Source organism: Myxocyprinus asiaticus, chromosome 1 (assembly GCF_019703515.2).
Source record: "Myxocyprinus asiaticus isolate MX2 ecotype Aquarium Trade chromosome 1, UBuf_Myxa_2, whole genome shotgun sequence".
Classification (NCBI taxonomy): domain Eukaryota; kingdom Metazoa; phylum Chordata; class Actinopteri; order Cypriniformes; family Catostomidae; genus Myxocyprinus; species Myxocyprinus asiaticus.
Genome location: NC_059344.1, coordinates 18,403,556 through 18,691,913, shown reverse-complemented (window position 1 = coordinate 18,691,913; position 288,358 = coordinate 18,403,556). Strand labels below are relative to the sequence as shown.

Sequence of the window (288,358 nt, the reverse complement as noted above, 5' to 3'; positions counted from 1 at the left end):
CCTCATTCTTCCTGTAGCACTTGCCATAGATGTGGCTGTCTTGTCGGGCACTTCTCACGCAACTTACAGTCTAGCTGATCCCACAAAAACTCTGTTTCAAAAGTGGCTTTTTCTTTGCAAATATATATACACTATATTGCCAAAAGTATTCGCTCACCCATCCAAATAATTGAATTCAGGTGTTCCAATCACTTCCAAGGCCACAGGTGTATAAAATGAAGCACCTAGGCATGCAGACTGCTTCTACAAACATTTGTGAAAGAATGGGCCGCTCTCAGGAGCTCAGTGAATTCCAGCGTGGTACTGTGATAGGATGCCACCTGTTCAACAAGTCCAGTCGTGAAATTTCCTCGCTACTAAATATTCCACAGTCAACTGTCAGTGGTATTATAACAAAGTGGAAGCGATTGGGAATGACAGCAACTCAGCCACGAAGTGGTAGGCCACGTAAAATGACAGAGTGGGGTCAGCGGATGCTGAGGCGCATAGTGCGCAGAGGTTGCCAACTTTCTGCAGAGTCAATCGCTACAGACCTCCAAAGTTCATGTGGCCTTCAGATTAGCTCAAGAACAGTGCGTAGAGAGCTTCATGGAATGGGTTTCCATGGCCGAGCAGCTGCATCCAAGCCATACATCACCAAGTGCAATGCAAAGCGTCGGATGCAGTGGTGTAAAGCACGCCGCCACTGGACTCTAGAGCAGTGGAGACGTGTTCTCTGGAGTGACGAATCACGCTTCTCCATCTGGCAATCTGATGGACGAGTCTGGGTTTGGTGGTTGCCAGGAGAACGGTACTTGTCTGACTGCATTGTGCCAACTGTGAAGTTTGGTGGAGGGGGATTATGGTGTGGGGTTTTTTTTCAGGAGCTGGGCTTGGCCCCTTAGTTCCAGTGAAAGGAACTCTGAATGCTTCAGCATACCAAGAGATTTTGGACAATTCCATGCTCCCAACTTTGTGGGAACAGTTTGGGGATGGCCCCTTCCTGTTCCAACATGACTGTGCACCAGTGCACAAAGCAAGGTCCATAAAGACATGGATGAGCGAGTTTGGTGTGGAAGAACTTGACTGGCCTGCACAGAGTCCTGACCTCAACACGATAGAGCACCTTTGGGATGAATTAGAGCGAAGACTGCGAGCCAGGCCTTCTCGTCCAACATCAGTGTCTGACCTCACAAATGCGCTTCTGGAAGAATGGTCAAAAATTCCCATAAACACACTCCTAAACCTTGTGGAAAGCCTTCCCAGAAGAGTCGAAGCTGTTATAGCTGCAGGGTGGGCCGACGTCATATTAAACCCTATGGATTAAGAATGGGATGTCACTTAAGTTCATATGCGTCTAAAGGCAGATGAGCGAATACTTTTGGCAATATAGTGTATATATATATATATATATATATATATATATATATATATATATATATATATACTGGCGGCCAAAAGTTTGGAATAATGTACAGATTTTGCTGTTTCGGAAGGAAATTGGTACTTTAATTCACCAAACTGGCATTCAACTGATCACAAAGTGTAGTCAGGAGATTACTGATTTAAAAAACAGCACCATCACTATTTGAAAAAAGTCATTTTTGACAAAATCTAGACAGACCCCCTTTCCAGCAGCCATCACTCCAACACCTTATCCTTGAGTAAACATGCTATATTGCTAATTTGGTACTAGAAAATCACTTGCCATTATATTGCCATTACATTATTTTTGCAAAAAGGCCAATGAGAATTGCCGAGTGGAATTTGCATGCCACTCCCCCGGACATACGGGTATAAAAGGAGCTGGTATGCAACCACTCATTCAAGTTTTGTGCTGAGTAGCCGAGACCAGGTCCCGGCCATTTCAGCGGGTAGTTCAGCGTTGTGGCAAGAGGGACACAATGTCTCGTTCCCTCCATCAGGGAACGGAGGTTACGAAAATAACCAGGATGTTCCATATCTGTCACTCACTCGACGTTGTGTCGATTTAGTGACACTAGGGGTCCCAATATAAAACGCCACAACCATCTGAACTGTGTTACATGAACTGGTGGTGTGTGATGGGCAGACCGCTGTGTGCCTCATAGCTAGCACACCAAGCCGTCACGTAACCTCTCCCAATGCTCTTATGAGCGTCAAACGGTCCATCAGGAACAAGTCGACTGCCCAACTATAGGGACAGGCTAGCCCAGCCGAGGCCTCTTTCCCTCTCTTTTCTCCCCAAAAAGAGTGGAATTTGTTAACTGACTGGGAGCCATAAGTGTCTGCGTCAGGGGGTGTTCCTCCCAAGGGGAAGACACCGCGGACACCACACCCCGCCCAAAAAGAGGGAGGGGGGTATTTTGAGTGAAATACGTCACATAGTCTTACCAAGTCTTGTCGGAAGTATGTCATGTGGAGAGGTCCCATGGTAGGTCCTAACCGAAGGGGGAGGAGTTTCTACAGAGCATGGCGACTGGGGGCAGAGGGGCCTCTGCCCAAGGAATACGCAGTTTGCCGACAGGGAAACGGTTTTGAGGAACATATCACATGGGGTCGCCTTCGGGGAACCAGCACATGTGGAGCACCTACCTTAGTACAGGGCCTCATTAGTGCACGTAATGGGCCAGTCAGCGAGTTTCTCTGCAAACTCAAATGCCAGAGGTCTAAGGAGGAAAGTCATCCAGGGATCACAGTCTGTGAACACAACTGGGAGTCAAGAGCGCACGTCTTCACCTAAAGGGAGGGGAAAGGTGCTATGTGCAAGCGGTACACCTGGCCAGCTGTCCCGGAACTAACCTGCTCATGCCTGCCAATACACGGGACAAGACCGGCTCAACCCGGAGATTGTAGGACCTCGCAAAGGTGTTAGGTGTTGCCCAGCCTGCTGCTCTGCAGATGTCTGCCAAAGAGGCACCACTGGCCAGGGCCCAGGAGGCCGCCACACTCCTGGTAGAGTGGGCTTGTAACCACACAGGTGGTGGCATGTCCTGAGCCTGAAATGCCATTGCGATGGCGTCAATGACCGAGTGGGCGATCCTCTGTTTGGAGACAGCACCTCCTTTCCACTGTCCACCAAAGCAGACAAAGAGCTGCTCTGAGCTTCTAAGGCTCTGCGTGTGATCCAAATAGATGCGTAAAGCTCGCACCGGACACAGCAACGCCAAGGCTGGGTCTGCCTCCTCCTGGGGCAGCACTTGCAGGTTCACCACCTGATCCCTAAAAGGGGTCGTGGGAACCTTGGGCACATAGCCCGGTCAGGGTCTCAGGATCATGTGAGAGTAACCCGGACCGAATTCCAGGCACGATTCGCTGACAGAGAACGCCTGCAGGTCCCCTACCCCCTTGATGGAAGTGAGCGCAGTCAGGAGGGCAGTCTTTAAAGAGAGTGCCTTTAGCTCAGCTGACTCCAAGGGCTCAAAGGGAGCTCCCTGTAGACCCCGAAGGACTACAGAGAGGTCCCACGAGGGGATGAGGTGCGGTCTGGGGGGATTCAACCTCCTAGCGCCTCTCAAGAACATGATGATCAAGTCGTGCTTCCCCAAGTACTTACCATCTACTGCATCATGATGAGCCGAAATAGTGGCTACATACACCTTCAAGGTGGAGGGGGACAGCCGACCCTCCAGCCTCTCCTGCAGGAAGGAAAGCACTGATCTGACTGCGCATTTCTGGGGGTCTTCGCATTGGGAAGAACACCACTTAGCGATCAGACGCCACTTCAAGATATACAGGTGCCTCATAGAGGGAGCCCTAGCCTGAGTGATCATGTCTACCACCGCGGGTGGTAGGCCACTTAGGTCTTCCACGTCCCGTTCAGGGACCAGACGTGGAGTTTTCAGAGGTCTGGTCATGGGTGCCAGATGGTGCCCCGTCCCTGAGAAAGAAGGTCCTTCCTCAGGGGAATTCGTCGAGGGGGGGGGCTGTCGTGAGGAGCGTGATATCCGAGAACCACGTCTGGGTGGGCCAGTAGGTTGCTACTAGGATGACTACCTCCTCATACTCCCTAACCTTGCATAGGGTCTGTGCTAGTAGGCTCACTGGGGGAAACGTATATTTGCGTATTCCAGGAGGCCAGCTGTGTGCCGGCACATCTATACCAAGGGGTGCCTCAGTCAGGGCGTACCAAAGCGGGCAGTGGGAGGATTCCTGGGAAGCAATCAGGTCTACCTGTGCTCGACCGAATCAACTCCAAATCAGCTGGACCACCTGAGGGTGGAGTCTCCACTCTTCCCTGAGGGTAACCTGACGTGACAGAACGTCCGCTGCAGTGTTGAGGTCGCCTGGGATGTGAGTGGCTCGTAGCGACTTGAAGCGCTGCTGACTCTAGAGGAGGAGACGGCAGGCGAGTTGTGACATGCAACGGGAGCATAGACCACCTTGAAGATTGATGTACACTACCGTCACTGTGTTGTCCATCCGGACCAACACGTGCTTGCCCTGGATCAACAGCCGGAACCTCCGCAGGGTGAGCAGTACTGCCAACAACTCTAGGCAGTTGATGTGTCAACACAGCCGTGGGCCAATCCAGGAGCCAGAGGCTGTGTGCCCATTGCATCCGGCACCCCATCCCATCTTGGAGGCATCTGTTGTAACCACGACATGCTTGGAGACCTGCTCTAGGGGAACCCCTGCCCGTAGAAATGCAAGGTCGGTCCAAGGGCTGAAGAGGTGGTGACAGATCGGCGTGATGGTCACGCGATGTGTCCTGCAGTGCCATGCCCATCTAGGAACTCGAGCCTGAAGCCAGTGCTGAAGCGGTCTCATATGCATCAACCCGAGCGGTGTGGCCGCCGCTGAGGATGCCATATGCCCCAGAAGCCTCTGAAAAAGTTTCAGTGGAACCGCTGTACTCCGTCTAAACACCTTCAGACAGTTCAGCACAGACTGCGCAATCTCGTTCGTGAGGCGTGCTGTCATCAAGACTGTCGATGAATCGCATAGCCATGTCAGACGGTCCGGGTCAGCCATCACGACGGGTTGGAAAGTGCGAGCCATGCGGCCAAATTCCGGGCGAGGGGGGCCAAGGGAATGATCACGTCGGACGTACCGGCGAGTGGGGCTTCGTGGCAGGGCAAAGCTCGAGTTTCCACATCGAGGGGACTCAAGCCCTGTGGCAGTGCTGAGTCCAGGGACATCGAAGCACTTACCTGGCTCCTGCCGCCCACCGTAAGATTGGCCGAGGAGGGGGGAGGAGGAATCCCATCCCAGTAGTCCACTGGAACCAATCCCGTGTGGGCGTGTTTGTGCCACAGCTGGGCGCACAGGTGCGGGGGTCCGCTGCTAGAGCGCCATACCTGCCAAAATGGGACGGTGGATGGTGGTCGTGACGACGGCCGTGCGCACCAGATATGTGACCCAGGAAACGAGGGAACCATTCTTTTGTCAGGCTTTTGGGTGCCGCAGCCTCCTGGGCATGCAGCGACAAAAGATTCCCCTCCTGGCCCTCCACCAGGGGATGGAGTGGTCTGTCGACCAGCCCCAGAGAAGAGGATCTCCTCACCCCTGGGTTGCCCGTCTCGGGGGCGCTTTGAAGCTTTCCTCGTGTTCTTACCGGCCGGCCGCGAGACGGGTGGTGTCTGCTTCCTGTGGAGGGCTCCACGACAGAGCCAGTCCACATGAGCGGGCTGCGGCAGAGCCGGTGTTGTTGCTGCAGGAGGATGCCCTTGGTGACGAGCAGACAGGGTGCAGGGTCTAAAGCCATGCCGGGGCAGGATATGTTGTAAAGCCTCCGTCTGCTTCTTCACCGCCAAGAACTGCTGGGCAAAGTCCTTGACGGCATCGCCAAACAGGCCAAACTGGGAAATGGGGGCGTCAAGGAACCGTGCCTTATCCGCCTATCCCATCTCGACCAAGTTGAGCCAAAGGTGGTGCTCCTGGACCACCAGGGTGGACATCGCCTGCCCGAGAGACTGCACCATGACCTTCATCGCCCGGAGAGTGAGGTCGGTCGACGAGCGCAGTTCCTGCATCAGTCCCGGGTCAGAACTACCCTCGTGCAGTTCTTTTAGTGCCTTGGCTTGGTGTACTTGCAGGAGAGCCATGGCGTGCAGGGCGGAGGTAGCTTGTCCAGCGGCACCGCAGGCCATAGCCGTCAGGGACGACGTAAACCTACAGGCCCTGGACGGGAGCTTCGGGCACCCACACCAGGTGGTGGTGCTCTGCGGACACAAGTGCACCGTGAGCGCCTTATCCACTTAGGGGATCACCAAATACCCCCTGGCCGCTCCACTATCGAGGGTAGTGAGTGCGGGGGAGCTGAAAGACCGGGACCGGGCAGTAAAAGGTGCCTCCCATGATCTTGTCAGCTCCTCATGCACTTCTGGGAAGAAAGGAACAGGGGTGGGGCGTGGCCGTGGGCGGCGCCTCGAGCCCAGGAACCAATCGTTGAGCCACGAAGGTTCAGGGGAGAGTGGAGGGTTTCCACTCTAGCCCGACACTCACGGCTGCCCGGGAAAGCATGTCCGTCATTTCTGCATTGGCGTGAGACTGGGTGACCATTCCCGAAGGAGGAAGCGCAGCCAAAGCCTCTGCGTCAGACTAGACGAGCTCTCCGATGCTGCGCTCGATAATTCATCGTCTTTCCAAGCTCCGAACGTGAAGTCGAACTCGTGCTGAGACGAACCGGTGGTCTCCTGCGAGAGCCCGATCAGGGCAAGCGAGCATGCTGGGGAATGGAACAGAAAAACTATAAGAAAAGTTTAGAGTGGGCAAAGAAACACAAACATTGGACAAAAGATAATTGGAAAAGAGTGTTATGGATCTTAACCTCATTGAGCTTTTGTGGGATTAGCTAGACTGTAAGGTGCGTGAGAAGTGCCCGAAAAGACAGTCACATTTATGGCAAGTGCAACAGGAAGCGTGGGATGAAATGTCACCTGAATGTCTGGACAAACTGACAGCTAGAATGCCAAGGATCTGCAAAGCTGTCATTGCTGCACGTGGCGGATTTTTTTGATGAGAACCCTTTGAAGCAGTTTAAGTTGTGATTTTTTTTTTTTTTCTTTTTTTTTTATTGTAAAAGTAATTTTTCACATTATTAATGTCCTGACTCTACATTGTGATCAGCTGAATGCCACTTTGGTGAGTAAAAGTACCAATTTCTTTCCATAGGAGCAAAATCTGTACACTATTCCAAAATTTTGGCCGCCAGTGTGTATATATATATATACAGGGTTGGGGAGTAACGGAATACATGTAACGGGATTACATATTTAAAATACAAAATATAAGTAACTGTTTTCCACTACAGTTACAATATAAATCATTGGTAATTAGAATACAGTTACATTCAAAATGTATTTTGATTACCGAAGAGATTACTTTTCATTTAATATTTAGTCCTTTCAGATGGAAAACATTTATACATATAAATGATGCGATCCAAAGTGCATTTGAACAGCGGTGAAACACTTTCTTATGATGTGTTACATTCATACGAGCAGACAGAGAAGTAAGTTTGAAGTAAGTTTGGAGCAGAAGAAATAGAAATAAACCTTGTGTAAATTGTCATCTTTACGCTAAGCTAAAATGCTGCTTCTAGCCATTTTACATGCACGCTACCAGGCACAATCATATTTGTTTATCAAGAAAATTCACGTTGGATCATAATTTCTTTTTTTCTAGTAAGACCTTTGATATTAGGGCAAAATTCTTATTCTTGATAATAATTGTTTTATTGTTTTCCTGTAAAAATATCTAAAAATCCTTAAAACAAGATCAATTTGATTTATCTTGTTTTAGAAACAACACTGCATATGATATTTAGGTTTTTCAGAGAATGAATTTTTAACATGTGTATTTTGTCTTACTGTACTGGCAGAGTTTTTATAGTCAAAACAAGTGAAAAAATCTACCAGTGCTGAAGAAGTAATCCAAAGTATTTAGAATACATTACTGACCTTGAGTAATCTAACGGAATACGTTACAAATTACATTTTACAGCATATATTCTGTAATCTGTAGTGGAATACATTTCAAACGTAACCCTCTCAACCCTGCATTTATATATATATATATATATATATATATATATATATATATATATATATATATATATACTGTACGACACTCATGATTCAATACGATACATAAACAAACACATTATAGTGTAATTAAAACCAAGCAGCACAACACTGAGAGCTGCAGAACAGTCTCCTCCACAGAGAGGCGGTGCAAGTCTATGGGTTTTGAGCATTTTGGATGGCTTTCACCTTGTCTTGTATATTAAGTGCTACTTTTACAACTGTCACGTCAGCAACGCTGGTGTTTCCTCATTAATGTGAAAATTACAAAGAATAGGAATTAAATATGACATGTTTTGAATTATCTAAATTATGTGGCTATTGTTTTTCTGGATTGAATATTTAAATTCACAGTTTTTAAAGTGTGATATTATTGCATTTCACAGAGGCAACCTCCGCTTTGTGTCAGGTGGTTCTTCGCCTCCGTCGTGCATTTAAATTGCTTTACGCACACCTAGCCGTGGATTATCTCTTACTTATTATAGAGCTCTACTTTTTGTTGCCAATGTCAGACATTGTTGCGTCATTTAAGATTTAAAAAATGTTTTTATGTTGAATCCTTAAATAAGTTTGAGTGAAACATTTGTGGATGCTGTTTTTTTTTTTTATCATATTGTATTGTGAGGCTTTACATCGTATCATGAAATTTGTGTATCGTTACATGACTAATCCTTATACATATAATTAAAATATATTTACATTCTACTATCAACTTGTTACAGAAGTGCTGACACTCTTGACATCCCTAGACGATGATAGAAACATTCGGGGATTTACTAAAAACATTCAGGGCTTAAATACCAGTAGCCCAGCCCTAGCACTGCCCATTATGTCAAACACCATTGCTGCTTATGTATGTCATAACTTGCTGTGTTGCTGCAAGTTTGAATATGCAGCAGTGTGAATGAGATTCAGAGAAGAAATTCAACTGGGTTTGAAATTACATGAAGGTGAGTAATTGATGACACCATTTTTCTTCAAGGATGTGAAACCGTAGAGGAAGAGAGGGAGAGAGAGTGAAAGGAAGAGAGCAAATGGGCAAAGAGGTTAAAGCCAAAGTCAATTGAACAACTAATGTGAATCGACCAGTTTCCTCTGTTATGCTCTTAGGGGAGGGAGTGACATTTTACTGGCATATTTTATTATTGAGACGAGAGAGAGCAGCTCTGTCTCCACTGTCGAACTCACACCACACTGACAGCTGGCTTCTTCTGTGGAAAAAAAGCGGAAAGTGGGTGTGTTTGTCGACATGCTTATGTGTGTGTATGGAGAAGGGAATATTAGAATTATTTATTAGGACTGAGTGAAATCTGGTAGCCCTCAGAGCCAGCCCGGAGCAAAGATGAAGGGGGGGATAAGAGGAATGATGGGGGGTGTCTGGGAAGACGGGAAAGGGGGGGAGTGAGAATAGAGCTCAATTAAAAATTAAAGCCCTTTAAAACGAGATCCACCCTGCTGCCAGGGGCATCGGTCCCCGAGGAGGATAGAGAGAGAAAGAGAGAGAGAGAGAGCGAGAGCAATTGTCACATTTGGGAAGAGAACAAATCTTTTCTATACTAGTTTTCTTTGGTTCCTCTTCGTATAACTTTCCCCCCCAGTGGGTTAGTCAATAATGCCTGTTCACACAGTATGGCGGTTTAAACCGCATGCTAATTTGCAGTAGTGTGCATCTATATTTGAATGAGTGAATGTTTGAGGGCCACACAGAAAAGACAGTATGAGAGAGAAGGTAGGAGATGGTGAAGAAGAGACAAAAGATAAAGAAAATGGATGAGAGAAATATTTTTAATGCACGCACATTCAAGGATGAATGCTTCAAAGACAACACAGATAATTATTCTTTGCACACACTCTCACACAGGTGCACACTCACATCGAAGGAATGAGAGAGAAAACGAACATACACAAACACACCACTCGTTCTCTGTCGTGTGTGATCAAGTGAGAAATTAAATTTTTCTGATGAAAAACTTGTCATCCCTTCCCCTCCTCCTCCTTTTAATTTATTCACTTGTTTATCAAAAATTTTTCTCACTCACATGTAATCCATACAGCCATGTGGACTGTGTCTCTTAGATACTCAGATGACCAGTAGCCTTCTCAGCACATGCATGCAAAGACTCTGAGTTAAAACTACTCGAGTTAAACTTCAGGGCACAGGCGGCTATGGTCTGTTCATCAGGGAGTGTCAGCCTTAGACGGCATGCCCATGGGCCACTCACTGACTGTTGAAAGCATATTGAACAGACCAGTGCAAAAGCTGGCTGAAATGGCCAGTTCCAATCTGATTGACTGCATTAGGGAATTTTGGAGAGTCAGGATTTTTCTAATACGGCTGGAAAGACATGTTCACAAGGTATGATATTGCTACAATAAGCACTTTTGAGGAAGAACAATTCACTGGATTTGCAAATCTTTGAAAGATGCTCAGTTTTGTTTGAGTTTTGTTATTCCACTTTGTTTTCTGAGTTGTCATAGAAATATTCAGTAGCCCACCTATTACTTTCGGACAGATGGAAATTCGGAAACACATTTCAACAATTGTTTCTGTGTTTTTTGTACTAAAATTCCCAAGTTACATTTACATTTATGCATCTGGCAGACGCTTTTATCCAAAGGGACTCACAGTGCACTTATTACAGGGACAATTCCCCTAAAGCAACCTGGAGTTAAGTGCCTTGCTCAAGGACACAATGGTGGGGATTGAACCAGCAACCTTCTGATTACCAGTTATGTGCTTTAGCCCACTAAGCCATCACCACTCCAAGTTAATTAGTTTTTCCATGTTGGTCTATCATTGAGTGCATTTACAGTATGTGCATACCAGTAAGCTGATAACTACCAAAAATCAGCTTAAAATCGAATACGAAAGAAATCCGCATTTACATGAGACTTGAACTCATCAGGTTATTCTCTTCTTTTGGTGTCAAAACTTAAACAGGCAAGTGCACAACACTTGCGCATATTGGATAAGCCATGTTATAGGTTTATTATGCATTATCGGTGTAGGACTGTGCATGTAAAAGCACTCATTGGGTGTTTCTCAATGATAGGAACGCAGAGATATCTTGGAAGAACAAACTCGGAAGGATAGGAGTATGTAGAACGTGTTTATTGTGAGCTTTGAGATGTGCTGCGATCTTCCTGTTGCGCAAGTAACCGAGCACATTTGAAGCCAGTGAGAGAACTACTGGCATTATCACACCAGTCACAGCATTATTATCATTATTCAGTGAGGTTTTGCAGGACTAGTGATACAGTACATTAAAAGAATAAAGTCTGTTAACACCCGTTTTCTCCATGTGTTTATTACTTTATTAAAATGATACCCAACAAAACAACAAATGTTGACGGATTATAACGACTCTCATGAGCCGTCAGACTTTTGCAAGCTTACAGCAGGAAACTCTTGAGGGAAAACACAATGGTTAATGTCCTTTCAATTTGCCGAAAATTCGCCACTGATCATTTTCACATGCAAATGAGCTTTGCAGCAAAATTGCAGCAAACTGTCCATTGTTGCCAAAGCTTTGCTGCAGGTTCACCACTACCGGTGAAGAGCTGAAAATTCTGGCAAACATTTGTGGCGAATCACTAGCTCATTTGCATATGAAAATAATGAGTGAAAAATATGCGGCAAGTTTGCCAGAACTCTGGATTTTTTGTAAGGGCCGTAGTACCGGGTTCTTGCCCACAAGTCACCATCTGATGCATCCTTGATATTCGGCCTGATCAAGAACACATCCGGGTAATTTTATGGATTCTCAGTACTTGTGTTCTTGAGTATTGAAATTGAACTTCGGCTGTGGATGATGACATTGAACAAGTCCACGAGAATGTAAGAACACAAAAGAACACATATTGAGAAACATCCAGAGTCGTATCAACTATTTCTGATAAACCCGCTACTAAACCTCATGTAATACCAAAATGAACTGTGGTTGGTCGCTTGACCTGTCAGTCAAACTATCTTTTTCTGTCTACCTAAATGGCTGGTAAGATGCAAAATGGACAGACTTCATGCCAACAGTCAAAAGTCTGGCTATACAAGATTCATCAGGTAATGACAGACCCAGACTCAGTGATACGAGCAAGCACTAAGACTGTTTCAAAACATGGTGAGCTCTAGACAGTATTTTTGGGCATAATAGGCCATGATGTCCAGAAATGCTGGCTGAATTAAATGGTCGAATGCACATTTGCCCAAAATGCTGTCTAGGGCAGGCAGCACACTATTCTAAGGCCACGTCCATACAAATTCATTTTTTGTTTGAAAACACATTGATTTTGCTACCTTTATGCCTCTCATTCACGGTAGAATACCAAAAACGGCATATATCCTGGCAGCAGTTCAGACTGTTACCCGGTTTCTCGGAAGATTACAACCCTCTCACTGTGCATCTTTCTTTGACCCCCTCTCACAAAAACACTCCCGAACAGGTATAAACACAAGCACACACTCAGACGCACACATGGTTCACTGGAAAACAGCAGATTTTGTAGACTTCTGAGTGTGTTTTTTCATTTTCCATTCCGTAAGATAATGTTACCCTGGTAACAGTCACTGCGCAATTCATATTTAAGTGTGTGAGTTCAGTGTCCTTAGTGAGCACTTCACTTCGTTTACGGAGCTAAGATGTATTCACGTAACCGTGTGATGTGATTGTGGGTGTGTATTTTGCAATCTTTCTGCATGTAATCAGTGGGAGATAATTGTGTCGATCATACCCATGTCACAGTCTACCTTTAACCCTTACCTACGGAAAGAGAGACACCATAGAGAGAAAGAACTCCAATAACAATGAGGAGGTGAAGGCAATATGTGTGACACCAGTTTTCATACCATAAGCCTGTAGGGTTGGATGATAAACTGGTTATTTATGCTAAATTCAGTATTATTTTGTTGGCACATGGCAATGTAAAATAAACCAACACTGAATTTTGCTGTGATTTTTAAGTACTTTTCATATGGCTATTAAGATTCCGACAAACTGGGCATGTAGGCCAATTCCACATCCATTCCTTGCATCAAGACTCAAATGTGTACCTGTAAGAGAAACATAGCGTCTGTGATCTAAATAAGCTAAATCAGAGTAAATAGATTTAGAAGGTTGGATCCATTTCTGTAAATTTCAAAGATTCAGTTCGAAACACCATTTGCGTCATCAGCAATGCTTACACACACACACATTTTATGTGCTTAAAATTTTAACTATATCTAGATCAATATTGCGTTGCTGTTTAATACAAGTGAAAATTATTAAATAGCCTTCCTTTTATTTTAATGATTTAATGAGAAACAGTGGGGAACACACACACACATATATATTTATATCTATATTAGGGCTGCACAATTATGAAAAAAAAAATCATAATTGTCAACTATTTCCCTTGATATTGTAATTTAGATTTGTTGCAGGCAAGCCTCATATTCAGTAGGGAAAGGAGGAAGCAGGAACCGGATTAACCATCAACAAGACTTTAATTACAACATAAAACGCTGAACTGAAACTACCGTGTGTCTCTCTCTCTCTCTCTCTCTCTCTCTCTCTGGTGTCGCTTTATCTCTCTCCCGCTGACTGGGCAACTCACACCCTCCTCCTCAGCACATATCCCCAATGCCCGATTCAGGCCGGGGAAACCTCCGGCCTGACTTACTCCCCACCCTCTCTTCCTGAAGGGGAGGAGTGGCGCCTTTGGCCGTTCCGCCGCCGGCTGGTCTTCCCCACCTCCTGGGAACCTGGGTAAGATGAGGGGAGGGAGAGGGGAGAGAGAAAGAGAGCTGGAGAGAGAGAGGGGGGAGAGAGAGAGAGAAAAGAAAAGAAAAAACTCTGGTTCCCGACCATGCCTCAGTCAGCTGTCCAGAGATCCTCCGCAATGCCGGGCAATGGCAATGGATTTCACCTCCTGGCAGATGGCAGACGGCTCCTCCGCCTCCTGACGAACCGCTCCAGTACCAGTACCATACCAATCCTCTTCTCGGCATCACGATCCTCCATCAGCGGCGAGGGCTCTCTGACGGCACGTCTTCCTCCGGTCCCAGGTTTCGGTACCAATGTAACAAATAAGGTTCTTAATGTGGAAAGGAGGAAGTGGGGATCGGGTGAACAATCCACGTCAGACATTTAATGAACACTTTTCAGTGTGTAACAAAAGCTTGCTTTTCAGAAGACATGTTCAACATAAAGGCACACACACACATCATGTCTCTCTCTCTCTCTCTCTCGAACTGCGGCTTCGGCTCCAGCTTATCCCTTTCCCGGCTGATTGCAATCATTCTCTCCCAGCCGTCCCTCATCAGTCGGCCACGCCCCCCCTGCTCGCCACATACCCCCATTGCCCGACTCAAGCCAGGGAGCCATCCGGCCTGACTTACTCCCCCTCATTTCTGGAGGTCTCTAAACTCCTCCTCTCCAACCACCCCACCACCTGTTCCCTTGACCCCATTCCTTCCCACCTTCTCCAGGCCATTTCTCCGTCAATCCTACCTGCACTAACACACATAATTAACACATCTCTACTTACAGGCATTTTCCCCACTACATTTAAGCAGGCTCAAGTAACCCCGCTGTTTAAAAAAGCCGCACTTAACCCCACACAAGTAGAACACTACAGACCAGTCTCTCTCATCCCATTCATGGTGAAAACACTTGAAAAGGCAGTTTTCAATCAGATCTCTTCCTATCTCTCACAGAACAAGCTGCTGGATGACAGGCTTCAAAAGTGGACACTCCACCGAGACTGCCCTGCTGTCTGTCACTGAGTCGCTGAGACAGGCGAAAGCTGGATCCAGATCATCCATCCTGATTCTACTGGACCTTTCTGCAGCCTTTCAGTCAACATTCATTCACACAGTCAACCATCAGATCCTACTCTCCATCCTCTCTACTCTGGGCATCACAGGAACTGTTCTTGACTGGTTTAATTCCTATCTCTCAGGTAGGTCCTTCAAAGTAGCCTGGAGAGGTGAGGTGTCCAAGTCACATCAGCTACTTACTGGGGTACCTCAGGGCTCAGTGCTTGGGCCACTTCTCTTCTCTATATACACAACATCACTGGAACCCATCATTCAGGCACATGGTTTCTCTTACCACTGCTATGCCGATGACACACAGCTCTACTTGTCTTTCCAGCCCAATGACACCACGATGACTGCTCAAATCTCTGCCTGTTTGGCAGACATCTTGGTCTGGATGAAGGAACACCACCTGCAACTTAATCCAGCCAAGACTGAACTCCTTGTCTTTCCAGCCAACCCTGCTCTTGAACACAACATCACCATGCAGCTGGGTTCAACTACAGTAATGCCTTCCAGAAATCAGAAATCTAGGGGTAACCATCGATAACCAACTAAATTTCACAGACCACACCACAAAGACAGCACGATCATGTAGATTTACACTCTACAATATCAAGAAGACCCTTTCTCTCTGAACATGCCACACAACTTCTTGTTCAGTCACTTGTCATAACTAGACTGGACTACTGTAACACTCTCATTGCAGGCCTCCCTGCATGTGCAGTTAGACCCAGCCAAATGATCCAGAATGCAGCAGCATGTCTGGTCTTTAATGAACCAAAGAGAGTGCATGTTACACCACTCCTTGTCTCTCTTAACTGGCTGCCGGCTGATGCACGTATCAAATTCAAGGCTCTGATGATGGCATATAGAACAGTCACTGGGTCTGCTCCAGCATACCTAAAATCATTTGAGCTACGTTCCCACCAGAAGCCTGCGGTCGAATAAGGAACGGTGCCTTATTGTACCAACACAAAATGGCACCAAAACACTTTCCCGGACTTTTGGTTTCATCATACCACGTTGGTGGAATGACCTTACCAACTCCATCTGTGAAGCTGACTCACTTTCTGTCTTCAAAAAATGGCTAAAAACCATGGGCACTTAACCAGTCACAAAAAAAAAAAAATAAAAAAAATTTTTTGTTGCACTTTAATCTGTCTTGAATACTACTATTCTGATGCTAGTGAAACTTTGTAATACAGCACTTTTCGCACCACTGTCTCCTTAAGATGATTCGCTTATAATGTATTCCTCTTTTGTAAGTCGCTTTGGATAAAAGTGTCTGCCAAATGAATAAATGTAAATGTAAATGTAAATGGAGGGGAAATATTGCCCTTTTGGCCTGTCCCACTGCCGGATGTTTTTCCCCGCCTCCTGGGAACAGGGACAGGATGAGGGGGAGGAGAGGGGAGAGAGAGAACGAGATTAAATAAAATAAAATAAAATTAAAATTTCTGAGCAGGCCTACATAGACTGCTATAATTGTCACTTTTCACAATTAATTAATAGTTAACTGTGGCAGCTGTAACTGTAAACACGATTATTTATTTGATTAATTGTGCAGTCCTAGTATATAATATTTATAGCCCTATATGCCTGCTGGACATATCCAGTCGCCTGAAAACACCTTAGTGCCATTATGACCAGCCCAGAACACAAGAATTAGGAAGGGACAGGAAGTCCTCTATTATCTGTCTTTTGAACAATGTTAATGCTTGTCAGTGGATGAGTGGGATTTGCAGAGGAGAAGCTGGTCCCATAAAAGCATAAATGTGCTAGTCAGTGGTGTAGTCGTGGTAGTTTATGACAGTGAGTGGAGATAGATAGAGAGAGTCACCCTCACGATGAAGCAGTATCAGGTAAAATTAATTAATGTAATATGCCAAACGTCCTGTAAAATAAGGAATCGTCCCATAATTAAGGAAAAAAATTGAGTTCCATATGAAATCCATACGCAAAGCCGTTTGTCCCGTATTTTAGCGTCACACACCCAAACTGCTGAGAATGTTTCACAAATTGAGTGATATGGAACTGAAACACACTGAGTTGTGTGAGATATTGGATGTTGCTTTACATGGACACTACACTTGACAGAAGCGAATGGGGGAAAGATCAGTGACAATCAGTGGACATCTTCTGTTGTGTTTTCTGTCAGAAGCAAGATAATTTTGTCAAAATCATATACCATTCAAGTGCATGTAAATTGTTTCCTACCATTGGGATTTTAAAACACTCTAAACGCACCTATTCATGACATGCCATTACATTTTATTGCATATGTCAGAGCTCATTCTGCACGTCAGTAATCTTAATATAAGTGCTAAATCATTGGATTTGTTTTTTTTCCCCACATACAGTTAAGAGTTTAAGTGTTACATTCTCTCACTAACATGTATTCATTTGTGGTAAATGTGTAATTTTAACACTGATAGTGGAGGTTTTTTTGTGTGTCCCTTGATTTATCGCGCACACTGTTATGTCATGATACCATGACCTTTCATTGAAGATATATGTTAGGAAATGGCATCACACACACTGGAGGTGGACATCAGCCATTCTGCAAAATTGCTTTGAGTTATTTGAAGTTTATAACTCTATTGTTTTATTTATGTTTTCCTTTATTTTATGGTGTTAGTCTTGTGTGGTCAAGCATAACATGTCCACCCTGTTATGGGAAGATATATGGGAAATTAATATAATTTTAAAATTTCAATATACAGTATTTATGTTAACAGAAATAAAATCATAATATTAGTTTACAAATATGTTTCCTAGATATCAATCACAGACCATGTAGTGGTTAATTTATCTACTGAATGCCCACCCTGTTATTGTCCACCCTGATGCTGCCCATTTAACTGGATGGACATCTGAATGTTTTAGTAATTTAGCTTAACCAGTATGATTAATGCAATCTTTAATATGTCCCTGTAATGATAAAACATGAAGAAACTTGTATGTTTTATTTTTCAAAAATGTCAAAGCCTGAATGTCACTGAATTGTAGGAATGACCCATTTACGATATGTACAGAGTTGCAGTTCCGCTGCTCTCTATATGCAGATTACGCAGTCTACAGTAACAGTAAAGTACAGTCTATAGTAACAGACAACACTATAGTAACATTTTGTGTCTTTTTTCATATTTATTATTGTGTTATGTTGCATTTTCTGTATTGCTATTGTTCTGTTTTGTGGTATCTATGTCTATGCTGCTGTAACACCTCAATTTCTCAAAAGTAGTATCGTATCTCATTTCATATCAGTTCCCTGCTGAAAAGAAAACAAAAACAGTTTAAACCAGTCTAAAGTGCATAGCTGGTCTCAGCTGGTTTAGCTGGTCTCCCAGCCTGGCCTGGCCAAGCTGGTCTTCAGTTGGTTTCTCATCCTGGCCAAGCTGGTTTAGCTGGTTGTTCAGCTGGTCTCCCAGCCTGGCCTGACCAAACATGTCCCCAAAACCCCTCTAAAACCAGTTTGGTCTGCCTGGGACACCAGCTAACCACCTTAAGCTAGTTAAAGTTTTTTTTTTTTCAATAGGGTTATGCTTCATATCTCTGCTTTCTTGCTTTAAATAAACACCACGTAAGCCTGAATTCACTTCAAGCCATAACATGCTGCTCTTCTATTTCTCGATGTCTCCCTTTTTTCCCTTCGAACGTCACGCTTTCAGTCTATCCTGCCAGACACATGTCTGTCTGGCATTCCCACGCCCATGTTCTCCCAGCATGTGTCAGGCCCTGTTGCAGTGGGCGACTCTGTGCAAACATACGCCCCCCTGCATAGCACCACACTTCTCTCTGTGTTTCTCCACTCTATATGCAGTGGGCGAAGGAAGGCGGGGCCTCAGTTGTTGACAGACAACTGCGTAGGTTGCAGTCAGGCCCAGACATGTTAAAGACTGCTGGGTGGCAATAGAGCTCGTTGACATGCTGATTTGTGGAATGTTGTCATTAAGTGGCACTATATGTGTGTAGGTGGACAGCTCCATGTCCGACATGTTTAGCTTGGACAAGCCTGATGCCCACAACATGCATGCCTGTCACTCTCCGCTCCCACTCCGGCCACAAGGCCTCATGGACAGGAAAGATCCCCTCCTACTCCCCCATTAGCCTTTAGATCAAGTGTGATTGACGTCTTGTTTAAATTAGTTATAGAGCAGTGCTGCTCCATTGATCAGCAGACGTAAAACCACTAATCAATTGCCGGTCGTGGTGAAGAGGACGGTGTTTTTTTTACCGGCTCTCATAGTTCCTCGAAGGTCTCTAAGGTCACTCATGGAGTCATAACATCTACTTAAGTCATCAATCACATATTGATCGCCTGTTAAAAGCCAATGACCAACATCACCCATCGTCTTTCTTTGACTTGATCCCTGCTGGGATGCCCTAATGGACACGTAATACACACATGAAATATGTCTGGCACAAACAGACAGATTTATTAACCAATCAGTGACCTGACTATGCTTTATGTAAGCCAATCAGAATAATTTATCTAGCCATTACTGCTCAAGTTATTAATCAACCAACCAATCAGGCAAGGAATAACAAACTGTACAGTAGAACCACTGGGTGTTTTCATGCTAATGTTGAGTGAGAATATTGAATAAGAAATCAATCTATGCATCAACTTAGAAATGGAAACATTGGGTATTCATGAAATACAACAAGCAAATCAATTTACGCAAATATGGTTTTGAAAGAATTACATATAAATTTGGTCTGTTTGCATTTCATGAATGAGGCCCATTAACAGGATAAAAACGCTAAACGATGGACGATAAAATGGAGGTGGAACTCCATTTTTATTCTGTAGTTTAATATTTTAAACAGAATATTCTGGTGGTAATGACATGATATTAAACAGAATTCCTCTGAGATGAGGAATAAAAAAACTCTGACTAATCTCTGTGTTAAAGGGACTGACACTAATTACGAACGGGTAAACCTGTGCATAGATGATCTTCTCTTTTTCATAATTGCAGTTTCATTCGGAAAAAAGGCAAATCAACACCTTTCAGTCTTTTTTTTTTTTTACCCTAGAAGTCCCTGTCCTTCTCTTCTGGGGTTAAAAACAGAGCATGACTTTTCTTCCTCAAATGTGCACAAAATGCAGAGAGAGGAATTGACATCTTAATACAATAAAAGGCTAAATAAACAGAATAAACCTTACCATTATAATTATCTACTGCCCTGAGGCTAAACTATGAATTATTCATTTGGTTGTTAATTAAATGCATGTGAGTGTGTGTGAGAGAGAGAGGGCTGTGGTGACAGTATGTTGCAGGGACATAGTGATACGTGTCATTAAGGCAATGATTCTGTTTTAAACAGACAGCAAGGGCAATCTGAGTTATTTTCAATCCTCACATTTATACAACTCTTTGCAAAAGTAGCCAATATTTATGACTAGCAAGTTTCATATCTTTGCAGACTTAGTCTTGCCTTTATAAGCCAATCTATTCTGGTCTCGCTAATATTATGGAAATTTGTGGTCTATTACAGCCCGACAAAAGGTCACATGGGCCTCTTTTAGTGGTTTAATGCTTTGGTTTAGTCTTTACCGCACATGTATGGCATAACGTCACCTCACCCAGTCCTCAGTTTCCAATGCCATAACTCAGAATTATTACTCGCTATATTTATATTGTTCTCTATTAAAGAAAATCTGTGTGAGCATGGACAGCCTATTATGTTTTGAAGTGTGTATGAGCACAATGTGAGTGTGTGTCTAAGACCGCTGATATCATGGTCTTGTCTGTACTATAATAGTATTACAGTCCATTCACTTTATTACACGTTACAGGGATTGCGGTTGGATTCATTTTAGCCTAATATCATTTGGTGGGTTTACAAATCAGTCTCTGGGGAGATCATGTCTTCAGACTACTAGCACCAGCGCATATACACGAATACAGCCCTTTAACAACATAGCGGTTGTTAAAAACAACAGTAGCAAAATAGCGCCCTCAAATGACAACTGTTATGAACAACATGGCCTAAAAATGCATCATGCCTCAATAATTCACTGCAACTACAATACTATGAGAACGTGCAAAATGATTGACAGGTCGAAAGCACCCGCGCCCGAGTCTAGAGTTGTCACAGAGACCGGTGAGATATCTCAGAACACTTATTTAATAATACCTTTCAGGGAGTAGGAACATTTTTTGTATACCTTTCCATGAGAAAAAAATAGCTTACAGCACCTTTAGCATCTGCTGAACATCTTAAAGGAATATTCCGGGTTCAATACAAATTAAGCTCAAATGATAGCATTTGTGGCATAATGTTGATTACCACAAAGTTCTTTAAAAAAAAAAGCAGAAATTGAGGTTACGGTGAGGCACTTACAAAAGTGAATGGGGGCCAATTTTTTATGGGTTTAAATGCATAAATTTGAAGATTATAATTTTATAAAAGCACTTACATTCATTTTTCTGTTAAAAATCATGTATTAATTGAGCTTAAAATTTGTTTGAAACATAATTTTTACAGTCCTATTAGAGTTTTAGGGTTTGTTGACATTACATCGTCATGGCAACGAAGTTGTAAAATTGGCTATGACTTTACACAGAAAAGGTTAGTAAGTGATTTTATCACACTAAAATCCTGTTTACATGCATATTGTTTACATCTTGTGGCTATACGTTAATATGTCATGTTAAAAAATTGGCCCCCACTGTAAGTGCCTCACTGTAATCTCGATTTTTTTTTTTTTTTTTTTTTAAGAAAAGGAGGGGCAAGTCAAAATAAATTTTTATGGTAATCAATAGTATGCCTGGTAGCCACAAATGCTGTCGATTGAGTTTAACTTGTACTGAACCCAGAATATTCCTTTAAAAAGATCAGATTTTCTAACATTCTAAATCATAAACATCTCAAAGACATCGGCTGAATGTCTTAATGACACCCGAGACATACTTATTGACATACGTCTTATACACGTACTGCAGATGAGCAGGGTTGGGGAATACCGGAATACATGTAACGGGATTATGTATTTAAAATACAAAATATAAGTAACTGTATTACACTACAGTTACAATTTAAATCATTGGTATTTAGAATACAGTTACATTCAATAAGTATTTTTATTACTGAAGAGATTATTTTGCATTTTATTTAATATTTAGTCCTTTCAGATGGAAAACATTTATACATATAAATGATGCGATCCAAAGTGCATTTGAACAGCGGTGAAACACTTTCTTATGATGTGTTACATTCACACGAGTAGACAGAAAAGTAAGTTTGAAGTAAGTTTGGAGTAGAAGAAATAGAAATAAACCTTGTGTAAATTGTCAGCTTTACGCTAAGCTAAAATGCTGTTTCTAGCAATTTAACATGCACGTTACCAGGCACAATCATATTTTTTATCAAGAAAATTCACGTTAGTTCATCATTTCTTTTTTCTAGTAAGACCTTTGATATTAGGGCAAAAATCATTTTCTTGATAATAATTTTTGTATTGTTTTCCTGTAAAAATATCTAAAAATCCTTAAAACAAGATCAGTTAGATTCATCTTGTTTTAGAAACAACATTGCACAAGATATTTAGGTTTTTCAGAGAATGTATTTTTAACATGTGTATTTTGTCTTACTGTACTGGCAGAGTTTTTATAGTCAAAACAAGTGAAAAAAATCTACCAGTGCTGAAGAAGTAATCCAAAGTATTTAGAATACGTTACTGACCTTGAGTAATCTAACTAAATATGTTACAAATTACATTTTACAGCATGTAGTCTGTAACCTGTTGTGGAATACATTTCAAAAGTAACCCTCCCAACCCTGCAGATGAATACAACACACAGTATGTCTTCCAGATGTAAACACACACTTTAAATAAATGTCGGGGTGATTTACATGTGCTATTAGTGGGATGATACCTCAAATCCTGTGGCTTGTTGAGGAGAGATGTGCTATAAGATTTTAAAGCAATCAGACTTATAATGTCTGCATGTGAGAAATTATCAGTGGCGAATTTGTGGCAAGTTTGCTCTCGATTTTTGAAGTGGCAATATACAAAATATACTGTGCAGCATGCAGTAAGCAGTAGGCATGATGTATTTCATTCTGAAACTAGAGTTCTGTTTGGGTGTTGCATGTCAGACACTGAGAACTCTAGAATTCCACTGGTGGTGAGTCTGGAGTTATATAGTTTGTTTGTAGTGCACCTTCACACCTTTCACAGTTACCACACCAAGTAGCTTAATAAGCACACGTGACACTAATGAATAGGAATGAGTCTTTAGATAAACTCAAGTATTTGAGAAAAGATGGGGCACAAGAATTCTCTCTCACATGCTCACACATATAAACATTTGTTATAACAAAACAAGTCTCTACATGCGCACAAATGTATCTCCACACGAACAACTGGAGGCCGAGGGCAACAAGCTCAAGGTTGAGCACCCCGGGGCTCTTGGGTGGGTATGAAGCTCAAGACGGCTAATGCTCTTGGCACTAAATCTTCATTACCGATTCCACCAACACACACACTTACAGTCCTCGATCCAGCTGGGTCTCCCGTACTGACAGACTGGCAGACTTTAAGATGCCCAGGTGGCACAGGAAGCCCTGGAACTATGCCTAGCCACGCAGACACACAAACACACACATTAGCAACACAGAAAATATAACGCATTTTGCGCACAAACACATACTAAAGCACCACTCCAACTTCACGCAATTAGCGCGGCACACATTGCTTGAGGGTGCAGGAGGAAATTAGTTTTTTTCAGAGCGGGAGGAGTAGGGGCACGATGGAGGGAGGGATGAAGGAAGGATGAGAGGAGAGCGGGGTTCATGAGGATTAGGTAGGCAGTGTGGGTTATGCTTGGAGGAGGAAATATAATGCACGGTATGGGAGTATGTACTCAGTAAGGTAATCGCTCGGCGCCTGTGTAAAAACCCTCCCCGGTTCCCACATGCTTGTTCTCCTCACACACACTTCCCTGTCTCCATACCGCTCGCGCTTCCCGCAACGCACGTCGCACCTCTCATGCTGTCACGCCTAATTACAGAAAAAAGTGGGATGATGACTTAGCAAAATGCATTATACTAGCATGCTGCGCTTAAACAAGCTAATTAACTACTGTCAGCAGCCTTTTCCACACGAAAAAGCGCTGGGTTTAATGGGATTTAATTAAAATGTATCAAAAGGCATTTTTTTCATTACAAACACTCTCTGTTTCCACATTATGAATCATACAAATTTCAACAACTAAATGTGTCACGGGAAGGACGTACAGTTATTTATGAACTGTATTACTGGCACACCAGCTGTGTTGGGTAACTCTTCTCTTCTGAACCATTTTGTGCTGTTTGAAATCTTTATTTTGTGAAATTCTGGTTTAGGCCTAGTACTGTCAGACTATCGGAGACATCTGCCTTCTGTGTTAAATACATTTGAGATCTTGAACATACAATCTCTGCAACTTCTTAATAACTAGAGGTGCTCAATACCACAGTAGAAGTCAAAACTTAAAGGAATAGTTCACCAGTGTTGGGTAAGTTACTCAAAAAATTTTATCCACTACAAATAATTAATTACTTTATTCTTAATTAATCGGGAGAGTAATAACATTACTAAATACTTTCTAAAAAACTACTAATACTTTCATAGAAAACTTTTTGTTCCCTGTCTGTCACTCACTCGACGTTGTGGCGATGCAGTGACACTAGGGGTTTGATTTTGAGAGCCCCAATCACCTTTGCTTCAAATAGAAAAGGCCAATGAAAACTGGCGAGTGGAATTTGCATGCCATTCTCTGCCCCGGACATACAGGTATAAAAGGAGATGGCATGCATCACTCATTCAGATTTTTTCTTCGGAGCCAAATGCATGTGTGTGCTCGTCCTCTCACCTCTTGCTACGCTGCTGGATTTTTACGGCGCATATCAGCGGTCACCCTCACACGGTTGAGTGCTGTGCTTCCCCTGGGCGCTTCGGCAGCCTGAGTCTGCAGGTGCTAAAAGAGTATATTCAAGAAAGAGTATATTTTCCTTCTAAAAGAGCTCGCACAAACGCTTGGCGTCTTTTTAAAGATGTCCTTCCGCGTTTGCGCTACTGGATGTGGCCATTATCTCTCCCCTCCGGATACCCATGAAATCTGCCTCGAGTGTCTGGGGCGCCAGCACGCTGAGGCGGCTTTCATGGAAGGGTTGTGTTCTCATTGCGAGAACATGCCCATGAGAATGTTGTGGTCGCGGCTCACTTCCTTCTTCGTGAAGCAAGGAGCCACCGCGGCTGCTCCCCAACCCGGTCCGTCCTGGGCTGACGCTCAGCCGGCCGGGTTGGCAAGCACCACGGGCAATCTAGATGTGGACATGGGAGCATTTCTGCCGGCTCAGCCCCCGTGGACCTCCCATCCCCCAGCACGCTCGTTCTGTCCAGATGCAGGCAGTCTGCCTCAAGGCAGGTTTAATGTGTTGTTCGTGGCTCACGACAAGGATGAGCTTTCGGTCGCTTCATCGGAGGGTGGGCTTCTGCTATCGGAAGTGGACGAATCTTCTGAGCTCCTGCCCATGGGCGGTAGAGTACAGCATGAGGCGGACGCTGAGATGGCAGCTGTGCTTGCCCGGGCGGCTGCGAACATCGGGTTGAAGTGGAACCCTCAACTCTGCCCTGAGCGTTCACGGCTGGATGATTGGTTTCTGGGCTCGGAGCGTGACTCACGGCCGTGCCCCGCCCCGGTGCCTTTCTTCCTGGAAGTGCACGAGGAGCTAACGAAGTCGTGGAAAGCACCTTTTACTGCCCGTACACACTTCGCGGGCTCATCCACTCTGACTACCCTCGATGGCGAAGTGGCTAAGGGATATGTCAAGCTCCCCCAGGTAGAGCACGCCATAGTGGTGCATTTATGCCTGCAGGGCGCAGTCACCTGGTGCGACCGACCAAGGCTCCCTTCCTAGGCCTGTAAGTTCTCTTCCTCTTTAATGACGAAGGCTTACAAGGCCACGGGTCATTGTCCAAGAGCGGCACCTGTAGCTCAACCTTGCAGAGATGTGAGACACCGAGAAAGTCCGCTTTCTTGATGCACCCATCTCACAAGGGGGGCTTTTTGGTGACACCATCAAGGATTTCGCCCATCAGTTCTCGACGGTGAGGAAGCAGACCGAGGCAATTATACACATTTCCTCCTTACAATAACTACATTTCCATTCCAAGGATTTTTTGCAAAAAATTAAGTTGATAGAAACGCAAATTATTGCTAGAATTTCACAAGTGTCGACATAATATTTTTCTGTTTAACTCTAGTACATAAACTCTATGTCGATACTTGAAATGTCGTGAAAAACTGGTTTTATCGAGAGAATTGGCATTAACACAAAAATGTAGTGTCACATGACAGAATTTACCCCAATCTACCCCAATTGTACATGATTATGGATTGATCTTAACGGCATATAGATCCGATGCTGCAAACATGACACTTCCAGGAGTGCCAACACAAATATCTCGTATCATGCACATCGACAAGTGCACAGAGAACAAATTAATGGCCACTGTTTGCGATTAATTTAATCACGGTAGTCATCCATTTATTTATTAAAGTTGCTTCCACACCATTCAAAATAACAGACGGCAGTCATGGAATGAGCCCATAATACAAAAAAACATACCATTTATGTGCATAAAGATGTTTTAAATGAAAAATAAATATACAATACTAGGAGAAAAACATCAGTGTGCTTTTTTAACACTATATAGCCATATTCTATAAAATTATTGTTTATACTTTTGAAAAAATGCAGGCAAAATTCCCTGTATTAAATTAAATAAATTACCAAATGAATAAAGCATTAAATAAAATAATTAATTACCAAACGAAAAAAATAATATTGTTAGGCCTATATACTTGCCTTTTCTTTACACAAACTTAAATTAGCCTTACCCTGTTCTCTAGACGAAAAAAGTCGGCTGAATTACATTCTCAGAATGATCTACACTTTTTTCAAGACTCAGAACAAATTGTCCAATGCCAAGTTCACTTTCAGATAACTAGCTTTTGAACATTTTAAAACTTTTAAATATTTTAAATCTAACCCTCTTTGGAATCACATTTGCTGAGCTTCTTCAGAAAATGTAAACTGAATATGATGCTAAAATTAATTTTAGATGACAATAAAGTTCAGTTGGTCCTTAAAAGTTGCTGGACAAATTTGCGGGACATAATGCAGTTGTGATGTCGATGCTTTAGATTAGATGATTGTTCAAAATAGCTTATTGAATATCAGAAATGTATGATATGCAAACCCTGATATTACACCGCATCAGTGTTTCTTTAATGGCTGTGCACACAGCATATACACATTGATGGATGGTCCTTATACTAAGACTGGAAGTTTCCCCCACTACTTGATTTCCAGCTTGAACAGGGCCACGACGATTCTCTTTCGGGTCGGAACTGGTGGCAACCTGCGACCATCAGGACCAATATTACAGTCCTATCAGAAGGGCAACTGCTCCTTTTTGATTGCAATTCCTTCTTCTGATTGAATTTATTTGTAAAATTAAAATGAGAGTAAGCTGTCTAATATCAATGAATTGTCTCAATACTCTCCCCATTTTACCAAAACTTCAGAGGAAAAAAAAATAGGGACATCTGGGAGGCAAAAGGTACACAATTAGCGATATACACACATTCTGTATGGAAACGGCTTAAGGGCACCGCAGCGCCATGGTGGAGCCTACCGCAGGAAGCAGACGCCACCAGTCTCCCGGCCGCCAAGAACCCGCGAAAGGTTTCGAAGCGCCCCTGAGACGGGCAACACAGGGACGACGAAACCCGCTGCTCTGGAGCTGGTAAGCAGACCACTCCATCCCCCGGACAAGTGGCTGCAGTACCCAAGAGTTCAGCAAGTGCGGTTTCCTTGTTCCCTGGGTCACATATCCGGTGTGCACGGCCGTCATCACGACCACTGTCCACCACTTATTTGGCAGGTTTGGCGCTCCAGCGGAGGTCTCCCAGCCCCTGAGCGCCCAGCTGTGGCACAAATCCACCCCCAATGTGACAGTCTCCACGGGTCATGAGGACAGGCCTCTTCCTCCCCCGTTGGCACATTAACTGCCTCGAGTTGCTGGCAATTCTGCTCACCCTGCGGAGGTTCCAGCTGTTGATCCAGGGCAAGCACATGTTAGTTCGGACAGACAACATGGCAACGGTAGCATATGTCATCCGCCAAGGCGGTCTGCGCTCTCGTTGTATGTCACAACTCACCCACCGTCTCCTCCTCTGGAGTCAGCAGCACCAAGTTGCTGCGAGCCACTCACATCCCGGGCGACCTCAACACTGCAGCGGACGCACTGTCATGGCAGGTTACCCTCAGGGGAGAGTGGAGACTCCACCCTCAGGTGGTCCAGCTGATCTGGAGTCGATTCGGGCAGGCACAGGTAGACCTGTTCGCCTCCCAAGAATCCTCCCACTGCCCGCTCTGGTACGGCCTGACCGAGGCACCTCTCGGCATAGATGTGCTGGCACACAGCTGGCCCCCTGGCCTGCACAAATATGCGTTTCCCCCAGTGAGCCTACTTGCACAGACTCTGTGCAAGGTCAGGGAGGAAGAGGAGCAGGTCGTCCTGGTAGCACCCTACTGGCCCACCCAGATGTGGTTCTCAGACCTCACGCTCCTCGCGACTGCGAGGAATCTCCATGTCTGGCCCCTGGATGGGACGCTGAAGACCTAAGGGGTCTACCACCCGCGGTGGTAGACACGATCACTCAGGCTAGGGCCCCCTCTACGAGGCGCCTGTATGCCTTTAAGTGGTGTCTGTTCACTAAGTGGTGTTCTTCCCAACGGGAAGACTCCCAGAGATGTGCAGTCGGATCGATGCTTTCCTTCCTGCAGGAGAGGTTGGAAGGGCGGCTGTCCCCTTCCACCTTGAAGGTGTATGTTGCTGCTATAGCAGCACACCATGACACAGTGGACGGTAAGTCCTTAGGGAAGCATGACCTGATCATCTGGTTCCTGAGAGGCGCCAGGAGGCTGAACCCCTCCAGACCGCGCCTCGTTCCCACTAGGCCCTCTCTGTAGTTCTTCAGGGTCTGCAGAGAGCCCCCTTTGAGCATTTGCAGTCAGCTGAGCTTAAGGCACTCTCCTTGAAGACTGCCCTCCTGACTGCGTTCACTTCCATCAAGAGGGTAGAAGACCTGCAAGCATTCTCTGTCAGTGAAACATGCCTGGAGTTCAGTCCAGGCTACTCTCACGTGATCTTGAGACCCTGACCGGGCTATGTGCCTAAGGTTCCCACGACCCCTTTTTGGGACCAAGTGGTGAACCTGCAAGCGCTGCCCCAGGAGGAGGCAGACCCAGCCCTGTCGTTGCTGTGTCCGGTGTGCACTTTATGCATCTATTTGGATCACACGCAGGGCTTTAGGATCTCTGAGCAGCTCTTTGTCTGCTTTGGTGCACAGCGGAAAGGAAGCACTGTCTCCAAGCAGAGGATCGCCCACTGGCTCATTGACACCATAGCTATGGCATATCTCGCCCAGTAGGGCTACGAGCCCATTCTACCAGGGGTGTAGCGGCCTCCTGGGCCCTGGCCAGGGGTGCCTCTCTAACAGACATTTACAGAGCAGCGGGCTGGGCAACACCCAACACCTTGCGAGGTGCTACAACCTCCAGGTGGAACCGGTTTCGTCCCGGGTAGTGGAACACAATACAAGCAGATATGCCCGGGATAGCCGGCCAGGTGTATCGCTTGCACATAGCGCCTTTCACCTCCTCTGAGCCGAAGATGTGCGCCATTAATTCCCAGTAGTATTCACAAACTATGTTCTCTGGTTGACTTCCTCCGAGCCCTGTGGCAGTCGAGTTTTCAGAGAGACTCGCTTCCGGCCCAGTACACATGCTAATTAAGAGCCCTGTTCTGGGGTAGGTGCTCCGCATGTGGTGGTTCCCTGTAAGGTAACCCCATGCGATGTATATCTTCCACTAATTCGTTTCCCTGTTGGAAAACTGCATCTTCCTTGGACAGAGCCCCCTCTGCCACAGTCTCCATGTTTGTAGTAACTCTTCCCCCGTTGGGTAGGCTCTACCATGAGACTTCTCCACATGATCGGCAAGACCATGTGACGTATATTCCACTTAAATATCCCCCCCTCTCTGGGCAAGGTGTGGTCTCTGCGGTGTCCTTCCCTTGGGAGGGACACCCTCCAACTAGACCTGGTCGGCCCAGTCGGATATCCCCCTTTTTTTTAGGGAGTGAAAAAAAGAAGGGGAAAAGAGGCCACGACTGGGCTAACCTGTCTCTATCTTTTGGGTAGTCGACGTGTCCCCAAAGGGCCGTTCGACACTAATAACTATGTTGGGGGAGGTTACGTGTCGGCCTGGTGCACTGGCTATGAGGCACACAGTTGTCTGCCCGTCACACACCGTCAGTTCAAGTAACACAGTTCAGCCAGTTGCGGCGTTTTGTATAGGGATCCCTTGTGTCACTATATCGACACAACGTTGAGTGAATGACAGATAGGGAACATCATGGTTACTTGCGTAACCTCCGTTCCCTGATGGAGGGAACGAGACATTGTGTCCCTCCTGCCACAACACTGAACTACGCGTTGAAATGGCCAGACCTTGTCTCGGCTCCTCAGCATAAAACCTGAATGAGTGGTTGCATACCAGCTCCTTTTATACCCTTATGTCCGGGGGAGTGGCATGCAAATACCACTCGCCAATTTACATTGGCCTTTTATCAAAGACCAGAGGTGTCTCAGGCTCCCAAGTGTGACCCCTAGTGTCACTACATCGACACAATGTCTCGTTTCCTCCATCAGGGAACGGAGGTTACGCAAGTAACCATGACGTTTTCTCCTAAGGAGTTTAGACCCATAAAAATGTCTTTACGCTCCTTCAGACTCGAGTTACACAAATGCGGATATCTTCTGACCTCCTCACAGATGCACACTTGACTTGCAATCCACTGTTTTTGTTTCCACCTTTGTCTCCTTTAGTTAAGCAGTGATTACATCTTCTAGCATAGGCTCAACTATGAGTGTCACCACCTTGTGGACCCAGTAATTAGTGAAAATAATTCCAGTCGCACGCATATACTGCACGTTAAGAATTAGTGCGGTTAGAAATATCAGGTCACGTGCGTTCAGGGCTTGAGCACTCCTAATTTGCATTATGCATTATCTTGTAAGCATATGCCTAGCGTTCCTGTCAGATCTAAGTATACTTTGGGCTTTAGGGGCCACATGTATTTTAGGTGTCATAGAAATACAAACTGATGTGCATATGAACATAATTCATGTTTTAAATGTATTCTATATAAATAACATTATTTTAGAAATATGCATAATCCAATATATCTACTAAAATAATTCATTAAAATTTAGTAACTGTAATATGATTACAAGAATTTAAAATGTAATGAGTTACACTACTTTTTTGACTAAAATTAATTAGATTACAGTAACTGATTACTTTGTACTCAGATTAAACCCAACGCTGTAGTTCACCCATACATACTAGATATAACAAAAGCGTAGTGCCCAGAAACTCTCAAGCTTTTGTGGTTCTGGTGCAAATTTGAATGCAGTTGGAAGGAAAAATTTTTACAAATGAATAGCGTCTGTGTACACAGTCGTAAAGGTATCATAAAAATAATCAAATAATACAACTTGTGCGCTATATTCCAAGTCTTTTGAAGATGTCTGATAGCTTTGTGTGAACAGACCGATATTTAAGATATTTTCTGATAGTCATCGAGATATGTTGCACCAGGTTTGATATCAATGGCACCAAAGCCAAGTTTGAGAATGCAAAAATGCAAATGAGATTTGAGAGCTATGGTAGGGGTCCCATTAGCTGTCGCTAATAATACAAAACATCTCTTTTTGTGTTCCACAGAAGAAAGAAAATCAAATAGGTTTAGAATGGCATGGGATACATTTTTTGAGATTTTTTCTGTACCTTTAACTGCTCTTCTGGGTTAGCTGAATACACATCTTAAACTAATTAATTAGTCACTCTACACTATTATTGCAGAAGTTGAAACATGCTTTTATCCACTACATGAAACATTAATTTGACAATAAGGCAAATGCAGAAAGCAAGTAGTGATGGAGTATGGGTCAGTAATTACTGTCCTAATGAAAAGTATAGGCTAGAGAAGAGAAAGGAAAGCCATTAGTGCTTTTCAGAAGTAAGAATGGAGGGAGGGCCTGACATTTGACAGTCCCTTCTCAGTCTTATACTCACCCTCAGTCCTGTTGTATCCTGATGGCAGATGGCTACTGCATGACAACAAGGTTATGAGGTCACATCCACACAGGGGGCATGTGTGTGTGTGTGTGTGTGTGTGTGTGTGTGCTCGCTCTGCCTGCCCAGAACATGGATGAATGTGAGCATTACATGTGTCAGCAGACAGGTGACAGCATGGCATTCATTAGTAAAAACAAAAAGGCTTCAGCTCCAGTAATGCAGAAGTGGGGCTTTAAAATGGGGTAAAGAGGAGAGAGAGAAAAATACAAGGGATGGGTTTCCCAGACGGGCCTTACTATTCAATACTGACATGCTTGTGAGCTTTCTCTATCACTCTCTCTCTCTCCTTTTCTCGTTCTCTGACAGAGCCAACAAAGAGCTCACACTCGGGTCTATGCTGAGGTAAGCCAGATCATAATGAAGCTGAGGTCTCAAAGGGGATTCCCTTGTGTGATGGCAAATCTCTGGGTGTGTGTGTGTGTGTGTGTGTGTGTGTGTGTGTGTATGGCTACATGCTATGAAACTATGTACCTCTGAATATTATGTCTACAGAAGTGTGTTCAAACATCTTGGAGTGTTTAGTTGTTATCCAAGTTCTCTCTCTCTCTCTCTCTCTCTCTCTCTCTCTCTCTCTCTCTATAGCTCTGTTCCAAAACCTAGTGAGCTGCTTCATTGCCTACTAGCTACATAGGACCTAATAAATGACAGAATTGGAACACACTACATAAGCAGTAAATCAGTGTGCCACTCAAATAGCCCTTTGCATGGGCAACTGATTCACAACTGATTTTGATTCTGTTTCATGTTAGAATGTTGCTAAGCTAACAGCGTGACATTCTAATAAGAATAAAAATACACCGCACACACAAATGCTGGGTAAAACAATCAATTTAAATTACACAGAACAATACGTTTTTATTGATACTTTTTAGTATTGAATGAAAAATATACATTTATAATGATTTTTCTGAGTGCGCCCGTGATGCCTTAAAATGTAGTTTTTGACGGGAATGAATTTGAGGCTTTTAGGGAAAGAAGTACTTTCTCTTCAATGGGTTGTACTGTTGTACAACAACATTACAACTGTACAACTGTTTTACATCTGTGTTAATAGTTCATCTGATGTTCAGCTGAGGAATCATTGAAAACATTTATTTCCCAAAATTTTTCAGTAGACAAAAAATCCAGAAAGTTGTGTAGATTAGATGTGATCTAAAACCTTTACAGCTTTATACGCCATTGTACAGACTGAAATACTATTCTTCACAGCCTTGCTTTCATTCCCATCAAAAAATTAAATATGCTGCTAGGTCTAAGCTGTCTCAGTAGGTAGCTCACCAAGTTTTGGACAGAGCATCTCTCTCTCTCTCTCTCTCTCTCTCTCTCTCTCTCTCTCTCTCTCTCTCTCTCTCTCTCTCTTTATGTACTATATGTCTCATGAATAGTAGGTTTAAACACTCAGCCTCCCTCCTGATATCTCTCTATCTGTCAGCACACAGGATTGAAGCCCAGTTTAGCATTATAGTAATATGCGAAGGAGAAAGAGAGACACATTATATTGTTCAGGGACCCAGCACAGCCCCAGACCCTTGTAGAGTGGAATGCTGAAAATGAACAAATTAGTAGTGGATTGGGGGGTGGGGGGGGGGGGGGGGGGGGATGATCAGTTGTTTTTGGACGCATCATTTTCTCTGCAAAGAAGACTGGCAGCTGCTGCATGAGCAGGAAAGGGGGTCGTGGGGTAGTCAGGGGTAGTAGAGGAGGAAGGGAGCTGAGTTTGTGCTTGTGTACAATAGAGTCTATCCTTCAAGCATTGTTTGTAGAGAGAGATGGAGGGAAGGAGGGAATGAAAGAAGTGACAAAAAAAGAAGAGGTCAAAAGAAACAAACAAAAACATACCAATAACTTAAATTGATAAGTGATTTATAAACCTTTCCCAAAAATGATTTATCATTAGTGGCGCTTGCTGAGGCAAGACCCATTTAGAATTAGGTACTTAAACAAACCCCTAACCTAAAGTATTAAATTTCGGCATGTAAATCGTCTCACACTATTTGTGCTACGGACATGACCCAGATAGCACACGTACATCTTCGAGATGTCAGTTTTAATTATGACACTGCTAAACATGCTAAACATCTTAAAAAGATCAGATTTACATACATTCTAAATCATAAAACATAAAACCACTCTAAACTCCTTAACTGCATCTCCACACACTAAAAGCCACTGCCTGATAGCATGTGCATAACCCAGACGTCCATTTCATGTGTGTGTTTACATCTGGAAGACTTTTTTTTTTAGGTTGTTTGCTCATCTGCAATACGTCTAAGGGGCCATTTACACGACAACGTTTTCAGCTAAAAAAGGAAAAAAGTTTTTGGGGCCTGAAATCACAAACTTTTGAAAATGGGTTTCAAAGTGCACATTTTTGAAAATGATGGTGTTATCGTCTCCGTGTAAAAATTACTAAAACGCGAATTATTGAAAACGATGACATCATGCGGACGCGTATTACGTGTTCGGTCTATAGGCATGCGCGCGAGTACTTCAAAACAACGGGCGAGATATTCAAAACTACAATGACGGACTACAGGACTGTGTTTGTGCTGCTCAAGATTTTGAGTTTATTGACGCTTCTCCAGCAAATTTTGCAGATTTACTGCATCACTACTACGACCAGTGACCGCCATCTTCATTGTTTGGATACACAGCTCTGTGGAAGAAGGCTTGTGTGCGCAGGCGTATAATGTTTCTTTACAAAGTGACATCACCAACTACTGGCCTGGCATGCATAATACAGAATTTTTATTCATTTAGTCCGTGTGAATGGGGATCGTTTGACAACTTTGTCATCTGTACGTGAAACTTTTCAAAAACGCAAAGGAAAAACGTTTCCGTTTTTAGTACATCGTTGTCATGTAAACGTACTCTAAGAAAGACATTTCCTTTCGGATGTCAATAAGATATTCAGTAGATAATTCCAACCATTTTGCTACATAAGTTGGGCCTCGAACGCTGAGTGCATGAAGTGTTCAACATTACACACTTGTAGAAGAAGTGTATCATTCGGATACTCATATTTTACTTCTTTTTTTTCATTTTCAATGTTAACATACTCGCAATGTTTACACTACAAAATTACGTAGAATATGCACCTTCAGAGCACTTTAACAACCGTATAGCAACATGCTAAAAACCACTAAGAACACCTTAATCGCACAGCAACATACTAAAACAACTCTAAACACCTTAGCTGCGCAACATGCTAAAAAAACACTGCAAACACCTTATCCGCACAGCAACATGCTAAAAAACACTCCAAACACCATAGCCGCATAGCAACATGCTAAAAAACACTCTAAACATCTTAGCCACATAGCAACATGCTAAAAAACACAGCAAACACCTTAGCCACACAGCAACATGCTAAAAAACACTCTAAACAACTTAGCAGCATAGCAACATGCTAAAAGCCACTCTAAACACCTTAGCCGCATAGCAACATTTAAAAAAACACTCTAAACACCTTAGCCGCATAGCAACATTTAAAAAAACACTCCAAACACCTTAGCTGCATAGCAACATGCTAAAAAACACTCCAAACACCTTAGCCGCATAGCAACATGCTAAACAACACTCCAAACACCTTTAGCAGCATGCTAAAAACACTCCAAACACCTTAGTCGCATAGCAACGTGCTAAAAACACTCCAAACACCTTAGTCGCATAGCAACGTGCTAAAAACACTATAAAAACCTTAGCCGCATAGGAACATGCTAAAAAACACTCTAAACACCTTAGCAGCACAACAACATGCTAAAAACACTCCAAACACCTTAGCTGCATAGCAACATGCTAAAAACACTCCAAACACCTTAGCCGCCTAGCAACATTTAAAAAAACACTCCAAACACCTTAGCTGCATAGCAACATGCTAAAAAACACTCCAAACACCTTAGCCGCATAGCAACATGCTAAAAACACTCCAAACACCTTAGCCGCATAGCAACATGTTAAAAAACACTCCAAACACCTAAGCCAGATAGCAACATGCTAAAAAACACTCCAAACACCTTTAGCAACATGCTAAAAACACTCCAAACACCTTAGCCGCATAGCAACATGCTAAAAAACACTCCAAACACCTAAGCCAGATAGCAACATGCTAAAAAACACTCCAAACACCTTTAGCAACATGCTAAAAAACACTCCAAACACCTTAGCCGCATAGCAACGTGCTAAAAACACTCTAAAAACCTTAGCCGCATAGCAACATGCTAAAAAACACTCCAAACACCTTAGCTGCATAGCAACATGCTAAAAAACACTCTGAACACCTTAGCAGCATAGCAACATGCTAAAAAACACTCTAAACACCTTAGCCTCATAGCAACGTGTTAAAAAACACTCTAAACACCTTAGCCGCATAGCAACGTGCTAAAAAACACTTCAAACACCTTAGCCGCATAGCAACATGCTAAAAAACACTCTAAACACCTTAGCCGCATAGCAACATGCTAAAAAACACTCCAAACACCTTAGCTGCATAGCAACATGCTACAAAACACTCTGAACACCTTAGCAGCATAGCAACATGCTAAAAAACACTCTAAACACCTTAGCCTCATAGCAACGTGTTAAAAAACACTCTAAACACCTTAGCCGCATAGCAACGTGCTACAAAACACTTCAAACACCTTAGCCACATAGCAACATGCTAAAAAACACTCCAAACACCTTAGCCGCATAGCAACATGCTAAAAAACACTCCAAACACCTTTAGCAGCATGCTAAAAACACTCCAAACACCTTAGCCGCATAGCAATGTGCTAAAAACACACTAAAAACCTTAGCCGCATAGCAACATGCCAAAAAAAACTCCAAATACCTTAGCAGCACAACAACATGATAAAAACACTCCCAACACCTTAGCTGCATAGCAACATGCTAAAAAACACTCTGAACACCTTAGCAGCATAGCAACATGCTAAAAAACACTCTGAACACCTTAGCAGCATAGCAACGTGCTAAAAACACTCTAAAAACCTTAGCCGCATAGCAACATGCCAAAAAAACTCCAAACACCTTAGCCGCATAGCAACATGCTAAAAAACACTCCAAACACCTTTAGCAGCATGCTAAAAACACTCCAAACACCTTAGCCGCATAGCAACGTGCTAAAAACACTCTAAAAACCTTAGCCGCATAGCAACATGCCAAAAAAAACTCCAAACACCTTAGCCGCATAGCAACATGCTAAAAAAACACTCCAAACACCTTAGCTGCATAGCAACATGCTAAAAAACACTCTGAACACCTTAGCAGCATAGCAACATGCTAAAAAACACTCTAAACACCTTAGCCTCATAGCAACGTGTTAAAAAACACTCTAAACACCTTAGCCGCATAGCAACGTGCTACAAAACACTTCAAACACCTTAGCCGCATAGCAACATGCTAAAAAACACTCTAAACACCTTAGCCTCATAGCAACGTGTTAAAAAACACTCTAAACACCTTAGCCGCATAGCAACGTGCTAAAAAACACTTCAAACACCTTAGCCGCATAGCAACATGCTAAAAAACACTCTAAACACCTTAGCAGCATAGCAACATGCTAAAAAACACTCCAAACACCTTAGCCGCATAGCAACATGCTAAAAAACACTCCAAACACCTTTAGCAGCATGCTAAAAACACTCCAAACACCTTAGCCGCATAGCAACGTGCTAAAAACACACTAAAAACCTTAGCCGCATAGCAACATGCCAAAAAAAACTCCAAATACCTTAGCAGCACAACAACATGCTAAAAACACTCCAAACACCTTAGCTGCATAGCAACATGCTAAAAAACACTCTGAACACCTTAGCAGCATAGCAACATGCTAAAAAACACTCTGAACACCTTAGCAGCATAGCAACGTGCTAAAAACACTCTAAAAACCTTAGCCGCATAGCAACATGCCAAAAAAAACTCCAAACACCTTAGCCGCATAGCAACATGCTAAAAAACACTCCAAACACCTTTAGCAGCATGCTAAAAACACTCCAAACACCTTAGCCGCATAGCAACGTGCTAAAAACACTCTAAAAACCTTAGCCGCATAGCAACATGCCAAAAAAAACTCCAAACACCTTAGCCGCATAGCAACATGCTAAAAAAACACTCCAAACACCTTAGCTGCATAGCAACATGCTAAAAAACACTCTGAACACCTTAGCAGCATAGCAACATGCTAAAAAACACTCTAAACACCTTAGCCTCATAGCAACGTGTTAAAAAACACTCTAAACACCTTAGCCGCATAGCAACGTGCTACAAAACACTTCAAACACCTTAGCCGCATAGCAACATGCTAAAAAACACTCTAAACACCTTAGCAGCATAGCAACATGCTAAAAAACACTCCAAACACCTTAGCCGCATAGCAACATGCTAAAAAACACTCCAAACACCTTTAGCAGCATGCTAAAAACACTCCAAACACCTTAGCCGCATAGCAACGTACTAAAAACACTCTAAAAACCTTAGCCGCATAGCAACATGCCAAAAAAAACTCCAAATACCTTAGCAGCACAACAACATGCTAAAAACACTCCAAACACCTTAGCTGCATAGCAACATGCCAAAAACACTCCAAACACCTTAGCCACATAGCAACATGCCAAAAAACACTCTAAACACCTTAGCAGCATAGCAACATGCTAAAAACCACTCTAAACACCTTAGCCGCATAGCAAAATGCTAAAAAAGACTCTAAACACCTTAGCCGCATAGCAACATTTAAAAAAACACTCTAAACACCTTAGCCGCATAGCAACGTGCCAAAAGAACACTCTAAACACCTTAGCAGCATAGCAACATGCTAAACAAAAACTCCAAACACCTTAGCAGCACAGCAACATGCTAAAAAACACTCTAAACACCTTAGCCGCATAACAACATTTTAGAAAACACTCCAAACACGTTAGCCGCATCGCAATGTTCCAAAAAACACTCTAAACACCTTAGCCGCATAGCAACGTACTAAAAACACTCTAAAAACCTTAGCCGCATAGCAACATGCCAAAAAAAACTCCAAATACCTTAGCAGCACAACAACATGCTAAAAACACTCCAAACACCTTAGCTGCATAGCAACATGCCAAAAACACTCCAAACACCTTAGCCACATAGCAACATGCCAAAAAACACTCTAAACACCTTAGCAGCATAGCAACATGCTAAAAACCACTCTAAACACCTTAGCCGCATAGCAAAATGCTAAAAAAGACTCTAAACACCTTAGCCGCATAGCAACATTTAAAAAAACACTCTAAACACCTTAGCCGCATAGCAACGTGCCAAAAGAACACTCTAAACACCTTAGCAGCATAGCAACATGCTAAACAAAAACTCCAAACACCTTAGCAGCACAGCAACATGCTAAAAAACACTCTAAACACCTTAGCCGCATAACAACATTTTAGAAAACACTCCAAACACGTTAGCCGCATCGCAATGTTCCAAAAAACACTCTAAACACCTTAGCAGCATAGCAACATGCTAAAAAACACTCTAAACACCTTAGACGCATAGCATCATTTAAAAAAACACTCTAAACACCTTAGTCGCATAGCAACATTTAAAAAACACTCCAAACACCTTAGCTGCATAGCAACATGCTAAAAAACACTCCAAACACCTTAGCCGCATAGCAACATGCTAAAAAACACTCCAAACACCTAAGCCAGATAGCAACATGCTAAAAAACACTCCAAACACCTTTAGCAACATGCTAAAAACACTCCAAACACCTTAGCAGCATAGCAACATGCTAAAAAACACTCCAAACACCTAAGCCAGATAGCAACATGCTAAAAAACACTCCAAACACCTATAGCAACATGCTAAAAACACTCCAAACACCTTAGCCGCATAGCAACGTGCTAAAAACACTCTAAACACCTTAGCTGCATAGCAACATGCTAAAAAACACTCTGAACAACTTAGCAGCATAGCAACATGCTAAAAAACACTCTAAACACCTTAGCCTCATAGCAACGTGTTAAAAAACACTCTAAACACCTTAGCCGCATAGCAACATTTTAGAAAACACTCCAAACATGTTAGCCACATCGCAATGTGCCAAAAACCACTCTAAACACCTTAGCCGCATAGCAACATTTAAAAAAACACTCTAAACACCTTAGCCGCATAGCAACATTTAAAAAAACACTCCAAACACCGTAGCTGCATAGCAACATGCTAAAAACCACTCTAAACACCTTAGCCGCATAGCAACATTTAAAAAAACACTCCAAACACCTTAGCTGCATAGCAACTTGCTAAAAAACACTCCAAACACCTTAGCCGCATAGCAACATGCTAAAAAACACTCCAAACACCTTTAGCAGCATGCTAAAAACACTCCAAACACCTTAGCCGCATAGCAAAGTGCTAAAAACACTCTAAAAACCTTAGCCGCATAGCAACATGGCAAAAAAAACTCCAAATACCTTAGCAGCACAACAACATGCTAAAAACACTCCAAACACCTTAGCTGCATAGCAACATTCCAAAAACACTCCAAACACCTTAGCCACATAGCAACATGCCAAAAAACACTCCAAACACCTTAGCAGCATAGCAACATGCTAAAAACCACTCTAAACACCTTAGCCGCATAGCAACATGCTAAAAAACACTCTAAACACCTTAGCCGCATAGCAACATTTAAAAAAACACTCTAAACACCTTAGCCGCATAGCAACGTGCCAAAAGAACACTCTAAACACCTTAGCAGCATAGCAACATGCTAAACAAAAACTCCAAACACCTTAGCAGCACAGCAACATGCTAAAAAACACTCTAAACACCTTAGCCGCATAACAACATTTTAGAAAACACTCCAAACACGTTAGCCACATCGCAATGTGCCAAAAAACACTCTAAACACCTTAGCAGCATAGCAACATGCTAAAAACCACTCTAAACACCTTAGCCGCATAGCAACATTTAAAAAAACACTCTAAACACCTTAGCCGCATAGCAACATTTAAAAAAACACTCCAAACACCGTAGCTGCATAGCAACATGCTAAAAAACACTCCAAACACCTTAGCCGCATAGCAACATGCTAAAAAACACTCCAAACACCTTAGCAGCATGCTAAAAACACTCCAAACACCTTAGCCGCATAGCAACGTGCTAAAAACACTCTAAAAACCTTAGCCGCATAGCAACATGCTAAAAAACACTCTAAACACCTTAGCCGCATAGCAACATGCTAAAAAACACTCCAAACACCTTAGCTGCATAGCAACATGCTAAAAAACACTCCAAACACCTTAGCCGCATAGCAACATGCTAAAAACACTCCAAACACCTTAGCCGCATAGCAACATGCTAAAAAACACTCCAAACACCTAAGCCAGATAGCAACATGCTAAAAAACACTCCAAACACCTTAGCCGCATAGCAACATGCTAAAAAACACTCCAAACACCATAGCCGCATAGCAACATGCTAAAAAACACTCTAAACATCTTAGCCGCATAGCAACGTGCCAAAAAAACACTCTAAACACCTTAGCAGCATAGCAACATGTTAAACAAAAACCCCAAACACCTTAGCAGCACAGCAACATGCTAAAAAACACTCTAAACACCTTAACCGCATAACAACATTTTAGAAAACACTCTAAACACCTTAGCCGCATAGCAACATGCTAAAAAACACTCTAAACACCACAGACGTATAGCAACATGCTAAAAAACACTGCAAACACCTTAGCCGCACAGCAACATGTAAAGAAAAAACTTTGATCACCTTAGCCGCATAGCAACATTTAAAAAAACACTCCAAACACCTTATCAGCACAGCAACATGCTAAAAACACTCTAAACACCTTAGCCGCATAGCAACATTTAAAAAAACACTCCAAACACCTTATCAGCACAGCAACATGCTAAAAACACTCTAAACACCTTAGCCACATAGCAACATTTAAAAAAACACTCCAAACACCTTAGCCGCATAGCAACATGCTAAAAAACTCTCCAAACACCTTAGCAGCACAGCAACATGCTAAAAACACTCTAAACACCTTAGCCGCATAGCAACATTTAAAAAAACACTCCAAACACCTTAGCCGCATAGCAACATGCTAAAAAACACTCCAAACACCTTAGCAGCACAGCAACATGCTAAAAACACTCTAAACACCTTAGCCGCATAGCAACATTTTAAAAAAACACTGCAAACATCTTAGCCGCACAGCAACATGCTAAAAAACACTCCAAACACCTTAGCAGCACAGCAACATGCTAAAAACACTCTAAACACCTTAGCCGCATAGCAATATTTAAAAAAACACTCCAAACACCTTAGCCGCATAGCAACATGCTAAAAAACACTCGAAACACCTTAGCCGCATAGCAACGTGCTAAAAAAACACTCTAAACACCTTTGCCGCATAGCAACATGCTAAAAAACACTCCAAACATCTAAGCCGCATAGCAACATGCTTAAAAACACTTCAAACACCTTAGCCGCATAGCAACATGCTAAAAAACACTCCAAACACTAGCCGCATAGCAACATGCTAAAAAACACTTCAAACACCTTAGCCACATAGCAACATGCTAAAAAACACTCTAAACACCTTAGCCGCATAGCAACATTTAAAAAAACACTCCAAACACCTTTAGCAACATGCTAAAAACACTCTAAACATTTTAACGACATAGCAACATGCTAAAAACCACTCAGAACCAGTGCTTGAAGTGGAAGAGTAAAAGTGCAGGGACTCTCCTAGTTAGTTTAAACTTGATTTGTTTTTTGGTAAATAGTAAACTCTTACTATTATGCATTTATTTATATTAAAATAGTACTGTATGTATTTACATTAAACGAGGTATTTAATTAACATTTGAGTCTGGCTGTAAATTCCTTCTTAAGATCTGGCTGAAGAACAAACCTGACATCAAACCCTCAACTAACAAATAGGTTTTGATTAACTTTACTTTGAAAATAAAATCATGCAATGTAAGGTTATTGTTTATTAAATCTGAGGAAGAATATTAATACTTGCTTAAGTCTGTATCTTTGACAATATCAACCCAACAATGGCAATCTAATGTATAATTTTCTTTTTACACAAAATAATGCAGCTTAAAAAAAAAAAAAAAGAGCATTATGTCTGTTTTTCCTTTTTATTATTATTATTATTATTATTATTATTATTATTATTATTATCCTCCCATTCAATTTGTTTGCCCTGCACACATGAATTTGCACACAGGAGCCAGATACTTGTGCATATAACATATGATCATAAGAAACGATAAACAAACTGATCTGATGATGTTCAGGTCAGGACTGTGAACGCTGACACACACACCTGTGTCACAACTAAACACTGTCAGGATTTATGCATAGGCAAGCTCAGTGACACTTCACAATCTTTTTATGAGCACTACAGAAAATAATCGAGAATAAAAAGCTCATTTTCCTGTGTATTTTATTTGAAGCTTTGGTTTTCATCATCGATTTATCTTTTGTAAAAAAAAAAAAAAAAAAGGTTGTGCATATGAGCTGGCATCATTTCTCTAACATCCTTGACATTTTTCACAAGTCTGTAGTTTTGACTGCACCCAGCAGATAAACAGTTTGCATAAATACATTTGATTGAATAAGATGCGATAAAATGTTCTCACCTAAAAGTTGCTGGTTCATGTTTTGGAAAAGAGTGTAACTGAACTATGCCCAAACAAGCTTAAACTTGCACGCTTCTCCGGAACTGGACCATGGATCGCTTGACGACCGCCGATGCTGTTGTTGCACGTGTTGAGTGTTGTTAAACTCATCTCTGAGTTTTGCGCAGAGAGGGCTTGGATGTTTACCACCACAATTTTATCAGAATCATTTGGAAGTTCAGATAAAAATGATTGGCTGGCCTCATTGAATCACTGACTTACATTAAATAAAGACATCGTACATTGTACATGTAGAGTAAATTATAGAAGTGCAGGTACTGCGTACCACCCAACTTCAAGCACTGCTCAGAACACTTTGGCAACCATATAGCAACAAGCAATAAAAGCACTCTAAACACCTAAACAAACACATAGCAACATGCTAAAACCACTCTGAACACCTAACCTCTTAGTAACACACTAAAAACCACTCTAAACACCTTAACGGCATTGCGACAAATCAGTTTTTAGGACTGCATGCTATACATCAATCATTTAGTCAGTATGTTACTGCATGATAATAAAGTGCAAAAAAGTAAAAGAACAAAAAGTGACTTGTTTGACATTTCAAAAAAGTGTATCGTTTCTGCCAATTATACTTGCATTTAATTTAAGCGCAAACATTTAAAGCAGACTCAGTTATTTTAGTGGAGTAACTGTTATACCTGAGCTTGTGTGTATGCACTTTTTGACATTTTCGAATTGGACGTTTAATTCCTTTTAAAGCTGCATGTTACCGGCAAAGTTTAAAAATCTTTTTTTAGTGCAGTGGTTGACTGACAGTAAGAACTTTTACCCTAGAATTTCTTGGTTTCACCAGACTTGCATGGGGAGTCAAAATCTATTATATTTCCACTGTCATGTGTATATCATTTTAATGGATGCTATGCTGCTGAATGTAGCCCTAGTACTTATGAAATGAAAACAAGTATGACGGATAAAAATAGACCATGACAAAAAAAATTTAACTCCATCCATCTATCAGAGTGACAGATAAAGATTTTTTCTTGTGCAACCTCTGGGTTTAACTCGCAAAGACTGTTGCCGTTCCTGTAGGGGTCGGAGACTGCAAGGCCATCAGTAGTGTATATGGAGTCCGACAGGAAATGCTAGGTTCAGTTCAGCTAGGCTGAATATATTTAGGCCTAAGTAAAACTAAAAATGGGAACTTTGGACACAATACTTAAAGTGAATCACATCACACACTCTTGGATAATAGCAGACTACACATATCTGCCTCAACAACACAGAGATCGATAGAGCCAAGGGTGTGTATGAGGATTGAAAGGAAAGGCAGCTGCCCCCACAACTCAAAACACACATTTTGAGGCAAAGCGTGACGGAACACCTTTGTCGGTCTCTGGCCCAGCTGTGGATTCTGAACACACACACATTCCTTCTCTGAATGCAGAATTTGGCAGTATTTGAGGCTGACACTGCTGATGTCATTTGCTGCAATGAGTCATTGGGCCCACACTCCTGCTGTGTGTACTGGGCCCCTCACACAAACACACACACGCACACAGAACCAAACACAGGCCCAACTTTTTGCTTCCCTTGGCATCGGAAGTGGTATATTTATGAGCGTGCCTAGACAAAACAAATATCCCTCATCCCCCTTTCTCTCCTTTTAATTTAAATTCTATATCTCTCTTCTCAATCTCTCCATCATTCTCTCGCAAGTTTACCACGCTAGCATGACTCATTGGCCCTCTGGACACACTCTATTCTGCCACTCTATTGTCAATCCGACAGCCTTTGTTGTGTGGAGATAAAGAGACCCCCGCCGTCTCTCTCTCTCTCTCTCTCTCTCTCTCTCTCTCTCTCACACACACACACACACACACACACACCCACACACAGACATACACATTCCACAAGCACAGAGGTCAAAGGGTGCAGCTGCCTCAATAAAGCAATAGGAGTGTGTGTGTGTGTGTGTGTGTGTCTAAAAAGTGAGTGAGCAGGGGGTGAGGATGGTGGCTGATTCATTTGTACTTTTTTCCCCTTTTCTGGGATGAAAGAATGACTGAAGGGTAGAGAAAAGGGGACACAGGGCAGCTATTCTGTGTCTGAAGGACTCTTGTAATTTGGAGAATTTTTGAGGAAAACTTTTCAAATGAATTTTGAGGGTTTGTGAGGTCCGTTATTGTCTAATTATTAGCAAATGTGTGTGTGTGTGCGTTGCTGAGAGTTTGTCTTGTTTTCCAGTGACCTTTTAACATCTTTCTGAGTGTTAACAAAACCCCCAAAGAATGGAACTAGTTTTCCTTTAGGACAAAAAGTAAATTAAATCTCTCCAGGCGAAGGCTGTATCGATTTTTGTTGTAGTTGTTGTTGTTGTTGTTGTGCTGTCTCGGAGTGTTGAAGTGTTAAAGCAGGGTGAGACTGACCTCAGGTCAGTGGGCATCAAAACAGGTTCTGGGGCTAAGAGATGGGCGGTTTAAAAAGAGCATGCTGAGTGGATGCTATAGAGGCTGTGTTCTCCTTTCGAACCGCTGAATAGATATTTGATGAAAGAAACAGTGAGACTTCATACACGGGATACTTTGCTTGGGTGGCCCACTGACTGGCAGATGTTGCTTTTACTAAATCAATTTAGCTTTCAACTCATTACTGGGCCTCTGTGTTCCTCACATAAATCCAACCTGGTCTCAAAGTCTGAACGTTACTATAACTACATTTTTGCAAACTGAGTTTCACGTACCTCTTTCTCCGCTTCGCTGCAGTTTCCTGGAGAAATGAACACTAGAGGCGCTACAACAACTTTCGCACAAATAACGTATAATGGCTTATGATTATGACTTTATTAACACTTATTTTTTGCTCTTTCACTCACACATTATGTTATGATAATTGGCGAGTGGTATTTGCATACCACTCCCCCGGACATACGGGTATAAAAGGAGCTAGTATGCAACCACTCATTCAGGTTTTATGCTGAGGAGCCGAGACAAGGTCCCGGCCATTTCAGCGGGTAATTCAGCTTTGTGGCAGGAGGGACACAACGTCTCATTCCCTCCATCAGGGAACGGAGGTTACGCAAGTAACCAGGACGTTCCCTATCTGTCACTCACTCAACGTTGTGTCGATGTAATGACACTAGGGGTCCCTATACAAAAAGCCGCAACTGGCTGAACTGTGTTACGTGAACTGGCGGTGTGTGACGGGCAGACCACTGTGTGCCTCGTAGCCAGCGCACCAGGCCGACACGTAACCTCCCCCAATACTGTTATGAGTGTCGAACGGCCCTTTGGAACAAGTCAACTACCCAGAAGATAGAGATGGTCTAGCCCAGTCGTGGCCTCTTATCCCCTTTTTTTTCCACTCCCCCAAAAAAAGGGGGATTAACCGACTGGGAAGACCAGGTCTAGTCGGGGGGGTGTTCCACCCTATGGGGAGGAGTTACTACAAGCATGGAGACTGGGGCAGAGGGGCCTCTGCCCGAGGAAGATGCAGTTTGCCAACAGGGAAACAAATTAGTGGAAGATATACGTTGCATGGGGTTACCTACGGGGAACTGCCACATGCGGCGCACCTACCCCAGTACAGGGCTTTAGTTAGCACGTGTACTGGGCCGGCAGCGAGTCTCTCCAAAAACTCGTCTGCCACAGGGCTCGGAGGAAATCAACCAGGGAACACAGTTTGTGAACACTACTGGGAGTTAACGGCGCACGTCTTCAGCTCAGGGGAGGTGAAAGGTGCTGTGCGCAAGCAATACACCCAGCCGGCTGTCCCGGATTTACCTGCTTGTGCGTGCCACTACACGGGATGAAAACGGTTCAACCCGGAGGTTGTAGAACCTCACAAAGGTGTTGGGTGTTGCCCAGCCCGCTGCTCTGCAAATGTCTGTTAGATTGGCGCCCCTGGTCAAGGCCCAGGAGGCTGCTACACCCCTGGTAGAATGGGCTCGTAGCCCTACCGGGGGTAGCACGTCCTGGGCGTGATATGCCATAGTTATGGTGTCAATGAGCCAGTGGGCGATCCTCTGCTTGGAGATAGTGCTTCCTTTGCGCTGTCCCCCAAAGCAGACAAAGAGCTTCTCAGAGACTTTAAAGCTCTGCGTGTGATCCAAATATATGCGTAAAGCACGCACTGGACACAGCAACGTCAGGGCTGGGTCTGCCTCCTCCTGAGGCAGCGCTTGCAGGTTCACCACCTGGTCCCAAAAAGGGGTCATGGGATCCTTGGGCACATAGCCCGGTCGGGTTCTCAGGATCATGTGAGAGTAGCCCGGACTGAACTCCAGGCACATTTCGCTGACAGAGAACGCTTGCAGGTCTCCTACCCTCTTGATGGAAGTGAGCGCAGTAAGGAGGGCAGTCTTCAAGGAGAGTGCCTTAAGCTCAGCTAACTGCAAAGGCTCAAAGGGGGCTCTCTGTAGACCCTGAAGAACTACAGAGAGGTCCCACGAGGGAATGAGGCACGGTCTGAAGGGATTCAGCCTCCTGGCGCCTCTCAGGAACCTGATGATCAGGTCGTGCTTCCCTAAGGACTTACTGTCCACTGTGTCATGGTGTGCCGCTATAACGGATACATACACCTTCAAGGTGGAAGGGGACAGCTGCCCTTCCAACCTCTCCTGCAGGAAGGAAAGCACTGATCCAACTGTGCATCTCTGGGGGTCTTCCCGTCGGGAAGAACATCACTTAGCGAACAGATGCCACTTAAGGGCATATAGGTGCCTCGTAGAGGGGGCCCTAGCCTGAGTGATCGTGTCTACCACCACTGGTGGTAGATCGCTTAGGTCTTCCACATCCCGTCCAGGGGCCAGACATAGAGATTCCAGAGGTCTGGTCGCAGGTGCCAGATGGTGCCCCGTCCCTGAGAAAGAAGGTCCTTCCTCAGGGGAATTTGCTGGGGGGGGGGCTGTCGCAAGGAGCATGAGGTCCGAGAACCATGTCTGGGTGGGCCAGTAGGGTGCTACCAGGATGACCTGCTCCTCGTCTTCCTTGACCTTGCACAGGGTCTGTGCAAGTAGGCTCACTGGGGGAAATGCATATTTGCGCAGTCCAGGGGGACAGCTGTGTGCCAGCGCATCTATACCGAGAGGTGCCTCGGTCAGGGTGTACCAGAGTGGGCAGTGGGAGGATTCTTGAGAGGCGAACAGGTCTACCTGTGCCTGTCTGAATCGACTCCAGATTAGCTGGACCACCTGAGGGTGGAGTCTCCATTCTCCCCTGAGGGTAACCTGCCATGACAGCGCGTCCGCTGCTGCGACTTGAGGTGCTGCTGCCTCCAGAGGAGGAGACGGCAGGCGAGTTGTGACATACATCGGGAGCGCAGACCGCCTTGACGGTTGACATATGCTACCATTGCCGTGTTTTCTGTCCGAACTAACACGTGCTTGCCCTGGATCAACAGCCGGAACCTCCGCAGGGCGAGCAGAATTGCCAGCAACTCGAGACAGTTGATGTGCCAACGCAGCCGCGGGCCTGTCCATAAGCCGGCGGCTGCATGCCCATTGCAAACAGCACCCCAGCCCATCTTGGAGGCATCTGTCGTGACCACGATGTGCCTGGAGACCTGCTCTAGGGGAACGCCTGCCCGTAGAAACGCGAGGTCGGTCCAAGGGCTGAAGAGGCGGTGACAGATCGGCGTGATGACCACGCGATGTGTCCCGCGGCGCCATGCCATCTCGGGACTCGAGTCTGAAGCCAGTGCTGAAGCGGTCTCATATGCATCAACTCGAGCAGGGTGGCCACCGCTGAGGATGCCATATGCCCCAGGAGCCTCTGAAAGAGTTTCAGTGGAACCGTTGTTTTCTGTTTGAACGCCTTCAAACAGGTCAGCACCGACTGTGCGCGCTCGTTCGTGAGGCTCGCTGTCAACGAGACTGAGTCCAACTCCAAACCGAGAAAAGAGATGCTCTGAACCGGGAGGAGCTTGCTATTTTCCTCTTTTCTCTTGACCTGAAGCCCTAGTCGGCTGAGGTGCGAGAGCACCAGGTCCCTGTGTGCACACAACATATCCCGAGAGTGAGCTAGGATTAGCCAGTCGTCAAGATAGTTGAGAATGCGAATGCCCACCTCCCTTAACGGGGCAAGAGCTGCCTCTGCGACCTTCGTGAAGACACGAGGGGACAAGGACAGACCGTAAGGGAGGACCTTGTACTGATACGCCCGACTCTCGAATGAAAACCGCAGGAAGGGTCTGTGTCGAGGTAGAATCGAGACGCGGAAGTATGCGTCCTTCAGGTCTACCGCTGCGAACCAATCTTGATGCCGGACGCTCGCCAGAATGCGTTTTTGTGTCAGCATCTTGAACGGGAGTCTGTGTAAAGCCCGGTTCAGTACTCGCAGGTTCAAGATTTTTCGGTACAATGAATTTGGGGCTGTAAAACCCCTTCTTCATCTCGGCCGGAGGGACAGGTTCTATCGCATCCTTCACCGAGGTGAAGTGGATGCCACTGAACCTGGGCGGATGCCTGGTGAACTGAATAGCGTAGCCGAGTTGGATGGTCCGTATCAGTCATCGCGACGGATTGGAAAGTGCAAGCCACGCATCCAAGCTCTGAGCGAGGGGGTCCAAAGGGACAATCTCGTCGGACGTACCGGCAGGTGGGGCTTCACGGCGGGGCGGAGCCCGAGGTGCCACACCATGTTGTGGCCGTGCTGAGTCCAGGGACATCAAAGCACTTACCTAGCTCCTTGTGACCACCCCCGGAACAGCCTGGAGTGGGGGAGGAAAAGGCCTGTCCTTGTGACCCGTTGAGACTGTCACATCAGGGGCAGATTTGTGCCACAGCTGGGTGCGCAGGGGCGGGGAGACCGCCGCTGGAGCGCCCACCCTGCAAGGATGAAAAGGTGGACGGTGGTCGTGATGACGGCTGTGCACACCGGTTATGTGACCCAGGGAACGAGGAAACCGCTCTTTTGCTGAACTGTTGGGTACCGCAGCCACTTGGGCGAAATTAAATGAAAAAGCAACATAAGATTCTCCTCCCGGCCCTCCACCGGGGGATGGAGTGGTCTGTTTACCAGCTCCAAGGTGGGTTTCGTCGTCCCTGGGTCGCCCATCTCAGGGGCGCTTCAAAGCCTTCTGTGGGTTCTTGGCGGCTGGCCGTGAGAAGGGTGGTGTCTTCTTCTTGCGGTGGGCTCCACGCCGGGGCCAGGCCAAAGGGGCGGGCTGTGGCGGAGCCAGTGCAGTCACCGCAGGGGGACACCCTTGGTGATGAGCAGGCGGGGTGTGGGATCTTGAGCCACGCCGGGGCAGGATGTGCCGGATAGCCTCCATCAGCTGCTTCACCGTCGAGAACTGCTGGGCAAAGTTCTCGACGGTGTCGCCGAATAGGCCAACCTGGGAGATGGGGCAGCAAGGAACCGTGCCTTGTCGACCTCACCCATCTCGACCAGGTTGAGCCAAAGGTGGCGCTCCTGGTCCACTAAGGTGGACATCGCCCGCCTGAGAGACCGCACCATGACCTTCGTCGCCTAGACTACCCTTGTGCAGTTCTTTTAGCGCCTTGGCTTGGTGGACCTGCAGGAGAGCCATGGCGTGCAGGGCGGAGGTGGCTTGTCCAGCGGCACTATAGGCTTTGGCCGTCAGGGACAACGTGAACCTACAGGCCTTGGATGGGAGCTTTGGGTGTCCGCGCCAGGTGGTGGTGCTCTGCGGGCATAGGTGCACCGTGAACGCCTTATCCATTGGGGGAATCGCCAAATAGCCCCTGGCCACCCCGCCATCGAGGGTAGTGAGGGTGGGGGAGCTGAAAGATCGGGACCGGGCAGTAAAAGGTGCCTCCCATGATTTTGTCAGCTCCTCGTGCACTTCCGGGAAGAAAGGGACTGGAGCGGGGTGTGGCTGCTTTGAGCAGCGCCGCGAGCCCAGGAACCAATCATCGAGCCACGAGGGTTCAGGGGAGAGCAGAGGGTTCCGCTCTAGCCCGACGCTCGCGGACACCCGTGAAAGCATGTCCATCATTTCCGCATCAGCCTGTGACTGGGCAACCGTCCCCAAGGGGGGGAGCCCAGCTGAGGCTTCTGCGTCTGACTGGACGAACCCGCTCTCCGATACTGCGCTCGAGAACTCTGAACAAGAGGTCGAACTTACCGTGAGATGAGCCGGCAGACTCATCCGGAAGCCCGATCGGGGCAGACGAGTGTGGTGGGGAATGGGAGGTTTCTTATGAAAGCAAGCTGTGACCGCAACGTTGCCATGGTCATATTCTCGCAGTGAGTACATGATCCATCCACGAATGCTGTCTCCATGTGGGTCGTGCCCAGAAATGAAAGACAGCAATCATGACCGTCCGAAGTTGAAAGGTAACGACCGCAACCAGGAATAACACACAAACGGAAAGACATCTTTAAAAAGATGCGTCTTTAAAAAGACATTCCATGTGTGCCGCTCTTTTAGAGAAATATACTCTTTTAGAAAAATATACTCTCTTTTTTCTGCCGAAGTGCCCAGGGGTGTTCTCTGCAGTGCACCAGTGCAGAGGAGGGAGAATGCACCATCAGATCCAGCAGAGGTGAATGAACAGTAGAATTCAGCTCAATGAGCATGACCGTTCAGCTCCGAAGAGAAAATCTGAATGAGTGGTTGCATACCAGCTCCTTTTATACCCGTATGTCCGGGGGAGTGGCATGCAAATACCACTCGCCAATTTTCATTGGCCTTTTATCAAAGACCAGAGGTGTCTCGGGCTCCCAAGAGTGACCCCTAGTGTCACTACATCGACACAACGTCGAGTGAGTGACAGATAGGGAACTACACATTTTAACGCTTGTAATGCATACCCACATACATTTACACACATATTCCAACACCATTAGCTTGCACGGTAGCTCACTTCATTGAGTGTTGGACTTTGAACTCGAAGACTGTGGTTCGCACCCAGTCAAGAATGCAAACTGGTACAATAGATGAAAGTGTCAAAGAAGCAACACGAAATGGCATGGTTACTTCAGAAAATTTATTTTTCATGCATTTGCTTTTAAAATGCTATTGGTTAGGTTTAGGCATTGGTTAAGGGTAAGGATGTCTGTCCAACTCTCAGTTCCTTTTTGAACAAATGGTTACGTTTAGGCTAAAGTTTTAGGTTAGGGAAGTACGTTTGACTCATCCTCCATCTAAAATGAATAGGTTTATAAACAAATACGATAGCTATGTCTCAAATGAGGCACTATACATTCTATGTTCTATGCAATCGGCCATCTAGTGTGAATCTTCAAAGTGTACTATCGTCTCAAATAGAACACTAATGTATTTTTTAAACACAGAAACATTTGATATTTTTCAGCTGATGGACATGCCGTTTTAAACACACACAATGTGTTGCCACTAGCTTTAGTGCGTTAGCAAACCTCAGTTCAACACTAATATCTCAAATAATGTACAAATTCACACAGTGCAGGGTGATGGCAAAGCATTCAACTTACATTTGTAGGTTGCAGTCTTCACATAAGTTTTGCTAGTTTTCACCATTAATTACAGTTTTGGCAGAAAAGCATCATGGCCAGGTAATCCCGTCCCTTCTACTGCTTAGGCAAGCCACGAGCACTAATAACATGAAGTGTCCAACATTCTACACTCTGTAGAATGAAGTACGGAAGAAGTACATCATCCGGGTACTTGTAGTACTCTTCTTTTTGTTGCATTTTCAATATGAACACATTACTCATACTCTGCAGAAGTACGCGATTTGGGGCACAGCCTAAGGGATTTTTGCTTGTTTTATCATCTAAAAAGTATAAATCGTAACTCTGATTGCTTTGAAAAGGGAGGTGTCATTCATGTCCATAGCACAAACAGCGTGGGACAAGTCACGTGTGAAAGTCTAATGCAAACCCTTAAACCTAAGTATGAGCAAAACCTAGCGCCATAAAAAACAACAAATGAAAGATGAAAGAAACTAGATTTATTGTGTGTGAGTGATGGGTGACATCATGGGACCACCTTGCAATTTTCTGTGAGAATATCCGAGGGCAAAATATTCTCCATAACTCACGGCAATGTTTCCGGATGCTATCATATAGATCTGAGGGCTTGTGTGATTATGTGGTTTGTGTGTAAAGTGGTAGCAAGAACATGAGACTTTGTGGTTTTATGAACTGTCTTGGATATCATTGTGTCATGTTAATAAATGAATCATCTGAAATGAACACCCTGATTCCTGTCGGCTAAAAAAACTCAAATGTACACTCTCTCCCTTCCTTCCTTCCATCTCTCTCTCTCTCTCTCTCTCTCGTTCTATTGCTTTATCAGCGTCATTTTTACCAGCCCAGCTGTACTTGTCATCAGGCCCATTATTAACTGTAGCAGTTTGTTTTTCCCCCTCCTAGAACATTAAGAATGCATGACTTGAGTGAGAGAACGAGATAGGGAGGAGAACATGTCGAAAGAAGGAGAAGAAAGGGATTCAGATGAAGTAGAGAGAGAGAGAGAGAGAGAGAGAGAGAGAGAAAGAGAGAGAGAGAATGCCCCTGAAAGAGACCAGAGCCACGGAGACTGAAGGAGAGATTAACGAAGTGGGTTCCTGGTGATGACTTAACGACCCGTCTTTTCATCAGTCGCTTCCAGTCAGTGCTTGTAGGCAGAGACAGCGAGAGACACTTGACTTTCAGCCCTCACCTCTCCTAACCTCAGTCTTTAGATAGAAACACAGAGGAGGTGGCCTGTACTTCATTCTTCCTTTCCTGTTGCTCTCTATCGCTCCCCTCATACATTTTTGTGCATTTGATATGCAGATGGCTGACCAGCTTTTCAAACAGCTAAATAGCAGGAGACTAGGAAACGATATCTCGCTCTCTCTGACCTTCAGGAGGGTCCCCATAGCAACGCGGTCTTAAGGCTCCCATGGTGTTATTCAAGTCAAGCACGCCGGTCTTCAGGATTTTTAGCCTTGCCGCCAAAATCTGTTCAAATCTGATTATGGAGGATTATCTCCTAATTGATTTCACTCCAGGCCAAGTTTAAGTTTTTTCTTTTTTAATAACAGCAGAAACTGTGTTCTACTTCACAGAAAAGCACAGCTGGTGTCATAGAGGACGAAAGCAGTATGTGTATTCATGTTTCTAGGTGGGTAAGAAAGACTACAAGCATACAGTGGTCACAAAACCTATTTGGACACTTAGGCCAACTTTAAAAAATATATAAATTTAATTGCATTGATAACAAAATATCAAGTCAAGTGGCTTCTGCAAATGATGCCAGCTCTTTTCTCAGAATAACTGACTCTTTCAGAACTAACCATTTTTGCAATTACTTTTAACCATATGATCCCTAAGTCATTTTTGGTGGATGTTTGAAGTCAGTTCCCCTCAAGTTTACACAGGTGTCCTAGCAGAGTAACCAAATAGGCCTATATGTTCCACCAAAATCCCTTTCAAGACAAGTCGGTCCACTTGGTCGCCATCTTGGAAATGCTCCGGGGCAGCTATTTACTATGGATACACGTCCAACACCTATCTACTTGAATGGGGAAAGACAAAAATCTCCAAAACAGCTGGTGAAGATACGATCAGTGTTGGGTGTAATGCATTACTAAGTAATTAATTACTGTAATTAAATGACTTTTTCCATTGAAAAAAGTAAAGTAAGGGATTACTCTTAATTTTTAAGTAATTTAATTAGTTACTTCTGATGTAATTGCGTTAAATACTGTATAGACTATAGAACAATTCTGTGTAAAACAATAGTGAATTTAAAATTGATATTTAACGTCTAATGTTAAAATATGTTTTCTAATTTAATGCTGCCCCTTAAATTCTTTGTCCAGTTCATGAATAATTTGTTTGATTTTATATGATTTATTTGAAAGAATTAAAAGTTCTAAGGCGTATACACATTCTCGAGTTGGCGATGCCTGTATCTAAAAGGTGATTGGCTCTTTCATCTGAAAGGCAAGACTTTCTTTTCTACATCCGCCATATTGGCTGTTCCAATAGTCTCTTGAAATAGTCTTGGCTATTCGAAGACTTCACCATCCACTCAAACACAACAGTCATTTGGAATTCACTTTTTAAGTCATTTTTATTGGAAATTCTGTTTGAAGCAGTATTACATCATGACTATCATGATTGTTCTCCCATCAAAGTGCCCTTAGGAGGCTTATTTATCCCATTTGGAATGCAGTTTGACAACCAGAAAGTGCCCAAATATCTATTTTTATCTTATCTTTATTTTGAATAGTGTTCCTATTAATTTACAATTAGGTTTTCATTTAAAACCTTACTTTGTGAAATATTTTGCTCGAAAAGTGTGCTTGTGCCAGATATCTGGCTTGTGCCAGACATTGGTCTCTCAGCAAAAATGCCCCCAATATTTAAAACGTGAAGGCACAAATACCCCTTATCACATAAAATATTAATTGATGTTGATTTCATCTCTCAATCTTGTGCATTTGTTTTAATGAATTGATTAAATTGACATATTTGACATAAACTGAGGTCCCTCAGTTTGTTATATTAGGTTAGAAAAAATGCCCTCATAGAGTAAAAATAAAAATAAAAAAATCCAAATTATGCCCCTTAATCTAAAAGTTAATTTCTGACACTGGCTTGTGCTATTTTCTTTAAATTAAATGCCACTTGGTTTCATCTTTTGCTATCTAATGCAGTCAAATTAATACGTTTTTATGTGTTGTTGAAGTCTCCAAATACATTTTGGGCCCGTTGTATATGGCCGTGTGTGTGTGTGTGTGTGTGTGTGTGTGGGCAGGCTTAAGTGGTTTACGAGGACTTTTTTTTTTTTTTGGTTACAAACTGGTAATTACAAGGGTATTATGCTATAAATGTGGTTTATGAGGACATTTCTGGTGTCCCCATAATTCAAATCGCTTAAAAAACATAATAAAAGATGTTTTATTGAAAATGTAAAAATGCAGAACGTTTTTTGTGAGGGTTAGGTTTAGAGGTAGGGTTAGGGTTAGGGGATAGAATCTATAGTTCATACAGTATAAAAATCATTATGTCTATGGAGAGTCCTCATAATGATAGCTGCACCAACATGTGTTTGTGTGTGTGTGTGTGTGAGTGTTCAGGCATATATTTTTATGCATTAGCTTATGTGGGTATTTTCATATGGTAGTTATAAATCTCTGTCATCATCAATATTCATTATTGGACTACAAGCACATTCTGAGAAAAATTATTACATAGTAAAGATAACCACATAACCCATTGAGGATATTTATAAATTGAATTTAGTTTCTTTGCTTCTGTTTCCTTCCACTATCCTTGTACACCTATATCATGGCTCACCCATGAGAGGACTGTGGTGCATAAAAACGCTCCCTGGGCACTAATAAGGTCTTTGCCTCTGTATAACCTGTAGCTATATATGGCAAAGTCATGGGGACAATCAGGTCCAGATTTTGTGTGTTGCCAGAAGGAAATGGTTGCTTTGGCAACTGAAGGGTATTTTGGAAAAATACGGTAGGATCTAAAGGAAATCAATAAAATAATTAAGGAGATACAGTATGAAATAAATAACACGAGTTGCAGGTATTTCTGCACGTTTAAAGAACACATTCATATTCATTGCCTCAAAAGTTTCATTTAGAGAAGATGAAAAACCGGTGAGGAGTGAGTTATCGTTGAGTCGAAGGAAAAATAAAGAAATATAACAAAAGCTTCTTTTATCACATTCGGTTACATTTTCAGTGAATGTTCACATAATTCTATGCACACAAACACAAGCATACATCTACTAAAGAGCACTTGCAAGATCAAAGAATGCAGCTTAAACATTTTCTTGTATGTTTTTTAATCAACATTTCTTCAAAGGAATGTATTAGTTTAATCCTTTTAAAAGGCATGTATGCAGGAGGGAAATCAAGAGAGCGTGAAGGGGTAAGATGGAGGAATGGACACGGAAAAGAAAACATCGTACACAAACATGGTGTTTTACAAACGTCTGAACACATCACTGGAGAGGAATGGAGCTCTTTAAAATGGCCGCCACCCGCTGGCTATTGGCACAGAGAAACACGTACACACACTGAAGCGTTCTCTAAAAATATACACACTTTGTGGTTCGTCCCCTGCTTTTGTCTGCGTACAGAATACTGGTCCCAGCGTTCTTGGAGAAAGCAAGTGCACAAAGAATTGCTCAATGGAAAAGACAGAAGATTAACCTTTCTGAGGCCAGATGTTCGATAAACAAGACCCAAAAAAGGGATGATGGTGGGCAGAGAGTGTTTGTGTCTCCTCATGCGTCCGCTGTGATGTTGCTGTTTCGTCCAGCACCTGTTGTGTCATCGTCATCGTCTGTCATTGAACGATGTCCACGGCTTCTCGGTCGTGTGTTTTGGACATACCCACAAACACGCATACACCAGCATGTCCATGTGCACAGGGTCAGAGACATGGCTTACATAGATTGTTCTAGTATCTTTAACATAATTTGGAAAAAAACAAAACTGAATGCTTAAATATGTATGAAACAGCCCACAAATACAACAGTGCTGAACAAATGTAACACCTCCACAATTTAGGCAACTTGATATTGAAGTAACAAAATCCATACTGTGTAAGAGATAACATCAATGTGACAGGAAAGCAATATTTTTTTTTCTTTTTCTTTTTTCTCACAGTTTTGATGCAGCAGAGGGACAAAAAATGAAAGAAAAAAAACTTTTCAAAAGACAGTTTTTCTAGGCAGATTGGACACAGATTGTTCAGTCTCAGCAAACACATCTGCAAAGTAAGACTACCAACATATTTGGGTATGAATGGCTTGTTTTTCTTTGCATGTGTATGCAGTGTATTTCATAGCTACAAACACACACTGTGGCAATGGCAGTGTAAGAGAACACTCCTAAGGCCAGAAATGTACTTTATGCAAGTACGGAAATGCAGACGAAAATGTCTGGCCGATGCAAATGTGCAGTTCCATTGTACATACAGTACATAACATGCGTTCTGTGGCGGTAATAAAATGAATGCGTTATTATTTGAGTAGCTATTTGCTAACTGTTGCTCAACCACATAAATTGACCTGAAAGACACAACCAACCATAGAAGAAGGTATTTACCATATACTAATGCTTGCTATAGTGCCCCTTGTGGCCACACTGAGATTGCAATGCGTACAGAATCACGTTCAGAAACATTTCAGCTTGAAGTGTTTGCGCTCATGTTCTTGCATAGAGTGTGTTTCGTGCTTAAGAGAGATTGGCACTAACACACACACAGTTAGTTACAGAGCTTCATGATTGTTTTTATGTAAGAGAGAGAGAGAGATATATTAGATGCGAAAGAGTGATGCTAATCAGACTCTATTTGTTGAGGTAACTAGCATATATGGCCAATCAGAATGGCTTTTGACTGTGTATTCAATCTGTGCGTGTGAGTGTCTCTTTATAAGAGCTTTTTATGTGTGCCACAGCTCTATGCATTGAGTCTTTCTCCGAGTGTGTGTGAGCGTGTGTGTGTGAGCGTCTGCATTATATTGAGACGTGTTCAGAGACACGCAAGAATTTGAAATGAGTCTTGAAATATTTCCACTTCACTTCGTGTGAACAAAAAAGGGCACTGTGTGTCTGTAAGAGAGTAATTCTGTGTGTCCATCTATCCTGTTGTCCATCTGAGAGAATGAGTTCCTTTCTTCCCCTCATCAGTCTGTCTCTCTACCTCAAAACGCCGCCATGCTCACATCTGCCTCCTCCACCGTTTCAGACAAGCTCTTCCAGGAGTTTATTAAAAACCTTTCCTATCTCTCTCCATACCGCTCTCCTTCACTTCACTCGCTCTATTCTCCTTCAAACCTCTTTCCTTTTCTCCCCCCACCTCCTCCCCTATATTTTTCTTTTAATGTGCAATTCTTTCATAGTCTTTCTAGAAGTTTCCTTGCTTCACAGGTGGAGTAGGCATTCTTTTCTTTTTATTTCACCCCCTCAAATTCTTCCCTCCTTTCAGTTTTTCCCCCTTTTGTTAAAAAAAAAACGCCTTTAAAAATAATAATAAAAAAACTCTCTCAGATTGTTCTACCTCAACACGTTCACAAACGAGGTCTAGCTTCAAAACTACATCAGAGTACAAGGAGCTATAAAAATATATGTGTAAAGCGGAGGAGACTCCTGGGAAAGAGGGAAATGTGGGGAAAACAACCAAACAAACTCAGTTTCTGCAACAGAATGAAAGTATTAAATTAATTTACAACTCAAAAGGGGAAGAAACAAGGTCAGCATGTCGTAAAAAAATGATTAAAAAAATTAGGCCTAGCAAAGGTATTGTAAATTTACATGAAGAAAAAAAAAATCTAAAAATTACTTTACTGAATATTCATATTTAATTATTATCTGTGTTGAAAGCGATAAAAAAAACTTTTTTTTTAATGTTCGCTCATATTTTGTGTTTTGGTTTTGAAACAGTCTAACACACTCATGTTCTCGCTAACACTGTACTCACACACACACTCATTCGCACTCATTCAAACACTCAATTTTTACTGAAGCACACCGGTCGCAACAATGTGCGACAGCAGTGTCGGAATATTTATCCTACACACTCACAAAATACACACGTTATTAAAATATACAAGATTCTCCACGCCACTAAAACACCACCAATCAAACACATGGGTCCTAGATCACGTGACTGCAGCCCTGTGCGACGATTGGCTGAATCAATGGCCCCTCCCCTCGACAGAGGAGTAGTAACACAAACTAGACTGCTATTTGTGAGTAAATGTAGCATTCGTAGTCCAAGTTCACACGAAGTTGAGTTTTATTTGTATTTTTGTTGGTTTATATTGCAAGTATATCAGAAAAGACAAAGTTTCGATGCTTGTGCTCCAGAATGTCCCCAATAAAACAAGGAGTTTTCATGTTTTTTCAGTTGGTTGAATCATTCCAGGAGGTCTTCTCTAGCTTTACGAACACATCCCTGTGGGACGAAGGGGGGGGGGGGGTGTTGGGCGGTTGCAAGGATTGATAACACACACATATACACACACCCGACCCCAAACTATCTGCGTATCGGAGAAATGTGTGTGAAGGTAAAATAATCTGATCTACGAAGGACTCCGAATGCCGCAGTCACGTGGAGGACTGCGGGGGGCGAGTCTAGGAGCGGGATTTAGGTAGTCATTAAGGTTGGTGTGGTCTTGTTGTCGTTAAGGTCGTCTACGGTTCTCATACTTTGTAGTAGATGTTGGCGGGGCTCTGAGGGGGCATCTCCTGTACGATGTAGACCGGATGCCCGTAGTCCCCGCTGACTTTCTCGTAGTGCGGGCAGTAGGCGGAGTCAGAAGTCCGCAGCGGGATGATGATGTCGCTAGGTTCCGAGCCGTTGTTGTTGCCGCCTCCTCCGCCCCCGCCACAGCCTCGTTTGGGCGAGGTCAGGGAGGAGAGGGAAAGGGGAGGGTGGTGCGATTCAGAATGTTTGGCATGTCGTCGTCGGTAACACACCACGCAGATCACGGCAGTGACGAGAAGGAGAAAGGCAGAACCTCCGGCTGCACCCGCGATAACCGCGATGTTGGAGGGAGGAAGGGGGCCATTTTCTCCACCCGATCCTCTAGGGGGAATTTTGGGATGTGTGTTGTTTCCAGCACCTGCAAAACAGAGAGAGAATTTGATAGTCCACATAAAAAAATAAATAAAATAAAAATCAACATTTGTAAAACAGCAATGAGACTTTAAAATTGTCCCTCAATATATAAGTAAAGGGGTGTAATTTTTTGCAATGATAATATACTTTCACTCTTTCAAATTAATATGCAGAGACACTTATAAGTAAGCCACTCGTAGGATGATTTCACTGAAAGAGTAAACAATTCCTTTTACTGTCACTTTCAAAACCAGCCATCCATCCATTCATCCATCCATCCAAGTTCTTTCTGTCTATCTGTCTGTCTGTCTGACTGTTGGGTCTGTGAAATCTTTAAACTTCAAGCTTCTGAAACTATCTTTAATCTTTCAGACAAGGCTTTTTCGAGCCAACATCAATTTGTCTTGACAAATGTTACCTATCTAGTTATATTAGCAATTCTGTTTGCTGACAATAGTGGCCCAGAAATTGCACAGATATTGCGCAGAAAGGAAATCCACTTTACTTCTACACTCTTTACTCTTGACCCAGCTTAGCAGTTTTCTGAGGGTCAGTGCAGTTCATTAGGAAAACTTTTCCAAGTCTTTCTAGATTGCATTTGGTTATGACACCCATTAGTGAGATGTCCACCTTTAACATGTTCCTGTATTGGAATGTGGACTCCAAAGAAGTGTCCTTTGACACTTACATTAGTATTAGTCTGATGTAGCGGGTTCATTAGCGTTGCCACATCCTGCCCTTTAGCATTGCCTTTCTCCGACTAGCTCACCATCTGATGGGCTACTGTAGTTAATAACTTTAACCAATCAAATGGAACAAATGAAACCGGGCCAGTCATCTAAGTATTTGATTGGCTTGTTCATGTCCTTAACACATCGAACTGAACCAATTAGAGTCTTGCCGTCAACACTAAAACTGTCTGAAATTGAATAAAGTTGGATGACGTTGCAGAGAAGTGGACTTTTGTCTAAACTCACTGACCAGTGGCTCAGATCACACTGAGTCAAGGTGGATTGGGTTTCCGCAAACATGCACATTTTGGCACACGTGTAAAACACACACGGAGTTAGTCTGCGGTCAGCCACATGAGTGGACACTGTGGTCTGGAAAAAGAGATGTGAACCACGATCATCAAACCGTAGAGTAGAAAAATAAATAGCAAGAGATAGAAAAAGGTGAGATGAGGCAATGGTCAGTGTTTGGACACAGAGTTATGGCTTGTTCACACCAAGAACAAAACAAACAAAAAAGTTAAACCAATGGCAGACAAAGTGTCTGCTTGCATTACAGTTTTTCTCAATTGCTTTGGCTCAATTCTCGAAAGTTCAAATCTCTGAACAATTAGTTTCTTCTTCACACCAGATTTGAATTCCTTATTCATTTAAGCAAATTGCACGTGTTTTGGCACGTGTGCAAAAGAGCAAGTATAATTGTCTAAAATTTGCACAATAACTAAATGCACATGGCTTGCTGATCAAAACTGATGAGTTGATTATCAGTGAAACTGTCATACTCTTCACAACTTCTAAACATTCTTTCATCCTGTGAGCCATCACAGGCAAAATGATCCATTCAATTATCAAAATCGGTCAGACATACATGTATATTCAGTATCTATTCCATATCTATGACATGGAATGTTTGTGATATCAGCTAAATCTCTGGCCAGACCAACAAGAGTTACAGGATGTCCACCAAGAAGATGGGAACTTGTAGTGTTACGTACTGTGAGGAGGTACAATTTATTGTTTTTTTACAGAACTACTGCAGGTTTTTTTCATTGTTGCAGGTTTTTTTTTGTTTTGTTTTACTTTACATGTAAGAAATGTGTAAAAATGGACATGCAAATGTGAATTTTCTGTTTACATGTAACACATTGCTACAAAATAAATGTACTGCATACATACAAATGTGCATATCCTTTTTCTGTGTACTACAGAATTGTACTGTATTGACTTTTCCCAGTAAAAATTTTCCTTCTGTTGAAATCAGTATCTAAACATTCAGCTAGACAAAACTGACATTCTTGTATAGTACAGTAAGCAGTCAGTGTCAACAAAAAATGTGTATATAACAAACATTTCCAGGGTTGACTGCCATGGTGAAAAAATATGGAAACATTTTGACCAGAACGGGTCAAACGATGACAAAAACAAACTTCTCATTTTGGTGGCATTGGACAATTTACTGACACAATAACTAGGTTTTGAAGCATGAATTAAATGTTTTGGGTGAGTTACTACATTTTGCATAAATGCAATAGAGTTGTGATGACCCATAAAACAGTTGTGACAATTGCACTTACAGTTTAGAGAATGTTAAGATTGTTTCAAAAACTGAGCCAAAGTGATTGCGAACAACTAAAAACTAAAAAACATTCCTGCCAAAACACCTAGTTTTGTCATCAAATTTCCATCTGTGGTGTGAATAAGTCTATAGGAGTGCATAGTTTTAATTCAAAGTCTTGTTTTGGTAAATATTCATGGTGAATATGGGCCTTTAGAGTAAGTGCAGACTAAGCTGGACCATGATAATGGATTCATAATATAGCAAGTTTTGTTGATGCTGGAAATGTATTATTGTTCATATTTTTGCCCTAAAAGTTGTTGAACACTTATAGGACAGAATAGCGCCAGCTCTTTATGCTCTTTTTCTGTAATAAAAAAACATAACACTTTTCACACATGGAGAAATGAGCTATGGTTAATGTGGTTTATGTGCTGCTGCTTCACACACTAAAATCATGTCTTCTACCCTCTTATATGAACAACAGCTTAGCAGAAAGAGCGTTTTAAAAGATGTGAGATCTATGAGGCTATATTAGTCATTTATCTTTACATAACGGGATTATAGAGTGTGGGAGGCATTTCACAGGGGAAATGAAAGCCAATCTAAACGCTGTGGTCTAATTCGGCTCTTTAAACTGAAGAACTTGAGAATGCATAAAACCCTCACAAAATAGATGTGCTAGATAACCACAAAATTGTCATTATCAGAGGAGGTCTACTTTACTGTAACTCTGTGTACTAACCAGGCATGACGTGATAAAAGCTATCTCTTCCATGTAATGGAATGTGAGCTTTATAGCTTAATTATTTATTCTGGAATTACTAGTTCCCTATCTGTCACTCACTCGACGTTGTGTCGATGTAGTGACACTAGGGGTCACTCTTGGGAGCCCCAAACACCTCTGCTTTTTTTAAAAAAGGCCATTGAGAATTTGCATGCCACTCCCCCGGACATACGGGTATAAAAGGAGCTGGTATGCAACCACTCATTCAGATTTTCTCTTCGGAGCCGAGCGGTTGTATTCAGTGCACTGAATTCAATTCCCTCCAAAGACGCACCTCAAAACTGCTGGATTTACGCCGCATTTCAGCGGCTTCTCCCCCTCTGCACCGTGGAGTGCAGAGAACGCCCCTGGGTGCTTCGGCAGAGCGAAAATAAGAGAGCATATTCTAAAAGAGTATATTTTCATTGACAAAAAGAGCGGCACACACACGGAACGTCTTTTTAAAGATGCCTTTCTGTTTGTGTGTTATTCCTGGTTGCGGTCGATATCTCTCCGCTTCTGACGGCCACGATAGCTGTCTTACGTGTCTGGGCACTGCCCACGTGGAGACATTGTTCATGGATGAGTCATGTCCTCATTGTGAGAACATGACCATGGCAGCGTTGCGGTCGCGGCTTGTTTTCATAAGAAAGCAAGCCACCCCAGAGGCTCCCCGCACCGGTCCTTCTACCTACGGGTTTGAGGCCGCGTTGGTTAGCACTGGGGGCGATTTGGGGACATCAATGGGACCACCTCCGCCGGGTATCTCCCTTTGCTTCCTCCTTCGGGAACGGTCGCCCAGTCTCACGCCGCTGTGGAAATGACGGACATGCTTTCCCGGATGGCCATGAGCGTCAGGCTAGACTCCATTCTCCCCTGAACCCTCGTAGCTCGACGATTGGTTCCTGGGCTCAGGGCGCCGCCCACGGCCACGCCCTGCCCCCGTTCCTTTCTTCCCGGAAGTGCATGAGGAGCTGACAAGATCGTGGGAGGCACCTTTTACTGCCCGGTCCCGGTCTTTCAGCTCCCCCGCTCTCACTACCCTCGATGGTGGAGCAGCCAGGGGGTATTTGGTGATCCCCCAGGTGGATAAGGCGTCGCGGTGCACTTGTGTCAGCAGAGCACCGCCACCTGGCACGGGCGCCCGAAGCTCCCATCCAGGGCCTGTAGGTTTACGTTGTCCCTGATGACTGTGGCCTGCAAGCTGCCTCCGCCCTGCACGCCATGGCTCTCCTGCAAGTACATAAATCCAAGGTGCTAAAAGAACTGCACGAGGGTAGTTCTGACCCAGGATTAATGCAGGAACTGCACTCGGCGACCGACCTCACTCTCCGGGTGATGAAGGTCACGGCGCGGTCTCTCGGGCAGGCGATGTCCACCCTGGTGGTCCAGGAGCTCCACCTTTGGCTCAACTTGGTCGAGATGGGAGAGGCGGACAAGGCACGGTTCCTTGATGCCCCCATTTCCCAGGTTGGCCTGTTTGGTGACGCCGTCGAGGACTTTGCCCAGCAGTTCTCGGCGGTGAAGAAGCAGACGGAGGCCTTACAACATATCCTGCCCCGGCGCGGCTTAAGACCCCGCACCCTGTCTGCTCATCGCCCCCGTGGCCTGGCTCCGGCGTGGAGCCCTCTGCAGGAAACAGACGCCACCTGTCTCGCGGCTGGCCCCTAAGAACCCAAGGAAGGCTTCGAAGCGCACCCGAAACGGGCGACCCAGCGGCGAGGAGACCCACTTCTCTGGGCCTGGTCGACAGACCACTCCATCCCCCGTTGGAGGCCCGGGAGGAGAATTTTTTGTCGCCGCATGCCCAGGAGGCTGCGGCACCCAAAAGCCTGACAAAAGAATGGTTCCCTCTTCTCCTGGGTCACATATCCAGTGCACACGGCCGTCGTCACGACCACCGTCCCATTTGTGGATGTGGCACAAACAAGCCCACACGGGACTGGTTCCAGTGGACTACGGGGACGAGAATCCTCCTCCCCCTCCTCGGCCAATCTTATGGTGGGCAGCAGGAGCCAGGTAAGTGCTTCGATGTCCCTGGACTCAGCACGGCCACTGGGCTCGAGTCCCCTTGATGTGGCACCTCGAGCTCCGCCCCGCCGCGAGGCACCACCCGCCAGTATGTCCGACATGATCATTCCCTTGGTCCCCCTTGCCCAGAATTTGAGCGCATGGCTCACGCTTTCCAACCCGTCGCGATGGCTGACCCAGACCGTCCAACTCGGCTACGCGATTCAGTTCGCCAGGTGCCCGCCCAGGTTCAGCGGCGTCCGCTTCACCTCGCTGAAGGGCGAGAATGCCGCTACCTTGCATGTGGAGATCGCTACCCTTCTGCGCAAGGGCGCGATTGAGCCTGTCCCTCCAGCCGAGATGAAGAAAGGGTTCTACAGCACTTACTTCATCGTACTGAAGAAAGGCGGTGGGTTGCGACCAATCCTGGACCTGCAAGTACTGAACCGGGCTTTGCACAGACTCCCGTCCAAGAAGCTGACGCAAAAATGCACTCTAACAAGCATCCGGCATCAAGATTGGTGCGCAGCGGTAGACCTGAAGGACGCGTACTGCCCCGTCTTGGTCTTACCTCGACACAGACCCTTCCTGCGGTTTGCCTTCGAAAGCCAGGTGTACCAGTACAACGTCCTCTCCTTCGGCCTGTCTTTGTCCCCTCGCGTCTTCACGAAGGTTGCAGAGGCAGCCCTTGCCCCGCTAAGGGAAGTGGGCGTCCGCATCCTCAACTATCTCGATGACTGGCTTATCCTTGCTCACTCTCAAGAGTTGCTGTGCGTGCAAAGTGATCTCATGCTCTAGCACCTCAGCCGACTGGGGCTTCGGGTCAACTGGGAGAAGAGCAAGCTCTCCCCAGTTCAGAGCATCTCTTTTCTTGGTTTGGAGTTGGACTCAGTCTCTATGACAGCGCACCTCATGAACAAATGCACGCAGTCAGTGCTGAACTGTCTGAAGGCATTCAGATGGTGGGCAGCGGTTCCACTGAAACTTTTTCAGAGCCTCCTGGGGCATATGGCATCCTCAACGGCGGCCACACCTCTCAGGTTAATGCATATGAGATCGCTTCAGCACTGGCTTCAGACTCGAGTCCCACGGGACACATCGCGTAACCATCATGCTGATCTGTCGCCGCCTCTTCAGCCCTTGGAACGACCTTGCATTTCTACGGGCAGGGGTTCCCCTAGAGCAGGTCTCCAGGTACATCGTGGTTACAACAGATGCCTCCAAGACGGGCTGGGGTGCCGGATGCAACAGGCACACAGCCGCCGGCTCCTGGACTGGCCCGCGGCTGCGTTGGCACATCAACTGCCTAGAGTTGTTGGCAGTACTTCTCGCCCTGCGGAGATTCTAGCCATTGATCCAGGGCAAGCACGTGTTGGTCTGGACGGACAACACTGTGACGGTAGTGTACATCAACCATCAAGGTGGTCTACTCTCCCGTTGCTTTTCACAACTCGCCCGCAGTCTCCTCCTCTGGAGTCAGCAGCGCCTCAAGTTGCTACGAGCCACTCACATCCCGGGCGACCTCAATACCGCAGTGGACGCGTTGTCACATCAGGTTACACTCAGGGGAGAGTGGAAACTCCACCCTCAGGTGGTCCAGCTGATTTGGAGTCGATTCGGTTGAGCACAGGTAGACCTTTTTGCTTCCCGGGAATCCTCCCACTGTCCGCTTTGGTATGCCCTTACCGAGGCACCCCTACACCCCTGTATAGATGCTCTGGCACACAGCTGGCCCCCTGGACTACACAAATATTCGTTTCCCCCAGTGAGCCTACTTGCACAGACCCTATGCCATGTCAGGGAGGACGAGGAGCAGGTTGTCTTAGTAGCAACCTACTGGCCCACCCTGACGTGGTTCTCGGATCTCACACTCCTCGTGACAGCACCCCCTGATGAATTCCCCTGAGGAAGGACCTTCTTTCTCAGGGATTGGGCACCTTCTGGCACCCGCGACCAGACCTCTGGAATCTCCACGTCTGGCCCCTGGATGGGACGTGGAAGACCTAAGTGGCCTACCACCCGCGGTGGTAGACACAATCACTCAGGCTAGGGTTCCCTCTACGAGGCGCCTGTATGCCTTGAAGTGCCATCTATTTGCTAAGTGGTGTTCTTCCCAACGCGAAGACCCCCAGAGATGTGCAGTCGGATCGGTGCTTTCCTTCCTGCAGGAGAGGCTGGAGGGGCGGCTGTCCTCCTCCACCTTGAAAGTGTATGTAGCCGCTATTTCGGCTCATCATGATGCAGTAGATGGTAAGTACTTGGGGAAGCATGACTTGATCATCAGGTTCCTGAGAGGCGCTAGGAGGTTGAATCCCTCCAGGCCGCGCCTCGTCCCCTCGTGGGACCTCCCTGTAGTCCTTCGGGGTCTACAGGGAGCTCCCTTTGAGCCCTTGGAGTCAGCTAAGCTTAAGGCACTCTCTTTGAAGACTGCCCTCCTGACTGCGCTCACTTCCATCAAAAGGGTAGGGGACCTACAGGCATTCTCTGTCAGCAAATCGTGCCTGGAGTTCGGTCCAGGTTACTCTCACATGATTCTGAGACCCCAACCGGGCTATGTGCCCAAAGTTCCCATGACCCCTTTTAGGGATCAGGTGGTGAACCTGCAAGCACTGCCCCAGGAGGAGGCAGACACAGCCTTGGCGTTGCTGTGTCTGGTGCGAGCTTTACGCATCTATTTGGATCGCACACAGGGCCTTAGAAGCTCTGAGCAGCTCTTTGTCTGCTTTGGTGGACAGCGGAAAGGAAGCGCTGTCTCTAAACAGAGGATCGCCCACTGGGTCATTGACGCCATCACAATGGCATATCAGGCTCAGGACATGCCACCCCCTGCGGGGTTACGAGCCCATTCTACCAGGAGTGTGGCGGCCTCCTGGGCCCTGGCCAGTGGCGCCTCTTTGGCAGACATCTGCAGAGCAGCAGGCTGGGCAACATCCAACACCTTTGTGAGGTTGTACAATCTCTGGGTTGAGCCTGTCTCATCCCGTGTATTGGCAGGCACAAGCAGGTAAGTTCCGGGACAGCTGGCCGGGTGTACCGTTTGCGCATAGCGCCTTTCCCCTCCCTTGAGGTGAAGATGTGCACTCTTGACTCCCAGTCATGTTTACAGACTGTGATTCCTGGATAACTTTCCTCCTTAGCCCTCTGGCAGTTGAGTTTGCGAAGAAACTCGCTGACCAGCCCAGTACGTGTGCTAATGAGCCCCTGTACTGAGGTAGGTGCTCCACATGTGCTGGTTCCCCGAAGGCAACCCCGTGTAATATCTTCCGCAAAATCGTTTTCCTGTTGGCAAACTGCGTCTTCCTTGGGCAGAGGACCCTCTGCCCCCGGTCGCCATGCTCTGTAGAAACTCTTCCCCATTCGGGTAGGACCTACCATGGGACCTCTCCACATGACATACTTCCGACAAAACTCGGTAAGACCATGTGACGTATTCCACTCAAAATACCCCCCCTCTTTTTGGATGGGGTGTGGTCTCCGCGATGTCTTCCCCTTGGAAGGACACCCCCCAATGCAGACAGTTATGGCTCCCAGTCAGTTAACAAATTCCACTCTTTTTGTGGAGAAAAGAGAGGGAAAGAGGCCTCGGCTGGGCTAGTCTGTCCCTATAGTTGGGCAGTCGACTTGTTCCTGATGGACAGTTTGATGCTCATAAGAGCATTGGGGGAGGTTACGTGATGGCCTGGTGCGCTGGCTACAAGGCACGCAGCGGTCTGCCCGTCACACACCGCCAGTTCATGTAACACAGTTCAGATAATTGTGGTGTTTTGTATAGGGACCAATAGTGTCACTACATCGACACAACGTCGAGTGAGTGACAGATAGGGAACGTCATGGTTACATTCGTAACCTCCGTTCCCTGATGGAGGGAACGAGACATTGTGTCCCTCTTGCCACAATGCTGAACTACCCGCTGAAATGTCCGGGACCTGGTCTCGGCTCCTCAGCACAAAACCTGAATGAGTGGTTGCATACCAGCTCCTTTTATACCCGTATGTCCGGGGGAGTGGCATGCAAATTCCACTCATCAATTCTCATTAGCCTTTTTTAAAAAGCAGAGGTGTTTGGGGCTCCCAAGAGTGACCCCTAGTGTCACTACATCGACACAATATCTCGTTCCCTCCACCAGGGAACAGAGGTTACGAAAGTAACCATGACATTTTCTATTAAAGGAACGGTTCCCCCAAAAAATTATTTCATCATTTACTCACACTCATGTTGTTTCAAACCCGTATGACTGTCTTTCTTCGGTAGAACACAAAAGGAGAAATATTAAGAAGTGTTCATGCTGCAGACTACTAAAAGAAGTTTATGTGACTCATGTGCTATATTCAAGGTCAATCACAGACTACATATCTGAATATGGCACATTGCTTTCGTTTCATTGAGGGTGAGTAAATGATGACAGAATTTTCATTTTTGGGTGAACAATTCCTTTAAGGAGGCAAACTATGTCTCATTGGCAATGGGAAATACAGATTGGAAAGGTACTAGGGTTTGATTATACACGCATTAAATACAAGACATACAACAAATGACCATTGTGCTCATTTAGCTGGACATAGCTGGTGTTTTAGTAGGTGTGTATGTGTAGCTGTGATCGTAGCGGGATACAATGAGAGCCCCTGCCGAGTGTGGGAATGGTTGGAAATACAGGGATCTGTCTGCAGGCGCTCTCAATTGGCCCATCATTATTCTTGACACAATTCCTCTCATTTTCTCTCTACATCCCTCACTCCTTTCCTCCACCTCCTTCTTCGCTACGTGTCTCTATGACTGTCCATGTTATTGTGCTTGTAATGACTAGCTGCTCCCCAACCCACCTCCACTCAAAATGATGGTAGATAGACAGAGGCAGATAGATAGACAGACAGATAAATAGTGTAGACAGACAGACAGACAGACAGATAGATATATAGATATATAGATAGATAGATCTGATATTACGAGCAACAGACAAGTCTCTCTGTTTCGCTCTATTTTGTGAATGTATGTCAGAGAAAAGATAGAATAAGACACAAGGCAGCAGTCTCATGCTCCCAGACGTCAAAAGCATCCAAACGGAGAGTGTGAGTAATTTTCTTATTCTGTCATCATACACTAATCATCCTCCTCTCCCTCCCATTTTCAGTGTTTTTCTTCCTCTCAGGACCAACTAAACTCGGGCCGCTAAACAAATGGCATTAATAAGTCTCAGAAATGACGGCTCTCTCCTCCTCTCATCCTTTATCTTTCCCCGTGCGGCCATTACCCCACCACACTCTGCCTTCAGCTAGTGGCTGCAAGGCCTGTGAAGACAACACAGAACAGAGGGACTGTAAGGAGGAGAGAACAAACAGAAGGGTGGAATATATCAAAAATAACCAGAACGCCAAGACGGCTGTTTCTCTCTATCCATCTGTTGTTTCCTTCCCTTGTTCCTTGAGTTAGTTCTGTTCTTTTTATGTTGTGTCTGTTTGGGATGTGGCATTTTGATGTGTCCTCAGCTGATATTAAAAGCAGCTGTGTTTACCTGGATTTGGGTTGTTGATACGGCCTGCTGGATCGGCTTTGGGGGACTTGGCTGGGAGGCCATATGGACCTACGGACAAGCAATAGATTAAAAAATGGTTTAGTAATCAACCAGCACAAAACATAAGAATAATAAATAAGCAATTGCATCACAGCCTTATAAGTACTGCACTGTTGTTTAAAATAGCTCACTAGTCATTATCATGACTAATTTTTGACATCACAATCTATTCATTAACATATGACCCCTAAGAGAGAGAGAGAGAGAGAGAGAGAGAAAGAGAGAGCGAGAGAGAGAGAGAGAGAAAATATTAATCGATTGACAGTCCATATATATAGGCCTATATATACTGTATGTATATTAGGGCTGTCAATCGATTCATATTTTTAATCTAATTAATTACATTGTATGGTGATTAATTAATCAAATTAATCGCATGTATAAAGATTAGCTGAGAAAGTCCCAAAAAGACAAGCCCTTATAACAAATCTATTTAATACAAATTGACAAATTTAATTGCAAAATAGATTGCTGTGGACTGTAGGCCAGTGATAGGCTTATGTTAAATAATATGTAACTAAACAATATACTACCTTCTTAAGCTTCATTTTGTATTGTCTTATCAATGCTTTACAGCTCATTATAATTATTTGAAAATTATTTTTATAATACATTTTTGTAATTATTTAAATATAACTATTTACTGTATAATTATATAATTACATATTAAATTACTGTTATTTGAGGGGTTTTAATATTTATCAAATATAAAAGCAAATATTTATCATGATAATTGATTGTCAAACCCTACATATATATATATATATATATATATATATATATATATATATATATATATATATATATATATATATATGACATTAGCAAAACATGTAGAAATGTACAGTATCAAAGGTCGATTAATTCTATCAAAAAAAACTAAATTAATTAATTTAATTTAATTTTTTTGGGGGGGGTGCAAAAAACCTTGATTAACATTATATTATTATATTATAATTATTATTAACTTGTAAGGTTATATTTATATAATTTTATAATATAATAATTTCAAAAAGATTACATTCTAATTACAATATATATATATATATATATATATATATATATATATATATATATATATATATATAAATATATATATAAAAAGAATAATAAAATGCTACAAAATTGAAGAATATGGCCCTTTTAATATGTTTCAAGCCATTATGTTGTCATAATCTTCACTAGTGTTGTCAGGGGTCTACTGCAGAGGTGATGTAATCATTACGTGCGCTTTAAACGTTTCATACGCACACCGTCATCTCTGAGCTTATGACGAACTGTCAAGCTTGTCAAAATGGCATGACAGCCAGTGTGTGAGTGTGCGTATGTGTGTGCAGGAATATCACATCAGAAATCTCCAACTGAAACGGCTTTTATTTAGATGACAAACAAAACAGACGTGACCTTTCAGCCGCAAATCAGATAACAACTAGAGTGAGAGAGAGAGAGAGAGAGAGAGTGAAAGAGAGAGTGAGAGAGAGAGAGACAAATGCACAGAGAGAGCATTGTCTAGATGTTGTTGAAGAAATGTAAATAAAAACAGTTGTGTGAAAAGAAATATTCAAATTAATATACAAAAATGAAGACAGAGAAATGAGAAAAAAAGTAAAGCAAAGAAAAACAATAAAATGCTTTGTCGTCTTTTAGCTGCAGTGAATTCACACTCATTCAACAGCGTACAAGTGACTATGTGATCGGCATGGCTGATAATAACTGTATACACACACACACACACACACAACTAAACAGTATGAGTGTGTGTGCAGTGTACTGTTATGGCTCAGGGACTTGTGTCCATAGTCTGTTGGGATTTACTTACCGCTGTTTTCCTGAGTTTAATAGTGAAAACTAACAGGGATAGAGAGAGTTTGTGTTTGTGTGTAAACAAAAGCTATTGGTCATGACCGTGGTCATGTGTGCCATGGAGAGAAACACTTTACTGAGCTTCTGTTTCAGCATATCCAGCATCCGTAACTGTTTCAGGTGACCAACCCTCTGGCTTTATCTGCTGATACGCTCCCAAGAGTGTGGGTGTGTGTGTGTGTGTGTGTGTGTGTGCATGTGTGTTTGTGTGTGTTACTCACTCTGTCCCACTTTTAGCACCACCTTCATGCCCTGTGTAGCACAAACTCCTCCTCTCACGCTCTCCAGTCCCTGACGCGTCCCGTCTGATGTAGCTGTGAAAGAAAGGAAGAGATTTATTACCTATTATTATATCATACATACAAAAGATATTCAAAACACATCAATCAATCAACAACATGCTGATACCACCACTGACATGTCCAAAGAGATTGTAAACACACACACACACACACACACACACACATTGAAAATCAGAGCCCTGGCTTTGCAGGTAGTATATATGCTTGGACTGTGGTTCTTATCCAGGCAATGTGAGTTTGATTCCAACATTTCGCAATTTTGGCAAAAAGGCCAAAAAATAGCTTATATTTGGAATAGAACACTAGATTATTGTGCAGTATATGCTGTATGCCTGATATAAAAAAAATAATAATAATAAAAAAACCACAAAAAAAAAACAAGACACATTGTTCATTGATAAACATTTCAAACAGTAGTATAATACATTGTTGTCGCTAGGGATGGGAATCTTAAGGTATTTAACAATTCTGGTTGCAATTCCGATTGCTCTTCACAATTCTTTTAGAACTTTTGAGAAAGAATTGTTTGGAAAGTAATGCAATTCATCTTGAATTTACTGCCCTCAGCAGCCTGTTGTCAGCTGATTAAATCATGTCAGATTTTATCATTAACTGATGTATTAGAGCCAGCTTATAAGAGCCAGTTGTTCGAGGTCTGCACTACACCAGTTACTGGTTTTGTGCAGGAGATTAAAAAAGCTCACAGCTCATAAGAGTCATTCATTCAAGAATCGGACTGCACTAGTCACGCTGTGTGTTGCTCGCTCTAGAGTCAGAAGAACCAGCTCATAATAGTCATTCATTCAGGAATCGGACTGCACTAGTCACGCTGTGTTGCTCGCTGTAGATTCAAACAAACCAGCTCATAAGAGTCATTCGTTCTAGAAATGGAGTGCAATAGTTACGCTGTATGTTGCTCGCTGTAGATTCAAACAAACTGGCTTATAAGAGTCATTTATCGTATTTTTCATGAAATTGTTTAAGAGATACAACCATTTAAAACACATTGTTACATCTATTGCGTAGATTTTTTTTAGGAAGAACATTTAGGAAGTTATTAATGACTTACAATATGGTTTTAGATGAAAACCCTGGTGTTATGAATCATTTATAAGCTTAAACTCCACCGGGTCAAAATTGACACACAAATGCAAAAGGAACCCTAGTTGTCACATGACTTGACTACTTTATGCATTTGTTTTTGCAACAAAAAAAAATAATTTTTATTTTTATTTTTTTATATCATCCACTAAAAAAAAAAATAGCATGTGTAGTATGTTAGTATGCTAACATACTCACATTGTTGACTGTTCCCCTACACACACAGTCATTCTGCACAAATGTTTGATCTTTTATGGATTAACACACAAATGTCACTCTGCCCATGGTACAGCTCTAATGAGGCCTAATTTCCAGTCCCAGAGGAGGTCATTTAACATCCTAAAACTCCTAAAACTGCATCCATCACTCACTCACAAACTCCCTCATCCAGAACACATTTTACTGCCTCCAAAACACTGTCAGGATCCTGATAAATGATACTGGTGAGCTACATGGGCCTAAGTGGGCCAGTGTGGTCCGGATGCAAGCATAGATGGTGAGGTGGGCTACAGGTGGATGTCATGCATGTGGGCTCAGCTAAGAGCGGCCGACGGCTGATTACCAGAACAGGACAGCTTGTCCATGGTAATAAGGCCTGGCCGTCTTAAATGAGAAAAAGAGAGAGAGAGAAAGAGAGAGAAATAATGACTTGCTGTAAGTGGGACTGCCAGATCTTATTTACAGAGGGATGGAGAGAGTGAGACAGAGAGAAATGAAATGGAGGAAAGACACACCTCCATCCCTCACTCCTGTAATCGTTCATCCTATCGCTCAATATCTCTTGATTTGATTCCTTGTCCTTCCTTTAATTTCAAATATATCCCTCTCTGGCAGTCTAGAGTGATTTTTTAAAAATCTTTTCCTCTGATTAGGGGAAAAACAATATTACTGGGCTTGCAGAATAACATCCCCATCGATGACCCACCGAGGGTGTGAAAAAAGAGTCCTTCACACCTTTATCTCTCCCTCTTCTTCACTCCCTCACTCACACCCAAGGACCACAGAATGTGTTTGCACAGGGAGCATTCATGAAGAAAACACAGAGGGACATAAAAATGTGATTTACAAATCCACAAAACAGTATTAAATAAAAATAATTTGCAACTAATTCAAAAAGTATTGGTAACACTTTACAATAAGGCTCCATTTGATAACATTCCTAACGAACTAACAATGAACAATTGTTTTACAGAATTTATTCATCTTGGTTATGGTTAATTTTAACATATACAACATTTTTTAAATCAAAAGTAGCATTTGTTAACATTAGTTAATGCATTATGAACTAACAATGAACAATTCTGACACATTTTGGTAAGACAGAAAGAAAAAGAGCAAGGGAGATGTGAGGCAGTAAAGGAGGGAGGGACACACTGATGGTCTTTGACAAGCTGTTGCTGGTGTGATTGAGAAGAGAGACGATAAGAGGTGATGGAAAGACCTAACATGTGAGTGGCCGACAGAAAAGAGAGAGTGAGAAAGAGAAAAAAGGAAACATGCTGAAGGCTGTGGCTATTCTCTATTTGTGGAAATACTGAAGGGTCACGTACACACTGCAGGTAAATGCGGTTGTCACTCCACATTTTAGCACCTATTCTGTACAAACAACGGACGGTTATTTAGGGAAGTGACAGTTACATTCTACAACTGAATTCACTCCTTAAAAACACGAGGTAGTAATAGTATTTTCAGTAAATCTGCATAATGTGCATAAAACCAAATTAAACAACTGTGTGTTTTGACATCTATGTTTCTTGTTTTGAGTTGCAAGATGCCACACCACTGACAACTGGTTCCACTGTCATTCCTTTGACATTCCAAGACTTGTAATATAGTGCATTAGTCATATTGATTACTTTTACTTTCATGTATTTTTTACATTTTTCAAGCTTGACAAACCAGAGTTACTATTATATACAGAATTAACCCTGTGAAGACTTTTTAAAAATTCACAGCTTATGGGTTTGGAGCAACAATAGGGTGAATATATAATGAGAGAATTTTCATTTTTGGGTGAACTATTCTTTTAAATGTGGTTGTTACTTCCAAATCTTGCTGTGTGGTGAGGAAAAGTAAACTAAAAGGGAAAAGAAAATGAAAAAGAGAGGTAGATTAGAAGTAGAAAACATGTACCTTCAGCTATCCTTACAAAAAACGTGAAGAGAGACAGAGAGAGAGAGAGAGGAAGAGAAATATAAAGAAGTAGAAATAAGAGGGGAAAGGATGTGAGCGTGAGTTGAGAGAAAGGAACGACAGAATAAGTAATTGAGACAATAATCAGCAGTGATGGAGGGATGAGGAGAGACCCCCCCCCCCCCCCCATCTCAGTCATTAGAGAGTATGACAACCTAAGTCACCACACAACACAAACAAGCAGAATTTATGCACCTCAGTGTGAGTGTGTGTATTCTGTCCAGTATAAGAATTGAAACTTTTGATTGCTCATCACGTGTAAAGATAGGAGCTGCTGAATGTCAAAAAGTTTCAACAGAGAAGAACGGATAAAAAAGAATAAAGTCTAAGGACCAAAAGAGTGACTTAGTGAACAAAACAGCCAACAAATGGAGCCAAGGAGGCTGTGTGTGTGTGTGTGTGTGTGTGTGTGTGTGTGTGTGTGTGTGTGTGTCTCCCATGCATGTGTTTATGTTCTGGGATGTCTCTTGTCCCACTAATGATGGTGATAAAGCATAAGTCAGTCAGACGTGTGTGTGTTATGTGTAGGCGTTATCCCACGGCTAGTATGGCAGCACATTTTGTGTGTGTCATTGAGTGTGAGCATCTGTTTATGAGAGAGACTGAGTGTGTTTCTGATGTTTTTGTGTAGCATGCACATTAGATATATTTTCCACGGTAGAGCGCAATCCATCATAAATATTCAAATCTTGAGAACTGTTGTCTTTTAAAGGAAGATTCTGGGTTATTCTAAACCACATTTCTTATTACAACCGATAATTTCAACATCCCTCAGTGTGTAATAAACAGGACACGTGTTTGCACTGAAAACACTCATAATGGAATCTTAGTAGGGAAGTGCTGCAAATAGATATATTTAAAATATGAAGTTGTCAGAATAACCATAACACTGAAACATTACACATGTTGGCAAGCAAGCCTGTGCCGATACAATTTCAATATGATACGATTCTTTTTCTCATCAGTTTGCACTGATACTGTACATTAGATCCAAAAGTTGCACCAATCCATTTAAGTCTGAAACCTCCATTTTCAGTTTCCAAACGTCATCGTTTTCGAAAAATTTGGTGGAGGACTGAACACCATTCCAGTGTAGATGAGTGGTGTAAACGTAGCAAAATCAATGTTTTCAAGCTAAAACATATTAGAATGGATGTGGCACAAACTATGCAACTGACATTTCAAGTTATAGCCTAACCATATTTTAAACTCTTGCCATGACCAGGTAAAAAAGTAAATCCAGTTACTTTTGCTTGGTAAACACACTAGGAAGGGAAAATAAGTAACTATTCATAAAGCACTGTTTACATGGAGCAAACTCAACCCACAGGAATTACAATAGTTCGGTCATGACAACTCTCAGAAAGATTTAGTATGTTAATATGGTTTTGACTTACTATGTGTGGATTTATTTAATCTAGTGACCTAAGACCCCATTTACACCTTGTATAAAGATTCGACTCTGGTGATTTGAAGATATGTGGTCAGACGACACATCGCTCTTTACACCTGGTCGCTTAACTGCGTCTCCTGTGGCTACTTGTATTCAGATTTTGAGGGGAGGGACTCTGTTTCATGATGACATACATCAATGTCAGTGTGTTACTGCATGACATTAAAGTGCAACAAAGTCAGAAAAGACAAACAAAGAGCGAATAAAACTGCCACACTGTTTCTCCCATATGCAGCTGAAATGTTATCCAAGCACAAACGCAACATTTCAAGCAGAATTGTTCATTATTTTAGTGGATTGGTTGAATTAACGTGAGCAGCAAATGTCTGTGCTTCTCAAAAGTGTCACTGCATGTTGGTATTAGACACACTGAAGAAGATCCATGAAGTTCTCGTGCTTATGTTTGTATCCGCTTTTTCCAATTTTCCATTCTGACATTTTTGGGTTTTTTTTTCTAGTAAAGCCACTTGTAACCGACAAGTAAGTTTAAACTCTTGTAAGTTTAAACTCTTGTTTTAGCGCAGCAGTTGATTGACAGGCAAGGGGTGGCGCTTCACTGCTGCTGCGAGACATTCTGGACTGATTAGCGTTTACACCTGATGTGGTCACATGCGTTTTTGACCACATTCATATGTGTTTTTTGTGATCCAATCACAAAACATTTTAGACCCCCTTTACACCTGTATTTTGACCACATGTGATAGGATCACCAAAAGCGCATCTTAATACCAGGTGTAAACAGGGTCTAAGATAGCGATGTGTGCTAGCCAGATTTGGCTTAGGCTTACCTTGTTAAAGACGCACTTCAATGTGTCATGGCCAAAAGCAGACCTTACCGTACAAGCTGATAGAAGAAAAGCCCCAGCAAACCTCCTGAGCAAATAGCAGTTTTAGAGAAAAACTCTCGCAGTGTGCTGTAGTGAAACCGGCTTGTCTGCAATACTGAGCAATTGAAATGTTACACAAAGAGAGAGACACAAGTTGATTTGCTACCGGATTACATGTCAAAGGACCAATCAGCTTACACCATGCGGGCCGATTAGTTAACACGTGACCGAGCCTAATGGCTAACAGATAACAAGTTGAAAGAACTTATCAGTAGTCCCAATTTTGGTAACTTTGCTGCACAACAACAGACATTTTCTGAAGAATTAAGTGTTTAAGTGCTTCCATTATAAGTGTTTTTAAACACATTCCCATATGTTTATTCACACTGAGGGATGAGTCGAAATTATGGTCTGTGTTAACTGACAGCATTCCCCAGATTCTGTCCATAGACATTAAGTTGTAAATCCCCAAGAATATTGCATTAAGCACGCATCAAAATCTCAACATAACCGCTGCAGAATACAGACATTAAGTTCAAACTCTGTGTGTGTGAGTGTCTGTCTGAAATACGATGTGTTTTTTCATGTACAGTATTGAACTGGGAGAGATTTGCACAGCTCTCCTCAGCCAAAAATTTCCACCTTTGGCTCACACTTCATATTTCCTGAAACTAAATAAGTCTCAATAAATCAGAAGCAACACATTGGTATGGTTGATTTAAGCCATTATCGAAGCCCTCATCAGCAATTAAGAGATTGCTGACAGCTATAGGAGGAAGGGATGGCAGAATTCACTAAATTAAAAGAAAAAACACCCTACATAAGAGATTAAAACAAGTCGCGGCTGACACAAATTCATAATGTTTTCCATTAACTCAAAAAGCGGGAGGAACGCCGCAATGCTCTTACAAGGCACAATTTATGCCGTTACCCACAAAACACCAGCAATTTATGAGGGAAAATGGCTGCTGATGTGAAAATGGATGCAGATTTTAAAAGCACTTTGCTTAACGTTTTCTTAGTGTTTCGGAGTAGCGCACTGGTCGCCTTATGATTCGCACTGTAAAATGAAAAAAGTAATACTCAGAGAGGCACATGAGGCCGGAGACGTTGTTCACTGTAAACAACACTGCCCGGTGTGTCTGCCGGAACTCTGGTGTCATTATGAATGGTTCGTTTTGTGTACCTGTGCATAGGTGATGTAGGAGCATATTTGAAAGCCTACAGGCTAGCGTCAGATTGTGTGTGTGTAAGCGTGTGTATTTGTGGGAGCAGGACAGATTAAGGAGCCTCTTGAGGTAGGTACGAATATATCACACTGACAGTCTTGGCAGTGGTGCATAATTGGAGCTCATAATGTCCCAGTTGAAGAGACACACACTTACATACTCACACGCGGTCACACAAGAATGCAGATGTCAAAGGCAAACATGTTTAAAACATAAATGACATATGAGAATTTAAATTTAATGCAAACCCCCAACAACACACACAGGCACATATGTTTTCAACAATCTGAAAGAGGCATACCATTCAAAAGCCAAAACAAAGTAACTACGCTAACACTGAAACTGAGAAAATGTTTTGTTTTGTTTTTTGATTGTGCAGCCAAATGGGGATTATAAAATGGTCTCAGTGTATTTTCTCTGAATCTGAGCATAGTCATAGTCTAAGAGACCGATTTCGGTTATAGGGTTATTCTCATGAAACCTGTCAAGAAAATGTTCTGGTCATATGTATTTAACCCCAAATCAATAATAATAATAATAATAATTATTATTATTATTATTATTATTTTTATTATTATTATTATATTCTATTTTCCATTAAGAAAATTAAGCCTACATTTAGGACAATTATGTTTTTTGCATTGTGACATTAATTTCAGGACAATTTCTTATTTTCGTGATGCGCCAGGACTTTTTACTTTTACTATTCCCTTCGATTTCAGTGATGATTCTCAATACCGTAACATTTTATTTGAGGTTTTATAGTATTACAGTTGTAAAATTATTTCTTTTTTCTAAAAATCTAAGTAACAAGGGAGTACTATGATAATGTATATATATATATATATATATATATATATATATATATATATATATATATATATATATATATATATAACCCCAATTCCGAAAAAGTTGGGACAGTATGGAGGATGCTAATAAAAACACAATGGATCATTCGAGATTTGTCAATTTGCCAACAGATGCTTCAGCAAATAATCCAGCACTTTGAGAACAATGTTCCCCAAAGACAAATTGGAAGGATTTTGGGCATTTCACCCTCTACAGTGCACAATATAAAAAGATTCAAGGAAACTAGTCAAATCTCAGTGCGTAAAGGGCAAGACGAAAACCACTTCTAAATGCGTGTGATCTCTGATCCCTCAGACATCACTGTCTTAAAAAACATCATTCATCTGTAATGGATATCATGAACATGGGCTTGGGATTACTTTAGTAAACCTTTGTCAATCAACACCACTCGCCGCTGCATCCACAGATGCAAGTTAACACTTTACTATGCAAAGCAGAAGCCCTACATCAACACTGTCCAGAAGCGCTGCTGATTTTTTTCAAATTATAATAGTAATTTTTCATGTTATTAATGTCCTGACTACACATTGTGATCAGTTGAATGCCACTTTGGTGAATAGAAGTACCAATTTATTTCCATAAGAGCAAAATCTGTACATTATTCCAAACCTTTGGCTACCAGTGTACATAATGGATGATTGGGGGAAAATTCCACTTTCTAAACTTAAACTTGTGTCTTCAGTGCCCAAATGCTTAATAAGTGTAATTAGAAGAAATGGTGATGTTTTACAGTGGTAAACACTCGACTGTCCCAACTTTTTTGGAGCGTGTTGCAATCATCTGATTTGAAATTACTGTATATACAAAAAAAAATTTAAAAAAAAATGAAATTCACAATGAAAAACATCATATTATGTGTAGTTGTAGGACTTTCAATATAGCAAAGGGTGAATATAATTTACAAATAACTCTGTCCCAACTTTTTCAGAACTGGGGTTGTGTATATACACTACCGGTCAAAAGTTTAGGGTCACTTACTCATTGTTTATTATTATTATTTTTCACATTTAAGGATATTAGTAAAGTCATCAAAACTATGGAAGAACAGAAATGGAACTATAGGAATTGTGTTGTGACTAAAAAAAATCCAAAATAAATAAAAATTATATTTTAGCATCTTCAAAGTAGCCACCCTTTGCCTAGAATTTGCAGACATGTACTCGACATTTTCTCAACCATCTTCTTGAGGTATCACCCTGTGATGCTTTTTAAACAGTATTGTAGGCACTTATTAGCTACTTTTCTTAACTATTCGGTCCAAGTCATCCATTTCAAAAACTTTTTTTTATTTATTTTTTATTAAATTTTAGTTTTGTAATGAAATAAATTAATATGTTGGCACAATAATATTTTTGTCTACAAAACTAATTTCAAACATTTAAGCATTCACCTTCAGATCAAAAGATTTTTAAGATCATGAGAAACATTTCAGTCAAGTGACCCCAAACTTTTGAACGGCAGTGAATATATATATACAGAGTGTTGGGTAGTAACGGATTACATGTAATTTGGATTACATAATCAGATTACAAAAAATCAAATACTTGTAATTGAATTAAATTACATTTTAAAATACTTGTAATCAGATTACAGTTAATTTTTTATAGATTACATGATTACATATAAACAAGGCAATGGCAATAAATTGTAAATAATTTACTGATCACCATAATCATTCTCTTTTTCAATCTTTTACATTTTTCATTCTAAATCAGCGCACCGCTGATATATGTTCGGTAAGTCTTCCAGTGTTTTCGGAAGAGAGTGGGAGAGGAAAGGTTGTGTGTATTGCACTCAGAACTGATAATCCATGTTTGCATGTTTTTAAACTACATTGCAAGTCTAACAAAACTATCACTCTGTGTAATATAACCATGTGTCACAATGTTTTTGGAAGGGTTTTGTCCATCAAACACATCAAAATGCACAAATACATGTAATTTCATATTCAATTGGATTAGCGCCATAAAGTTACTTTGAGTTTCTTAAGCTTTTGTAGTCGGCTTCAAAAATGTATATGAATGCACTTTTGGTTATGTTTGACATTTTGAGACATTTTTTCTAAAGCTGATTCAAAAATATAACTGGTCTGATCTCTTACCACACGTTGATACCATTTGTAAAATGGCAAAATTGCATGACCACATTTCTGTTAACGTCCCCCGGGAACCCGTCCATAATATTAGAACCTCCACATAAGAAGAAATGCCTGTTAAACGCAACCATATTTGAGTCTGTCATTAATGGAGGTCCTAGAACTCTATCAGCATCACAGGGGAAAACATGAAAATATGAAAACTTTCTTTTTTCTGAATGTGTGGACATAAGCACCAGTCAAACGATTAAACCATGCACAATTAGGTTGAAAGTAATCCAAAAGTAATCAGATTAGATTACCCCAAAAATTTTATGTAATCTAAAATATTACATTACTGATTGCATTTATTGTCATGTAATTTGTAATCAATACCTGATTACAATTCACAAGTAATCCACTCAGCACTGTGTATATATATTTGAAAAAACTGAATGTGTACTTGCTGTTTTTTGTCTTTGCTGGGCAGCACAGCTTTTTGTCGTTGTTATATTAAGCCTAACCCCATTACTACAGACTAACCCACACCCTACCCCTAAAAGAAAATGTTTTGCATTTAAAACATTTAGAAAACAATATTTGCCTTTTTTATTAATACATTTTTCAATTGAGGGTGTCCCCAAATACCCCTAAACTATAGCTGAGCACGCACACACACACACACACACACACACACGCGCACACACACACACACACACGGAAGCAGCCTCTGCTTGCGTGTGGTTGATCTGTCCTATGTGCTCGATGACATTTTCATTTTTGGCCACTTATTCACATTTCTATCCATCCAAAGAGATTCTGGTCACTCTCTCTCTCTCTCCTTTTCTTTCGATTGACCCCTGGGGTGGCACATGGCTGCCAGTTTCATCTGATGGATCAAACCGCAGACACGCAAGGAACACATACACTACCTCTCACATACACACACACTAAAAAAAACACTTTTAGTCACAACGTTGAATCCAAAACATGCATGGCACCAGCCACCACACACACACACACACACACACACACACACACTGCATGTTTTCACTTCGTAAATGTATGTTATAGCACACATGAGCTGTCTGCATGTAAACGTATCTCTGAGCAGTATTCAGCGATGACTGGTACTGGAGCCGTGCCAGGAGGGCTTATAAACCACTAGCGAGAGTTTAACCCGTCTGACCTCTTAACCATTCCATCTCTAACACTCTTCCAGTCGCTGGCCCATCACTCCATATGAGTAAACACACGACACAAATAAAAATTCCAGCAAGTGTCCAACAGAATAAAGCAGCTTAGAAGAGCAGAGGTCAGAGAGAGAGAGAGAGAGAGAGAGAGAGCGATAAGGTTGATATGAGTTTAAATGATTTATACATAAGCATAAGCGCGTAAACAAATAAAGGATTTTGTGGCTTGTGTAATGAGATCAGACATCTCTAATCCTGTTCAGACTGTCAAATCAGCTGGACTGTATACAGTATCAGCTGTGGGAACTACAGTACTGAATATCAACATAAAACCTAATACACACTAAATCTATTTCTTCAAATACAGTAAAGAGTACAGATGAAGAGGTGAGAGAACACTCCTCTGTGGGAAAGCAGTCACTGAGAAGAAACAATGGTGCAGCATTTAGGCCCAGACATTGAGCCTTGAAGTTCATGTGGGTGGTGCAGGTTTGAGTCCAGCCAGCAACAAACTGACCTCATTGCCACTTTTACTTCCCAAAATTGCTGTAGCTTTTCACTATATAACTAACAAAAATGAACAAGAAATTAAAGAGAGAAAAGCAAACAATGAAATATTATTATAGGTGAAGAAACAAAACATATAACAATGACGCAAAAATATAAGAAAGCAAAATATGACCAGACCAGTAACACTTTAGTTAAAGGGATAGTTCAACCAAAAATAAAAAATTCTCTCATCATTTACTCACCCTCATGCCATCCCAGATGTGTATGACTTTCTTTCATCTGCAGAACACAAACTAAGATTTTTAGAAGAATATTTCAGCTCTGTAGTCCATACAATGCAATGAATGGTGACCAGAACATTGAAGCTCCAAAAAGCAAATAAAGGCAGCATAAAAGTAATCCATAAAACTCCAGTGTTTTAATCCATATCTTCTGAAGCGATATGATAGGTGTGGGTGAGAAACAGATTAATATTTAAGTCCTTTGTGACTATAAATAATTTTTTGGGTGAACAATCCCTTTAAAGCCTGTGTATATAATGCATTCGCCAATTGATGCAGTATTCTCAAATAGTATAAATAATTGTTTTTGTAAATAATTTTAACCAAAGTTATAATACATAAAAATATAAACCAAATTATATAGCAGATAATTACCAAATTATCAAAGTTTACACATTTAGAGAGTTTAATAATGTTAATAAACAAAAATGTGTTTTGTGTTATTTAATCAGTATCACACTTGTAATTAAGCTGTTTTATTGAATATCAGAACGGTTGTAACAGCTGCAGATAAAGCTGATATTCAGTACAACAACATGACTGCAAGTGTAATATCACATTTATGCAACAGTTATAAAAGTTAATTTTGAGTAACTAACATTTCAGACAAAATCCCGCTTGTCCAATCACATTAGTGGAATAGTATTATAATGCATTATAATTGTAGTTGCACTTATTTCTGACAAGATGTGTATTACAAGACTTGGATGTAATATTATGAATACTTTTAAAATGTATTAAGAATATCTATATATACATATATCTATATGAATTATATACTGTATACAGGCTAGGAAAGTGCTAGCAACAGACCTCTCTGGACACTTGCTTTCTAGAGAGCAACCCTTCATTCTCAGACCACAAGCATAATGAGTGGAGCAAGATATAATAGGATACTCTACAGGACCCCTGGGGGTTACACAGGGTCACACGGGGTTACAGTGTAGGTTATTGAGTACAGAAAGAACGTCATCAGCTCTCAGGCACTGCTGTTTCGTAACCTCTGTAAAGTGGTGGGCTGACAGTGAGGAGATGTGGGTCAGCAAGGAGGAAGGACATCCAACCTAACTGGGTCATGTCTGTGGGCAAAAGCATTTGTGAGCAGACCACAGCATGAGTGTGCATATGACTTTAAATCTATGTTTTCTATACAGCAATGAGAGTCTGGATAACTGCTTAAAATTGTGTGGGTTCAATTCAAACAGGATGAGTCATGTGTGCATGAGCCTAAACATCCAATGAATTTTAATTAAAGAAAGAAATGGCAAAGAAAGAGCGAGGGAGGATTGGGGGAGATCAGCGCATTAAACGCAACACTTGTTTCTGGCCACCCTGATCTCTTTAATATCACTCTAAGATCCCAGCAGAGAGGAGGGGAAAGAGTGTGTATTCTACAGAATGGAGCTCTAATCATAGTACATTATTATGTGTGTGTGTACCAAGGAAAACTAGCAAAGACAGTGTTTGGTTATTTGCGTGTGCCAGAGGGTCTCAGTCTCTCTCTCTCTCTCTCTCTCTCTCTCTCTCTCTCTCTCTCTCTCTCTCTCAGATTCAAGTAGCTTTATTGGTATGGTAAAAAGGAGCTTTACATTGCCAGAGCATTAGTAAATATATGTACATACACATCTGTACACATATAAATAAAATGTAAAATATATACAAAATAGTATCAGATAAAATAATGATAAAAATAACATAAAAATAAAAACAGATGGGTTTTGATGATGGACTCTAATCCCCTATTTTGAGTTTTGAGATGCTGTAGAGATCCTTGAACAGTGTGGGGTTTTTTTCTTGCGCTAAGGGAAAGGGTTTGGAAAATGTAAGAAACTTTATGTTGCCAGTGCTAATTCCAATTTAGAGATTGGAGGATTGTTCGAGGGGGTATAGACACTGGCTACCACTCCCTGCTAGGGAGGGTAGAGTCACATGGGGTAACCTCCTCTTGGTCGCAATAATGTGGTTCGTTCTTGGTGGTTGCGAGGTGAGTTGAGCATGGATGCCGCTGTGGATGGCGTGAAGCCTCCACACGCGCTATGTCTCCGTGGCAACACGCTCAACAAGCCACGTGATAAGATGTGTGTTGACGGTCTCAGACGCGGAGGCAGCTGGGATTCGTCCTCCGCCACCCGGATTGAGGTGAATCACTACACGACCACGAGGACTTAAAAGCACACTGGGAATTGGGCATGTGAGAAAAAGGGGAAACAAATCCCCCTCCAAAAAAAAAAGAAATTGGAGGATTGTTTTATCTATCTGTCCGTCCGTCCATCTGTCCGTCTGTCTGTCTCTCATCTGCACTTCATTCTACCGTTTCACTCTATCTCTTTTTCCCTCTCTTTGTATTCAGTTGTTTTGAGTGTATACCCGTAATAGTTCAGTGTTCATTCTGAAGTTGTTTTAGGTCAGCCTCTCACCACCCAAGGGAAGACACACACACACATTTCTCTCTCACTCTTCTTTCTCTTCTTCTCCTTTTCTATACCTCTCCCTCTTTTTTCTTTTTAACCAACGTGGTCCAGTGACACATCATCCTCTGCTCCACCCTGACCCACCGCACAACACACTTGTACACTTGCTAAATTAGTTCTGCCACACGAAACACAACGTCAACTTGCCGCTGACGCAACGCTGCCAAAACATTTGTTTGCCCTCTGGACAACTTTTACTTCAAGAGCAGAGACGAACAAGTTGTTAAGGTGAAGGACAAAAGTGTGCAGGGAGAGAGCAAGAGATGAAAGGAAAAGAAGCAAGTGGGTCAGTGGTCTGATGGGAGGAAGGAGATGGCATTCGGTGAAAGAAAGTGAGAGGGAGAAAGTAAGAGAGATAAAGAGATGGAGAAAGAGAGAAGGAGGGGGTTGCTAAATAAAGATGCCAGAGAGTGAGTAAAACAGAAAAAAACAGGAGACAAATAGAGGAACGGCGAGTTTTGGAGAAGAATTCTCATGGACTGCCCATTTCTGGGTCATGTCAAAGCCAAACGGCAAACAAGAGCAAGTTTGGCCAAACACACGGGAATACGCGGAGACAGCTAAAGTGGTTACAGTGTGTGCTGAACACAATCGAACATCTTAAAGACTGTAATCACATTTCACTGTCATTTTAATTACAGGTTCTAATGAAAGGAAGCAGAACACTGCCAGACGAGCCCAGCAGCGAGTACACTGACAGCAATGTGTGTGTGCGAGAGAGACCGTGCCTATAAGCCAAACACGGAACAGAGTCTCTAAACACACACACAGCAAGAAAACACTTTTGCAAGTCCTCAATCCACTTTGGCCCCTCTGTTTGACAGAGCAGCCAGACCTCTGCACACACACACTCCAACATCTGGAGTACTTTAAGGCTGGATGGGTTCTACAGCCAACCATAATTCACTAGCAGTGTGTGTGTGTGTGTGTGTGTGTGTGTGTGTGTGGAAAGAGAGAGAGACAGAGAAAAACAGAGAGGGAGAGAGAGACCAACTAGGGATAAAATGGTGGCCTTCTGTAAGAGATCCTGTTGAGCTTTCCCACTGGAAAATTTTATCGCTCAGAGGTTGTTCTTTCATATCTCAGGAGGACAAATAGTGTTCTCAGTAATGTTTCATTTAAGTATCAACATTGTCTTAGATGTTTCTCCTGAAATTCCTTAGAAGAAATAAAAATAGACACAAATTAGAAAACTGTTGACATACAGTTACAGTTGAGACTTTCTCTTACGTAAAATTTGTTAAGATTCATACTAGAGACACATGAGATTACTGAATTATTTTTGTCAGGAGCAAAATCTGAGAAGCAGGGGATGTGGGGATAAAATCTTGTACAGTCAGGCCAAACCTTTACTGTGTTTTACTGTAGATTTGAAAAGCCCAGTCTCACACCCCACACCCAATCTGACCTTCTCTTCACACAATCATCAACACCTCCTGCGACCACCCTGGAGTTTGCAGATGACACTACTGTCATCGGCCTCATCCAAGATGCCGATGAGTCTGCATACCGAAGAGAGGTCTTGTGCAGTCAAAACAACTTGGAGCTGAACATGCTCAAAACAGTGGAGATGATTGTGGACTTTAGGAGAAACACCTCAGCATTAACCCCCCTCACCATTCTAAACAGCACTGTGGCAGAAGTGGAGGCATTCAGGTTCCTGGGCACTACCATCTCACAGGACCTGAAGTGGGAGACCCATATTGACTCCATTGTGAAAAAGGCCCAGCAGAGGTTGTACTTCCTTCACCAGTTGAGGAAGTTCAACCTGCCACAGGCGCTGCTGATACAGTTCTGCTCAGCAGTCATTGAGTCTGTCTTCTGCACTTCAGTAACTGTCTGGTTTGGTTCAGCTACCAAATCAGACATCAGAAGACTACAAAGAACAGTTCGGACTGCTGAGCGGATTATTGGTTGCCCCCTGCCCTCCCTTCAAGAACTGTACACTTCCAGAGTGAGGAAAAGGGCTGGAAAAATCACTCTGGACCCCACTTATCCTGTCCACTACCTCTTTGAACTGTTGCCCTCTGGCCGGCGCAACAGAGCACTGAGCACCAGAACCGTCAGGCACAAGAACAGTTTTTTCCCTCAGGCCATCCAGATCATGAACAGTTAAAACTACCCCACTGAGCAATAATTATGTGTAATAACAAGCTTATTCAGTTATATTTGTTTAACATATCCTACCTCTTCTGCACATTACATTCTCTTACACCATCTATATATAACAGATTATATTTGTATATACGTATATTTTTGTGTCTTATTGTGTATTTTTATATAAACTTTATATTCTGGTCACTTATTTTTATACTTTATTCTATTTTTTATTATTTATGTCTTGTTGCTGTATTGTTTGTGCACTGGAAACTTCTGTCACCAAGACAAATTCCTTGTATGTGTAAGCATACAAAAGCTCATTCTGATTCTGATTAAGTGTAAGTCTCCATTTGCTCACCATTTAATCTCACTGGTGTCAAGAAGAAACAATGGAGATATTAAACAGATCTCATTTGGGATTTTTCTTTCCTGGGGGTTGAGCTCTTCGTCCATAATTTGTATATCAAAAGTGCACGAAACCACAAACATTACCATCATCTGGAGAGAGACGGGGGATAAGATGGAGAAAAGAAGAGAAAGAGAGAAAAACAGAAAGAAAGAAAGAGAAAAAGCGGAAATATGGGGAGGTAGCCAGATGAAATAATGCATCTTGACATCTGTGCCTGCATAGGGCTCAAGGGAGAGAGAGCAAGAGAGACGGCAAATGAAAAAGAGGGAGATGGATAGAAAGAATCTGAGGAAATAGAGATGATGGATTGTGAGAAAGACAAAGAAAGTGATAAGATTTGTGTGTTTAAGTATGTTGAAAGTGAAATATGTTTGAGTAGGGCATGCTTGTGTGTGTGTGTGAGTGTGTGTGTGTGTGTGCACGCAGGTTTGGGTGGACAACGAAGACATTTTTTTAGATTACAAACTGGTAATTACAAGTGTATTATGCTATAAATGTGGCTTATGAGGACATTTCTAGTGTCCCCATAATTCAAATCACTTAAAAAACATACAAAACAATGTTTTTTGAAAATGTAACAATTCAGAAAGTTTTTTTGTGAGGGGTAGGTTCTGGGGTAGGGTTAGGGTTAGGGTATAGAATCTATAGTTTGTACAAAATAAAAATTATTATGTCTATGGAGAGTCCTCATAAGGATAGCTGCACCAATGTGCGCGTGTGTGTGTGTGTGTGTGGTTTGATTTGCTGAATGTGACATACTTTCTGTTGTCTGTTTGTCCTCTGTGAATTTGCAGACTGGAGCAGGAATAGACGAATGAGGGTTTGGATGGCTGAAAGGAAGATCTTTTGGCTGAGTGTGTATGTGTGTGAGAGAAAGAATGAAACAGAGAGAGAAAATGTCTTACGATCCATCAACAACAATTTGCTCATGTCATTACATGCGGAGATAAAAGAAATGCAAACCAGCTTAAACTTTGCTCATGACCAAATAGAGCATCTTCAAACAGATAACAAGTCGTTTCAAGCAACAGTTGAAACACTCACCAAACAAATAAACACTCTTGCCACCGACAACAAAAAAATCAATGAAGCTTTACTTGATATAATCCAGGAGTATTGCGAGACAATTCGATTTTTTCAGGGATCCTGGAAAACTCCTCACATGGTCCTGAAGCTCTGATCAAAAACTTTATGATATCAAAACTTAAACTTCAAAAAGAAACGGTTGACAAGATATCCTTTCATCACGTGCACAGGGTTAGCAAACTTACCGGCAGAGGTCCCCAACCTATAGTTGCCAAACTGGAGCACTACAAACAAAGGAGAAGGAACTTAAAGGAACAAACTTTGGTATCAACGATCAATTTCCTAGAGAAATTTTTGAACGTCAGAAGATCCTGTACCCAATTATGAAGCGGCAGAGACTGAATAATAAAAACCTACATGGTCGTTGACAAATTGTTCATAGACGGTCAGCTTTATCGCAGTTCATCTACTACTCCATGGCTATTCTAGATAAGGTTCTAAATCATTTAATAAAATTAAAAGCAGATATCTGCCTGTTACAAGAAACCCACCTTTCAAAATCAGATGAACAATCCCTTATATCTCCATATTTCACTAAAGTCGTCTTCTACCTTTAGTACAAGGCAAAGAGGAATATCTATTTTATTCCATAAGAGACTTTTTGTCACTCTTAACAACACAATAACAGACTCTGAAGGAAGGTACATCATAAGCCTTTTACCCATTCACAATAAACCATTTATAGAGGTTAATTTATATGGTCCTAACTATGTTGATCCCTCATTCTTCCACTCACTTTTCTCACAAATATCCAATTTATCCACCATCTCAGTAGTAATAGTCCAAGGAGATTTTAATACAGTCTTGGGTCCGATTTTAGACTGATCTAGTAAATTAGGAAATTTAAGACACTCAATCAACAACAATAATAAACGAATATATGGAAGATTTAGGTTTTGAAGACAGCTGGAGAGTTAAGAATATGAAAGCTAGAGAATACACTTTCTTCTCACCTCTGCATCAATCATTTCCACAAATTGATTTTTTCTTGTCTAGTAAATCTAGTATTCAAAATATAATTAATACTAAAATACACCCTATAGTATTTAGTGATCACGCACCAACATCACTACATTTTCAGATTGACTCTCTTTCCTTTAAATCCTTCTCCACATGGCCTTTCAACACTTCACTGCTGGAAAATCTGAATTTTGACAAACTCATCAGGGAAGAATGGGCATTCTTTCTTGAAGATAACAAAACGCTTAATATTCCAGCAACCCTACTTTGGGAGACATGGAAGGCGGTAATTAGAGGGAACATTATTTTCGAAAAAAGAAGAATGTAAACTCGAACACAAGTTAGAGGAAAAAAATGTAAGAATTAACAGACATATTCAAATAACCCGGAGCAGAACACATGGAATTGCTTACAAAAATGTACATTTCAGCTTGACAACATTATATATATATATATATATATATATATATATATATATATATATATATATATATATATATATATATATAAACTGTGTATATATCTTCCTCAACAACTGAAGTATAATGAGTTTGAATATAATAACAAATCAGGTAAATTTTTAGCAAATCATCTTCAGCAAAAAAAAAAAAAAAAAAGAAGAAAAATCTATTATAACGACCATCAGAGATTCCGCAGGGAATTTCACACAATCATCAGATTAAATAAACCAGATTTTTCTTATCAGCAGTTTATACTCCTTCAAAAATAATCCGTATCCAACAGATGTTAAATCTTTTTTGGATAATTTAATTTTACCTAATTTAACAAAAGAACAAGCAGACCTCTTAGACTCTCCTTTAACAATCTCTGAATTACATAACGCATTAAATCAGATGCCTAATAATAAAGCACCAGGGCTGCGTTTCCCGATATGATTGATCTTAGCAGTTAAGATTGTTTTCTACGAACGATTTTACGAACATTTGTTAATTTTTACGTGCGTTTCCCAAAACTGCACTCAACATGAACACACTTTAAGTGCTACTTAACAGAGTCGCTGTCCTAGTGACAGTGCTGAAATGTGACCGTATAGTGCTGCTCATCAATAAAACTTCATTATATTTGTATATAATATACTTTTGTAATTTACCTCGCTGGAAATATTGAAAAATATTTTCTTAAATAAACAACTTAATTCACAAAATAATTGTGTTTTGTTTGGCAGAACGATATATTTCTTTTACACAATCACTGCTTTGTTCATCAGATGTGTATTTTAATATTTAGTTTTCAAAATTGCTCTGTGGGTCAATATTGAAGCTTCCAGGATCAGTGAAGACAGCGGAGACCCTGTGTATGGTCCTACTAATGACAACAAGCATTAATTGAATATAACGAGGTTCACCGTGTTATTGCAGAATGCAAAATAAGGAAACGCATGGAGGATACGCTTTAGGGATATTCACCAATCAAAGGGAGATCTGCTCTTTACTCCCAAAAGTGATAACGGTAACAGCAATGCTACACAACATGTGCGGTACTACACAATGTGTGGTGCAGGTGAGAGAGCCCTTAAATGTCATAGAGGATGAGGAGACGAGGATGAGAAGCCAATATATTGTACAGACAATTTTCATGCATGGCAGCAAGTTATTTATTGTTTTCCTTCTCTCTCTGATTGTTACTTTTACAGTTCTCTGCAACAATCATGCCACCACTTTGTTGTTACCAACAAGTCCACAAATAACTTTTATTTATTTACTTATTAATTTATCTATTCATCCAATATTGACTAACCATTTTATGCATTCATTATTATTATTATTATTATTATTATTATTATTATTATTAGCCTTTTCGCTTAAAAAAATAAATAAAATAAAATGTATGGATACTGATATTAAATGAACATAAAGCGTAGCTATATAGGTATTTAAATTGTATCAGGTGTAATTTTGCATTTGTCCTGCAGGTGTCTGCATAAGTCTGTGTCTTTACGATGCTCTTAGCGCTGTACGATTACTCCAGAGCACTCGTAAATCTATGAGCATTTTCAAGTACTACTTAAGTTACGATGCTTTTGGGAAACGAGCCGCAAAACTAAGATGAATCGTAAGATGGATTCTACGATCTACTTAGGCTTAAGATGCTTTTGGAAAACAAGGCCCAGGACCGGATAGATTCCCTGCGGAATTCTTGAAACATTTCTGGCATATGTTAGAGCCATTATTTTTCATAATGGTTACAGCAATAAATGTCAATGGCCAGATACCAGTTCAAATGAATACGGCATCAATGAAACTATTATTGAATCCAGTTCCCTCTAGTTACCGTCCCTTTTCACTAATAAATTCCGATATAAAAGTAATATCCAAAGCTCTCTCATCTCACTTAGAGACAGTAATGCCATCAATTATCCATAATGACCAAACCGGTTTTATCAAGGGCCGACACTCTTCCAGTAATGTAAGAAGGCTTCTCAATCTTATTAGTACATCACAACACAATCATTCCCAGGCATTAATAGTTTCTTTGATGCAGAAAAGGCATTTGACAAAGTCAACTGGAACTTTCTTTTCAAAACTCTACACTGTAAAAACTAAAGGATACTCGAGGAACCTTTAGAGGTTCCTCAGCTTGCCACACTGGCAGAACTCTCTGGAGAACCTCGAGGCACCCTTTCAAAAAGGGCAGTTGTCTGAGGAACTAACAAGGCTTCTTGAGGAACCTTTTCATCAACCATGGTCTGGAACCACATTTTAGAATTAAAAGAGATTAGAGAGCATTTTTTTTTTTTTAAATATGATTACTTTTTTTAATTTGATTTATTTTAAAAGCCTTATTACTGCTTTTGTTACTACTATGGTTACTTATGATTACTGATGTAATAAACAGACTGGAAAACAAAATCAAATCAAATCATTTTTATTTTATAATCTCAAAAAGGAATAAATACATTGAATAAACAGCATAAATAACACAGTATAACAACATATAATTAAGATACAATTAAATAGGGCAAAAAACATCTGAAAAGGTAAATATTCTCAAATCAAGTCTAACATCACAATACAAGGCAATAAAGCACAACTATGTATGTAGAATACAAAATTGTGTGCTTGTAATACAGCATTTAGAAAGGACACTTGAGGTAATTAAAGAGCCGCAAAACCGCTATAGGTAGCTTTAGGCTCTCCACCTGAATTCGCAACAGACACTGCAGAAAAGTTAATGTGCTTTTGATTGGTTATCTGTACTATAAATCAAACAGGAAGTAGGTACTCATAATAATGCCTATACCTAGAGTTATGTCTTCAAGTTCATCAGCAAGGACCATCAACAAACACTGCAATGGTGCTTGCACCAAATGGGTCTCCAGTAATTACCATGGTCGGTGTGGAGTTCTGTGCAGGCTGTTGATTACAAAAAAAGGGATGGGTAAACATCTTAATTACTAAAACTGCACAATATCTGTGACATACTGTTTATTGATAACTTGGTGCATAACACTGTGTCCTAACCAGGCACGATGCGACAGGATTTTAGTGACAAGTAATTTGTCTGTACACACTGAACGCAATTGATAAAGCTCCACAACGCTGCGTAATTTATCACAAATCAAAACCAGTCAGAACAGTGTGTGGGCTGGTTCTCTCTGTCTGCACTCTCTCGCACTCACAAAGCACTGCACAGAGTTAGACATACCTTATTTAATGACTTATGTGATGATCTGCAGTTCAGAAGGCAATCCTTTTTACGCATATCTTTGTGGAACTTGTGGTATTTGTCATATAATATCAATGCTTCTTAACTCCCACTGTCATCCATTATCATGTTTCATCATGTTTGATGTTTAATATATATAAGGAGTGGAAGTTTGGTTCAATGAGACGGAGCTTATCAGCGCAGCGTCGAAGAAATAGAAACCAAGCTATCGACAAAATGCAATGTCGCTCGACGCAGCTGGTTAGAACAGAAACTTGAATTAATATGGAAGAGATGGCTTTTATTGCTAGTTAGGAAACAGTGTAATCCTCCAACTTATTAAACCAGGCAGGTCACGTGAGTCACACTTGCAATCAGCTGACGCTCAGCTGATTATGACGTCTACCAATACATTTCAGACGCTCATCAAAGCGGTTCTATTTAAGTCCTCCATTATACTGAATTCCTTAGCTGCCTTTCCATTGCATGAATGCAAGCTGCACTTTAACACCCTCCTCCATCCCCAGCTCCACCTCTTGCACGGCAGCTTTGCATTTAGTTTTCTCTACATCTGCCTTGTTTTTTTTGCGCTCTAAGGCTACAATTGATTGTCAGTTGAAATTCCGGTCTTCGATGTATTATCGCGCCTTGATCTTGATTTATCAACTTGATATACAGTTTTGGAAGTTAAGTGTCAATTTAATCTATTATGCAATGAAGATTGTACCACGTTGCACTGTCAATGTATATATATATATATATATATATATATATATATATATATATATATATATATATATATATATATATATATATATATATATAGTGTGTGCACTCCCTGCTCTGTCCATGCATGGCTGGGCGGAGAGTTTGCCCAGAACAGAACCATACCGTCAACACCAACAAACTCATCATTACTAAGTCAATAAATACTCTTTCAAGGATTCAAGTCTATTTATTTGACGTAAGTGGTCCTGACTGAAATAATATATCAATAGTGACAGCACACACACAATGTTTCAGTGAGGTGCACACATTCATGCAATTTCTTTTTTTTTTTTATTACATGACAAAAAGCTGATTTATTAAGATGTACAAGCTTACACTAACTGTGTAAGGGATGGGGGGTTTAAAGGAGCAGTTCACCCAAAGAAATGAAATGTCTGTCATATTTTCCTCACTCCCATGTCATTCTAAATCCATATAGCTTTCTTACATCTGTAGATCGTAAAAGTGGATCATTTAATGAATGTCAATAAATATACATAGTGACTCCAAATGGAAGGCTACTATAGTGGCTTAAAAAAGGTATCCAAAACCAAATACACACAGACAAACATACATAGAGACTCACTTTAATGCTTATTAAAGCATGAAACGCTCGCTGAAACAATGCAAGGTCTTCATGTGAGGTGAGGTTTCATGAAAACAAAATGGTGGCCGCCATAATATTACTGTAAAATTGCTTAAAAATCTGTTTGTTTTTCATCAAAACCGATTGGAGTGCTTGGAAAATGATCAGCGAGCCGCATGGAGTTTTTGGGTGAGACTCCTGGGCGCTTTAAGTGTTAAAGTGAATCACAATGGACTGCCATTGTAGTGAATTCAGCTGTCTGGATATTCGTTAAATTAGCTCAACAGAAGAAAGAAACCCACATTTGGAATGACATAGGGGTGAGAAAATGATGGCAGACATTCTGTTTGCTTCAACTAATCCTTTAAGCTATTATGCTGGAGAAAAGCAAACATGACTGTTCAATCTGTAATGTAACATTTCACAGTCAGTGGTGTCCCGCAAATTTGATGTCCCCTCCACAAATCATAGCTGAAGCACAAAGAAGAGGTGTAGCTAAGGATCCACTGGCAAAGTACAACGGTGCTCTTTCACATGCTGAAGAGGCACACGAGGGTACATTTTTTGAGAAATGCAAAACAAAGTAATACTGGTTGGACCAAATCATCACAATTTCAATCCTAGTTGATAGCCAGTTTATGCATTATGGTTGAAACACAACTGTTACATTGTTTCCCCAGCCCAATACATCTTAGTAAACAAGTAAGACCCAATGTGTGCTTACAGCACAGTGGGCAATTAAATAAATATTCCATTCTTAAAGGGATAGTTCACCCAAAAGTGAAAATTCTCTCATCATTTACTCACATTTACCCACTCATGCCATCCCAGATGTGTATGATTTTCTTTCTTCTTCAAAAACAAAGATTTTAAAGAATATTTCAGCTCTGTAGGTCCATGTTGACATCTGAGATGTCCCTATAAAAGTCAAGACATATACAGTATAAAGAAAACAAGCAATAAAGTTATAAAAACCAGCAAGTTTAAAAATTGCTATCTCCTAAACAGTCATTATTAGTATTATCATTACAGTAGGCAGGATAAGAGAACTAAATAAAATGGAAGACTGGTATACAATCAAAAAATACAGAAATAAATAAGTTACTTACATATTGTGCTTATACTGTGAAGACCAAGAGCCTTTAAAATTTGCTACATAAGTAGCCTTCTAGTTGTTCTGAGGAGGAAAAATGTTAAAATTGATTACAGTCACAACAATAGAAAGATAACATTTATTGACAATAAAATGCGTTAGAGAAAAAAAAATAATTAGAAGGAATGAGGACACCTGCAGTATGTTATCAGGAAAACCTGAGTAGAACTACATCAACCACCATTTGTACATAACAGACTCAATTATTTAGCGTAACATGGGAGACAAACGGTGATGTGGAAATTAAATTAGAGTGTTATATTCGCTAAATGAGAACACACAGATATTCCATGAGTTGTCATTACTAAAAACCATGGTCAATATATTAATAGTTGTCATTTTGTCCCACAAATTAAATTGGTTTTGTTAGCGTCGTGGCTAAAACTTCTCAATCATGAATATCCGAATAAAACGGTATTAAAGCATAAAATTAATAATAGAATCAAGCATATATATTTATATGTGTAGGTTTTAATATAGTGTTTAGACAATATATTCATACACTTTGGAAGGTTCACTAACCATTAAAGAGAAAGTGAAGCCGTCGAGTCAACCAGCCATTAAGAATGACTGGCAGATTGGGGTTTTCTCTTGCATGGGAGAACGGCAGCTGCAGCAAAATCCCCGTCCATCAGCATCCTCCTTAGTATAGCAGAGGCATTACAATTGGCTAAAACAGAATTAATTGAGCCTAAAACAGAAGCTGATGTATCTTAACTTCTTCTTTTGTTTCTTCTTCTTCAAAGTTATTCTTATATTCTTATTCCATTTTAAATTATTATATTAAATTATTCTTTGAGGATCGTGAGGGATCTTTGAGGATCGTGAAGAACCACTTAAATGTTCACAGATCTTACAGTAACCCCTTAAGGAATTTGAGTTTCTCCAGTCACCTCCTAAAGCACCCTGAGGTCTCAGTGTAATGAAGAAGGTGACTCAAGAATCTTAAAGCTGAAGCAAACCCATAAGTTCTTACAAGAACTCTAAAACTGTCAATGGCTCCCCAAGTAACCCTCATCATAAGGGAAAAGGGTTTGATCGAACCCACAAGTTCTTGTAATAACTCTTAAATGGTCAATGGTTCCCCCATCAACCCCTTCTTTGAGGCACTTTAAATATATATTGAAGTTCCTTGAGTACACAGTAAGGTTTTTGAGGCACCTTTACTTTTTACAGTGCAGATAAGTGGTTCCCAACCCTGTTCCTGGAGGCCCCCCAACACTGCACATCTCCCTTATCTGACACACCCAATTCAGGTTGTGGAGTCTCTACTAATGAGCTAATGAGTTGAATCAAGTGTGTTTGATTAGGGAGATTTCCAAAATGTGTAGTGTTGGGGGGCCGCCCAGGAACAGGTTGGGAACAACTGATCTAGAGAAATTTGGCTTTGGAAAATCATTTATTCATTGGATACAGGCGATATATAATGCTCAAAGGCATCTGTCATCACTAACGGGATCACAACACAAAGCTTTATACTACATAGGGGAACCAGACAGGGATGCCCTCTCTCCCCTTCACTTTTCACAGTCTTTACTGAGCCATTAGCTGCTGCTATTAATAAAAATCACAAAGTAAAAGGTATACTATCAACAAATTCGGAACACAAAATCAACTTGTATGCGGATGATGTCTTACTCTACCTCCAAGACCCGTTAAAATCTTTGACAGAAGCATTTAATCTCATAAGAGATTTTCACAACTCTCCGATAATACTATAAACTGGACAAAATCAACAATACTATTTTAGCAAGTGGGAACAAAGTGGAATAACACACTTCCACCATCTCCTCCATGATAACAAATGTATTTCTTTCGAAGATTTATCATCCAAATTTCGAATCCCAAACGGACATTTTATTCAATATTTACTAATATAAAAAACATCAAAAACAAAATAAATATTACCCTCAACACACTTGATGTCAAACAGATGATGAATTTTTCATCCTCTAAGCAAATATTATCCAAATTAAATAGACTGATTCTCAGTAAATGGGAGTCAGATTAATCTTTTTCTCCTGACCCAAACTTCTGGAGTCAGATTTGTAAAAATACTTTTTCAATGATTAAAAATACAAATTTACAACTTATTCAACATAAAACTATTCATAGAACACATATTACACAATACTTGAAACACAAAATGGGTTTATCTAATTTAAAAACTTGTACTCAATGTAATCTTAATATCCCTGATGCATACTCACATGCCTTATGGTATTGCATACCGGTACATAATATTTGGGCAGAGGTAACCGATAAACTTTCTTCTATCATAAAGTCCAAGATCCCTCTCTCCCCTTTTCTCTGTGTCCTTGGAGATTTATCAGAGCTTGATTCCACATCGCTTTGTACTAAGCCTATATACAGCTCTAACAAATGCAAAGAAAGCTATTTTACAAAACTGGAAAACTAAAAAAATCATTAAGCATCAATCTGTGTTTTCACTTCTTGAAATGTCTGTGTTAATGTATCACATGACTCACACGTGATTGTGAAAAACATTGTTCCCCCCATGCTTACTGAGGTGCACTTGGGTACATTGATCTGCAAACCCTTTCTGTCAGATGAGATTGCATGCCCCTTGCAGTATTATTCAATATATATTAGTAATATGTACAGTCTACACATGATGACAGGTGTCTGTACATATGTATGTGTATGTGTGTGTGTGTATATATATATATATATATATATATATATATATACATACACACACACACTGGCGGCCAAAAGTTTGGAATAATGTACAGATTTTGCTGTTTCGGAAGGAAATTGGTACTTTAATTCACCAAAGTGGCATTCAGCTGATCACAAAGTATAGTCAGGACATTACTGATGTAAAAAACAGCACCATCACTTTTTGAGAAAAGTCATTTTTGATCAAATCTAGACAGGCCCCATTTCCAGCAGCCATCACTCCAACACCTTATCCTTGAGTAATCATGCTAAATTGATAATTTGGTACTAGAAAAACACTTGCCATTATATCAAACACAGTTGAAAGCTATCTGGTTCGTTAATTGAAGCTTAACATTGTCTTTGTGTTTGTTTTTGAGTTGCCACAGTATGCAATAGACTGGCATGTCTTAAGGTCAACATTAGAATATTAGAAACAGCTTTCTCTAGAAACTCGTCAGTCAGTCATTGTTTTGAGGAATGAAGGCTATACAATGCTTGAAATTGCCAAAAAACATGAAGATTTCATACAAAGGTGTACACTACAGTCTTCAAAGACAAAGGACAACTGTCTCTATCAAGGACAGAAAGAGATGTGGAGGGCCAGATGTACAACTAAACAAGAGGATATGTACATCAGAGTCTCTAGTTTGAGAAATAGATGCCTCACATGTCCTCAGCTGACAGCTTCATTGAATTCTACCCGCTCAACACCAGTTTCATGTACAGCAGTAAAGAGAAGACTCAGGGGTGCAGGCCTTATGGGAAGAATTGCAAAGAAAAAGCCACTTTTGAAACAGAAAATCAAAAAGAAAAGGTTAGAGTGGACAAAGAAACACAGACATTGGACAACAGAGAATTGGAAAAGAGTGTTATGGATCTTAACCTCATTGAGCATTTGTGGGATCAGCTAGACTGTAAGGTGCATGAGAAGTGCCCGACAAGACAGCCACATCTATGGCAAGTGCTACAGGAAGTGTGGGGTGAAATGTCACCTGAGTATCTGGACAAACTGACAGCTAGAATGTCAAAGATCTGCAAAGCTGTCATTGCTGCATGTGGAGGATTTTTTTATAAGAACTCTTTGAACTAGTTTAAGATGTTCTGAAAAAAAAAAAAAGTCAAATTATAATAGTAATTTTTCACATTATTAATGACCTGACTGCACATTGAATGCCACTTTGGTGAATAAAAGTACCAATTTCTTTCCATAAGAGCAAAATCTGTACATTATTCCAAACTTTTGGCCACCAGTGTATATATATATACATACATATATATATATGGGTGTATGTGTATGTATGTATGTATGCATGTATGTTCATGTGTTTGAGTGTGTGGTTGTATATGTGTATATAGGTGAATGTTTATGTATATATGTGTATGCATAAAAAAAGAAGAAAAAAAAGAAAGAAAATGAGACAGAAAGAGAGAAACCATTTTTGGGTCTGTGTTTATGTAAAGGACTAAATTAGTTATTCAAGCTTTACCAAAGCCACATTGTTTTAGATGTGTAAGAGTGTGCCATAACTTCACAGAATGTCTGTACATTCAAAAGTCTTTCTAGCAAGTCAGTCCACTTTTGCCATCTTTGGAATGCTCTCAGGAGACTATTTCCAGTCATGCCAGCGCAGCTCCTATCTACTTGAATGGGGAAAGACCGAAATCTCAAAAACGGTTGATCAAGATTACGATCATAGAACGTATTTCAAATCAGCAGTCAAATCTGACAACGTTGGTATCATAAATTGTGATTCTTTACCTCATATTACGCTGACAAACACAATTTCCTAAAGCGCATGCACATTCTCGAGACTGACAGGCGATGTCTGTATCTAAAAGGTGACTGACACTTTAAACTGTAAGGCGGGACTTCCTTTATTCATCCGTTGACCGTTGGGTGCTCAGAGCTTCTTGGTTGAGCGTTCCACTTTCTCCCATTCATTTTCATAGAAGTGGCCCATCTCTGGTATAAGTGTACGCAAGTCTTTAGATCTGAATATGTGTGTGCGAGAGAGAGAGCATTTAAAAGAGATAGATGGAGGGTTTGTGGTCTAGGGAATATCCCGTTTTCCTACACACACTCGCAGACACTCACATACACACTTTCTTTTTCTGACTGTTTGTCATTGGCAGTGAGCAGCTCTTTCTGAAACACACTTCCCTCTGAAGAAACACAAACATCCACATCAACAACTAACATCTATCTCACAACTTATTGTTGGAAGTCAGATTGATTTTAATAACTTGGTTCATTTGGATGGTTTGTTTCAATAAACCGCTTAAAAAAAAAAAAAAAAGAATTCACAAGAATTCACCGATTGGTTTATTTCCCACTGAGGAACTATTGTATACACACATCACGCACAAAAAGAAGTGATTAGTAAAACAACATTTTAACTTAATGTTGGGAGATTCATTTTAATTAATCGTGCTTGTTTGGATGGTTTGTTTCAATAAACCGACTCAAAAAACAAAGAATTTATTTGTTTGCATCATCACTCAAAACTGTTTTTCACTCCCAAAGTTCTCCCTTACAGTTGCATGATTTACAAATGTTATGCAAGTAGCTTTGACTGAAACATTAGTAGAAACTGACTTAAAATAACAATTTGTTCACAGATCTCTATTCTAACTTCCCCAAATGCAACCCATGTCCCACAAAACTGGCAAAGGTTTGTCTGTCATACCTTTCCGCTTTTCCTTAATTTGCCTCGCCTGAGGAGTTTCCAGACCCCTTTCGTTTAAGAGCAGTCTGTTAGCTTGTGAAGATGGTGGATATACACACACATACACAACACACAGGGTCCCTGCCCCCCATTATCTAAAACAGCTTTGTGTTTGGAGTGTAGGGCACAGGGATTAAGTCAGATCTATAACCGTGAATGGTGGAGTGTTGGGTTCCTCTCTCCCACAGAATTAATTACCCTAATTAGACTCCTTAATTGCATGCATTACAATTCTGGTTTCAGAGGGGAGGAACAGGCTCCACACACACTGAGCAGAAGGTGCGATGGCACCAACCCAGCTGAGACATGCATCTTCTACTCCATATTAATAAGACTGTTCACACAGCTGTAAATATATGGATGAATATTAGCACTCAAAAGAGCTCATTAGTCAGAAGAAGAGCATATTAACCCATAGGACGAACATACTGTCGTAATGTCTTGTTTTTGAAAGGATGCACATCTAATCTGCCCTGACTGCGGTGACATTAGGGTCCTGTGTAATTCTCTTGTCAGTATTCAGCTTCATGCACTTACAATGTAGATAGCTTAATGAGTATAACGGGAATAGTGTCAGCCACATAAGGCAGAGCCATTCATGACAATCTGATGCATATTGCAAAAAAAGTGGCAAAAGCTTTCTCAAACTGGCAAGCTGCAATCTGATTGGCTGGCTTAAGGAAATTTCCGGCAGTCAGGGTGTGCAGGTTTTTATTAGTCCGCTGGGAAAAAAAGTTCCCAGCCTTCCAAAGTTTGTGAGGTTTCTAACATTGAATCTTTGAAAGATACTCAAAAGTTTACTTTGAGACACTTAGTGCAAGTAAACAAGATACACACATACCTTAATTCATTGAGCACATCTTCCCAGGGTTATATCCAATTTCAGATTTACTCATCACTAAACATCAAGTAAAAAAAGAAAACTGTGGTTATTTGGATACTTTACTAGTCAGTCAGATGACCCCTCCCTGTCTAATTGGTCAGTTGTAGCAAAGAGTAAGATGCAAATAGACCAAACTAAATAGCGAAAGTCAAAAGTCTGGCTATAATGGAAGCGAAGAACCAGCCTGTCAAAGTTTGCAAGTTTCGCAACACTGAATCTTTGAAAGATACTCAAGAGTTTACTTTGAGACACCTCTTCGTAAGTAAACGAGATACACTTACCTTGATGACTCAAGCACAACTTCATATTTTTGCTCTAAGGGTTATATCTGCATTTCAGATTTACCCACTCCTAAAGCATTATGTAAAAAAAAAAAAACTGTGGTTGCTGTCTAAGTTGTCGGTTCTTGGCAAAGTGGTGATATTGGTATGGCGATCGTCAAAAGTCTAGCTAATGTGATCGGCATCTGTGTTGAGGGGATATTACGAAAGACAGAGGGGACTTGGGACGTGTATTACAGGCACTTCCTCAGCTGACGTCATTGCTTTAAACATTCAATGATGCATTGTGTCATGTGTACTTGGACAGAGAGATGAAGACTGTAGCTCAACTACACAAAAACTATCGTAGCTCGATTATAACTGCACTTGTAAACGTACAAGTGTAGACAGGGTAAAATGCTGTTGGGGAACTCTGAACCTGATATGTCTGAGATGGTGAGCTTTGCTAAAAGGATTGGTTACAGACACACACACTCCAAAATGCCAGTGTGCCTTTGCATTTTTAACGATTATTAAAATCTTGGCATGCCAGCCTCTGCGCCTGGTGAATTATAGCTTTGGCATCAAGCACGGTAGAATGAGAAATCTGCCAGAAAGAAAAAAGAGGGCCAAAATAGGGAAAGAAGGAAGAAAGAGAGATGATAGAAGAGGTCAAAGTCTACTCTGAGCTAGAATAATACACTAGCATCAAAGAAAACAAATAAACAGATATTAAAAGACTGATTGGAGTGATAGATAAATGGATGAGGATCTGGAAGGAGATGGAACAACAAATGAGAGCAGACTGAAGCTAAAAGGAACAGTTGGATTAATGTGTCTACAGAGGGAAATGTATGTGTGGTTCAGGGTTGGGAATCAAGAAACTGTTCTTATTCAGAACCAGTTCCATTTTTTAAAGAAATACCTGAACCTAATGATTTTCGTAACATTTGGTTCCACTAAGGGTTGTTGAACGCTGTTGAACATTTCCAGTTTCCTGCACAGCTATTCGGGATGGATGGATGGATCAATGGATTGACTGATGGATGGATGGATGGATGGATGGATGGATGGATGAATGAATGAATGAACATTACATTTATATAGCGCTTTTCTGACACTACACTCAAAGCACTTTACACAGTGAACAGGAGACTCTCCTCAACCACCACCAGTGTGCAGCATCCACCTGGATGCTGTGACGGCAGCCATAGTGCACCGTTACGCTCACCACACACCAGCTATTGGTGGAGAGGAGAGAGTGGAGTGATAGAGTCAGTTAATGGATGGGTATTATTAGGAAGCCATGATTGATATGGGCCAATGGGGGGGAATTTGGCCAGGACAACAGGGTTACACCCATACTCTTTTCGAGAAGTGTCCAGTGGATGGATGGATGGATGGATGGGCACTTGGCATGTTTGAACATTCTTTAAGTCTTTAGGACTTTTTCGATTTTTGATTGTCTGCTACAAGGAAACCATTTGATTAGTTTGAAAAGATATACAGTAGCACACTGCTGTAAGTCAGAAGATTCTGAAGGTCTGTGCCAAGTTTGGAGAATGTAGCATGAAAGCTCTAGGAGGAGTTACAATTGATAAGACAGACAGTAAATAGTCAACACTTATTCTATTGTGTTTTCCTTGCTTGTTTAACTTAACAACAAACGAATAATATTACAAACAACAGCGCAACAACTACTTTTGTCCGATTCACAAACGAATGACGCTTATGAGCAGGTTCTTTGTAATGAGCTGGTCAAAAAGACTCACAAATCAGTCAGTCACAAATCAGCACCCTCAAAAGTACTAAAAGAATCATTGACGCAATCGTTAAAGGTGCTGTAAATAATTTTTAGTCGGAATCAGAATCTGAACCAATATCGTTAAATCTCTCTCTCTCTCTGTCGCTCTCTCTCTCTCTCTCTTTCTCTTGTGGACAGCTGGTCAACCCCAATCCCACCCCAACTCTTTAATCCCCCTCCACACACAGTAAACATCCTCGCTGCCTAAAGTCCTGTTTACCCAAAAAGTGTGTTTGTCACTATATGTGTGTGTGTGTGTGTGTGTGATGAATTGATGATCTAGGAAGATTTACATCATGAGCCAGTGTGTGTGGATATTGTGCAGTGGGATCAGTGTTTCACATGAGTGTCTGAGTCTGTGTGTGAATTAATGCCAGAAGGATCATTCATTTTCCACTATGCATTCACACACACACACAAGCCGTTGCTTTGGCAGCTGTGTGTGTATGTGTGTGTGCTCTCTGTTCATTATTGCTATTAGCGGGTCATGTTTGCGTGATCCTGCTCACTAAATTGCGGCCATGTCGTCGTGTTTCTGCATTCGGCCCCGTGAGGTGGTGTCAAGGGTCAGTGGCAGGGTGCATGCTGGATAAGTGCCCCTCCTGTTCCAAGGAAACACATCCCTCCACAAGTGGTTCCTCATTAGAATGAGGCACAATACCGGCTTTGTCTGCAATTGCATTGAGAGAGAGCGGTGGCTATGTGTGTGCGCATGTGTGTGTGTGAGGCTAAGTGAATCACACAATGTTAACTAGTTGGAATCCAATTAGTGTGGGCTTCTTTCTGTCTGACCTTTAGGGAGTTTCTGTCCATCCATCCATACACACACACACACACACACACACACACACACGTGTACAGCCTAACAGAGGACATACCAAAAACTTCTACTGTTTTCATATTCAGCTAATTAAAATAACTACAAACCCAAAAATAATGTGGAAAAAAAGCATTTTATTTATTAATCAGTTTTCCAATTTGAAGACTTCCCTGAAAGTTTTATCAGATTTAGATTACTTTTGTTAAGTATTTGACAATTCTATCCACAAACTACAACCAAAATACACTGACATACACAAACACACTAAGTCACTACTTACACCAAAAAAAGTGGCACTAAGACACATCAATCTAACACGTAGTGGACACACACACACACACACACACACACACACACACAGCATTACTGTTCTGTTTCTTGACCTAAATTGGGGAGGCGACCTGTCACATTCTCTTACTCATACTCAACACACACGCTTGTTCACCTTTTCATTTCTTGCAAAACAATTCATCCCTCTCTTTTCCACAAAATGTGTTCCGTTTCCATATAACATTATGTACATTTATGTTAATGTATCTCAGTACTTTTCTGAGCTAGCATTAGCAAGATGTGCCACAGGCTATCAGTCTTTCACACACACACATGCACACTGGGCACACATTTGACAAGTCCCATCCTTTGATGTGAGTGTGTGTGTGTTAATGTGTGTGTGCATGTGACATCACTTCTGTTCAACATGATTTGATCTGTCATTCCATCAGGGATGCTCAACATGGCATTGCATGTCCATCTATACATATGTTATGTGATGTGTCTTAAACTTCAGTACGAAACTCCATCAAAGATCCCCGCGTCCAAGCAGTCGGGCTACTCCGTCCCCCGGCGGATGGCAGCGGCGCTCCTCTGAGTGGACGGCAGTGTCGAGGACTCTAATACGGGCATCCCTCCTCCCTCCCGGGTTTTGGCACCAGTGTAAAGGGGTTAGAGGGAAAGGAGGAGGCGAGAACCGGCTTGACAATATAAAAAATGATAAACTTAAACAAAAACACACAAACATAAACACATACAGGGCAGCTGCTTGTAGTTCTCTCTCTCTCTCGAATTGCCATCTCCGGTCGCCTTTATCCCTCGCTCGCCTCATCAGGCTGACTGGGATCTGGGCGTGTGTCATTCCAGCCCGGCCTGACCCAGCCCCGCCCTCCTCTGCGCTACAACTACCTATTTATCTATAACTGTAATCAGATTGCTTTAGAGATGATTTAATCGAAAAAGTAAATGCATTACAAATTACTTTTTAAGTTACTTTTTAAGTTTTCGATTTCCGCTCAACGAATTCAAAATAATTTCTAAATTTCCACTTGTTCATTGTTACACACCCTTCAGCTGTCACAGACGTAGGTGTATATATGAAAATATGAAATCATATTTTAAATGTATTGCACATAAATACTATTATTTTAGAAATAGGTGTAACCCAAGTAATGTACTTAAAAGTAATTACCTTAATTGAAATTGAGTAACTATAATCTGAGTATAAAAATGTAAAACGTAATGCATTACACTACTTTCTGACTAAAAATAATTAGATTACAGCAATTAATGCTTATCAAAGTGTAATCAGGCAACACTGCTGGTAAGCAACCACCTAGCAACCATTGTGAACACCTTAGCAACTGCACAGGTTAACACTGTAGCTGTGATTTTTGCACTAGCAAGCACCAAACACATTTTCTTCAGAAAATTTAAACATTTAGTCAATGATATTCTGATCACTGTCATCAATCTGGGAAATACTTTAGTTTCGAATGGATTGTACCAGAATGTTCAAATTGGCTGAAGCAGTAATTGTTTCTGATCCAATCAGATCGCAGGAGCCAGATGTGCGCAGACAGAAACAACTCTGCCAGAAACCGCAACGTAAATGTTGTCGGGAAGTTAAGCGTAAAAATCTATCTCTCCATAGGCATCTCTCTCTCTGTCTGCTTCGTTTACCTCTCTCCTGGTCCCTGATTTTGTGGTTAGCTTTTGTCTCAGTAAGAAGGGGAATCCTCGGTCTAGGGGCTTTAAAACGTTAAAATACTCATCAAATATAGATCTCTCTGAATCCTTCACTCCCTTTGCTTTTCGACCACTTCTTCATCTCATTCTCGTTTTTCCTGCTTTTTCTATTTCTGCTCTCTCTTGCTTTTTTTTCACTCAAATCTTAAAGCAATCATCATAAAAGAAGTAATTACAGTAATTCAGATAAAAAAAAAATACAGTACCATAAAACACATACAAAGACGTCAAACACATGTGGAGATGATTCAAAGGGTCGTAAAATAGACCAAACAGAGATTTTCGGCGTCTGTGTGTGTGTTTGAGCTGCTGTTCTTGGAGAAACACGGTATAAACCTCTGAAAGACCCGTGTCCATCTTGTTCTCTCTCTACCTCTCTCTCCCTCTCTCTCTCTCTCACCCACTCATCCTCTTTTCCTCTTGAGTTCTCTTCTCTCAGTTTGAGTGACAGTTAGCCATCTGTCTGTGTCCGCTGCCACAGCAATGCCACGGCGATAAGGAGCCCAAAGCAGCTCCGCAGTCAGGTACCCCAAATCCCTCAAGCTGACTGACAGCAACATGTGTGTGTGTGTGTGTGTGTGTGTGTGTGTGTGTGTGTGTGTGTGTGTGTGTTTATGAGCAACTCTGGTGTAAGATTGATATTGGAATCACTTCAAAGCAAAGAGAGTTGTGTATTAAAGAGATAGTTTACCCAAAAATGAACATTCTGTCATTATTTAACATCAAACTTGTATGACTTTTTAAAAGATATTTTGGGGATTTTCAGAGCTGCTTTTTTTTTTTTTTACAATGAAAGTGTATAGTTACCAGGGCCAGTTGAGCTCAGACAAGAAAAAAAATACCATAAAAGCAGTCCATACAACTTGTGTGCTGTATTCCAAGTCTTCTGAAATCGTATGATAGCTTATTGTGAGAAATAAACCGAAATTTAAGCAGTTATTCACAAAAAATCAGACTTGGCAAGTCAAGACATGTCGCACTGGGTTTGACATAAATGAAACCAATTGCCTTTGGATCTCAGAAGCAAATGTGACACAGCAAGTTTAAAAATGCGCATACACGAATAATATTTTATAGCTACAGCAGAGATTGTTCAAAATATCTGGGTGTTTCTTCAACTTTTAGCACTTTTAGCACTGTGGACTTCTAGAGAGTAAAGTTTCATTAAAGGGGTCATGACATGCCTTTTTTATGATTTTAATATGTTCCTTGATGTTTACTTATTATATTAATAAAGTATTTTGCACAAACAACAGTCATATATTTGTAAAACATGATCATTTTCCACCCTCATTCTGATCCTCTGTCAGAAACGCTCAGTTTTGGTGCTGCTTCCCCTTTAAGACTTGACAGTAAACGCCCACTGTTATGATTGGCTCTCTGCCAACTGACTGATCTACTCTCTCATTCCCATCTCACTGCCCACCGCTGCTGGGCGAGGTATGGAAGTGATAAGGTAAAGTAGGCATTGATGTGTTGTTCTAGAGGCAGTAAGATGCAAATGTCTCCCACAGTGTGACATCACAATGTGGAGGAAGTAGAGAACGAGTCGTTTTAACAGCTTGGTTTCATCAATTGCTCTTTCTGCAGTGAGGAGGAAATTTTGAGTTCTGAAACTTACAGTATGTTTTTATAATACAATGAACACTTATATGTCAAAAGATCAAGAAATATTTAATAATAATTCCTCATGTCCTGACCCATTTAAAACATTTTTCACTCACTAACTATTTTTTTGTTTTTTGTCTACTGACAATGTCCAACAGTAGCGATATGTACATGCATCACAGGAGACATGTTTCTTTTTTTTACTGAAATTTATGGAAATTCCCAACACAATGTCAAATTCTGTACTGTGTTTCCACGGTTGAAATGACAGTGATGGAAATTAATTTTTTAATTTTTTATTTTGAAACAATATAGCCGATTCCTTTGTCTTGCTAAGGCTATTTTCATAACGCCAGTTCGAGAGAGAGAGTGTTTATTTACTGTATGTTTGTTTTATGTTGAGTTTCTTATTAAACTTTATGTTTACTGTTCAGCCGGTTCCCGCCTCCTCCTTGCCCATCCTTTAACTGTTACAGTGGTGCCGAAACCCGGGAGGGAGGAGGGATGTGATGTTGTGGAGTCCTTGCCACTGCCATCCGCCAGGGGAGCAGCCGTGGCTGTCTGCCTGGGGACGGAAGGGTCGCTGCCGGCTGCTGAGAGCCGGAGGAACCACTGCCGTCCAACGAAGAAGGGGAGGAGCGGTTTCATCCGCCAGGGGCCGGAGGACTCGCTGCCGTCCGCCGGGGGAGAAGCGAGCTGGCGCCCGTGAGAGGGAGGAGGAGCGGTTGAGGGCTGGGCGACAGCGTGTCCGGGAACCGGCGGGCAAGTTTTCTCTCTCTCACCTCTCTCTGTCTCTGTGTGTGTCCCTCGCTCGCCCTTTCCCTCTCGCCACGCCTCCCCTCATCTCTACCCCATGTTCACAGGAGGTGGGGTGGACCACCAGCTTACAGAACGTCCGGAAGGGCAGCGTCTCCCCTCCAGAAATGGGGGGGAGTAGGTCAGTCCGGTGGTGCCCCGGCCTGAATCGGGCAGGGGAGGAGTGTGACGAGGAGGAGGGCGTGGCCGGGCCGTGAGGGTACACGGCCGGCGCTGAATCAGATGATCAGCGGGAGAGCGAGATAAAGGGGAGCCGGAGATGCTAGTTCAAGAGAGCGAGAGAGACGCACGCAGCTGCCTTGTGTGTGTCTGTTTATGTTTGTTTAAGTTGTGTTTTGCATAAAAACTTTATTTTTACTGTTCAGCTGGTTCCCGGCCCCTCCTTGCCCATCCTTTAACTGTTACAGTATCCTAAAAGGACCTACTTTAAAAAAAAAATAAAAAAAACTTTGTTAGGGGCAAAATTGTTTATTGTGGTGGAAATGATGCCACAACTGTGGGAGAGTCGCAACTTGAAAAAATTAGAAATCATTAACTTAACACAATAAATATTAGAATGGTTTATGTTCATTTTCCTCTTTGTTTGAAATCATTGTTTTAAATGTATAATAATTAGCATTTTATTTATGGCTTTTAGTTTGTCAGTTTATGTGACCTTCATTTTACACAAAAAAGTGGAGAAAAAAAAATAAAGAAAAAAAATCCCCATCTCCTTTTTTATTCAGCAGAAAAAATTTAAGTCATATGGGTTTAGGATGATATGAGGGTGAGTAAATGATGACAGAATTTTCACTTTTGGGTGAACTATTCCTTTAATGTGTGTGTGGGTGTGTAAACAAACACTGTGACCTAAGGCCATCTTCATGACCCCTGGTGATAATTAGACAAGTGATCAGAGCAGCCATAATGACCTGTCAATGCTCTCTTCCACATAAACATTCTCTCTCTCTCTCTCTCTCTCTCTCTCATTTTCATAAATCTTCTTGTTCCAGCTCATTTAAGCTATGCTGAATACATTAACACATGTTAAGGTAAGTTAATTAATACCATTCTCCCTGAGGTCCAAGCCTCTAACGTACACATACCCTTACACGCACACACATGCTCATACACATGGGCTTGAAGATGTCAGAAGTCATCACACATATAAGCAATCAAATGTGCACTCTGTCGTAAAATAGAACATCAAGCGGTCATAACAGAGGCTGTAAAAATACATCACACACAATTGCACACACACAACTGTATTTTAAAGCAAACAGGTATGCACACACAAAAACGCTAAATTAAATGTTCAGTGATCCTTAAAATCACTTTCATGAACCATCCCTCTCCTTTCTCTGCATCGACAGTCGTTTGATGGTTTCTCTTTCTCTCCTTGCTTTCTTTCTCCATGTTTCTCCATCTGTGAGTGTGTGTGTGTGTGTATGCCTCTGACCTTGCGTTTGAGGACTGGCGCAGCCTGTCGATCGATTCGCCGGGCCTGTTGGAGCAACGATAAAGCCTGCAGCCTGTGTGTGTGTGTGTGTGTGTGTGTGTGTGTGTTTGTGTGTGTCAGCCTGCGTTAAGGCTTAACAGAACATGGAAGAGCCCTGGATTTTGCCTGACGTCCACATACCAGTAGACTCACACTTGTTTGCCCATTAAGGAGCCGGTGGAAGGTGAAGAAACTCAAGAGTTTGATTCTTATCAGGTAGACACAGTGTCTGAGAGACCTGCTACTGCTAATATTAGACACAACCCACCCATCACACCAGTGGTGAAGTATTGTCTGAAGAGGTGAGCATACTGTGAATTAATGAAGGACCACCATATGATTGGTTAGCAAATATCCAATCGGACTGTCTGTCTTGCCAGTGCCATCACTTGTGCTCCCGCAGCTCCATACATGTTTAGAGAGAATCTCTGTACACTTTTTAAAATAATGATAATAATAATAAAAAACACATTCTTTCAACGGTGCTGCGGCATCGCGTTAGTAGATTGATAAAGTTCTGAGTCAAAAGCCTACTTGTTGTTCTGGCGGCCATACGTATCATCACTTATTTCAGGTGGGCATATGCGGCATGCAGAACTTATAGAGAAGAACAGATATTCAGTACAAAAAATGCCATTATTTTCCCTTGATTTTAAAGATTTTATTACATTTCTATGTTTTTTTGTGTTTTTTTTTTTAGAACTGGAAATCACAATTGAATAATGCTTTCATATTTCCAGGCTTTCCATGATTGTGGAAACTCTGGGAATAGCACAAAAGACAAGATTGCATGTTGTGGGTCTGGGCGTGTTGGGGTATTTGTAACTGAAAGCCCTGTGCCTTCCTGTGTGTCAAATCCACTTTCTGAAGGGTTGATATCGACGGGCTTCCGTTTATGTTGGCCTCGTTCCCTCTATGCTACTGTGCGCTGTTTTAAAAACAACTCCCAGTAACACGACCCAGCGCAAGATGGTTCCATTTGATAAACTCGCAATCAGCCAAATTCCGGCATATGATCACGACATCTTAAGAACTCACAAGCCCGAACTAGAAACAACCCAAATATAAACTCTGCGGTGAAATACCATCATGCCATCCTTTTGCAAAGAGTGGAAGAACCAATTAAACCAATTAACAAGAGAAGATGGCGAATGAACACGATATAAGACTGATATAATAAACACAAACACACTCACATACACACCAAGTCTTTGAGCCTATTACAAACAAAAGATATTTTCCCAAACAAATAGTTGCTAGTGAAAATAATCAAACGTTTTGATGTGTATCAGCATGCACACATTGATTCACGGATGCGCACACGCACGGCCACTCACCGATGATGAAGTAGTCCTGATGGGTTTTGAATTCGTGGCCCCACAGGTTGGGCGAGTACTCCTGAAACTTGATGGTGAAACGCATGTCGCTGTTGGGTTTGTCACAAGTGAGCAGCAGATTGGGGGCCCCGGTCACTTCACACCTGTCTGCCTGTTCCCGTGACGACACCAGGTACAGTTTGTAGAACTCATACTCGGCGGGGGCCCGAGGGCCGGGGGGCTCTGATGCTGGACAAATGAGGTCCAAGCGATCCCCGATCTGAGGGTACAGGACATAACCCTTATCATCATTAAACCTGCAGAGGAACAGAGAGAGGAAAACATTAAAGATTAATGTCAAGAAACATAAAATAGTTTGATGTTGAAAATTATAAAGACAATAACTACAATTATGATATTAAAATAAGTAAATAATTATAATGTATATAATATTAATATTAGCCTATACTAATTCAAATGAATATAGTATATATTAATAAATATTAATACATTTATTATTACTATTAATTCATATTAATTACTATTAATATTATTTTATATTAATATTACACTCATAATTGGTATAATACTTAATAAATAAATAATTATACCACAAGCACTACAAAAATAAAAACACCTTTATTTTAAATTAATACTTTAAAATACATACAGAATAAAATAATTTACTTAAAAGCATTAAATTAATATAGTAAATATAAATGAATATGAATAAAACAGTATAACTATTAATTAACATTTTTTAAATTGAGGTTAATATTATATTAATATTATAATAATATTACTAAACATATTTTAATTACAAATAAATACTATAAAAATAAAAATGCTTTTATTATAAATAAATAAAAAATACATAAAATATATTTGACTCTTAATTATTGAAAATCATTAAATGCTTAAAATACATATTAATAAATATTAATACAATTTATAAGATCTATTAATTAATATTATTTTAATTAAGATTAATATAATATTGAAATGATATTAATAATTATTATATAAGTACTACAATTACAATAAATACTATAAAAATAAAAATATTTTTATTATAAAGAAATACTATAAAAATACATACACAATAAAACATTTACTTTTAATTATTGAAAAGCATAACATTTTCTTTTTGAACAACAAAATTTACATCAATGAACAACACTTTTACAAAGCAAGTCATAACTACAGACTAACAAACTAAACAAATTACTAACTACAGATCTTTTTTAATTTAAACAATAGGATATTACATTTCATAATAATGCTTTTTTTTTTTTTTTTTTTTTGCTGTTTTTCTTTGTGATGGAGTAAGCCAGCAAAAACCTGCCCGTAAATTTATGAACAATGGGGCAAGAATGCATCATAAAATACTTGCTTAATCTGCCCCCTATAACCTATTGCCTCATGATACTGAGAGACACTCACACAATAACCCATTTTCTATGTAAATGTCTGTGTGGTGCACAATGCATACTGGCTGCCTCAGGAACAGGTGTGGGTCCAACCAGCCACCACATTCACAGCATTTCTCGCTGTGTTTATTTTATGCACCAATTCATCTGTACAAGTAAAAACTCATCCTCTTCTTTTATACCTCATTCATCTATCAAGCTCTCTCTGGCTTCCTGTTTATTCAAACATTTAATGAAAGTGTTCTCTTCCGCTGTGCAATTCATCTGCAAGAACCGAGACTTCAAGGTTTCGACGACTGATTTTCAAGAAATATTATATTTTGTTCTTGTATCTTCAACAAGTGACTCTAATGAGAATGAATGGGGTAGCCTGAATCCAAATCCCACCCGAGCCGATTGTTTCAAAAGGAAACTGTGTCAGATCAAAGCAGCTTCCAGTTTTCTCAGGGACTTTCCTTTGAATTCTTTTTATGTAAACAAATGGCTAAACGTCTCGACAGATGATAATTACCATTTCATCATCATCTTTAAACAGCCAGCCACACCAACAGCTATTTACATGAAAACAAATTAAGGCAGTTGGGCTTGTTTTTTTTTTTACAGGCTGCATGTTTACATGTGAATAGAAAAGCTAAAATAGTTTCATAAAATGACAAGTGGAACCATTTACAAACTGCATACATTACCATAGCATGCAAACCCGAGGCAACTTTATTAATGCTAGTCGTTCATCCTCTTGTGAAACAAAAGAAGTATGAGTGAAATCATGCGTGAGGGGAAAAAAGGCTACTGTGTCTGTGATTATGTGTGTGTGAACAGTCTATAGTTTGGGTTGAGCTAAATATGACAAAACCTCCCTTTTTTTTTTTTTTTTCTAAAAATGCAAAAAGTTTTTTTTTAAGGTTGGCATTAGTCTATTAGTTTATATAAAACAATAGAAGTCAATGCTGCCCTAAAAAGGCAAATTGCAGTAACTGTGCCAACACTAAAACATGAAAATTAATTAAATAAAATGATTATTGTAGTTCTCTTGCAATTTTTTAATTTTGTATTCTCTGAAGCTGAGCACAGATTATATACCTGAGTAACCTTAATTTTGACACAATATATAGTTACTGTGTTTTGCCTTTGCATGGCAGTACAGTGTGTCCTCATTTTAGATTAAGTTAATGTAAATTAAATGCATGTGTGTGTGTGTGTGTGTGTGTGTGTGTGTGTGTGGCATTCCTATAGGGAAGTAGTTTCCTGTCCTTGTCACATAGGTTAGAAAGGTTATCAGTAGCTCTTACAGTTAAGAGCGCAGATACTCCACACACACATACACATGGATTTAACACACAAATCTGTGGACATTTTGCCAAAATAAAACACAGGTTGCTACTGGGTATTTTTGGCAGGTGAAAAATACACACAGGGAACTCGTGTTGTCAAAAGTACCGGTACTTCGGTACCATATCGATACTAAAATAAAAAAAAATACCAGTGTTTCTGCAGTACCGGTAGTACCAACCACCGACTCTATCCGGTACCAGCGCGCAGTATGACTGACACACGACAGGTTTAAAATGCTCACAGGCTGATTTTGAACGAGCGTTCTGTTACTCCTTGTACACTGAAATGGACAATTAATCAAAATAAAATTGTGACGTCCTAGTATGATTTATTAAACCGCTAAAGGCTGCAATCTTAGTGTGGACGAGCTGCGTACTTCACACTAGACCGCTCATCCACTAGAAACTCCACAGACATTGAGAATCATTCACATTGTATGAGATGACAGAAAGATCAGAGCACTTATCCATTGCGAATTGTGTAAAATAGATATTTATATAATTAAAATCACAGCATTTGCACTTTAATCTCAGCTCAGGTTTATTTACAGTATATTGCATTTAAAACAGCAGAGTTGACCAAAGTGCTTCACAGTAATAGAATTTAAAACATAACAACATTTCAAAATTACCACATACAAACACCAGCCATCTAAAATACAAACACTCCAAAACTGTGTCCTACATTTCATTTGTCAGACTCAAAGGCCAGTGTACAGAGATGAGATTTTGGACGTGACTTAAAAGTTCAATGGTCACACTGCGATGTCCCGAACTGTTTATCCGGAAAAGTGAAGCATCCGGCAAAAAACACACATCATAATAAAAGCACGATTCAAAATAAAATCTAGATGCCTGAAATTTAAGAAATTGACTAAAAATATATAACAACTGTATAGTAAAATATTCAATGTAATAATAATAATAATAATAATAATTAATCAAAATATCACAAGCAAGACAGCTGCTGAATAAAAGTTTGTCAAAAAAATTGCAATGACATGTTGAAAAGAGAGTTTATTGATTTGACACTATTTGATGATGAAATTAAATTAATCTTAAAAAAATGTTCTGAAAAGTTCTGGAAAGTAATAATAATTATTAAACTATAATTATTAAAATCATTAATTAACAAAATTAACTAAACTGATGTGTTCAATAGCACATCATAATATTAGCATATTTTTGCTGTGGTATCGAAATTGGTATCGAGAACCGTGAAATTTCACTGGTATCAGTACCGACTACTGAAATTTTGGTACCATGACAACACTAGTCAGAGAACAACATGTACAGAAAGCACCAAAACATCCAGCAGATGCAAAAGGTTTTGCATACTTTTTTCTGTTAGTTAGATTTTTGTCTCTTGTTTGATGGTAGGCTCTGTCACAGTAGACTTGATTTGGAGAAAGGAAAGCACAGACAGAGAGAGAGAGAGAGAGAGAGAGAGAGAGAGAGAGGTGTTGCGGATCAGAGGAGAGAATGAATGGGATGAATGAGAGATAAAATAGCTTACGAAACTGAGAGGAAAGGAGTAAACAGAGACCAACAATGCGGGAGGGAAGAACGAGTTGAGAGAGAGAGAAAAAGAAAGAAAACAGAGGATGCAGGAGATAAGGGAGTCGCTCGCTCAGTACTGGCCATGTTGTTGACATTGTCACGCTGGTCTGCTCTAACCCACTGCTGAGACCCAGAGAGAGAAGTGGAATAATACTCTGCTTTATCATCACATTCACACCTTCTCTCCCTTTCCCTCCCTCTCACGCCTTCGGTGTCAGCATGACAGAACAGCATTTAGTCAAACTCACACTTTACTGATAGGGTTAGGCGTGACAAAACTTGATCTCTCCCATTATGATCAAAGAAGTTGTGTACTAAAACAATAATCCGCAAGAGACTGCATTGCAGTGATTTTACCATGATTAAGGGGAGTTGTTGGGCACGATGTGAAGTGAAGCGCCTAAAACTCTTTTTATCATGGTAAAACCATTATAATGCCAATAATCAAAATAAACAATTCTTTTCCCAAGTAAAATAGTTAATTTGCCTAACTGTAAGCTGTTTGTGGTTGCCACTTAACAGCTTAATATAAAATTCCAACTGCTATGCAAACAGGTGTGCATACAGCGGCTATTTTATAATGGCTTTTAAAGTGGCTCATCCGATCAGAACTGAGAGTTCGGAATGATCTGATTTATAAACTGAATTATAATCAGAGTCACACGCTTGCACATAGCTTGCTTTCATTGAGTGTGTTTACATTCAAGTTCTTACACGATTATGCTTAACACGCCGACAAAGTTTAAGGTCATCTTAATGCCTTAAACTCAATTCTTTTATCGTTGTATGGTCATAAATGGTTTAAGTTTAAACTTATCAGCAAATGTAGATTTTTACCCGTTACTCCGATTTCGCATTAGGTGTAAACACCATTACCGACATTCTTATCGGCTTATCCAATGTGCACAAGTGTTGTGTTCATGTCTGTTTATGCTTTGAATGATGCTGCATGAAAAGTCATATGAATATGTATGAGTTGGCTTAATCATATGAAATCGTATGAGTTAAGATGTGTGAATTCGTACAAAATGTAGACGTGCAAATCCCCGTATGTGTAATGAATTAAGTGAAATTTCCAAGTTTTTGCCGTTGTTTACATGCTTATTTATTTTATCCCCAAAACCCATATCTAAACTTCATCATAAAGAACAGTCACTTAGCATGATTTGAAGCATAAAGAGTATGTTGTGTATCGGAAGAAAGTATTTATCGTGTTTTAGGAGACAAGGGAGAGTGACATGATTGGCTGGTGTAAAAGTCGTACATATTCTTACAACACAACTTGTTCGATTTGATACGATTTAACCAACTTGTACGAATTTGTACGATTTCTCCGTGAGACTGTGTTGGCTGTGACGTCAAAAGTCTAATTTAAATGCGGGTTTCTTACGTTGGCGTTTTCTTTTTTTTTTCTTTAAATAAGCTGAATTCTGATATGAGATGTAAATGGGATCCCTGATTATAACAGGAGCATTCTTGTTTTGTTATGTGACTTTGCGCAAGTAAGCTGCGTTAACATTGACAGCGATTTGCAGTGACAAAGCGACCGAACATCATTCATTTTCAATGAGAGCTTGCGATTTGAGTTGACATGACCAACAGAAACTGCTGCCAATGCCTACTTTATGCAAATGCGCAGCGATGCAGTGCATCTTCTACTGATGTACAGCAGACAGCGGAGCTCACATGATCCGCCTCAAGATACAGTTGGAATCTGTTGTCGAGAGAAAATGCCTACTAGCAACCAAGAGTGCAGATGGCCTCCAGTGATCGCTGTCAGTGTAAACGCCCCTATATCGAAGCAATATATGCATCAACAACCCTCCCAGACAACATATCCAAGCATTATAGCATGTAAATAACTTCGCCAAACGGATAACAGATAAACATCCATCCATAATGTTGCGATGCTGTCCTGATCTGTGTGAATGTGACTGACTGAACGGAACGGAACGTAGTTTCTTTATTCTTTTTAACGGCGACTTGCAAACTAAAAAAGTGCATTGCTGCCATCTACTGTTAACATGGAGACAACTGGTTCTTCTTTCCTATGTTTAAGGACTTGACGTAATGACGCAAGGATGTACGTCATAAGCCAGCGATTTTGCGCCAAATCCTACCCGAAAGCTCAAAATACAAATCATTTTTATAGGCTTACCATAGTGAATCGGGGTAAGGACCTTGTTTTGAACTCTAGTTGTTTATGTACTTAAACATGAATGGCAATTTGTTAAATTTTAACCTAAAAAATCTTACATAGTGCAGCTTTCATGAATTACTGTTAAAACTTGTATTCATAATATATATTTGAGTTCATTAAAACTTCACGTTGTGGATCGTGTGATGTTTCGAAACTTTGGACTTATTTTTTTATTACGTCAAATCATAACACGCTGTGTAGCCTAAACACAGTACATAACATACTGTTTCTCCGTTTCTCAGCTGAATGTACCTTCATGCTTTCGTAGCGATCACTGACATAATTGTAGGTTAGGATGAAACAAGGCGACTGGCAGATCAACAGTGCTTGTCATCATGTTGTACTTTAACAAACTATCAAGGTGAATGCAGAAAGTGTAATGCTTATTTATAGAGAAACACTCCAACACTGATTTCAATGAGCCCACTTCATCTTCATCAGTGGTTCTTCTTTTGTGATATGGAGAAGACAAACCACCAGTGATGGGTCCTTCATGAACGATTCGTTCATTTTGAACGAATCTTTTATGTGACTCAGAAGAACGAGTAGTTTCAGAGATTGGTTTGTTCATTTTGTGATGGCCGCGCATGTGCATTACACAACCTCCATTTGTTTGTTACGTGAAAACCGCATAGGTGCTGTACAGGAAACAGAAATGATTAGTTCACCTCTTGAGTCTTCTGGTCCGTGTCGTTCGTTCTTTTGTCACGTGACAGCCGTATACGCTATGCATTGCTCACACAGGAAACAAAAAAGATTAGTTCACCTCTCGAGTCTTCTGGTCCGTGTCGTTCATTCTTTTGTCACGTGACAGCCGTATACGCTATACAGACAAGATTCCAGAGGTGAACTAATCTTTCTGTTTCTCATAATTTGTCCTTGGCTGCATTATCATTTTTTCCTTATTGGGACTATAATCAAAGTTTGCGTAAGTAGACGTGTGTGTGTGGGGGGGGGGGGGTTGGCTATTGAAACAATGTAACAATTTAATTTAATTCTACTTAAATGAACGAAATGACTTGAATAAAGATTCGTTCATTTTGCTGAACGAGACTCAAAGATCCAAGTCAGTAAAATGATCCGATCTTCCCATCACTACAAACCACATGCAGCGCGCTGTATGGACAGCTTATCAACGTCTGCTGGCATTATTACTGAATGCATTTGTTCTGAAATTAATGAATTGACGACTGATAAGCTTAATCGATCAAATTATTAACAACACTTAATTGATTTTTGATGAATCAATAACATCCCTACAACAAACGTGAAACATAGTAAAAAAGTCCCACGGATGTAAGCGCTGTTAACATTGGCACGATTTGCAGTGACAAAGCGACTGAAAGTCTGTCATTCAATGAGGGCTCACGTTCTAAGGTGATGTAAATGTCTCACATGAATGACGGTGAGCGATGCAAACTTTATAAAACATGCAGCGACAAGATGCTGCGACTACCAACAGACAGTGCAACGGGAACGATTTTGTCACCTTACTTAACAGCACAACAAACAACAACAAACTTGAACAACAAACTTGAAACACAAGTCAAACAGTTCAACACAACAAACCTTCCGGTCCATCAACACTCTTTTTAAAGCATCTGTGTGGCAGACTCAACCACAAAGCCTGTGTAATTACATATGTTTCAACACTGGACCGCATTAGCCTTCGTGATTGAACAACTGTCAGGCGGCAATGTCTAATGAGCAAACTCAGGGTTAAGCAAGCACTCTGCAGATAATTAGAGAACGTTTGCAGAACCCCGCCAAAGAATTTCTGAACCGCGAGTCAAGTGTGAAAAAAAACAGTGAAAGGGACGTGAATAGAAAGAACGTGAACATAAAGTCAAGTTTGTGATGGTGGAATTAGAAAAGGATGAAAATACCAGACTTATATAAACAGAGACTTGTGAGTGTGTGTGCTTCACAAAACCCAACCACACACAGAGGGCAAGCCTTCAAAGCGTAGATTAAAGTGAAATTATATTGACATCTCTCTATGTACACTAAATAAAAACATGATAATACACTCCTCCAGCCATTCCTCCACATCCCAAACACTCATCATTCCTGTTTCTCTCTCTCACTCTCCCACCCTCCCTCAGTTTCTCTCTCTTTCTCCTCCTCTGCAACAAAGGTGGTATTCATGGTTACATATTGAAACAAGGAGTGGGGGGGATGGAGGGGGGAGGGGGGGCAGAGGTGACAGGAGTGTGTTTGTGTACAAGGCTCGTTTATGAGGGCAGAAACATAATTTTCAGACGACACTCTTTCCTGACCCCGACAGCTCTTAAAAAGAGCCGAGTGTTAGTTTCACCCAGTCCAGCCCCTAACAGCCCTGACCCTCAGCCCCCCTCCACCCCATCCCACCTTCACTTGTCCATAAACCCCCCTCCATCCTCTTGTTCGTCAGTCTTGCATTACAAAGATTCCACACAAGAAACTCGAGCTGTGTCCAAAAACAAGCTCAGGGCACAGGTGCAGTGAGGTGGACCTTTGTGTGTGTGTGTGTGTGTGTGTGTGTGCCTTCATGGACTAGGACATGATAAATGTGGAGGTTTTAATCAATTCTGGATAAAGACATCAGCTACAGATCTGGTGTGAACATGTATTGACTATGTTAAGTACATTAAAACCATATATTGAAAAAAAAAAAAACATGCAAAAACAACAGAAACTCCATTTTTACATTTTTGGTAGATGCTAGGATGTTGTGGTTGGTTGCCAGGGCATTGCTATATGGTTGTAGATGTGTTGTGAGTGGTTTTTAGCACGTTCCTATGTGGTTGCTGGGTTGCCTGGATCGGTATCAGCTCCGATACTTACGTTTTTTGATGGATCAGGTATCGGTCTGATGAGCCCGATCCAAATCCGATACTGTGTGTTAGTCATGTTCATTACTGTCAAGCTCCAAAAATGACATAAAAAAACCATAAAAACACCATTAAAGTTGTTCACATGACTCGTGCATTTTATTCAAAGCCACTTGAAGACGTGCAATAGATCTGTGAATCACAAAAGGCTGTGTTTAATAAGTAAATATATAAAATGCATATGCAGCTCCAGTGTGTCAGTGAATGGCGCTGCTCTGTTTACACACACACTTGCGGCTAAGTCTTCACAGCAGTGCGCAATATTTGAGTGCTACTCACGAACAACATCTTAGATGCAGATGCTCAATAGTTCGATTCACTTATAATATGCATTTGGAATGGCACTGGAGGTGCTTTTTAACCAGAATTTGAATAAGAAGCGAATTAAACTACAGTGAACTTGCCTACAAACAGACACATGCAGGACTTCCTGGAGAGTTCAGAATGTCAAAATAAAAGCGTGAGGGTTTAAAAGTTAAAGGTGCACGACTGAGATATATTACTATATATTACTATTATAATATACTATTATTATTATTATTAGCATTTGTTTACAAATTATAATAATATTTAAGTTGAACGGGTTGCAAAAAATAACTGTGTGAATGAAAAGTGAGCTGATATCTTACAACTAAATTGAACAAAAAAGAGATCTGAATCCTTTAAAGTCCAGATACAAGTTAAAAAAAAATAAATAAATAAAATAAAAAAAAAAGGCTTCTTTTCTACTGAACACTTGAAGACTGGAATTACTGTTTATTTTGCTGCTACATTATCCAGTATACTAGTTAATAATAAAGTGTTTCTTAATAAGCTATACATTTATATTGAAATAATGTGTAGTTAGAGGTTTGTGTTTCTTTACATATTAAAGAGCACACCCAATTAGTTCCACACAATAATGTAAAGATATTCTAAACTGATTATGCAAAAAAACAACACTGGTATCGGATGGGGATCGGTATCGGCCAATACTGAGATTTCCGATATCGGAATTGGATCGGAAGAGAAAAAGTGGTATTGGTGCATCCCTTGTTGCTAAGGTGTTCTTGGTGGTTGTTTACAGGTTCAGGTCAAAAGAGCCCATCCCCAAGTCTCTATGATATTCTGGTCTCTAAATATGGCTCGGGTCCCTCCAAAGTAAGTAAATAGTATTATTTATTATTTTTTTTATTTTTTTGCCTGTTTTATCACCCGCCAGGCAAAAATCGCAAGTCCAATCACTTAAAAAACAAAAGCACACCTCTCCTTATTAATGGCACACCATTCAAGGTATAATTCACATCAGTAGTTCAAATATTACGGGACATGTTACGCATCAAAGTTTAATATTTAGGGTTACGAGTTTGTTCAATCTCTAACCCTAAGTATAGGCAACTGTAATAATGATTGCCTTAGTAAGCACCACTAATAACATCCTCCCGCAGGCTGAAAAATTTTTTTATCCCACCAGCCACAAAAGCTTTCCAGGTTTAACAATTACATCTCATTTTGTTGATGTGCTGATTGCATGTGATAATAAGCCATTGAGCAAACATTAATCGAAATCCTTCAGTTTAGATCACTTTGAAACACCTTGAGAATGACTTTTGGCATATGCAATTTCCACTTCATTTTCAGCTTGAATTCCACGTCACTAAGCTGATTTAACCTCCAGCAAGAGCTGATCACATCAGCAGCAGCCATGCCGTAGTGAGGCTGGTTGAATCAGGGCTGGTGTCCAGATGACCCGCAGTGATCTGGAGATATCATTCCTCTCAGAGGACCAGTAAATCTTCCATTTCTCTTACACTCTTTTCTCTGCACTACTATATCGGCAGTTTCCAGAGCCAGGTTAAACTCTGACCTTGGTCTCCAGCGAACAGACTAAACAACACTATATCAGTTAGGCATTCAAGCCGTTATCAAACAGCCAAGAGACCAGAAAAACAACAAAAGAGAGAGAAACAGAGAAAAATACCAATTAAAAATGAAAATGTATCCTAAACTACAATTATTCAACCTGGACAGAAAAGATCCGGGACATAAATAATACTAAATCCGAAGCAGTAAGTGTGTGTGTATAATAGTGATAGCGCAAATTTATATTCGAAATTATCGCATGGACCGATAACCCTGCACACTTGGCCATTTTACAGATGGTCAGCCCTCCTTTGAGCTTTGAGCCAATTTACAAAATCCACCGACAGCCTAATCAATGCATAATGCACAATTTCTGTTTCCAAATATATTAGTGAATTTCTAAAAGCCTAATATTGTGTAAAAAAAAACTATTCATTTCTGTACTTTTTAACAGTCTGATTTCAGTATACAGTGAAAATGTCAGAGTTTGCCTAAACATCTCAGACCAAAACATAACCTTTGCGATGTGGCGGATGTGTTCATTTAGCGACTGGTTCAGTTCAGCCACAGTCCCATTAGAAGACAAAAATACTGAACCATCTTTCATTTTATTCAGGGAAATTGCATGCAAACACAATACAACACGAGTGCAAAAAAAAACAAAAAACAGGGTCACACTGCGCTGATTATCATCGAAAATCCACAGAACATTATGGCATGCAAAATGATATGGGATTGTTTACAGATTTTAATGATAGCTAATGGGCAGTATGAAAATATGCTGTTGTTTCAATGTAACCAAATTGTCTGACATTGAGCAGATAACATGTAGCCAATTATCACATGACAGGCAGGCAAACTCTGAAAATGATGGAAAAGAGGACAAAGAAAACAGGTGAAAGATAAAATGGGAGGAGAGGAGGGGAAAAAAGAAGGAGGTATAGAGAGAGGCTGCTGTGAAAAAAGAAAGCTGGAGACACTGCTGGAATGTTTGTGGTGAGAGGAAAAGCGGGCGTAATGGCTTCCATATGGCTGCTCCTAACAGGAGAGTGAAAGCGAGGAGAGTTAAAAACAGAGAAAGGATAGAAAATTAAGTTCAAGTTTAGGAAAAAGGTCTTTAAAGAGGGAAAACAGTGAAAAGATGCAAATGAAAGATGGTGAAAGAGTAGAAGTGTGTCTGTAAGCATAACGCATGTGAAGAGAGAATCAGTGTGTGTGTGTGTGTGTGTGTGTGTGTGTGTGTGTGTGTGTGCGCATTTCTTTTCCTAAGTGGCACTGTGAAGGTAGGTCTGTCCTTGCCATCGTTGCTGTCGTGCCCTTTCCTGACAAGAGGTGGTCTACATCACTCTGGCAACGGTGTCATATCCCTCTACGGTACACGCTTTCTAACCAGAGAGTAGGGCTGAGTGATATAATGTATCGAGTATTCACTAGATATTCACAATGGTTTTGCTGGTGATATAAAGTTACCAGTAAGCAACATATGAATATTACGATGATTTTGTTAGTTATTTGTTGAGTTTGCAAATATTTTAAAGGAATAGTTCACCCAAAAAATTTAATTCTCTCATCATTTACTCACCCTCATGCCATCTCAGATGTGTATGACTTTTTTCTGCTGAACACAAATGAAGATTTTTAGGAGAATATTTCAGCTCCGTAGGTCCATATAATGCAAGTGAATGATGGCCAGTACTTTAAAGCTCAAAAATCACATAAGTCAGCATAAAAGTAATCCATAAGACTCCAGTGGTTAAATCTATGTCTTCATAAGCGATATGATAGGTGTGGATGAGGAACAGATTGATAGTCTTTATTTACTATAAATTTCCACATTTACTTTCACATTTTTCTTTTATTGTTGGCGATTCGCATTCTTCGTATATATCACAACCTACTTGGAAGAGATGAGAATTTATAATAAAAAAGGATTTGAATATTGATCTGTTCCTCAACCACACATATAATATTGTTTCTGAAGACATGGATTTAACCACTTGAGTCTTATGGAATATTTTATGCTGCCTTTATGTGCTTTTTGGATCTTCAAAGTTCTGCCCACCATTCACTTGTATTGTTTGGACCTAAAGTGCTGAAATATTCTCCAAAAAAATCTTCATATGTGCTCTGCAGAAGTAAGTAAGTCATACACATCTGGAATGGCATGAGGATGAGTAAATGATGAGAGAATTTTCATTTTTGGGTGAACCATTCATTTAACAGTTAATCATGCATTAAGAAAGTTTTAATAGCATCGCTGAATTAATCTTTGGTAGCAAAAATTGAGCTTGAATTGTAAAGTTTGATTCACTTCGGTGAATCAGTTCAAACTTTCAGTTTAACTGAATCCATCCGGTTAAAAAAATGTCAAGTTCCCATGTGGCATTTTTCATGTATAATGTTTTAGTTAAAAATATGTAGGTAAATATTGCTGTTTATTTCTATGTATTATTATATTAGTACATATAAATGGAAATAATTAAATAGCATTCTTCATTTTGCCCAATTAACGAATGATTATTTTTGCATTACTTTTTAACTCGATTTTTTTTTTTTTTTTTTTTACTCTGTTTTGCTTCTTGCAAAAATATTTAAATATTTTGAATTACTTGGCTACAGAGGCTGTTTGGTTTAAATATGGCTCCTTTTAAGCCATTTCAGAGCAAAAACATCATTATCCAGGTATATACTGAATAAAATCAAAAGGCTGAATTTATATATGTATTAGCTCTATCCCTCAGCCCTACCACAAAGCAGAATCTGTGATTTTTCCTAGTATGTCTTTTTTCAACATTTTTTTTTTTTCAACAGCGCGATTGTTTCCACACCCTCTGAAAGCAGTCTGAAAAGTTTAGCATTAATCACATGTGAAATAAATGCTAATGAACGTTCAACCCCTCCTTCTGGCCAAAAAACTAAATCAAAATCCATCAAGGCTCTCGGAGAAAAAAAAAAAAAAGAACCAACATATGCTTTCCTTCTTTCTGTCTGTATTTCATTTTCTCAGATCAGGCCTGTATATTTATACAGCCGTATGTTCTCAAAGCTCCCTGTTCTGAGATATTAACATATGTGTGCACCTCTATGTGCACATGAATATGATTCACAGCATAATGAATCATAATGCCTTTTAAGAGGTGAGCGTTCATGCAGATCATAGGAACACACACACAAAAGTGTAGGCGTGAATGAGTGAAGGTGTTTTAGGGAGTAAAAATGAGTCTTTCAGCCCAGCTGGTGTGTGACCAAGGGTCTCCATGTCAATGCCTGTGTTATTCTGTGTGAAATTAGTGTGTGTGTTACTCTTAAATGTGTGTGTATATGTAAATGAATGTGTGAATACGGAAGTAAGTGTGTGCAGACCCATTTCTCGAGGGAGATGACTCCAGGTTAAACTCACTCTCTCAAACTTAACGTTCTGATTAGACAGAGTCACAAGGGGTCAGAGGTAGACAGAGTGCCACATACTGAGGGGCCCCCATCGGGTCCTGGGTCAGACCCGGCTCCACCCCACTGTCCACCTCACAGAGTCCAGAGGATCCATAAGGCCTATAAACACCCCTACACAGGTCTCAGATGTCTTTGGGCCCCATGAAACTGTTACATGAAAGGTTCAGTTGACTCTATGTGTGTATACGGACATTGCAGAGATTTTGGGCTACTATGCACAATTCATTACAGTTATAAACTGGACTGAGGAATACAAGAAACAGATTCAAAGTCGAATGATGGCAAGAGTGATATTGTTTTTATACAACAGTTCTATAAAGAGGAAATTAATATACAGTAACTGACATTGTGGACACAACATGGGCACAGTGTGGAGTGATACAAACAGTGAAATGTTCCAGTGATGATACATGAAAAATCAAAACTCTTGGAATGCTGCTTAACCAATCAAATTACTGGACCAGAACTCACTGTTGGATATTTAAAAATGAAGATTCCATTTTAGAACCAATAAGGGTTTTACAGCCAGATGTTTAATGTAATATGTTTACAACAGTGTTGTATAAAGTATCCATTTGTCATACTTGAGTAAAAGTAAAGATACCTTCATGGAAACTGACTCAAGTAAAAGTTAAAGTAGCTCATGAGAAAACGACTTAAGTAAAAATATTAAAATAACTGATATTACATTTACTTAAGTATCAAAAGTACAGGTAAATTGCATAAATTACGGAACAGTTCATTAAACCCATGGCAACTTATTTGATTGGTGGTGCTCATCATTTACTCATGCCAGGGGTGGACTGGGAAGAGAAATCGGTCCAGGATTTTACATAGAAACTGGCCCAAAAGTTGTTGTTGGGGGGGGGCGGTGTCACTGTCCTTTTCTGCATATCACTGCCCCCTTCGGCATATCGCGGTGCCGTTTTGTGGCCCATTCTGCATAACGCTGGCTCATTTCAGCTTATCGCGGACCATTCGGCCCGTTGATTCACATTGAATTGACCTACATAACAGCAATATTCTTCTGAAAATCTTTTTTTGTTTGTGTTCTGCAGAAAAAACAAATTAAAGTCACACATCTTGGATCGAATGAGGGCGAGAAAATTATGAGAGAATTTTCATTTTTAAACGATCTACCCCTTTAATGGCACATTCACATCAGAATGATCATATTTATGGGATTATGGGGCCAATAAGCAACCACCCAGAACACCCTGGCAACTGCATAGCAATAAGGGATGAGCACGAGTACTCGAGCACTCGAGTACTCGGGTACTCGGACATGGAAGCAATGACTGATCATGAAAATGATGATCGATAGTGATCACGCATGATGTGACTTTTTACTTCATTCGAAATCCAGTGACAATTACCTGACTACTAAACACACAAACAAAGAGGGAGCTTATTTTTAATTTTGAGATTGATTACATTGTGATTTTAAGGGGTACATTGAGTGTCAGAAACGTCTCATAGCAACCAAACTGATACAACACTGTAATGCTATTGTTACGATAATCAAAAGAGAGTGTAATTAACTGTGTTTTGAACACCTGTCTCTGCAAAACATTTGCTAAATACGTTTTATTATCATTTCATGTAAGAAATTTGTTACTCGTTAATGGATATTATTTAATAAAAGTGAATGTTTGTCACTGACTGTAAACCTCCCTGCCCTGCATGATGTAACACACACCTGCTCTCGACGAAATGGGAGTTGAAGATTTCTGCATGAGTTTTCAAGTTAGATGTCCAATATAAAGTGTCATTCCATTGCACTTTCCCCAGTTGAAAGGTGGAAATTCAGACTCTCCGAGTTGAATGGAACGCTTCATGAATCACAGCAACAACAATACAGAGCAAACATTTGGGGACACACACACACACCAGGCGCGTGTGGCAGTGGACTCAACGTGCTGAAGCAAGGCATATACAGCAGGCGAGTGTTGCAAACAGCTAGACAGAGCTAGACAGAGTGCAGCTAAATGGAACACAATGCAGCGTCTTCAAACTGAACTTCAATTTAACACGCATATTAAAAACGCAATGGTTATGGCATTTCCTGTTATTTGAAAACAGATTGTTCAGACAGTCACTAAAAAAACTGGTGCATGCTTACTAAGATTACTACGGTAACCTGAAGGAAGAACAGACAGATGTGCGTTGGGCACATTCTTTCAGAGTTGGACAGCGAATCTTCACATAATGATAAAAAACGATGCATTATATTTTGAATCTTTTGTAAACTTTGTAACATATTATTTTATAACAGTCTATAATAATGAATAGATGATTCACTGGAACAACAAGGCACAATGCAGCAGCCATAGATGTTTGTCAGACATGTAACTATATATACAGTTATGAACATGTAATCGCCCCTCGAGTACTCGACAAGTACTCGAGTAATTAGTCTGAGTGCTCGAGTAGACAAAATGACCAAAATGCCCATCCCTAATAGCGATGTGCTGAAACACAGTTAAAACAACTTAACAGCATAGCAACAACCTGACAACCACCTAGAACACCCTGTCAAATGCAAAGCAATGTGCAAAAAACACAGAAAACAACTTAGCAACAGCATAGTAACAACCTGGCAACCACATACTGTAGCAATGCACCAAACACACAGCAGAGGTCACCTTGATAACTGCATAGAATGCCCTAACAACCATCCAGAAAACCCTAGTTACCACATACTGTAGCATAAATGTGCTACAAAGCAAATATAACACTTTAGCAACCACCAGAAAACTAGTTTTGCTTCGGCAAAGACCATTCACATCTTCATAAAATATAAAAATAAATATTGTTGGACATTGTTGGACATTGGACATGAGTGCTGGTAATTATTCATACACATTATATCTTGTTTAAATGTAAAATGTAAACGCATGTGATTGACTTTTATATGAACAGGTCTCCTGGAAAGGCAGGAGACTGATCGCACATAACTTCATTATTTCACAGCTTTCATAATGTTTAAGCCTAAACTTATAAATTTAATTAGTCAGGGAAAAAAAATAATTTAACTCACGAGCAGTTTCATGTCTTCCCCAGAGGTGACAGACGACGGAACACGTAATCTGGAATGTGCTTCGCTTGTGATTTTGATTCAGATTTGTGATTCACAAAACGAATCATTCAGACCAATTTTTGAATCTTTTTGTTCAGTTCAAAGGAATCAAATTTAAAAGATTCAAATCAAATGATTATTTCAACGGATCACACATCACTATCGCCGATCTGCATGCTGTTATTTTTTTTTTTAGGTGTTCAGTCGCAAAAGTAACAAAAGGGTCTGGAGAAATTTATCGGAGTAAAAGTATCAATTTTCTCTTCAAAATGTAGTAAAGTGAAAGTAAAAGTCCACAGAAATATTAATATTCAATAAAGTACAACTATTAAAAAACTGTACTTAAGTACAGTAACGAAGTATTTGTACTTCATTACTATTTTTCTTCAGCCAGTTTGTATGTAATATTCCGAGTTCAATACAAGTGAAGCTCAATCAACAGGATTTGTGACTTAATGTTGATTACCACAAAAAATTATTTCGACTTGTTCCTCCTTTACTTTAAAAAAAGCACAAATCTGGGTTACAGTGAGGCACTTACAATGGAAGTGAATGGGGCATATCTGTAAACATTCAAATACTCACTAGTTCAAAAGTATACCCACAAGACGTAACCAATATGCGTCCAATATACCCTCCCTAGCAACCGGGCCAATTGGTTGCTTAGGAGACCAGGCTGGAGTCCCTCAGCACACCCTGGATTCAAACTCAGGACTCCAGGGGTGGTAGTCAACGTCTTTACTCGCTGAGCTACCCAGGCCCCCCACACATTGCACATTTAAGAGTGTACATTGTTTTGAAACATGTTAATTAGTTGTCTAGGATATCACCGGGCATTGTTCTGTCAACAAACTTTGTGTATTATAGTAATAAAATATCTGTGTGACCATCTATACTGCTTAACTACTGTATATGTGGTATCCTTAAATTTGTGAGCTGTAAAATCACACCACTTCTGAAAGGATTTTTTCAGAGTGGTCTTCCAGCCAAAAACCTGTGTCTGCAGGGTACTTAATATGTGGAGGTTTCAGGATTCTAGTCGAACAGGGCTGTGTGGCGTGCAGGGCGAATCAGGGCCAGTGTGGAGTGATGACAGACTGCTATTCCACACCCTGAGGCCTAGCGCTCCCCTCTGCACCAAAAACAGGCGAATGCCTTCACAAAGCAACCTCACCAATCATCCCGCCATCTAAAAAGTGATTTCTCTGTCTCTGTCTCTGCATCTCCATATTCTCTTCCTTTTACACTTTTTCTGTCTTTGATTCGATCTGTATGTTCTCTTTTAATTGACTCCCCTAAACTCTTCATTTTCACTCTGCATCTTTCTCTCTTTCTCTGGTGGGTCTGGTGTGGTAGGAATGTGGTCCCAGCAGCACCTGAGATTGAGAAGCCTAAGGTAAAATCAACCGCAAGCCAGAAAGAGAAGCAAGAGAAAGATGGAGAGAGAGAAAAAAAACGCTACAACTGCTATAAGATCCTGGTCTATTTCTCTTCAGGAGTTTAGAACCATAACGATTTCTTTAAATTCGACTCGAGTTATACAAATGCAGATATCTCCTGACCTCCTCACACTTGTGCTCTTGATGTGAACAACCACTGTTGTTGTTTTACTTTTGTCTCCTGTTGTTTAGCGGCAATTACATCTTCTTTTAGCACTTCTTTGTGACAGCAATGGCTCAACTGTGAGTGTTGCCACCTTGTGGACCCACTATTTAGTGCAAATAATTCCAGGCGCATGCACATAATGTGTGTTCAGAGTACGTCTGGTCAGAAAAATCGGGCTGCACAAGTTTAGTGCTCGAGTGCTCTGCAGATGACAAAATGTACTTCACGTGTCCTGTACGCAGAAGCCTAGCATTCACATCTGACTGAAGTATACATTGGGCTTTAGAGGTAGGAATCAGCAAGGGCCTGACAACATTAGGATATTTGGTCCCTCTTTTTATTAGGTGTCTATATCTACTATATTCATAAATGTGATACAGTGTACTTATTATGTATGTATGTGTAGTTGCATTGTACTTACATTTAAAGTACATGCATTACACTAACCCTACCCCTACTCCTAAACCTACCCGTACCTCAACCTCAGTAGCAGCAAATGTGAATCTTGCAAGAAGTAGTGTTGAGCATTGCTGCTTTAGTGTCATTAAAATGCAGTCGATATATTACCATGAGGGTAAATATCGCAATATTTATATTGTATCTAATGTGTGTTTGCTCTTGTGTGTGCTCCTCAGCAGTACAATATGAGCCACATTCATATCTTCTCCTCCACAGTGCCGAAGGGGCATCTCTTTAGCACAGTAAACCTTCATCTCAAACTCACACAGGGTCAAATTCTTAAGCACTTTGTGACATTCTCCTCTCCCGCCAGCCAATTGGAAAGCAGTCTTTCAAATGGTATTCTCAAGAGCAACTTCCTTTCGCGGGGGATGATTGACAGTCGAGAGGATGATTGACAGGCCTCTGGTGAGAGACAAGTCGAAGGATTTAGAGCTGTGTTGTGGTCTACAGGCAAGACTGCTGCCATACACTCCTTTGATATGTATGAACGAGGGATGCTGGATAAATAAAGAGAGCAAATGAATGTGGAAGTGGAGTATAAGCATCTCAGCGGGATAAAGCACGTGTTGGAGAATGTGGTGATGTGTAAACCGCTAGAGTCCTACGAGAGAAATACCGCGACAACCACTTTATATATACACTCACACACACACACTCGCACACACACAGACACACACTCTCAAAGAAAGAAAACAACAGTTCAAATCTGCAACAACATTGTTACAAACAGGAATCGTTCCATATGCACTCTCATTCTAAAAAGATTCAGCAAATCCCACATGATTATGATAATTAAATATGAAAGGATTTAAAAATACCACGTTTCTCTCCTTTGTAATGCACAATTCTGAAGAGACCATTCACAAAAAAAAGAGCGAACATGAAAACAGTGGAAAAAAAGGGGAAAATAGAAATTCCCTATGCCCACTTTCCTTTCTCTCTTTCTCAACTCATTCCACCCATCTCTCTCTCTCTCTCTCTCTCTCTCTCTCTCTCTCTCTCTCGAGGAAGAGAAAGAAAAAAAAAACGGCTGATCATTATTCCTTTTAAAGTGTTGGAGATAGTTCACACCATCTTGCTGACTAGGTTGACAGGCTGAGTGACAGAGAGTAAGAGAGAAGGACCGGGATGGAGATAGTAATTTTTTTAACCAATCCTTAAAGGGGTCATGACATGCCTTTTTTATTATTTTAATATGTTCCTTGATGTTCACTTATAATATTAGTAAAGAATTTTGCACAAAAACATGATAATTTTCCACCCTCTGTCAGAAACACTCGGTTTTGGTGCTGCTTCTCCTTTAAGACTTGACAGTAAACGCCCACTGTTATGATTGGCTCTCTGCCAACTGACTGATCTACTCTCTCATTCCCATCTCACTGCCCACCACTGCTGGGCGAGGTATGGAAGTGATAAGGTAAAGTCGGCGATGATGTGTTGTGGAGATGTTCCGATGTAAATGCCTACCACAGTGTGACATCACGATCTGGAGGAAGTAGAGGAGTCGTTTTAACAGCTTGGTTTCATCAATTGCTCTTTTTGCAGTGAGGAGGAAGTTTTGAGTTCTGAAACTTACAGTGTGTTTTTATAGTACAATGAACATTTATATGTCAAAAGATCAAGGAAAATTTGATTCCTCATTTAAGAATACTAATATGGTAAATTAAGAATCCTCTGACAATCAAATAAGATCCTGCTGGATAAACTTAATTTTCTTAGGATTTTTTTATTCTTACATTGCGTCTTAACTAGGCGCCAAACATAATGATTTCCTGTGAAAAGTAATTTATCTGTCCCAAAAAAATAAAAATAAAAAATGCTGCTGCTTGATGTGACAATCACAGCCACAAACAATCACATGATCTGCAAATGTCTTGTCATTCGTCGCGACTGGTTAAGTCAAAAACCAATAGGAATCCTGTACACATTGCTTTAGGACAAGGGAAAAAGATGAAAATGAGAATGACTAAGAGCAAATAGAAGTCTGAAAAGCAAAAAGAGGAGTGACAAAGGAAGGGATACCTGAAAATTAATCAAAGAAAGAATATATATTTGTTTCAGCGGTAAAATTAGACAACAAAATATGAGAGAGGAGCGTGGGATGAAGAGAGAGGGAGAAAGGATGAACGCAGAGATGTCCTGCTGAGTTAAGCCAGGTGTCTTCAACAGAGTGCCATGAGAAAGAGAGGGGGGAGACAGAAAGAGAGAAGAATAATTAGTCAGACCTCCAGCAGAGGAGACTGACAGGTGAAGAATGAGAGAGAGGTAAAGAGGGTGAGAGAGCGAGCCAGACACACAACTGGACGGAGTGGTGGGGGGGGGGGGTTGAAAAATGTCCTTTGTCATCATTTTACAAAAGAGTGGATGACAAAAGGAGACAGAGACAGAGAAAGGGAGTGAGGAGAGGAAAATCAGAGAAAAAATGCATGACCCCAGCCCCTTTCTGGACAAACAATGTGCATTTGTCCATCTATCAGTTCAGCTAAGTGGCGCTTTGGTGACCTAAACACACCACAGATTCATTGTAACATCACGGCACTTCCTGTCAGCATCTGTCGGTAGAAACCCCATCTGAACTGAGTGTGCCTGCGCAACTGATTGATGTGGTACAGATTTATTTTTTCTTACACTGCAAAACAATGTTTTCTTAATAAGTATTTTTCTCTTCTCCAGTAAAAATATCTAAATATACTGAAAATAAGATAAATTTACTTGACAAGTAAAATGGCATAAGATATTCTGTCTTGTTTTTAGAAATATCAAACTACATTTAGTGAGGTTTATGATGAAAACAAGAGAAAACTATTTGGCCAATTGGCCAATTTTGTAAGATTTCCCTGAAAAAAAAAAAAAAAGTCTAAATTTCTTATGCAATTGAATTTGAAATCTTATGCCACTGAGATTTTTGCAGTGTATTTTTCCTGTCGCTTTTCTCTCATTTTCATTTTGTCATATTGTTTCAAACTTGTCTTTCATGCATATTTCAAATTAAATATGTTTTACCCAGGCTAAGGTCCATTTCTACCTCATCTGACCCTTACAAATAACTTTTGTTGGTGTAACCTAATGTAGTTAGGTTGAATAAAACCAGTTCATTTAGATATTATGTCATTATGATATTATGATGATACGTTTGATCCTTAAACATTCCTTTCTTTGGTGTAACCCAATGTAGTAAAATATGAAACATTTTCTTGACTTGCACAAAACCATTTAAAAAAAAAAAAATCTCATTTGAGATTTTATTTAACAAAATATTTTGATAGTGCAGGAACTAATATGAAAATTACAGCTTATTCTGTTTCTACAGAACATGGCTATCAAAAATCATCAAGGTCATAATAAAAAATGAACATGTTGTGTTGAAACCGAATCAGCTGTAATTCTGATAGCTTCTGTGAAGCACAAATGTGCCAAGTTAAGTATATTAATGATTGAAGACTAGTGATATTTCCTTGTTTTCAGTCTCCAAATAAACTTTGGCATTCACTCTAGAGAACAAAACTCTATGAAAGCTCTTCCGTATTCACATATAGGTCCCAGCGGGTTTCATTTAACAGTTTGCCATTCGATCCTCAGATCCAGCATGTGTGTGCGTTTGGTCCAGAGCCAAAGGTCGTGTCTTGTTTTTTCAGAGTGTGTGGCCAAACGTGGCAGACTGGTATTGAAGAGGCCATGGCACCAAGGGTGTAGATTTGGCTTCAACATTGGGGGGGGTTGCAGCGTATTTACATATTTCCATTGATCATGGTATAAATAATGGGGGGGTTGTACTTGCTTGTTTTGATTATTGGGGGGGTTACCTCCCCCCATCCCCCCTGGAATCTACGCCCCTGCGTGGCACAGTCCACTGGCACCAGAGCTGAAACATTTAGACACATTTTAACTCCAAACAGCACTAAACTTCTCTCTAAAGGCCACATCGGGACACATGTAACATCACCCTCAGTAAACAGTTGGAACTAAATGATCTTTCACATTCATATCACTCCTGCCTCTCACTCTCTCCTGCTCTCTCTGCATCTGCATCTATAGCAGCTCATCGCAGTGTAATTAATCAAGAGTTCTTATTAATTATCTATGTGCCGAGGTCGTTCATTACCGCATCAATTCAGGCATAGCTAAAGCTTCTTGTGGGAGCTCAGCCCGCCCCCCTTCCCCCGCAATACCATCCAACTTTTGCTCTTTCGAAAGCCAGGTTAGCCTTCTCTATTTATTTGTCTTTCCTTCTTGTATGCAGGGATTTAATGGATAAGAGACTTGTGAACAATACAGCTATGTGGTGCGGGATTTTTCAACGCTGTAGAAACAGAAGCCAAGCAAGTGACAAAATGTCCTATTGGTTCGCAGTCACCCCTGGTGAAGATAAAATGGACAAGATTGAAAAAGATATTGAAAAAATTGCTTTTACTGTTTATCATAATGCTAGTATCTTGGCAAATCTAAGCCCAGTTTGAGACACTGAGTATGTTTACATGCACAGCAATTTGCTGATAACTATCAATAATCACATTGGGACACAACGCCCAATAGTGCACTGTCTTCTTTCTTCTTCTTAAATAATAAAAAAAATCAATTCTTTCACCACAGTCTCTCACCTTCCTCTCAACTTGTAATTTGAAACTTTGTATCGCAGCACTTCTTATATTATTGCCTCTTTAGGCTAAATCACTTTGCTGTATTCCTCATTTGTGAGTCCCTTTGGATAAAAGTGTCTGCTAAATAATTAAATGTAAATGTAACTGCAAATAATCAGCCTATTCAACAAAATTAGAAATGGCAAGGAACCTGCATTACTTGAGATTTGAAATCACAGGGTTATTCTCTGCTTTTGGCATCAAAATTAAACAGTCATGCCGGTAATGGTGTTTATATGCAATGTGAAATTGGGATAATGGGCAAAAATCTATGTGTACTGATAGTTTATTGCTTATACCACTTATGATCTTACCCCAGTAAGGAATGGTGTTAAAGGCATTTACATGACTGCACACATAATTGGTGTAAGAACATATGTGTAAAAGTGCTCAATGTTGAGATCTACCCTGAAACTCATTTGAAAACACATTGATTTAGCTCAAATTAATCCTCTTATCCACACTAGGATGGCGGTTTTCTCCATCGAAAACAGCATGTTTCGAAAATGAGGCGCGGTCCCATTTATTTTCGCAATGGCGAAATTCCAAGGGCGTAATACAGTCTTCTCAATGGGAATCCATACGATCAGGAATTTCATGCAGGAAAAGGTAAATGTGACCACACCATTACTGCATACTTTGGAAAGCGATGACATTACGAAAATGAAAAGTTTTCAAACAAAAATAGATAAGTGTAACATGTGGCCCTAAGCATTTGCTCTTTAAACTGTATATTATCATTGCTGTTTTGGACAAACATTTGAGATATTAAAAAGATCTCATTTGAGATTTTTCTGTCTTTAGGTAGGATGGCCTGCAAGCTGAAGTATGTAATTTCTGCGACACTTGCATCATCTAACGAAATTGAAAAAATAAACAGTTTTCAAAACGGCCTTCCGAATATGCCCATCGTCTGCTGTTGCTCAAACCATCAGATAGTCCCACCCCTAACTCATGCCATTGGTTGAGTAACGCTGTTGGGGTGTGTCTAAGGGGGTTGCTCTAAACAAACACAGGAATTTTATAGTGCCACAGAGACAAAGCGTTTACAGTTTTGGAGAAAATTAACCTCTGAATGACTTACTTATTGATGTCTCTGCATATTAAGCTGGAATAGAAGAAAGTATTTTAACACTGAAAAAGTTACATCAACTCTAAACATCAGCTTTTTTCGTAATACCAAAAAAGTTTTGCAAATCTTTTTGTAAATGCTACCTGACGCCCCAATTTTATGTGAGGCACACAATCCTCACAGCAACATCCCTTCTAGAATCGAGTGTGCTGTACAATATTGCCCTCCCATAACATGTGCACAACGCAATTACTTCCCCTGTCTAGCAGCGCTCTAATCTCTGTCACTGGTCCACCTATTATAGCTTTTCCAAGTCTCTTTCTGCCTCTCATTTCCATTCCTTTCACTGCATCCCTCCGTTCTGAAAACAGGAGCACTTTTCTCCCTTTCCCTCGTTTTTATCCCTCATCAGGCGAAAAGATTTTCAGTGTACACCTCTATCTACAAGACTGGAGAAAAACAAACAGAGAGAGAGCGAGAGAGAGAGAGAGAGAGAGAGAGAGAGAGAGAGTGAGAGAGAGAGAGAGGAAGATGGAGGGAGCAGAGGGAAAGAAAACAAGAGAAAGGGAGAAAGGCGGAAGTAAGAGGGGCTCTGACATTAACAAGATAGCTTGTTAAAGCATGGGGACAGAGAACGACAGCAAGAGAGAGTGAGCGTGTGAGAGGGAGATGGAGAGAGAAGTGGATGTAATTGGTGGCTTTTTGAAAAGGAAAGACAGAAAAGACAGAATTAGGTTTTCCATCTGCGCCCGAGTGAGCATGAGAATGACAAGCTTGATGTCTGTGAATGTTTCAGATACCAACATGTCACACACACAGCTATCAGTCAGACACACTCCATCAGGCTCTCATCGCAATCATGCACACACACATACACACTATTATTAGGCTGAAGCAATTAAGACACTTGAAACTTGTCAACCCACCTAATTTTTTCAACTAAATGAGAACAGTTTTCATAGGTTTGCATGAAAATCAATTAGGAATGAGTCTGGGTCCGGTAATATTTGGAGATTTGTGTGCGTGTGTATGTGTGTAATTCTTCCTAATCCCATCTCTGATGGTCTCCTCTTATCCTGTTCTCTATGTGCCAGACACAGTAACATTCTGCCAGTGACAAGAGCCAACCACACACACACACACACACACACACAATATCCTGAAATATTCTCACACTGTATCTACACTGCATGAATGTGACACAACAAACTATTATCTATAATCAATGAAGTTACACTGCATGTGTGTAAAGATTATAACAGGAGCAATCTAGTTCTATGGCATCATGTCAGTCACTTGCAGTACATTTACATGCGCAGGTTTTGGCGTAGTCGAGCTGTAGTCTTCATCTGTCTGTCCACCAAAGTATACATAACAGTGCATAATTGAAATTGATGGAAGGACGTCAGCTGCAGAAGTGTAAAATGCATGTCAAGCTAGGGCTGGGCGATAAAACAATATCAATATTTATCGGGAAAAGAAAAAAACTTCGATGATAACTTTTTTTGTATTTTCCTATATTTAGCTCATGTTTTACACCTAGACAATCGGATCAGGTGCATGTTGATAAAAAAAGCAAAGTTCGGCAAAGTTATACACAAACTAGTAAACTGAATCCCTTGCATGAAATCAGCCGGTTAGAAAGTATTAGCTGGTTAGCGGCTACCACGCCCTGCTGTTGTGGAAACCAGTAAAGAGGCTAGGTAGCCTCTAGCTAGCAATACCGCTAATATGATATCGTTGTGTATCAAATAATACAGCACTGACAATGCAATACTGCTATCGACTGAACACAACTCTAACATCAACACCATTGCTGTTTATTTATGTACTGTTTAATTAAACGATTTTTCATGATCCGAAACACTGTCACATATGCTAACTTGACACAGGCATGAAAGTTTTTCTTCTTGTAAAGTTTACTGTCGGTTGGCAATCCATCTGATGGTGCATTACCGCCACCTACCTGGAGTGTGAAGCGTGACAAGAAAGTCAAAATGTCCTCGAAAAGAGATCACTTATCTTATGTAGGATTAAATCCTAAACGGAGTATACTTCTAAAATTAAAAGGTAGCTTACTCTGTGGAGTAAACAAGCAAGTTATGTTTACATTCATTCTTGAGGTGTAGCTAACATGTGGAATGCATTTCCTCCCCCATTAATGGCATGAAATGTAAATTGTGACAAATATCGAACCATAGGCTATAAAAAAAAAATCATAATAATATTTTTGGCCATATCACCCAGCCCTAGGTAAAGTGTGACTTCTGTATTTCGGAGGACATGCAAAACGCTGAGGCCAATTGTGGTTAATTTGCATACAACCCAGATAGTTAGCACATTCGCGTCGATTCCGGCAGAAGTGTGGCACTGTCGGCTCAATGCCGACATTGGTGAAAAGATCCCTGGCCAGAGCCGCGCCAACTGTACACACCACTTCTGGCTGACAGATGGCTTTTCCCATGTGGGCCAATCTCGGCTAAAAGCAGTTCTGTGATGCAGATCTGTACTCGGTGTAGTTGTGTATATCTACTTGTGGCCAGAGTCCGATACGTTCCAAAATTATATTTAAAATAATATGTCACAAGCGGCCCACTGCTAAAATGATGGAACACAGCCGACTGACAGTTTTGGCGGTTAATACTAGCAGAGCCATCTTTTACACTTGGATGCTGCTTGTTGTGGATGTAGGTATAACCTGAATTTTCTTTTTACAAGAGGATCAAAATCAGTTGCAAAAAGGTAAGTCATGGTACTTTATGTTCAGTTTCCAGTCTTGTTTTAACTGTCAAGTGGGCTGTGATAGCCTGTTAGGAGAACGAACATAATGTTAGAAAACCTGTTCAGTCCTGGAGACTGTTACACCAACTGTTGTTGTGTATCGTTAGAAAAACATTCCTTAAATTGCAAAATATTAATTTTAGTTAGCTATCTAACTTTTACAATGACTACTGAACTTTATAGCTGAATAATTGACTTTCCACAAGCAGGGTTATATTAGCTAGCGCGTTCATTGCTGTCTCGTATGTTAACGTTAGCTGAAATGATCTTGAATGATCTAGCATTCTGTAATTAATCAATTCATTAATTACATTAATTATACTTCATGGGAAAGTTGAATCTTGTGTGGATTATTTTGTGTAGGCTCCATGTTCGATGGCGAGGCGGACAAGTGTATCCTATTGCTGCCATAAGTTAATGTCTTTGATTTTTCTACTTATGTTCAATCACTTGGCATCGAGGGCAACAAATACAGAAATAGTCAGTAACGAAACAGTGGCTGCAGCTGGCTTCAGACCGCGAAGGAGAAAGGAATAGATGCAACAAGGAGTAATAACCTGCACTTATCATGCACTCACACACTTACATTAATAAAATCAGTAAATTGCTCAAATGATTGTAATTGATCAAATCAGTTATTGATCAAATCATTCAGTGCAGTTTACCAGTAAACATCCCTGTTTTGATTGTACAAGAGGAAAATATATCCACCCCATTTTCAGTCTATTTATATTCTACATGTTAAAAGAACTGTTTTTTTGTCTTGTTAAAAATTTTATTAATGTGTTTAATGTAAGTATTCACAGAGCTGCTTTTATGGGTTCCAACATCAATTTGTAGCATTTTACTATTCTCTGAACTGACAGCTGATGAATATAAAAATAATTCATTTAAAGGGATAGTTCACCCAAAAATGATTTCATTCAGTCATTTACTCACCCTGATGCCATCCCAGATGTGTAAGACTTTCTTTCTTCTGCAGAACACAAAGATTTTTAGAAATATATTTCAGCTCTGTTGGTCCATACAATGCAAGTGCATGGTGGCCAGAACTCAGAAGGTCCAAAAATTACATAAAAGAAACAGAGAAGTAATCCAGACGACTCCAGTGGTTAAATCCATGTCTTCAGAAGCGATATGATAGGTGTGGGTGAGAAACTGTTCAACAGATCATTTTGGGGTGAACTATCCCTTTAAACCGTTTTGAACTTCTCTGTATTGACAACTGATGAACTTCAACAAAACTAAAAAATAATTCATTTCAACTGCTTGTTGTCATTATTTGAATATGACAGCCCAGTTAACACCATGTGGCATTCTCAGACTACATCTGAACTATAAGGTCAATACTAATACATTTATTTGAGCCACATCTGGTCCACACCAGTTCCTCCTTCAATTTACACACTGTGGGCCACATCTGGGCCAGAACCATTCATTTAACAATCTCTGGGCCAAATTCATCATTTCTACTCACAATCCAGATCTGGCCCACACCCATTAGTTCTGCTCACTTTACGGTGTGTGGGCCAGATCAGTGCCAAGGACCCAAGGATATACTGGGCCAGAACTAAGTCAAGTATGTGGCCCACAAGTGGGTCAGACAAATTTTGCTAACTGGTTACCCATCCTAAATAGTATGCAAGATTAGAATTAGTGTGTCCAACTTCATAGTATGTTTAAAACAGTATTCCAAAGGGTTTCCGATTATGTATTTAAATTAGTAGTACTTAATAATACGGTTGTATTTGTCAACTTTAGAACTAACAATGAGCAATACTTTTTCAACACTTATCTTGGTTATGTTAATTTCAACATATACTAAACCATTTTTAAATCCAAAAGTTGTATATGTTAACATTAATTGATGCATTACGAACTAACATGAAGTAACAATAAATAATAGTGTTTTGATTAATTAACATTAACGAGGCTTAATAAAAGCTGTAAAATCACTGTTCATTATTAGTTCACAATATCTAATGCATTTACTTATATTAACAAACTGAACCTTATTGTAAAGTGTTACATATATTTGCCAGAGCATTTGTTAGAACAATGAACCTGAAAGTAATAATTAAAATTTATTCAGGTGCTAACACTTGCATGCAAATCCAAACAATATGCAACAAGGGGGAGTGTTGTATCTTGACCCAGTTTTATGATGTGGTTGTATGTCCCAATTCTGGCACACTATGTACTTTCCCATCACCAATGGAGTAAGCCTACATACCTGTAGTAGTGCATATTGTAAGTAAGTGAATTGGGCCACAGCCCAAGTAACAATCACAACTTGTATGTTAATGACGCTCAGAGTCACACACCACCACCAAAGAAATGCCGCGCCACAATCCGGTGTTGAGAAGGAAAGAAAGAGTGATGATTTGACACAAAGACGCAGTCGGCAGCTTGCCATGACATGGCAGTATGAAACGGTTAATGACTCAGTTTACGGCAGGATGGATTATCTCTCTCCTCCTCTCTCCTCCATTCCTTTATTGGCTTTTGTGTGATTGTGCTAGACTATGGAACTAAGCTTAAAGGAAGCTGCCATTCTCCAGAGGAGACATAATTAATAACGCAAGCATATCCATCTGCTCCAGCACTCTATATATCCCCTTTTCTCTTTCTTTCATTTCTCTAGATCTCTCCTTCTTTGGCTCTCACATTCCACTCTGAGTGTGTTTCTATAAGTGTGTGTGGGGCATCGCTCTCTTTTTTCTGCATGTGCATGAATACATATGGAATGTGTGCATTAAATGGGAGGAAAGGAAGAGACATGTGACCAGCTCTTACATTTATGTATATAACATTAAAACTTATATCTTTAGGGTGTGTAAATGTGTTTGGGTTTAAGGGAAAGAGTATATTTTAGGTGCTGTAACTGGTCACGTTTAATTACTTGCTGTGTGACAAATTAATTTTCAATTACAAATATTTCATGTCTCTCAATTAAGGTCAAACAACTGCAGGCATAATACTTTTACAATAATACAGAAGAAAAAAACTTGTTTAAAATAGTTTAAGGTGGAATACAGTTGAAGTAAGAAGTTTACATACACCTTAGCCAAATACATTTAAACTCCGTTTTTTACAATTACTGAGATTTAATCGTAGAAAACATTCCCTGTCTTAGGTCAGTTAGGATCACTACTTTATTTTAAGAATGTGAAATGTCAGAATAATAGTAGAAAGAATAATTTATTTAATTTATTATTTCTTTCATCACATTCCCAGTGGGTTCAGAAGTTAACATACAATTTGTTAGTATTTGGTAGCATTGCCTTTAAATTGTTTAACTTGGGTCAAATATTTTGGATAGCCTTCCACAAGCTTCTCACAATAAGTTGCTGGAATTTTGGCCCATTACTCCTGACAGAACTAGTGTAACTGAGTCAGGTTTGTAAGTCTCCTTGCTCGCACACGCTTTTTCAGTTCTGCCCACAAATTTTATATCGGATTGAGGTCAGGGCTTTGTGATGGCCACTCCAACACCTTGACTTTGTTGTGCTTAAGCCATTTTGCCACAACTTTGGAGGTATGCTTGGGGTCATTGTCCATTTGGAAGACCCATTTGCAACCGAGCTTTAACTTCATGGCTGATGTCTTGAGATGTTGCTTCAATATATCCACATAATTTTCCTTCCTCATGATGCCATCTATTTTGTGAAGTGCACCAGTCCCTCCTGCAGCAAAGCACCCCCACAACATGATGCTACCACCCCCATGCTTCACGGTTGAGATGGTGTTCTTCAGCTTGCAAGCCTCACCCTTTTTCCTCCAAACCTAACAATGGTCATTATGGCCAAACAGTTACATTTTTGTTTCATCAGACCAGAGGACATTTCTCCAAAAAGTAAGATCTTTGACCCCATGTGCACATGCAAACTGTCTGGCTTTTTTATGGCTGTTTTGGAGCAGTGGATTTTTCCTTGCTGAACATCCTATTAGGTTATGTCAATATAGGACTCGTTTTACTGTGGATATAGATACTTGTCTATCTGTTTCCTCCAGCATCTTCACAAGGTCCTTTGCTGTTGTTCTGGGATTGATTTGCACTTTTTGCATCAAACTACATTCATCTCTAGGAGACAGAATGCGTCTCCTTCCTGAGCGGTATGATGGCTGCATGTTCCCATGGTGTTTATACTTGCGTACTATTGTTTGTACAGATGAACGTGGTACCTTCAGGCATTTTGAAATTGCTCCCAAGATGAACCAGACTTGTGGAGGTCAATAATTGTTTTTTTTCTGAGGTCTTGGCTGATTTCTTTTGATTTTCCCATGATGTCAAGCAAAGAGGCACTGAGTTTGAAGGTAGGCCTTAAAATACATCCACAGGCACACCTCCAATTGACTCCAATTAGCCTATCAGAAGCTAATTGGCTAATTGCCTAAAGGCTTAACATAGTTTTCTGGAATTTTCCAAGGCACAGTTAACTTAGTGTATGTAAACTTCTGACCCACTGGAATTGTGATATAGTCCATTAAAAGTGAAACAATCTGTCTGTAAACAATCGTTGGAAAAATGACTCATGTCATGCACACAGTAGATGTCCAAAACGACTCGCCAAAACTATAGTTTGCTAATATGAAATCAGTGGAGTGGTTGAATTTTTTTTTTTAATGACTTCAACCTAAGTGTATGTAAACTTCTGACTTCAACTGTATATAGCATGCCATACTGCTGTAAAATTTCATGTCATAGCCATCTAAATCTTGAAGGGGATGGGAAGAAAAGCTTTAGTTAAATTCAGAAGAGTCAAGATTAATTTAATCTCAGGATAATGAGTAAAATCATTTCCTTGCCTTGTTTCTCCTGACACTTTTGAACTTTTGGCTTTGCTTATTTAGACGTGAGAGAGAGAGAATGTATGCTTAACTCTCAGTTATGACTGTGGCTTTAATCAGAGAATCAATCTCTAGCACAAGGGAAGAGAATACAAAACAAATCTAATTACATTAGATCATTCAAAAGATGAATTAAAGACAGAGATAACGCCTTAGACAGCCACATTAAATCACCCTTCACTTCCTCTTGCTCACACACTGAAACACACACACACACACACACTCTCTATCTTTCTCTGCAGTAACTGTAAAATGGTCTCTCTCTCAGAGCCATAATCATGAGGGATTACAGCCTCTGATTATTCCTGGTATTTTAGCAGATTACCACATTAACCTCAAGGGGAAAAAAACCTAGACATTCCCATTACAAACATAGGGAGTGAGAGACAATGTGAAACGGTGAAAAACTTGAGGAAAAGAAGGTGTAACAAAGTTCAATGGAAAGGAGGAGGCGAGAACCGGCTTGACAATATAAATAATAGTTTAATAATAAACTTAAACAAAAAGACACCAACATAAACACATGCAGGGCAGCTGCCCATAACTCACTCTCTCTCGAACTGCCGCCTCCGGTCACCTTTATCCCTCGATTGATTAGCTTGAATAGCCTGATTAGGGGCCGGGTGTGCAGCATCACGACCCAGCCCCGCCCTCCTTCCTGCCACAGAAGGTAATCTTTTTTAATCTTTCAAACAGCATCGTAACATGAACCCAAGTATGTGTTACCCAGAGGGTAATTTTATTGCTCAGAGGTTGCTCTTTCATAGCTCAGGAGACTTCATTGAGTTCTCAGTAATATTTCAATTTAAGTAAATTAAGTAACTTAAAAAAACTTGTCTGCTAATATAGTTTCACCAATTATTCTCATGAACAGATGTTCCACCTAAAAGTCCTTGGGATGATATACAGTCAGAGAATAGAGCTACAGAATTGTTGTGTTGTGATACACTGCACTGCGAAGACAAAACACACAGCTACACATTTTGTAAAAATTAAGTGATGACCAATATCAGATATTTTAGGCTGTGATCTGTCCTCTGAAAGAAGGGCTTGGCTCAGCTGTGCTCTGATTCCAACCTAGTCTCATAGTATGAACATTACTATAACAAAATTTTTGCAAACTGAGTTTTACGTGCCGCCTTCTACGTTTCGCCGCAGTTTTCTGGTGAAATGAACACTAAAGGTGCTACAACAACTGTGCATTTTATTCACTTTCACAAAAATCGACAGCTGATTATGACTTTATAAACACTTATTTTTTGCTCTATTACTCACACACTTCTATGTTGTATTCTGTCATTTGAAAAACTATACATTTTACTGCTTGTATTACAGACCCACCTACATGCACACACTTATTCCAACATGATTAGCTTGTGTGGTAGCTCACCTCATACAGTATTGGACTTTGGACTTGGATGACAGAGGTTCAAGATCAGTCAAGCACGCAAGCTGACAAGTGAGACCAAAGTTTCATAGAAGTGACACGAAATGACTTGTTTGCTTTAGAAAATGTGCTTTTCATGTCACATTTGCTTTTAGGAGACTATCGGTTAGGTTTAGTTGTTAGTTTAGAGTAAGGATGTCTGTTTTGTTTACCTCTCATTTGCTTTTAGCACACTATTAGTTAAGTTTAGGTTAAGGAGGTACATTTAACTCATTAAAACCTCCATTAAACATTCACCTTAAAAACCTCATCTGATTACAATACCATTTCACTCGCTTTGGGCGCCCCCCGCTGGATGTCTCAATGGGAAACTGCAGCGAAACGTGTAATGAAGTTGGCATGGTCACATAATTTTAATGAGATCAAGCTGTCTGATTCAGACAAAATAGAGTGTGATTATTTTATAATCCACATTTGGCTGCACAATCAGTCGCTAGTAACTCTGAAATGAAAAGGTTGTTGACATGTCGCAATATTTGATTTGGACTCTGTATACATGAGTTGATCAATGATCTGATTTGAAGTGAGAGTGAATAACAACTGTATTTCAGTCTGTTTATCATGCAAAGTTACCCGTATGCCTTCAAAAGATTTACGTGGACTACTTTTATGATATTTTTGGGTGCTTTTTTGAGCTAAGTCAGGCACTATCCACTGTCACTGTATGGAAATTAGCAAACATGACATTCTTTTAAATAAGTGTATTTTCAAATTTAAAATTATGTGCTCCTCAAAAAATTTAATATGAGTTTGAGCAAATAATGACAGAATTTAAATTTTTGGGTGAACTCTCCCTTTAAAGAGACCTCATTCGTGATTTCTCTTTGCTATGGGTAGTGTGGTGTTAGTTTGGACACTTGGTGCCTCTTTTTGCAGTCCATGTGTGTGTCTATCACTGTGGTTCCTGGCACAGCTGAGCGACAGCATCCGTGCCAGACACCCCTCCATCTCTCCTGCTAAAATGAGAGATGAGGGATGAATGGGATGGTGAGATAGAGGGGATGCTGTTAGAGGAAGCGGCTTTAGAGAAAAAGCAGGTAAGAAGAAACTACTACAGCCAAGAAAACTAGGGTGTATGGACTCAGGAAGGCATAAAATGAACCAAATTTAAAGACAGATGACAATGAAGGGAGTGAGTGAATGAGATGGAGACACAGCAGAGCTGAAACGGAGAGAGAAGTGTAGAGAGAAAAGGAGAGGGCCCTAATCCCCTTACAGACAGCTTTGTGGACTGATTGACAGCAGAGTTGCGCTACACTGGGGCAGCACTGGAGGGGGTCTCGGAGGGGTGTGAGAGTAGAGGGATTATCCACCCATCACTCATACACCCCTGAGACAGGGTCAAGTGGTACAGGCCGTTTGCTCTTGTTTTCCCACTCACTTTCACACATCCATTTAGGGACTTGCTCTGTTTTGTTTATGGTTTTGGTTTGTAAATGTCACCTTAATATGGAGGGATAAATCACAACACCCCCATTCCTTTTAGCATGTGGCCGTAATTATATTTTCTTTTAAAGACAGCTTCTCTCAGTTTAGCTGACAGTCAAGCCAGGTCTTCACTCAACAGTTACAGGGCTAAAGTCCATTAACATATTACATTCATAAATCATTTGGAAAAGCATGGAACTTCAACGACACTTGACAGCGTTCATGATGGCTATAAAAGCGAAATAGAACTTGTTGACGCATATTTACATTGACGTACACAAAAAGAGGCAATGACAATTGAGGGTTAAATGTATATAACTATCATGAACGACTTAAATTTCAGTCCGTACCTCACCCAAAGCAATTGTATGGCATTGGAAGACTTGGAAAATAGCGCACCAGTCATAAGGACTACTTTTATGGTGTTTTTTTTTATCCTTTTGGAACTCAACAGACCGAGCAACCATTCAACAGACTGAGTTTTCAGTTACAGATGCCACTGTAGAAATTCACCATTCACAATCAGCCACGATTAGTTTAATCAAAGAGTGAAAGTGTCCAATAAAAAGATGATTACTGAGATTAAGCGAGTAGTATTCAAGCAGGTCATGTGATTCTAAAATGGCATGCCCCTGCCCCATGTAGAATAAAACAGCTTTCATAAAGTTACTGATATGACTAGAGTCCTCATCTCATGTGAGTGCTCATGATTTTACACATATGTTTCAAAATTACAATTCATTTCTTTAGAAGTAAAACTTTTTTAATGGGGAAAAAATTACTGAGTGCACGTTTAAATAAACTGCCACTGAGCTGCAAAGTTCGGGCCTCGTCGTTAATTTTTTTTAACTAATATTTGCGTAATGATATAAGGTTCCTTGTACCATTTACAGCATTAGCTGAAAAATAATTTATTTTATGTGTAAGCAAAATGGAAATTTTAACGTAAATATATCCCAAATAAATCACAACTGAATTAAAAGTATCCAAATTTGAATCGAGAGCCTGTGAATCTGAATCGAATCAAATCAAGAAATTAAGAAATTTGTATCAATACCCAGTCCTAGTCGCTAGGTCATTGCTATGGTGTTCTGGTTGCTTGCAAGGGGGTTGCTTACTAGTTCAAATCAAAAGGGCCCATTCCCAAGTATATATGGTCCCTAAACTTATCATCCACCCTTCATGTCTGTAACTCAGCTGTAGTTACGCACCAAAGTTTAATAATTAGGGTAAGGGTTTGTTCAAATCCCTAACCTTAAGTATGAGTAACAGCAAAAGCTTTATCAAGCACCACTAAAAATCGAACCAATCACACTAACAAAAGAACACAAAAATGAGGAAGACCTACACCTACAACCATATACACACACAAAGGCCCATCAAGTTTGTGCAGTAAAGGCTGTGGAGCTGGAAAGGGGACTGTTAGATTGCGAAGTCTTTGTCTCTGCCACCCCACAAACCCCCCACACCCTTCTGCCTAGCATTTTTAACCTCCCTTTCTTTAGGATGAAGGAGAGAAAGAAAACCTCTCCGTCTGTTCTCCCTCCCGTTGATCTGGAGTTATACAGCCGGACTCCAACAGAGAGAAAGAGATGCAGGGAAAAACTCACTACGGAGGAAGGAGAGAAAAAAGTCAGACAGAAAAGAAAGAAAACTGCAGAAGGAGTAGGGGAAAGGTAAAGACGGATTGATTTTCTTGTTGTTCGCCGGTTAAGTACCATGAGCCGCCACGGAGAGGGTGGGAGTCACACAGTTCTTTACAAATACAGTTAAATGACTCAGATAGCTCTGTGATAGGTAATCACTTGCCCTTTAGAAATCAGCAGTATTCAAAAGACTGTATGTGTATATATGTGTGTATGTGTGTGTGTGTGTGTGTGTGTGTGTGTGTGTGGGGGGGGGGGGGGGGGTTCTTACATTATCACATTTGATCATCCCCAATTCTGAATATTTGGTTAGATTCTTGCAAAGCTGTCCCCAGATATTAGATACAAAACCACCCTGTTGGACATTCTCAAAGTAAAAGTTCATTTAACAAACGCTGAAACACCTCTTTTAACATTGGGTTAAGGTTAGTCTGTAGTAATTATAGCTTTATAGAAAAACAATAGAAGTCTATGTCATGTCCTCATTTAGATTGCAAGGTAAACATGTGTATGTGTGTGAGAGTGTTTGAGGTGTTCGGAGTGGCAAAAACCCGTCAAACCACCCACTTTGAAAAGACAGGCAATGAAGCGGAGAAACACAAGCAACTATTTAAACGCAGCACACACACACACACACACACACAGAGACATACAAGTCCAGCCAAACATATGTAATGTGAGAGACAGACTGGATTAGGAGACAGGAAAACTAATAGAAAGAGAGAGTGAAAGAACGAGGGGAAATGTGGAGAGAAGGGAGGGTATTCATCGAGAGGGAAATAATTTTTAGAGAGTGATTGAGTGTTTAAATAGGAGTGTGTATATATATATATATATATATGTGTTAAGACGTGTGTGTGTGTGTGTGTGTGTGTGTGTGTTTGAGGTCTTTCAGCGAGGCGCAGTGGAGACCTCTTTTGTTCTGAGGGGAGGAGAGTGAGAGGAGGGTTGGGGGGAGGAGGAGAGGAGAGATGCAGAAAGGCAAGCGATACGCTACTGAAGGAGGCAGAGAGGGAGTCCGGCCTTGTAGGAAATTTAACCCCTGAAGTTGGATTTGATCCAGCGCTTTGAGCAATAATTTTTTTTTTTTAACAGACATATGCGTTAAACCTTTTCTGCAGGAGGGAAAGAAACAGAGAAACAAAAAGAGCAGAAACAAAAAGGGTGAAACTCAAAGCTGACTCCACTCAGAAGTGCATCTCAAGGCTGGGCTGAATTATAGGAAACTGCTGAAATACTGAAGCGATATTAAAACAGGCATCGGCTCAGGGGGCCAAACTGGAGCTGCCGCCCTGCTCGTGAATACAGGGTTCATCCTGCCGCCCCCTTCACAAGCCTGCAGCACTACCAATCTCTAGAAAACACAAACACTTAATGCCTCATTTTCTGCTGAGGAAACACTACTCTGAACTGTGCCGTGGGACCCAAACTAAGCTGATAGCAAAGGCCACTTACACACGGCAAAGTTGTGGGAGGAGATAATTGCATTTAAATGCCGGAGTGGATCCCCTTAATTTTAATAAAACTGTTCTAAGTGTACAAAATACACAAATCTGTTCCCAAACTGGTTACCAAGAAGTGATACCAAGAGTTTAACCTGTTTGGTGTATTGTGCTCTTTAAACAGTGTGCTCTCATTGGCATCCAATTACTTCATTACATTAGCAACTAGCTGTTCACTTTGGTTCAGAACACTATGTGGGGGGGACAGAAAACATACACTGAAAACCCTCATAACTTGACTTTACTCACTTGATTAAGTAAAATCGTTCCCTCAGTTGAATTGAGTAATGGCATCTCCAAAACTATAGTATAACAAAAGTATAGCCATAAGACATAAACAATATGCGTGTTAACATGATTTTACTGTAATAAAATCACTTACTAACTTTTTCTGTGTAAAGTTATGGCCAATTTTACAACTTCGTTGCCGTGAAGATGTAGTCAAAAAACCCTAAAACAACTGTAAAAATGACAATTAAAACAACTTTACAGCTCAAATAATATGAGTTTTTAGAAAAGAATTAATGTAAGTGCTTTTATGAAATTATAAGCTTCACATTTTTGCCTTTAAACCCTCCAAAAATTGCCTCCACATTAATTTCCATTGTAAGTGCCTCACTGTAACCTCAATTTTTGCTATTTTTTTTTTTTAAGAGAAGGAGGGTCGAAATCAATTTTTATGGTAATCAACATTATTCCACAAATGCTGTCGATTGAGCTTAACTTGTATTGAACCCGGAATATTCCTATAAGTTACTTAACTTTGTGTTCGTATAGAATGAATTTAACTAATTAAGTTAAGGTAACTAGATGCAAGTATACTTAACTCAGATTTGCTATTTAAATATTGTTCATTTAGATGAAATGACTCAAATGACATCATGAAAAGGAATATAAATTTGGGTCGCCCACATAACCGAAACATACTCCAGGCAAGTATGTTAACGCAGACATGTCCAGCTATGCAAGTTGGATTTTGCGTGTTGTTGCATTCCAAAATATGTCAGGCCGCAATTAAACAATGTAAGTATCTATTGCATTCTCAGCATTGCCACAAGGGGTGCTATAGCAGATATTATTGTGAAATGTCCGCTACTACGGTGAGATTTGTCTTTCAAGTCGGTTGCTAGGGAGGGTAGAGTCACATGGGGTAACCTCCTCGTGGTCGCGATTAGTGGTTCTCGCTCTCAATGGGGTGCGTGGTAAGTTGTGCATGGATCGCGGAGAGTAGCATGAGCCTCCACATGCGGAGTCTCCACGGTGTCATGCACAACGAGCCACGTGATAAGACGAATTGAAAGTCTCAGAAGCAGAGGCAGCTGAGACTTGTCCTCCGCCACCTGGATTGGGGTGAGTAACCGCGCCACCACGAGGACCTACTAAGTAGTGGGAATTGGGCATTCCAAATTGGGAGAAAAGGGGATAAAAAAAAGAATAAAAAAAAAAGGAACATATACATTTGAACTCGAAGAGAATGGATTTAGCGCTAATTATGAATGTCAACTGGCAGGTAATTGTAACCTCTATGATTGTTTATGTAAAGCCATCAATGACAATAGCAGAAAACGGCACTACTGGTGGGATGGTTTGTTTCCTAACATGGTGGGTTCTTCAAACTGAAGTGTGCTGTGAAACCGTACGAGGGCCATGCACTCTTGTCAGTCTCGAACACGGCCCTAGTGCTGTCACTAACTGAGAGTACTGCATTCTGCTTTCTATAAGGGAAGACTGTGTATATATATATGTGTGTGTGTGTGTGTGTGTGTGGCACATGGGGTCAGGGTTGTGATCCACTGACCATCTCTCACACTCTATAAGTAGGTCACGTCAAACCCCAGGCCCCCTAACTGACAATTACAAACTCTCTCACACACACACAGAGTTGTTCTCGGTTCTGATATACTCAAATCTAAGTGGTCTGTGGGATTTTGTAAAGGAAGAGACCATGGTTGGTCCAAACAAATACATGCACACACACACACACACACACACACACAAAAAACTCCTGTCAAGGTATTTATAGTGCACACATTAACACACAATCATGAGGCCTCAGTCAAAATCAGACATAACTTACCACAAAAGCAGCCCAGTCAGACGCCGTGGAGAATAGGAAAGGTTTGCGCATGTGCAAGCTTTGAATACAACTGCAGATGGCCCAGTTTCAGTTGATAACCGTTCATTCCTCTCCTGAAATCTGACTGCTTGTGTTCTTAACTGTAGAGACGACGATGCAAATGATGTGTGGCTCCATGTGTCTGTCTGCCACTCCCTTTACAGTTCTTAGATCAGTCACCTTCAGCCCCGGCAGTGACACTGACCCCATTACAGACCCACAGTCTGACCACAGAACCGACCAGATATCTGAGTCCTATCTGATCTAACAGTAATTATAGGTTACAGATAGTCATGCTTGTCTGAACATATCTACAGGTCTGGAGTCAGCTTGGTCAAACCTGGCTAGGATTTTGACTACTAGAGATACCCTTCAAAACAAACTTATAGAGCTTTGGTTCACAAACTTTACCAGGTGGCGGATTACTTCCAAAAGTAAAACAAAAATTTAAGACAACCTAACGCCCCAAATCATTTTCAAAGAAATTTCCCTGAAATTAACTAGACTGTTACTTTTAGCTACTGAGCGTAAATTAACCTTATATACACCGACATATCACTGTAAGACAACAAATATCAGTTAATTAATTGTTATGAGAGGATTTTTTTGGTAGATTAATCAAATGTTGGTGCTTTTCGTCAATAATACCTTGTTGTGGGTGGTTCCTAGCTGGCCTAAGTGCAAAGAGCCCACCAGGCAAGTCTAATTAAAAAATAATTGCACATCAGCTCAACAAGCAACATGATGTGTTTAATTTCTGACCAAAGTTTATCCAGTGTGGGATAAGTTGATGCAGCGTCACACTAGCACACTCCAAACAACTCAATTTTGGCTGAGGGATTCACACAAGCAGACTTTCTGATTTCACTGGTCATTTTAGTTCAGGGGAAAAATGCAGGAAAAACGCTTGGTGACAGAATCACTGGATTACTATTGCGTTTGTGATGATTGCATTTGAGTGCGATGAAAACGTTCAGATCAGCTTGACATCTTGTCAGTTCTTCAGTAAAAGAAGACGCTCATTGGTCACTTGATGAAAACACAAGAGCCCATCCTGAACGATTTTTTCTGTCACGTTGGGTCCTTTTTTCCTGTTGCTGGAACCATTACCTCAGCAGGGAGTACCAACGGTCAAGTGATTAACGACCTCCCGCTGGCTGCTAGGCGCTTCTCCCTACGCCTGGCCAGCAATTTTGTTAATGAAGCTCACTCTTGAAAATCACTGGAAAAACTGGCTAGTGTGGTGCAAGATTAACATGACAAAATTTTAACAACATTTCAGCAAACATAGGAAGGAAGGAAGGAAGGAAGGAAGGAAGAAAGAAAGAAAGAAAGAAAGAAAGAAAGAAAGAAAGAAAGAAAGAAAGAAAGAAAGAAAGAAAGAAAGAAAGAAAGAAAGAAAGAAAGAAAGAAAGAAAGAAAGAAAGACCTATCACCTATTTTTATTTATCCCTCATTTCTCAACTTTACGCTGTCATTTCTGTGAGGGTTTGGGTTAGGGGATAGAAATTATCATTAGATCTGTATAAAATCCATAAAATGCATGGAAGTCTATGGAGAGTCCCCACAATTATATAAAAACAAGTGTGTGTGTGTGTGTGTGTGTGTGTGTGTGTGTGTGTGTGTGTGTGTGTGTGTGTCCCACACTGGACATTATTGCACCAGGAGAGGATGATCCTGATTAGTCAAGGGGGTCTGTGTGTGAACTAACCAAATCACACACAAACACACACACACACACAAAGACTTCCTGCCTGGCACTCATATGACCCTATAGACCTGTGGAATTAGCCAAAAAAAGAAAGAAAAAGAGAGAGAACAGAGGTGAAAGTCTTAACATCTGTGGCAGCAGGTGGGCACAGACCCTGATCAGCTTTATTACTGAGTCTTTAAATTAAAAAAAGGACAAAAAAAGGGATGCCTATGGAGGATGCTCTTTTTTTTTTATAGATCTATGTTGTCCATCTGTGTCTGAATATTATGGCTTAAAGTGACATGGCCCAGTTTTCGAGAACTGTCATCACATTCCTGCTCACACAAATACACGTAGACTCAAACAAACACTGAGGTAATGATAGATGTTCAGAGCGAGACCACACACACACTCTCCCTCTCTTTCATACCATGCCATAAGGGTTTTGGAGGCCCGGCCCCTAGGGGACCGCTCACAGTTCCCCTCACGTCAGCATGAGTTTAACAATCAAACCATGTGTGTGACAATATGCATCCTCTCAATTATTCCTAAATGACTTAAATTAACACCTTGCAAATGTCTGGATGGGTTTCAGCACACAGAAGTGTGTTTGTGTAGACATGTGCTCCTTATATTTGCATCACACAGCCCATGAACACACTTCTGGCTGTCTCCGCAGGGAAGGCGCCTTTGTTTCTCCATTCTACTACTTTGTGTGTGTGTGTGTGTGTGTGTGTGTGTGTGTGTGTGTGTGTGTGTGTGTGTGTGTGTCTGGTCTGCAAGCAGGCTGCAGTTATTCTGCCACATCAGCTGAGAGACATTTTCACAGCTCCTGTTGCTGAGAGCTCATGAAGCTTCCAGCAGACCCTGCACCACACACACACACACACACACACACACACACACACACTTTACACTATTTCTCAGTGCACGGTCATGAGCAGGCACCATACAAGAGACGAGCTGAAACATCACAATTTCACACACACCACAGACACACAGATGCTATACACACCTTTTATCACACAAGTTTACAATGCATGAGGACATCCCATAGACTTCTATTGTTTTTTTTTTTACATAAAGCTAATTATAATTACTACAGACTAACTCTAACTCAAACCCAAAAAGAAAACCTTTTTTTTTTTTTTTTGTTGCTCAGTACATGTTTTTACATCAACATGTGATTTATTCATTTAGCCGTTTTATCCAAAGCAGTTTACAATTAAGTTTTTTTTTTTTTTTTTTCAGGTAACAACTGTGTGGAAAGAATCCTTTTGATTCATTCCCTTCCTTGGACGACCTTGCTCCAAAATTTCCTGAAAATCCCCCTCTTATTTTGCCTCCTCTTAAAACCCTGAGATTGCTTGAAGTAATGTTCCATGTTGAATATAAGCATTTGTGGCATAAAGTTCATAGCCAAAAAATACATTTCAGCTCATCTCTTCTTTTCTTTTAAAAAAAAGCAAAAATCAAGGTTACAGTGAGGCACTTACAATGGAAATGAATAGGGTCAATTTTTGGAGGGTTTAAAGGCAGAAATGTGAAGCTTATAATTTTATAAAAGCCCTTACAGTATTACTTCTGTTAAAACATGTGTATTATTTGAGCTGTAAAGTTGTTTTAATCGCTGTTTTTACGTTCATTTGAAGGTTTTAGGGTTTACAGAGTTACGCCGTCATGGCGACAATGTTGTAAAACTGGATAGAGCTTTACAAAGAAAAAGTTTGTAAGCAATTTTATCACGCTAAAATCATGTTTAAATGCATATTGTTTACGCCTTGCGGCAATACTTTTGAAACAGTGAGTATTTTAACATTTATGGATTAGCCCCCATTCACTTCCATTGTAAATGCCTCACTGTAACCCAGATTTTTGCTTTTTTTTTTTTTTTTTTTTTTAAAGAAAAGGACGGACTAAATCAAAATTAATTTTTGTGGTAATCAACATTATGCCACAAATGTTGCTGACTGAGCTCAACTTGTATTGAACCCAGAATATTCCTTTAACCAGTGCTTTTATCTAAGGCTTATTATCCTGTGATAAATTAATTATTAATCTAGTGGGGGTTACACTTTAATATCTTCGAGAGGGAGCAGTGCAACAATAGCGGAGACCCTGTGACATTCATGATAACACACAAATCCCATACAGTTACCCACAATCGCTTGTCTGCATCCTTTAATGAATAACCCCCCACAGCTTTGAGCGGGATCCGAATCCCTGAAACGCAATTACTGTGACATACGGTGATTAAGAGAGAAGGTCAAGGAAACCGTCTGTAGCATTAGTGACTGTTTGGGATCAAATTTCCTGACTGGCATCTTAACATAGTCAATTGTAAGAATTACACGGTCCCGACTGACCCCCACAACACAGTCAGGGATGGTGTTGTTTGCTCATCCAGAGGGGGTCCCAAGGACACACACAGACACACTTTGTCTATCTGGTGTGTGTAAACAGCATACTGGTGGTGTGAATGTCAGAAGGTGAAGGAGACTTCCCAGACATGCACGCTCACGTGACAAACAGAAACACTATTGCTGTTTACTAAACACAAGTCCTGTCTCGTGCCTTTTCAGACAACAAAAACCATTTTCATCCATGCCAAGGTAATTAAATATCCATTCTGAAATGACATTAAATTGCTGTGTCTATGAACACATACAATTTTAGCTTCATAGATTTTTTGCCCTAAGCAGGCAATTTGAAGGTGATCTTTGTGCTGGACTTGCATTTTCTTAAGCCTAACTCAAACTGACATTCATGTCTGAGAAGATATTGATTTCTGTACATTTAAGGATGCGTCCCACTGTTTTCCCCTCCCTTCTTTATCCCTCTTTCCTCCCATCACTTCTCAACTCTGCCTCTCCTCATTTCTCTGAAGGCTACACGTGTTTCTAATTTCGAAGGGGTAAGAGAATGGCAGCGCCATCATGAGAGGGCGAGATAGAGAGCAGAAGTGACGGAGAGAGTGATGGAAGAGAGCGAGTGAATAAAAGATTCCACAGGTGCCGGCCTTCCTCTTCAAAGCAGTGAGGTGCAGAGGTTGTCTGATTCCTATAAAAAATACAGCGCTGCCAACAATGTACCCCTCATATGGCTACTTTTAGTGTGAACAGCCCAGACTCCTGTAGCCTGGAGCAAAACCACATGGTGCAGGTGTCTTTAAAGTGCTGTGTGTGCTGCCTAATTTACACCACACAAACTAGGACACCATTTGTGTGTATTTAACAAATCTTGTGATAAGAACATGATGATCCTAGTTTGTGTTTGTGTATGTGGGTGTCGTTAAGAAATGGGAGTCACACAAGGCCTAGGTATTCTCCTTTTTTCTGCGTTCCACAACAGATCGCGCCCGCTCGGCAACGGCGTTTCCTTTCAAAGTATACTCTTTGAACCACGAGCGAACACGAACGTGTTCAATGAATGCGCATGTGCACTACGCCAACGATGCGCACAGACGAGACGAATTTTGCATCACGAGCAACGAGAACTACCTAAGTATACTTTGGCCTTTATAGTGTAATTACATAGGTACTAAGTTATATAAACAAGCAATATGCATAATTAATATGTTTGTAACTGTTTGTAAACACTTTGCAAGTATTTTTACTACTGTAACTATATTTGGGCCTACATGTAATGTTACATGTAGGCCCAAATATAGTTAGTTACATTAGTTAAAATACTGCTATGGATGCTGCAATGTAAAGTGTTACTGTGTAAAATAAGTGTTCTGTCTTTAAGGAATAATTCACCCAAAAATTTAATTATCTCATAATTTACTCACCTTCATGCAGTAGTGTAGTCTAGGGCATACGCCGTATGCCCATCTATCTTTCTTAGGATTTTGCATATGCCTGCCTGAAATAAGTGATGATACGTATGCCCACCAGAACAAGTAGGCTTTTGACCCAGAATTTTTTCAATCTACTAACGTGGTGCCGCAGCACCGTTGAGTGAATTGTGTATATATATATATATATATATATATATATCTACACACACAATATATACATACAGTATATATACTTTTTTTTTTTTTTAAGTGTACAGAAATTATCTCTAAACGTGCACAGAGCTGCGAGAGCACAACTGATGGCACTGGTAAGACAGACATTCTGACAAAGCTGATCTTTCTTCTGCAGAACACAAATGAAGATTTTTAGAAGAATATTTCAGCTCTGTAGATCCATACAATGCAAGTGAATCACATAAAGGCAGCATAAAAGTCATTCATAAGACTCCAGTGGTTAAATCCATATCTTCTGAAGTGATATGATAGGTGTGGGTGAGAAACAGATCAATATTTAAGTCATTTTTTACTATAAATTTGCACTTTCACCAGCCCACCTATGCACGTTCACAAGAGCATCGAGTTCATCTTCAGTTTTTTGCAGATTTGCATTTTTTGTGCATATCGCCATCTACTGTGCAGGGAGGAGAAAGAAAAATGAAGGGATAAAGTAAAGGAAAAGAATAAATAAATCATACTTGCACAACAACCCAGTAGGTGGCAGTATTAACGAAGAATGCGACTGCAAAAAAAAAACAAAGGAACTCTCATGAATGTGCATAGGAGGGCTGTAAGAAAGTAGATTTATACTAAAAAAGGACCTAAATATTTATCTGTTTCTCAGCCACACCTATCATTTAACTTCTGAAAATATATATTTAACTACTGGTGTCTTATAGATTACTTTTATGCTGCCTTTATGTGCTTTTTGGACCTTCAAAGTTCTGGCCACCATTCACTTGCATTGTATGGACCTACAGAGCAGAGATATTCTTCTAAAAATCATCATTAGTTTTCTGCAGAAGAAAGTAAGTCATACGCATCTGGCATGGCACGGGGATGAGTAAATGATGAGAGAATTTCAATTTTTGGGTGAACTGTCCCTTTAATTGTGAGTATTTCCACTGTGAAATGAAATACATTTGGAACATTTGTTGCGTGGAAAAATCCATTAAAAACAGCGCCCATTGCAAATCGCTTTTAAGCCGTTTACAAGTGATTGAATCGATTAAAACCGACTGAGAGCGGTGCGGTTTTTCTCAATTTCAGGTAAAGGTCAAGCAGAAATCGCGTGGTTACGGCCAAGCCTCCCTCTGCGCTCCCGTGCCAAATTAGGTCCCCGTAATCCTCCGCTACATTAACACAACCAACACCGACAAGAACCCTCATTAAGCGCGTCTGCCAGCGGCCATGGGGAGAGAATACCCCCTCCACCCCTCAAACAGCATCTGTTGAAGCGCAGGACCCGGTATATGCGCCACATGGACACATTAAAAACCTATTCGTCTTTCAAGAGCTCGTGGCACCACTAATAGCCCCTCATAACCCACATACCGATTTAGACCGGGCACACAAGTGCTCCCATGACGCCGGGTGTCCATTTAAACAAGCCGAATAATGACAGAAGGGCGAGAGAAAGAAAGGCGCTCGTTTGCTCGGCCATAAATCGTCGTTTACTGGCTGGCCTGAAACGGACACAGAGTTTGCATGGGTTACTTTGGCTATCCCACTAAATGAATTCACAGTTGCTGGGTTGTAGAAACCTCCCCCTTGTTTAGAGATGCTGCATAATACGAGAGGTCTTGCCGTAAATTACGCAGCAGGCCTATTCCTTCTTCTTGATGCAGGGAAAATTGTGTCACCTACATGACTGCAGTAATACATTTTGCAGCATGGCCGAGTCTATTTTTACCTTGTTTTGCTGGTGACCATCTAAAGTTAACACCTGTGTGTCAAACTCTTCCCTGTCAGGATCCGCGCCTTCAAGTGCTTTCCACATTAGTAGGTGGCGACGAAGAGTGAAAGTTTGCACCTAAAGGAGAACAAAATCTTTTGTTTTAACTACTGCCTTGACAGAAGAGGAGTAACTAAAAACGAGCTGTTTTTTGTCTTCCACACTTTCTTAAGACTTCAGCACGCACATTTTTACAATGGGTGCATCAGGGGCGGACTGCCATAGGGAGAAATGGGCTGCTGCCTTGTGCCGAACGGGCCGCAACTGGTTCAAGAGGGTCGTAAAACGGCGCCGAATGGCAATGGCGTAGATTTGGCTTGAATATTGGGGGGGGGTGCAACGTAAAGCATGAACATGTTTCCATTGATCATGTGGGTGGGTGGGTGGGGGGGGGGGGGTTGAACTTGGTTGGTTTTATTATTGTTTTTTTTACACCCCATCCCTCCTGGAATCTACACCCTTGGGGAACTTTTAGGCCGGTTTCTATGTAAAATCCAGGTTGCGATTTCTCTTCCCAGTCCGCCCATGGGTTGCATTGTATGAGGGGCATTTCGAAAGAAAATACTTGGTGTCCAGCAACTAAAATTCATGCAAATCTAAGTGGAGTATATCTGTATGCGGGAGGCAGCATAAATGAACAGCAGTTAATTTAACTGCTGCTGCTGTCGTAAAATTCCTCAAGACACACCGTCAATGAAATGTGACATTTATTAGTCAGGTGACACTGATGCTGGTAACTTCTGTAGACTCGTGATTATCCACTAAGGGGCTTGTCTGCGTAATAGCGCTTAACAGCTTTCTTTCCCCCGCGAGACATGATGCATTTCAAAGACGTCCTTAAACGCTCAGCCTAAAGATTTGCACAAAAAGCGCTTCTTAATTAAACGGGAATAAACGCCATGCCCGATGCCTTTAGTTGCGGCTCTTACCTTTTGTTCAAGGAATTCCAATAGATGGGCTCCATGTTGGTCGCCGTGATCCCCAGTAAATCCACTAAGAACATCAGCAGAATTCCCAATCCATTTTCACAGCGCCGACTCGCCATTTCTGATCCCGAATTCCGTCTATTTACGGCCATCAAAGATCCGTGGGATCTTCTCCCAGAGGTTGGAGCAGCTCTGGACTGTGAACAAAGCGTATGTGCTTCAGCCCACTGGGCTATAGGGAAACCCGTCAAAGTGAGTGGGAACAACGTGTTTAGGGAGCATGCATGGATATTTACGACAACCGCAAGAAACCAGATTGAATACAAATGATGTCTATGTGGACCTAAGGCAGAAAATTCCACAAAACACTTCTTTATGAAGAGTAGCTCAGGTGCGTTTGTTTCTCAGATGGACTCGTGGACGAAACTCAGTTCCAATATCAATTTCCAGAGTTGTTGGTTTTTGTCGAGAGTTTACTTTTCCAATCAATTCGAGATGCTTTCTTCACACTTTTCTCCACCGCTTTTAGGCTTGATTTATTTTCCCCTTTCCCTTTTTACTCCCACTTGTCGTTTTTCCAATTGACGGATTTGGAATTTTTTTTCCAATTGACGGGTTGACTGAAAAGGGAATGTGATAATCACAGCACGGTGGCAGATGGATGATGGTTTGAAATGGGTGAGCAGTTCCTCGCCATCTTCATTAGAACATGTTGATGCTGGAGAGATCTCTCTTCTTTCTTTCCTCCAGTTCTCGTGCTGGATTTTCCTCTGTGCTTCCTAGTAATCCCACATCCACAGTTTGATTTCGATGCAATGAAAGGCTAACACGTGCAACTCACAATCCAGATAGTTAACAAAAATCAAGAGTGAAACGAAACCAATTCGTGCACATTGAAAGCAAGCGTATTAATTCTACACAACTGTGTCAAAACAGACAAAATTATAGCCAGATTAGCCAGGGCTGGAAAAAGAAATAGTGCAATCCTTATTCATGGGTCTCGATTGCAGGGTATTTGAGAATGTGCTCGGATGCAGCAAGTCATTAGATAGTTCATTTCTCGTCTGTCCTGCTTGGATTCTCTCGATGTGCTTCACTCACTGGCAGAAATCCGACTAGTGAGACTTGTTCTTAACGCTGTGCGCACACTGACAGACTGGGTTGTTTGAGAATGAGAGAGCGAGAGAGAGAGAGAGAGAGAGGGGGGGGGGGCTCGGATGGGTGCTCGAATAAGAAAAATCCCATCTTCTGGCTGGATTGCGCACTAGCATTCCATGGTAGAGGTAACGACACTAATAACAGCTGATAAAGAGGATGTTTATTAAATATCTCCGCCGTCCAAGTGGGGGTCATTGAAATATGTTTTTCTTTAAATGCAGAAACATCGTTAATTAATTGTATGTGTATGCATGCCTATTAATTAAACTGAAAACAACAATTAAAAAAGTTTAGCAGGTTCCTGCAGATGGGACCTGATGAGGCCGTAAAAGCTTGCCTACACTGGCATCCAGTGGCGAAGTAATGAAACTACACCCCACCCAATGCTGTACAGACAGAAATCTGCAGGTCAAGATGCTTTTATGGATAGCCACAAAAAAAAAAAAAAAAAAAAAAGAAAAAAAAAGACAATGAACATTTAACACAATGGACCGCAATGTTTGAGTTCTTTTTTTGTAAGTAAGGGAGTCGTCAAAAAAAAAAAAAAAAAAAAAAAGTATGCTATCAACATTGTCAGAAATGTTTTTGAATGAGCTTAACTTGTAATTGAACCTTGAACATTCCTTTAAGTGATTACTACAAAACAATATCTCAAATCTATAGGATATTTTAGCGCTGTCTCATTCCATCAAAAAACACATGCCATATAGAAGGGCTGACTTCTTTTTCAACATCAGCATTTTAGTTAAAGAAAATTATATTTATGTATAAAGTGCTTTATTTCACTGCTGTTAGTTCACTGCTGAAACTGCTCCACACCCAGACACTTTGATGTGAGAACACTGCTATCACAAGGTCACAGTTAAGTGGTGATCTCATCAGTCTGCGTCGCAGTGTCCGTGAGCCCCGGCTCTTTCCCCAGTCTGCGAAGTTTTAAGAGGTAATCAGAGTGCAGGGAGGATTCAGTTAGGTCCACAAACTGTCTGTAGCTGGCCTGCACCTTCTGTAAGAGAGAAAGAGACATGGAAAAGAATGTGTTGATCATGAAAAACTGGTGGATCATAATGATTAAAAAAAAAAAAAAAAAAAAAATGATGGAAATGCTTAAAACTAGGGATGCACCGATGTATTGGCTGCCGAAATGTATTGGCCAATTATTGACCAAATTAAAACTATCGGCATATCGGTTATAAGCATGAAAACAGCAATATAAAAAAAAACAATGGTTTATTTATAACTAATTAGGAACACACTTTGTATAAACTTAATTTAATTTAAATGCACAATCCAGGAATAATAATAATAGCCACAATATGTAGAAAGGGTTGGCACTCCTTAGAACATGTTATTTTAATTTTTATTCTTTCGCATTCTCACGTTAATGTGGATAAAACACCATAAACGGACGTGACAGTTGAAAGCGGCACTTAGCCATAGATTGCATGATGAGGAAATCCATCCAAAATGCTTTGAAACCAGCAGACTTAGGCTTCTAAGGCATCTGTATAAAATCAGTTAATGCTGCATGATCGATTGAAGTAAGATTGAAATCACAATATGGCCTTGCATGATTACTAAACATTAAAAGGCTTTTTAAAATATAGTCTGCATTCAGCGCTTCAGTCAGAGCTGTGTGAGCAAGTAGCGCCCTCTAGTGGTCCGGATAGCATTATCCATTATACCAATATGAAACAGAAATGTATAGGGGGGTTTGTTTCTTTGGTTATATATTTTTTATTTTTCCATGATGTGGTTGACATTTCTATGGAATTGCCCTGCATATGTATGAATTTGTAATGTTCTATCATACACAGTACATATGTGTAAAATATGAGTTCTGTTGTTTTGAACAGCTAAAAAAAGAAGTGTAAAAACGTTTCAGAAGAACAAAATAACCTTTTTTTCCTTATCAATCATCATGTTATCATATTTAATTATTTTTTGTATCTTTTTAAATGTATTTTCTATTTATCTTTTATCATGGATTTCTTTAAAATTGTCACGTGTTCAACAGATCCAGTCCATTTTCAATAGATATTATTTATTGTTAGAATAGTAAAAAATCTTATGTACCGCTTTGTGAATTTTTAAGGCATAATTCCTAAGTAAAACAGTTATCTGATGACAAAATAAGGTATAGTTTTTTTTTGTTAAAATCGGTATCGGGCCAAAATTTTCATATCGGTGCATCCCTATTGGAAACATCCCCATGTGAAAGGTTAAAGGTCAACACTGTTGTCTATTAAACTAGGGAGGATCAGTGATGGAGACAGAGGGCAGAAGGATGAGAGGAAAAATAATTGTTTAATTAGAACCAAACTTAAGAGTATGTGTTGGCTTGTGAAAAGACAAAGTTCTCTTATACTGTCATTTTGTTGCAGGGTGTTACAGATGCTGTTTTGGATCGAGTCCCATTTAGACCTGCTCATTTATTCATGATGACCTCATTATGGGGGCTGACCTTAAACTCTGCTTCATACTGAATGCGCTCCCTGCGGACCTCCTCCAGACTGTCCTGCAGCTGCTGTTGCCTGGAACACACACACACACACACACGCACACACACGCACGCACACACACGCACACACACGCACAGTCACGCACAGTCATGCATGGACCAGCAGAGATCAAAACACTAATGTAACTAAAGTTGGACATGTAGGACATGAGGCAGTGATGGTGATGACAGAAAAATATCTTCCAGAGGTTTTGTGGAAAAAGGGTGAAGACCAAAAGCCACAAGAAACAGAGAAATTGATTAAATGTACAAAAGGTTGGTAAGAAAAAGAGAATAACTGAGAAATACTAAAGCAGGAGACGAGTTTTATGTGTGTTTTTGCCTGTATTGTAGTTCAGATATCTCCTCTTCATGTCTCTCCTGTAGCAGTCTCTTCTCTTTTTCTGCCTTCATCTCACACTCCTCATGCACACGTCTCTCGGCCTCCTGCACATACTTTCTTACACACTCCTAAATGATGGAGAAAGACAAGAATGGAGCCATCACTAATGAGTCTCACTTTGGATACACACAAATGTCATGTGCTATTGACCTGTTTCACACTGTATGACCAGGCCGCCATGTTTGTTACCAAAATTCCATAAACCTTCGAAGTGCTGCACTTTGGGATGCGACAAAAGCTTTCTTCAGGAGTTAAAAGCAGGTCTTACATTCATACAGAGTAGAACAACATATACAGGTGCATCTCAATAAATTAGAATGTCGTGGAAAAGTTCATTTATTTCAGTAATTCAACTCAAATTGTGAAACTCGTGTATTAAATAAATTCAATGCACATAGACTGAAGTAGTTTAAGTCTTTGGTTCTTTTAATTGTGATGATTTTGGCTCACATTTAACAAAAACCCACCAATTCACTATCTCAAAAAATTAGAATACATCATAAGACCAATAAAAAAAAAACATTTTTAGTGAATTGTTGGCCTTCTGGAAAGAATTTTCATTTACTGTATATGTACTCAATACTTGGTAGGGGCTCCTTTTGCTTTAATTACTGCCTCAATTCGGCGTGGCATGGAGGTGATCAGTTTGTGGCACTGCTGAGGTGGTATGGAAGCCCAGGTTTCTTTGACAGTGGCCTTCAGCTCATCTGCATTTTTTGGTCTCTTGTTTCTCATTTTCCTCTTGACAATACCCCATAGATTCTCTATGGGGTTCAGGTCTGGTGAGTTTGCTGGCCAGTCAAGCACACCAACACCATGGTCATTTAACCAACTTTTGGTGCTTTTGGCAGTGTGGGCAGGTGCCAAATCCTGCTGGAAAATGAAATCAGCATCTTTAAAAAGCTGGTCAGCAGAAGGAAGCATGAAGTGCTCCAAAGGTTCTTGGTAAACGGGTGCAGTGACTTTGGTTTTCAAAAAACACAATGAACCAACACCAGCAGATGACATTGCACCCCAAATCATCACAGACTGTGGAAACTTAACACTGGACTTCAAGCAACTTGAGCTATGAGCTTCTCCACCCTTCCTCCAGACTCTAGGACCTTGGTTTCCAAATGAAATACAAAACTTGCTCTCATCTGAAAAGAGGACTTTGGACCACTGGGCAACAGTCCAGTTCTTCTTCTCCTTAGCCCAGGTAAGACGCCTCTGACGTTGTCTGTGGTTCAGGAGTGGCTTAACAAGAGGAATACGACAACTGTAGCCAAATTCCTTGACATGTCTGTGTGTGGTGGCTCTTGATGCCTTGACCCCAGCCTCAGTCCATTCCTTGTGAAGTTCACCCAAATTCTTGAATCGATTTTGCTTGACAATCATAAGGCTGCGGTTCTCTCGGTTGGTTGTGCATCTTTTTCTTCCACACTTTTTCCTTCCACTCAACTTTCTGTTAACATGCTTGGATACAGCACTCTGTGAACAGCCAGCTTCTTTGGCAATGAATGTTTGTGGCTTACCCTCCTTGTGAAGGGTGTCAATGATTGTCTTCTGGACAACTGTCAGATCAGCAGTCTTCCCCATGATGGTGTAGCCTAGTGAACCAAACTGAGAGACCATTTTGAAGGCTCAGGAAACCTTTGCAGGTGTTTTGAGTTGATTAGCTGATTGGCATGTCACCATATTCTAATTTTTTGAGATAATGAATTGGTGGGTTTTTGTTAAATGTGAGCCAAAATCATCACAATTAAAAGAACCAAAGACTTAAACTACTTCAGTCTGTGTGCATTGAATTTATTTAATACACGAGTTTCACAATTTGAGTTGAAGTACTGAAATAAATGAACTTTTCCACGACATTCTAATTTATTGAGATGCACCTGTACATTTTGTAATATTGTGACTAAATCAGACCAGAAATCAACAGAAAAATGTGTAACTCCTGAAAGAAAGATGTTTACAGTGATGTACCGGTGGGCGTGTGTACTCACCGGTCACACATTAGACCTGCTGCCATACGGAGATTAATCGTGGATAAAATGTCTTTAAATGTCCGTGAAAGTTCAATTTGGCAATATTTGTGCTGTCTTCAGAACTGTATGAACTTTTTCTGGGACTTGGAGTGGATTAAAGGCAATTTTTTATGTTTTTCTTGATATCGTTGTTTGGATGTTTTTCCATTCACCGCCATTGTTTCCTCCCGCTGATGGTCACAAATATGGCGGCTGCTGGGAAAAGTGACATCACTGACACTGGTCAATATAATAATGGGTTCCTCCTATTTACATCTATTGCTCTTAAATTAATGCGATTATAACTGATATTTTCTGTAGAAAATGTAAGTGGTGCTTGCCAGTGCAAAACGCTCTGCCATGATGCTAGGTGGTTTCCAACGTGTTGCTATGCAGTTGCTACATGCTAAGGTGTCCTGGGTGGTTTCTAGGGCATCAGTAGGTGGTTGCTTATTGGCCCAAGAGTAAAAAGAGGACCATTTTATTGTCCAAAAAAGTCTGACCGCTTAGAAAAATAATAGCACATATCTCCTCAACAAGCTGGTTTATTTGAGGTATCATTCATGTCTGTATCAAAAATGGTGTGGGACAAGTTATGCACTTAAGTTTAATTCTTAATGTAAGGAGTTTGTTCAAATATGTAACAGTAATCATGTAATGTATTAGTAATGTAAGAGTAATAGTTCCTTAGCAAGCACCTAAAATTAATACATCCTAAATGGCTGTTCACACTGAACACATTTTTGCATCTGTTAAGTGGCACAGCAGTCCAAGATGTCAATCAAATGTAGTGCAGATGGACACAAAACAGGTTCTTAGTAAGATAATTCTGTATTAACATGAGTAAACAATGATTTAAAAATGAATAGCTGATACCAACTTTTACGATGCATTATTGTATGTAATTTCATTACATTCATTCTTAAAAATCAGCTAAAACACAGTAACTATTTTATTTGTAAGTGTTTTTTATTTTTATTTAATTTTTTTATTTTTTTACTTTCTTCATGTGGATTCCTTTTGGGCCTGTTCCTAGCCCTGTGTTTCCAATGTTTTGGGTATTAGCAAATATGCACATTTTGATTGGGGGGGAAAAAAATACATAAAAGCATATTTAGTATTTCTTCTCAATGTATTTATATGTTTTAGTGGACATATATTTAACTATAGTGGTTAAATCCATGTCTTCAGAAGCAATGTGATAGGTGTGGATGATGTGCTTTTTGCAGCTTCAAAGCTTTGGTCACCATTCACTTGCATTGTATGGCCCCACAGAGCTGAGATATTCTTCTAAAAATCTTTACTTGTGTTTCGCAGAAGAAAGAAAGTCATACACATCTGAGATGGCATAAGGGTGAGTAAATGTTGAGAGAAATTTCCTGTTTGGGTGAACTATTCCTTTGACATTGTGTGCCCAAGTTATGTGTCCCCTTATAAATCCCTCTAATTAAAATAATGTACAATTTCATAAATAAAATAAAAAACTGTAATATGACATCATCATCCTCTCAGGATGTGAACTCTGCATGTACAAGCAAGTGTCTCCTCTTTTTCTTTTATTAAGTTATCTTATATTTTGTTAGGTTTGTCAGTAGGGGACGATTTTAAATTGTCTTCCATTTGCTACCACGTTTTTGTATAGAAAACTGTCAGGATCCTGTCACCTTTGTCAGTCTGGTTTATTGTGGTGACAGGATCCTGACATGTATGTTCTATGTCTCTGTGTGAGTGCACAGCTTTGGTTGTTTTTCTGGCTGTGTGCTCTTCTGTCTAGTCCATGTTTCATGTTCAGAGCATGGTGTCTGGATCCTGACTCTTCGGTCTGGTTCGGTCTTGTTTCTGAGTCAGGATCCGGACACTCATGCTGAAGGCTTCATTGCCATGTGCTCTTCCTGTCTGGTCTGTTGTGTTTGGTGTAAGCACATGGCTCTTGTTAAGTTGTTTACCATGTGCTCTCCTGTCTCATTCTGACCCCACCCCCTTGTTACGTCGTTATTAGTTCATTTGCTTCACATGCTTTCCTTATTAACATACTCGTTTTCTTTCCTATTTAACCCAATTTTTTTTGTTTTTTTTTTTTGTCTTGTGCCAGTTCGCTGTGGATGTTTCTCTGTTATAGGTGTTCTGTCTGTCTGTCTGTCTGTCTGTCTGTCTGTGCCACTGGAGATTCCTGTTTTGAGCCTGGACCTCGAGGCTCCCCTTCTCCAGCCCTGCCACCAAGTTCCTGTGTCAGTGGAACATTGTTTTTCTCCTACGGGGTGATTTCTGTTGTGTTTTTGTTTATTTTTCATATTAATAAAGCCCATCTACTCTGCTTTTGAGTCCTCGCCCTCTCTCTCTCCAACCCACCCTTGACAAAAACAACTGATAATTAAAAAGTAAATATCAACATTTAATTATCTTTATAATGAACACTTTGTAGTGTCATGACCTTAAGCTTAAATCTAGTAATGGCTAATTGAACTGTAAAACTGTCAACAGTGTTACTTTTAAAGGCTAGGCTGTCATGATCCTGCAATTTTGGTCTTGTTTTATACTTGTTATGGTGGTATTGTGACAGTTTCCTTCACCCATCTCTCAGGTTCTCCCATGTGCTTGTGTTTTCCTTTCTCCCTCGTGTTTCCCCAGATGCTGCTCAGCAGCGCAATCAGCATTGCTATGGCAGCACTGATTAGTGCTGCTTATGATTATGGGCAGCACCTGTTTTCAATCCTTTCTTTCCCTTTATATTCTCTCCTTTGTCTTTTCTATGCTGTCGGATCATTTTGTTCCTTGTCCAGTCGGTTTGTGGTGTAAGTTCCTTGTATTCCTGTTTGCTCCCAGTCATTTATCATTTGATCTGTTTTTGTCTTGTTATTATTTCTTCTCCCTCAAGGAGTTTTTTTTTTGTTGTTGTTGTTTTTTTTTGTTTGTTTTTTGTATTTTGTCTAGGGGTTTGTTTCTCTGTTTACTTTTGTTTTGTTTAATAAATATTTTTTTAGGGGGGTCTGGGAAGCTCAACGAATATTGAGGCTGAATACCACCCCTGGAGTCGTGAGTTCGAATCCAGGGTGTGATGAGTGACTCCAGCCAGGTCTCCTAAACAAGCAAATTGGCCCGGTTGCTAGGGAGGGTAGCGTTACATGGGGTAACCTCCTCGTAGTCGCGATTAGTGGTTCTCATTCTCAATGGGGCGTGTGGTAAGTTGAGCGTGGATCACAGAGAGTATCATGAGCCTCCACATGCGGAGTCTCTGTGGTGTCATGCACAACGAGTCAAATGATAAGATGCATGGATTGACGGTCTCAGAAGTGGAGGCAACTGAGACTTGTCCTCCGCCACCCAGACTGAGGTGAGTAATCGTGCCACCACAAGGACTTATAAGTAGTGGGAATTGAGCATTCCAAATTGGGAGAAAAAGGGGATAAAAACATTTGGAGGCCATGGGGGCCATTCCCCAGTCTCTGCCAGGGCTCACAGCCACAGAGGCCGTTCCCCAATCTTTGCCAGTGCTCACGGCCGTGGAGGCCATTCCCCAGTCTCTGCCTGTGCTCATGGCCACAGAGATCACTCCTCAGTCTCTTCCAGTGTTCACAGCCACGGAAGCCATTCCTCAGTCTCTGCCAGTGCTCACGGCGATGGAGGCCGTTCCTATCACAGTCTGTGCTCACGGCCACAGAAGCTTTTCCCCTGCCACTGCTTATGACCACGGAGGTCGTTCCCCTGCTGCTACAAGCACCCACAGCCATGGAGGCCATTCCCCAGTCACTGCCAGTGCTCGTGGCCATGGAAGTTATTTCCCTGGTTTATTCTGCTTCCGTCCTGGAGCCGTCCGCCCTCGTTCCTGTCCTGGGGCCGTCTGTCCTCGTTCCAGTCCTGGAACCGTCTGTCCTCGTTCCAGTCCTGGAACCGTCTGTCCTCGTTCCTGTCCTGAAGCCGTCTGTCCTCACTCCCATCCTGGAGCTGCCTGTCCTCCCTCCTATCCTGGAGACACCTGATCCCACTCATTTCTTAAGCTATCTCCTGGAACCTGCTCACCAATTCAAACCATCACACCAAATCAAGCTGCCAGTCAAGTTGCCAAGTCAAGTCAAGCCATTACACCAAGCCAAACCATCACACCTAATCAAGTCACCACACCAAGTCAAACTGCCCTACCAAGTCAAGTCATCTCATCAATTCACACTATTAAGTCAAGTCATGCAGCCCAGTCAAGTCAAGCAGTCACGCCAGTTCTAGCCTACTCACCCAGTCAAGCCTGCTGGCCCAGTCAAGTTAATAAGCCAAGCCTTGTCAAGTCACTTAGTCAAGCCACCAAGCCTAGTCTAGGTGTTCCACCTTGGGCAATCCTGCCAATCCCGTCTTGGACTGTCCCACCAGCCCCACCTTGAGCAGTCATGCAGGCTTTTCCTGGGTCCATCCTGCCGGCGCCACCTTGGTCTGTCCTGCCGGCGTCACCCTGGTCCGTCCTGACGATGCCACCCTGGTCCGTCCTGCCGGTGCCACCTTGGCCCACTCTTCTGATGCCACCCTGGTCCATCCTGCCAGCACCATTCTGGTCCGTCCTGCCGGCATCATCCTGGTCCGTCCTATCGACACCACCCTGGTCCATCCTGCCGGCGCCACCCTGATCCGTCCTGCCGGCATCATCCTGGTCCGTCCTATCGACACCACCCTGGTCCATCCTGCCGGCACCACCCTGATCCGTCCTGCCGGCATCATCCTGGTCCGTCCTGCCGACACCACCCTGGTCCATCCTGCCGGCGCCACCCTGATCCGCCCTGCCGGCACCACCCTGGTCCGTCCCACCAGTGCCACCCTGGTCCGTCTTGCCGGTGCCACCTTGGTCCACTCTTCTGGTGCCACCCCGGTTCGTCCTGCCAGTACCACCCTGGTCCGTCTTGCCGGTGCCACCTTGGTCCACTCTTCTGGTGCCACCCCGGTTCGTCCTGCCAGTACCACCCTGGTCCATCGTGCCGGTGCCACCTTGGTCTGCCCTGCTGTCACCACCCTGGTCCATCTTTCCGGTGCCACCTTGGTCCACTCTTCTGGTGCCACCCTGGTCCGTCCTGCCAACACCACCCCAGTCCACACTGCTGGTGCCATCCTGGTCCGTCGTGCCGGTGCCACCTTGGTCCACCCTGCTGTCGCTACCCTGGTCTGTCCTTCTGGTTCCACACTGTTCTGTCCCACCAGTTCTGCTCTAGACCTCTTCTCCCTCGAGTTTTTGTTTGTATTTTGTCTAGTTTATTTTCTTCCATCATGAGGGTTTTGTTTCTCTGTTTACTTTTGTTTTGTTTAACAAATATTTGAGTTTCTCATTCCTGCATTTGGGTCCTCATTCACATTACAAAACCTTGACATAGGCTATATCCAACATTTATATAAAAAATACATTTAGCTTGAGATGGCACAGAGAAATGTATTAACACTTAACACTTAATTTATTAATAAAGACATTATTTGTCTGTTAGAATGTTTAAGATCTTACAGAAATGTATTTTAAAAATCAACTTTCTGAAATGAAAAAGTCACCAGTTTCATGGAATGACCCAGTAACTGGCACCTTTAAAGGGGTCATGTCATGCCTTTTTATTTTAATATGTTCTTTAAGGTTCACTTGTAATATTAGTAAAGTTAACTGCACAAAAAATATATTATATTTGTAATATACTGTATCATTGATTTGCAAAACATGATCATTTTCCACCCTCTGTCAGAAAGGCTCGGGTTTTAATGCCACTTCTCCTTTAAGACTTGATAGTAAACACCCATTGTTCTGATTGGCTCTCTGCTTTTGACTGATCTTCTTTCTCCTTGCCATCTCACTACTCACCACTACTGGACAGGCTACTGAAATGATAAGGTAAAGGAGGCATTGATGTGTTGTTATGGAGCTGATCAGATGCAAATGTCTACCACAGTGCGACATCACAATGTGGAGGAAGTAGAGAATGAGTCATTTTGGCTGCTTGGTTTCAACAAATGCTCTTTTTGCAGTGAGGAGGAAGTTTTGAGTTCTGAAACATACAGTATGTTTTTATAGTACAATGACCTCTTATACTGTGCGTCAAAAGATCAAGGACAATTTGATTCCTCATGTCATGACCTCTTTAACAGACATATTCAGACACATCTTTGCATGTGAAATAAGACATTGTTTAGTGCTTTTTATGAAGCTGATTTCAAGGCAGGTACCTACATTTTCATTTTTTCTAGTTTTGCTATCATTGTGGGAAAATTTGGTTCCCACAAGGATAGAAAAACAAGACCACACACACCTGCGTTTCTTTTTGTATAGTCTGTATAGTACTCTCTCTGGCCTCCTCTGCCTCTTTCTGCAGCTGTATCTTCAGCTTCCTGCAGGCCTCCTCTACAGCCTGTATCTTCTCCCACTCCATCTGAGCCTGCAGTCCTTCAACATGAGCTCTGAACTGGGCCTGCAGTTCTACCTGGAGCTCTCCTCTCCCTTCAGCCTCTAGCCTATCCCTCGCTCGAAGCGCCTCTTGAAACTGGGCCCGCAGACTCTGGGGAAGAGGTAAAGGAGAGGAAACAGAGGAAGATAAAAAGAAAGGGGAGGACAGAGGATGAAACGAATGAGAGAGATGGAAGAAGGGAAAGAACAATGGATGATGAAGATGTTGGGTTGAAACCGGAAAGTAAGAGATGGAGTGTTAGAGAGCACACAAGGAGACAGCGGGCATGAGGGAGGGAGAGAAAGAAAAGGATGGATGATCAGTGTTGGCAGGGCAACTGTACTGGGCTTTTGAAGAGGAGAGCCATCTCTGGGTTTGGCTGCTGCTTACTTTCCCTGGAGAGCAATTACACAAGCAATTACACCCTATTACAAAAGCTCTTCTCATTTCTCTGACACAATGGCAAAGCTCTGACTGCTACTGGCGTTGGAGAAGCAACCAGATCATTCATTAAATCTACCACTCGGATGCAGCAAGGAGAGAATTTGAGGATTATGTAGCCTGGAGAGGAAAGAAGTTGAATTAGAAACAGTTTGACTCTTTATCAGAAAGTTTTAATCACATTCTTTTACAAATCTCTCCAGACTGCTTCCATGGAGATTGAAGTATGGCTTTATAAATTCCAGGAGACAGTGTTACAGTCTAACATGTCTGTATTAATTACTTTTTGACATGGTTCACTTGAGGATTACAAATATTCACCTCCTCTTGGAGTCTAAGGGCAGTATGTTTCGCCTCCTCTGCCAACAGTTTGAATTCCTCCATGGTGGGGGCGTCAGGCTGTTTTCCTCCAACCAAAGGCTGCCGGGAATGGACCGAGTTTGGAGGAGTTTTCAGGTACTCATCCGTTTTAGCATTCAGAGATGACCACGGACACAACTGTTCTCCTAGTTCTGGAAAGATGAAGTGATTTTACCATAAGAGCCAGTGGAGTAAAGCAACAGGTCATAAGAATAATAGTTACAATAGACAGTTTTTAACAAACTGTTCCATTAAATACTTAAATTCGGGAGTGTTGCTTAATGGCAGCACTTTTGTTGTGAATGTTTGTGTGCTGTGAACCAAGTAAACATGAAACTAGTGGTCGACGATGGATTTTGTTTTTTACTGATCAGTTAATGGCGAGAATCAATGCTGATAGTTCCTGATAGTTTTTTATTTTTTACTAATTCCTTTGTTTCCAGCACTGGAGGGTTCTACCGTTAGAACTCCTTGGTTCTACATGCCAGACATTTTAAAATAAGTGTCCCTGGTATATTACAGGCTTGTTCATAGTTAAAAGTCCCATGATATACACTTCTTATTTTTTTTCTGGTAATTATTGGGATTTTGGTTGCACAATAAACTGCATCAGGGATTTTATTCATTTTGGTCTTCTGTTATCTATTTTAAAAACTAACAGCCGATTAATCGATTATCTGCCTTTTTCACCAGCTTAGTTATAGGTACCTGCAAATTCCACTATCGGTCAACCTCTACATGAAAACAAATGTCATTTTAAAAGAAAAATCTTGTTGATGTGTCTCAAATCCCCATATTAAAGAAAACTCACAAATCAGGGCTCAACAATCAGGTGAGAGTTTCAGGCCAGTTGTGCTGCATTATCACTGCATACAGTATTACAATCAATGTCCATATAGTTTATGCTTTGTAAACATAAATATTTGGTTTTCTGTGATGCATTTAAAATTGATGCTGCAAATTCTGCTGATTTAAACTCAACACCAAGGTTATCTAACTGGCTAACAAAGATGTTTTTTGTTGAAATGGCATGATATATATATACAGTATATACAGTACTGTGTATACAGTGTGTGTGTGTGTGTGTGTGTGTGTGTGTGTGTATGTATATATATATATATATATATATATATATATATATATATATATATATATATATATATATACACACACACACACACACACACACACAGGCAGCCAAAAGTTTGGAATAATGTACAGATTTTGCTCTTATGGAAAGAAATTGGTACTTTTATTCACTAAAGTGGCATTCAACTGATCACAATGTATAGTCAGGACATTAATAATGTGAAAAATGACTATTACAATTTGAAACTTCTTAAACTACTTCAAAGAGTTCTCATCAAAAAAATTCTCCTCGTGCAGCAATGACAGCTTTGCAGATCCTTGGCATTCTAGCTGTCAGTTTGTCCAGATACTCAAGTGACATTTCACCCCACACTTCCTGTAGCACTTGCCATAGATGTGGCTGTCTTGTCGGGCACTTCTCATGCACCTTACAGTCTAGCTGATCCCACAAAAGCTCAATGGGGTTAAGATCATAACACTCTTTTCCAATTATCTGTTGTCCAATGTCTGTGTTTCTTTGCCCACTCTAACCTTTCCTTTTTGATTTTCTGTTTCAAAAGTGGCTTTTTCTTTGCAATTCTTCCCATAAGGCCTGCACCCCTGAGTCTTCTCTTTACTGTTGTACATGAAACTGGTGTTGAGCGGGTAGAATTCAATGAAGCTGTCAGCTGAGGACATGTGAGGCATCTATTTCTCAAACTACCCTATGGACTTTTTTTTTTTCTTTAAGTTTCCTTTCATGATTGGTTTCCCCTGGTTTGTTTACCCTGTGTCTTGTTTCCTTTTTATTCTGAGTTACCTTCTTTTGTTTCATTAAAAGATGTGTTTAGATCCTCACTCCTCGTTAGCCTACAATTTAAAGTAACACCACAGACAACTTCCGTTACGCCCATGTCTCTGTCTGTATATTGCCTGTGGAGTACCAATAGATTCTGTGGTGTTACCATACAAAACAGTAACACCACAGACAAATTTTGACTTTTCTCAAATGGAGGCTGCCATTATGATAGTTTCAAGGTCAGGGGATATTTTGGAAATGTTAATAAGATTATATAAATCAAAATTTAGATTATAATGGGTCAAATCAGCAAGTTATGATCGTAACACCACAGACTCTAAAGTGCGACATGAAATTTAGTAAAATATATTAAATTTAATAAGAATAAACTCAACCTGCACTCCTCAGATCAACCATCACCTACAATGATGTTTGCACACAGGAAGTAGTCCAAATAGAATTCCAACTTCTCTTAAAGGGCAGATTTCCAATGTTGTAACATTAAAGTTGAGGGACACAACTTTTTCTTAAAATATATATTTTAACAATATAATTAATATACACGTTATATTCAGTCTATTTTCGTAATATAACCACTTTGTGTTAAAAATGTATTGTTGCAATTACATCCCAGGATATCTCTTTGAGGTATGAGGGGGACATGCTGATTTTGCTACACACCATCTCTCTCTAACTCAAATATGTATTTTAAGACAAATGTAACTTTTAACAATGCACAAATTGCTTTCACCATACAGACTACAAATGTGCAAACATTTGACGATTTATTCATATTTAAAGTTGATTTCTATTGTTGCAACTTAGAACATCCTTTGCCACCGCACTTGAAGAATGACCCAACTACTAGCCGGACTTGGCCTAAAAAAAGGAATTGTTGTGCGCTGCAAATCAGATCTCTTTAAAATATCAGTTCTCTCTCTTTGACCAACGAGAGCATAATAGAAACAAATGGAGACTTTGCTGATCTCATATTTCTTCTGTGGAAAAAGACCACAACAATCTGACGTGTCTCCTCTAGAGTATCAGAAGAAATCTCAACAATGTCTTAAAGTCTGCAATCAAGTGAGAGATTTCAATATGAACAATATAAACATTTCTCATCAAATTCCTCCAAGACCAGATTATCTGAACTATGCTATCCATATAAATTTTATACCTCTATAGACTCTTACAGATTGTCAACAATTCTCATTCTTGTCTATTTTTCTATATTTTTTTATGTATTTTTTTATAAGGAGAAACACCCAAGACAAAGAAGATTCTGAAAGTCGATATAATGAGCAATACAGTTTTCCTATGAGTGAGTATATAATTTTGTTTCACTCATACACATATTATCTCTTAGGTGCATGAACTTTTGTATATTTTCTGACTCTTCTGTCTATATTTCTGCATTTGTTGGACAACAGGCCAGAAGCAAACACTTCTGTTGTAAATGCCAAAGTCATTAGTGAGGATATAAGCAGGTAGACGGCACTGCTTGTGGTTGTCTGAGGCAGAGAGTGTTCTGTGCTGCCCTTCGGCAATCATTCAGATTACAACACTGGAGGTGAAGCTAAAGATGTGATCAGGTGCTAATGAAGGAGTGAAGAGAGTATGTGTGTGTTTGTGTGTTATTAGACTTACACTCACCCAGAATGTGTTGGTGGAGCACTCTCTGTGTGCTCAGAGTTGTCCTGTTTACCATCTTCTCGAGAGACCTCATGTCCCACATTTCTCCTCAACACGGCACTGTCTGTGGTCCACAGAAGCACCAGAGATTGGCTCTTAAAAAAGCTAAATTTCCTCCCCTACACCACGTCTCGTTCTCCTTTGGGATTTGTCTTTTCTCTCAGCCTTTGACTTGCTGATGGTCGCTTAGCAACATGGACAACAAAACAACAGACTGTGCTGCTTAGCATTCAAGAATGATTTGATCCAAGAGATTTGAGACAAGATGCCTGCCAGCGTGTGTGTGTGTGTGCGTGTGTGTGTTTGATTGTGTGGAAGTGTTTTATGAGCAGCCTCCCACAGTGCTAGTCATTTGAGATGTTTTGCTTTAGGGTTCATGCTCATTTGTGGGTCATATTTTGTGCAAAATATAGAGCCCAAAATGGAAATGAAACAGATATTTTGAAGCCCAAAAATGTTAGAACAGTGTAACTGAAATATTGTGAAATATAATAAATAAATAAATAAAAACTAAACCAGAATTATCAGTGCAATAAAAAAAGAAAAAGGGTTTATACATTTTCTGAAGAAAATGTGATTGTTGCCAGTTTGTACAAAATTCATCCCCATGATGCTAGGGTGTTGCAAAGGTGTTGTGGGTGGTTTTTGCATGCTGCTATGTGGTTGCTATGGTGTTTTGGCTGGTAGCTTACCACCACAATTCAAAAGAGCCCATCCCCTAGTCTTCACGATATTCTGGTCCCTAGATATAGCTTGGTTCCTCCTTTAATATAAGTCTATTGGATATTGTGTTTCTTCAACTTCAGACATTTTTATGGCCCAAGGGTTGATTTTTATTAACACAGATTTCACCTTTTGTTTTTCAACTTTTTTACCAAGGCAAGTACTAAAAAAAAAAAAAAAAAAAAGCTTTCACAATTGTCAGTTTTACTGAATCCTCCCTTGTTCATATTACTCAAACAATTAATGTAACCAAGTAAACTTAAATTAACTGAGATGTATAAATGCTTTCAAGCTTTACTTAATCTATTTCTGTTGGGATAACATGAATGGTTTTTGTTTGGTTAATTAGAACTGGGAAGGGGATTTCTAGCATGCTTTGCATGGCACTCAATATTGAGAGAAAATGTTAAAATTAAGCATTATATAGTGTGTTTTGTGCAAGATGAATGTAAAGGGGTAGATTTGTAGTATTTAATGATTTATTGTATTGAGATTTAGAAGAGTTTTTGGTATATTGGAGTTTTGGGGGCTGCCATCATGGTTAAAAATAGAGCTTGAACTTGATTGAGGACAGGTGCATGTTAAGAATGGTCTATTGCTTTATCATAGCATAGTGGTTCCCATTTGCATGCATTTAGCATGCTAGCAGAAATCCCTACACTAGCTGGTTAATCACAAAAAGAGATTTATGTCAAATTTAGTTGGGTTTACTTAATTCAATAAGGTTCCCTTTACTTGAAGCATTTAAGTTGAAATTACATGGTAGTTTTAATTTAAGAAAACTCATTTTATACACGTGGAACCATGGTCCATGATTGAATCATGTACAGCCAAAGAGTTATTTTTTTTTTAGTGCAGTTGCAAGAATCCCCAAATGCAAAAAAACATAAAACATTTCAAATAAATAAATAACTTTAGTTATAATTGTAAGCGAATTAAAGGATTTTCTTAAGGGGTTTGATGCAACCAGCAGCAGGCCTTCATTTATTTATTTACTTTCAAATGCCTGTTTATACTCCCAAAAAGTGAAATAAATTATTTCGATATGTATTGTGTGAAAATGATAGCTAACCATATCACGACTATTCCACAGTTGTGTCCTTTCCACCACACCTAACAATTTTGCCCCTAGTCATATCCCCCCCCTCCACCAAAAAAAGCTGGCGTACATCTTAACCAAGTCAATAAATGTGTCAATGAGGAGCATACTTGTGATAAATAAGAGACAAGTAATGTTTGAAGAAAACTGATGGTAAATATTATTTGGAAGCAAAATATTTTATTGGGTGATATAATTTCCAATCAAGCTGTAATTTTGCCAAATTTCAAAAAAGGGTGGAAATATTTAACTGTGTTAATTTAGGATGCATAAAATGATAGATATGGAAAAAAATAAAATAAACGTCCTTTGATGCATCTGCATACATTGTTGGACATTGTCAGTACACCATAAAAATATAAAAATTGGTGAGAGGGTCAAAAATGTTGAAACCAGACTTTGCATTCTAAAATCCACAGTGCTAAAAGTCCCCCAAGTTCAAGGAACACGGTGTGACGTGTAACGTGCCAAAGTTTAATAATAAAGGTAAGTGGTTTGTTCAAATCTCTATCCCAAAGTATAAGCATTAGCAATACTGATACTTGCTTCAGCAAGCCCCACTAACACTTACAGAAATTACAGTAACAGTAAAAAAAAAAAAAAAAACATTATAGCGATATTAATGTAAACAGATGTTTATTAAGCTTTTCAGCTAGTTGAGTTACCTGTTGCACACAGTTCTTCTTATCAGAAAGAACCAGAAACTGTAAGCAGAACTGAATTGGGTGGCTTACAATCCAAACAAACTGTACAAAAAAAAAAAGCTTGCGTCATTCCCTTATATAATAACCGAAACTTTCAGCAGTCTATCTAGTGAGATATTAACATTCAGCACACTGACCCCTATCTTCATGTATGTTTGGTAAGACTGAAACATTCAAACCCACAGCTGTAAAGGGTATAGTGAGGCACACTTTCAAAGGTAATGCTGTAAAAAGTATACATTTGTAAACACCACTGTGAAGATACCAGCTAACACAAGAAGATACAAATTCACTCTCTCTCACAGAAAAACATAAAACACAGGTTATAACAAAAGGGAATGTCGAGCCTCAGCTTAAGCAATGAGGCCCATTTAGAGGCAGGAAACCAACCACACTCACTCACAATAAAGCAGATTACAGGCTTACAAAAATATATTCACAGCTGCTCACTGTAGCTCTATGGCACATTTAACTAAGATGAACATCGGTTTCAATGTGTCACACATCTATTGCCTTCACATAGTCTCTAACAGGGATTTAACTTGACACAAAAAAAAACGATCAACTGTTCACAGTGGTTTTATGCCAAAAGACAAGACAAGGCTCGACATGTGTGATGAAAACTGGCTTTGCATGTAGAAAGGAAAAGAAATACAGATTATACATCAGAGAAGTTGTGCTGCTACACTGAAACCTGACAGCAGAGACATTAGGGCAGTGCAAGCAGACATTGTAAACTGAATTTAGGAACAGTTTAAGTTAAATAAAATCAATGTACGAATTATCAGATATATTTCTAAAGATTGTAATTCACTTTCAGAACTGGTTTCAATTCAGTGGATTTTGGAGGATTTCTGTCTTAGCTTTAAACAAACACTTGACCCAAAAATGAAAATTCTCTCATCATTTACTCACCTTCATGCCTTCCCAGATGTGTATATGTGACTTTTTCTCTTCTGCTGAACACAAATAAATATTTTAAGAAGAATATCTTCTTTTCTTTTTAGCGATTCGCAGTCTTCGTGCATATTGTCACCTTGTGGGCAGGGAGAAGAATTTATGGTACGGATGATTTAAATATTGATCTGTTTCTCACCCACACTTGTCATATCGCTTCTAAAGACATTGATTAAACCACTGGAGTCATATGGATTACTTTAATGCTTCCTTTATGTGCTTTGTTATCTAGCTTCAAAGTTTTGGACCCTGTGACTTGCATTGAGAACCTACAGAGATGAAATATTCTTCTAAAAATCTTCTTTTGTGTTCAGTAAAAGAAAAAAAAATGTCATATACTTCTGGGATGACATGAGGACAAGTAAATGATTAGAAATTTTTCATTTTTGGGTGAACTATTCTTTTAAGACATTCACTGATTAAGGTTAACAAACCCAGCAACACCGCAAAAGACAGCAAAACGTCCCCTGTATACAAGCCATTTAAACAAAATTCACTAAAGATCCCTGTTTTTATTCCAATGACTTTAAATATAAAGAATTCTAAAAATGTTAAAATAGATGCAGAACTACAATCTTGCAACTCTTGGCCTAAATAATCAGTATATTAGGCTTCCTTTTTCAGGACACTGTATTTTAAAGATAATTTAAAAAAAAAGTACAAATAACTTTACAGATCTTTATTGTAAAGGGTTTAAACAATGTTTACAATTAATGAACATGCACCTGTGGAAAGGTCGTTAAGACACTAACAGCTAACAGACGGTAGACAATTAAGGTCACAGGTCACTAAAGAGACCTTTCTCCTGACTCTGAAAAACACCAAAAGATAGATGCCTAGGGTCCCTGCTCATCTGCGTGAACGTGCCATAGGCATGCTGCATGGAGGCATGAGGACTGCAGATGTGGCCAGGGCAATAAATTGCAATGTCTGTACTGTGAGACACCTAAGACGGTGCTACAGGGTGACAGGAAGGACAGCTGATCATCCTCGTAGTGGCAGACCACGTGTAACAACACCTGCACAGGATCAGTACATCCAAATATCACACCTGTGGGACAGGTACAGGATGGCAACAACAACTGCCCGAGTTACACCAGGAACACACAATCCCTCCATCAGTGCTCAGACTGTTTGCAATAGGTTGAGAGAGGTTGGACTGAGGGCATGTAGGCCTGTTGTAAGGCAGGTCCTTACCAGACATCACCAGCAACAACGTCGCCTATGGGCACAAACCCACCTTCGCTGGACCAGACAGGACTGGCAAAAAGTGCTCTTCGCTGACGAGTCGCAGTTTTGTCTCACCAGGGGTGATGGTCGGACTCACATTTATCGTCGAAGGAATGAGTGTTACACCAAGGCCTGTACTACGGAGCGGGATCGATTTGGAGGCGGAGGGTCCATCATGGTCTGGGGCGGTGTGTCACAGCATCATCAGACTGAGCTTGTTGTCATTGCAGGTAATCTCAATGCTGTGCATTACAAGGAAGACATCCTCCTCCCTCATGTGATACCCTTCATGCAGGCTCATCCTGACATGACCCTTCAGCATGATAATGCCACCAGCCATACTGCTCATTCTGTGCATGATTTCCTGCAAGACAGGAATGTCAGTGTTCTGCCATGGCCAGCGAAGCCCGGATCTCAATCCCATTGAGCACGTCTGGGACCTGTTGGATCGGAGAGTGAGGGCTAGGGCCATTCCCCCCAGGGAACTTGCAAGTGCCTTGGTGGAAGAGTGGGGTAACATCTCACAGCAAGAACTGGCAAATCTGGTGCACTCCATGAAGAGGAGATGCACTCCAGTACTTAATGCAGCTGGTGGCCACTCCAGATACTGACTGTTACTTTTGATTTTGACCCCCCCTTTGTTCAGGAACACATTATTCCTTTTCTGTTAGTCACATGTCTGTGAAACTTGTTCAGTTTATGTCTTAATAATATTTGTATGAACATAATCTTTTTATGTTCATACAAATATTTACACATGTTAAGTTTGCTGAAAGTAAAAGCAGTTGGAAGTGAGAGGATGTTTCTTTTTTGCTGATATCTATCTATCTATCTATATATATATATATTCACACAACAGTTAGTTCCGGTCCTCGAATCTGATTGAACCAGAGACGTTCCATGAGTACTGATGTTCTCACACCATTAGCACACGGACGCTTCACTGTTTGTATCACTCCGCTTGTGTTCGTGTCGTCCTAAACTAAAGTGTAAGAGCAGTGAAGATGTGTTAAGAGCCATCTGTCTCTTTATATTTAATTTTGTGACATTACATATTTTAGCCAGCAGGTGGAGGCAAAAGACCATTTTTGTGTGTAATATGAGCCAGTTGTGATGTGAGTCAGCATCACTCAGTGTTTATATTCAACAGCGCTCCGTGACCGCTTGTATTACTACTACAATACTAAAGCTAGGAAATGGCTTTAAACGAACAACTTTAGCATTAAGGCTTATCACAGCTGAGAGACACAACAGACTTAATTAATTACACAAACTCAAGGCGCTTACCTCTTAATGGATTTTCCACTTTGGAGAGGACAAAATGGCGGAGGAGACTGCAGTTTCTATAGTGAAAGACTCTTGAGCACAAGCTACCACAAAATAGGGAGGAATACCCCCAATTGAACGGCTATTTTTCCACTGAGAAAATAGGATGAATTTCACCAGAATGACATTATCTTCAGAAAGCTGACTAACAGACTACAGCATCATCAACAGGTGATCACACACGCTTCATCTCTCTCTCTCTCTCTCTCTCTCTCTCTCTCTCTCTCACACACACACACACACACACACACACACACACACACACACACACACACACACACACATCCTTGTTTCTCCATAACATGTTAGAAACAGCCCAAGCTGTGATACTAGTAGTTCTGAAATTATGTTTTTGAGAGCCTTGGACGCATCATTTGGTTTGAACTAGCAACAGCAGATTCTGATCCGTCGCGTAAGAAAGTAGTCCCATGCACAAATGCGTTTTTTATGACCGTACTCAGTTTTTCTTAATTTTTTTTAATTTACTTGTTCATTGAACTGTTGTATATAAGCAATATCACACTCGCAATCATGCTATATGGCCCTATATCAGCACTGCTGTGATTACCTGTAGCCGAATCACAGCAGTGCTGATATAGGGCCATTTAGCACGATTGCGAGTGTGATATTGCTTAAATACACATTATATATATATATATATATATATATATATATATATATATATATATATATATATATATATATATATATATATAGAAATCTATTGCAAACTTTTGGCCACCAGTGTGTGTGTATATTTTATATATATATATATATATATATATATATATATATATATATATATATATAATATACACACACACTGGCAGCCAAATGTTTGCAAAAGATTTCGCTGTTTCGGAAGGAAATTGGTACTTTAATTCACCAAAGTGGCATTCAGCTGATCACAAAGTATAGTCAGGACATTACTGATGTAAAAAACAGCACCATCACTATTTGAAAAAAGTCATTTTTGATCAAATCTAGACAGGCCCCATTTCCAGCAGCCATCACTCCAACACCTTATCCTTGAGTAATCATGCTAAATTGATAATTTGGTACTAGAAAATCACTTGCCATAATATCAAACATAGTTGAAAGATATTTGGTTCGTTAAATGAAATTTAACATTGTCTTAGTGTTTGTTTTTGAGTTGCCACAGTATGCAATAGACTGGCATGTCTTAAGGTCAATATTAGGTCAAAAATGGCAAAAAAAAAAAAAAAAGAAACAGCTTTCTCTAGAAACTCATCATTCAATCATTGTTTTGAGGAATGAAGGCTATACAATGCTTGAAATTGCCAAAAAAAAAACTGATGATTTCATACAAAGGTGTACAATACAGTCTTCAAAGACAAAGGACAACTGGCTCTAACAAGGACAGAAAGAGATGTGGAAGGCCTGATGTACAACTAAACGAGGATATGTACATCAGAGTCTCTAGTTTGAGAAATAGATGCCTCACATGTCCTCAGCTGACAGCTTCATTGAATTCTACCCGCTCAACACCAGTTTCATGTACAGCAGTAAAGAGAAGACTCAGGGGTGCAGACCTTATGGGAAGAATTGCAAAGAAACAGAAACAGAAAAACAAAAAGAAAAGGTTAGAGTGGGCAAAGAAACACAGACATTGGACAACAGAGAATTGGAAAAGAGTGTTATGGATCTTAACCCCATTGAGCTTTTGTGGGATCAGCTAGACTGTAAGGTGTGTGAGAAGTGCCCGACAAGACAGCCACATCTATGGCAAGTGCTACAGGAAGTGTGGGGTGAAATGTCACCTGAGTATCTGGACAAACTGACAGCTAGAATGTCAAGGATCTGCAAAGCTGTCATTGCTGCACATGGAGGATTTTTTGATGAGAACTCTTTGAAGTAGTTTAAGAAGTTCTGAATATTTTTTTTCAAATTGTAATAGTAATTTTTCACATTATTAATGTCCTGACTATACAATGTGATCAGTTGAATGCCACTTTGGTGAATAAAAGTACAAATTTATTTTCATAAGAGCAACGTCTGTCCATTATTCCAAACGTTTGACCGCCAGTGTATATATATATATATATATATATATATATATATATATATATATATATATATATATATATATACAAAACCCTTCATCTGGAATATATATAGGCTATAAAAAGCTTAATTTGGTAAATACTTAAATATAGAGCATTGTAACTGAGCCATAAGAGTCTCCAGTGTGTTTCAGGCATGTTTATAGTTAAAGGTCCCGCGTTATATACCAAATCCCAAAAAAATTTCTGGTTATTATTGGGATTTTGCTTCAACAATAAACTGAATCTGGTATGTTATCAATTTTGAACACTTGTAGTCTCTGTGTGCATGTTACAGTAAGGAAAGAATAAGAAATGTTTAACATTCTATAAATCGATTTTAAAATCTATCAGACGATTAATCGGTTATCAGCTTTTTCCACCACCTTTGTTATTGGCAAAATCCAGTATCCAACCTCTACTTAACAATATCCATTTCCCCCCACCACTGGTGAACATCTTGTAATACATTCTGAAAAAAATTATCATATTTGTAACTGATGCCATTAATACAATCTGTGTGTGCATCTCTCAGGTCCCAGCAGAGGAGCTCAGGTTCCTGTGACACAATGTATTAGAGAGAACTCAAAATCTTCAAAAAATGTCCTTTGTGAACGGAGTGTCAGAACTTGTGATTGGCAGAATTTTTTGTCTTAAGTTCTCAACATGTCTCCACAGCACGTTTATGCCCACTAACCTTGCGGCCGCCCGTGTTGAGGTGATGACAATCGGGCGAGAAGAGCAGATTTGTAAGGCCTCCATGGTGTTGGGTGGGCAGTAGAGCCTGCAGAGAGCCGTCCTCACATAAGTAGAGGCCAGCTGTTCGAGAATACGACCCACAAACATACATGGACTGACATGGACTGAAGGCAATGCAGGAGATAATGCCAGCCTGATCCTGTTTTTTAACTAAAAAGAAAAATTATATAGGGTATGAAATTAGCGGGATTAAAAAAAAAAGCAAAACTTGCCGCCACGATTCTAGGGTATTGTGGGTGGTTGTCAGGGTGTATCTATATGGTTGCTAGGGTGTTTTCAGTGGTTGCTTCCTGGCCCAAGAGCCCAAGTCTCTATGATATTCTGGTCCCTGGCCTGGGTCAATGTAAGTCTATGGGCTTTTTCTATCTGTATTATCCAACAGATCAAGTCCAATCGCTTAGAAAAGTAACCGAACACCTCTCCTCAATAAGCTGCACAATGTGAGCTATCATTCCTGTCCTTAAAGGGATAGTTCACCCAAAAATGAAAATGTGCTCATTTTCTCACCCTCACGCCATCCCAGATGGGACTTTTTTTCTTCTGCAGAACACAAATGAAGATTTTTAAAAGAATATTTCAGCTCTGTAGGTCCAAACAATAGTGACCAAAACTTTGAAGCTCCAAAAGGCACATAAAAGAAGCATAAAAGTAATCCATACTGACTCCAGTGATTAAATCCATGTCTTCAGAAGTGATATGATAGGTGTGGGTAAAAAAAATCAGATCAATATTTAAGTCATGTTTTACTATCAATCTTTTGTTTTTGGCGATTTGTATTCATCGTGCATATCGCCACCTACTGGGCAGGGAGGAGAATTTATAGTAAAAAAAGGACTTAAATAATTATCTGTTTCTCCCCCACATCTATCATATCACTTCTGAAAATATATATTTAACCACTGGAGTCATATGGATTGCTTTTATGCTGCCTTAGTTTGCTTTTTTGTGCTTCAAAGTTCTGGACACCATTAAATTGCATTGTAAGGACCAAAAGAGCTGAGATATTCTTATAAAAATCTTCATTTGTGTTCAGCAGAAGGAAGAAAGTCACACACATCTGGGATGGCATGAGGGTGAGTAAATGATGACAGAATTTTCCTTTTTGAATGAACTATTCCTTTAACACAAACGGTTTAGTACAAGTTACATGCCAAAGTGGTTTGTTCAAATCCCTAACCCCAAGTATGCGGAATAGTACGGTAATAGTGATGCTTGCCTTAGCAAGCACAACTAATAATCAGTTTGATTTCATTTTGATCTGACAAGGCTCAAAGTATAATGAAACCATCCAATTTTCACAGTTTACATACATAGAGGGCATCTTTCAAGCCTTCATCAGTCTCAGTCACAAGCCTGAGCAAAGATAATTTTTGAGTCACATCCAAAACAATCATTACAACAGCAGTGTTGAAATGAGGTGAATGAGTCAGTCACTACAAACATACAAAGATAATTATATCCACACTGACTGTCTAGATCAGAACCATGCGCGTCATGTTAGCATAATCAAGCCAAATATGTGTTTACCTCCAAGAATGCATTTGGAACAAAGCCACTCAGGCAAACATAAGAAATTAAATGGGATTACAGGAATTCCACACATATGCAAGCCACCCATCTTAATGACCTCGATTAGGAACCGTCTGAAGTGTGAGCGAGTGCTTGACTGTACTGGTTATTCCTCTATAGGAGGAAACATCACATACCCATGGTGGGCCTCTGCTCACACTCCCTCCCAGGACGGTCGGTGTGGAATACCTGAGAGCCATCTGTCGAGAAACATTGGGAATGAGCTGCCGTCAGTCCGTCCAGGTAGTTGTAGGGTGGAAAGGATGCATGGAGATCCTCATAGATTGCATCCCATATGTGGACCGGGTTGTCCCGGCTACAGTTGGCAATGCTGAAGGGATGGAGAAGAATAACAAGAAGAATGTGCCTACATCATTGCATTTTTATTTCAAAATCTAAAACCCCATTTTCCCTTCAAATATATTATTTTGTCGATATATAAGAGATTGCATCATTAGTCACTTATAGCCTGGCTTCCCTCCAAGCTGGAAACACAAAAGAGTCATTAGGGACAGATCCGATGTTCTGTCTCTACAGGAGAGCGACACCGTTTAAAAGTGGATAATGAGAAACTACACCAAATGACTTGAGTCAAGACGGAGGAAGCAAATGACCTGAATACTAAGCACCTCCCCTGGAGGGAACAGCCAATCATAAGTCAAAGTTAATGATCAACCCCTGTGGATATTCAAACAGCTCTTCAGCAGCCAAAACATTACGCCATGCAAGCGTAGAAGGGCAATGCTCTAAAAATGGCATTACAATGTTTTAAAAAAAAAAACTGTAAACCTGTTGAGGCTAAAAATTGGCGGAAGATGACAAATTGTATTGAGCACACTCAAGTTTCTTGTCTAACATCGTTGTGTCTCAGAGTTCTTTAACATCTTTCTCTTTATGAGTTCTTTATGAAGTTTACAGTTTCATCCTTGACCCCGAGACTTATCATTTTCTGCCACTGCAGGGCGGATTCAGTAATCCCAAACAAAGTTTGAGCAGACTGATGCTGTGGGGGTGGGGTGGAACTGTGCATGCCACCGTTAATGAGCCCTTGTTAGTAACCTGCCGCAGTTATCCATGACGACTGGTATTTCATTGCCTTTTCTCAAACGAAAAAACATAACTATCAAAGTAAAAGACATTAAATGAGATCAAGGGCGACAGAGATCTGGAGAGGAAGAATAAGAGACCACTTACATCCTCCCTAAACAATTCCAGCACTACTCTCAGTGAACCCTAACACACACACACACACACACACATGTTGGTGCAGCTATCATTATGAGGACTCTCCATAGACATAATGTTTTTTATACTGTACAAACTATAAATTCTATCCCCTAACCCTAACCCTACCTCTAAACCTAACCCGCACAAAAAACGTTCTGCATTTTTACATTTTCAATAAAACATCGTTTAGTATGTTTAAGCGATTTGAATTATGGGGACACTAGAAATGGCCTCATAAACCACATTTATAGCATAATACCCTTGTAATTACCAGTTTGTAACCTAAAAAAATATCCTTGTAAACCACCCAAACCCGCCCACACACACACACATACACACACACAGTAAAGCAATAAGCTGAGAGAAGTCCGTGTGTTACATTAATTATGCGATCCATGGTTAAAGGGATAGTTCACACAAAAATGAAAATTCTCTCATCATTTACTCACCCTCATGCCATCCCAGATGTGTATGAGTTTCTTTCTTCTGCAAAACCCAAACAAAGATTTTTAGAAGAATATATCAGCTCTGTAGGTCCCCACAATGCAAGTGAATGGTGACCAGAACTCAGAAGGTTTCTCACCCACAATTATAATATTGCTTCTGATGGATTACTTTTATGCTGACTTTATCTGCATTTTGGAGCTTCAAAATGTTGGTACCCATTCACTTGCATTGTGGGGACCTACAGAGCTGAGATATTCTTCACAAAATCTTTGTTTGTATTTTGCAATCGAAAAAACAAAAAAACAAAACAAAAAAACCAGACACATATGGAATGGCATTCGGGTGCATAAATGATGCAAGAATTTTCATTTTTGGGTGAACTATCCCTTTAAGGGATGTTTGTTAGGCATGGCGAAGAGTCGGTTTACAGTTACTGAGCAATGTAGCAACTTGCCGCATTCATATAAAATTCAACTGATGTGTAGGCACAGGTGTGAGTATACTGACTATTTTACACCGGCTTTGAATGTTTCATCCAGTCAGAATTTAGAGCCAGGACTATTAGTTTTATAAATGGACATAATGAAACCCACTCGCTCCCTCCAGGGGGTTTAACAGAAAGTGCACAAACTATGAGTAGCTTCATAGAAGCCATTCATTGTGGGTTTAATGAACAGCCTCAGCCAGAGGATGAGGAGATGAGGCTCATCAGCACTGCTCATAACAAAAAAGACACATCATTTGGAACAAGAGCTTAATTAAACAAAACAATCCTTTTGAAGACATGCCATATATCTGTAAATTATAAACTGAGGCACTTTTTTTTTTTTTTTTACAATGGACATTGTAAAATCAGGACTGTATCATAAACGCACATGTAATTTAGCATTAAAGCTGAAGTATGTAACTTTTAATTTTCTCCAAAACTGTAAACTCAGAAATTACATACTTCAGCTTTAACTTGACTCTAATCTAAATATTTTATGGTAACTTTACAATAGCGTTCTATTTGTTAACATTAATTAACTTCAATGAACAACACTTTAACAGCTTTATCATCTCAGCTTTATTCATTCATCTTGGTTAATGTTAATTTCAACATATACTACAAAAATGTTTACATCAAAAGTTGCATGTTAACATTAGAATAAACATTACAATAAACCATTGTGTTTATTATTAACAAATATTATCTAAGGTTAATAAATGCTGTAAAAATATTGCTTATTGTTTGTTCATGATTCCTAATGCATTAACTAATGTTAACAAATGGAACCTTATTGTTAAGTTTTACCTAATTTATGAACTGCTGTATATAAAGTATTAAAAAGAAAGATGGAATAATTTGTTGCTTGTTGCTAAACTTTTAAACAGAAATAGTAATAGTAGAATAATATTTTTTTATATATATATTTAAAATTGTAAATAAAAAAATAAATACAAAAAGTACATTCACATGAGATGTTTTAAAAAAAATAATTCACATGTTTGGTCAATCAAACATTTTTACTGATGAATTTTTCACAAAATTTACGTTAGGTGTCAGTGCAACTTCAACACCTGTCTACATCGGATGCGTCCGTTGATGCGATGTGACACAACGGCTTGAGGCTATCTACACTGGACACGTCGACACAAACGTTCTAAACCGTTTAATTTGTGTAGTAGCGCCAGCGAGTGCAGCGCAAATGGAACGCGACACCCATTTATTGTCGGCACGACGGACACGGTGCAACGGATGCTTCCAGTGTAGACAGCATCATTGATTACTTTTGATGCGACGCCGCTCGCGTCCGGTGTAGACAGGGTTTATCACAAATTTTAAACCTCCACACTATTTGCTTTGAACAGTGACAGCAGAAGTTAAAATATTTATGCTTATGCATTGATTTAAGTCTAGAAGTGAAAAATGGTAAATATGATGTCATATCATAAGTGTTATGAAATATGTTGATGATGTAATTATGAATTTGCCAGGGTAGTGTTGTATGCATGCTGGTCAATTTAAGAGTGGCACCTGTTGGGGGCCTGGGTAGCTCAGCGAGTATTGATGCTGGCTACCAACACTGGAGTCGCGAGTTCGAATCCAGGGCGTGCTGAGTGACTCCAGCCAGGTCTCCTAAGCAACCAAATTGGCCCGGTTGCTAAGGAGGCTAGAGTCACATGGGGTAACCTCCTCGTGTTTGCGATTAGTGGCTCTCGCTCTCAATGGGGCGTGTGGTAAGTTGTGCATGTATCGCGGAGAGTAGCATGAGCCTCCACATGCTGTGAGTCTCCGCGGTGTCATGCACAACAAGCCACGTGACAAGATGCACGGATTGACTGTCTCAGAAGCGGAGGCAACTGAGACTTGTCCTCTGCCACCAGACTGAGGTAACCACGCCACCACGAGGCCCTACTAAGTAGTGGGAATTGGTCATTCCAAATTGGGGAGAAAAAAGAGTGGCACCTGTTTAGACCAGTGTCTGATATCGGTATTCACCACATTTAAAACATAATGCATAGAACCTCACATAAAAACAAAACAAAATCTAATTTAAGCAGAAAATAGAAATTGTGAACTTTTGCTTGTGGTGTAAACAAAGCTTAACCTATCCCCAACAACCATGCACACAACATTACAATAGTCTGGCTTAAAATCAATATAACTGAAAGTGAAAAGAAATACAAATATTGATTAAAGGTCCTTCGGACTGTTTTTTAGATGCTCCCAGTTGATGAACATTTAAGATGGCTTGAAATGTAATAGATAGGAAAGCATTTTGTTAGAAATCACAAGCATGTGTCTGGATCCGGAGAGTTCATCTTAGGGAATCAGCAGTAGTCATAGATGGTGTCTCCTTCTGCCATCTTCAGGACTGGACTCTGAGTGGATACAAACAGGAACAACATGTCACATCCTGCAAATGGAATTTTTTTCACATTTTCAAATATTATGCCATCAAACCGGGGGGGGGGGGGTGGGAGATTTAATGTATTTGCTATTACAAAATAGAATATTTCATCCTGACCAACATGTATCAGATATTTTAATTATTCTTGACATTCTTGCTAGAGAGGCTGACCATCTCAGAGAGCATATCCCAGCAACTACTGTACAGCTAAGGTGGAAGGTTATACACACAAAGGACATTATCTGCACTATTCGAGACAATGCAGGAACCATCTGGAGCCCTGCAGTGTGATGTCAGAAGAAGAAAAGGAGTATTAGACATAGCATTATGATTCTTTGTTATCAGTAATACAGTTTGCACAATAAGGCTTTTGTAAATGGCCGCATTCATCAGTTTTCACCATTTGCAGCCTCTGAGGTAATTCTCCGCAGTGTGGGTGTATTCGGCCCAAGAGCATGTCAGCATCTGAGGGTTCTGGCTGAAGTCGAGGCCTTGACTATGAACACAGCAAAGGAACAGCAGTGGGTCTTCATACAACGTCTAGCTAAAAACTAAATTCCTGCACTACTGCAGCTCTGTCACATCACATTTGTTCCCGGCATGTTCTGGCTTAAAATAACCAGCACACTTACTAGTATGGTACAGCAGAATTGTCTACTGGACTGTTCTTCTCAGGCTCATCTCTTCCTCTTTCTTCCTCAGTCTGACTGAGAGCTGCTCTGTTCTCATCTCCGTTTTCATGCCATTCCACATCTCCTTCCACTTCCTCTGTTTCCCCAGCTCTTCCAGGTTGATCAGCTGTAAGAGTGGACACTGAGAGGATATACAGCACCTTAGTTACACTATTTTCACTGTGTCATTATTTGTGTTGTTTCTCAGCAAATGGAACACTTAGAAGTGTAATTTTAACAGGGGAAATGAGAAAATTGTAAAGTGTCATCAATAATTTCAGGCAATTATCATCTTCAGTGGTTAAGCAGTTAACAAAAAATCCTTCATGTGCATAAAAGGCATTTGAACATACTGAACATAAAAAAAATGTCTAAGTTAATTTTACACATTTTGTTTAAATTTACAGTACATACATGTGTACAGTACATGTAACAAAAGTCTGTTGTCTTTGGATGGATGCCAGTGTTTACAATTTTAGCATTTAAATATAATTATTAATCTAAAAAAATCATTTAAATAACATTATTAAACAAAAGAATGTTTGTCAAGGCAAACTTTGATTTTGACTTGACAAATAGGGCTGGGTATTGATACAGATAGGCCTGTCGCGATTATTAAATAACCCTGTGATGTGCACAGAATGGGGGCAGCAGGGGTGCAAGTGCCCTTGTGGTCGTCCAGAAATAGGGGAGAAACTTTAATAATTAAATAAAAATAGTTAAATAAACCATGATAACCATTCAAAACCATAGTACCATCTTGACACCATCACTGAACCATTTTATTACCATCTTGACACCATCATTGAATCATTTTATTACCATCTTGACACCATCATTGAATCATTTTATTACCATCTTGACACCATCATTGAACCATTTTATTGCTGTAAGTTCCTGTGTATTTATAAATATTAATGATAGAATACAGTAAAATAACATTATATGAATATTAAAAGAAATGAAGAGAAAGTAATAAAAGAAGTGTCAATTATATAAAGAGAAGATGAAGTGAGGGAGCAGAGATGAGAGAAAGTGAAAAGAGTAATGAGACAAGAAAAGTATTAGAGTCATATAACAAAAAGAGACACTTTGCAGTTACCAGGGTAATACCACGGTACTGAATGATTATTATATTAATTGATGATACTGTCATGGTACTCCAAGGTACTTTAAAAAATACCATGGTTTTACTATGACACATGTCAAAAACATGGGGTTATCACAGACCATGTCTGAAAATAAATAAACAAGTGTATTACCATGGTGTTTTTTGTGAGATATATACCAGAATAGGCTATTACTTGTGACAAAGGAAAAAAACTGAAAAATATGTACAGTATATAAAAGAATTAAAAAACGGAAAATGCTCAAAAAGCAAAGAAAGTAGTTAAGTATATATAAATAATACTAATTCAAAAAACAAAACAAAAAACAATCAGTGCCCTTTTTCATCTTTCCTCCCCTGTCCCTGTTAAGGTCTGTGCACGTCACTGAAATAACCATCTGATCGCGGTTATTTGATCTGAATCACGGTTATTGGGCATTCAAATTTCAATCACATCTTAATGCCCAAATAAGGGAATTTTAAGCGAATATACTGAATAAATGCCATGAAGGGAGCAATTGTGTGTTATTCAGTTGAACTCCGAGTCCGAGCATCACTGAGCCGCACTGCGGAGGTCAACTAGCTCCTGTCCGGAAGAGCACTCTGATGCACACGCTGTCAGCAGAGGCTAGATCCAAATCCCCGCAAAAATATAAACGAACAAGTATAAACTGTGATAGTGAACACAAAGAGCTCTGGTTTCACTTTAAACGATCATGTGATGGCAAATGTTCCTAGTTCTTACACGCTGTGTTAATGACACGCAGTGACACAGTGGGGGAGATGCACCATCACTATTTGAAAAAAGTCATTTTTGATCAAATCTAGACAGGCCCCATTTCCAGCAGCCATCACTCCAACACCTTATCCTTGAATAATCATGCTAAATTGCTAATTTGGTACTAGAAAATCACTTGCCATTATATCAAACATAGTTGAAAGATATTTGGTTCGTTAAATGAAATTTAACATTGTCTTTGTGTTTGTTTTTGAGTTGCCACATTATGCAATAGACTGGCATGTCTTAAGGTCAATATTAGGTCAAAAATGCCAAAAAGAAAAAGTTTTCTCTAGTAACTCGTCAGTCAATCATTGTTTTGAGGAATGAAGGCTATACAATTCTTGAAATTGCCAAAAAACTGAAGATTTCATACTGTAGGGCTTTACTGGTTGTTTAGATCAGTGTTACTATCAGAAATAATTAATAATTATTTCTGTAGTTATTAATATTTAAATTAATCAATTGAATCTAACTCATTAAAACCTCATATGGGACTCCAGTAAATGTAGTGTGCTACGTTTAGGAGCAAGTTTGGTTATTAGCAATAATTAATAATTATCGAAGATAATTATCAATTATCAAAAATCAATAGAATATTAATAAGGATTAACATTGACGTGGCACCACCCTGAAATCAGGGACTAATAACCAAATAGTAAAATAGTCTCAATATTAGATTGTTTTCTTCCGAAGAATATCGATTTTCGGGAAAAAAAAACAATGAATGAAGGTTTGAATTCGAGCACTGACATCCCGTCAGCATGACACAGGCGTATGCAAAACAAACCAAAACACTTCTCTTTGAAATATAAACAAAAGTTTATTTATGCAGTAATATCAATTAATAATTAATACAATACAGTCAATAAACTTCCGACTTACAACTACAAACTAAACAGTGATATGATTAGATATGGAAATAAAATAATCCTATAACACATAAGGTGTGTGTATGTGACAGTGTGTGTGTGTGACAGTGTGGTTAGTACGAGAGAGAAACAACTAAACATCAGAGTCACTAGTTTGAGAAATAGACACCTCATATGTCCTCAGCTGACAGCTTCATTGAATTCTACCTGCTCAACACCAGTTTCATGTACAACAGTAAAGAGAAGACTCAGGGGTGAAAGCCTTATGGGAAGAATTGCAAAGAAAAAGCCACTTTTGAAACAGAAAAACAAAAAGAAAAGGTTAGAGTGGGCAAAGAAACACAGACTTTGGACAACAGATAATTGGAAAAGAGTGTTATGGATCTTAACCCCATTGAGCTTTTGTGGGATCAGCTAGACTGTAAGGTGCGTGAGAAGTGCCCGACAAGACAGCCACATCTATGGCAAGTGCTACAGGAAGTGTGGGGTGAAATGTCACCTGAGTATCTGGACAAACTGACAGCTAGAATGCCAAGGATCTTCAAAGCTGTCATTGCTGCACGTGGAGGATTTTTTGATGAGAACTCTTTGAAGTAGTTTAAGAAGTTCTGAATATTTCTTTCAAATTGTAATAGTCATTTCTCACGTTATTAATGTCCTGACTATACAGTGTGATCAGTTGAATGCCACCTTGGTGAATAAAAGTACCAATTTCCTTCCATAAGAGCAAAATCTGTACATTATTCCAAACTTTTGGCCACTAGTGTGTGTATATATATTTTTATTTATTTAAAATTAAATAAAATAAAATATATGAGTTCAAAAAACAAGTGTATATGTAAAATTGACCAAAACTAAAGTTGAACAAAGAGACATATTTTAAGTAATAAGAAATATTTTTGATATTTATCATAAATATTATAAAATCATAGTTTATTCCTATTTTATTATTTGATTTTTATATTTGAAGTTTAATATGTAAAAATTACTACTTAAGGTGTATGAAGTACACCTTAAAAAATACAAAAAATTATGACAATTAATCGTGAAGGCCCTTAACGAGAAAATTAATTGTCACGACCCTAAAACAGACAATTAATCAGCATCAAATCAAATCAAATCAAATCACTTTGTCACACAGCCATATACACAAGTACAATGGTGTGTGAAATTCTTGGGTGCAGAACATAATCGCAATTATTTGTTTGACAATTAATTGTCAGCCAAATTTCATTATTGTGACAGCCCTAGATACAGATTTCCTGATTCAATTCACCTCCGATTCACAAGCTCTCGATTCAATTTCGATTTGATTCAATATCGACTGATATGGGTATATTTCAGTTATAATGTCCCTTTTGCTTAAATATGAAAGAAATTCTCTTCCAGCTAATGCTGTTAATTATATAATTTTACAGGAGACCTTCTAACCTGGTACATTATGAAAATATTAATTTTACTAATTATATTTTATTAGTTTTTCATCATTTTGGTCACATTTTGGCTTTTTAAAAATGAACAAATCCATGTATTCAATCAATAAATATGACAATCTATTGTTTAATAACATAATTTGTACTATTTACAAGTATTTACATTGATTTAATGAACACAAGCTAAAACGGTACTGTCTCTTTAACAAAAAAAAAAAAGGCATTTCTAAAGAGTGTCTGTTGATGAGCGCACGTTAATGAGAGAAGACTTAAATGCCTTTATCTCATTGGTGCCATGCATGATTAGAATTAAATGTTTCTTTTTTGTTGTTTTTGATCGACAACTGACTGTAGAGAACAGAAAGGGTATTAAAGAGAAATTACTCATTGACAAACGGGTCGTGTGAATCTCGTCTTTGGACACACATTACATGGAACAATATTTACTCTCAACACGCACTGAAAGCATCTCATTGCTGAATACTTCACCAATATACTACAATTACTGGTGAGTAAAATGTAAACATTTAGTAGCAAGTTGCCAAATATATACATTCCAGTCATATAAATTTCCTCTCATTGTAGTGGAGGGTTGCGCATAGAGTAAAAGATTAAAAAATCGACATCAAGATTGTTCAGATGAAGATTGCGATACATTAGAAAATCAATATTTTTACCCACCCCTATTGACAAAGTTTAAAAGCTATTCTAGGTGGATGAATGCATGTTGCTAGGTGGCTGAACACACTTTGTCAAGCTAACAATAATTTAATTATTTATTAAAGGTGACTTCTATTACAAATATTATGCAACTAATTCAAATTTGGCACTTGCACATTTAAATGTGTCTTTGTTCCTCTCAATGTCACGGTCCCGGTGAGTTTGCTGGTTTGTTCTGTTTTTGTTTTGTTTTTTCTCTCCCTCATGATAGTGAACACTGATAGTTCCCATGGGAATGCTGATCATGCCACTAATTAGCGTGCTGACAGCACCTGTTCTCCATTGATTCTCTGCCTACTTAAACCCTTTGTTGTGTCATGATCTTTGCTAGATTGTTGTTGTGTGTTTGAAAAACTCACCTCGCTCTCTCTGCCTCAGTCGGTCCTGTCTCGTGTTTTCTATGTTGGTTGCCAGTCCCTACCTGTGTGTTTGGATTTCAGTTACCATCCAGCCTGCATCTTCGCTCGCCATTGTCCCCACTGACTCTTAACTTAGGATTCCTCACAGATCTGTGCTCTACACTGCCACTACGCACACACACCATGAACACATCCATTGCATTCCTGCTCCAGTCGGTGCAGGGTCCCTCACTGTTTGCCAGCCCTGCTGTGCTTTTGAATTCCTGTTAATAAATTCTGTGAACTTTTCCTCTGCTCTTTGGTCTCTTGCTTGCCTTCTGACAGAACAATCTAGCCAGGATGGACCCAGAGGAGGAATCCAGTCTTCGGTCCGCCTTTTCTCAGCAGGGAGCTTTACTGGGATGTCAGCAGGATCAGATCTCCGCTTTTAACCGGGCTATGGAGATGATGGTGTCGCAGCTTGCTGAGCTCACCTCTGTCGTCCAACAACTCCACCAGCCTCCCGATACCGGCCCCACCCAGGAAGCGCCCTCACCAGCTCCGGCGGTTCCTCTCGTTTCTGGATGCTCTGAGCCCTGTCTCAATCCTCCAGCCCTGTTCTCAAGGTTCTTGCCACACCTTTCTTTCACAATGTTCCTTGTACTTCTTGTTGCAGCCCTCTGTTTTCCCGTCGGAGATAATGAAGGTGGCATGCGTCATCACGCTCCAGGCTGGAAGGGCCGGTGAATGGGGAACCGCCATGTGGGACAACGGATATCCCTGTTGTGCTTCATTCCAAGCATTCTCCGCAGAGCTCCATTGAGTGTTCAATCGCTCGACTCAAGGTCGTGAGGCGGCGAGGGTTTTATCTGGATTGTCTCAGGGAAACCGGCCGGTCACGGACTATGCCATCGAGTTCCGCACCCTCGCTGCGTCTTGTGAGTGGAATGATCACTTGCAGTGGGACCGGTTTCTGTATGGGCTATCTGACAACATCCAGGATGAAATCTATGCCTTGGACCTGTCTCCCCACTTCGATGACCTGGTGGACCTGGCCATCCGAGTAGATCAGTGCCTGACCCTACACTGCCATCGCCGCTCTCCACCTGCCCGAGCAGCTGACAGCCATACTCAATCCACTGTTCTGGCCAGGCCATCAGAATCACTGTCCGAGGCAGAGCCCATGCAGATCGGGAGGACTCGGCTTTCTATGGAGGAGAAGCAGCGACGCCTTACCCAAGGACTCTATTTGTATTGTGCCCGTCCTGGCCATGTCTCCGCCTCCTGTCCAGTAAAAAGCCACTGCTCATCTGTAGGTAGGGGTTTACTGGTGAGTGCGACACGCCTAAGCAAAACCCCCGGACTATTTCTGGACATCGACATGGCTTCCAAGTGGCAAGTTCTGGTGGCCCAGTTGGACGAATCAACACAGCCCATACCATCAGCCGCAGGCCCCTGACCATCGTCACCCATTCCACCGAGCCAGTTACCTTCGACTCCAGCAACCATTCGGAACAGTTATCCTTCTACCTGGTCCAATCTTCATCGGCGCCGGTAGTGTTGGGGCATCCTTGGTTGGTAACGCACAACCCACACATAGACTGGTCAACCAATACTGTTCTTGCTTGTAGTTTGTACTATTTGTCTCACTGTCTTAACTCTGCTGTCTTCCCTGTCAAGTCTTGTGTTTCGTTTCAGGATGAATCGGCGTATTTATCCGGAGTACCGTTGGCATACCAAGACTTGGTGGTGTTCATCCAGTCCAACACTGCGATTCTTCCTTCGGACGCATGTCCTACAGTGGGGCCACTCATCCAATGTCGCTTGTCATCCAGGGGCGGCTCGCATCCAGGCGCTAATTAGACAGAGATTCTGGTGGCCATCGCTAGCGTAGGACGTACACCAGTCCATAGCCTCTTGGCGCCTGGATGCGAGCCGCCCCTGGATGACAAGCGACATTGGATGAGTGGCCCCACTGTAGGACATGCATCCAAAGGAAGAATTGCAGTGTGGGACTGGAAGAACACCACCAAGTGCTTCTAATAAATCCTCCTGTCAACCCCCCGGCCGGGCTCCTCCAACTGCCGTCAGTCACTTCGAGACCCTGGTTTCACATAGCCATGGATTTTGTTACCGGTCTCCCCCCTTCCCATGGCAACACAGTCGTTTTGACTTTTGTGGACCGGTTCTCATATTTGGCACATGAACATTTAAATGCACCTTAGTTCCTCTCAATGTCACTGTCCCGGGTGAGTTTGCTGATTTTTGTTTTTTTCTCTCCCTCGTGTGTCTCAGGTGCTGCCAGCATGTGTGATCGGCATTTCCATGAGAACACTGATTGTTCCCAAGGGAACGCTGATCATGCCACTAATTAGCGGAGTCTACAGTTAGAACAGCTTGATTCTACAGAATAACAGCAGCCTCTAGAGGTGAAATAAAAACTAAATCTACCTTTTTAATCATCTACAATATTAATCCATATTTTACCCCCTCACTTCAGTGCACATTTTGTTATTTTGATTAAATAATCAAGTGTTCTAAATTGAAGCGAGAGCACGCAAAGAAAAATGCGACAACATGGAAACATTCACCATCAGTATATAGTTTCAACAGCTTCAAATCTTGTAAATAATAATTAACCTTATTCCTCATTAAACCTCAACAGCTGAACTATATGCATACAAAACCCTTTGTCTGATGAATATATAGGCTTTAAAAAGCTTACTTTGGTTAATATTTAAAATAAAGCTTTGTAACAGGTCTCCATTATTTCAAAATAGGAGTGCTTTGTTTGCTTTGGGCTTGTTTTTAGTTAAAAATCCTGCATTATGCGCCAAATCTTCTTCTTTTTTTTTTTTTTGGTTATTATTGGGATTTTGGTTGAACAAAAAACTGCACCTAGGATTTGATTCATTTTGGACTCTTGTAGCCTCTGTGCCTGTCTTAGTAATGAAAGACTTAAGAATTGTTTGTTTTACATTCTATAAATCGATTTTAAAAACTATCATCCTATTAATCGTTTATCAGCCTTTTTCACCACCTAAGATATCGGTATGGGAAAATCCACTATCGCTTGACCTCAAGTTTATTCTTCATCTACCTAAATATTTTTCTTGCCACTGTTGCCAGCACTGTAAAGCTGCTTTGAATCCATATGCACTGTAAAAAGCATTACACAAATAAAATTGTCTAGACTTGACTATCTGTGATTTAAGGCATTTATATCAGACAAGTGAACTATGCTCAATGGCAGCCACACATGAATGACCATACAAAAATGAAAACCCTCTTGAACTGCTCAATCACGTTTTATTTCACATTCAAGAATAATAACGTCACATCCAAATACTTTCGTGGAGTACTGTAACTATACAATTAGGATTAAATGACTCAAAATCCCGGTAATTATTTAAAGGTGGCTAAATTGACTTACATAAAGAGTACTACATATGGTCCAAATATGGAGTTTATATCACGTTTTAAAGGGATTTTTCACCCAAAAATGAAAATTCTCTCATCATTTATTCAACCTCATGATGTATGACTTTCTTTCTTCAATTCCAAACAGATTTACCGGTAAGAAACACTTGAAATTATTTTTGACTTACCATTATCGCTTTTCAGCATTCTGAAGCTCACACAGTGGAGGGTAATTGTCTTCATACGGAATAGGGCATAGGAATGGTGACTTGTAAATAAGACATGCTGACGCCAAAGCTGGATGAAAGGAAACTCACTGGAGTTAATTAATAATTTATAATTAGGGCCCAAGCACTGAAAATGCAGAGACCCTATTGTTCTTCTAAGGATAATTATTATTTTTATTATTAGGGCCCAAGCACTGAAAGTGCGGAGACCCTATTGTTCTTCTAAGGATTATTATTTTTATTTTTATTATTATTAGGGCCCAAGCACTGAAAGTGCAGAGACCCTATTGTTCTTCTAAGGATTATTATTTTTATTTTCATTATTATTATTATTATTCTTTTCAAGGTTTTCAGTACTTTTGGGGTACATAAAATGTGTGAAAACTCTTGAAGTTTGCACACACATCAGAGTCACTGGCCTTTAGGGCGTGACAGAGTTACAGGTGGGGGGTTGCGGGAGGGGCTCTGCGGCGCCATTTAGAACATGGGCATCTTCGGGGGGCTATGTCGCACATCCCTTTTGAGCTACAGTCACCAAACTTTGTACACATATAGATCTCATCAAGCCGGACAGTCATAAGCTCTGCCCAAAAGGAAGTTGGCCATTTTGGATTGTTTGAAAAATGCATGTTAAGGAATTTGATATACTCCTCCCAGGGATTTCATATTACAGGTACCAAATGTGGGCAACATCATGCCAAGACATTGATGATGCTAAATTATGGAGGGATTTTTGATATATCAAACGGTGTTGCCATGGCGAAGCGATAAAATAACGTCAAAAAAATGGAATAAGGAAATGTCCCATATCTTCTGCATGCATGGTGTGATTTTACATAAAAATTGAGCCAAATGTTTGTCCTTACAGGCTGATCACATTGATGTGGCTATTGTGGGTCACTGCCGTAGCGCCACCAACTGGCGGAAGGAAGTGTGTCACTTTTAACAGACTTTCAAATATCCCTATTATGTTAACCTGAATTGCTTCAAAAAAAATTTAGAATAATGTTAAGAGTGCAGATTTAAAATTCTGAAGGGATTTGTGATATCTTAAATAGTGTTGCCATGGCAACGTATTAAATGTCATTATTCCTTTTTATGTATATTCACATGTTTTTGAGGAACTTGGCATGCTTGAATTTTCATGATATTTTGCACACACATCAGAGTTCTCGCCATTAGCCTGGGAAAAAGTTAACACATGGGCGTGGCTGAGGAGCTCTGTAGCACCACCTTTTGACAAAAGTTGTGTGGGTCAGTTTCTTCTACGACCACCAAACTTGCTACATATATTGTTCTCATCAAGCCAGACAACTTTCAAAATTACAGTCATTAGCTCCACCCAACAGAAAGTCAGCCATTTTGGATTGAATATGCATTTTTGGAAAATTGCAGGCCCTGAACTTTTGAATACTCCTCCTAGAGGAATAATGTGACTGTCACCAAATTTAGGCAATATTATGCCAAGACATTGAAGATGCTAAATTGCGAACGGAGTTTTGATATATCGAACAGTTTTGCCATGGTGATGCAATATATTAAGGGTAAAAATGTGAAACAGGAATTTCCTTATATCTTCTGTGTGAACTGTATGATTTTGATGAAAATTCAGCTGTATGTTTGGTAATGGGGGCTGATCACATATATACGGCTATTATGGGTCACGACCATAGCACCACCAACTGACAACAGGAAGTGTGACACTTTGTGTGACTTTGAAAAAGTCCTCTTTTATTTACCCTCTCAAATGCATGCAGCCACCATGCTTTGTTTTCCCAGAGCCACCAGGTGGTGATGGTGCCGTAGTGCTTGGGCCCGTCATCGCTGCTTGCAGCTATATTTATAATAAGTGTAAGTGTTCTTTATTCTTTATGCTAAGTGTATTGTGATTCAAAACATGGACATTAAAAAAACATTAGCTTTTACTCACTTGTTTCACATTCATCTGTATTTGCACAATGTCTCCAGCCTTGTCCTAACGTAAACAAAGTCCCGCCCTACATTTTTTTCTCATTCGAAAAGCCGTTTCACTCGGAAATACATCACAATACAGTAATAAAATCGGTCATATGTTCCATTTCATGGTGACTTTAAAGTGCTTTGATGAAATGACATTGAGCTCACCTTCCTCTAGCAGCACCTTGGACCTCACATATCTCCACTGAGGGGTCCACAAGTGTCTGTATAATGTGTAAATCAAGGGTGGCACCCTCCTGCTCCAGTCAAGGCTGTTTAGCTGCTGGTGGCGTTTCCTCATTATCCTCAACCTCTTCCAGATGAGCAGCTTCAGGAGGGGATTCTACATCAGCCTCTACCTCCTGTCCTGCACCACCATCACCGCTCTGACGTGCACCTGACATCCTGAACTTCAGATGTGGAGCTTGACTGATTTTGTGTTTTGTCTTTCAGATAGAAGGAAGTTGTAAGTTCTACTGTGGTGGTCTTTAAAGTAATAGTGTGGCAGCGGGGGCGTGGTCGAGCGTCCGTCGGGAGAGAGTGGTAAGGGTGCATACACCTGAGCCAAATTATGACTAACACCTGTCTCAAATTGTAGTGAGATTGGGGAGAGCGGCATAAAAGGACCATGCCAGTGCCAGATCGAGAGAGAGAGACTGGGTCGAGAGCCTTACTGTGAAGCTGTAAACCAGAGAAGTGGTCAATTAAAAGTTCCCTACCTGTGTTTGAAGAATCCAGTTCCCGGGAAGCTATTTACACGTTAAAAACACAATATTTTTGGCTTGTATAGCTAATGCGGATTCTAGATGCAGATGTCACCTGTCAATCAACAAGAATGCGCATTAGCTATACAAGCCAAAAATATTGTGTTTTTAGCGTAATCTGAGGGAAAGTGTTACCAGTGTTGTCTTTTACTGCTGATTTGATACATGTTCTGTGATTGTAATCTTGACTAACTGTTTTGGAGATTTCGGTCTTTCCCCATTCACGTAGTTAGGAGCTGCACTTTCATGACTGGAAATAGCTGAAACAGAAATCTGACATAACAGAAAAATAAAGAATATCATATTAGTCACGTGACACCATGTGAGGAGCGGGCGTGTGATCGGCGAGCTCTGCACACTTTGCTAGTTTTAATAATATTTGTGTCATAACCGGTGAGATTAGATACACCCTGATTCTTAACTGTTCGAAGAAGACAATATGTCAAAGAATTCAAAATCCTCGGGCTCTGGAGACATTAAAAGACACTTACATGCAGCAGCAGGCCAAAAGTCCCGGACTCAATTCGGATGGTGAACTGAAAAAATCCGGCGTGAATTGATGAATGTGTCAGCAATGCTTACGAAGGTTGTTGCAGACTTGGAGGATCTTGCTGAAATACGTCGATCGATCACTTCCATGGAGATGAAATCAATTATCTGGAGTCATCAGAGAGGGAATTAGCTGCTAATCCGCTGGCAACCAAGGGAGATTTGGAACGCATTTTTGAAAAATCGGAAGACCTTGAGAATCGTAGCCGGCAAAACAACGTCCGAATTGTTAAAATTCAGGGCCAGACTGGGAAGAAAATTCGGCCCGGGATTTTACATAGAAACTGACCCAAAATCTGCATATCGCTGCCCCCTTCCGCCGTTTTGTGGCGTGTTCTGCATAATTTCGTGGCTGGCCCACCGGGAAAAGTCCCGGTTCTCCCAATGGCCAGTCTGCCACTGTTGGAATTCCTGAGCATGAAGGCCGAGATATGGTGAAATTCCTAGATGGCTCCTCCCGAGTCTGCTTGACATAACAGGCCATAAGCTTGAAATCGAGCGAGCTCACAGGGTTCCGGCTCGTAGATCCGCTGAAGGAGACCACAGTAGTGCGTGTTTGTGTCGGGTGGTGGGGGGGGATGGGGTTTAATTTGAACAATTGATTCTGTTTTTTTATGTTGTGTTTGTATGTTTTATGATTGGAATCAATAACATTTTTAATAAAAAAAAAAAAAAAAGAATCTCATATTACACATTTTAAAAGGTGTCCTGTATTGGAGCTGGAACCACTGAGTTTTGGAGCAGGTGAGTCAAGTGCTCAAAGCTGGTGGGCAGTACACCAGGGAAACATCTGAAAAAGATGGCAATAACTAATGAGTCAATTATCACTGTCAGAACATGATGCTGAATTTTAGAAAGGGACCCCATAATAGTACCTCCTAAAACATTCACACAAAAGTGCTAAAATGCGAAATTCTAATAAATAGTACCTAATAAATGCTTTTATGAAATACATTAACATAATGTGAAACCAAATTTTTGGCATAGCAGATCTTGTATACTGTGTATTATAGGGTATTAATTTATGGTTTGTGCTCCTAAGATCATCTAATATTATTTATGATTTATAAAGGCACTATCTGTACTACTGACCTTTTGTAGTGTCTAGTAGTGTGTCTGTTTGGATCTGCCATGTAACATTAAGAGTAAAGGTTTTGACGACAGATTTCAGTCAAGAAAAACTAAAATAGCAGACTCATACAGTCAGCCAGTTTAGCTATAAAGCTAATGATCAGGACACTCTACAAATGGGCAATTTTCAGCTGTCAACATTTAATAAGACACCACATTATAACCGAGAGAAAATGATACGAACCTTAAATCACAGTATTCCTCTGATGGCATCCGTATCTTTAAACGTTTGCTGCCTTGGAGCTTATATGTATGTGCTTGATTCCATGCTCATGAGAGCACTGTGACTCTGGTCCCGCCCTGATAGTAAAACAAAGCGTGATTGGTCGAAGATAGAATGTGCTACGATTGGTCCGGGTAATGGTGCCGTTATCTGATTGGCTTGGGAAGATGATGGGTGGAGCCCACCTATTTGTAGATTTGTGTGCACGTCTTGATGCTAGATTTGTTTACAAAAAAAAAAAATCAACAAATGTGTGTAATGATCCACAAATAAATGTGGACAGAGTTGTGTTTGCAAGTTAAATATATTTGTAAATTATTTATTTATTTATTTGTGAATTCATTAAATTTTTGTGAAACTTCTTACATTTATTTGTGAACCAACTTTCTAACTTTCAACTTTTCTCTTTCCATTTGTATGTTAATATGCATCAATTCTATCTCCATAGTTTCCAAGAGTCTGTGTTGGAAAAAGCAAAATGTCAAGTCTGCAGCAAACATGAACTTATGCTGCGTGTTTATGATCACAGGGCGCTGCCATGACTGAACTACAAACCGTTGCAAAGTCACCTGACTCTCGCAATATCACGTTTCTACTTGGCTGCCTTGCTTGTAGTGCATCAATTATGTAATATTGACCTACTATGTACACCAATCAGCCACAACATTAAAATCACCTGCCTAATATTGTATAGGTCCTTGTGCCGCCAACCCACATCTCAGAATAGCATTGGTGCCAGATGGGCTAGTTTGAGTATTTCTGTAACTGCTGATCTCCTGGGATTTTCACGCACAACAGTCTCTAGAATTTACTCCAAATGGTGCCAAAAACAAAAACATCTAGTGATCGGCAGTTCTGTGGACAGAAATGCCTTGTTGATGAGAGAGGTCAACCATGAATGGCCAGACTGGTTTGAACTGACAAAGTCTACAGTAACTCAGATAACCGCTCTGTACAATTGTGGTGAGAAGAATATCATCTCAGAATGCTATTCTGAGATGCGGGTTGGCGCTGTTTTGGCGGCATGAGGGGGACCTACACAGTATTAGGCTGGTGGTTTTAATGTTGTGGCTGATTGGTGTATATATTTATATAATATTTGATGTAATACAGGCTTAAAGGGGGGAAAATTGCAGTGATGATTCTGACGCATTCATGTTTGTATAAAATACAATAAAAGCATTTGTTGCCTTGTCAAATCTCCTCATATCCATATGAAGTGCTATTAAAATAAAAAGATATAATCATCATATCTTTTCCATGAAATTGTATGAGGGAGAAATTTGTGTGGTCCATATAGCCTACAACACATTCTCCTCTAACTGAGTGCAAAAAAAAAAAAAAAAAAAAGAGGTTGTTAATTAGAAAAGCAGTGGATTATCTAATGCACCAAGTCCTTGATTGTGATGTGTAGAGATTTATTAATTTGTTTTTTTTTAACTGGTGTAATTGAGACTGGTGTGTCCTGATTGGTGGCTGGATCTTAATGTTTATATTAAAAAAGTCGCTGTTTATTTGTTCTTTTAACCCTCTCAACCCTGGTGAAGGCCTGTGTACTTAAAGGCATTGGTTTTATTTTATAACAATTCTCCTTTCAACAAATCTTCATGGATTTACCCTCTTCATTATGGAGCCTATATTCTGTCAATTGTACATAAATGCAATGATGGAGCTTATTTTCTGCCAATTCAAAATATAAATAAATACAACAATTAACATGAAAACACCATTACATTTTTTTTAAAAGTGTCTGCAAAGTATTTGCCAGAATTAAAACTTAAATTAAATGATTCAGTTTTCCTTTTAAATTTCACAGTGACAACTCTTACAAAAAACTAGAGTTCTGACAAACTAGCTACAAACTTGCCACACATTATTTTCACATGCAAATGAGCTTGTGAATCACCACAAATGTTTGCCAGAAGGTTGCTGCTCTTCACCGGTAGTGGTGAGCCTGCAGCAAACCTTTGGCAACAATGGACAATTTGCCGCAAGTTTGCCCCAAACCTCATTTGCATATGAAAATTATCAGTTGCAAATTTGTGGCAAATTTGCCATGAACTAGCAATTTTTGTGAGGGAATGCATCATCCCCATCAAAATAATCAAAACAATTTCATAGCAATCTTGAGGTAAGACACCCAATATTAATAATTAATTAGAGCTGCCAAAATTAACGATTTTCATGCGATTAATCTAAAACGTTTACCGTGTTAATTTGTCCTAATCGCGGTTTGACATTTCATTGAGCTCCATGTGAGTTCTGAACACTGCTTGGAATAGGGCAGAACCTTTGTGATGTGTCAGAGGTCATTACACTGCACACACCAAAAATACACGCAACAGTGATTTCATGTGTTAGGCGGGTTTAGGTGTTTATTTATGTGTATTCAAAGGATAAAACTACCCAGGGAGGCAAAGAGCATATGTATGATCTCTGAGAAAATCAGCATAGAAACTTTCTTGTAAAGATACCATCTCACACCCAATCAAGCAACAATTGCCTTATTGTTGTCTTTCTACATCTGTTCTCTATGTCTGACTATTCATGTTTCATATCATTGAAAAGGTCTCAGTGTGACTGGTACGAAGGTCTCATTAGCTTAACTGTAAAATACATAACACAGTTTTGCGAATTTGGAGTAATTCTGACCAATTCTGGGGGCGTGCCTACCTCCTGTATGCAGATAAGTTGTGACACCAGGACTTCCAAACTTATTCATCCCCAAATTCTTATTGTCATTCCATCTGGTTGTGGTCTGGGTATTTAAGGAAACTTTTAGAACAATGTTCATTGGAATATTCTGTAGCCAGAAATCCTTGTGGTGCTTACAGTACATAATTTGCTGAAGTCAGGTATGCATCTGTTACTCTGTTAGATGTTTTGTATTGATTATTTCTGAATTATGTAATTGGCTTGATACATATTTACCTGACTATCAGTTGTTAAACTTGATTCTATTTGGACTTATTCTGAAATTCTTGCCTTTAGAAGATTATGTTAAGTCCTTGTAAGGTGAGTCTTCTCTAGCACTCTTGATAGTGTCGTCCCCCTTCAATTAAAGAAAATCAAGGAAAAAAGCCCTGCACCATAGTATAATGATCACACTCATGCACTCAAGAGAGCAGCTTGGAAAATGGAGCGCAAGTGGAAGAATACAAAATTAGAGGTATTTTGCGGGGAAGGATAGTGTCTGTAACTACAGACAGGCACTAAAAGCTGCCAGGCCAGCATATTTGAGCAAATTCATAGAAAATACCCACAACAATCCTAGGTGTTTATTCAGTACTGTGGCTAATTTGGTTAGGAATAAAGCCTTGACTGAACCAGATATTCCGTTGCAGCACAACAGTAATGACTTCATGAATTTCTTTACTGATAAAGTAGAAATCATCAGAAATAAAGTTGGAATTATGCAATCAACTGTCACAGCACCTCAGAAAACAATGTCTCATAATTTTCCTCACGAGGAACTTTCATCCTTCGCTGTCATAAGTTTTGTTAGTTCTTCATGACCCATCTAAAAATCAAAAGCCACAACATGTATGTTAGATCCAATACCAACTAAGCTCTTAAAAGAGGTATTCCCTGTAATCTCAGAACCTTTTCTTTTTTTTTTTTTTTTTGGTTGCCATTAACAATTTTTATTGATTCCAAAATTATAATTAACACAGACAACACATGAAAACACGGAATCAACTTTTATCCATATATGCCCCCCACCCCCCTTCCCTCCCATCACCGAACATACATCCCAGTGGTCAGACATTAAATAGCAACAGACACACATATAAACATGCAGTTCAAAGAAAATACTCTATGACATAAAAAGACATAAAAAAATTAACCAACCAAAAAAAAAAGAAAAAAGATTCCACATATTAATTACAGAAATTACCCAATTGTCCCTCTCCACTACTCCTCCCCCTCAACCCCCCAAAGGAAGGCCAAATAAGTGCCCCACTTCCTGCCATAATCACCCAACCTGCCCAGTGGTCTATACGATATCTCCTCAAAAGCCGCCACTCTGCCCAACTCGATGCACCACTCATGAAGTCTAGCCAGGCATACACCTAATTTATCCATCAACTCACAATTAGGCTACTTTAGATAGGTCTGCAGGAACCTGAAACATTTCTCATAATCTATAACTCTGCAATAAATGGCTTAATCCCGAGGTTACCAGAGCCGGCCAGATCCAGCTCCATTCCTGCTTGGTGTTGGACTCCACAGCTACGTGTTGCTGAGTGATGACGACAAACTACAGCTGGTGCTAGACAGACATCACTTCAGTCTTTTACAACAGACTTCAGAGGATGAACTGATGCCAACTCCAACTGTAAGACATCGAATACTTTATATGCCACTGCCTGAACCTTGGATTTAGGATGGACCTCACCAAAATGACCTGCCTGTCGAACTGCGATGCACATCATTGATCTCTACCTGCATCACCTTTGTTTATTGATGGACTACACTCTTGAAATGGAATACATAGACTATCAATTAACAGCCAACAAAAGCCTTCAGCCAACTAACAAAGGACAATGCATCAATGTGAACTTCTGCAGTTAATCCAGGATGGACTTCAAAGACATTAGTCATTAATCTTACAGTTCATACAAAATATTTGTTTAAACACTGGCCCTTAACACTTACTTAGTTTAATAATTTTAAACCATGACTTGCACTGCACACAAATAACTAATATTGGCATTATATTCATGCTGTTTAGCCAGGGTGGAACCGGCCCCCACAGTGAGCCTGGTTTCTCCCAATGTTTTTTTTTCTCCATTAACATATTATGGAGTTTTGTGTTCTTTGCCACAGTCGCCTTCGGCTTGCTCACTGGGGTTCTAAATACAATTATTAACTATAATAATTTCTTTTATACACTATTTACAATTACACAATGATGACTTTATAGATATTATGGTTTCCTTTCTGTTAATGCATGATTTTCTGTAAAGCTGCCCTGAAACGCTGTGTGTTGTGAAAAGCGCTATACAAATAAAAATGACTTGAATTGCTGTGATAAAGATGCTGCACTTCATGGACCCCAGGGAGGAGGGGCCATGGGTCATTGGAAAGTTAAGTGCTTTTAAGATTTGAATTGGTTTTTGTGTGTGTGTGTCATAGGCCTATGTGTTTAATAAAATAAAATTTTAAATTCAAGGGTAAACTGCAGGGTGGGTTGACCTTAGAAGGGGTGTTATGTGGGAAGCCAAAATCCTATTTAATTCTTGCATGTACTGAATAGTTGTGTGGTTTTAAATGTGTTAGTTTGTCACTAGTGTGTAGTGTTTTTTTTTTTTTTTCTTCATTGAATTGATTGATAAATGCACTTATTCTTAGTGGTAGCATTGCCTCTTGATGTCTTTGGCCAGGCTGGTTGCTTTACAGTGCCCATCTGAAAAATAAAATTAATTTGTTTTGGAATTGATTGTGGTGGTCTTATCCTCTCTTGCCAGACCCTCCTGGTGTAGAAAATTAAAGTTTGTGGCAGCAAATAACAATAATAAATACTTAAGTCAACATTACAATTAATCTTTATTTAGGACAACAAAATGTTGGTCGACCTGCCTAAATAATGGTAGTCATTACCTCTGATTACTGTTAACATTATTCTGGCCAAGGGTACATGGGAAACTATGAGGATTAATGAAAATTACTATCTGGATACAGTAGCATCGGTCGGCCTATCCAGAGAGTATAAGTCACTCCTCTGGTAGAGAGTAGTGTTATTTTAATTAAGTGTATGCAGATCTAGGAGGACTAAACAAAACTATTATTCAGATAAAACTATACAGGGAACAACTTCTCTGAATATTATAGTCAATTACCTCTTTGGATATTGATCCAAAACTGACCAGTTTGTGGAATGATCACGTATAACCCGGCTCATGTGTTGGCTCTACTAACAGGAATGCAAATGAACGACTGCAATGTAAAAGTATAGAATCTAAAATCTAGAGTTCTCAATTGATGATCAATAATAATTAGACTCTCAAACTAAATTCGAGGGTTAATTTGTCAGATTAAATAATTAATGGTGTCAGATTCAGTCTTAAATCAATTAGTTATGATACTACAGCCACACGCGCACAAAAAAGACAAACGCGCAGATACCTTCACCGCTCCGCTGGATACCGCCATTGGGTCAGTAAGGTGGCATTTTTACAATGTCAATGATTGAGATGGAGAAAGGACTTCTTAACGGTATTTTTTTGTACAAAACCAACCCAGACGGGACCTGTGGAAAGCTGCATTCACATGACTCGCTGGAGTGAAGCACCAGTCTTTCCTTGGCGCCGTGTTGTGCTTGCATCTTACCGGACAATTTGGACATGGTATCATTTACGTGTGCAGTGTCAGCGCTAAAAGCAAAACAAGAAGTTCTCTGCAACGCTTTTCATGTGGAGTTCAAAACGGCGTGAATCATGTGAATGCGACTTCACTATTGCTGTAGCAAAGTGGATAGCCACGATTAATATTGTGGAAGATAAAAGTTTAAGAAATGTAATGCCCATTGCAATGAATACTCATCTTAGTTTTTTCCAATTAGTCAACCTCCCACTTAACATGCGATCAAATAACGTTTAATGTTATTTGATGCTATATAATGTTATTTTAGTGCATTTTAGTCTTTACATTGTTGAATGTTTGGAAAATGTTAATAAGATATTATCTTTTTCTTTTCTAAAAAGGAACTAAAGTCATTCTGACAGGAAAAGAAGTATACAGCCAAATTTAAGAATACTTTCAAAATACGATTAACTATAAAAATAAAAAAATTGTGTGATTAATCGCGACTTAACATTTTAATCGACTGACAGCATCAATAGTCATGTAATTTTTATAGTTGTATTTATTTGAAATCGGCAGAAAGTAAGCTCCATATGCAGTGCTTTGTTGTTTCCACGCACCTTGTTTGCTGAAGTTGCACCAAACTAATGACTTAAATCCTGTTATAAGTGGTCATGAACTTAAGAACACACAAACTGCCACTCCTGCTTTATTCTTAGTTTATTATTTTTCTTTTCTTCAAACAAACCAGAAACCCCCAAAGCTATTTACATGATGAATATTCAAACCTTTTCCTTCCAAAAAAAAAAAAATTTTTTTTTTCTAATGACCCTTTTATATTGTTTTATATCTGGAATTTGAAAGATCCACCTTAGGTCAAAGTTGCAGAAAGCAAAGGTGACTACTGATGTAAAATATCTTTCATTACGCACTAGACTTCACACAGTGAAAATGTTGATCTAGTGTCTCAGTTATTCTGTTGAATACACTGATCGTGAACACACAAGGGGGCCTGATCCAAGATCAGCTCTTTGTCTGTGATGCTGTTAATACAGTATTGTTGCATTTCACACAGAATCAATTAATATGAGAAATATGCATTTGCATTTTCACTAACAATTGAAAATATGGATGCTTGCATACTAATAAAGATATTAGGAATCTCAGATTTGTTTAATCTGGCCTTCAACTTTAAAAAAAACATTAATCACCTTTAATGGGCAATACCTTACTAAGATAATGACATCAGCATCACCTCCATCAAATCACATCCTCTCAGATCTTTAACTCTGTAACAGCTGATGCTTGAGGAAGGGTTAGCAAAGTATTTCTCAACAGCAACCTTTATTCTGAGGCCATAGAAGATAGAATGAAAAAGCATCCTTTTGTTAAAGATATGGCAGTAAATTCTGAACTGGACAGTTTTTGCCTTTCAAGTAGACATGAATAAGAGACAAATGGACCTGATTCTAGATCAGCACTCTGACTCGTTATCAACACTGAGCCTCTCTCAATTATCAGAGCTTCTGAAGGAAGTACCACTGATCTAGGTTCAGAATCCACACATGTTCACAAAGTCCTCAATCACAAAGTCAGAAACTTCTAGCAGTGCTGATCCAGGAACAGCTTTGTATTCCATAAGACATTTGTTTTTCCAAATTAAAGGCAAAAACTGTATCCTAACTCAGGCAGGATGACCACATTTACAACACTAGCTCAGTTACAACCAGTGCAAGTGAATGAAGTTATCAATTACGCTGCATCTTTTTTGAGATCTTACAAAGGAACTTTTGTAATGTTATAAAAATCACTTTGCCTGTGTGAGGGAAGAGCAAGTTCATAAGCATAATATTTCTAGGGTTTCATAAAATCACACTGTATCACGTCACAGAGCTAGTCTCCATGACTGAGAACACTTTTCTATTCACACATCATTACATGTGCCTTAATAGGCAGAACTGATCTGTTAAGGCATGTCATAAAAAAAAAAAAATTCAAACAACCAAAAACCCAGAAGAGAAATGAGAGATGCTTATATACATTATTTACATGGCAGCCAGAGGTTAGGTGTAGTGGGACTGTGGTCAGCCACATCAGTGAGAGTAAGGGTGAATGTGTGTGTAACTGACAAAAAAGCAAATCTGTTCTTGGGTATGTGTGTATGAGAAGGTGTGTTTTAGATTAAATGTGAGTGTGCTGTGTGTAAAGGGAACCCCTGGCTGCACACAGAACTATTGAAGGTTTGACTATTCCAGTATTTGCAGTTCTCTCCCTCCTACCAAGGAAACAAGAACATGTCCAAGTTCGCAGTGCTCCTTAGAGAGGGATGTCATGGTTCCAGAAAACTGGATTACTCCATTTCCTACTGGGATCTTAGTTCTGGTTGGGCATTTACCATTCCATGTGCTGTTTGGAATCCCCAATGTTGATGTATAACGGGCCTCTTCCACTGAAGAGGAGATGTAGATGAACAAAGCATGAAACAAATCAGTGGAAAGCCTCCATCTTCATCTGAAGAACACAATTCACAGAGAAAAATAGTGAGAATTAAAGTAAAAGGTTAAGGAATACCACCTACAATTCCAAAAATCTAATATTACTGAAGAAAATAGAAGTGGTGCTTGCCACGACAGCACTAAGAAGCTGTGGGTGGCTGCTAGAGCATTGCTATGCATGTTTTTTTAGCAAGTTGCTATTTGGTTGCTAGGTCATTTCAAAAGACCCAGTCCTTTTGATTAGTCTAGTCATGTTTCCATCCAGGTTACTAATTTAATTTATGTGAAAAATTGGAAAGCTGTGAAAATAATTTGCAAATAAACCAGCATTTCCATCCCATGTGTTTAAGAGAACAAAATCATAATTTCTGGAGAAATTGGCACAAAATAGAAATGACCATTTGAGATGCAATGGGATGATATTGATATTCTCTGAGCTAATTTTTTCATATAGCAAAATCACATGACTTCTTTGATGCGCCATCAATATTCCTTTATACATTCTATAGGAATACATTCGGTAGATGTATCTTCATCAAATGGATAAAAATTATCCACCTCAAGCGAGCGTGCAAGTTTTTCTATATGCATTTTTGGGGATTTTATTTGCAACTTGGTGTTTCCATTCAGCATGGTTTATGCAATATCCCCAAATTTGCATTAAAGTGCGTGGATTGAAAGGTAGTTTATGATATTCTGGGCCCAAGATATGGTTCGGGTGCCTCTTTCAGTGCACATCTACAGGATTCTTTTGGCCATTTTATTGTCCGCCAGGCCAAAAATCATAAGTCCTATGGCTTTGAACAGTAAAAACACAAGCAGTGCGATTTGTGGTATCATTCAAGTCTGCAGCACAAACGGTTTCAGATGACTTGCGCGCAAAAGTTTAAAGCTGAATTGCATAACTTTTTCATTGTAAAACGGTTTAGGGATGTGCCACGGTAATCGACTAATTAATTAATAGTCCTTGATTAGTAGTACTTGTGGGGTTGACTACTGACATTAATATTTTTAGTGGTAATGGTTGTTTACGCAGCCAAAGTAAACCATTGCAGTAAAAAAGGTTTAAACTGCTTGATGTTGTGAATTAGATGTGTACCCGCATCATTATAATGCAGTTCTGCGCATTTGAATGCGCAGCAATGACACTGAAGCACTTCGGTTACATTGAAGTGTCATTCTGCATTCAGAATGAGCATAAATGGTTTTGTGAAGCACTGTATTGGTGCCTTTCTTATTTCTTTCTTCTCTTCCTTTGATTTTTTATTTAGCCTAGTTTTGTTGAAGATACGTTAGTTACCATGTTGAAGTGCTGCGCTTAGTGTCCATGTATCCCACTGAAATGTGTCTGATTGGGGTCACGTGAAAATAACGGAGCCTAATTATACATTATTATGTGTAACACTGACTAGCCAATTATGAAAACTGGTAGTTTTGCACATCCCTTAAATGCATAATATTCGAAGACAACTAAGTAAGCCATTTGTAGTTTGATTTTCTCAAAAACTGTAAACACTATATCTCCGTAGCATTGTAAAAACTGCTTTGTTTGTTGGAGCGGCCCGTCCACCGTTGATGACTTAACTAATGGTGCGAGTTGATCTGTTTGTTCGGTCAACGGCAGAAGCGGGATGTATTAAAAAAAATAAACACACTGCCGTTCAAAAGTTTGGTCACTTGCCTGAAAAGTTTCTCATGATCTTAAAAATCTTTTGATCTGAAGGCGAATGCTTAAATGTATGAAATTAGTTTTGTAGACAAAAATATAATTGTGCCACCATATTAATTTATTTAATTACAAAACTAAAAAAGTTTTTGAAATTGATGACTTGAACCGAATAATTAAGAAAAGCAGCCACTAAGTGCCCAACATAGATGGGAAGTCCTTTAATACTGTTTAAAAAGCATCCCAGGGTGATACCTCAAGAAGTTGGTTGAGAAAATGTCAAGAGTACATTTCTGCAAATTCTAGCAAATGGTGACTACTTTAAAGATGCTAAAATATAACACAGTTTTGATTTATTTTGGATTTTTTTTAGTCACAACATAATTCCCATATGTCCATTTCTATTATTCCATAGTTGTGATGACTTTACTATTATTCTAAAATGTGTAAAAATTAATAATAAAGAATGAGTAAGTGACCCTAAACTTTTGAACGGTAGTGTATATATATTTTTGCAATTCCATTTGGTGGCGCAGATATTACACACTCCAGCTTTAATATTTAGGGTTAGGGGTTCCTTGCTTCAGCAAACACCACTAATAACATTTAGATTATGGTACATTAAAAACAATAGGTGGTCATTACCAAGCAGACGGTCTTGTAGCACTGTACCCACTTCAAGCCAAAGGTGGAATTCAGCCGTGCATTCAGCAGGTGATGGTAAAGCTGACAGAGCTTATTGGTTCTTTATCTTCAATAAAAAAGTCCTCCAGTCCTCTTTTTCCAAAAGGTCTTTTTCAGTCATCAATGAAATAATCAAGTCCACAAAACACCTTTTTGTGTTGGCTAGCACCCTGGACCAAACATATTAATCCTTTTTAACATAATGGAGAACACTGTTTTGAGTGAATCTGTTCTGAATCCCCACACTGTAACTAAGTTTGGAGACTGTTCATATAGTTTAAGTATCAACATTGTTCAGTGAAAATGCTCCACGGGATTTCCATGTCTCTGAAACTTCCCTTATCCATCTACGGTAAAGCTTGTGTGAAGTTCTCAGAAAGCCAGAGAAACGATACCAATAAAGAGAATGAGGAAATAAGTCATTCTCTCTCTCATGCAAGTTTTTCTTAGGCCGAAACTTCCATTTGCTTACAGACAGTGGACCGTGTTCTGTCTGTGCTCTCCAAGCCCGAGCTAAATTTCCTCACAGTTTTGAACAAATGAAAAGTGCATAGTGAGGGTATCAGGGCGGTGCTAGTCCTCTTGTTATGATGATGGCCATTACACCCTGTCCACCCTCAAAGAAAAGGGAAGAAAAAAAAAAGAAAAGAAAAAAAACATTACAAAATAATGTGTCTGCGCTGTCCAAGGAATTATCTGGCAGATTTGAGGTCATACAGGACATATATCATTCTTTTCATCTAGATCCATCACAGATATGTCCATCTCTTTGTTTCTGTTCAACACAATAAAATAATCCACGAGCCAAAAATTAAGATTGGGGAAAGGGGAACAACATGTTAAAGCATTTGATTTATGCATCTCAAAGTACCAAGAGGTCATCTGTGCTGTCTGATTTTGATCTTTTCCAGGAACATAAAGCACTTCTTCTGTCTTGATGATCATAAGTCCTTTCCGTTCCATTATAAAGAAAGATTAGTCAAGGGTAAACAAAGAACAGCTCGGTAAACAAAATATGGTCGCCTTTGTTCTGATTCCTGAACACTTCTCTGTAAGATAAATGTACATGAAGAAATCTTTGATGGAATTCCATTAATTGTGTTCCAGCGATCCAAGTTTGTTTCAGTCAGCGAGTTTAGGGAACGCTTATATCAACATGCAAATGAAGGGTTTGACGTCATGCCATTAAAATCCCCTCCATCAAAATGATTCTAAAATGTCAAATCGCATATTCAACCACCACAAAAATGAAGAAAAAAAAAAAAAAAAGCACCCACAAATGTCTGTGTGGTTTGTAAACAACCAAAACTCCAGTATGGAACAGAATATCTTTTTTTTTTTTTTTTTTTTTTACTTTTTCATTTTCGTAGTCATAGAGTCTATACGAACAGGATTGTAGAGGCAGTGTGTTTTTGCGTTAGCCATCGTGAATCGACTTGATTTCGCTCCTGTTGATGTCCTGTTGATTACGCTTTAATAACCTGTGTTGAGCAACTCCATCTTCACTGTTTAACTTTTGGAATACATTCAACATTTTCTTAAAAAAAAAAAAAAAAGTACACAAATGCACTTCACATTGGTGGCAACTAAATATCCAAGGAAATGATTTCAAAATGAACAAAAAAGTAGCAGCCCCAAGTGCTCTTCCTTGTAGTCCAATACTTTTCACTTTGTTTATATTCATATATATAACAATAAAAGAAAAAAAAAAAACACAATCATTGTCATAGTCAACAACAATGAACAAGTAACAAAATATACAAACATTTTGTGCACTGCTATGTGCACTTGCACAGTTTGATGCCATCTTTTTTTTTTTTTTTTCTAGCCAGAAATAGAATCTCCAGTCACTCAATAGCAAGAGAGTGGACAGAAAGGCAATGTTAGGTCACATCCTCCAAATATCAAGCATTTATTTCTTTCTACGCATCCCCAGGCTACACTAGAACTAACAGAGAATGATGCAAGGCTCTTGGTTCAAAGCATGGGAGGTGTGTGGGGGCGGAGCCACATACATAGCCACACCCCTCCACTAAAAAATAATGTCTCAATGGCAGCAATGAAGTCTAATCATTCGCCCTTTAGTTCTTAGGCACACATGTGGGGACAGAAAAAGACATACACACGTACCACAAGTAATCAGTTCCTAAAGGTACAGATCATCAAATTGAGCTCTTCAGTTTCAATAACAAACAAAACAATGACGCTAATGATGTGTTTTTAAACCTCATAGAGGCAACGATGAGGCAGCAGAGGCAGGAAGAAACTCTTATGTTCCCTGCCATGAAAACAAGAGTGCTGGTCGGTGTAAAATGGGCTAAAGCTTTTGTGTTTAAATCTAGAGGTTTTTCTTTGTTGGGGAATAAAGGGCTGGTAAAAGAGGATGTGTTGTGCCGTTGCCCCCCTCTCTCTGCCTTTCTTTCTTTCATTCATTGATTCACTCACATACAAACATACTGCACTTTACAAGGAGTAATACAGTTTCCCCCTGTATACGAGCGCTCACATTCACATACTCTGTTCCTAAAATAAAAAAAAATTAAAAAAAAAAAAAATCACTCAATATAACAAAATGGCCTCTTATGATTCATACATCTAAGTAAGCAATTAAAAAAAATACATTGTGCAGACTGGTATGTTTTAAACACACACACACACACACACACACACACAATTACTCATTCTGCCTTGAACAAACATGCATATACGCGCACACAGGCACACAATCACAAAAATATTAATCTCTATTATATCTAACGCATTTCTTTTTTTTTTTTATCTTTTTAACTTGCATTTTATGTGAGTGCAAATCTTCAAGTTTTATAATCAAAGTTTTTTTTTTTTTTTAATAGCTTTACCTTTTTATACAAACTTTTAATATAAAAAACAAAACAGTGTTTTTCTTTAAAGAGAGGATTTGCTTTTTTCTGATAATGTCTGAACTGAAACACGCAATGGTCCCCCGATCGCTACCGTTTCCTCCCAGCACAAACTCCAGTTCTGATTCAACAAACATGCACACACACAGAGTATATGTATGTGGTAGTATTTCTGAAGCCATACCACATAAATATACATGTAAATCTTCTCTCTCAAAAAGAAAAAAAAAAGAAAAAAAAAATATTCAAATTACATCTTAATAAAGTGCATTAGTCTGAGTGTAAGGTGCTTAATGCTGTAAGTGCCAGAAGTTTATTAACACCCCCCTCCCCCCCCCCTCCCCCAAATACACTAAAAAATAAATTCACACCTTCCCCGTTGAATTACATTCTTGTATTCCCAGCAAACCCCCCCTCCCTCCCCAACCCACCCGTAACACAAACTGATACCTTACTCCTGGCTTATCCCCAAACCCCTCCCTTTCAAAGCAGTGCACATTCGACTTGCGGAGTCTGATTAGGTGGACCCGCGGATTTAAAGGCCTCGTGTTGCTATTGCTGTGGACTCAGTAATCCTCGACCATCTCCATTTCGTTTAGACCATACCGATCAGGGCCACCATGGAATGAGTAACCTGCAGTGAGACAGAGAAAGGAAAAAGTAGCGTTAGCAGAAAATCCAAATTGGCCAAAAATTTTCCCGGCTCATGGAAAGCTTTGCACCCACTTCAGGTTAAAAAAATTAGGGAATTCACGAAGAATGCTCTGTAAAGTTTGCACGCACTATCTCTGCTCTACCCGATTCACTAAAGGAATTATGCAGATCAGGCAATGGTGCAAACACATCAACAAAATCTGTATATTGGGAAAAATACAGCAGACCACCACGATCTCCCAGGACTGTACAGCATCACTCCACTACAGTGATCCAGACACCTGAATCATCTCTTTTAACACACAAAGCGCACTAGTGCACATATGGACATATGCCTGGTTAAAACACTTTTGTCCATCATTTGATTATTTGATAAATTGCTGCTGCCATGGTCAACTGAAAATGTACACAAACATCTCTTTTAAATAAAATTCAGTTTACCGCCTGCTTTCCTTCCAGTCTGGCCATTCTCTGTTGACCTCTCATCAACAAGGCGTTTTCGCCCACAGAACTGCCACTCACTGGATGTTTTTTGTTCTTGGCACCATTCTGAGTAAATTCTAGAGACTGTTGTGTGTGAAAATCCCAGGAGATCAGCAGTTACAGAAATACTCAAACCAGCCCGTCTGGCACCAAAAATCATGCCACGGTCCAAATAACTGAGATCAAATTTTTTCCCCATTCTGATGGTTGATGTGAACATTAACTGAAGCTCCTGACCTGTATCTGCTTGATTTTATGCATTTCACTGCTACAATATGATTGGCTGATTAGATAATCGCATGAATAAGTAGGTGTACAGGTGATCCTAGTACAGTTGTCACTGAGTGTATATTATGGGTGGTTAGTGAATCTGATGCAGCTTTTTGCGCTGAAGTACCACACACAAAATTGGCACAATGATTAAGTGAATTCCCTATCAGTTCAAACTGGTTTGAAATCTGTCTCCCCAGATGTCAGGTGGTTGGTGTCCTGACTTGCGAATAAGCAGCAATGAACAATTTCCGATTAAATTATGAGAGAGCAAAAAACGCAAGATGAGAGCAAGGCATTGTTTATTGGGGGGGGGGAAACCCATCAAACTGCTCTCCACATGTTCACAAGTGCGGTGTCTTCCATATTTTGGCTTCTTTTACTTCTTTTTTTCCCAATTTTGTGCAAATCAGTGCTAAAACAGACACAAGTAATTTTGCTGTGTGTGTGATTTTGTGCAATATCACATTTCAGGATCATAACTACAGTGAGGAAGGAAAATTATCTTGTAGTTGACACAAACTGTCTGCAAATACTTGCATAAACTGCCCATCAACACAACTGTCATTAATTGTGCACAAGGTGCTTCAGTCTTGTAGTGTACGTTTGGCATTAGTGCAGAAGAGAAGAGTACCTAAGATGCTTGGGTCGGAGTGCAGCATCGTGGGCTGTTTTTTCTTCAGCTTTCCTGCCTGATCATACACTACACTCCCTTTTCCAGAATGCACTGCCTGGAACATAGACTGCAGGGCACTGGGGTTCATTCCTCGTACAGTGTCCTAAGACAAAAAAGGGTGTGTCAGATAGAGAAATAGGAATTAAACTTTGATATATGCCAAAGTGACAGACTTGGTTTTACCCTTTAAGGAAACTAAATTGCAACATTTAAATCATAAAATTGTAATCATACCTGCAGAGAAAAATTGTTCATAGTAAGTCCAGCCATCTCTTTGGACAGCTATAAGAGAGGACAAAGAATTTCAGTTTGAGCATGAAGAAAACAAGCACATACACAAACTAAAGTCTATGTTCCTGTCACACACACCTGCTGCTGCTGTCTCTGGTGGTTAGCTTTCTGTTTGGCACGGCGCTCCAGGAACTGCCTGGCGAACTCTTTGGCTTCAACAGTGTCGCCCAGGTAGGAGCAGATAAAGTTCAACACCTCGTACGGAGACTCTACCTCCTTCAGGTATGCCACAATGGTGGGCACTGTGAACACATACACACGAGTGAGAAAATCAACTGCAATTTTTATTAGTCTTTAACGCACTTTCAGAAGTTCCTCCAACTAGAAAAGCAGTCCCACCTCAAGATGTTTTAGGCAACTTTACAAACTTTACTGTTTGTAAACTTTACTGGTTCAATACAAGTTAAAAGCTCAGTCAACAGCATTTGTGGCATAATGTTGATTACCATAAAAAATCATTTTGATTTGTCCCTCCTTTTTAAAAAAAAAAAAAACTCGGAAGGGGACACGTGACCTGCTAGAAAATGGTGCTTAGTCTATTAGCTCCATTCCAGTTCCGTTTTTTTTTTTCTAATTTTCTCTCTTTCACCTCGACCCACTCAGATATTACTGCCTCAACAGCAATCTAACATGTCTGAGACCAATGAGACTTTTTACGTCTTTTCAACCTCCGAGAAATGTAAAGCAGCAGCACGCCGAAACGTAAAGCAGCAGCACGCCGAAACAGAGGACAGACCAGACAGACCAGGCCGAGTCCATGTTATCCGAAATCCATTCACTGGGCACCAGACTGGGCAGTACTGATGGTCGTTCAAGCACAATCGACAGTCGTTTAGACAATATATCAAACTCAATTACCTCAGTAAAGGAATCTCTCTAATCTGTCGGGTAGTGTGTCTGCATACAAGACGCGGCTGACCAAGGCTGAAGGTAGAATATCCACCGCTTAGGATACTGTGTTGTCTCATGAGAATAAAATTCTCTCTTTGGAGGAAGAAATAGTTCAACTTAGAGCCAAAGTGGATGATCTAGAGAACCGAGCAAGACATAAAAACTCAAGAATTGTTGGTCTCCCCGAGAAAGCTGAAGGCTCCGAGTGCATCGCGCACTTTCTTACAAAGATGTTACCAAAATGGTTGGACCTTTCTCCTGATTTACATCTCGACATTGAGAGAGCACATGGGTTGCTCGCACCCATTCCGGGGGCGAATGGCCCTCCACGAAGTGTGCTGGTTCACTTTTTACGGTGCACGGATAAGGAGTCAGTCTTATAGGCCACACTGGGAAAATGCAATGTCACTCAGGATGAAAACCAGCTGTGCTTTAATCAGAATCTATCTGTGGAGGTACTGAAGAAATGTCAGGAATTCAACGATGTGAGGAAGACATTGTCTAACCGCAATATGTTCAGATGTTTTGCTTATCCTGTCAAGCTTCGTTGTCTTCGTGGAACCGAGATGCGCGTTTTCTCCTGTTACGGAGTTTCTAAAAACTTTGGAAGATAAATAATGCTCAATGCAGACAATGGGTGCTATCATAACCTCTATACGACTATGTTTGGGTTGGGTAATCTAAGTCTTAATTTTTTTTCTGAGAAACGCTTGACGTAGACTTATCTGAGACTCGATATGTGTTGGTCTCTTTTTTTTTTTCTTTTTTTCAAAGAATTAGTTGCACTCGCTTTTGTTATAATTTTTATTAATGCGTTTAATTTCTCATAATGAAGGCTATGTGCGCCCTTTTGGTATAATGAGTCTTGGATGTCTAATACATATGTAATGAAGTTACTGGTTTGTTGCACATGTGCACCTCCTAATGGTTGTAGCTCTGTATTACTTGCTGGCATGGGGTATTTTGTTTCTATATTCGATGCCAGTTGGGTAGAGTGACCTAAGCTTAGCTGTTCTAGGTATGCTTTGACGTTTGGGGACAAGGTTGGGGGGGAGAATGGTGTTGTACCAATGTTTGTTCTGTTTGGAAAAAAGTGAAAATCTCGCCCGTCGGTTTTGCCTATATAGTAGACATGCTTTAACCATACACTCATTTATTACATGGAATGTTAAAGGGTTAGGGCATGTGATCAAGAGTAAAAAAATACTGACCTTTCTTAAAAAGGAGAAGATTACTATTGCAAAGTTTCAGGAGACACATTTATCAGATCTTGAACATTTAAAATTGAAACGAGACTGGGTAGGGCAAATATATTTGCATAACAAATTCAAGGAAGAGGGGTATGGCTATCAATGACCCAGACGGAAGATATGTTCTAATTACTGGCTCACTATATGGGCAGCATATCACTATACTTAATGTTTATGCTCAAAATGAGGACTCCCCTAACTTCATATCTAAAGTCATTCTTCTATTTAATCAACATTGTAAGGACACCGAAGTCTGCGCCGGGTATTTCAATTGCATTATGGACCAGAAAATGGATAAATCGGCTTTGGGTACCTCTACTAACCCTAGATCTTCCCTGGTACTTAAAGAACTTTGTAGTGAGACCGGTATCACTAATGTCTGGAGAGAGCTCAATGTTGGCAGTAAAGAATACACCTTTTTTACCAACCCTCATGGTTCTTACTCCAGAATAGATAATATCTTAATTCCCAATCGCTGCCTTCATGCTGTATCTTCTAACCAAATTGGCTCAATTGTTTTGTCAGATCATGCTCCAGATTAGATATGACTTTGGATGACCAAAATATTAAGAGTTTGGAGATTAAACTCTTCTTTATTGACTGACCTAACATTTTGTGAAGCAGTACGGGAATGGTTTAAGAATAATTGGATGGATAATGAAAATTCAGCCGTCTCTTCTGCAATTCTGTGGGATGCTGCTAAAACAACGATTCGGGGCCACATTATATATACTTCGGCACACAAAAGACGTTGTTAAGCAAAAGAGTTAGAGCCAGACGTAAAAAGACTAGTGTATTTACATAGTACGTTCCCCAACCAAACAAATTGGGCTTCATTACTCCAGGCCAGAACCGAACTTAATTTAGTTCATACAAACCCCATTAAGAAACTACTCTTTCTTTCTAAATAAAAGTATTATGAATACGCAAATAAATCTAGCAGGTTGCTGGCACACCAAATTAAAAAAAAAAGCAAAGCGAGAGAGTAATAATGTCTTTGAAGTCACCAGACAGTGCTATTATGCATGATCCCACATTGATAAATTAGGCATTTAAAAGTTTTTATGAATCATTATATAGTTCACAAATTACTGCTAAGCAACCGGATATTTCTGCGTTCTTAGATAAAGTTCTCCTTCCAGTCGTTTCAGAGGACAACAGGGCGCTTTTTAATTCACCTCTGTCACCCGAAGAGGTCATAAATACAATTTGGTCCATGCCCTCTAACAAATCTCCGGGACCCAACAGTTTCCCTTGCAAATTTTATAAATCATTTTGGCCAGAACTTTCCCACATCTTAATGCCTGCCCTCCAAAACCTTTTAGATTCGGGGGTAGCTCCTGATTCATGGAAAACTGCATCTATTTGCTTACTCTTGAAGAAAGACAAAGATCCTCAAGAGTGTGCCTATTATAGGCCAATAAGCCTTCTGTATACAGATTGTAAAATATTGGCCAAAGTGTTAGCTCAAAGGCTCGAAAATGTGCTGCCACGGATAATCAAGCCTGATTAGATGGGATTCATAAAAATCGCGCTTTGGCACAGACAACATACACCGACTTTTGAATGTCATAAATTCGGTTCAAAGACAGTCACTCTGCCCTTATGATTTCTAAAAAAAATTAGACAGGGTGGAATGGGAATTTCTCTTAGCCACCCTCGAGAAATTAATTTGGGCTCGAATTTCATCGAGTGGATAAAATTGCTGTATGCTAATCCCCCGGCCACAGTGACCACTAATGGGTTTGTTTCGGAATCTTTTTGTATTGATAGGGGTACAAGGCAGGGTTGCCCCCTCTCACCTCTGCTCTTCGCCTTAGTAATTGAGCCTCTTGCCGAATCTTTAAGGCAGTGTGAAAACTTCTTTGGGATCAAGGTGGAAGATGAAGAGCATCGGATCTCACTCTATGCGGACAATGTGTTGTTATATACACTGCCATTCAAAAGCTTGGGGTCACTTGACTGAAATGTTTCTCATGATCTTAAAAATCTTTTGATCTGAAGGCGAATGCTTAAATGTTTGAAATTAGTTTTGTAGGCAAAAATATAATTGTGCCAACATATTAATTTATTTCATTACAAAACTACAATTTTATAAAAATAAAAAAGTTTTTGAAATGGATGACTTGGACCAAATAAGAAAAGCAGCTAATAAGTGCCCAGTATTGAAGGGAACTCCTTCAATACTGTTTAAAAAGCATCCCATGGTGTTACCTCAAGAAGATGGTTGAGAAAATGTCAAGAGTACATTTCTGCAAATTCTAGGCAAAGGCTGGCTACTTTGAAGATGCTAAAATATAACATAGTTTTGATTTATTTTTTCTTTTTTTTAGTCACAACATAATTCCTATAGTTCCATTTCTGTTCTTCCATAGTTTTGATGACTTTACTATTATCCTTAAATATGAAAAATAATAATAATAAAGAATGAGTAAGTGACCCTAAACTTTTGACCTGTAATGTATGTCCGAACTCGATCAATCAATTCCCGCACCTCACGGTATAGCAATCTGTCTGGTTATAAAATTAATCTGTCCAAATCTATGGCACTTCCCCTTAATATTTTTCCTCTATCTGATTTATCATCTCTTTCACCTTTTCAAATAGCAGCGAATGGCTTTAAGTACCTCAATATTTTCATTACATCTGTATTTGATGATCTTTTTAGCAAAAATGATTCCTCTCTTATTGATAGGATTAAAAAAGACCTTAATATATTGTACACACTTCCCATTTCCTTTTTGGGCAGAATAAAGGTTATTAGAATGAATATCCTCCCTAAATAGCTATACCTGTTCCAATCTCTTCCTTGCTATTTACCCAGCTCCTTTTTCAAAGTTCTTAGTAAAAAATGTTTTACATTTATATGGAACAATAAAATGTCCCATATTAAACTTTCTAAATGAATGAAACCAAAGGATAAAGGAGGTGTTGCTTTACCAAATTTTCAATTGCACTATTGGCTCAGCTCAGGTTAAGCACATGGTGAGTTGGTGTAATGATATGATCGACTATATGTGGTTTAATATTGAATCATTGGCCTACTCTCCGCTCCCAATAACATTTTTACCTTTTATCACAAATGTTAAGAAGTTCAAAGTTATTTCGGAAAATTATATTGTCTCAAGCAATCTTTTGCCATGGAGAAATGTAAAGTCATATCTCAGAATACCGGCATGTTTCTCTTTGTAATCCCCTATTGCTTCTAACCCTGACTTTCCAGCTACCTTGTGCAACATCTGTTTTTCAGCTTGGTCAAAGGCAGGGATTTCCCAGATATCTCACCTTTTCTCAAAAAATACATTAAACTCTTTCCAGCAGATATCAGATCAATACAATATACCAAGATCTAATTTTTATAAGTACCGCCAGATGAGTCATTCTATAAAATCCTTGTCTGATAAAGGTAAACTGAGATTTGAAATGTCTGGAATTGAACAGATTTTGACAAAACAATTCTGTAGGGGGTTGATATCTGATATCCTGTCTGATACATGCAGTTCTTCTCTAGAGAGTTTGAAGAGGGTTTGGGAAAAGGATCTAGGTCATGGGATTGACAATGCCCACTGGTCTGCTGCATGCAAAAATATGTATCCTAAGTGTACCTTGCTGGGGGTTCGTGAACTCAATTATAAATTAATTAACATAATGTATCTCATGCCACAGCGCTTAAAGACGTTGTGTAGAAATTATTCTGGTTTGTGCTTCAAATGTAAAAAATATAAGGGTACCCTTTTCCACTGTTTTTGGTACTGTGATAAAATGGTGCCGTTCTGGACAAAAGTACACAATACTATAGAAGCACTCCTCAAGCTGCAATTTGATATGACCCTGGAATTGTTTCTATTGAACATGGGGGTGGAGACAGTGTTTGATTGCCACGCAAAACATCTTTTTCTAATACTGGTGTATCTGGCAAAGAAATGTGTATTGTTACTTTGGCCATCCCCTCAGGTACCTTCTTTCAAAATGTGGATATCCCAGACATTTACATTACTTCCACTCGAAAACTTACTGATGATATACATCAAAAGTCTGATGGAGTTTGGCAGATATGGGCACCTATTTGGGACTACGTTAAAAATCTCTCCTGATATTTCACTCTTCTTGCACATGGTATTATTTTTGGTCTTGTATGATCTCTTTTCATTTTTTTGTATGTTTGTTGTTTATTTATCCTTGTATACCAATAAGGCTTGTAATGTTTATGGATAATGACAAAACTGACTGACTTACACTGAGCAGTCTTATTCTCATCAACAAAATCACTGATGAAAACTTTTGTTGATGAAAGGTTTTTTTGATTTCATCAATGATAACGGAGACAAGCGAAAAAGGCGCATCATAATGACAATTAAAAGATTTGTAAAGCACACTGTTGACGAAAATATAACAAGATAAAAATAATAATGCAAGGTATTAACAGTGCAAGCTATAAACAGAAGAAGAAACATCATTCTAGAGAAACATGTGTTTATAGAAGATATTAGATATGGATTCATCTAGGAGATTTCCCCACTTGAGCTGCGTGAATTACACACGCTGAACACCGGCAAAATTAACCGCTTTAAAACTGGTTATTTACCTCACTCAGACGCATCCTATTTATACATGAGATTAATCACTACATCCACAACATATATGTAATATTACAACATGCATCTATGCACAGTGAAGCAAATGAACAGGTGAACTGGAAATGACTCGCTAGTCAGAATAAGCGTATCTTGTATTCTGAATATGCTGTTTATGTAAAAACATGCAATGCACATTGCAATATCTAAACTGGCTAAACACGGAAAATTAAAAACAGTCTCTTACACGTGAAGAATCCAAAATACAGCACGCTAACTTCTAAAAGGTAGCTAATAGTCTATTCATTAGTATTTCAAAAGCTCAGGTTTTTCACAACAAGGACAGTACATTTATATGTTTGATACATGTTTAAATTAAGAAAATGTTTATACATATTTTATTTGTAAACATTTGAATATTTAATTAAAGTTTGGTTGTTACGGTTTGACACTTTTTGTAATTTTGCAGATTATCGTCAACTAAAAGATATTATTTTCGCTGACTAAAATTGTCATTTTCGTCAGAGTAAAACTGAATAAAATGAATGAATATGACAAGACGAAATATTGACTAATTTTAACGGACAGTTTGTCAAAAGACTAAAACAAAAAACTGTGTAAAAATTAACTGACGGTGAGGCATTTACAATGGAAGTCAATGGGGCCAATCAATAAACGTTCAAATTCTCACTGTTTCAAAAATACACTGATGAGCCAAAACATTATGACCACTCACAGGTGAAGTGAATAATGTTGATCATCTCCTAACAAGGCCACATGTCAAGGTCTGGGTAGATCATATGGCAAACGAACAATCAATTCTCGTAGTCAACGTAATGAATGCAGGAGAAATGGGCAGGAGTAAAGACCTGAGCGACTTTGATAAAGGCCAAATTTTTATGGCCAGACAACTGGGTCAGAGCATCTCTGAAACAGCAAGTCTTGTGGGGTGCTCCCAGTCAGCAGTGGTGAGTACCTACCGACAGTGGTCCGAGGAGGGACAAACCACAATCTGGCGACAGGTTGTTGGGCACTCAAGGCTCATTGATGCGTGAGGGCAACGATGGATATCCCGTCTGGTCCGAACCTACAGAAGGTCTACTGTGGCACAAGTCACAGAAAATTTTAATAATGGTTATGGGAGGAATGTCACAACACAGCGCATTGCCCTGGCCTCCAAATTCCCCAGATCTCAATCTGATTGAGCATCTGTGAGATGTGCTGGACCAACAAGCTGATCCACAGCGGCACCACCTCGCAACTTACAGAACTTGAAGGATTTGCTGCTAATGTCTTGGTGCCAGATACCACAGGACACCTTCAGGGGTCTGATAGAGCCCATGCCTCGGCGGGTCGCGCTGTTTTGGTGACACAGAGCACCAACAGCATATCAGGTAGGTGGTCAATGTTTTGGCTCATCAGTGTATAGCAACAAGATGTAAACAATATGCGTGTTAACATGATTTCAGTGTGATAAAATCTCTTACATGACTTTTCTGTGTACAGATAAATCCCATTTTAGAACTTTATTGCCATGACGATGCAATACCCTGTAATCCTATTAAATGATTATTTATTCAACTTTACAGCTCAAATAATACATGAGTTTTTACTGAAGAATTAATGTGTGCTTTTATAAGTTATACATTTTTGTTTATTTTTTTTTAAAAGAGATATGGGGCAAAATATTTTTTTGTGGAAGTACAATTATGCAATAAATGCTTTCAACGGAGCTTAATTTGTATTAAAACTGGATTATTCCTTTAAAGAAATAGTGCATGAAAAAAAAAAAATGATCCCACTCTCGTGAACCTAAAATAATTATGTCAAACCCTGCAGCGGCATATATGATTTGAGAGCATGAATTTCCATGAATAATTTCGATCTTTGAATAAAGCGCACAAATCGTTTGGACTACTTTTCTGATAACTGGTGCGTAACAATTCACGGATGGCAAAGGAGGAAGCTGGGACCGGCTTGACACCACACGCAGACATTTCTTGCATATACACTTTTCAGTGTCACACAATTAGGGATGTGCACTATAACTAATTTGAATGTCGTTTAAACGGAAGTTTTGTAACCGACTAGTCTAAAGAGAAACCAACCTTCAGAAAACAGTATAAAAAAAAAACGTTTTTATGGGACCCATTTAAAATACTTAATCTATTCCAAATCCGATGCTAAATTCTACTGAAAAGGGGCATTTATCTGCGACGTGCTCACCTTGAATTTTGATCATTGTACATTAAATACAGAACATGACACGCATTCACTGAATCAACATTAGCGAATATTTAATAGACATATTTATTGAAAACAATTGAATGAATAGTGCAGGATCAATGGAATAACCCTAAAAGCCTGTTCTAAATGGAAATCACCAAGTAAAAGTTACTTAACATATTAAAACAGTCAGGACATTGTTGAAAATAATTAACAGGTAGACTAAGCCAAATCTATGAGAGAGAAAACAAATGCGCTGAAAAGTCACACATATTTCACGACATGCAGTCGTGCATTAACCATTGATCTAATATGACAGCTGTTCGGTAAAGAACGTCAACCAATAACAGTTACGATGTAAAAAATAAATAACAAAAGTAGCTATAGGATGGAAAAAATAGGCCTGTGATGTAGCCTACAATAAACCTAATGTATTCGAAACATGAGGTGCACACAGAATAAAATATAGTTTAACATGTTAAGCAGTCGGCACCTCTTTGAAAATAGCCTTCTTAATCAGCAGATTAAAAAAATGACATACCTAGTCTAAAATAGTTATTTCTAGGCTACTTACTCAAAAGCATACATTTTTGATGAGTAAAATTAACACTTCGACATGGTCCGGTGAAAGACGGGACTTGACTCACCTGAGGCGGCTATCCTGTGCTTGAAAAACCCGGCTTGGCGGAAAAATAACATCCAAGCATGCACAGATGTAAAGAAGACTCAAATGTGAAAACATCCATAGGGACTTTCAAACGTTTGGAAAGCCGATTCCCGCACCACCGAAGTGATTTCATTACTACTTGGCTGAGTTTGCTTGTCTAGCGAGAGGACATTTTCCTGTGCGCGAGAGGGAAGCAGCACGCGCAGCCTGAGGTGAAATTACACTCTGTATCTGCTCCAGATATCCTCTTTTTTTTAAAATAATATTTGTATTATTCTATTTAAAATATGTAACATTAATATGACAGTAATTTAAGTGCAGCCTCTGTAAAAATATAAAGCCAAACGTAAATGTGTAAAAATTATGATCAGTTTAATGGGGGGAAATATTAACCGACTAGCAATTCCAGTGTCAACTAGCAGCATCAGAACCGTTTAGTCCGTTTAGTCTCGCACATCCCTACACACAATAAGGCTTTTCAGCCGAAACATTCACTGCACGTGCTGCTTTTCATCAGACACGTTCAAGACAAAGCCACACACAAACACCGCTTATGCGTCTCTCTCTCTCCGTCTGCTGCTGTCTCCTCTCCACAAATACTCCCACCACCCTCACTGGAACGCGAGACCAGTGTGGTACACAGGTGGAACTGATTCACCACTTATTTTCCCGGCCTCGCTCTGCCCAGACGCCGCTCGGCCCTGCCCTGCTCGCCATATGGAGCTTCACCATCCACTTTCAATGTATGTAAAAGAGCTGCTCAGACATTCTGCTTAACATCTCCTTTTGTGTTTCACAGAAGATAGAAAACAATACAGAAATGGAATTACATGAGGTTGAGTAAATGACGAAATTTACACTTTTGGGTGAATTCGTTTTTTTTAAATCCAGGCTTCCACTGTTAGTTTATTACCTGTAAACATATTTGCATTTCTTATTTGTGAAAGACAAGTCAACATTATTGGCTGTGAAAACTGACAGCACAGCAGTACAGGGTCAATTATTTAACCCAGAATATTGTTTTAATAGAAAGTGATCAGAAAGATTAAGGTAGATGCTTGCAGAGCATGAGAGAGAGAGAGATATCTCTATGTATCTTACCATCCTGTGAAGAGGAGGAGTTATTGGCAGAGGTGTTGAGTGCATGCAGCATCTGTTCACACCAGGTAGTGAAGCCATCCTGAGACTTCATCCCCTGCAGGAGCTTCAACAGCCGCTCCTCTTCCTCAGTGTGCTTACGGCCCCTCATCAGGTATTGCTCACTGCAGAACCACACACATGAACAGCACAGGTTGAACACACACTCCGAACAAGACTCATGCACTTGTGAAAGGTTCAGTATGTGTACCAGCCAGAGCATGTGAGTGGAGCGGTGACATTCCGCACAATAACCCGCTTCATGCGTTTGCGCTCTGCTCAACCACTCAGAGCCCAAGCGGACGCTCCGCTCAAGTACCGCTCAAGCTAACCGGTAAAAAAGTTAGCTCAAATCCCACTCCGACATGAAATTTCTCAGTAGTATAATGGTTTCCAGGCACGTACACAGGGTGGTGGCTACATTGCTACAAGTAGCTGTCCCTTTGCCCACATGCGCTGAGGTGCCCCTCTGTGTGAAATATAGGCTAGGCTATAGGCCAACATTTATTAAATTATCAAATGATTAGTAATGTACACATGTGAAATTATGTGATTGTATTGTTGTGTTTTAGTATATAAAATCTCGCTGTTTATTTTGTAATGGTTTACAATGGCTGTTAGATAATCGGGTCTACCAGAACTTCGTTAACATTTGTAATCAGTCAAATATTTCTCTGTTAGCACATATGCCACTGACCATCTTCAAATAATGCCTCAACACTTTTTTCCTCAGTTCTAATTACCTTTATTTAATTTACACAAGTCAACAAACATGCCTTTACAAGTGATAAAACATATGTGCGGTGGCGTGGAAACTCATTCACGCTTTTCAATTTAAACTGGTTCTGTGTCCCAACCGACCCAGTAAAACACAATCTTTTCAATTTTAAAGTTTGTTCGAGTTGTTTATGGTAATAATGAAAGCATGGATTGGTATCAGGAAGACAGGCAGAAGTAAAATTCATAAGTTGGCTAAGGTGTATGTAAACTTCTGACTTCAACTGTAATTGTTCTTCAGTTGTCTCCACGGAATGATTATTAGGCTACTGTACATTTGATACATTAATAGGTTACTGATTTAATGATAATCAGTATTTAATCAGACTTTAGGTCTGTAAATTAAAATGAGCAATTTCTCATCCTAATTTTGTGTTCAGCTGTAAAGGGCGTATTAAGTTAAGTTATCCGGAAATGAGCAGTGAATGTTTTTCTCTTTTTCAGTATTTTTGCTTTATTAATATTCCGTACAATTTTATATGTAGGAACTGTATGCAGTCTAAAAGGACTGTGGTTAATTATATAATAATTAATATATTAGTAGATACCATGTGCCCCCTTTGTTTTTCCTTGATATGTTTAAAGCAGCATAAAGTGAATCTGGACTTTATATTTGTGTCAAAAGTTCATGTGGTGTGCATGCACTCTTTATATGTACAGCAGAGTTTAACCATGGATTTAACAAATAAAAATATTCGTCCTGCATAAAGTGAGATTTTGTCCAATATACTGTATATATTAGATTAAATCATGTTTAATGATCCCAAAACAAATAAAAATGATTTAATTGACAAATTACACTACCTTACCTTAAGAAAACTTTTTTTCTAATGTAAAATAATTTGTAGCTTTTTTCTCTGCACATGAATCCAGCAAGCGTTGTCGGAAGATGTTATCCACAACCACTAATCTAGAGTCAGTTTTTTATGTTTCACTTCTCGTTAAGGTGTGGATTTGGCTTTAGGAAACGGACCAGCAGTTATGTGCCACTTTATCCCAGAGCAGAAATCGAAAGCAACAGGCGGTCGATTAAGTGGGATAATTCCATAATTAAATTGTCTATTCGAGAATGGAAATCTTTTCCAATCAAATGCTCAATTGTACAATGAAGGCATGAAAGCAGAATGCTGCGCCTGCAAATTAGGACACACTGATCTTCAAAAACATACATATTTATTAGTTTTGATGCAGGGATTTTTTGAGTGTATTCACCAGGATTCAAGGAAATATGCTTTGCCAATATACAGTATTATTAAGCTTACATATTCAATTGAGGGTGCTCTAACGTTCGCAACCCTGCAGAACCGGGCCTGCATCTAGCTGGCAGCAGCACTGACATGACTGCAAAACAACAAGATACCTTATTATCTACTTGTCTATTAATTTATTATCGAATGGTAGTGTAGCCTATAGCTCACCCTTTGCTGTACTACCATGCTTGCATAGCACATCCTCGTGCTTTCTGGCAATGTGACGTATTCCAAAAGGAATCTTACTCTCAGTCTCTCACTCACCTTCGATTTCCTCGTTCTTAACTTTATATTTTGCATTTATGTAAGCTATAAGGTTTGCAACTTCACTAAAACAATGTTTGAACTCCCTCAGACCTACTGCTTATTTCGCATGTTCCTAAACCAGCATATCACGAAGCGCATTCTGGGTTGAGCAAGCGGCACCGAGCGGCTCGAGCGAGTGGAATCTTCTAAAAAAATTTCACCTGAGATAATTCTGCTCAGGTGGAATTATCACCGATCCGCTCACATGCTCCGATACCGGTACATGTGTTTTTATGCTCTGTGTGGAAATGTTAGAATGATATATCAGCCAGGGAGATTAATCAGGCAGTATTTGGCCATTTGTTCCTTACAAAATTTACCAGTTTAAAAAAAACAAATCCCAGTTAATATTGTGTAAAAAAAAAAAAAAAAGAAAAAAAAAGACCAATGACCAACTTGCCTAGAAATAATACAGAATCTAAAATAGTGCACCCAAATATGAAATTGTTGTCATAATTTATTTACTGTTAAACCTGCATGACTTTCTTATGCAGAACGCAAAAGTAGTTTTAATGAAAATCATGAACCGTCTTTCAATACAATGGCAGTGGATACTAGTGACTCACTTAAAAAGGATAGTTCACCCAAAAATTTAAATTTCTATCCCCGATGTGTGACTTTCTTCTGCTGATCACAAAAAAATATTTCAGCTCTCTTGGTCCATTCAATGCAAGTGTATGGTGGCCAGAACTTGGCAGCTCCAAAATGCACATAAAGGCAGCATAAAAGTAATCCATATGACTCCAGTGGTTTTAATTTCCACTTTCACATTCTTTTTTTTTTTTTTTTTGTGATTTTATCCCTTTTTCTCCCCAATTTGGCATGCCCAATTTCCACTGCTTGCTAGGTCCTCATGGTGGCGCGGTTACCTCAATCTGGGTGTCGGAGGACAAGTCTCAGTTGCCTCCACTTCTGAGATAGTCAGCCCGCGCATCTTGTCACGTGGCTTGCCGTGCATGACACCGCGGAGACTCCTAGCATGTGGAGGCTCATGCTATTCTCCGCGATCCACGCACAATTTACCACGTGCCCCATTGAGTGCAAGAACCACTAATCGTGACCACGAGGAGGTTACCCATGTGACTCTACCCTCCCTAGCAAACGGGCCAATTTGGTTGCTTAGGAGGCCCGGCTGCAGTCACTCAGCACACCCTGCATTCGAACTCGTGACTCCAGGGGAGGTAGTCAGTGTCAATACTCGCTGAGCTACCCAGGCCCCTCTTCTTTTGTTTTTGATGATTCGCATTCATCATGCATATCGCCACCTATTGTTCAGGGAGGAGAATTTATAGTAAAAAAGGTCTTAAATATTGTTCCGTTTTATTCCACCTGACCGCCAGAGACGGTGCTTAAGCACTAGTGGATTATCGCAGCGCCAGCCAGATAGGTCGAGAGATACCAACAAAGTCACTTGGTGATGTAGGTGGAGCTCTGAGGATAAGCCAGAGTAGCTCAGCATTCAGTCTCTTTTGCTTTTTCACCTAATATAGATAGGTCAGTAATTATCATCGCGCAGTCAAGTGCAGTTTACCATACCAGCGAAGCTTCGTCCTCTCAAGCTGTGGCAGCACTTTTCTACGTTTGTGGGACTGTATTTTTCTACTGTTGTGAAGTTTTTCCATCGGTTTGGTAAGTTTTCATCATTTGTGTGGGATTGTTTCGTGTGTTGGTAACACTCTGAGCCTCAGGAACTATCTGGTGGTTGGTGTTTACCACTGTGAAAAGTTATGGTTCTCCGCTAACTGAACTATTTATCTGCTGATTGTTTAATTCAAGAAGCAATCACAGTGGATCAGTAACACTGTAAGCCTCACGGTACAATCCGGTGGCGAGTGTTTTTTTGATCGGTGGATATTATCCTCTTATTCTTACCTTATGGTTTTATCCGAAGGGGTTGACGGCATATTAGTCCGATTACGGCTTACAGTGCTCTTCCTACCAGCTTTCCACAGAGCTGTGGGATGTGTCCAAATGTCCTTCTTCCTGACGATGGGTATGATATCTGCCCATCATAATCGGGAGTTCAGGATTTAAAAGATGCTCTCACAGACCCATGTTTGCACTGCAGGCTCCGTCCTGCCGAGTTGATTTAAATCATCCATTACACTCGCGCAGCACAAGCTAACTCCCCAGCGCACTCAAAAAACACCACGCTACAGCAGCAGGCACCCCCCCCAACAAGAAGTTTGCGGCTAAAAGCGGCCATTTGACTGATCATTTTCTAAAACAGTTGCTGATCTCCCTTTTGAAATGTCAGAAATAAAGTGTCTCCTTCAATCGCTTCAACCCGTCCTTCAAGCATCGGCGGTAGAAATTACACCAGAGTATGAGCAGGGTTCAAATCAATGAACTGGTTTCCGAAAAAGGAACAATCTCACACATGATTTGGATTTTAATGCTTTGTCTACATGTGCTTCCAACTCATTTTTCCATGATTGTGTGGAGTTGGATGATGTTACTGTGAACTCTTGGCCTCAGAATGTTCCTGTCGGTGATTTAACAGTGGCAGATTGTTCTAGTGGAGGTTTTGTTCATTCATCAGTGAATGCTCCATCCTCTTCTGATGACACTCTGGCTGTACTCCAGATGGCAGTGGCCTGGCTGGACCTTGGTAAGACACCTGCCCAGTCCATTCTTTTGTTATACCACCATGTAAGGATTTCATGGCTGAATTTTCTACTACATTTACGGGTTTGAGTGCCCCCAAACAGTGTTCAAGGACTGTTCATACTCTAGCATCTATGGATGAAGCTGATTCCATTGGTGTGGGACATGCACCGGAGATAGTAACGGCTTTGGTGGTGTCTCCTGACGAGGTAATGTGTGCTGTCCTATTGCACAATGTGGACGTATGGAAAAAGGCATACGAGTCAATTGCCTACATAACCCGAGTGGAGAACACTATCTGTCAGTTACTCCTTGTTACCACCAGCACATTGGAGTCAGCGAACACTGATCCCTCTGTTCAGCAGTTCTGCAAACTGCTCTACAGGCCATGGGTGAGTTGGGTACTTTGTCAGCTACACTTCTGACAGCCTGCCGTCAGGTGTGGCTTGCCCAGACGAGGCTGCCTGAAGAACGTTTGAGGACTTTGCGGGGCCTGCCAATTGTTCCAGGGCAATTGCTGGCGTCCTCTGCAGCTGATCTCAGTAAGTTGTTATATTTGCCAGCTTTGCTTACACTGTTGTCATCTTATTTTGTGCATTGTTTTCTTCTGTAAGGGGATTTTTGACCAACTACTCACTAAATTTGGAAGATCGCGGCTATGTTAAGTAAAATGGTGGGATTCTAACCCCAATATCAATAATATTATATGCTATGGCAAAAATCCAAATACAACCATCTGCTACACCAATGTTAATAATGATTCCACTGTAACAGTTTACAGAACTTAGCAGGTTAAGCCATAGTTCATTCAATAAAATTTAATTACATCGTCTTTAGCGTAGATGTCGTCTCTGACAATCTTGTTTAGCAATGTAATAACAATGGATTGCATTAATCCGTATGTATAATTATGTCCTCAAAAATAAGAGTAAAAGCTGTAAAAAAAAAAAAAAGCTGTTTGTACACACTGTGATGCACCATGTTTATGTTTGAGGTAGTCACGTGAAACTATCACGTAGACAGTAACCCGTTACATCACTGTTCGGCTCTCAGGTCAGTGGAAAAGCACAGCCAGTTTACGATAGGCTCCAGATTGTCCCGGCCGTGAACCACAGGCTCAGCATGAGAACCGTCGCAATTTTGGTGAAAGAGGGCTATCTGTCACAGGCTCAGACATGCAGCATTATGCAGCTCCTTGCTCGTTTCCGGCTGGGAACGAGACTACCATACGGAGTGCTGCTTCAGCTTACAGGGATGCTGAGACCTCAGACCTCTCCAGCGGTGGAACAACAGTTTGCATTTGAGCCCCACCAGATATAGTCATCGGATGATTGTTGTTTCAAACCATTGCATTCAGGCATTGACACTATAGACCTAATGGGAGTTTCCGACAACAGGTGTGCACCTAGGTATCATTCCCTCTCGGAGGCAAGTACTCACGACCGATGCTTCCCTCAAGGGATGGGGGGCAATGCGGAATCAAAGAGGCGTATGCGGCCATTGGACTCCGGACCAGTTCACGGACCACATCAACCGGCTAGAACTACGTGCGGTTTACCTAGCTCTACAATATTTCCTACCAGTGCTGGCAGGCTGCCACATGCTTGTTTGGTCTGACAATACCTCGACAGTGTTCCATCTCAAACATCTGGGTGGCACAAAGTCCCTCAGGTCCTTACTTCTCACTCACAAGATTCTCACCTGATCGTTTCCCCAGCTTGCAACGTTGAGGGTGGTTCACCTTCCAGGGTCAAGCAATCAGGTAGCGGATGCTCTCATCAGAAATCTTCTGCATCCAGGGAAATGGAGGCATCACCCAGATGTAGTGCAGAGCATCTGGCAGCGGTTTAGGAAAGCAGAAGTAGATCTTTTTGCTTCAGCCCTTTTCTACTCACTGTCACTTGTGGTTTTCAAGGACAGAGACATTCAGTCTGTTGGGACAGGATGAACAGTCTTACAAATGGCCAAACTGCCTACTTTATGCGTTTCCTCGTTTGTGGGAGACAGTACACAGGATCTCCAGCCAGGCCTTGGTTCCCCCTACTCTTGAAATTCTTGGTGGGCAGTCCGTGGTAGCTTCCCCTCAGGAGGGATCTCCTCTCACAGCTGGACGGTGGTGTTTGGCACCCAGACCCAGCCCACCTGCAGCTTTGGGTTTGGCCTCTGGGTCCAGCCCTCTTCTAACTGATTGTAAACCTGCTGTTGTTCACACTATTGCTAGTACTAGATTTGCCTCAACGCATCAGCTCTACGCCTCGTGTTGGAATCTCTTCTCTTCATGGTGCAGAGACCCTTGGGGTTGATCCTATGAACTGTGAGGTTCCAAGGGTTTTAGGTTTCTTGCAGCATCTTTTGGATGCAGGCAAGGCAGCCTCCACATTGAAGGTATATGTTGCGGCCATTTCTGCTTATGTTCCTGTTAAGTGGTTCTTCCCATGGTTCCCATACTCTTGTTGGCAGTTTTTTAAAGGGTGCAAGGTGTTTAAGGCCAGCCCACAATCCCCATTTTCTGGTGTGGGATTTGTCACTTGTGCTTTACTTCCTCTGCTCAACCCAGTTCGAGCCTTTACAGAATAGTGACCTTAAGTGGACATCCTTGAAAATTGCTTTTCTGTTGGCTATCGCTTCAGCTAAACAAGTTGGAGAGCTGCATTCATTGTCTTTTAGTGATTTATGCATGCGTTGGTTGCTGAATGGATCTGGAGTTATCCTTCAGCCCAACCAATCTTTTCTTCCAAAAGTCCTTTGTCCTCCGTTTGTAAATCAGAATCTATAGACTATAATAAATGTATAATAAAACTATAGATCTGGCTGCGTTTCAGTGTTCATCTCAGTCTGATGATCTTAGGGCTCACCCTTTGTGTCCTGCGCGATGAGTCATCCACTAGTGCTTAAGCACAGCCTCTGGCAGACAGGAGGAATGAAACAGAATGCTAGTTACAAATGTAATTGTGGTTTTGTGATTTCTGGATGACCGGCAGAGTTCTTGGTCACTCGGAATGCGTGAGAAAGGCGTACCGAGACTGAATGCTGAGCTACTGTGGCTTATCATCCTCAGAGCTCCGCCTACGTCATCAAGAGACTTTGTTGGTATATTCTCGACCTATCTGGCTGGCGCTGCGATAATCCGGAATTCACAGAACCAGTTATATTCATAACTAGCGTTCTGTTTCTCACCCAAACCTACAGTATCATATCACTTCAGAAAACATGGATGTAACCACTGAAGTCTTATGGATTACTTTTTTGCTGTCTTTATATGGTTTTTGGAGCTTCAAAGTTCTGGCCACCATTTACTTGCATTGTGAGGACCTACAGAGTTGAAATGTTCTTCTAAAAATCTTCTTTTGTGTACTGCAGAAGAAAGAAAGTCATACACATCTAGGATGACATGAGGGTGAGTAAATAAGAGAATTTTCATTTTTGGGTGAACTATCCCCTTAAAGCTTAAAAATGGATCATAAAAGTAGTCAGTTCGACTTCTGAAGGCATAAGTTTTGGTGGAAAACAACCCAAAGTAATTTTTGGTGAAAATATTCATATCCAATGCACGTTCCAGAGTGCAAAAGAGAAGATCGTTCACAGTGACTCAAGTCTTCATGCCAGAACTTCCACTGTTTAGCTCTAAAACTTGTTTAGGTGAACTATTCCTTTAAATTATATTTTGAATCGTACATTTTGTAATGTGGACTTCCGAAGCCCATCAACCACTAATAACTTCGTCCCATATCAGTATGACCACTAGCGTGTAGCGTGGCTTTACCTCAGTGAGGGACTGCTACGGCTGTTCTTCAGCCCCATGTTGTTGCGGAGAGCACTCTGGTTCTTGAGGGCCTCATCCCAGATGCCCATCCCTCCTCCTGAGGGGCTGCCACCGCCACCCACCTTTCCATCCAAAGGTCCGGCTCCCCACATTGCAGAAGCATCTCCCCACTGCGGAGAGATGTTCATATTGCATTTAACTTGTTTTTTAGGATTGCCTTTGGCATTCAAAACACTGATGTTTGTGTCTTACCCTCTGCTGTTGCTGGACTCTGTGCTGCTGTTTGTGCATTCTCTCAGCCTCCTGCTGGACCTCTAGGAGGTTGAGGGGCTTGGTCTGCTTCCCCAGCCCAGAGATAGCTCCTCCACTCCAGCTGGACACGGAGCCTGACGACCCCTGACGCGGAACCTGCTGAAGCAGTTTCATCAGCAACTCCTGCTGCTGTGAAAGAAAGATTTAGAGAGAGCAAATTAAATAAAAGACAGCGAGTGTGTTAGAGAGAGAAAATATTGCAAATATGCCATAAACACAGAGTGCCTACACTTTTTGGATAGAGATTATAGAAAAAAATATTTATAAGGATTGCATTAATCTACGTTACATTTACATCGATACATTTGGCAGACGCTTTCATCCAAAGAGACTTCAAGTGCATTCAAGCTATACAGTACATTTTATCAGCATGCATGTTCCTTGGGAATCAAATCCATGAACTTGGAATTGCTAGGACCATGCACTACAAGTTGAGCTACACGAACTATTATGGCAATTAGTTATTTTAGAGCTACATAACTAGAAAAAAATATATTCAAAAGAAATGTCCATGGTTTTCTCATGACTGTTTAAGGTTTTAATTATTTCTGTGACGCTTCTGGGCCTAGAAATCACAATTTAAAAAGGTCATGACATGAGAAATAAAATTTTCCTTGCTTTTTTCACATAAGAGGTCATTGTACTATAAAAACACACCGAGTTTCAGAACTCAAAACTTCCACCTCATTGCAAAAAGAGCATTTGTTGAAACCAAGCTGTCAAAACGACTCGTTCTCTACTTCCTCCACATTCTGATGTCACACTGTGGTAGACATTTGCATCTGACCGCCTCCACATCAACACCTACTTTACCTTATTACTTCAGTAACCCTGCCTAGCTGTGGTGAGCAGTGAGATGGCAAGTAGAGAGCAGGAGAGTCAATCATAACAATGGGCGTTTATTGTCAAGTCTTAAAGGAGAACCAGCACCAAAACAGACCGTTTCTAACAGAGGGTCAGAATGAAGGTGGAAAATTATCTTTGGTGTTAAAAACTTTCATAATACTATAAGTGAACCTCAAGGAACGTATGATAAAAAATGCGTGTCATGACTCATTTAAAATTTCCTGATATTTCCAGGTTTTCCATGTCTTTGGCAACCCTGAAATAAACAACTACACAACCAAAAATAAACACATCCAATGTTAGCAAAAAATCGTATATGCTCTTGCAAGAAAAAAAGAACAAAGTTGCTCAATTATTTAAAGGGAGAGTACAGCAAAAAAATGAAAATTCTCTCACCATTTACTCACCCTCATGCCATCCCAGATGTGTATGACTTACTTTCTTCTGTACAACACAAACAAAGATTTTTAGAGTATTTCAGCTCTGTTGGTCCATTCAATGCAAGTGAATGGGTGACAACATTTTGAAGGCTTCAAAAAGCACATAAAGGCAGCATAAAAGTAATCCATAAGACTCCAGTGGTTAAATCCATATCTTCTGAAGTAATATAATAGGTGTGGGTGAGAAACAGATCAATATTTAACAGAGGTGTATAGTAACGAATTACAAATACTTTGTTACTGTACTTAAGTAATTTTTATTCATATTTGTACTTTGAGTATACATATTTCTTTAGACTTTTACTTCACTAAATTTTGAAGAGAAAATGAATACTTTTACTCCGATAAATTTCTCCAGACCCTTTCGTTACTTTTGCTACTGAACACAGCAAAAAAATAACAAGCTGTACGTGTAAATTGCATGCAGATTGGCGTTAATGATGTCTAATTCATGAAAGAATCAATTGAGTCGAATCTTTTCAATATGATTCAATTGAACCGATCAAAACGATTCAAAAAGTGGTCTGAATGATTTGTTTAATGAATCACAAATCTGAATCAAAATCACAAGAGAAGCGCTCGTTGGACAACGATTGTTCTGTCTGTCTGCTCTGGGGAAGACAAATTAATTTGATACGTTTAGGCTTAAACATTATTAAAGCTGTGAAATAATGTGTTATCAGTCTCCTGCCTTTCCAGGAGACCTGTTAATATGAAAGTCAATCAAATGTGTTTAGCTTTTACATTTAACCAAGATGCGATGTGAATGAATAATTACCAGCGCTCACGAAAATGTCTAACAACATTTATTTTTAAAAAACTAGGGTGTTCTGGGTTGTTTCTTAAATATTCTCTTTGCTTTTTAGCACATTGATGCTACAGAATGTGGTTACTAGGGTGTTCTAGATGGTTGCTGGGGCATGCTATACAGTTGTCAAGGTGCTATACAGTTGTCAAGGTACTCTTCTGTGTGTTTTAGAGCATTGCTTCCATATGTGGTTGCCAGACTGTTACTATGCTGTTGCCAAGATGTTTTCTGTGTTTGTAGCACATTGCTATGCAGTTACAAGGGTGTTCTGGGTGGTTGCTTATTGGCCCAAATGAAAAGAGCCAAACCCCACAAGTCTCTGTTCTGGTCACTAAAAATGACTCAAGTCCCTCCTTCAAAGTTCCAATTTTTATGGACTTTTTTTTCTTCAATCATACTGTATGTCTTATCCACATATGTTTAACACAATGAATATAAACATTATTTCAGCTATGTTGTGGATTAAACTGCATTCAAATCCTTCTGGGATGTTCGTACTTTCAAGGTCAGAATTTGTCATTGTGATGTAATGAGCGTTCAAGTGACAGAATTGGCCCGTTTCGCAATTTTTTTTTTTCACTTTCTGAAAAAGCAGGAAGCTTTTTTTTAGCACCAATGCAACAACATGTTTGGTGTGTCTTATTTTATCATTGTTGTGTGGCCATATACCATACTGATGGGCAATGCTATTTTGTTGCACAAGCCTATCACCTCATATAAACTAGCTAAATTAGTTTTTTTTTGGTCAATATTTATTCTGCATCAATAGCACAAAATATATTACTTCTAAACTGTAGTGTCACCAATTTGCTAGATTTTTGAATGTTGTTCATGTTGTTTACTTTAATATTTTGCACAAGATGAGTGCATGACTGATTGATCAGAGCAGTTCATGAGTTAACTCCTCCTAATATAAACTCCAGTACGGCACCGCCAATCAAATAAATCCCATTGCCATGGGATTAACTAGCTGTTCCATAATTTATGCAATTTACTTGTACTTTTGATAAGTAAATTTAATATCAGTTACTTTAATACTTTTACATAGGTATTTTTCTTATATTAACTTGTTAACTTTTACTTGAGTCATTGTTCAAGCAATCTTTACTTTTACTTAAGCATGACAACTGGATACTTTATATGACACTGATATTTAAGTACTTTTTAGCTAGAAATTCATCTCCATGCCCAGTAGGGGCCAATATGTGAATCACAAAAACACAAAAAGAAAGTGAAAGTGGAGATTGACTGAGCAAGGAGGAGAATTTATAGTAAAAAAAGGACTTAAATATTGATCTGTTTCTCACCCACACCTATCACATCGCTTCTGTAGACATGGATTAAACCGCTGGAGTTTTATGGATTACTTTTATGCTGCTTTTATGTGATTTTTGGAGCTTCAAAATGTTGGCACCCATTCACTTGCATTGTATGGACCAAAAGAGCTGAGAAATTCTTAAAATCAAAAAAAAAAAAAAAACCTTCAGCAGATGAAACAAAGTCATACACATCTGGGATGGCATAAGAGTTAGTAAATGATGAGAGAATTTTCATTTTTGGGTGAACTGTCCCTTTAAATCGGCAGACTGTGGCACACCTGCTTGCGCCTGTAAAGCTCCTCTTCCTCTCTCCTTTTCTGATCCTCTCGCCTTTTTTCATCTCTCCGTTTCCTTTCCTCTTCCTCACGCTTGGCCCTGAGTTCAGCTTCTCTCCTCTCATGTAGCTGAGACACACAAACAATAAATAAGAACAGGCGTGTTCGAGTTCAGTCCATTTCCTTACATCACCACCAGAGGGCGGCTCTCACCTTCTGAAGCTGTTCTAGAATTGGACCCTGAGTTGAAGAATTCATTAAGTCCCAAAGACTGGCCTCACCACCTGCTCATGGAAAACAGAGAGAGGGAGAGAGTAATATCAGGATACTGAAGGAGTGAGCATGTCACAGAAAGAAAAATGAAAGGATGACTGTGTGCACCTGCTGGCTGTGAAGCTGAGGTATGCATGTCCCACATGGACCCTGTATCTGGCACTGACATCGACCTGTTCATTGAAGGCATCATACTCTGCTCTCCACATCTAAATGCGCAAATGGAGAGTTATAACGCAGCAATACATATGGAATGTACATACTGATGCAGCAAAAATTCAACAAATGCACACCCACCTGTTGATGAGCTGAAACAGCTGCTGTTGCTGGAGTTGCTGGTAAAGAGCTGAAGCAGCAGCTAATTCCTGTTGCTTCTTCAACCGCTCTTGATCCATATTACCCTGATAGAGTGAGAGAGAGAGAGAGAGAGAGAGAGAAAGAGATCAGACCCACACATTTAACCACGACAGATCAGAGACCAGACAAACACACATACAATCTTAAGTAAGATCAGACAGACAATCACACACACACATACCACATGTACACAGATACAAGCCTACACCTGACGACACACACATGCAAACAACCTGATTACCATATTAACCATATCTTAATTAACAGAAGAAAATCTCCCCCAAACACAAATAACCCAGAAGAACATAAACCCCCAACATTCACCCTTCCACCCAGAGACTCACGGTTGCCCCCCGGGGTGGTTGAGGGCGAAGTAGGGCTTGATTCCTCACCAGGAGGGGGGGAGGGGAGGGGCCAGGGGCAAATGGCACACGCCCCCACATCTTAATGACTTCCCCCAGTGGCTGAAATCCCTCATCACAACCACGCTTCACAAGCAGGTTCATGGTGAAATACCCTGCCTGAAACCATTCACACATCTCCATTGTACTGAATGGACCTGAGAGAAAGCAGGCAAAAGACAGTGGGAATTACTGAAAGAGAAGACACACATGGGCTATATTTAGAGCAATACTGCATGAGCTAGCCTCGTGCGAGAGAGAATGTGTGTGTGTGTACCCTGAATCTCTCCTTGCGTATCTTTATAAAACCATTTCATGGCGGAGTCATGGGAGAGAGGAAGGGCAGAAGCTGTGTTTCTGCTCTCCTGAAGAGTCTGGGTGAAACACTCTTCCTCGAGAGAAGTGTCCTGTAGCGCTGCCACCATCTTCTCTGCCTCCTACACACAAACACACAAAAAAAGTGATCACAACAATATCATTTATCTAGAGGGGGAATATTGTACACTTTTGCTGCATTTACTAAATCCATTTATAATCTTAGTTCAGGTTTCCAGTACCAAAAAACAGTCATAATCTAATTTTACATGACCATTTTCAACCTTCTTTCTGACCCTGAGAATTAAACATGTGGTTTTGCTATGGCACATTTAAGACCTCTATATGCAAATTACCTGCATATCTCGTGCCTATCGCCACCTACTGGGCAGGGAGAATTTGCAGTAAAAAAAGAACTAAAATATTGATCTGTTTCTTACCCACACCTATCAAATTACTTCTGAAGACATGGATTTAACCACTGGAGTCGTATAGATTACTTTTATGCTGCCTTTATGTGCTTTTTGGAGATTCAAAGTTCTGGTCACTATTTACTTGCATTGCGAGGACCAACAGAGCAGAGATATTCTTCTAAAAAAATTTGTTTTTCTTTTCTGCTGAAGAAAAAGTCATACACATCTGGGATGGCATGATGGGTGACTAAATGATGAGAGAATTGTAATTTTTTGGTGAACTATCCCTTTAACACCGCATTCATATATAAATGTGGAATATAATGGGGCTTTCACACTAGCAGTTTAGTCCAAAATAGAGCATGAAAAATTGGTAATATGAAAGCCTTTTTGCGGACCAGGGAGCGGACATTGTACCAAACCCGAGATTACCTGTAGGAGGTGGTCCGAGTTCGGTTGCAAGGGAACTGTGGCACGGTTTCGCATGAATAAGAAAGCCAGCTGTACTCAAGTGCGAACTTGTTCAAGAAGTAAAATAACTTTTCGCCATTACTGCCGATTTAAGCATGATGACATCATGAGTTGCATAAAAACACACATACCGGGAAAAGCACCGGGGTATCTGAATGAGTCTGAAACCAGACCAACGCTGCAGGGGGCGCCAGGAACAATTGCACTCGGATTCAGACCACATCAAAAAGTGTCAATAAAACTTAGATCATGTCTACATAGTGCACTCTATATAAAAAAAAAGCAAGGAACATTCCATGATATGTCCCCTTTAATTAAATACTGTAAATAAAAGTTATTTCACTATTTTTCTTTCAGCCATAACACTCATAACACTCAGTGGACCTGCATTGTTGTTCTTTGTTCAATCTTTCTTCATTGTTCTGTGCTGTACCTGTTGCAGGTGCTTCATGCCCTCATCATCCTCAATGTCACCCCCCAGTAGTGGGAGGTCAGTAGCAGCAGAGGAAGAGGAGGGAGGCGATGAAGGCAGACTGCAGGAGGCACTGGGGCTCAAATCTAACATGGCCTCTGATAACACAAAAATAAATATGTTTTATTAAATCAAAAAAGGTACACTATAGGTACATACAGCTAGTGGGATGTTGTCAAGAGGTAGCATTAGAGTGTTGTAATCTTTACCTTCAGTCGGTAGTTTATTGGGTATGGAGGGGGCAGGCTGAGGCTCCTCCAGGCCAGAGGGGGCAGCAGAGGACACAACCTCAGGGAGAGGTGCAGGAAGAGGAGGAGGAAGAGAGGGGGGAGGGGAAGGAGAGACAGGCTTCATTTCAGTTTCAGACACAGAAGCAGATTCCATCACATCTGTTGAAAGAAAAAGAAAGATAGTGATGAAATGGAAAGAACTACATTAGCTTTAGCTGTTTACTACAAAAGCTGAACCACCTGATTGCTACAATTCATTAAATGAAAAATACACTTTACTGATATTTAAAAAAAAAAAAATACAGGAGCAAATTCACTACATAGTTGTCACTTTTGCGTGCAGTATTTCGACATGAAACCCTGTGTTTTATTCACTAACCTTCCGCAATCCAGATTAAACAGGCACAAAATGCGCTGAAATGGTATTTAAATTAAGTTGTTGTCATTATTTTCTGTGCAAACCTGTCTCCTTTTTATGTAAATCAGGCTTCTTATAGATAGATTTATTCACTAAACTGCTAGTTATTTGCCTGCCACAATAGAGCTGTTCAGGTTGTAGTCCAAAAACCCAGCAGACAATCAGCATTTTTGAACCATGGGTTGCCCTCAGCAATTCCCAATGGGTTATTATGGCAGTTTTAGACATACAAGGAAAATAAGGCCAGTGGTTAAAATTACTTTCACGTTTTGTTCACAAAGTCATACCTTAAACATTAATTTTGAAGCTACTGTGTTTTTAAAAATCCATGTTGCTATCACAATGCTAATTAAATATGCACTAATTTTATTCTCATGGAAGCAGCAATGTCACATGACCAGCTGAATACCACATGCTGCTTGTCTCAGTGACCACCCTGTTATTGGACACTTTCACTCTTGGATTAAATTAATCATGTCTGATAAGAATAGTACATTTCTACAATGGCATCTGTAACTGAAAACTATTGCATTTGAATGATGCTGCATCTACACCACTATTTGTCCAAGTCGACACAAACAATATACTGAGGACACCTTCAAGGACTACAACTAGAAACTATTTAGCTCTGAGACGGGCCACTGTATTAAAATGAGTGGGAGAAATTGAAATGCCCAACGGGTAACAAATGCAAAAAAGAAAGTCCTTTTTAGCATGGTTTAAAATATGTTCTTTGATTGTAATCTTGACGTACCATTTTGGAGATTTAAGTGTTTCCCCATTTAAGTAGACTGGAGCTGCACTTTAATGCTGTTTGTTAAAAAATATAGCTGCCCAGTTGCAGAGATGTTTACATCCTATTTTAGACTACGCATCATATTTTGTCAATATATCGCCTCACCTTTCTCACTTTCTGCACCACTGCCGTTCCCCTTCTCTTGATTAGTACTATCCTCTTCCTCATCCTCCAATCCCTGGAACTCAAAGTCTTCTTCTGGAATGGGGTCTTTTGGGCCCTTCTGTAAAAATAGAAGAAAATTAAAAATACAGAAAATTTTAAATAATAGGTCATTAGAAACTAGAGGTTATCTTCTCACCTTAACAGACATAAATGCTCCTGAGGAATCAAAGGTTCCCATTTCTCCATCTTCCTCATCTGTGCACCACTCTGGCAGACCATCTCTCTCCTCCTCTGCTCCTTCACTTCCTGCTCTCCTTCTACCTCCTTCATTCCCTCCATCCCGGAAGTCAAAGTCAAACTTCTTGCGGCGAACTTCACCCGGACCACTGTGTTCCCGCCAACCAGCTGAGCGAGGACCACCGTCTGGACAGGAGAACGTGACGGGGAAAAAAAGAGAGGGATTTGCAGAGATTAATTTTTTTAAAACTATATAAAATGTCATTACCAATGTTTTTAAATAAGAAACAAAGTTAAAAAAAAAGAATACAGGGCGGCATTTTGTCCATCAAAACTTGATTTGATTGTTAAGTCAACTGTATCATCTTTCCCCTCCCGTGTGGCCTTGGTTACATTGAAAATAGTTTCAGAGGTAGAGAAAGTTATTCTGAATATGAAAAACTTTTTTTCCCTTTACAATTCCATGCACTGATCGACACTTATTTAGAAAGTAAATTGGGTCCATTTTGATTTCATGTTGACTAAGAACAAATGTGTACATGTGTAACCGAACTCATGGCAAGTATATGTGACGTGTCCATGTGTGTACCATCTCTTCGTGTGCCAGTGATTCTCCAGCTGCTTCCAGGCTCTCCCGTGTCCTCCTCTTCCTGCTCCTCTCTCAGCGTGCGCCAGTTGTCGCTGTCAGACCGCATAAACTCCTTTCTCACACCAGGAGCCCCTTCCTCGAAACCGAGTCGCACGCCATCCCTCCGCAGTGGTTTCTCAAAACGCCTCTCGCCTCTGCAGATAAAGAGTGAAAGGCTTAGCAAAGGCAGCTTTTGATTTGACTCTAGGTTTTGTACCATGCCGATAACACAAAGCAGATTTTTGTTTACTGAGATAAACTGAGATCACAACAAGATGCATTAACTTAAATAGGTGGAAAGATGGAAAGAGATAGATTTAAATGTTAAAGAAAGGGGAAAAAAGAAGCTGAGAGAATACCTGTCATCCCAGCTCTGGCTACGATGGATCTCTCGAACACTTCGACCGAATCCACCCTCTCCTTCCTCACTGCTTCTTTGGTAGAATCCTCCCTCTCCTCTTCCTCGCCCTATACACATAATGTGATATACAACACTACATGTCTAAAGTCTGGAGATACCAACTCATTCTTCATTGTTACCATCTTCCTTAAAAGTAATATTCCGGGTCCAATAGAAATGAAGCTCAATCGACAGCATTTGTGGAATAATGTTGATTACCAGAAAAAAATTATTTCGACTCGTCCATTCTTTTCTTTTTTAAATTTTCTCCCCAATTTGAAATGCCCAATTCCCACTACTTACTAGGTCCTCGTGGTGGCACGGTTACTCACTTCAATCCGGGTGGGGGAGGACAAGTCCCAGTTGCCTCCACTTCTGAGACCGTCAATCGGCGCATCTTATCACGTGGCTCGTTGTGCATGACACCGCGGAGACTCACAGCATGTGGAGGCTCATGCTACTCTCCGCGATACACGCACAACTTACCACGCACCCCACTGAGAGCGAGAACCACTAATCGTGACCACGCGGAGGTTACCCCATGTGACTCTACCCTTCCTAGCAACCGGGCCAATTTGGTTGCTTAGGAGACCTGGCTGGAGTCACTCAGCACGCCCTGGTTTCAATCTCGCAACTCCAGGGGTGGTAGTCAGCGTCAATATTTGCTGAGCTACCCAGGCCCCGTCCATCCTTTTCTTTAAAAAAAAAAAAAAAAAAAGAAGCAAAAATCAAGGTTACAGTGAGGCACTTACAATAGAAGTTAATGGGGCCAATTTTTGGAGGGTTTAAAAGGCAGAAATTTGAAGCCTATAATTTTATAAAATTCTGTTAAAACTTGTGTATTATTTGAGCCTTAAAAAAAACAGACGTTTTTGGGTTTTAGGGTTTACGCCGTTATTTCGTCATGGCAGTGAAGTTTTTAATTGGAAATAACACAAAAAGTTAGTAAGCGATTTTATCACATTAAAATCATGTTTACACGCATATTGTTTATGTCTTGTGGCTATAATATTTTGAAACAGAGTATTTTAACGTATATTGATTGGCCCCCATTCACTTCCACAACAGTGCCTCACTGTAACCATGATTTTAGCTTATTTTAAAGAAAAGGACTGACGTGTCAATTATTTTTTGTGGTAATCAACATTGCGCCACAAATGCTGACGACTTGGCTTAACTTATATTGAACCCAGAATATTCCTTTAATTTAGTAATAGTAAAGTCATCAAAACTATGAACTAAACACCAATGGCAGTGTATGAATTATGTTAAACAAAAGAAAACTTTTCTATTTTAGATTCTTTAAGGTAGTTATGAGGTGACAGATGCTAATGGTGCCACAATTGATTCTACAATGAAGAGTAAGATTTTATATTGAATAACAACTTAATTTTCAGTGTTTTTCAAACAAAGTTATCATATGGGTTCAAAAGATTTGGAATATAGCACTCCAGCCCATTCACTTTCATAATTATGTGGAAAAGAGCAGGCAGAACATTCTTAAAAAAATACATCTTTTGTGTTTCACAAAAGAAAAAGAATGTCATACAGATTTAGAATGAAAAAGGCGGGTAAACGATAACAGAATTTCACTTTCAGGTGCACTATTCCTTTAAGCAAAAGGTTAGAGAAAAGGTTAAGATAATGAAAACCATACATTCAGCCAAATGCATACCAACTTTTGACTGGTAATGTGCACTAGTGTTATACACACTTATACACATTAATAGGTTAACTTACCTCGGCCGCCTCGCACGCCGCCTCGGCCTCGGTTCACCCCAGCCGGGACGGCCCCACCCCCTTTACCCATAAGCCTCAGCACAGCCACGCTGTTGACAGACATGGAAAAGTTCCTCTGCAGACAGAGAAAACACATCAGGAATGAAACAAGGACCACGTCAAAAACCACAAGATCTCTACTGATAAAATGATAATAGCGCTAAGGGTGTTTTTATAGGAGAGTGTGAATGACATGCACAGGAGAGTGTTTGTGATGTATGTCAAATCAGTGTGTGTATGTGTGTGTGCGCATTACCTGCTCCTCTTCAGTCAGAGGCAATAGTGCCAGCGGCTGTTGAGGCTCGTCCTGCAGAATAGTAGCAAACTCCTTATCCTGCATTTCTTCAGGGACCTGAAAACACACACAATCCAAGACTATGACTCACTGCACTGTTTCAAATAAATGACTGAAAATGTCAGGTTAACTGGAGAAATACTTACTCGCACTCACTGGACAGAGAAACCTTTTAACAAAAAGTTTTAACATTTGGGCTGTCAGACAGATCAAAGTCAGTTTTAAACTTGCAATATTCTGACACAGAATTCCACAACAAACACTAACTGAGTTCTGATGTTGCAATCAGCTTTGACATTTTGTTGACCACTTTAATGTGCCACTTCCTTTTTTTATGGTTATACTGTAGATTTTTATTTTTCACAATCCTGATACTGGTACTATAGAGGACTTGCTGTGTGAGTGGCTTATAGAAAACCCATTTCAAACACATTAAAAGTTTAATTACACCAAAAACACATGCTCCTCTGCAAAAACAAAACAATTACAAATACATTTAACTAGTTAGGCTAATATAACTTATTATTGATAAATGTTTTTAATGACTACAGGTGCCTTCTTGCTTTATTATTTCATGACTCTAGTCTATTTTTTATTTTATTTTTTGCAACAGAGTTTTGGCTCCACCATTGCCTGTAGAAACCTTCAAGGCTTGCGTCAGTCCAAGTAAGACACATTTTTGACATTTTCAAACCAACCAGTGGAAACATGTATTAAACACTCTCCGTGTTAAACCTCAGGCCATGTGAATGGCACTAAAGATGTTTATTAAGAGACTGCTGCAGGTAAGAGTTTATTGTGGCAGACGAGTAAAGCATTGATTAGACAATATGTTATTGAACATAAGCCTATCATTGGTATAGAGTCCAAAGCAATCCATTTTGCAACTGAATTCGTCAATCTGTCTGAGATAGATTTATTATAAGGGCATTTCAAAGACTGCATCAATGTACATCTGTCAGAAGGATGCTTTGAGCAACTCACTTTGGTTGCATCATAAACACAGCGTTTTTAGGTCATGTCAAGTTAAACAGTTTGAAAGAAAAACACACATCGAGATCCCTGCATTCAGATTTGCGCTCCGTCCAGCTGTGTTTGAACACAAGAACGCGTCCTCATCTTGTGCTGTCACTAGTGTCAAGTAAGCGCGAGTTTGGTTTGTTCTTTGTACAGCTGCGTGTTCAGCTGGAGTTCTGCTTACTGCCCCCTGCTGAAAACTGGTGGTACTTCAAGTTTGAATTACTCCGATGGTAGAAATTATGGTCCGGGGACTTGATTAATTGCGTAATTTTTTTTAAAGCATTATGTTTTATAAAATTAAAATCTTACTAAATTAACGCGTTAAACCAACAGCCCTAGTAATAAGTCACGAGAGGTCATGTTACAGTGATTTTACAAAGGTAAGGGGTGTTCGTAGGCACGCCGTGAAGCATTGTTAAAGCACTGTAACACACAGCCTCTTCATGACTTGTGTCAGTTCAGGTAAGATGCATTTTTTGCATTTTAAATCCAACCAGTGGAAACACGTATTAAATACACTGTGTTAAACCTCAGGCCATCTGAACTCCACTAAAGACATTCATTATGAGACTGGATGAGGTAAGAGCAGTTTACATTTATATTTAGTCATTTAGCAGACACTTTCATCTAAAGCCACTTACAAAATGAGGAACACAATCAATTTGTCATACAAAAGCCAACAATATCCACAGCATCCCACTGCTAAGTTCTATTCGTAGATGGAGAAATACAGAAGTTAGAGCAGAAGACAGACACAGAAGAAAGAAAAAGGTTTTTATATATAAATATAGAATGCAACTGCCTTGTGTTTGTGGACTGATTAAGTGCTTAAGCTACATTAAAATTTAAAAGTCCCGCATTATGCACCAAATCAATTTTTAATTATTTTGGTTGAACTAGGAGTTCAACTACATTTACATGGGAAGTTATAGTGGAACTAATGCTGGGTTTTGCGTTGTTGAACTACAGACTTCATTTCTCTGTCCAAGGCTGTGTCTCGTTTGGAAGGATGCGTCCTCCGGAGGTTGCATTTGTCGACCACATACGTCTCATTTCAGAAAAGCAAGTAGGACACTTCAAATGCAGCCTTCGAATGTGACCTTCTTTCACAGGAATTCGGAGGATGCATGAGGTGTATCCTTCATGGGCACTCACAACCCACAATTCTTTGCTTCAACGGAAATGTCTAAAAAAAAAAATGACGCTAATTTGCCCGTAAATATGATGTTCAAACGCAAGTAATGTTAATTTCCAAGTTGAAGTACCTCAGTAGATGGGTGCAGAGTATATAATATGTATAATTATATTAATATGTTTAATATTAGACTAAAAGCACACCTGTAAAATCTATTTTCTTTTCTCTTTACATCATTATAACTCTCCTAAATTTTACCTCATACATTCCCTTCCAAAAGGGAATTTGTTCCCTTCTCACTCAAAGCGCGCTTGATAAAGAGTGGCGTGCTGTCATAGCAGCCATTTCCTGTTTGTCCTACGAAGGTAGTCTTGTTTAAACAAGACTTGTTTAAAGGAGGACGCTCGGTACACCGCAGCCTTCAAAGGACGTGTCCTACCTAGCATGCAGCCTTCCAAATGAGACATAGCCCAAGTATCCATGACATCATGCGCAATCAAATCGCTGAAGGACGTCAGCTGAGGTTATTTGCTTCAGGCTGTATATTCAATTAATACCATGCTTTCTGCCTCATTCTATGAATGGAATCCACATGAGATCAGTAAAAGATGTTATAACCTCTCAATGATAATTGAAAGATATTTGCAGTAGATTCATATCACTAATGCTAATGCTAGCATGCTAACATTGGTCATAGTATGCACCTGTTGCCCTCTTTTATTGCATTTTATGATGGAATGTGTGAAAATAGTCCACTTAACGTTTTCTATACTTGTTTTATCAAAGACTTATGAAACATATCGCTATTGAAAAAAAATTGTGTTGGTGATATGGGTGTTACAATGGCAGACAGATAGGAGGATTAGTCAATGGACAAAAGGATAGAAATGTATTTACCTAATTTGTCATAACTGTTTCATTATGTTCCTTCCAAGATGTTGATGCATTGAGCAGAATATAATTTTTTTTATGCGAGTGAGATGAGTAAAGAACTCTGTTGCATAAATATATGTCCTATTTATATTTTCAGATGTATTTTGCTACATATATATTCCATATATACTCCCGAACCCAACTTCTCTTTTTAAAATGCCTGGATTAATGCCTGGCTAAAATAACACAAGGTACAGTGCTATAAATACATGTGGAATAATGTATACTAAGAATAACAGGTATATTATAAAATATGATTAATAATATTAAAAATAATATAAAACACTGGCTCACGATCTTTTCTTAATTTACCGTAAATTATTGCAGTACTTAGTTATATTATTCTTACAATAAAAATAACAGTGTGGTTCTGCAATTCGTTTGTCTACAGTAAAATATTGCATGTAAAGTGTCTTTTCATGCGATATTTTACTACGAGCTTAGTGCAAACGAACTGCTGAACCTCACTGCTATTTTTAATGCCATGAGAATAAAACAGGCACAGTGATATAGATATAAAACAATGTACATTAAGACAAAAAAAAACATAAGCAGACTTTCAAAAACAGACCGGGTTTTGCAATAAAATGGGTTCATGAACTGTAACTATTTATTTTTAAGTATGTAATTTTCAGGGGCGTCTATTAGCTGCACGTCCACTGCCGATGTTTGCCAGTGGATTAGCACCAACCTACTTATTCACACAGTCCCAGTTGGTATTGGACAATTTTTGTGCTTCAATAAATAACATTATCATTTAAAAACTGTATTTTGTGTTTACTCAGCTTGCTTTTATGTTGTTTACATTTTTTAAATCAGGGTGGGGGCAAATACTTTTTCACAGCACTGTAGGCTTAAATATAGGCCACAAAAGAACCCACAAGATTGAAAAATCTGTGTCAAGATTTGTTGTAAGTGCTTTCCCACCTTGTTGTCTTTGACATAAAGTGCTAGCATCTCCTCTCGGCCATAACGGTACTCGGCCAGCTTGTACTTTGGCATAGCAGGAGAGGCAGGAGGGGAAGACACACTGCCTCCACTGGAAAGTGCACGGAGCCTGACAGAGAGAGAGAGAGAGAGAGAGAGAGAGAGAGAGAGAGAGAGAGAGAGAGAGAGAATCAAAACCGATCCAGCAGCAACATTCTGGAAGCTTCATTAATGAACGTCCCACACTTGGCTAACATCCAAGGACAGCCCTGTCAATGGCAACTATATATTCTGCTTTATTTTAGGATCTGTCAGAGCCCCGGGTGGCTGTTTAAACTTTACACAAACACTACCCTGCTGAGATAATCTGATGAAGAAGGCTTTGAGGAAACACACCACCCCTGAAATGTACATGTCAAACTCAGAAACCCATTTTTGTTGGCCAAAGACCAACTATGCACAGAGGAACCTTAGTTCAAACAACCACGCCTAATGGTTTACTTTCTGCATAATCATTTAGTGAGTGCCAAGAAGATATATGGACATGGAAGGGGGTTGGGAAGTAGGGAATGATGAGTCAGAAACTTTGGAGAAAATAAAGAGGTGATTCAAATAAAGAAACTGTCTTGTGTTATAAGAAGCAAATAGAAAAGGAAAAAAAAAAAGAGAGAGAGAGTCAGGACCAGCGTTGGGTAACGTTACTTTTAAAAGTAACTCATTAGAATATTGCGTTACTCCTTAAAAAGTAACTAATTTAATTCAAAATGTACTTTTTATGGAAAGCAAAGTGCTACGTTACTTTTGCGTTACTTTTTCTCACCGCCACTCTTTCTTCTGCTGTGCATTCAATACAAATACAAGAGATATGTAGAGACACTACAGGTCATGCTAACTACTGTACAATACTCATGTCAAAACAACACACTAAACAAACAGATATTTAGAAAGTCCACAATCAGTAGGTCTTCACGTCATATTTATAATAAAGACTCAATATCATGAATATGCATGATTTGTTTTTTCATCGACATGGCAGCCAACATGAATGATGAAGAATAACCACTGCCTTACCTACAGCAGCAAAGTCCAACACTTGAACCTGCATCATATATTTCATCATGTGCTGTGCACATCGACAATGCCAATGAGTCAACTTTAGAGGTTTTTCAGAAGTCAGGATAAAATTCAGTGGGGAATGCCAACCTAACATTTTCAAGGAATAATCTGATGAATAAATGAATATTTTTCACTTAAGTCATCTCAGTGCACACTTGTTTTGAGCTGATCCACGGTGTGTACAGACACCACTGGTTGATCGCATACAACTGAAAACGTGCAGGTTGATACAACTTGAATGGAATCGTTTTTAATACTTCCAAAATTTCTTCACAACTTTATGTTTCACGAATCAAATTACTTGTTTATTACAGAACAAAAATGTTGAATATTTTAAGAAATTAAGACATTTTGTCTGCATACACAAATCATGTAGTACGTTGCTCGCAGCTGCTGATCCAGAGTCAGCTTTTCTCATCCCATTCTCCCAGTTAAGGGGAGTTGTATCACATAGCAGTTCGGCTGCATACGTCAGTGAATTGAGCGAGTATTTCATCGTGTCGTGGAAGACTAGTTTTATAATCTCGTTGCCTAAACATGTTTACTGATATTTTAATGCAGCGTGTATTTACACATGAATCAATCGCGTTTTATTTTGAATATTAAATGCTTCAACACAGAGCAGTTCGGATGCAAACTGATCCTAGAGAAATAAATACGGGCAGCTTTAAAACATAGCAATTCGGATGCACAAACATTCAGCGTTCATTCCACATTGTATGTATCTGTATAATTATGCCTGTGCTATATTATACCGCGAAAATGTGTGTTTACACACTTTTAAATGCAGCTTACATGAATCAATCACGAGAATCAAAGTATCACTTACTCGAATGTTACATTTTTGACAAAATGTTGCCTTATGAGAACACGTTTCTTAACTCTTGCTGTGATTGTCATGACAATGGCAAAGTTTATGACAGCTGCACAAAAAAATCCACTGCTGCAAATGATGAGTACAACTGGATTCCACTGAAGCGTTCAGATTTACATTCCTTTACCGGCAATATTTTGCCATTTTTAAAATATAAATCTCTGACTTGTTGTGCTCTGCCCATCGCTGATAAGCATGGCTCATACTCTCTAGAACTACAATACCCATCATGCGCACACTACAGTGCCCATCATGCACACACATACTACAACTTCACTGAACATCTCTAGGAAGCCTCCCACTCTCTAGAACTACAGAGCCCATCATGCCCCTCCTTGAAGTTTGCACACTTTTACTCAGGGAAAGGAGAGGTGTACAAAAGCAACGTTTTACTTATTTAAAAATATAACTCAGATATTATGGTCTAAAATAAAAAAATATTACTTTACTCGTTACTCGAAAAAGAAATCTGATTACGTAACGCACGTTACTTTATCGCGTTACCCCCAAAACTGGTCAGGATGATAAACCAAGGGAAAGGTCAGTTGTGAAATACGAAAACACCAGAAAATTTTGACTTAGTGGAGAGAAAAAGCTTAGGGAAATGCTAATAAAAATAAATAAATAAAATAAAACGCCCTGGTATTAAGATTCATTTTGGGAGAAGTAATCTCACATGGACAGACAAGACACATAACCACTTACACCTAGTTGTAATACGCATCTCTTTTGAGCACTTGTGTTTGGATTTCAAGGGGAGAGTCTCACTACGTCAGTATGTTACTGCAAGATTATAAAGCACAAAAAAGTTTAAAAAAAAAAAAAAAAGAAAAAAAGTTAAATGATATGAAATGTATATCGTGATAAATATCGATATCAGAAAAAAAATACAGTGATAATTTTGGCCATTTCACCCAGCCCTACTGGGCGGCACTTTCGAATGGATGATCATTTACACTACGAGCCCAATCTGGTAGCACGCATTTTCAACTACATTCAACCACCTCCGAACGTAGTTGAACGAAGTAGACATATCTCAAAAACGTTGTACTTTCTAACCGTGAAACCGTTTCTAACGGATCACCCAAACAGCATCTTAATAACAGATGCAAACTGAGCCAGAGAGAGAAGAGGAAGGGAGAATATATGAGACAGAGATGTTACCATTCTGGGCCGAAGTTAAGTGTTTCAGCAGTCATATTCTTCTTTCCTTCTCAGAGATGAAAGTCTGCAAACAAAAACACCTGAATATGACCATGCAACACAGTGAAACATGTTCTACACACACTCCCTTTCACACACAAATGCTTGTATTACACTGCAGTTTGCATGAACACTGCAAACAATAAAAACTAATTTTTATGTAACTCTTACCCTGTCCAGGGGAGCGGCGCAGGCAAGAGCAGGCTGGACCAGGTTGGGATGAGAGGGCCGACAGGTGTGTATGTTAGTTTGTATGTGTGCGTGTGTTTTTTAAGAGTTTCCAAATTAAGATATGAGGGATATAGCTGCCTTAAATCAGGGCGTGTGTACAGGAGAGCAAAAAAAGCAAAAAAGAGATCTCCTGTTCACAGCCGATGGAAACAAACAAATGCAAACAAACAGAAACCAAAAACATAAATGAAAACCCCTAAAATGAGTAATACTTGTGTGACTGCGATAACTGCACAGTCTGATACTTACTAAAGTCGACTGACTGTAGGGAATGAAACAAACCGACAAAAACGAGACTAAACTAATTTGTTGATAATACAGCTGCCAGTAGCAGTTATGAGCCTCCAAAACTCTTGCTCTCCTTCTCTGTGTGTTTGTGTGTGTCTTTCTATCTCTTTCCGTTGTATTGGCAAAGCTGTGTGGACCAGGCCCCAGCTGGTGACCTCTCCTCACTCCAGACAATCCCTCTCTCTTCTTTACCTGCAGGAGAAAACAAGAAATCCTCACACAATATCCTCATCATTATTTTTTCCTCTTTAAAAAGTGTTACTCCTAAAGAAATGAACAGTAATTTTGATCATGGAAACTAACATGAGATGAGGACTCATGTCAGTAATCTTATAAATGCTGTTTTATTTTACATGGAGAGGGTCTGCATTATGGGAGCAGCCATGTTAGATCAAATGATCAGTCGTATACTTCTTGCTTAATCTTAGTAACCACTCTGTTATTGGAAACATTGGCTGTTTCTCAATGTGCATTCTTTTGTGTTCTTAAGTTCTCGTGGACTCATTCAACGTCATCATCCACTGCAGAAGTTCAATTCCAATACTCAAGAACGCAAGTACCGAGAATGAATAAAATTACCTGGATGGGTGATTCTTGTTCAGGCCGAATATCGAGGATGCATAGGATGGGGACTTTTGGGCAAGAACCCGGTACTACGGTGGCAGACGAAGGACATTAACCATTGTGTTTTCCCTCAAGAGTTTCCTGCTGTACGCTTGCGAAAGTCTGACGGCTAATGAGAGTCGTTATATTCTGTCAAAATGTGTTGTTCTGTTGGGCATGATTTTAATAAATTTATCTATCACTGGTGTGATAATGCCAGTAGTTCTCTCACTGGCTACAAATGTACTCAATTAATTGTGCAACAGGAAGATCGCAGCACATCTCAAAGCTCACAATAGATATGTTCTACATCCTCATGTCCTTCCGAGTTCATTCTTCCAAGGTAGCTTGGTAAGATGGGTCTTCATAAGAATGCAAGTCCATTCTCTGCATTCTTTTTTTTTTTTTTCTCCCAATTTGGAATGCCCAATTCCCAATGTGCTTTTTTTTTTTTTTTTAAGTCCTCGTGGTCGCGAAGTGATTCGCCTCAGTCTGGGTGGCGGAGGACGAATCCCAGTTGCCTCTGCATCTGAGATCGTCAACCCGCATCTTATCACGTGGCTTGTTGAGCGCGTTGCCATGGAGACACAGTGTGTGTGGAGGCTTCACACCATCCACCGCGGCAACCACGCTCAACTCACCATGCGCCCCACCGAGAATGAACCACATTATAGCGATCACGAGGAGGTTACCCCATGTGACTCTACCCTCCCTAGCAACCGGGCCAATTTGGTTGCTTAGGAGACCTGGCTGGAGTCACTCAGCATGCCCTGGGATTCGAACTAGAGAACTCCAGGAGTGGTAGCCAGCGTCTTTTACCACTGAGCTACCCAGGCCCACGATTCTCTGCATTCTTAAGGGGTGGTCACGCTAGGCTTGGAGCATGCTATTTTTTTTTTTTTCGGACAACGCAACGGATCCCGATATGATGTCACGCGGGAGGGCTTCTGGTGTAAGTAAATCATATTTCGCAAATAACCAATAATATTCTATTAAACATTTTAAAATATATTGTCTATTTACTTTCCTGCAACAATAAAACACACAGCTTTAAAATATGTATTCTTTGTATTGAGCCAAGAGGTCAGTGTGTGACGTTTTGATCTTCTATTGGTCACATGTGCTCTCGTCATACAGATTTGCGGTTCAGAGTTCACCAAACCTGAACTTTGGGATGCAGTATCATTCGCAATTTCTTCACATGAGCTTACGTTTCCGGTCTCCTGCCTTCGGATGCGTTTGAATGGTGCGCTAAGTGTAGTGTGACCGCCATTTCAGCATTGAGAAACACCTTCACTCATGGATTAATCACGGCTGACTGTGTATAGGGAATTTCAACATTGGCATCAGAAAACTATTGCGTTTGTATGATGCTGCATTCACGTTGTTAGGTCTAAGTGTAAGTCCAAGATGAGTGTACCTTTAAAAACAAAGAAATATGTCAGCCTGGTGGACAGTGCACATGCTAAGACACGATTCACGGTGGCGCATATATGCAAATGACATCTCCACAACATATAAAATCATTGCGTTGTGTTGACATATTGTTCTAAGGCGGTCACGATTATAAAATTTGGCTAACGACTGTCAAACAAATATTCACGAATTCAAACTTTCAGACATGCTGTTATTCAGATGAATATGCAGGTTTGTTTTTACAAATGTGTAAGAATTACACGTGTATGAATATTAAGTTGGCCATTTTCTAGAGTCATTACAGTAGTAATTCTGAATCGCTGAACTGTGAGCACGGAGAGGATAAAGAGACTGCAAACGTGTATAAAACCAATTAAACAACAAATAAACATGCGTATACAAATCTGAGTATATGTTATGTAACTTGAGTCATGACAATCTGTTTGAGCGATCATGAGCACTTTCAGCTTCACTCCCTTCAACGTGCTCACTCGTGGTGTCAATCAAACATGCGCGCTCTCCAGGTACTCTCAACATCTCATCAGTCTCTCATCTCAGCGCTATTCTGTGAGGATCCCAATTTAAATCTGATTAATGTTGGTCACATTACCACTAATCACAGCAATTACATTTTAACCATAACGGCACCGCGTCTTCACGTATTTGCACTTCACTAAGACTATGTAACAAAATTTTTGTTCCTGGGTAGTAAGTGTTATTTCCTAATTGCTTATGCCTCAAAAGTATAGAAAATGGCTATTATTCCCCACAAAATTTGCTTTTGTGACCAAGACAGTGATATTTTGAAATGTACCTATTTCCAATGAGAAAACGGGCGAATTTGTCTTTTCGTTCACATAAAGTCAGAAAAAAACAACATATGAATCCAAAATCCTTCTTTATCTGTGGTCTGACGAAGACACCGGCTTTGACCTTTGCCTCAGACAGCTTAGGGAAGAAGTCTTGAAGGTACTTGAAGGCTGCCGACTCCTTATCTAGAGCTCTGACAAATTGTTTCATAAGGCCCAATTTGATGTGCAGTGGTGGCATCAGCACCATCCGGGGGTCCACCAGTGGCTCCCACTTGAAGTTGTTCCTCCCCACTGAGAACTCGGTCCGCTGTGGCCAGTCCCGCCTGTGGTAGTGCGCCTTGGTGTCCCTGCTGTCCCAAAGGCAAAGATAGCAGGGAAACTTGGTAAAACCGCCTTGGAGACCCATCAGCCATACTTATACTTCAAGGCATCCAGCAAGGTCTTGATGCTGTTGTAATCCTCTTTGAGATACACCGAGTGAGCCAGGGGAAGAGACGGGTACTTGTTACCATTATGGACCAGCACGCCTTTGAATATTACTTTAGTATAAATACATGTTAATTTGGATTCATATGTTGTTTTTTCTGACTTTGTGAACGAAAAGACACAATTCGCCCGTTTTCTCATTAGAAATAGGTACATTTCAAAATATCACTGTCCTGGTAACAAAAGCAAAGTTTGTGGGGAATAATAGCCATTTTCTATACTTTTGAGGCATAAGCAATTAGGAAATAACACTTATTACCCAGGAATAAAAAATAAAAAAAAAGAACAAAAAAAAGTGTTACATAGTGTAATTAGTGATTTGTGTTACGGTAAAATGCCAAAGACAGTAAACAAATCATAGATATTAACGATTTCTCACTAGAGCAGTTTTAGAGCTTGTAATGGATATATTTTTCTTATTTTTGAGCGTATCTCTGCTGTGTGTGATGCTCTCATGGTTTTTGGTTACCAGTATGTCACAATGACCTTTTGATATTGACAACAGAACTATTCATAACTGTTTCAAAACAAATAAATGTTAGCAATTCACAATTAATGTAATTTTGTTGACATTAATACATTAGGTATCATGAACAAACAATGAACAATATCTTTTTTACAGCATTTATTCATTGTAATGTTAGTTAATAAAATTACAATTGTTCATTGTTAGTTCATAGAGCATTAACTAATGTTAACTAATACAACTTCTGATTTTAAAAATGTAATATTATATGCTGTAACAAAGATTAAGTTTATTAGTTCATGTTAACTACAGTAATGTTGTTAAATGATGTTAACAAATATAAAGTGTTACCGTAATTTTACTATGTGGGGGATAAAGATATAACTGCACAATATAACTTGCAAAAGTGTGGCAAAGGGCCCTTTTTAAAAATTGGTATCAGCGGATCCTAGTGTTAAAAATCAGAGATCGGTATCGGCCTCAAATTTCCTGAATGGTGCACCACTAGTTTTAGGGCTATGATGATTAATTGTCTCTTTTAGGGCTTTCACGATTAATTGTCATATAAATATTGTCATATTTCATATTTAACTTCAAAGATATAATTCAAATAATAAAATAGGGATATATGACTTCCTTTTAAGACTTTAAAAACATATGAATGACATGAAAATAATGTTTTAAATATCAAAATATTTCTAAATACTTAAAATATGCCTCTCTTTTTGGTCAACTTTAGTTTTGGTCAGTTTTGTGTTGTTTTGGAACTCCTGTATTTTATATTATATAATTTGTTTTATATACTATATTTTGCAATAGTAAAATACTTCTGTCTTAATTTCTTCACTTTCTCACGTTATTTAAATGCTCTTTGATTAAACCCACGAGCCCTTATTTCTCATGAAGCAAAACCTTTGAGATTTTGTTTCATTATTTTATCACTCCACAGAACTAGAGTAAGTGTGCATCTCCTCCGCTTCACTGCGTGTCATTAACATTGCATATATTAACTCACAATGACCAGAAATGTTTGCCAGTACACGATCATTTAAAGTGAAGCTTGAGCGCTTTGCCTTTATTATGAAATTTTATACTTGGTCGTTTATATTTTCACGGGAGTATGGCGCGAGCCTTTGCTGACAGCGCGTGCATCAGAGCACTTGAGAACGGTTCACGTGCTGTTCCGGACAGAAGCTGCTGGTTGACATCCGCAGTGCGGCTCAGTGATGCTGTTGAGTTCAACAGAATCTCGTTGCCGAGATTTAGCCTATATATTATATTATCGCTTAAATTCCCTTTTTTGGGCATTAAAATGTGATTGGAATTTAAAGTGCACAATAATCGTGGTTCTCTCAAATAACTGCAATCAGATGGTTATTTAATAATCACGACATGCCTAAGTTGTTGTGTTCCTGGTTGTGGAAAAGCTGCATCTCTGCAAAGCCGTGTGAATGATCTCAATGTTAGGTATGACTGGCTAATTCAAATTAAATCTCTAACTGTGTCAATATGGGTTTATAAATTTGGATTCTTTGGATTTATGGATGAATTGTTTTGGGAACCAAGGATTCAGGCTTTGCAAAGAAACTTGTACCGAAAGATGCAGTGGCACCAATATTGGACACGACATTAACCCCGGTGAATAACAAGTGTATTTCTAATGTTTCATCTGCCTGTGTTTGTTTGATATGTAAGGAACTGTATGGTCAACTGTTTTTAAATTGCAAAAAAAAAAAAAATGTTTAAAAGATCTTTTAAATCATGACTCCAAAGTGGAGCAATTTGTGTTTATTACATGGTTACTTACCAAAGAAATTCATAATTCCTCACGTAATATTGCCATAAGAAAGCGGAGCACAACGAAAAACAATGGTGAAGCATATGGTAGTAAGGCTGTCAGCTTTCTCATCTGTCTCATTATAGCCATGATGTCACGCATTTTGGCCAAAATGAACACATTGGGATGCACGTTTTACTGTATTTAAGTGGCGATTTAATCGAGGGAGAATCCTCCTCCACTGGTCGACCGGCGAATCAATCGAAGGTGATTCCCCTGCTGGCGAACATCATTTATTTCCTGACACGGGATGCGTTTTGAAGCAGGGAGAAAAAAAATAGGAAAATCCCTGGTTCGGCCGTCCCTTATAACACTCTCCCTATGACCGGAGACACATTTATTAACCCTCCTCCATTTGCAGCTTGTGTTTGACTAGACTATTTCAGCATTATTTTATCACCAAAACTTGTATGCCTGATAAGTATTGGGGAGAAACAGTGTGATGACTTTGTTCAGTTTACTATTGTTATATCAGTCGAACAACTGTTGTAGTTTCATTGTGTGCTTTACATAAAATTGGGACATATGTTCTTTGTTCATATCAATGATTACCTGGACTGAGTGCTTTTAGGGGATTTTGGTAATCGCTTGCAAGTTTTCATTCTTGGAAAATACAGTTCCACACTTGTAATGGCGTTTACTTATCAGTGACATCAGCCAATCATAACAGTGGGTGTGTCTTAAATGTGAAGTACACACAAAACTGAGTGTTTCAGACAGAGGGCCAAAGACAGGGTAGAAAAAGCTCATTTAATATACTACATTATGACTGGGGTTTTTTGTGTGCAAAATCATTAACATTATAAGTGAACCCCAAGGAAGAAAAAAATGCATGCCATGACCCCTTTAAATAACACGGTCACATTCAAATTATAACAGACTGTGCATTTAGAAACACTTGGTACCTCAAAGTATAACTGTCCCCACAAAAAGCCACAAGGGCTTGCTAGAACACTGTAATTTTGTAAGGGTGGGTATGGCATGCATTTCAGCCAGCTTATATGTTAAAATATTTCTAGAACTACTGACACAACTAAAAAGGGTTATTTCAATCAGAATAACACGAAGATGGAAATAGAAAACCCCAGGGATTTAATCACAGCACCTACAGATGTCATAGCAACAGAAATATCCAAGCAACCGAATAAACCTCTGAGAATAAATACTGTTCCCTGGAGGAGTCTGGTTCTTATAAATAAAGTACTTCATGAGAATGCATGTCTGCGAGAGTGGCGTGCACCATCTTAAGAATAACTGGAGGATTTTTGGGATATCATTTAAAGTCACAATAAGCAAATATGGGACTTGCATTTGTGCCTGTGCAATAATATCCCATGCATGTCTGAGAGAGGGGCGTGCACCAGCTCAAGAACAACTTAAGGCCCATCTCACTCAGTACAATAATTAGGGATTTAAACGCACATTTTGAGCTCACAATTAAACAAGGAACTGTTGCAACAGAGCATTTGCAATCATACTCATGCAACAGTGCAAAATGTGAACAGACGAGACATAGGGAGAGCAAACGACTGGGTCGAACTGCTAAAAGGGTCCTTCTGCGATTTAAACTAACCAACAGAAACTACTACATATTTCTTTATACAAGGGCAAGACATCGTGCTGAATATTTTTGGGGTGACCAGCAAACTACCAAAAAAGCAGGTTGGTCTCGTGTTGTCTTGACTGCAGGGGTCTAAAGGAGTTTAGAGGGGCGTCGCGTGCATTGCCTGCACACTCCCCCACCAAACTCCACTCCGCTGCTTCCCGTGGCCTTCAACCTACGGCCAGAGTTGCCTTGTCAAACACAAAAAACCCATCTCAACCCAAAACAGCACGACTTATTCTTACCCACCTATGCACTGATCACTTAAAGCCCATTACGCACTCGTGTGCATTTTCTGATAACATATACACTGCCCTGTCCTTTCCAAGTTTGCATGAAACTTAATGCAACACGCATCTGCCATTAACGCTACAAACACTCAAGGGGAGAGAGACAGTTGCTCACCGTATCTGGAGCTGTCGATAGCAATTTCTACTGTCCAGTCGCGCCGTCAAACTCTACGACATTGACTTTGAATGCATGTGCAGTTGTTTGTGTTCTGTGCTCCTCTTCGAGAATCGTATTCCGTTTTCACTGTTTTAACTCTCTCTCTCCAATCTCGATGCGTATTGATAGTACGCTCTTGTTGTTTGTGTTTTAGGGAAGATGGCCGTCCTACTCCGTTTACCACGTGACCACAGTCAGCGTGAACACAGCGACCCCTAACGGAAGTCTTGAAATAACTACCGGAAATGTATTTGTCAAAATAAAGCTACAATTATTAAATTATTATACATCGCGTGCTACAAACCAACAATAAATTAATAAATAAAATACATTAGTGGCATGGTTGCTTTACACACACTATTTCCAAATTATTAATACAATCACAATAAAGGTTACGGTAATAACAATAAAATTACAATAACAATTGAATAGTATAACATTTTAAAGACATAATAAACATAACGAAGTTTATTGAACTTTAATAAATACATTAATTGTACAGGCACACACAGGCAACTAGTGAGGATGATGATGATTTCCACTAGTAGCATACTGGCTCATAAAGGAGTGAGGTAAAACTATTAAAGCACTATTATTATAAAATGGTTGTGTGTCAAAAACAAAAAGAGGGTTAATGTTTATCACTGTAAACACTCATATATTGGTCATAGTTAACCCCAAATTAATAGCCAACAAAGAATAAACAAAATAATATTTTACATAAAGAAAATGAAGCCTATATTTACGACCACCAGATGTTCTTGCATTGTGACATTATTTTCAGGATACCTAAACACATTTTACTCCACAGTTCTCATTACTGCAATGCAGTCCCGGTTCTAAACGAAACTTAGAGCACCCTCAATTGCAGACCAGGGCAAAATACTGCCCGCGGGTCGATTTATCATGAACGTTTTTTATTAGATCTTTCATTTATCTGGCTTTTGAACCTATTGCGCATCCACAAGCTTTTAATATGCCCAGGGTTGCCAGATAATATATGCAACACCCCAATCAGAGATTTATACATGCACAAATTGGAAATATGTCGCCTTACGTCATATTTACTTTATGCAATCTGGCAACCATACATGCGAGTGCACGCGCTTTCTCTCAGCAAAAAACAAACAAACAACTTAGTGCTCAATAGTGCACAGAGGGGACACGTGAATAAAACCAAGTGAGAGAGGAATATATTTATTCTTTGTGTTATTTGTAAAATGCTGAAGTCCCTCACACCTGTATGTGAATGTTACTCTGGTAGTAATCATTTATCAGTGTCATGCAGCCTGTTTTATTCAGTTGTGTGCTGAATGGGGTGCCAAATATTGACAAGACCCACATCATGACCCCTGAGCATGTAAACAGGTTGATACTGTTATGAGAATAAAACAAGTAAACGGGTCCAACATTAAAATAAGCTTTTAGAATCTCTTTCCCGAATATTTTATTTTACTATTAAACCGGACTCCTGATATAGAGTGTTAAATTGAATACTAATTACCATTGCATTGAAATAAGTAATAAATTGGTAAAATAATCAATTAATAATTTTATTCAGCCTTTATTCCGTTTTACTAACACATGATGGAAAGTATAGCAGCAAAACTTCAAGCAATCGCAGAATGGTCCCATCAGTATACACTTCAGAAAATTGTGCATGTCTGGGCTTAAAAGATAAAACTATGTAGAACTTTTTATCTTCTCTCTTCCATGTACTACTTAAAGGCTGATGTGGCCCCAGTTCCAAAATAAATGCACACCCCTGCTCAATTGAATATGTAAGACTAATACTGTAAATTGGCTAGCAGATTTTCTTGAATCCCAGCAAACTTTCAGTGAATGCACAAAATACTGCATCAAAACTTATAAACGTGTATGATTTTGCAAATCAGTATGTCCTAATCTGCAGGCGCAGCATTTTACTGTCATTTTCAGCAACAGATCATGGGGGAAAACCCCGAAGCAATAAATGTTTTGTACATTAAAAAAACAAACTTTTCTTTACGTTAAGTAGCATTTAAACATGATTTAAACTATTAAAAAATGTGTAATTATGATACATCTCCACTTTATACAGAGGACCCCCACTATTTTCAGAAGCACCCTCAGTGATTTTGATCTGGAACCGGGCCTGCTGCAATGCATTCGGACGTTTTGTTTTTGCTACACCCATTGTTTCTATGCTGATTCTCATTATTGTAACACAATAATAATTTTGTTTTGCTGTATTACGGTTAAAAAAAAAACTGCCATAAAAAAAATGCTAATGTTCAAATATTTTTTATTAGAAACAGTAAAAATGAAAGACAGTACTAAGGGAGTAGCTACAACTATGATGATTAAATAATTTACAATTAAAATAATAAACATTTTTTTTCACATTGTGGTAATAGGAAATATCATAATTAAAAAAAAATTTTTCCACATGTTGCGGTAATGGGAATTGGGGCGTAAAATGTGTGTAACTGTCATGAAATAATGTCACAAAAATCACAATAGCCCTAAACGTGGCTTCACTTTATATATTCAAAATGTAATTTCGTATTTGTTTATTTGGATTTTGGAGTAAAACAGGACATTTTCTTGACAATTACTCTATTATTTGATGCAGGCCTATTATTTTGTCACTATGTATATGTAACGCAGTTCAGTGGAAAGGAGGAGGCGAGAACCGGCTTGACAATATAAATAATATTTTAATAATGAACTTAACCAAAAAGACAAACACATACAGATGTCGGACAGCTGTCCGTAACTCTCTTTCTCTGTCACACTGCCGTCTCTAGTTGGCCTTATCCCTCTCAGGCTTAATCAGCCTAATTACGGGCAGGGTGTGCGGAATCATGATCACCTGCCACAGTACACCTTTATTATTAAAAAAAATGTTTATCATTAACGCACAAACATCTGTTTCCTTTGGGTAGATATATGCACAGCTGGTCCTTCAAAAATGAAGCCAATATGACTGTAATGATTCGAATGGAATCACATGAGCAGGATCTAGGTGTGGCGTAAGAAGTTTAATAAAGAAACAAAGTGTGGTACAAATTAACATAGAAAACTCTGGAACACGGCAGAACTAAGAACTAGGGAATAAAACAAACAAAACATCCATGATGGGAACTCGGTACATATGAATGGGAGAGAAACACATAACAACTCACAAAGACTGGGTAGAAATCAGGGCATTATATACACAGGGGTAAATGAGGAAATGAAACACAGGTGAGAACAATAGGGAACAGCTGGCAGTGATGCGGGCAGGGAATTATGGGAAGTATAGTCCGGGGGAAACAGATGACAGGGGCAAAACATATGGCGAAACAACAGTGAATCATGACATAACCCCCCCCCCACACACACCCCAAAGGGTGGCTCCTGATGCCCAAGAAAGGCTGGTAAGGGAGGCAGGGCCAAGATGGAGCTGGAGACCAAAGAGGCCAGGTGGAATGCCGGGAGACCCAGAAGACCAGAGCAGATCAGGTGGACGGCCATGCGACCAAGGAGACCAGAGCAGATCAGGCGGACAGCAAGGAGACCCAGGAGACCAGAGCATATTAGGTGGACGGCCAGGAGACCCAGGAGACCAGAGCAGCTCAGGTGAACGGCTGAGAGACCAAGGAGACCAGAGCAGATGAGGCAGAAGGCCAGGGGACCCAGGAGACCAGAGCAAATCAGGCGGACAGCCAGGGGACCCAGGAGACCAGAGCAGATCAGGTGGATGGCCAGGAGACCACCTCAGGGTAGGGACTGGATCAGGAGGCCTGGTTGGCGGCCACAGGGCTGAGACAGGGTCAGGAGGCCTGGATGGCGACCACAGGGTCGAGATAGGGTCAGGAGACCTGGGAAGTGGCCACAGACTAAAGACTGGAGCTGTGGAAGACTCTGAGGGTGGAGCCATGGAAGGCGGAGTAATAGGAGACTCAAGGGGCGAAGCCGTGGCAGGCGGAGCCGTGGGAGGCTCGAAGGGTGAAGCCGTGGAAGGCGGAGCCATGGGAGGCTCGAGGGGCGAAGCCGTGGAAGGCAGAACCATGGCCAGCTCGAGGGGCGAAGCCGTGGAAGGCGGAGCCATGGCCGGCTCGAGCAAATAGTCCTGAATAACTGGGAAATGACCTCAGTGGCCACGAACACCGGCAGAGACTCGGGAACGACCTCTGTGGTCGTGGGCATGGGCAGAGACTCGGGAACGACCTCTGTGGTCGTGAACACTGGCAAAGACTTGGGAACGACCTCTGTGGTTGTGAACACTGGCAGAGACTCGGAAATGACCTCTGTGGTTGTAGACACGGGAAGAGACTTGGAAACGACCTCTGTGGTCGTGAACATGGGCAGAGACTTGGAAACGACCTCCGTGGTCGTGAACATGGGGAGAGACTTGGAAGTAGAAGCCTTTCTTCTTTTCCTCCTCCTCCGGATGGCCGAAGTTGGCAACGCCGGCTCTGGGAGGAAGAGGCTGGCAATGCAGTCTCTGGGACAGAGGAGGCTGGGAACGCTGACCCTGGGACGGACGAGGCTTCCAGCTTGTTGGCCCTGGCAGGCGAGGGCATTGGCCGTGGCAGGCGTGGGCATTGGCTCATTGGCCGTGGCAGGCTTGAGCGTCGGCTCGTTGGCCGCGGCAGGCGTGGGCGTCGGCTCGTTGGTCGTGGCAGGTGTGGGCGCTGGCTCATTGGCCGTGGCAGGCATGGGCGCTGGTAATTTGTGAGGAAGGGTCTTCATGGCCCTACGTACCGACATCAGTGGCGGATCATTCAACTTGGAGACAGGGGCCGTGGAAGGCTTCGAGACAGGGGCCACGGGAGGCTTGGAGCAAGGAGACGCTGAAGGCTTGGCTGTGACATGCCGTGGAGCAGACTCAGACTTGGCTGTGACTTGGCGTGGAGCAGACTCAGACTTGGCTGTGACTTGGCGTGGAGCAGACTGTGGCGTGGTTGTGACATGGCACAGGGAAAGGAAAAGGAAGGGAGAAAGTTGTTCCATTGTGGAATGACGATTGTTCCAATGCAATTAAAAAAAAGAAATAAGGCATTTAAAATATTAAAAAGAACACTGACACCAGAAACAGTACAAGAATATCAGAGGGAAAGAGCATAGGCAAGGAGGAAAATTAAACTGGCAAAAAAGAGATACTGGCTAGGTTGTTGTTCTTCTATAGGTAAAGAAACAGGATTGGGGTATGTTAAAGAAAATTATTGTGATATATAAAACCAAAAATATACCGGTATTACCAGGAGAAGGAAGAATAGCTATTACAAAAAAAGACAAGGCAAAACTTTTAGTTAAAACATTTCAGAAGGCACATAGTAAAGAAAATCTCAATGAGAATTATAGAAGGAAAAGACAAGACATTTTGCAGCAACATCAATATATGTATAATAAAAAACCTGATGGGAGAGGAGCAATAGACGTTGCATTTGAAATATGGGAACTTAAAAGAGTATTATATCAAATTAAACAAACAGCGCCAGGAAAAGATCTGGTATGTTATATTATGCTAAAATATGTAGACAACACAATACTTAAAGCAGTACTGGACTTATTTAATAAGATATGGGTAGAAGAGAGGCTGCCAAGATCATGGAAACATGCCATAATAATTCCGATAGCTAAGCCGGGGAAAGATGTATCAATAGCTGGGAATTATAGACCAATAACACTTACATCTAACCTATGTACAATAAATTGGGATGGAGAAAATTATTGTAAATAGGCTGTACTATGTGTTGGAGAGTAAGAGATTGTCAGCGCCTTATCAAAATGGTTTTAGAAAAGGTAGATCAACATTGGATGCACTAATAAAATTGGAAACAGATGTTAAGAAAGCAATAGCAATGAAAGAGGGGTTAGTGGCAATTTATTTTGATATTGAGAAGGCATATGACATGATGTGGAAAGAAGGTTTATTATTAAAATTGAAGAAAATTGGAATAGTAGTAAGAATCTATAATTGGGTTTTAAGTTTTTTATTTGAAAGAACAATCCAAGTTCAAGTAGGTAATGAATTGTCTCAAACTGTAAGAGTGGAGAACGGAACACCTCAGGGAAGTGTGATAAGCCCTATATTACTTAATATTATGATTAATTACATATTTGCGGATGATGGAAAATGGTCTCTAGAATGGGGGTTCAAATTTTCAATATCCAAAACATGTTATCAGATAATTACAAAGAAGAAAATTAAAGAGAACAAACTATTTAAATTATATGGGACATCGTTAGAAAACATATCTAAGTTTAAATATCTGGGAATGTGGTTTGATGAAAAGTTAACTTGGAAAGATCATATAGATTATATTATAAAGAAATGTTGTAAAGTATTAAACTTAATGGGAGGGGTTGCAGGACAATACTGGGGTGCAGACAAACAATCAATAAAGGGTATTTATGTTGGACTTATGCGATCAGTACTAGACTACGGCTGTATTGTATATGAATCTGCATCTGCAACTATGCTAAAGAAACTAGATATCATGCAAGCTAAAGCATTAAGACTCATTCTAGGAGCAGTTAAAATTACACCAATTGCAGCATTACAGGTGGAAACATCAGAAATGCCACTGTATATAAGAAGAGAGAAACTAGCTATGGCATACTGGATTAATCTTCAGGGACAAAACAATGATCATCCAGTAAGGGGAGTACTTGCTGAAAGTTGGGAAACAATAAATACAACAGGTAAAGGCTTTGCATGGAAAATAAAGAAAAGGGCTAAAGAAAATGGTCTAGATACAAAGTCATTTGCTCCAATAGTTGCAATACCTCCGATACCACCTTGGTTATTCACACAACCTGAAATTGATTTAAAGCTACATGAAAGAATTAAGGAAAAAAGGGATGGAGTTAATACAAAAACATATGTAAAAGAATATATATATATATATATATATATTCTAAGTATGCATTATTCATTTCTTCAAGTATACACAGTTGGCTCAAAAAACCAAGAAACTGGAAGGACAGGGGCAGCTTTTTATGTTCCAGAGTTTGAAGTAAGGACGTTTGGAAGAATAACAGATGGTACATCTGTATACAATGCAGAGATGATAGCAATCTTAATGGCACAGTAAGAGCAGATAAAGTAATAATATGTTCTGACTCATTGGCGGTTCTTATGAGTTTACATTCAAATCAAATAAACAGAAGTGACATTTTAATAAAATCATGATTACAGTATTCAGTCTAAAACAGATAGGAATAATAATTCATTTCATGTGGGTACCAGCACATGTGGGAATTCAAGGCAATGAAGAAGCAGACAAAATGGCTAAAGAATCATTAAGGATGGATGAACCAAGTATAAATATTTCACTTAGCACATCAGAAGGGAAACATTTGGTATTGGAAGCATGCAATAGGAAATGGCAGACTTGTTGGGATTCATGTCAAACAGGAAGACATTATCATAAGGTACAAAGGAACATTAAAAAAAATTAAAATCATTCATAACATGAGTAGATTGAAACAAGTTATATTCACACATCTAAGAACAGGACATTCACATCTTAACTATACATTACGCATCACAGGGAAACATAATACAGGTTTATGTGAGGTTTGTGCAATAGAGGAGACAGTAGAGTATGTGTTGATGGTATGTCCTGCATATGAAAGAGAAAGGAGGAGTCTAAAGGAAGAATTACAAACCTTAGGAAGTCAAGAATTTATTATAAGCAATATCTTAAATGATGGTCCAAAGGCGGGGAAACAAATGAATGCAATAACGAGATTTATTAGGAACAGTGGATTAAAATACAGGATATAGCGAATAGGGAGAAATATAGATTTTATTAGCTTCACACTCCACCACAGAAGGTGGCGGTATGCACCTATTAAGTTGCCATAAAAGCTAGAGAAGAAGAAGAAGCAGAACCATACTACTGTTGTTTTTCCGCGAAGATGGAGGAGGTTGTGTCAAATCTTGTGGCACCAGAAGATCTAAAGGTAAAGACATTATATATATATATATATATATATATATATATATATATATATATATATATATATATATATATATATTCATAACTATCATCCAAAATATCATAGTAACAATGTTTGTGTGGAGGAAACACTGATTAGAATGACACCGGCTTTTAATTAGAGTTTCGACTGTCGCAGTTCTACCATACGTAATCTTATGATGACATTAGTAAACTTTCCCGAACGTGATACATTGACTTACAATGTGTTATTATAACATTACACGTTCTATTACGTACACAACTCTTTGTTCTATAATAATACAACAACTATTTCACTCTACTGTTTCCATGGAAACAGAGGTTTGTCTGATTTAATTCGAGGTGGAGATAAAAGTGCAACTAATCGTTCTCCAATAAAAGTTAGTCTATGACATCATCCTCCTAATGATGTAACTGAATAAATCCGATTCCCTGCCATCCATCCACATTGCTATTGTCTTTTAGAGGTTTGAGAAGAAATATAACTCTGAGCTGGTGAAAGGACCCGTTTCCAAGGAAACCACTTTTGAATATGCCTGGTGTTTGATCAGAAGCAAGTACACGAATGACATAATTAAAGGCATACGGCTATTGGAAGGTCAGTAACTCAGCATGTCTTTTAGTTATTTCTGTAGTTAGTTATGGCTTGCATGAGCTGCAGCAGTACATTTGCTGTCCTGCTGGAACCGAGCATGCCTTTTCTGGGCACAGATGTTATAATAGCCAGTTAAATGTGACTCTGTTTTCTTACAACAGAACTGATCCATACAAGCAAAAAAGATGATCAGAGAGACTTTCTCTTTTACCTTGCTGTTGCAAACTACAGACTTAAGGTGAGCAGCTTTTTACCTGTAACGTATACTATATATTTTTGGTGTGCGAGGATTTTTTTCCACAGCTAATAAATGTGCTTGATATCTTTATATGATAGTCCCTTGCAGGTGATTATTTCAGTTTTTCCCTACCCTGTAGGGAATGTACAGAATGCACAATATACACAAAACACACAGTATACAAAAATGTGTAGTAAACAGTAGGGCTGTACGATTCCAGAAATCTCGGAGTCGACTCCGATTTTGATTCCTGGTGTCGGAATCGATTCAGAGTCGTTTCCAGGCTCATTTTCTTGATTCTTTTTCAATTCCCCAAAAAACGGGAGGTAAATCTCATAATAAACAGCACAATATAAAGCATTCTTTGCTCAATTTATGATACTATGAATGACAAAAGATCTTGCATTTTATATATATTCTAAAAATACAAATATGCCTATTTGAGCATTCCAGTGTGTGAAGCTTCAATTTCATAGGATGAATTTGAGGAAAGGTTGACTGAGCAGATGCACAGTATTTCGAAGAACTGCCACAAATTAACGTAAAAAAATGAGCATTTCACCAGTGAAATGGCCTGTTACCACTCATCAGTTGTTCTTGTTTAGAAAGAGGTTTATATTAGTGTATGTAGCCTAATTGTCCACTACCTTTTGTACACAATAAAATGGCCAACCAATTCACTAAGTTGGATAATTTTAGCTATTTAAAAATCCAGGAATTGTACAACTCATACGCATACAATGTTTTTTCATACAATTTAAAAATATTACTCATAATGTGTATTTCAGTGTAATTTGATTTCATAGATTAAATTCATTGTAGAAATTGTGTAAAATGTGGACTAATGGAAAAAAATATGGAAAAGGTTTTAAAGCATACTGTATAAATGTCCAGTGCTAGAAGCGTTTATGAGAAGCGTTTTTGTTTGCAGTCCATTTATCATTTAAACTTTAACCTGCTGATTTAATGATGGAAACTGGGGAGCTAATCACTGTTTCTTGATCCTCCTCTGCCATCTCCTGGTTGCAGACAGGTTGTTATTGTATTTCCATTAGAAAAACAAATTTGGCATTTTACCTGATTATTCGTTAAACAGCTGTCTGATGTGTTGAAGGGCTTCTGCGATCGCTTCATACAGATTTAAAAAAACAGAGCGGATTTACTGATGACGGACTACAAAAGAGTCCGGTTGATCAGTCCAGGAATTATGATTGTTTAGCGGGCAGTCATTTTATAATCTGTAATTTGAATTAGTGCTGTTAAGGCTTTTGTAATGTGTAGTAGTTTAGTGGTTGAGGAAATAAACACAGTCCGAAAATATCACGCTCTGAGCGGAGTCGATTCCCAAAGCGGAGTTGATTCCAAGCTCCGCCTCGGAATCGAAGAATTTATTATTTTTGGAATCGATTCCCAGCCATATGAAACAGTTCCAATCGGAGTGTCAATTACAGGGGTAAATCTCACAAAAACCTTTCAAGAACATGTCATATTTCACCACAAAAATCAAAAGATAAAAATAAGAATATAGCCACATAGTGTATAATAAAGAAAACACTATGTAACACAATTTTTGTTCCTGGGTAGTAAGTGTTATTTCCTAATTGCTTATGCATCAAAAGTATAGAAAATGGCTATTATTCCCCACAAACATTGCTTTTGTGACCAGGACAGTGATATTTTGAAATGGACCTATTTCCAATGAGAAAACGGTGAATTTGTGTCTTTTCGTTCACATAAAGTCCGAAAAAACTGACATATGAATCCAAATGAACATGTATTTATACTAAAGTAATACAAAAATTACTACAAAAGATTTAGAAGTGAGTAGTTTTTCGATTTATGATTATACTGTAAATCACTTTCACGAATCATCCCCTAAATGTACTCATCATACTTCAAGGCATCCAGCAAGGTCTTGATGCTGTTGTAATCCTCTTTGAGGTGCACCGAGTGAGCCAGGGGAAGAGACGGGTACTTGTTACCATTATGGAGCAGCACAGCTTTGAGGCTTCTGGATGAGCTGTCAATGAAGAGGTGCCACTCATTCTGGTTACAGGCGATTCCGATTGCCTCGAACAGACTGGCCACATTGTGGCAGAAGCAGAGCCCATCTTGACGGGTAAAGAAGCTGGAAAAAGTTTGGTGACGCTTCCACTGATCTGCGACTTGCACACTTTCATCCAACAAGTTCCACTGCTTGAGTCTAGATGTCAAAAGCTCGGCACTGGACTTGGTGAGACCAAGATCTCTATGAGGTCTTTTTGGTTGGGGTAGTATGGGTTTCTCTCCTCAGCTCCACCTCTGAAATTGTCATCTGGATCTACAACGTCTTCCTCGCTCTCTGACTTGCTGCTCTCTTCTAAAGACAGCTGCTCTCTCTCTGGAGGAGTGGGTACGGGGAGCTCATGGCAGTATGGCACCGGGGCGATGGATGAAGGAAGGTCTGGATACGTGATAGCAGGTGCATTCTTGCCAGTCCGATGTTTGAAAGGGTCCACCATGCAGAATTAGCAGTTGCTTGAATGGTCAGTGGGTTCCCGTAAAATTCTTGGGATAGCGAACTTCATGGCTCTCTTTTCCCCTCTGTACCATCCTACAAAAATACATTTATTTCACCCATGACTAATGTGTAAGAGATTCCGCAACATTTTTCATATATGATATATTTTTTCAATAACATTGAAAATTGTAAAACATTTTAAAATGTAAAACTTTTACAATTTTAAAAATTAAATTTTTTTATAACATAAAATTCTGAGCAACAATTGTCCATCTTACCTTCCAGAGTTTTTTTGCAGTGTTCGCAGGTGAAATGAGGTGCCCAGGGTTTGTCTTGGTCCCCGACAGGCATGCCAAAATATGCCTTGTAGGCCTCACATATCTTAGCAAATGTTTCCACGGAGTACTTTTTCGCTCTTATCTTGATAAATTGGCCGCAGACATAGCAAAATGCATCTGCCGGATGCTTGCAGCCTCTTGATGCCATCTCAGAAAAATGCAGATATGCATCCACTTAGGCAGCTGGAACTAAACTGAACTGGTGGGCTTAAGGCCCATGTATTTATACTACCATTTATATTACTGGAAAGTTCTAGAAAGTTCTAGAATTTACTCCAAGTTTACTCAGCACTGTATCTATCTGGAATGTTCTGGAAAATAGGTAAATTTCAAAATATCACTGTTCTGGTCACAAAAGCAAAGTTTGTGGGGAATAATAGCCATTTTCTATACTTTTGAGGCATAAACAATTAGGAAATAAAAACATTTGTTACACGGTGAAATCAAACACACTCATTTCAGGGCATAGATTACACTAATAATGGGTGTATCAGATAAGGGAAACACCCAGAATGTGTCATGTCGTGAGTCCTTCAGGATCAGTGTTTATAATGCAGATTTACATCATTTCCTTAAGTTAGGCTACTTGTTTAAAATTAATCTCTTTACCTGTCTTTTGTTCCCTCACAACCATTTTCTGCATTAATCTTTTCGTCTTTTCTCAGGAGTATGAGAGAGCATTGAAGTACATTCGTACACTGCTTAAGAATGAACCAGATAACAAACAGGCCCTGGAACTGGAGAAACTCATCAACAATGCACTTACAAAAGGTAAAATACAGCAACATTTAAACCTGACAAAATACTCACCAATAGAGGTAGGCCGATATATCGATGGCAGTAGTTGCTTTTTGGAACTGTCAGTTATCTGCAAAAATATATGCCAATAGTTGCCCATGTTCCTCCTCCAGAGGAGTCTGCAGTTAGAACTGCTTGGTTTCACAGTATAACAGAGGTCCCTAGAGATGAAATAAAAACTATCACTGACACCTCATGGGGATTTGCTGTATCTATTAACTTGACAATATACATTCAGATTTTTATCCTCACTTCAATAATGCATATTTTGGTATTTTGATTAGATAATCAAGTGTTCTAAATTGAAGTAAGTGTCTTTCTTGTTTATATTTAAGTGTCCTATATTTTTCTGGTTATTATTGGGATTTTGGTTGCACAATAAACTGCATCTTGGATTTTCTTACTTTTGGACTCTTTGTAGCCTCCATGTCTGTGCCTGAACATAGTAAGGCAAGAATAAGATTTTTTTTTTTTAACATTCTACTAATCGGCCAATTAGTCGGTTATCGACCTTTTCCACCACCTCAAAGGTTATAGTTATTTAAAGGAATATTCCAGGTTCAAAACAAGTTAAGCTCAGTCGACAGCATTTGTAGCATAATATTGATTACCACAAAAATGTATTTCGGCTCGTCCCTCTCTTTCTTTAAAAAAAAGCAAAAATGGAGGTTACAGTGAGGCACTTTAAAATACTCACTGTTTCAAAAGTATAGCCGCAAGACATACACAATATGTGTGTTAACATGATTTTAGTGTGATAAAATTGCTTACTAACTGTAACAGTTAAAGGACGGGCAAGGAGGAGGCGGGAACTGGCTGAACAGTAAACATAACGTTTATTGATAAAACACAACATAAAACACAAATGAACAGACACACATGCAACGCGGCCACGTGCGTCTCTCTCTCTCTCGAACTGTAACCTCCGGCTCATCTTTATCCACCTCCCGGCTGATTAACCCGATTCAGGGCTGGCCATGTGTCCTCTCGGTCCGGCCCCACCCTCCTCCTCATCACACTGACCTTTTCTGTATAAAGTTATTGCCAATTTTACAATTTCTTGCCATAACGATGTAATGTCAACAAACCGTAAAATGACTAAAAATTACGATTTATACAACTTTACAGCTCAAATAATACAAGAGTTTTTACTATAGAATTAATGTAAGTGCTTTTATAAAATTATAAGCTTTTCATTTCTGCCTCTAACCCTCATGCACTGTTCAGTAATTTTTGATCGAAATCAATTTTGTTTCTTCAATAAAACTGGTTTCTTTTATCTGATGTATATGAGACTTGGTGACTTTTCGTCTATTTGATATCTGAACACACACAAAGAAATTGGAGTTGATTCGATCTGTTTAAGTGGTTGAGAAAAAAAGTTACACTTGTACTGTTCCTGGTCAAAAATGACTGTCATAGGAAATGAATGAGATTTTTTGTTTTTCATTATTTATTATGTAAAATCTAAAAAACAGCAACAATGCAGAAAAAACACACAGAGACATGAAGGGGTGAGACTACCAAACATCAAGTGTGCAAAACACACACACAAAACTAAATTGGTCATACTATAAAACAGAACATTTTTTTTTATTTGTCAAAGAAAATCTATAAATCAGCCACAATGCAGAAACACACACAACATAACACATTCATCTTGTTACAACCAGGGAGAAATGAGGTTATTACTTGTTATTCTACTCATTTCAGGTATGCAAAAACTTGGAATATTTGTCTTTTTTTTTTTTTTTTTAAATGGACATAGCACAGTTTGATTCTTGAGACTTGAAGCTTTCAAACTGTATGTAATTTATGAGGATTGGTTCAGTATTTGAGAGAATAAGTTACAAAAACAAGTCCGTTTTCAAGCTCAAGTTCATATAGGTAAATAAATCAGTAAATAAAAAAGGTCTAAATACCCAAAAACCCACCCAAAATGTACAACTTTAGTGCTTTTCTGGTTTGATTAAGAATTGTTACATTTCTTTCATAACAATTAAAAAAACTACACATTT

The 288,358-nt window shown here is 40.1% G+C and overlaps 4 protein-coding genes, 1 long non-coding RNA gene and 1 pseudogene across 8 annotated transcripts in view; 1 reads left to right on the top strand and 5 right to left on the bottom strand.

Moving 5' to 3' along the window:
- Positions 1-57,213: 57,213 nt before the first annotated feature.
- Positions 57,214-166,196, bottom strand: LOC127446820 (ephrin-B3-like). The gene is made up of 5 exons (XM_051708074.1): positions 165,071-166,196; positions 115,405-115,700; positions 73,956-74,048; positions 71,812-71,880; positions 57,214-61,244 (listed from the first exon to the last, which is right to left on the bottom strand). Exons 1-5 carry the CDS (start codon positions 165,217-165,219, stop codon positions 60,823-60,825), a joined length of 1,029 nt encoding a protein of 342 aa, XP_051564034.1. The 5' UTR covers positions 165,220-166,196; the 3' UTR covers positions 57,214-60,822.
- Positions 95,779-100,824, bottom strand: LOC127446905 (uncharacterized). Its single transcript, XR_007898263.1, has 3 exons — positions 98,926-100,824; positions 98,624-98,734; positions 95,779-96,170 (listed from the first exon to the last, which is right to left on the bottom strand). It is a non-coding gene; the product is annotated as an uncharacterized LOC127446905 (long non-coding RNA).
- A 469-nt stretch (positions 166,197-166,665) lies between the features above and the next one.
- si:dkey-111f13.5 (differentially expressed in FDCP 6 homolog) lies at positions 166,666-181,995 on the bottom strand. The gene is made up of 6 exons (XM_051708129.1): positions 181,848-181,995; positions 178,289-178,479; positions 177,392-177,637; positions 169,066-169,193; positions 168,687-168,756; positions 166,666-167,228 (listed from the first exon to the last, which is right to left on the bottom strand). The coding sequence occupies exons 1-6, from the start codon at positions 181,927-181,929 to the stop codon at positions 167,088-167,090; spliced, it is 858 nt and encodes a 285-aa protein (XP_051564089.1). The 5' UTR covers positions 181,930-181,995; the 3' UTR covers positions 166,666-167,087.
- Positions 181,996-190,406: 8,411 nt separating this feature from the next.
- Positions 190,407-202,937, bottom strand: LOC127417059 (telomerase Cajal body protein 1-like; annotated as a pseudogene).
- Positions 202,938-218,085: 15,148 nt separating this feature from the next.
- Positions 218,086-274,098, bottom strand: gigyf1a (GRB10 interacting GYF protein 1a). 4 transcript variants are annotated; one of them, XM_051707981.1, is made up of 26 exons: positions 273,872-274,098; positions 265,896-266,435; positions 265,686-265,749; positions 262,532-262,661; positions 258,478-258,573; positions 258,183-258,297; positions 256,402-256,510; positions 256,004-256,197; positions 255,374-255,600; positions 255,178-255,295; positions 253,838-254,017; positions 253,590-253,726; positions 252,235-252,394; positions 251,901-252,115; positions 251,497-251,600; positions 251,308-251,408; positions 251,140-251,210; positions 250,930-251,055; positions 247,179-247,364; positions 246,927-247,096; positions 238,188-238,348; positions 227,557-227,720; positions 227,422-227,469; positions 227,146-227,290; positions 222,187-225,738; positions 218,086-219,891 (listed from the first exon to the last, which is right to left on the bottom strand). In XM_051707981.1, the coding sequence occupies exons 3-25, from the start codon at positions 265,718-265,720 to the stop codon at positions 225,671-225,673; spliced, it is 3,060 nt and encodes a 1,019-aa protein (XP_051563941.1). In that variant the 5' UTR covers positions 265,721-265,749; positions 265,896-266,435; positions 273,872-274,098; the 3' UTR covers positions 218,086-219,891; positions 222,187-225,670. The 4 variants fall into 4 exon arrangements, with proteins under 4 accessions (XP_051563941.1, XP_051563931.1, XP_051563921.1 ...); XM_051707971.1 differs by having other exon boundaries at positions 247,179-247,367; positions 265,686-265,765; positions 273,872-274,097; XM_051707961.1 differs by having other exon boundaries at positions 247,179-247,367; positions 273,872-274,097.
- Positions 274,099-281,726: 7,628 nt separating this feature from the next.
- The window catches only part of fis1 (fission, mitochondrial 1), an 8,678-nt gene continuing 2,046 nt past the window's right edge, over positions 281,727-288,358 (top strand). The window contains exons 1-4 of the mRNA XM_051708207.1: positions 281,727-281,854; positions 282,337-282,469; positions 282,628-282,704; positions 286,208-286,313. Coding sequence (XP_051564167.1) covers positions 281,810-281,854; positions 282,337-282,469; positions 282,628-282,704; positions 286,208-286,313 — 361 coding nt within the window. The 5' untranslated portion in view covers positions 281,727-281,809. The remainder of the gene's footprint in view (positions 281,855-282,336; positions 282,470-282,627; positions 282,705-286,207; positions 286,314-288,358) is intronic.

Coding starts and splice junctions, on each gene's coding strand:
- gigyf1a (XM_051707971.1), bottom strand. CDS start 265,720: ATGACTGCTGAAACACTTAACTTCGGCCCAGAATG. Junction 262,662..265,685: donor CTTAACTTCGGCCCAGAATG/GTAACATCTCTG, acceptor TCTCTCTGTCAG/GCTCCGTGCACTTTCCAGTG. Junction 251,056..251,139: donor TTCTAGAACAGCTTCAGAAG/GTGAGAGCCGCC, acceptor TGTGTGTCTCAG/CTACATGAGAGGAGAGAAGC.
- si:dkey-111f13.5 (XM_051708129.1), bottom strand. CDS start 181,929: ATGTGGGACATGAGGTCTCTCGAGAAGATGGTAAACAGGACAACTCTG. Junction 177,638..178,288: donor CCCTTAGACTCCAAGAGGAG/GTGAATATTTGT, acceptor CCTCTTCCCCAG/AGTCTGCGGGCCCAGTTTCA. Junction 167,229..168,686: donor AGTATGAAGCAGAGTTTAAG/GTCAGCCCCCAT, acceptor TCTCTCTTACAG/AAGGTGCAGGCCAGCTACAG.
- LOC127446820 (XM_051708074.1), bottom strand. CDS start 165,219: ATGGCCGTAAATAGACGGAATTCGGGATCAGAAATGGCGAGTCGGCGC. Junction 74,049..115,404: donor TCAGGACTACTTCATCATCG/GTGAGTGGCCGT, acceptor TTTCTTTCACAG/CTACATCAGACGGGACGCGT. Junction 61,245..71,811: donor TATCAACAACCCAAATCCAG/GTAAACACAGCT, acceptor TCTGTTTTGCAG/GTGCTGGAAACAACACACAT.